Genomic DNA, 288,358 nt, shown 5'->3' on the forward strand with positions numbered 1-288,358 from the left:
CATAAAATATTGTGGGGGTCGTCTCGCTGCATGACAAGCACAAAATCCACATCAGTCATGGGCATGGGAACACATCAAACAGATATCTGTGCTGTTGATACATGCTTCATGGTACATTGTTGCGCAACAAAATATATTTTTAAACAGGCCGAGTGCTATAAGGCCTTTACTTGGACCCCAACTTGCTGAAATTTCTGGGGGAAAGAAAAAAATCAACTGATATTTTTTTGGATGAAAAACACCTTTTACAGATTTTATGAAACTGTAACCAAGCATGAATGTGGAATTCATTATTTGAATTAGCTTGGCTTGTTCAGTGCTCCCAACTAGTGTCTTCCCTGGACCAAAATCCATATCTCTACTATAGACAATGCAAAGGTCAAATGTTTACGAAACCTGTCAAACCATACTAGTACTTTTAAATAGACTGTAACACAGGGCTTGTACTGTAATGATTACTTGCATTGTACAGCTATGGCCAAAAGTTTTGGTTTGAGACATAATTTAAAAAAAAAAAAAAAAAAAAGGCATGGTAAGTAGTGTGGCAAAATGGCTGGTAAGGGGAACAGGTGTAGCGGTGATGCGGTGCAGGAGTGACAGGCAGACAACGGTAATCCAGTGAAAAGTGCTTTATTTCTTTTCCAGGTCCGGTGACCGTAAAATAAATAAATCCCCGGCGATACACAACAATGTGTAATGCACGGGGATAACAAAAACAGGGCACAGTCCCGAACCAAACAAACAGACGGTCACCAGTCCTGGGTGAGTGCAGTCGTGATGGTGGTCGGTGCAAACCTCTCATCCTGTGTATATGTAAGTAGTTCCCAGGTTAATAGCTAATATGTTGTATGTGGAGTGTCTCACATTATAACAGTAATCATTTTGCATAGTTTAAGCGGATTCGCTTCATGGTCCTCTCGCCCAAACTGCACAAGAAGATATCTCTTATAATATTGTAACGGTCTGGGGGCACTGTGGGACCTGCGTGACCTTCCCCCTAATTAACATTGTGGCAGCACACCCCAGACTGTCAGTTAGCAATGTGCTGCCCTGACCTTGTTAAAACTAGGAGGGGTTTGAACAAGGTCCACCCATGCTGTATACCTTCAGTGCTGTGAGTAGTGGTTGCATCCCTGGGAATCCTGTATGTTAATTCCGCTTCCGAAATCCCAGGATTTCGTAATTGTATGAAGGAAACTCTGATTCTGTTTTTACTCATGATTTTCCCTTGTTTCATTATGTGTGCTACTCTGCTATACTTAGTAACTAGGCAACCAACCCCTGCCGCTGAAATTAAAACCACAAGATTTGAAATTCGCTTTAATGATAACAACCACTGTCTTCAACTACTCAGCTCAACATGGCAGAGGGAAATGAAAAAAACTACTTTTGTCGAATATTAAAGGAGCACCGATATGGTCTTTGTATCTTAGGTCAGTGTCAGGGAAAAAAAAGCGGAGTATAAGAGTAATACAATGTGACGGAGGTTGTACGAAAGGATTATTTCCATTTTGAGAAACCTCTTTGCCTGCCATTTTATCCCGAATGATTCCATGTGACAGACTCCTGTTCAGTGTTTACTTCAGCTGACCTCCGTAAAGCACTTTTGTAGCACTGGGGAAATTCAGTATGTACCTTCAGTTCTACAATTAACTAGAAAGTGTTTGTTATTTGTTTTATGAAAACTGCATAGAAGGCCTCATCGTTTTCAGTTGTTATTTTTTTGTTTATTTGCCTGTATTTGAACAAGTGGAGTTTCTTGATTAAACATCATGAAAAACTGTACTCAAGTTTATCTATTTTCACTCTGTCTACTTAACAATCCTCTTGCTGCATGACTAACACAACAAATTACTTCCACTGAGGTGTTAATAAGGTAAGGCAACAGTTTTAAACAAAGCTATTTTAGTAAATTCCAAATGTTTTACCAGCATCTCATGTGTAATCACATTTATTTTTTATTTATTTTTCATAGACACGTTAGCATTCTTTCACGTCCTGCAAAGAAAATGAGATCAGAAACAGCTGACCCTGGCCTCGCCCTGCTTGAGATAGCTCGTAAGGACCATGACATTAAAATGAGAATCTGTGCATTAAAAGGGGAGAAGCTGAGATTACAACTAGCTGAGATTACCTTTTCATAAATATCAAACTTTATTCAAACCAAAATTAAAGACAGAATGAGTTAAAGCTTTGTAAATAGAGCCCATAATCTCAGAGTACGTCAGGCACCACCAGTGTGTAACCGTTAACCTGTACCTGTACATGTATATATATATTTTAAGCTTTTATTTTCGCAATCATTATTGTTGTAAAGTAACAAACCGCTTGAGCCTTTCAATTCAATCCTGCCTCCGTCTAATCTCTGTCCCAAACTGTTCTTTCCCCTCAAAGTAATCTACTAAATACTGGTGAAATAGTAATTGGTTATTTTACCCTGTTTTAATTCATGATAAACTGTCTCGCCAACTTCTGTCTCATCGCCTGTCCACCTTAATGTCTCTCATCTATAGGAGACAGTGGGATAGTTTCATCAGGAGGTACATCTGCTTGGAAATCCCGAAGCCCTGCTCGTCTACTGAAATTTTGCAAAACTGCACATGCCACTGTGATCACAAGAGACCTTTCCAATTTAACACGACGAAATGTTAACCCTGGAAACTTCTTTTTAAGAACTCAGAATGTCCGTTCAGTCACAATTCTGGTCTGTGCATGAGCCTTGTTGAAACCCCTTTCAGGACCAGTTGCAGGGTTTAAAATTGGGGTCATTATATACTGCCTACAGGGGTAGCCATTGTCAACTAACAATATACCTTCAATCTCACTGTTTTCAAACTTGGCACAGACAACACTGTTTTCAAATATTCCAGAATCATGTGTAGATGGATAGTTTGTTCTGTTGGAAAAGTTATGTATTGCTCTCATAAAATTGCAATAGCTTCAATGATGCTGTGAATTAGTTGACGCATCAACAGGAAACAAATCACTGATTACATTTTGAAACAACCTTGTGGCATAAAAACTCACTGTTATTAACACTTGAATGAGAGGCTGAAGAGGGTCTTTTTTGTCTCTGTATCTGACGATTTGTGGTTTTAAAAGCTCCACCAGCCCGATTATACTTTCTTTTCTCGTACGGAATCTCTGCACAAAACTTTCATCATTAAATTCAACAAATGGATTGCTACAATCACGAACAATACGATATCTAACCAATGTTACATCCCGAGTTTGTCTAACAAGTTCAAAACAACCAGCAGCCATAACTTCACAACAATCCATCTCAATCCCCCCTCTCACCAGGATTGGAATGTAATCTATTATCGAACGTGAATCTTGATGTGCGCAACGGAAAAAAAATCTGTCAATCCAGGATTGAATCCGAGATTCAGTACAACCCTGGTTGAATCTCAATGTGCTCAATCCACCTCAATTTCTCCCCTAGTGTACTGTGCCATGCAGTGGCCTGAAACCTGAAACTTAGTCTCCTGAAACTAAGTTCCAAGCTACAAAGAGGCTTCGTGTTCCCTCAGCTTTACAGTGCATTAAGTCCAAAGAGTTACGAAATCCAGCTGGATGCCAGTGATTGTGGCGCTTGCATGATTTTGGTTCTCATTACTTGGCAGTGCCTTCTGCATTCTGGTGTTTCTCTTTACCTCTCAGAGTCGGACACACTCTGTGTGTTTCAGGACAAGAAGTACCGAGCAGGAGAGAGGTGGCACCCATTTCTGGAGCCCTATGGATTTGTGTATTTTATTAACTGTGTCTCCAGCAAGGTATAGTGCCTTCAGTTTATCATGGAATCAGGCACCGTCCCTTCTGAAAATGTGTGTGAAGGAAAATACGAAACACACAAAGCTTTATGAGGGATTATTTTGTTTGTTTTGATTCATTAAATAGAGCTGGATATTTAGGGAACCTTTCTTGACTTTTGTTGGCTCTTTTAAGGTCCTACAAATTCATGATCATCATCATAATAATAATAATAATAAGAAATAAATCACTCAAAATTGGACACTATTTATGTTTCTCCCGGCTTAAACGCTAAAGTGTACGCACCACTGTGACCTCAGAAGAGCTTTAACTTATTTAAAAACAAGTTTGGTATTCCTGAACCTTTTTTAAACAGCAGAGAACATTTTCATAAATATCAAACTGTATTATTTTTATTCAAACCAAAATTAAAGACAGAATGAGTTAAAGCTTTGTAAATAGAGCCCATAATCGCAGAGTACGTTAGGCACCACCAGTGTGTAACCGTTAACCTGTACCTCTGCAATACTCTGCCTCTAGAGGATATAAGAAGTATTGCATTATTTAATGATACTTTCACCAGAGCAGGGCTTCTCAGACTTGTCCTGGGGACCCGTCCGTGTCTGCTGAGCTCTCAGTTACCTACCTGAACCCTTAATTGTACTAATAATTTACTTAATTAGACATCTTCACTTGTTTTTCAGCTCTTAAACAGTTGCAGATTTCAAGTTAGCTGTAACATTTAAAAAAAAACTATTTAAAAAAAGGTATAATTAAAAAAAATAGTTAAATTATATACACTGAGTGTACAAAACATTGGGAACACCTTTCTAATATTGAGTTGCAACCCCTTTTGCCCTGAGAACAGCCTCAATTCGTCGGGACATGGATTCTACAAGGTGTCGAAAGCGTTCCACAGGGATGCTGGCACATGTTGACTTCAATGCTTCCCACAGTTGTGTCAAGTTGTCTGGTGGTGGATCTGTGCTCTGAATTGCTCGTTCAATCTCATCCCACAGATGCTCAATTGGATACCAGTCACTGTGTACTGTTGGCAGTTGTGTTGGTTTGTAACATTCTGTGTAAAGCATGTCTCCTGTGTAGCAGAGTGGCAATGTGGTGTGTAATCAAGTGAAGTTCCCGGTGAGTCAGTGTACCAGTCCTGTCCCTGTCTCCCAGCAGTGCTGCCCTCGATACCCAGGTAAGAACTACATTATTAAAGTCATTGTATAAAAAAAAAAGCATTGAATTCCATAAATCTAACCTATTTTGCACATTAATTAGTACACAGTTTGACACGTCCTGTCACCATACAACATAATACCTTCCGTCTTTATGCAGTGGGTTATTTTCAATATACAATGCAAAACCAACTGTTGAATGAGCAAAATTGTTTAGCAACTTGCCTTAGAAAAATCATTGTTAAGTCTTGGAAAGCCATTCTTCGGGGCTAAATTCAAGACCTAATCAAGACTGAAGAACTCTACTTGCATTGGTTGGGTTTCAGCTGTTGTTCCTGGCAAATCCTGCTGTTCAAAGGTTCCAAATGCAAAAGATTTAAGTTGTGTCAAAACAGCAAACAAAACCTCAATCACACAACTCCCAGGATAGCTTTCCCAGCCAGCTGTGCTTAAAGCAACTGCAGGGAATCACATTAAATGATTCTTCAAGGTGAACTGGTCATGTACTTGTGAGATGCAAACATTGCCTGAATTTCAAATATGTGGGGTCACTTTATATAAAGTAGACCACAATTTTGATCTCGCTCTTAGTATTAATGGATGGCACAAGTTTTTGGCACACGGGTCAGTCTGTCTGGCTCCTAGAGTTTTGACTGCCCAAGGCACATGCAGGCTTCCTGTTACTGATTGGGAACATATTTATAACTCTCCTGGTAGTCATATTTATAACTCTCCTGGTAGTCATATTTATAACTCTCCTAGTAGTCATGTCAAACTAACACGGTTGTGTTTGTGAAATGTTTTGGATTTATTCTCATTGTTTTTACTCAAGCCCTTTTGCAGCTTTTCGAAAAACCAAATGCTGTCACTGAAGAGCGTCTCTTTCTTTTCAGAAGAGTTCTCCTCTCCCTTGGTCTCTAAGGTCAATGGAAAGGCCTGCAGCTATAATGGAGTCGTCTACCAACACGGGAGATGTTTGCGGCTGAAGGGCTGTTTCTCAACCGACTGGCCGATCAGTGTGCCCAGTGCAGCTGCTCTGTATGAGGGGATCATTACATCACGTTACCTTCACAAAGATCTTGGGTGGCAAGGCCTTGTTGAAATACTCAAATTGGAATACATACTCATTAGCCACTAGCTGGAGAGTCATTCCACAAGGTTTACAGGACACGCATTCATTGAATCAGTTTAACCAGCTGCTCATTTAGCCCCAAGTCCTGAATCAGCATGACCAGCTGAAATCCAGCATACACCAGTGCAGGTTATTGCTGGAGTTTCCAGAAGTGACTGTGGCACTACAATGAAACACAATGATACCATATTTTGGGGGCAGTAGTTGCACAAGGGCCACTACAAAGGGACGAGGCTGGCATGGGTACAATGATTCCACAGTAGTTTTGATATGTCTGTGACAGAATGAATACACATTGTATCCATTATGATACCACGTCAGCACCACAGCCAAGTACTGTTCCACTCATGAACGTTTTCATTGTCAGACCATGGAGTTGGTGTACCACGAAACAATCATGGTGAGCAATGTTACCCTGGTTTACCCGCTGTCTGAAGCATTCCGACACACTGTGATTTCCTGTTCTTACAATGGGTCCAGCTGACTGATGTGTTTAATCAGGCGTTCCATCATTTGTTTCAGGAAGGGAATGTGTACTGCGGGCTTGTGGCAAAGTGGCTAGTGGAGGGGAACAGGTGTAGCGGTGATGCGATGCAGGAGTGACAGGCAGACAACAGTTTCCAGTGAAAAGGTGCTTTTATTTATAATCCAGGTCTGGTGACCGTAAAATAATAAATCCCCGGCAATACACAACAATGTGTAAAGCACGGGGATAACAAAAACAGGGCACAGTCCAGAAAAAAATGAACCCACGGTCACCAGTCCTGGGTGAGTGCAGACGTGAGGGTGCGTGGTGAATACACAGATACGGTGGTGTGCAGGGGTGCTCCGGACAGGGCTGACCCTTTGCGACAGCTCCGGAGTAGTGCTCTAACTGTCTACAGTGAAACAAACACAGACAGTTAATAAACAAACACAACACATAATCACAAAAACACTGCGAGTTCCACTCTCGCTCCTTCTTCCTCCAAACGTTCTACCCAAACGAAGGAAAAGATCAGCGTTACCCTGGCCCCTATATGTAATCCCGCATGATATCTAGGTAAACGGTTGCAGCTGCCTTATTACTTGCAGCTGCCTCTCGTTTACCTTTCAAATCAATACGGTCTTACAACAGAGTCGCGCTTCTTTCCAGGGTGACCCACTTCCCTGACCCGGAAACGAACTGTCAGGCCAGCCCTTCCAGATACTTCTCCTCTCATTCTTTAGCGCCCTCACAGGTCGGGAGGAAGATTCATCACCAGAACTCATGTTTCCGTCACAGGGCTCCATCCCAGTGTCTGTCCCTGACTCCTGTTGCCAGGTGTGCAAAGGTAAAAAGGAAGCTGAACAGTTAGCATTACATGCACATGCTCTGCAGGCAGCCAGAGCTCTTACAAATGAAGGATCTTCAGTGCCTGAGCAATAGGAATTTCTGAAGTGAGCTGGTTTTAGAAATGACTACTATGGATGTGCAGCTGCTGTTTCTGCCCCCTCTGCCGCTGTGAGTTAGTCAATTGAATGAAATCAGAGTTCAACCAAAAGCACTGGTTGAAAATCTGCATTTGTTAGCAAGCCTGGTAGATCGTGGTCAAAGAAAAAAAACAATAATAGAGAAATACAAAAGAAAATCACACAGTCTAGAAGCACCTGCTTAGTTGCATAATTTTTCTTTGTTGCTATACTGTAGTGTACCTGTCTCAAATGTGCAGTTTTTAAAGAAGTACTAAAACACTACAGCAAATATGTATCTTCATTCTCAAAAAGCTGATGCTGTCCCAGTTTAATTGCATTTCTGTTTACAAGCCATGCTTTCAGCTATTTCTGTACTTCCTTGGTCATCTCACCAGACTAAATTGTTCCCACCCCTTCAATGCCTCTTTTTTTGTGTCATTAACCAACCAGCTGCTTTCCCTATTGACTGACATGATTTACCACCAGTAAAATTACTCTGAAGGAAGACAGTGCTGAGGTGAAATTGCCTTTGAAGTGAAACACTAACACCCTTCCTAAAAGCATGTCATACCTGTCGAGACGTGTCCTTGTTTAAAACTCTGTTCCTTTTCGTCAGGAGACAGGGATTCTTCGTGGGACCAGGGTGACGGGGAACCCTTCTGACAGCCCTCCAACAGAGAAGCTGTGTGTGCACTATTTAGAGGGCACTGTTCTGTTCTCTCTCGCAGCCGTACTTTATTAGAAAACTGAACATTACTGTCAGACACTGGAGCTTTAGTTTTTGCTAACAGGAAGATGCTGATTTTATTTCAGATGGACTTATCTTACTGCCATCATAGTTATATTATGTTTAATCCATGTCACATAATTCTGGTTATGGCACCACAGCCAAACCATGGTCAACTCATACACTGTTCAAAGCATGGCTGCATATGCTTTACTGAATGTCATGAGTTGAACCTTCTGTCAAACCTGTGGAATCTATCAATAAAACAATACATATAATAATATTAGTAAATTATAAAGACAGTTAAGTATGCATAGTTATTGTACTTGTATTTTGAAGTGTATCCCAATTTTCAATACCTAATGTATGGTGTACATTAAGTTAATGATGAACTCTGGCGTGTAAATTGATGTTAACACAACCTGCTGCTGTCTGCAATTTCAGAGGCACTTCTATCACCGAGACCCTGCCTGCCTCTGGGAGGCCTCTGTTCAGTCTGCCCCACCCCTCGGGCTCCAGAACTCACCAGGGCCTGCTGTCTGACCACCAGCAGGCATCCGGGACCATCGTTCAGATCGTCATCAACAACAAGTACAAGCATGGGCGAGGTGAGAGCGGTCGAACAGGGCCAGCCTAGAGCAGGAGGGCCACAGTGAACAGTACGAGATGGGATTCTGAGCTGTCATATCCTAGAGAATGACTCGAATGACTCGTTTATAAAACTGCCTGTCCTTCATATCACTGATTTACTGTATGGGAATAGGATCCTGGCAGATCCCTGTTGCTTCAGACACCATGGGCAGGACAAACAGCAGATTTGAGATTTGGAATGGTAACAAATCACACTGTGGCTAAATCATAGAAACACAGTAACACTTTACATTAAATGTCTCTAATTAATGTGTACTTATGTAGTAGTTACATAGGTACACATGTGTACTTACACATAATTACAATGTTATTATGCATTGTTACAATTGTGTCAGAAAAGTGTTAGGGTTAGGCTTAAAGTTAGGGATAGTGTTACGGTTATAGGATAGTGCATAATTGTAAGTACACATGTATTTACTAAGTAACTGCTATGTAAATATACAGTAATTAGAGACACTTACTGTAAAGTGTTACCAGAAACACTTAAACAGTGTCTTCAATGCCATACATTGGGGGTTTGCAATGGAAGATGTTGTATAGAGGCCTGGCAAGTATGCTGTTGACATGAAAGTGTGTGTGAGCTGGCCTGGGCATATATTTTTATAGGGTTCTTAAGACTGCTTTGATTACTGCCAAGTCTTTTTCAATTAAATACATATTAAAACACCATCATGCGTTTTATTGAAAGTAAACTGACCCCTGAAAGAAACCACAAATATTACAAGGCAAGCATGGAAGCTTCACAGCTCCAGCCATAGTAAAAGAGTTTGCCAGCTTAACCGTCATTCTTTTTCTTCTATTTTTTTATTACAATCAAAGAAACAACATCTACAGCCTGGTTCTTTGTTCTTGAACCCAACTAGATATTCTTCCAGACAGATACTGTACAATATATTTAGTACTAAAAAATATTTCACTATAGGATGGTAAGGGAATGTTTAATTGTTCGCATCTTTCTCAAACAAAAAAATATTCCATTACATATACCATTAGTCTAGTTTCTAATAATGCATAGTTTCTCTGCAAATTCAGTAGTTTATTTTATTTAGCTTTTACAGTGTTAGTCAGATGTTTTCTTGGAGGAAAATTATAAACCCAGGTTCTTCACATTACAGCACTAAAATGTATAGTATACACAGTGTTAGAACTTACAGGAACTCTTATTAATATTTGTGGCCACTGTGCATTGCTCTTGCACATATGCCACATGGATCAGCTCCACTGAAGAACCCCTTTGTCTCTCTTCTCCAGTGTGTGTGTCGAATGGAAAGATGTACTCGCACGGAGAATCCTGGCACCCAAACTTGCGCCCCTTTGGAGTCATGGAGTGTGTGCTCTGCACCTGCAATCTCACCAAACAGGAGTGCAAGAAAGGTAGGTAGGTACCCCTGCAAATACCCACACAAGATAGATGGAAAGTGCTGCAAGGTTTGTCCAGGTAAATTCAACTATATATAATATATAATTATATAATTATGAAGGCATTCGTGCACAACAAAGCTTTTTATAACAAAGGTTCTGATCAATATAAGGCAATTTGTATATTAAAGAATGTCTCTACAAAGTTTTTATACAATACTATACAATAGTTCTTAGCAATGGTAAACCAGCCCTCCATACCTCGCTTATCTATTGATATTTGTGGAGTTGGCACAGGTCCCGCATTCAAAAAAACTGTTCAGCCTCTGGATAGACTGCTGTGGGATGTTCCGCCCCTCTTCCTGTGCAGCTGCAGCCAGCTGGCGAAGGTTGGCTGGTTTCGGTTGTCTGATGTGGGTGGCACTGGCGATTTGGTCCCACAGATGTTCTGTTGGACTCAGATCAGGAGAAAAAGCTGGGCACAGCAAGACCTCAATATTGTTTTTTTGAAGTTGTGCAACTGTAATCCTAGCACTGTGTGGTCTTGCATTGTCCTGCTGGAAAATCAATACTTCCAGATTGGCTTGCAGGATCGAAAAAGCTCTTGCCTCAAGGACTTCGTCAATGTATCGCTGAGTACGAAGGTTGCATTTAATTTGCACCAAAAGCATACTTGTGTTAAAGGAGATTCCTCCCTACACCATCACACTCCCACCGCCCCACCACCACAACAGTCAGCATAAATCACCATGACTTCTCCACACACGTTGTCTTCTGTCAGGTCTGTCAAGGGCAGAACACCATTCATCGGTGAATATAACACTCCACCACTCTCTCTGCAGCCACCTCAGATGTTCTGTGGCACACAGAAGACGGCGATTTCGTCTCTCAGCTGTCAACATGTTACCCCTGAACAGCCTCCGAGCATGCAAATGATTTTCGGCAAGCTACAGTCATTCTGCTGATGCTTGGTTATTTCTTCCTGGAATTTCTCGTGCTGTAGCCACTGCAGTCTGAAAAAGAGTATGCAGATGGATCAGTTGGATGTGACGGTCCTGGGCCGGTGTGGTGATCCTCTGCCTTTCAGGACATGGCCTGTCCCTCACAGAGGCGGTTTCCTGGTTTCTCTGGACTAGTCTACTGATTGCAGGCCTCTTTCAGTCATGCCGATAGCAACCAGACGATCTTCATTACACAAGTGGGGCATAGTCGTATCTTTCGCTGTTTTTGCATTTATTAAAACCTGGTGTTTTTAAATCACATGACTTGAGCTCAGTATTTTGTTATTCCAAGGAACAATACTACTCAACCAATCAACAAACCCACCTGCTCACTGTTTAAAACGAAAATAACACACAGTGCTATAAAATACATTATATTATATATATATATATATATATATATATATATATATATATATATATATATATATATATATATATATATATATATTATATTATACAAGTTTGTTGCCCCTTTAAAAGCAGACCCAGACACTGAAATGAAGTTTTAAGAATGCTTACGCACTATTTTTAATATTTACACAAAAACAAAACAACTATACACGTCAGGAACCTATTCCAACACGTTGGGCAGCTAAGCTGTTTATCGACTAACAAAACACAAAGTTGGTTTAAGCTACAAAGTAAAAAGGTTTTACACACTACCTTTTTGTACGACTGAATGCACCCTCAGTCGGGCTCTCCACACAGCAGCCCTGAGCACACTGGCTGCTCTTCTTTAAATACCCTGCACCTGGCTCTAATTACAATTACCACCAGGTGCAGGGTGATATAATGGGGATTTCCACAATAACGTCCACCGATATGCACAATGATTTTAACAGGGAAAGAATCTGACCCTTATATATTATATATATATATATATATATATATATATATATATATATATATATATATATATATATATATATATATATATATATATATATCCATATATCCAATTGATAAAGTTAAAAAATGCATATAGAATCTAAATAAGAAAGATTTACTGAGAAAAACAGATTAATCTCAGTTGCGTAAGTATTCAACCCCTTTGCTATTGCATCCCTAAATCAGCTCAGGTGCAAATGATTTGTTTGAAAGGTCACAAAATTAGTGAAATGGTTTCAGCCTGTGTGTACTCAAAGTGGTTTAACTTATAGATGATTTCCCTCCTGTATATAAATACTTTCAAGCTACAATGAAGAACAAAGAGCTTTTGAAACAAGTCAGGGATAAAGTGATAGAGACGCATAGAGCAGGAGAAGGGTACAAGAAAATTTCAAAGGCGCTGATTATCCCTCTCAGCACAGTGAAGTCCATCATTAATAAGTGGAAGATGCATCATACCACCCAGACACTACCCAGATCAGGTCGCCCTCCCAAACTGAGCAGCTGGGCAAGCTGGAAACTGGTTCAGGGTGTCACTCTGAAACCAACAATGACCTTGAAAAGTTCTGTGTCTGAGATGGGAGTCAGTGTTCACACATCAACAATAAGCCGGTCCCTACACAAAGCTGGCCTGTATGGACAGGTGGCAAGAAAGAAGCCATTACTCAAAAAGCCTCATCTTAAAGCATGTAGAAGATACTGCAGACATGTGGAAAAAAGTTTTTTTGGTCAAACGAGACACAAATGTAGCTTTTCAGTCTAAATTCAAAGCGTTATGTCTGGCTCAAGCCCATCATTGCACATCACCAGGGACTGGGAAGCTTGTCAGGATAGAGGGGAGAATGGATGGTGCAAAGTACAGGCGAATCCTTGAGGAAAACTTGTTTGAGTCAGCCAAGACTCTGAAACTGGGGAAGGAATTTATATTTCAGCAGGACAATGACCCGAAGCACAAAACCAAAGCCACACTGGGGTGATTGAACAAGAGTGGCCCAGTCAGTCCTGACTTGAATACAATCAAACATTTATGGCGAGACTTGAAGATTGCAACAAACTTTTCAGAACTTTTCTCATGAAGAATGGACAAGAATTTCACCATCCTGCTGTGCAAAGCTAGTAGAGACCTATCCAAAAAGACTCATAGCAGTAATTGCTGCAAAAGGTGCTTCTACCAAGTACTGACTTAAGGGGCTGAATATTTTTGCAACCTGTAATTTTCATTTTGTACATTTTCTTTGCAAGTTTTGCTAACATTTAACCTCCTTCTCATAAGCAGTGTTGAATTTAACCACTACATCTTTGAATAAAAAAAGTTAGTTTGAAGAACTGGGCATACATTATTTGTAATTCAGCAAAATGTGACATTATTGGTATTGGGTGAATACTTCTGCAAACCACTGTGTGTGTGTGTGTGTGTATGTGTGTGTGTGTGTGTGTGTGTGTGTTGTCTATATATATATATATATATATATATATATATATATATATATATATATTATATTATATAAAAGCAAAAAACATTACCAATGCCATCTGGTTTTAAAGGCAATAGAAGTGTGTGAAAGGGTGGCTTTGCAGGGGTGATGTCAGACCTGAAAAGAAACTAAAACATTAAATGGTGGTGAGAAACTGAAACGCTACGGCGCTCAGTATTTTATTAAACAATAATAGAAAATAAAAGATTTAAACAAAACAAAATTATACAAAACAAAAGGCGCGTTGGCCAAACAAAGAAACAAATAACAAACAAGTATCGTGCTGGTGTATAAACAGCACGCTTAGCAAGTGTTATATTTGTGGATATTTACATCCTGTCTCCACTCTCATTCTCTGAGTGCAGACAGCTGCTTGCTTTTATACAGGTGACCATTAGCAACAATTAATTAATTGATTGATTAACCCTATTAGCAACAATTGATCAATGAATAAACTCAGGAGATTTTAGTGAATAAGATTGACAAATGGTTTTTGATTCAAAAACACTTTATATACAAGAAAGGTATACCTCCAATACAATCATATAAGCACAAGATTTAAACTGACTTTGGACAAGGCCTCAGTACAGCTCAGTGCATACGTTTGTATCAGAAAGCATGGATATCCATGGAGTCAATTCGAAAGAGATGAAAAGACTTTGCCATTTTGGGTATTTATACCTTTGTGAACAACTGTTGACTCCACTCCCATTTGTTTTTCTTCTGTCCAATGATAGGGGTTTCCACTCTATCATTGCACATTCCCTCTGCGGGGAAAAAGGGGGGGCTGCATACCACGTTGAACCTAGCAGGGCTCATCCATCTTGTCTTTCAGTTCCCCTCGCCCATCTCACACTATCTCTGCTAATCTCCTGCCTTTTGGCGTTTAGCTCAGACACCCATCTGTGACTTTGAGTCGTGTTAGGCTATGCAAAACTGCACATAGCTGGTTTTGCCGATGGGAAATGAAAGAACTCAAAACTTACACAATACTGTATAGAACCTTAATATAAAAGCATATTAAAGCAATTGAATTAGTAAGCACATTAAAACGACTATAAAAACACATTCACACAATTTAAACATAATGATTAAAAAGAACTTAACTATAAAAGACACACATACACAATGTAAAACTTACAATTAATAACATCATTAATACCTCATGCAGAAAGCCATCACTACAGACGGTCACCTTCTGTACAATTTTAACCCCATTCATGTGACTACAGTGTGAGAGCGGCTTTTCGACGGTTAACGGTTAATATATGTATATATATATATAAAATAATACAAATAATACTGGCTTTCACCATCACATTAACATATACATCATAATACTAATACAATAATAAACAAAGAGGCGAGAGACTCCGCACACAGTGCAATAGGTAAGAGGTATGGTAGCATTGGTAGCTCCAAGTGAATGGTCATATGTTTTGACAGTATCACAATGCTTTGAACCAATGTATTGCAGTTTAATGGTACCATAGCAGGACCAGCCAGCCAGTGTGCTGCTGTATCAGGACCATGGCCCTGTGCAATAATATATCAGTTCCAGATCCATTGTGTTTCCAATGCTGGTAATGCTGTTGTTTGCTGGTATTCCTGATAGGGACTCTTCAGGTTAATGCACTGGGATTAGAATAGGACGTTTAAAACATTCATTGATTACAGCTTTTGTTGATAAAAAGTTACGTGAAATAAAAGACTAAATACACAAGATAGTGCTGCCATTGAATACTCTTAAAGGAGTGCTTACCCAGGTTTTTAAATGCAAGGTCATACCTTTAATTAGTATCAATAGTGTTATTATTGGCCCCTCTTTACTGGAGTGAGCTTTGGGTGACCAGACTATCCTGATATTACAGGCTCGGTTACCTAAAGGTATCTGGCATTCTTTAATAAAGTCCATATACAGCGCCAATAGAAAGTCTACACCCCCTTAAACTTTTTTTCACATTTTATTTTGTCAGTGCCTCAGAGTTTCATGCATTTAAATAAGGATTTTTTTCCGCTTATCTACACACCATACACCACACTGTTAAGGGGAAAAAAGTTTTTATTGAGAAAAAAATATATATATTAAAAATACAAAACTGAAAGATCATAATTGGATAAGTCTCCACCCCCCTGAGTTAATACTTGGTGGAAGCACCTTTGGCAGCAATTACAGCTGTGAGTCTGTTGGGATAGGTCTCTACCAACTTTGCACACCTAGATTTGGCAATATTTGACCATTCTTCTTTACAAAACTGTTCGAGCTTTGTCAAGTTCCTTGGGGAGCGTTGATGGACAGCAATCTTCCAGTCATGTGACAGTTGGATTGGATTTCGATTGGATTTAGGTCGGGGCTCTGACTGGGCCACTCAAAAACATTTACCTTTTTGTTGCTTAGCCACTCCAGTGTAGCTTTGGCTGTGTGCTTTCGGTCGTTGTCATGCTGAAATGTGAACTTCTGTCCCAGTTTCAGCTTTCTAACAGAGGGCAGCAGGTTTTCCTCAAGGACATCTCTGTACTTTGCTCCATTAATTTTCCCTTCTATCCTGACAAGTGTCCCAGTCCCTGCCAATGAGAAACATCCCCATAACATGATGCTGCCATCGTCATGCTTCACAGTAGGGATGGTGTTCTTTGGGTGATGTGCTGTGTTGGGTTTGCGCCAAACAAAATGCTTTGCATTTAGGCCAAAAAGTTCCATTTTAGTTTCGTCAGACCACAAAACTTTTTGCCACATGGCTACAGAATCTCCTGAGTGTTTTTTTGCATACTTCAAAATGGGATTCAAGGTGGGCTTTCTTGAGTAATGGCTTCCTTCTTGCCACCCTACCATACAGGCCAGATTTGTGGAGTGCTTGGGATATTGTTGTCACATGCACACTTTGACCTGTCTTGGCCGTAAAAACCTGTAGCTCTTGCAAAGTTGCCATTGGCCTCTTGGTAGCCTCTCGGTCATCCAGTTTCAAGGGACGGCCTGATCCAGGCAGGGTCTTGGTGGTGCCATAAACCTTCCACTTCTTAATAATCCTCTTGACCATGCTCCAAGGGATATTCAAGGCCTCTGATGTTTTTTTATACCCATCCCCTGATCTGTGTCTTTCAACAACTTTGTCCCGGAGTTCTTTTGAAAGCGCTTTGGTGCTCATGGTTGAGTCTTTGCTTTGAAATGCACTACCCAGCAGAGGGAACCTACAGGAACTGCTGAATTTATCCTGAAATCATGTGAATCACTACAATTTAACACAGGTGGAGGCCACTTAACTTGGTGTGTGATTTTGAAGGCGTGAAGCTTTAGATTCAGTAACTGGTGGCACCCCTTGAGCAGGAGCAGCAACTCCAACTAAGTGTTTCCTGTAACTGTTGGTCAGTCTCTCACATATCGGTTTTGAGGAATTTTGGCCCATTCCTCCTTACAGAACTGCTTCAACTCAGTGACATTTGAGGGCTTCCTTGCATGGACAGCTTGCTTCCGGTCCTGCCACAATATTTCAATGGGGTTTAGGTCCGGACTTTGATTAGGCCATTCGAAAATGCAGAATTTCTTCTTCTGCAGCCATTCTTTTGTAGATTTACTTGTATGTTTTGGATCATTGTCTTGCTGCATGACTCACTTTCGATTCAGCTTTAGCTCACGGGCGGATGGCCTGACATTCTCCTCTAGAATCTTCTGATACAATGCAGAATTCATGGTTGTGTCAATAATGGCAAGCTGTCAAGGTCCTGAGGCAGCAAAGCAGCCCCAAACCATTACACTCCCACCACCATGCTTGACGGTTGGGAGGAGGTTCTTTTGTTTGAATGCAGTGTTTGGTTTTCTCCAAACATAATGTTTCTCATTGAGGCCAAAAAATTCTAACTTTGACTCGTCTGTCCAGAGAACATTGTTCCAGAGAGCACTGGTTTCCTCCTGGCTATCCTTCCATGAACACCATTCTTGTTCAGTCTTTTTCTGATAGTTGAGTCATGAACACTCACATTAGCCAAGGCGAGAGTGGCCTGCAGATACTTGAATGTTACTCTGGGGTTTTTTGTGACTTCCTTGATGATTTTCTGGTTTGTTGATTGTTTGATGATTTTCTTGGAGAAATTTTGGTAGGACGACCGTTCCTGTGTAGAGTGACTGTGGTCTTGAACTTTCTCCATTTGTAGACTATCCGTCTGACAATGGATTGGTGGAGCCCCAAATCCTTAGAAGTGGTTTTGTAACCCTTTCTAGACTGATGAGCATCAATAACTCTTTATCTGAGGTCCTCAGAGACGTGTTTCCACATATGTGTATGGTGAAGACCAAACTCAAAAAGTTTCTGATCTTTATATAGGGTGGGGCCTCGCAAACTCAGCCCTGAAGATCTACCTAATTATTTAAACACCTGATTCTAATGATCCTCTTAATTGTGTCACTTACTTTTTTCACATACCCTTAATTACTCATTGTTTGTCAAATTCATACATCATTTTGTTTTAAAAGACATGGAATTGGTTAATATAAACCCTATTGGATATTTAAGAAAATTAAGAAAGTTTTGATTCAAGAAGGCCATCATGGTAAAACTATGGAATTTCCTTAATTATCATTGGGGTTCACAAACTTTTTCTCGGCACTGTATATATTTTATTTCCCCTTAAAGCTGTGACCTGGCAAAGGTTAAACTAAAGTGAAAAATCACCCTGGGCTCAACTTAAACATTATCATCATGTGTAGCACCTTGTTCAATTCGTAATGAATAGGGCTTTCCAGGCAAAAAATATCAGGATCACCCTACTGACTTCTGGCAAGTTGCCAGACAGGGGATAAGTGACGAGTTTTATTCGACTTTCAGCCTAACCCTTTACCATGTAGGGGATGCAGGTTCTAAAATGTTAGTATTGCTGTAAGAACCTTAGGGACCACTCTTTCAAATTTTGTGAAACACTTTTGGTTTCAAGTTCCCCCAGTAGTCATTAGCTCCCTCTGAAATTTTAATGTTTGTTATTTCTACAAAGTTTAGGCTGAAATAACTCACGTAGCGGGGCTCCAAAGATATTTTTGGATGGATGTTGATGAGGTCCACAAAAATAAAGTAAAATATTTTGGTTTCTGTGGATTTTGGATTTTGGATTTTTGAAGTTGCATTCGAGCATTGCTTATAGCCACTGCAGTGAGGCTAAAGTACCACATAGTCTTAACCAAACTGGCGTTATTCTACAATTTTGCATTGTCTGAGGTTAGATCTAAAGTAAAAAGTGACAGTGTGTGCTTCCAGTGGCACTAGCTTGGAGCTGAGGGGTTATGAACTTGCATGTGGAACTTAGATTTCTTTGTTACAGTGACACATTTGAAACTACCAAAACCTCAGTTAGGTGCGTTTTAAAAACTACAAACTGATAGAAAACACAAAACCTAGATTACCATGGTAAACTTAAGGGGTTAACAACTTCCGGAGTCACTAGAATTTCACATATACTCCTACTGGAATAAAAATAAAGGTTCTTACAGCAATACTAACATTTTAGGATCCGCATCCCCTACAGGGTAAAGGGTTGGGCTGAAGTTCGAATAAAACTCGTCACTTACCCCTCGTCTGGCAACTTGCCAAAGGTGTGCAGGTGCTTCTGGTATTTTTTTCTCGAAAGCCCTATTCATTACGAGTAGAACGAACGTCTAAGTTGGTAGCATCTAATTTGAGCCCAGGGTGATTTTTCTTGTCAGGGTCACTTTTTCACTTTGGTTAGACCTTTGCCAGTTCACAGCTCGAAGAGGAAATTAAAAAAAATAAATAAATTAAATGATCTCTTAACTCAGCGGGCCCGAAAACCACTAGGTGAATTCTACTAGCAAAAGTCAACACAGTCGGGCCACAAAATGCCCCTTTAGTGGTTGAGTTGGCATGGAATGACCCACAAACAATAGGGCAGTTACATAACAGTCACCAGGGCAGCATGGAACTAATTGCAAATGTAACTATGGGTGTGTAAGATGAGTGAGACATGTGGTTTAGTTGAATAAATACTCTTTATTCCTCTGTGAATTGTCAATCTGTGAACATCTCATTTTAGTTTCCCCAAATTTCCCCGCAGGAATTGAATCCCATTTTTTTGTTGAGCTTTGTCTGAGCTGGTGTCACCACTTAGAGCCAGACTACACCACATGGTGGAGAAACTACAGGAAGCAGGTCCTGTTAAAGTATGGGGGAAAAGATACATCCCACTAAACACCACAAGTACTGTATAGAGTATCTTATAGTTCTTAACATTTACCATTAGCCTCCGTTTTCTCTTTTCAAGTTGTTATCTAGATACACACCTCTGGCATTGAACAGGAGAGACAACACAGGTAAGTGATTTAAGTAGTTTATTCTTTTAAATTTTAAAATAGTGAATGAGATTAAAACTGCAACAAGAAATAAAGAAACCAGTAAAAAAATAAATAACTGATCTAACAAAAAAATTCCACTCACTGCTTGTACGCCACAAGTTCTTCAGAATTCGTGAAAATAAAAGAAGAAAACAAAACAATTCAGAACTTCTGCTGTCCTCAAAAGAAAAAGGAATAACCAAAAATACTGCAACCAGCCCATATTCCACTGTAGCCTGCTTCAGGAATGGTCTCTAAACAGGAGAGCATCATTGGTTCTCTGCAGTCTGTCGATCTATCAGCTCCCCAGCATGTCTGCCTGGTCATGAGTGCTTTACAAAATAATAATAAAAAGAAAAAAATAAAGAGGAGAACAAAAAAAAAAATTAGGGAAGTAATCCAATCCAGCAAGAGAGGAGTCTTTCAGATTCGAGCGTGCACTCTTCCTATTACTTTGCAGGGTGTCTGATTTCAGCTTTAAACAGTTCAGCCGCATTTCAGTTCCCCCTCTCAGTTCTTACCCCGTTCCATTACTTGCTTTGCTTGGTTGTTTCTTACTGCATTTCATTCCAGCTCCTCTCCATTTACTTAAACTACCTCTTTATAACCCAACAAATTCCTCATTTCTCAAAAAAGCTTACAATAATTAAGCGATTTGAAAAAAAAAAATGTTTACAAACAAATAGTAAAAAAAAAATAGCAAAGAGAAAAAGAAAACGACACATAGTGATAAAAAAATGAAAAATAAGACGAAGTGATTTGTCACCTGATGACACTGGCGAGAGTTGTTTTCTTAACAGCTTACATTAAAGAAGTGGAACATTCCCTGCCTCATTTCGACTGTTTGAATTCACTTTGACCAAAATCAGCACCATGCCTTCCATTTCTAAGCTGCAGTTCAAACTGCATGTAGTCTGTTGGGTGGACTGTGCTTTTGAATAATTATTTTTTTAATTAATAACCTTGAATGCATGCCTTTGAATTTTAAATGTTGATTGGGTGCTTGACATGCCTAGACACACTTTGCAACTAGATCTGTTTCATGGTCGCCCATGGTATAGCAATGATTGCTGCTGATGTATAACCATGGTCTGACAATGTCATGGTTGTATTTGTAAGAGTTTGTGCCATGGTGCTATATGCTGTACCAAGCATGGTTAGACAATGCTTTGTGGGAACTCTCTGGACAGGTTTGCTGTCTGATTCTGTTTTTCATTTTGCCATTCCACCCCCACTAAAGCTACAGCGATGAAGCCATGAAAACCGGCCCCAGGAGAGCCAGCAGAGGCAGAGTCCAAACTTTCACACTGAACAAAGAACCATAAAAGAGAGAGACCAACACTGAATTTAGGAGCTTTACAAGAAAAAAAGACACCCTACACACAATGTATTAATGTATGTTTAGCACTAGCAACACTATCACTGCTCCACAGTGTTTGATTGTTTAATTGCAGATATGCAACTCTATATATTCAAAGACAAGCAAAGCTGCTAATCACTTCCTGTGCTAGAAGGCAGTCTTGCTTCAATTGAATGTATTGCTGAGTAGAACTTTCTGATGGACCTGCCTATGTATGTGTTAATGCCTCCACAATCCATGTTGCACCAGTTTTTTGTTTTATTCATGATTCAATCAGTAACTATTATTACGGTCACCCCTGATTTAACCATTGCCAGACCATGTCAATCCACGTCTGAGTCATAAGTGAATTTCTGATGGTACGCTGGCTGGCCAAAAAATGAAAGTGCCCTAATTTGTGAATGAGTAGCTCCTGGTGTATTGTATTAATGGAAACAGGTGTGTTTTTTCCAGCGTTGTAAGGTTTCTGTAATCCTGTTGTTACAATCAGTTACACATGAACAGAATTGCCTGCTGAAGACGCTGCCATTCCCACTATGGAGACAGCCACAGTGCAGTGCAACCACTGCGTTGAGATGGGCCGGTCCACAGGCCCCCACTGTCATGCGTGACGTCAGAGGGACTCTTCTGCTTGCTCGTGCTCGCTGCTTAAGACCTGCACCTCTCACTCCACTTGGGGTCAAGCCGATCACATGATCACACTTTTAGTGCACTGTTGCTGTCTACATCAAAATGAAGTTTGCTACTTATATCATAATTCAATCCCTCTTTGGAATCGGACATGTGGTTATTATCCAAATAGCACTGATTTACAACAAGCACTGTCCTTTATAGTGTGAAGGAGTCAGTTATGTTAACAACAGGGCTTTTTACTAAACGTTCCCAGCTTCGAGTTGCTTTCTTCTGCTGTATGAGGTGTCTCCAATGCATAGGCCTGTCAAAAAAAGACCAGGCCAAGAGGGTCCACAAATCAGCCCCCTGCCTGCCTCCACCTCTCCATAGCAACAAATAAAGTGTCCTTTATTACACTTTTTATTGGCTTGTAAACTCACAGGAGGTAGCCCAAGCAGGCGACTGGTCTGGGGAGTCTGTGTCGGTGTATTACCATCACCACTGCGCCGCTACATGGTAAATTATTCCAGTGGTTGTGTTTTTAGTGTTAGTCAAGGCCAGTAGCACAAGGGTTTGTATTCCTATGTGTAAACTGACTCCATAAATCAAGTACAGTACATTTTGCAGTGTTGGGGTCGTTACTGATAAAAAGAAATGTATTAGTCGTTATTCGTTTCTTGAGATAAAAGTAATGATATTAGTATTACATATTAGTTCATTTAAAAAAATAGCGCGCTATATTACTCGTTATATTACCCACTACATTCCTTCCTTTTGCCCTGCGAAACAATTGTGACTAATCTCCATAGTCTGGTAATGCGTTTTTTAAAGCTATGACAAACAAATAAACTTGTAATGCCGTGGGTTACCTTAGTTCTTGGGTCAGTAGCGTAGACAACTGCAAATGAATCAGGCTGGGCAATATTATCTTGCTTCCACTAAAGTTTTATTATTCAGCGACTTCATTACAAAGGCTCAGCAATAATAGAAAACAAAGTAATCTGCCAGTAGTATGTTGTAAACTGTGTTACAATTAAAACAGTAAATAAAAATAAAATGGAAGCACAGTAGGGCTCGTTGCGCACTCCACAACATCTCCTGCACGAATTCACACTCCTCACATCATTCTCATTAGCTACAGAGGCTATTAATGTACAAAATAAATCAACACTGTAAAATCACACTAAATATTGCAATTTGCTAGCTTCATTATAACAGTTAACAAAACTAACACCACTTAATCATTTACTTTAATTGAGCCTTTCAATGTATATGAACGCAGACATTAAAATAGTGATACTTATCTTTAACTCGCCCATATCAGGAAACAAAAAATCTGGGCAAAGGCTTATGGTCACTGTTGTCAGTATTAAACTACATGCACTTTGAACAAAAAACGTTTTTGAATCCGTCCTTATTTTAACTGGGTATGCAATTTGAGTTCTTCAATCGTAGGTTCAATGTTTAGTTTAAAAATCCAAGTAATCTTTGTTGTATCGCATCAATTGCGGTATACTACAAGGCATGGAGTTATTTTCTCAATACTGGTAGGCTATGTTCTTTTAATTAGCAAACAGTCCAAGTGGTGCCGCTGCATAGACATTACATGCTGTGTGTGCTTGTATAGTGATTTTGATATGGCGCACAAGTAAATAAATCTTGTTGAATTTACTGCTGCTTGCTTCCATTTAAACATCACATCATTTAATAATAACGTAATAATATAGCAAGAAAACACTCTTTTTTAAAAAAAATTTTTACGGAAAGTAACTAATATTATTACTCGTTATTAAGAAATGTAGTATTATTACAGTAGCACGTTACGTTACTAACGCGTTACCCCCAACTCTGACATTTTGTCATATGAACTGTAATCAAAATGTCACTTTTCTACAGTTTTATAAGGTAACTTTATGTGAAACTGTCACAGAGACGGCCGAAGTGGGCGACGTCAGAACCAGGAAGGAATGAAATACACAAAGACAGATGATGTGAAATGATGATGGCGCTTGCTTGCGCCGGTTTATTGTAAATAAAAGGTTTAAACACGAAAACAGAAACACGGCACTCTACGCCAAAATAAAAGAGACAAACAAAAACGGACTATACTTAACAAAATGGTGCACGGACAGACACACTGACAAACACGGTGAGTTTCTAAATAAACAAGTATCGTGCTGGTCCCACCAGCACGCAATAGCAATTGAAAAATAATTTCTCCTCCTCTCTCTCCCGTTCTCCACACATTTTAAACACTTGTGTTACACAGACCCTTTTATATCCCGTGTACCAACGACTGTACACCAACATTAAACACACAACATAACAGAAAATATACACAGGGGCGGGCACTTTGTTACAGAAACATTTACAGAATACAGTATGTGTCTGTTCTGGCTGAAAAAAATAAATACAAATTCCAGTCAAAGGCTTTCTAGCTTATTACATGTCTTGGTATATCTGAATATATAATCACAAGGGCAGTGGTACTCAAGGTCATTATCAATTTACCAGCAAATGCAGAAGGACTGGGTGGGGTTTTTGTTCTTACTTTTTGCCAGACAAGACGCAGATGAAGAACAAAGAGCAAATATTGCTCTGCATTTGTAGACAGAATCCCAGTTTCATTTATCTTTATCTTTATCTCTATAATATAAATCATGCTCCAAACATTCATGAGGAAGAAATGATGGTTTATACCTGCCTTTTGAAAACAAACGCTGATTTCTACGACCTCATAAAATATTGTGGGGGTCGTCTCGCTGCATGACAAGCACAAAATCCACATCAGTCATGGGCATGGGAACACATCAAACAGATATCTGTGCTGTTGATACATGCTTCATGGTACATTGTTGCGCAACAAAATATATTTTTAAACAGGCCGAGTGCTATAAGGCCTTTACTTGGACCCCAACTTGCTGAAATTTCTGGGGGAAAGAAAAAAATCAACTGATATTTTTTTGGATGAAAAACACCTTTTACAGATTTTATGAAACTGTAACCAAGCATGAATGTGGAATTCATTATTTGAATTAGCTTGGCTTGTTCAGTGCTCCCAACTAGTGTCTTCCCTGGACCAAAATCCATATCTCTACTATAGACAATGCAAAGGTCAAATGTTTACGAAACCTGTCAAACCATACTAGTACTTTTAAATAGACTGTAACACAGGGCTTGTACTGTAATGATTACTTGCATTGTACAGCTATGGCCAAAAGTTTTAGGTTTGAGACATAATTTAAAAAAAAAAAAAAAAAAGGCATGGTAAGTAGTGTGGCAAAATGGCTGGTAAGGGGAACAGGTGTAGCGGTGATGCGGTGCAGGAGTGACAGGCAGACAACGGTAATCCAGTGAAAAGTGCTTTATTTCTTTTCCAGGTCCGGTGACCGTAAAATAAATAAATCCCCGGCGATACACAACAATGTGTAATGCACAGGGATAACAAAAACAGGGCACAGTCCCGAACCAAACAAACAGAAAGTCACCAGTCCTGGGTGAGTGCAGTCGTGATGGTGGTCAGTGCAAACACTCTAGTCGGTGTGCAGTGGTGCTCCGGACAGTGCTGACCCTTGGCGACAGCTAGATAGTGCTTTAACTGTCTGGTGGTGAAAAACACAGACAATTACGCAGACAAACACAACAAAACACAACACGTAATTTCTCTTTACAACGAGAGCTCCTCTCTCGATCCTTCTCTCTCCAAACGTTAACCCAAACGAAAAAAAAGATCAGCATTACCCTGGCCCCTATATGTACTCCTGTATGACATCTAGGTAAAGGGTTGCAGTTGCCTTATTACTTGCAGCTGCCCCTCGTTTACCTTTCAGGTCAATACGGTCTTACAAGAGTCTTGCTTCTTTCCAGGCCGACCCACTTCCCTGACCCGGAAAAAACTGTCAGGCCAGTCCTTCCAGATACTTCGCCTCCCGTTCTTTAGCGCCCTCACAGGCGGGAGATTTATCACCGGAACTCATTGTATTTCTGTCACTTATACCACCGCTGAGAGTGGAGCCGAAGGAACACTCGGCTAAATCTACCTTTCCCATTATTCCCCCCTCCCGGGAAAAATAATCTGCATTTTGGTGGTACTTTGCTATACTTAGTAACTAGGCAACCAACCCCTGCCGCTGAAATTATCCGGGCATTGCTGTCCTTCATTGTGCTTAACCACGTGAGTGGGGCGTGGTCTATGACCAGATCAAATGAGTGTCCCAGCAGGTAGTATCGTAAAGAGTGAGTAGCCCATTTAATGGCCAAACACTCTTTTTCGACTACAGAGTAGTTACGTTCCCGAGGTAACATCTTTTTGCTTAGTTACAATATCGGGTGTTCTACTCCAGCTACTTTTTGGAACAAGACTGCACCCAAACCTACATCCGATGCGTAGGTGTGGAGGATGAATCGCTTGGTGAAATCTGGAGTAATAAGAGTGGGGGCCTGGCAAAGTCTACGCTTAATAGTATCAAATGCCCCCTGACACTCAGCTGACCATTTAATTAAATTTGGAGCACTCTTTTTTGTGAGGTCGACTAACGGGTTAACCACTGTGGCGTACTCGGGGATGAAGCGGCGGTAATAACCCGCTAAGCCCAGTAGTGACCTCCCCTGAGTCTTGGCTTTAGGGATCACTGCATCAAGCCTGAATTTTGGTGACCACAGTTCTCACCCTTCCATTCCCCATTAAGAATCCCAAATATTGCGTCTCTGTTTCCTCAAGTTAGCTGTCAGCCAGGCTGCCCTTAGAGACTGCAGAACGGCTGTAACCCTAACCAAATGCTCTCGCCAGGTGAGCTGTAAATAACCACATCATCAATATAAACTGCTGCATATTCATCATATTGGCGTAAAACCTGGTCCATCAGTCTCTGAAAGGCAGCAGGCGCATGCTGTAGCCCAAATTGTATGGTTTAAAGCCCTTCTGGTGTTGAAAATGCAGTTTTCTCTTTGGAGCTGCGGGTTAAAGGGATTTGCCAGTATTCCTTCGTCAGGTCCAGAGTTGAAATAAACCTCGCTTTTCCCAGTCTGTCTAAAAGTTCGTTGACCCGATTTCAGGATATGCATTGAACTTAGCAATAGTGTTTACCTTTCTGAAATCCACGCAGAAAAGTGCATGGTTTGTCTTTCTTAGCCACTATGACGATCAGACTGCACCACTCGCTCCTGGAAGGCTCAATCACCCCAAGCTCGAGCATATCCCATACCTATTTGCGAACGCCACTTTGTCGACTTTCCAGGATCCGATATGGTCTCTCTCACACTGTGACACCTGGTAGAGAGGTAATGTCATATTCAACTAAGTTTGTTCTGCCGGGCACGTCAGAAAAAATATCGCTGAACTCCTCAATAAGCTTACACAGCTCTCTTTGCTAATCTGGAACCAATTGTTCCCCCATTTAAATCATTCTTGTGCTAGGGGTCTCTGGACAGGGGCCTAAATCATCCTTCATATTGCCTGGGGCTATAAATAAGACCTCCCTTGCCTGCCAGGGCTTTAACAAATTGACATTTTAAATCTGGGAGTTCATTACTAGATCGGGCTGTCTAATTTCATAATTCACTTTCCCTTTAGCCCTATTCACTTTATATGGTCCCTGCCATTTAGCAAACAGTTTTGATTCTGATGAGGGAAGTAGCAGCATTACAGCACAACCTGGTCGAAAGGTTAGAATCCATGCATTTCTGTTGCAATGCTGCTGCTGTCGGTGCTGAGCCGATCTGAGGTTGTCCTGGGCCAAACGACCGACCGAATCCAGGCAATCTCTTAGAAGGAGCACATGCTTCACTACATTCTTGGACGAGCCTTTGTGCTCCTCCCATCCCTCTCTCAGCAGGTCGAGTGACTCAAGGCTGCCAGCCGTACAGGAGCTCAAAGGGGGAGAACCCAGTTGACCTCTGTGGCACCTCTCACTGCAAAAAGGAGGTAGGGAAGAAGCGATGCCCAATGTTTTTGCTCTTGTGTTACGAATCGTCTCAGCATCGACTTTAGGGTCTGATTAAAACGTTCCATCAGACCGTCTGATTGTGGATGATAAACGGACGTCCTGATGGGATGTATTTTTAATATTTTGTACACCTGCTGTAATGTATTGGACAAAAAAATGATTCCATGATCAGTCAAGATCTCCTTGGGGATCCCTACTCTAGCCATAATCTGCGTTAACTCGGTGGCTATTGCAGCGGCACTAGTGGACCTCAATGTCCGGGTATCGCATTGCATAATCCACCACTACTAATATATGCGTATACCCAGAGTCAGAAGGTAGCAAAGGGCCCACTACGTCCATTGCAATGCGCTCAAAAGGAATGGAAATAATCGGCAGTGGGACCAAAGGGGCGGGACACACTCAACCCGGCATTACTCGCTGGCAGACTGGGCATGTGGCTACATATCTCAACACATCAGTGTGAAGACCTAGCCAATAGAATCGAGCCAATATTCATTCCCTCGTCTTCTCGGCTCCGAGGTGCCCCGCAAAAGGGATATCATGCGCCACCCTCATGACCTCGGTCTAACAAGACGGGTGAACCAACAATTGTGTTACAGGCTGTCCTGTGCCCGCGGCTAGGTTTATCCTATACAGTAATTGCCCCTTAATACTGAAATGTGGATATACTAGCGCCCCAGCGCCATCAACATCCTTACCTGCAATGGACTGGACCTGCCCCCAAACATGCACCAGTAACAGGTCATTATGTTGGCCCCACACTGTGTCCGTGCTTGAGCACCACAGGTCCGGTACATTGAGAGGGGCTGAAATAACCTCTGCCCTTGTTGGCCCAGTAACCTCGCTCTCTCGGTCACACTGCGTTCCCACTTCCTTTGACTGATGTTTGTTCTCATCCCACCACTTTCCCACCAGACCCCAGCCTTGTCTTAAAGATGCTCCCTCCCATTTCGCGGTCCGTCTCTCCTTATTTGTTTTTCTAGGACAGAAAAGAGGAGAAAACATTTCAGTATGAAAAGGAAATACCTCCCCAATTCATTCCTTTTTTTTCTGCCACATTTACATGTGCGGCTGAGACTGCCATTATTTGCATTAATTGTTTGAATTTTGGCCAGTCTCGGCCCAGAATAACTGGGTGTGGCAACCTTTCCGACCACCCCTACTAAGAGGTGACGTTTTATCGGTCCTACCTATAAATATACTTTTAGTGTGGGGTATGCCGCCGTGTCTCCATGGATACAGGAGATGGCCACCTGACCTTGTGGCCGCCAGTGCACACCGCCCAGAAGAGCTGTCCTAATCAAAGTTTGCTCACACCCTGTTTCCACTAATGCGTAGGTTTTCACATTTCCTAAAACAACATCAATCAGACAAGGCCCTTCCCGACCGTTTTCCCCATGCTTACCCGTTTCAGGTGCCCAATTGCATGTGGCCACATCACACTCCATGGCAGCAGGGCATGACCTGGTCATATGTCCTGGCTGGTTGCACCTAAAAACAGATAGGAAGGACAGAGGGAGCAGTGGTCGCTCGTGGCTTGGTAGGCTGCCTGAGCCTCCCCAGTCAGGCAGGGTCCCAACTGGTTTGCCCAGAACTCCCGATGGCCAAGCCGCCGTTTTAAATCATATTTACAAATATAAAACAATAAACAAAACACAGCGGTAGCCAGCCGTTCGAATGCCACCAATTATGCCTCCGGGTCATGCTCCGCCGAAATCTTCATCGCCCATGCCTTCAGGGGGCGACATCAGCGGTGTTATGGTAGGGGCCATCGCTGTGGCAACGGCCAGTGCTACCCATTCAATGAGCGCCATTAGCGTTCCTCCCTCCTTCTCTCCTCTGCATCTCGCCTGCTTTCCAGCAAGCTGCAGCAGCTCCGCCAGCGCATTGAGGTCCATCCCGATTCTGACACCACCTGTGGCAAAGTGGCTGGTGGAAGGGGAACAGGTGTAGCGGTGATGCGATGCAGGAGTGACAGGCAGACAACGATAATCCAGTGAACAAGTGTTTTTATTTCTAATCCTGTTCTGGTGACCGTAAAATAATAAATCCCCGGCAATACACAACAATGTGTAAAGCGCAGGGATAACGAAAACAGGGCACAGTCCTGAACAAAAACAAACACACGGTCACCAGTCCTGGGTGGGTGCAGTCATGCTGGTGCTCAGTGCAAACACAGGTAGTGTGGTGTGCAGTGGTGCTCCAGATCGTGCTGACCCCTGGCAACAGCTCCGGAGGTGTGCTTTAACTGTCTAAAAGTGAAAACAAACAATTAACAGTACAGACACAATAACCCACAACAAGTATTCTTTTCACACACTGAGAGCTCCTCTCTCAATCCTTCTCTCTCCAACCATTTAACCCAAATGAAGGAAAAGATAAGCGTTACCCTGGCCCCTATATGTAATCCCGCATGACATCTAGGTAAACAGCTGCTCCTCGTTTACCTTTCAGGTCAATACGGTCTTACAACAGAGTCAGGCCAGCCCTTCCAGATACTTCTCCTCCCGTTCTTTAGCACCCTCACAAGTCGGGAGGGAGATTTATCACCAGAACTCATTATCTTTCTGTCACAGACCTATAGGGTGTTTATTATCATTCTAATAAATGCCTCCCACGGGTATCCCGTTTTATTTACAAGTAGCCTCATGAGTATGTATGAGAGCACATTCATGGAAACAAGAAGCCTTTCAAATCCAGGAAAAGCCAGGAATATGCTGCTGGCTGCTGTCAATATTTTTTTAAGAGGAGTGGAGAGAGTTGTGGTTTTCTGGAAAAAAATAACAGCGACTCGGAATTCTCCAAATTATTAGATTAGAAATACAATTTAACATGCCCACCCAAGATATGAATAATAATTTATAATAACACCGTTCTGAAATATTACGATAAGGGGGCCCTCTTGAAAACTTTTTAACCAGAAACCAAGCCTTAGGCGAACTACAACTGCCTTTCACAGTGCTTTACTGAGTTCACTGCCTCCTTGGCAGCTAAGCGAGTCACCGGCTTCATTGTTTACTAGGCCTTGGTGTACCTCACCTCATCATTTTTTGACACTCACAGGACAGGAGCTGAATAAAGTGCCTTATATCCAATCAAAGCACCAGTCAAACAGTCAATTAAACTCCTGTATTGAATTGTATGTGATCCAAAATGTGAAAAAAAAAACACAGACAAATTTCTGTTGAAGTAACTGACAGTTTAAAAACAGGCAGAAAGAATCTCCCAATGGGCAGATTTATTATCCTGAATTGATTGTTTGTGGTGCTACGCTAACTTTTTAACCCAAAGAATAAACTGTTGTGACCCACGAGGGAGGGCCATGTGTTGCACTGACACGATTTCCACTTAAAGCTAATTCGTTGTTTCAGGACCATCACAGGCCAGAATAAACTATACTGTTGAGAGCTAATCTATCTACATGTGCTCAGTGATTATAGAGTCAATCTGACTCTGTTATGGAAAAACACTCGCAGCAGAGCAATGAAACTTGGCAGGTGGCAGCGCCAAATAAAGATCAATATGATTCCAGAACCACAGCTGTGGGCCAACAACTCATTGTTCTATTTGAGACCTATAAGTGAATTAACAGGGATTGAGTCAGTTTACTAATCCCATACCTTTGCCATTTGCTCTGTAGGTCTGACAAGTGCGGTTTTGAAAGAAACACATGTTATAGCTGATTATCTGGCACGATGTCTTGCATGTCTTACTCTAAGGTAGCTTTCCTTGGTCATTTCAACTAGAGAGTGACATTCTCTCCACTTGTCCAGCTCCTTATTTCCTGTCAATAACATGCAGCCAGTGACTTGTGTAACAGGCATTGTTGAGAGATGCCCCCTGTCGGTGAGATGAGATGAGGTTAAGAGCTCTATAACCTTGAATGCAGATGAGCCTGGATCTTTTGCATTGTGGTTAAGACGCTAGCTTGCGGTGTTCAATTACACTTGCTTTGCCGCAAAAGACAGTGCTACAGTGAAACTACCTACTACAGGGAATTCAAGAGAATTTGAAAGTAAGGCCTGCAAGTTAAGAGTAAATATGGACTATATATTCAAAGTCCATGTGAGAGCTGCATACTAGCAATAAACCCAAGAGTGCATTACCAGCTCAAAACCAGCAAGGCAGTATATTGTGATAATCGTGCTCTTTTTATTCTGTTATTAGTATGAACTTTGTTGTTTTGGAGTTCCTGTCCCTGCTTGGTTGAATTTCCATGTCTTTATTTCAAGTATTTAGTACTGTACATGGTTTGTTTATAAAAGCTACAGACAGAAAGGTGCATATAATTTACCTACATATGAACATGAAGAATACAAATATCTATTTCATGCAATACAGTGCCCGATTACCATGGTAACTATATACAGAGATGTGTTTGAGAATGCAAGGTTAAGCTTTGCAGAACCCCCCCACCCCCCCGGTTATTTGTATCATAGTTAAACCATGTTAGCAGTATCTGTATTTATTTCATTATCGTCTTAAGAAATGAAAACTGACTGCTTTAAATCCTTGTTCTCATTATTATGGCAGGAGAAGCAGGTGTGGGCAAGGTGCCTGTGCTCAGTGTACAAACAGTATTAATTAAGATTGCTAGCTGGCAGGGAAATTGTTTGATCCAGATAGAGACAAATCAAAAGAATATCAAGGATTCCTTTTCTGAGCAAAAGTGAGCTCCCTTTCATCTTCAAACAAGCACCAAACGAGAGACCAAAACAAGCAATAACATTTCTGACAGGATAAGTACCTTGTGTTTTGTTGCATGAAGTATGTCCAAGTGTAATCAAAAAGGATTGGACTCTATACAAGTCATTGCATTGCTATGTAAACAAGTGCTTGTCTGGTTTATCTTTGCTGCAGAGCTTCTATGACATCATTGTTGCTGAAACCATTCTGATTTCTTTCCTTTAGCACCGGAAATAATAAATGGAAATAATCACCATGACTTACTATAGTAGTGTGTCAGCGTCGCACTAACCCAGCTGAACAAAAGAAACTTCAAACTACATTCTTCTAGATTATCTTAACTGTCCCTTAACTTTTAATGATGCTTGCAATCATTCTCAGTGGTCATCATTGCAATTTTTGAAATATATTTTGGAATGATGTAGCTTTAGGTGCTTTGATTATGAGTTCAGGAGTTTAGCTAATTGCTTGCTATTGATATATGTCATTGTCACAAAGATGGCTGTAGTGGGTGACATCAGACCAGAACCAGGAACCAACACAGAATAAAGAGAGGTGAAGCTTGGTGAAGCTGAGCGATTGTTTTTGTTAATAATGAAACAGACAGAAAATAAAAGGTTGAAAGACGAACAAAACACAGGACGCAGCACTTTAGCCAAAATAAATAAACAAACAAAACGGACTACACAGACAAACACGGTGAGATGGTATTTCTATAACTATTATTAATTCTCTCCTCTCCACACCCATTCTCCACTCACCGAACACACAACCCCAAATGAGTGAAAACATGCTGCTTTTATGCAGCTGTACCGAGACTAGATTGCTAATCAGTTATTCAATTGGAGTCTCGGTACAACTGCACGTGAATTAATAAAGTGCAATTCCTCGTGCTCACATATTATTACATTTTACCTGCACGTGAAGTGCTGTGCAATCCTTGTGCCTAAATACAAATATACATTTTAAACCACTGTGTTACACAAACCCATTTGTATCCAGTGTAACAATAACTATACACCAACATTAACACACTACACGTAACATACAACACAAATAAATAGCCCAGGGGCGAGGCACTTTGCCACAGTCATGTAGTCTTAATCAGACAAAATGTCTTTAAATTAGTAAGCTCCAGCACCATCTAGTGTACAGCTGTATATTTACAGCAAAACAAGCTTCCTCCAATGTGTCAGATCACTAGCTGTTGCTGGATCTTGCTTCTATAAAGACAAATTATCTGATCTTATATGAGAAAGTAACACATGTTAAATACAAAAGAAGCTAACAACCCTATTGTGTTCAAAGCATACATTTTTCATATATTTAAATGAGACAGATAAATAGATCGATAGAAACACTGCTTAGTATCAGGGATCAAAATAAAACTCCCATTACATAGCTGTTTGATCCATTCCTGGTTTTTCTCTGAGTTTAATAAAACACACCTGAGGTTGTTATTACTTATACACTGTGGCTAATCAAACTCATATTAAAACCTGGAATGGGTGAAACTGCTATACAACATTAGTCTTATTTCCATCCCTGCTTAGTATGTGTAAATATTATATGAATACATTTCTGATTTGATACATTTTTTAAAATACTAATGTAATAAAAATATATATTTTGAAAAGAGAGGAGTTTCACTCACTGAATTTCGAGTTGATTTTTTTAAAATTTTTGCTGCAGTGCTGCCACCTGGCAGGCTTTTCAAGGTAGTGAACAAATGTTTTAAAGTCTTGTGGGCTGACATTTTTAATAATATTAGGGATCTCTTATTATCGGTTTTATTTTTCAAACTTAAAGCTTTTATTTAAATGTCTATAAAAGTGAAAGATTAATATCAGTCAAAATTGATTAATCCATACTGGGAAAATAACTGTTGGATAATAACAAAATAAAAACACAAAAGACTGAAAGAGACTTGAAATGAAACCCCAGTTAAAAAGTATATTTGTGTTCTGCTTCCGGCTGGTAAGTGTGTAGATGACATTCTGAGCAAAACATTTCCACTGCTCTTTAAGGTGTGATTAATTACTGTTGATACAAATGGGATTCTCAATTAAATGTCTCAAAACAGCTGCTGAATCAAGCTTTCTGTGACAATAACTTCCCCAAAAGCAATCCAACATTATTCAATGTGCAATAGAATGGGTTCTTTTACTTTTTAATTTAGAATCCCCTTTGTCTCAAAGAAAAAATTACACTTAAAGGACAATAGAAAACCAGAACATTTTGCCAACATTTTATTGCTGCAATTGTTTGACAGCAATACAATACAATGCAATACAATACAATACAATACAATACAATTTAGTCTTATAGATCTCTTCCTCTTGAGGTGAACCCGGGGTGCTAACCAATGAAAAACTGAAGAACTTTTGAGTCTAAGCACACATCAAACACGCCTTCAGTCTAGACCTTAAAGATTCAAGTGTGCTGGCATGCCTGATAAGAATTGGAATTAAGTTCCTTCACAACTGCAGGCCTTTGTCCCAGTCAATTTCAGGCAGCATTTTGGATCCAACAAGAGTTTTGTAATCTCAGAGAAGGACAGAGAAGGGCTGGGAACCAAGGGAGAAACCTGGAGATAAGAAAGGCTGGGCAGGACTGTTATATTGATTGTAAAAATCCAAGTGCACCTTTTTAAGCACTGGGGTGCTATTCGAAGGGCTGTGGTTGTAGAAGCAGGCATGGGGGCCCATAAGAAGCAAACAAGAAGTTTCAAATCTCTGATTTATTGTTAAATATCCAGGATTCTTTGGTCATACACAGCTCTTGGTTGGTTTCAGACATACAGACCAACCCTTTTCTGGTTCCTTTACTGGTTTCCAAACACAGTTTCCTCCAGCTTCTCTCACTGCAGCCCTGCTCCCTCTCTCACTCAGTTACAGAGGGCTCATTACAAGGGTTCACATCTCTGAACTGAAGTGAGCAGCAGTTGTCAAGGTGTAAAGAAGTTAACTTTTGAACTTTTCTGTAGTTAAAACAATCATGAGGGATGTAAACGAACTAGGATGAGATATCACCTAATGAAATGAAAGCCAAGTATTAGTCTCTAATGAAGGATGTTCTGGTACATTTTATTTATTTATTTTTTTAAGAAATTGAAATACGTTGTAACAAACCCTTCAAAAAAAAAAAAAAAAAAAAAAAGAATAACTGGAAACTAATTGATGTTTTTCTTATGTTGATTTATTTTAAATTTATATCCTCAGACAACATTTTGCAATGGATTTAAATTACTGGTCCAAGATTTCTTGCTTTTAGATTGGCAATACAAATAAACCCTTGCCTGCATTTGTTTCAAAACAGAGCAGAGGGGATGTGATGTAAGGCTGGCAATAGCTGATAATACAGGAACTACATATACAGTTACAGTACCGTGAAAAAGTATTTGCCCCCTGTCTGATTTTCTGCATTTTTGCACATTTTTCACATTGAATTTTGTCAGATCTTTTTATGGGTTGTAGTAGTATTGTAACAGGAAGAGATCTGTGCTGACTCTGCTGGCGTGTTCACGGGCTGCAGGAAGAGGGCGGCAGTCATCCAACAACCGCCTGTGAGTCATGGCAGTGACATGGGGAGGTGGGAAAGTGGGTGTGTGGACTTTCCCCCTCTCTGAATGGCTGAGAGGCACGTCTTGGGAGATTGTTAGCCCTATAAATTAACACTCTGTTGTTTCCTCAGATCTGCCCTTTTAAACACGTAGAGTGCGCAGAAACTCTGGTCCACGACCAAACGGAACGGAACGGAGGTTCAGAGCGAGACAGTGAGGGAGGGGAACCCTTGGGCAAATCTGAATAAGGATAGCTGAGCAGGCTAGGTAGCCGGCAGCGTAGGACGGTGATCCGGGTCGCACGGGCAGCGGCGACCGAGATATTGCTGCAGAGTGCAGCACCTTTTCTTTGTAGTTTTGTTACTGTTTTATTTTTCCTGTTTCTTTGTGCCTTTGATTTTTGTAGTATTGTTTTGAAGCACCTGCGAGTGCGCCTGAACTGTTTACCCTTGCTTGGTATTCCCGTGGTTCTGTTTACCATAGTTGGTAAGCAGACCACGGACCAACAGCGCCCTCTGCGGGCTAAAGAAACCCAACGCGCCCCTGAAATAAAACTGGGCACCTGTGTGGTGTTTTCAATTACACCTGTCTGTCTCCTGGTCAGTGAATTACCCACTCCCTTTCCACACGTGGTATGAGAGTGGGATTCACTGGCATTGCCCCAAGCAGTGCATCCACAGAAGGAGCAGACGAGTCATGGATGCTACACAGTTTGCTGCGATGATGGACCTCCTGCGCCAGACGCTCACTGCAGCAGTGCAGGGGGTGGCTAGACCCGCAGCTCCAGACCCCCAGTTACAACGCCCCACAAAAATGACGGCCGAGGATCGACCCGACACCTATTTAGAGGTGTTTGAGGCCATGGCGACCTCGGCCGGGTGGGATCCAGCCCAGTGGGCTAGTTACCTGCTTCCTCAGCTCACGGGGGAGGCGCAAGCAGCAGCGAGAACGCTGTCCCCAGATCGGATGATGGATTACCCCACGCTGAAAACCGTCATCCTTAATCGCGTGGGGGCCACACCGGAGGGGTATTGGAAGAAATTCCGAGAGGAGCAAAGGATGAAGGATTACGCCCTGGGTTGGTTGAACCTGGAGCTGAACACCAAAGCCAGGGTGGTGGAGATGATTGTGGTGGAGCGCTTCCTGGAGTGTCTAGCCCCGGAACCTCGGCTGTGGGTCCAGCGGCAGACACCAGACACGCTGGACCGGGCGGTCGAACTTGCCGAGCGGTACCAGGCAGCGGAACCAACGCCTGCGAAACTGCCCGGGAGGAGTGCGGCTACTGGATCGTCCCCTCAACTGGCCCCGGAAAGGGCGAAGGGACTGGGGGGAAGAGGTAGTCCAGGATTTGGTCGGGGGGTGTCGGCGGGAGCTCCCGGCCCGGGTACTGGGGCAGGGTGGGGATACCCACCGGCTGCTGCAGTGTCGGACCGGGGTCTCGCGTGGACGAGTTATCGGCGAGCCCCTTTTATGGCTCCATTGTTTCCCCCTCTTTCCAAAACTTCGGGGAGAGAAACCAGCCCACTGAGGTGTTGGACGTGCAGGGAGGTGGGCCACCTCTCCCGGGACTGCCCTGTGATGGAGTGTGACCTCAGCCAACCAGGTAGGCACATTCAATTACCTCAGTCACTTCAGCACCCGGGTTTTGTTATTCCTGTGACAGTGGATGGTACAAAAACCCAGGCTCTCCTGGACTCAGGGTGTAGTCAGTCTCTGCTACAGGAGAGCCTAATCTCACCGGGGCATAAACGCATATTGGGACGGGTGCATATTAAATGTATTCATGGGGATGTCCGCTCTTATCCCAAGATCAATGTGTGTATGACTATTGGCCAGCAGGTGACGCAGGTGCGGGTAGGATTATGTTCTTGATTGCCGGTACCAGTAGTTCTGGGACGGGACTGTGAGCAGTTTAAAGATTGGTTGGCTGCTCTGACTGCCCCGTCTTCTTTATTGGCTAAGAAAGAGGAAGTAATTGGAGAGATTTTTCCCTTTCGCGATCCAGAGTGGTTTTTCCATAGATTTAAACCCCGTAAAACTAAACGGGGGCGCCGGATCGCTAAGAATGAGGGCTGGCAATGGAGGGAGTCGGAGAAGTTTCAGGTGGGGGCGGTTGGTGAAGAGTCTGGGGGGGAGGTCGCGGAGCCAGCGCAGGGGTCTGGCTCGGCTGCCTCTGCTCGGGACCGACCTGACCCCGAGTTGGAAGCCATGGGAGCTGATTTCTTAGCTCGCTCCCGTGACTTCCGACTCGAGCAAGGGCGTGACGACGTGCTGGGCAGGCTCTTTGACCAAGCAGCGGTGGTTAATGGTCGGGTGGTCGAGCCCAGACGCGCCGCCACGTACCCCCACTTTGAAATTGATCGAGACCTACTGTACCGTGTTGATAAATTACCCCAGACCGGTGAAGTGCGTCATCAGTTGCTCATTCCTCAGCCCTTTAAGGAGGATTTGTTGCAGCTGGCTCACGCTATTCCCCTGTCTGGTCATTTGGGAAGGGATAAAACTAAAGCAAGGCTTGTGTCACGGTTCTTCTGGCTGGGGCTGGATGGCGATGTTAAGCGGTTTTGTGAGCGTTGTGGGGAATGTCAGAAGGCCAGCCCTAGAGCCGTTCCACGAGCCCCACTGGTGCCTTTGCCCCTAGTGGAAGCTCCGTTTGAGCGTATTGGGATGGACATAGTTGGGCCACTAGAAAGGAGTGAGGCAGGATACACCCACCTACTTGTCATTCTGGATTACGCTATGTGTTATCCAGAGGCAATTTCCCTCCGATCTATGTCCGCTAAGTCTGTTGCCAACGAGCTTGTGAAGGTTTTCTCCCGGGTGGGGATTCCCAAGGAGATACTAACTGATCAAGGCACCAATTTTATGTCCCGGCTAATCCGCGGAACATGTAAGCTTTTGGGAATTAAGACCATTAGGACCTCTGTGTTTCATCCTCAGACCAACGGTTTGGTGGAACGCTTTAATAAGACCCTTAAGAACATGTTGCTCAGATTTATTCGTAGTGATGTGCGTTACTGGGACCAGCTGATTCCTCCCCTTCTCTTTGCGATCAGAGAGGTTCCCCAGGCTTCTACGGGGTTTTCACCATTCAAGCTGTTGTATGGGTGGAGACCCCAGGGCATGCTCGATCTGGTCAGAGAGATGTGGGAGGAGCAGCAGGACAATTCGACCAATACCGTCCGGTATGTGTTGGACCTGCGCAAACGTCTTGAGTCTGTGGGGAAATGGGCGCATGACAATTTGCAGCAGGCGCAGCACAGACAGGAGACACAATATAACCGAGGAGCCCGGTTGCGCACATTTCAGCTGGGGGATAAGGTACTTCTGTTATTACCCAGTTCTGAGTCAAAACTCTTGGCTAAGTGGCAAGGACCCTTTGAGGTTACACGCCAGGTTGGGAAGGTGGACTATGAAATCTGCCAGCCAGAGAAACACATTTACCATATCAATCTCTTAAAGCCTTAGTTACAGCCAGAGGCGTTGTTAGTGGCGCATGCAGATGACAGCACGGACCTGGGACCTGATCTTTCTGTGTTGGCAAGAAAAGGATCGGTACAGATTGCTGAGAATCTGACACTAACGCAGAAATGTCAGGCTCACGGTCTGGTGGCGAAGTTTCCTGACGTGTTCTCTTCAGTCCCGGGGCAGACTCGAGTAGCCCATCATCACATTAATATTGAGCCGGGGGCGCTAGTTTGCCAGAGGCTGTACCGTATACCGTAAAAGACAGGTAATAAAAGTGGAAATTGATGAAATGCTGAGACTGGGAGTAATAGAAGAGTCCCAAAGTGACTGGAACAGTCCGGTCGTGTTAGTCGATAAGCCAGACGGGTCAACTCGATTTTGCATTGATTTCAGACGAATCAATGAGAAATCGAAATTTGACGCTTATCCAATGCCCCGAGTAGATGAGTTGCTGGAGCGTCTAGGCACGGCTCATTTTATGACGACACTGGATTTAACGAAGGGGTACTGGCAGATACCCCTGACCCCGGAATCTAGAGAGACGACGGCGTTTTCGACTCCCTTCGGGTTGTACCAATTCGGGACCATGCCCTTTGGGTTGCACGGAGCCCCCGCCACTTTCCAGCGGATGATGGATCGCATCTTGCGGCCCCATCAGCAGTACGCCGCTGCTTACATAGATGACGTGGTTATCCACAGTGAGGATTGGCCGAGTCATCTGTGTAAGGTAGCGGCGGTGCTGCAATCCTTGCGGGAGGCGGGGCTCACTGCTAACCCAAAGAAGTGTGCCATTGGGAAGAGTGAGTCGGAGTATTTGGGGTATCGAGTAGGGGGCGGCCAGATCAGACCGCTAGTTGCTAAGGTGAAAGCCTTGGCTGACTGGTCGGTTCCTACAACCAAAACCCAGGTGCGCTCTTTCTTGGGACTAGCGGGCTATTATAGAAAGTTCATCCCGAGCTTCGCTACGCTCGCTGCTCCCTTGACAGACCTCACCCGGAAGGCTGCCCCAAATACGGTTCAGTGGACGGAGTCGTGCCAGAGGGCCTTTCTCGCCTTGAAGCGGAGGCTGTGTAGTAAGCCAGTGCTATGCAGCCCAGATTTTGGTAAGAGGTTCACCCTGCAGACGGATGCGTCAGAGACAGGTCTCGGGGCAGTGTTGTCGCAGGAGGTTCGGGGAAGAGAGCACCCAGTCCTGTATATCAGCAGGAAGCTCCTTCCTCGCGAGAAAAATTATAGCACCATCGAGAAGGAGTGTCTCGCGGTAAACTGGGCAGTCGAGTCACTCCGGTAGTACCTCCTGGGGCGACACTTCACCCTGGTTACAGATCATGCCCCCTTAGCATGGCTTCACCGGATGAAAGATAGCAACGCCAGAATCACACGGTGGTACTTGGCCTTGCAGCCCTATGCCTTCAGGGTAGTCCACCGAGCAGGAAAGCTGCATCAAAACGCAGACTTTTTCTCTCGGGAAGGCATGGGGGTGTAAGATTTTCAAATGAACCTGTGGTGTCATTCTGAGGGGAAGGATATGTAACAGGGAGAGATCTGTACTGACTCTGCTGGCGTGTTCACGGGCTGCAGGAAGAGGGCGGCAGTCGTCCAACAACCGCCTGTGAGTCATGGCAGTGACACGAGGAGGTGGGAAAGTGGGTGTGTGGACTTTCCCCCTCTCTGAATGGCTGAGAGGCGCGTCTTGGGAGATTGTTAGCCCTATAAATTAACGCTCTGTTGTTTCCTCAGATCTGCCCTTTTAAACGCGTACAGTGCGCGGAAACGCTGGTCCACGACCAAACGGAACGGAACGGAGGTTCAGAGCGAGACAGTGAGGGAGGGAAACCCTTGGGCAGATCCCTGAATAAGGATAGCTGAGCAGGCTAGGTAGCCGGCAGCATAGGACGGTGATCCGGGTCGCACGGGCAGCTGCGACCGAGATATTGCTGCAGAGTGCAGCACCTTTTCTTTGTAGTTTTGTTACTGTTTTATTTTTCCTGTTTCCTTGTGCCTTCGATTTTTGTAGTATTGTTTTGAGGCACCTGCGAGTGCGCCTGAACTGTTTACCCTTGCTTGGTATTCCCGTGGTTCTGTTTACCATAGTTGGTAAGCAGACCACGGACCAACAGCGCCCTCTGCGGGCTAAAGAAACCCAACGCGCCCCTGAAATAAAACTGGGCACCTGTGTGGTGTTTTCAATTACACCTGTCTGTCTCCTGGTCAGTGAATTACCCACACCCCTTCCACAAGTATATAGAGGGAGTCTGAGAGAAAAAAATGACACCAAAGTTTGGTGCTTCTTTCATTTGTTTGGTGTGCAAGGTAATCAAACTTGCAATCTTCAGGTGTGAAAAAGTTATTGGCCCCCTAATTAACTCAACCCAATTAAAGGGATAGTTAGCGTATATAAATCTGACTGACTTTGGCCCTTATCGTTAGAGTGAAATTGTCAGCACACAGGTTTTAGAGGCATATTTTGCCACGATCAAAAGAAATTCCTGAAGACCTCTGGAAAAAAAGTTGCTGATGCCTATCAGTCTGGAAAGGATTATAAAGCCATTTCTAAGGCTGTGGGACTGTGTTGCAAATGACAGTCAGAGCCATATTGTCCAAATGGAGAAAGTTTGGGACAGTAGTGAATCTTCCCAGGAGTGGACGTCCTGCCAAAATCTCTCCAAGAGCAAGGGGTAAAATCATCCAGGAACCCTAGAACAACATCCAAGGATGTTGCAGACCTTTCTCACCTTGGCTAAGGTCAGTGTTCATGACTTCACCATCAGAATATAATCCTCATGAGTTCTGGAACAATGTTCTATGGACAGATGAGTCAAAACTGGAACTTTTTGGCCAACATGGGCCTTGTTACGTTTGATTGCTGTTATTGCTGCTAAAGGTGGAGTAACCAGTTATTGAGTCTTGAGGGGTCGATTACTTTTTTACACAGGGGCATTGGGTGTTGCATAATTTTCTTTAATAAATAAATGAAATAAGTATCAAAATGTTGTGTTATTTGTTCACTCAGGATCCCTTTTATCTAATATTAGATTTTGGTTGAAAATCTGATAACATTCAGTGAATGTTTAAAAAATATGCAAAAATGCAGAAAATCAGACAGGGGGCAAATAATTTTTCACGGCACTGTATATGCATCAGAATACTTGAACATGTTTAATTAAATTGCACTGAAATTTAATAGTAGTCACAAATATACTGTACAATTATAAACAACTTTGAAGCAAGGGTTGTTTCCAGAAGTAAATTACCCTTTTAATGCCTTTGCTCAACACAGAAAGAGCCTGCTTTGTTTATCATGTTTATCATGCCCTTCAGTCATTTATTTTATTGCAGGCAGGGCTGTACAAGCAGAGGTCTGCAATGGCAGATTCTGTTCTGTGTCTGGCTGAGAAGGGTAATGGCTCGGGGGAGGGGTTGTTATATCCCAATAAGTCTTTCTAGTTTACTGGCTGAAGAGGAATGGGTGAGATGAGGAAATGAGATATGAGAAAGAAAACACACACTCCTCTTCTGGAATCAATCAATTTCACAAGCTTCTCCAGGAATCTTCCACCTATAACAGTGGCCTGCAAGTGTTTACATTGTTATTTAATGAATTCCATTTCACATTTTATGTGTATACTGAACATAGGTAATGCATGTATCTAATTCTACAAGTATTTCCACAAAGTGTCTTTCTCGTTGAACAATGATGTCTGAGCTGCCTATAGAAAATAGTACTGGAACTGTGTTCCGACTGGACTACAGCACTGCCTCCGAGACTGTAAGAATTCGAACCACCTGTAACATGAACCAGTGGATCCCCATGCCCTACATCCACGGGACACACACAGGGAAACTGACATTTCACATTATTATTTATTTCTTAGCAGATGCCCTTACTCAGGGTAACTTACAGTTGTATACAAAAAATACATATCAAGAATTACAGTACAAGAGCAAGATACAAAATACAATGATTTCAGTCACACAATACAATTTGATATCGGGGCAGTTCAAGAGCAGATAGCAGGGTTGATAGTTACATCAGGGTTAGATACGAGTGCAAGTGAAAAACAAAATACTATAAATTGGGTTAAGATACAGATACAGTGACTCTCAAAAGTGTTCACCCCCCTTGGACTTTTCCACATTTTATTGTGTTACAACATGGAATCAAAATGGATTTAATTAGGAGTTTCTGCCACTGATCAGCACAAAAAGTCCATAATGTCAAAGTGAAAAATAAAATCTACAAATTGTTCTAAATTAATTACAAATATAAATCAAAAAATAATTGCTTGCATAAGTATTCACCCCCTTTGCTATGACACACCTAAATAACATCTGGTGCAACCAATTGTCTTTAGAAGTCACATAATTAGTTGAATGGAGTCCACCTGTGTGCAATTAAGGTGTTTCACATGATTTCAGGTTAAATACACCTGTCTCTGGGAGGTCCCACAGCTGGTTAGTACATTTCCTAACAGACTACATCATGAAGATGAAGGAACATTCACAGCAAATCTGGAATAAGGTTCTTCAAAAGGACCAATCAGAGGTTAGATATAAGAACATTTCCAAGGCATTGAATATCCCCTGGAGCACAGTAAAGTCCATTATTAAGAAATGGAGAGAATATGGCACAACTGTGAATCTGTCTAGAACAGGCTGTCCTCAAAAAGTATCCTGGCGAGAAGGGCACTAGTCAGGGAGGCCACCAAGAGGCTTATGGCTCTAAAGGAGTTACAGTCTTTCACGGCTGAGCTGGGAGAAACTGTGCATATGGCAACAATAGTCCGGGTGCTTCACAAAACTGGCCTTTATGGGAGAGTGGCAAAAAGAAAGCCATTGTTGAAAAAACTCACATCAAATCTCGGCTAGTGTTTGCCAGAAGGCATGTGGGAGACTTTGACTTTAAGAAGATTCTATGGTCTGATGAGAACAAAATATAACTTTTTGGCCTCAAAGCTAAGCGCTATATTTGGTGCAAGCCTAACACCGCACATCAACCTGAGAACACCATCCCTACCATGAAGCATGGTGGTGGCAGCATCATGCTATGGGGATGCTTCTCTGCGTCAGGGCCTGGAAAGCTTGTGAAGATAGAGAGCAAAATGGATGCAGCAAAGTACAGAGAAATCCTGGAGGAAAATCTGTTGAAGTCTGCAAGAGACCCGGGACTTGGGAGAAGAGTCATCTTCCAGCAGGACAATGACCCCAAACATACAGCCAAAGCCACACTGGACTGGCTTAAAAACAAAAAGGTCAATGTCCTGTAGTGGCCCAGTCAAAGCCCGGACCTCAATTCAATTGAGAATATGTGGAAAGAGTTGAAAATTACTTTTCACCAAAGGTCCCCATCCAACTTAACAGAGCTTGAGCAATTTTGCAAAGAAGGATGGGCAAAAATTGTAGTGTCTAGATATGCAAAGCTGGTAGAGACTTATCCAAATAGACTCATGGCTGTAATTGCTGCCAAAGGTGCCTCTACCAAATATTGACTCAAGGGGGTGAATACTTATGCAATCAATTATTTTCTGTTTTGTATTTGTAATTAATTTAGAACAATTAGTAGATTTTATTTTTCACTTTGACATTATGGACTTTTTTTGTGTTGATCAGTGGCAAAAACTCCTAATTAAATCCATTTTGATTCCATGTCGTAGCACAGTAACATGTGGGAAAGTCCAAAGGGGGTGAATACTTTTGAGAGCCACTGTAAGTGCAAGTTAAAGTACATTAAAGGCAGAGTGCTATATTGTCCAGAAGGGAAGAGTTGAGTTTTACAGCAGTTGTCTGAAGAGGTGTGTCTTGAGGAGGCGCTGGAAGGTGGTCAGGGGATGGTCATTCCACAACTGCAGGGTGAGAGTGGAGAAGGAGCAGGCTCTGAAGGCAGGGGAGCATAGAGGAGGTACAGCCAGTCTACTAGTGTAGGTGGAGTGGAGAGATTGGATGGGGGTGTAGGGAGAGATGAGGGTCTGGAGGTAGCTGGGTGCAGTCTGGTCAAGACATCGGTAGGCAGGTACAAGAGTCTTGAACTGGATGCGTGCGGTGATCGGGAGTGTGATGAGTCAAAGGGGTTTCGGTCTGTGATTCAGCCTCCCGACAGTAGGTGGCATCAAACCAACTCGGGACTTCCCTTACCAAGATCTCGTGACCATGGCAAAAGTCATCTTTTGAGGGGCGGCACCTTGGTGAGGGGCGGAAGTACGAGTATGTAACTTCCAGCCACTGGAGTCAAGTGAAGGATAAGGACACGTGTCGGTTGGGGATTGGTGTTCCACTGACTACAGAGGCGGGACATTACATACTAAAGGGAACGTACTACTGTGTTCGGGGTTGGTCCGAAAGTAAAAGTAGGAGGAGTCACGGGTGAAGGGAGATACTGGTTTTGTGCAGCGGGTTTTTTTGAAATACTAACATTTCTTTTGTCTTTTTTTTTGTTTATGATCACCACGAAGACAAATTAAAGACGAGTCATCAGTTTGTTTTGGATTTCACCCCTGCACTCCTTCCCTCACACCACTTTGTTTTTCGTTTGTTATTTAATCCTTTTTTGTTGTGTATAGAAAATAAAAATAAATTATTTTATTTCTGTACACATAAATTACTGTCTGGACATTCCATTTAATACACTCTCGCCTCACAGGGAGCCACTGGAGTGAGCGGAGCAGTGGAGTAGCATGGAAGAAATGAGGCAGACAGAACACCAGGCAAGCAGTGGAGTTCTGGATGAGCTGGAGCGGACAGGTGGTGGGTGAGGGAGACCGTCCAGGAGAGAGTTGCAGTAGTCTAGGCAGGAGAGTACCAGGGCCTGGACGAGGAGTTGCATGGAGCAGTTAGCGATTAAGGGTCAGATTCTTTGTATGTTGCTCAGGAAGAAAAATGCAGGTGCATACTACAATGGAGATGTGCTGGGAGTAGGAGAGGCAGGGGTCCAGGGTTACTCTGAGGTTTTTGGCTGAGGAGGAGAGAAAGAGAGCATTCAGAGGAATGGAGATGGAGAGATGAAAGGAGGGGGAAGATGAGGAGGGGAAGAAAAGAAGGTCAGAATTAGAGAGGTTGAGTTTGAGGTGATGGGAGTGCATCCAGGAGGTGATAGCAAATAGTCAGGTAGAGATACAGGAGGGGATGGTGGAATCAGAGGGGGGAAGGAGAGGAAGATCTGAGCATCATCAGCATAGAAATGGTATGAGAAAACACAGGATGCAAAGGGGGGGCCCAGGGAGCGGGTGTAGAGAGAACAAGAGAGCACTCAAGACTGATCCTTGAGGGACTCCTGTTGAGAGAGAGTGAGGTGTGGAGGTTGAACAGCGCCAGGTTACCTGGTAGGTGTGGTCGGAGAGGTAGGAGGATGACCAGGCAGAGCAGTGCCAGAGATTTCCAGGTCAGTGAGATAGGATAGGAGAATAGAGTGATCGACAGTGTCAAAGGCAGCAGAGAGATTGAGGAGAATTAGGACAGAGGAGAGAGAGGCAGCACAGGCAGAGTTTAGCAAATTAGTGACAGACAAGAGAGCAGTTTCAGTGGAGTGAGCAGAGCAGAAACCAGATTGGAGAGGGTCAAGCAGAGAGTGGTTAGCAGGAAAGCAGAGAACTGGCAGTGTATTGCCCACTCGAGGGTTTTAGCGAGGAAGTGTAAGAGGGAGACAGGACGCTAGTTCTGGAGGGAGGTGGGGTCGAGGGTAGGTTTTTTGAGGAGGAGGGTGATAGAGCCTTAGAGGGAAAGAGGCCAGAGAGGAGAGAGTTGTTGAGAAGGGGATGAAGGGGGGTGAGATGCCTGTGAGATGCATCGTGACCCAAATCTAGCAGTTCTTTTTTATGTTTCAGAGAGCTTTTGGAAGCCTGATCTATTTTGGGGGACATTCTCTGTATTGCAGGGGCAGAAGGCGCAGAGAGTATGACAAATAAAAGCAGGTTCTTTATCAATTACATTTGCTCAAATGTATATTTGTTTTCACGGGTTTATTATTTCCCTGGCTGAATCCACACATCAGGACGCCCCCAGACTGCCTGACGGAAGGTACGCAAAACGAGGATTGTCTGCCAGCTTAACAGGGTAAGGAAGGATGTGGGCGTTTTGCTTTGTTGTGCATGCGTATCGCAGCTATGCTACATTGTTCTTATTTGCGTGTCCATCCGCTTCGAGATTTTGAACGTTGCTGGCAAGGCAGACGCTCTCATTACAATGCATGTACCATAACATAGCTAGTTAAGGATTTGTCTGTATCAATCAAATTTGTATTTCTGTGAGCCTATTTGCTTGTTAATTTAAATTACCTTTAGTTTTGCTGACCTATTTTTTAATAGACCCATACAGGTGTAGTGTTATTTTCAGGTACTCTGTAAAAAGCAGTATGCAGCACACTGCATTTGCTCTTCCGGCTAAGAAAACAGGGAAGTCCCCATTCAGATCTGGTATGCTATGCTGTTTTCGGTGTTTTACATCTTTTTTAATTGAATTTACAATATTTTCCACTTTTACATTGTTGTTAATGTGATGTATCATATTTTTCCACCATTAAGAAAAAAAGTATAATTAATGATTGGTAAATGTACCTCTTGTTTGACAATAGGAAAACACCACAACAGATCGCAATTGATTGCACCTGTACCAAAATCTTTCAATGTGACGACATATTGCTTTCTGACATTACAGTGGTCAAGTTTTGGTATGCATACCATATTTTGATAGTGTACCACATTCTAACACTACACCGGTATCTTACTCTGATTTTTAAAGGTTTACTGGTAATACATTGTCACCACTGAGGAAAATCGACTGCTTTATGCATTGGCACTCTCTTCTATTTGGTTTAGGGTCGGCTTCACACTGAGGAAGTAATGCGAATAAACACGTTTTAGATAATTTTCTAAAAATAACTATTGTATATTGCTACTCAAAATAGTCCCAATCTTGTAGACTGCTAAAAAGAAATTACTTTACAAACTAGGAAAGAAATAAAAGTTTTTTTTTTTATAATAATAATAATTTTTTGTCTCTTCAAGGATTCTGTTTGTTTCAGTGTTATGATAATACACTAAAAGAATGGTTTTAATAGTGGTCCGGAACAAGTATCTGAGTGCATTGTGTGAGGGGAAGCAGGGGTGCCTGGACTCATCTCGAGGTTTCTCTGATGTAGCTCGTCTGTCGCCTGTCACAGTATGTTTCAAAGGTGGGCTTTGTTTCCGGTGATGCCCTTCTGCCAGTGCTGCCATTCTAGGGACACCCAGGAGACTTGGTGGAGACATTGGTCAAGACTGTTGCACGGGCAGCGCCTGCTATCACAGACAGCCCTTTGCTTTCCAAGTACTGGTCCCTAGTGGAGCACAAGGGGGGGTCCAGTTACCAGGGTCCTGTAAGTCATTATTTGATCTTATTATGCTTCATAGAAGTAACCTATCAAGACCACCACCTGTGTAGTGATACATACTGTATTGTAACCTGCATATTAGTGTATCATTACATCTATATTCAAAAGGAGCTCCATTCACTGGCTCTCTCATGAAAGTAGAGGCTATGTATAACTAACTTGCAACAATTGTAACAGTACAAACTATAAAGAAATTGTTTTTGATTCCTCCCACAGTGATTTGATTAACACATGCACAGACACTGCAGAATGTGTTAATTGGGCATGTCTGGGAGTATGAAATGAGCACAAAGTTGACACAATTCAAGTGAATCAGAAGGCAGATAGGCCCATGACTTTGCATTTTCTAGAGGCTTTAAAAGATCCTTCCTGCCCTGTCTGTCTGTTTTGCTATCTGGAGGCACGAGCAGCAAAATGTAAAATTGCTTATGGACAAATTGTATATGATCAACAGTTTATTGTTAGAGTTACAGTTGTTTAGCTATTCCTTTAATCAGTTACTGGTAACTAATATCCCCTAGACGAACACTGCTTTTCCTTTTCATTTATTTTAGTTGATAAGTTTGAAGCCATCTGTACAAGAAAGCAACACCTGGACAAAATTCCAATAAGCACGAAAATGGTGATTACATAGCAGAATCAATGGAATGCAAACAGAGATGCCTGTGAAGAGAATAGGCATACTGCTGCTCTTGCTCCTTCAGCAATAGGGGGTTCTGAATGTTATCTGCAAGCTCTGCTGAAGCACAGAGAATCCAAACCAAAGTGATTGCGTTCCACAGGAAACTATGTAAACATGTAACACTCTTAACATCCCTATTTATTGCATATCACTTTGGAATGCTTTCCTTTGGTCTTGACCATTTTCTCAAGCTCACAATTAAAAAGAAAAAGAACACCAAAGAGAACTCAGCCTTTGGATTTGAATGGTAAACTTTTCTTCTTAGGCATTCTCATGCATTCTCACACACGGCTGTGGAACAAAAAAAATTGACACTAAATTCTTGCAAACAAAAGGCTAATTTATTACAATTACTCTTGTATTGCACAGCAAACACACTTGCAACTGAACTCTAGGAAGCATGTTCTTAAGGGTTGATTTCTTCAACAGGCTCAGGATAACCCACAGCTAGATTTTTGTTTGAGCATTTTACAGCATTGGAGAATCACCCTGGATTACATCTACTACTTGTCTGTGTCTGTCCAGTGATAACCTCTAAAAATAAGAGCTCTGTGCAGTCCAGCTGGATTCCCTGGCACTGCAAAATGCTCTAAAAATACAACAGGTTTTAGGTTAAGCAAATCAACCCCTTGAGACTGCAATAATGAAGGGAAAGTTGTTCTGTTAATGAGATACCATTTAACTTAACTGTTTGGTTTTAGTTTTGCATTTTTCAGCAGTAAATTACTCAGAAAATACAAGAGTATAATATATGCCCATGTTTCCACTTGACCACTCTGTCAGCACTGCTTCTCCAGGATCACCTGAGCTGTTTTCTCTGGAGTCACAGTGATTGCAAACACAGTTGCTGCTGGCAGGGAGCTTGCCATTTGAGCTGGTTATATTTGCTACACGATTTGGTAACAGTGAAATCATAGGAGATCCATAACATACTGGCTTCAATGGCAAACATGAAGACATTTAGCCATATCCATTAGATGACATGGTAAACACAGCATGGTCTCAACACTGCAGAACTGTATACATGTCTAGGGAAGACTGCTCTAGTAGTGTAGGAAAGACAATGTCACTCAAAACAGAAAACCAGTAAACTAATCTCATTACTATGGACTACATTTTACACTATTTTCTTTAGCTATCTTATGTCTTTCTGTAAAGACATAAGATAGCTGTGTCCCTGATAGATGATAGTCACATACAACAGATTTTAATGAGCAATCCGTCCCACAAATGCAATGCAGCAGTACCCAGAATATTTTCCAATTTGATTCCACAACTGCAAAGTGACTGGGTGGGATATTTCAGCTCTTCGTTTTACTAGCTGGTACCACATTCAATTGCGCCCTTTGATGTGTTATCTATTTATTTATTTTTATCTAATTATCCTGCTAAGCGAGGCTGAAATGCACAAATGGTCTGTGTGTGTGTGTGTGTGTGTGTGTGTATATATATATATATATATATATATATATATATATATATATAATTATATATAGAATATATATATCTATATATATATATAGGTATTTATGGGTCGTGTATTCCCTGCCAGCAAGTACTCAGCAGAAACCTAATTACATCAGACTTCGAGGAGAATGGCTGTACCCCACATTGGGAAAATAAATTGCTGAATATGAGAATATGATACACTAAATTAATATATATGATTTGGCACAAGGTTGTGATTCTCCAGAAACTGAAGACAGGATTTCTCATTAAACCTCAGCACTGAGAGCTTTCTGTGCAGCACTCCCCGTGGCAGTCTTCAGGGTGTCTCTTATTGTATGTCATCTCATGCAGTTTGGGCTGCTCAAACAGTGCAGAATGATCCCTCTTATGCTAGCCTCCACATGACGTATGAAGATTGGGCTTGGAGTTGTTTTTTTAACTTCAGAATTGTGCCATGTGTTCTATGCACAGGGTGACATCTGTACACAGGATAAGAATTTTGCACATTTTGGTAATCTGTAACAGGAAACCAACGATCTTGAAACCATCACATTCACAAGATAAATTAACTCAGGATCTCAACATTTGTTTTTTTTTTTCTTGTCCTCGGTGAGCCACAGTACCTAACACAAAACAGCACAGAATATCTGCATATTAATACTTTTGAAGAATGGTTTCCTAATGCAGGATTGGTAATTTAATGTTGTAACAAGATGACCTTAACCAAAACGTTGACTTATTTTCTTATAGTTTTGTCTCCTGTCTTGAACAAATGGTTGTCATGTCTCAGTTGGTAGGTTGTGATTTTTCTGGGCACTGGGAGCTGCTCGTTAGTGTGATGTTCGACAGTCGAACCCGCTAGAGGCCTGGCAGGGTCTAGGAGAGGTTTTCTTCTTGGGGCTTTCCTTCCTGGTTCCTCATTAGTGTCAGCAACACCGCTGCCCTTTCCTTTTCAATGCACTTGACCTGATAGTCTGGAAAGTACAATATATACACTGCTCATAATTTCAAGAGACTTATTTTCAGCTTTAATAAGGGATCCAACTTAAATATTCAACCTGTGCCATCCCAAGTGGGCTCTCCATGACATCAATATGTGTGTTTGTTAATAAAAATTAAATATCTTACAATTTTTTTTTTTTTTAGATAAACAAAACCCTCCCATAAAACCCACCTGCTCTACAGGGAACTTTACTACAGAATAACTGAGTTCATAGCAATAGTATTGTTATGTAAAAAAAAAAGAATATATATATATATATATATATATATATATATATATATATATATATATATATACACACACACACACACACACACACACACACACACACACACACACACACACACAGACACACAGTGACTATAGGAAGTATTTACCCCCCTTGGAAGGTTTCACAGTTTGTTGTGTTACAAACTGAAATCTTGATGCATTTAAATGGGAATATTTCCCCTTGATTTACACAACCTACTCAACACTTTCAATGTGTGAAAAAATGTGTGTGTGTAAAAAAACAAATCAATTAAAAATAAAAACCTCTTCTTTAGATAAGTATTCACCCCCTTTGCTATGACACGCCTAAATAAGCTCAGGTGCAACCAATTACCTTCAGAATTCACACAATAAGTTAAATGGAGTCCATTTGCATGCAATAAAAGTGGTTCACATGATTTGAGATTAAATGCACCTGTCTCTGTAAGTCCCACAGTTGGGTAGTGCATTCAAAGCAAAGATACTACCATGAGGACCAAGGAGCTTTCAGAACAACTACTGGATAAAGTCATAGAAAGGCACAGATTAGCAGAGAGGTAAAAAAAGATTTCAAAGGCATTGAATATCCCTTGGAGCTCAGTGAAGTTGATCATTAAGAAGTGGAAGGTATACGGCACTACCCAGAATCTGCTTAGAACAGGCCATCCTCCCAAACTAAGCAGCCAGGTAAGAAGGGCATTGATCAGAGAAGCCACCAAGAGGCAAATAACAACTGTAAAAGACCTACAGTGTTCCATGGCTGAGATGGGAGAAACTGTCCATGTGTCAACAACAGCTCAGGTACTCCACAAATCTGGCCTGTTTGAAAGAGTGGCAAGAAGGAAGCCATTTCTGAACAAAGCCCATGTAAAATCCTTCTTGGAATTTGCAAAAAGCATTCCCCAAACAAGATATAAAAAAGGCAAATACTTGACACAGATATTCTTTCGTTCTGTTTCATAATCCACCGTTTAAGAAGAGTACAAGTTAAGCTATGTGGTGGTGAAAAGATGTGGCAAGATTCTGTGGTCCGATGAAACAAAAATTGAACTAATTGGCCTAAATGCAAAGCATTATGTCTGTGGCAACGATCCACATCCAACCCGTCAGAGCTTGTACAATATTGCCAAGAATGGGCAAATATTGCATGATCCAGATGTGCAAACCTGGTAGAGACTTACCCCAAAAGACTAACAACTGTAATTGCTGCTAAAGGTGGTTCTACCAAGTATTGACGCAAGAGTGTGAATACTTGTCTAACCAAGACATTTCAGGTTTTTTTTTTTCATTAACTGTTTCACAATAAAAATTCTCTTGCCTCTTCAAAGTGTTGAGTAGGTTATGTAAATCAAAGGAAAAAAATCCAATTTAAATGCATCAAGACTTCAGGTTGTAACACAACAAACTGTGAAAACATCCAAGGGGGTGAATACTTACTATAGGCACTGTATATATATATATATATATATATATATATATATATATATATATATATATATATATATATATATATATATATATATATATATATACAGTACTGTGCAAAAGTTTTAGGCAGGTGTGAAAAAATGCTGGAAAGTAAGAATGCTTTCAAAAATAGACATGTTAATAGTTTACATTTATCAATTAACAAAATGCAAAGTGAGTGAACAGAAGAAAAATCTAAATCAAATCCATATTTGGTGTGACCACCTTTTGCCTTCAAAACAGCATCAATTCTTCTAAGTACACTTGCACACAGTTTTTGAAGGAACTCGGCAGCTAGGTTGGTCCAAACATCTTGGAGAACTAACCACAGTTCTTCTGTGGATTTAGGCAGCCTCAGTTGCTTCTCTCTCTTCATGTAATCCCAGACAGGCTCGATGATGTTGAGATCAGGGCTCTGTGGGGGCCATACCATCACTTCTTTATGCTGAAGATAGTTCTTAATGACTTTCGCTATATGTTTGGGGTCGTTGTCATGCTGCAGAATAAATTTGGGGCTAATCAGTTGCATCCCTGATGGTATTGCATGATGGATAAGTATCTGCCTGTACTTCTCAGCATTGAGGAGACCATTAATTCTGACCAAATCCCCAACTCCATTTGCAGAAATGCAGCCCCAAACTTGCAAGGAACCTCCACCATGCTTCACTTCACATGCAGACACTCATTCATGTACAGCTCTCCAGCCCTTCGACAAACAAACTGCCTTCTGCTACAGCCAAATATTTCAAATTTTGACTCATCAGTTCAGAGCACCTGCTGCCATTTTTCTGCACCCCAGTTCCTGTGTTTTCGTGCATAGTTGAGTCGCTTGGCTTTGTTTCCACGTTGGAGGGATGGCTTTTTGGCCACAAGTCTTCCATGAAGGCCACTTCTGACCAGACTTCTCCGGACAGTAGATGGGTGTACCAGGGTCCCGCTGTTTTCTGCCAATTGTGAGCTGATGGCATTGCTGGACATCTTCCGATTGCAAATGGAAGTAAGCATGATGTGTCTTTCATCTGCTGCAGTAAGTTTCCTTGGCTGACCACTGCGTCTACGGTCCTCAACGTTGCCCATTTCTTTGTGCTTCTTCAAAAGAGCTTGGACAGCACATCTGGAAACCCCTGACTGCCTTGAAATTTTTGCCTGGGAGAGACCTTGCTGATGCAGTATAACTACCTTGTGTCTTGTTGCTGTGCTCAGTCTTGCCATGGTGTATGACTTTTGACAGTAAACTGTCTTCAGCAACCTCACCTTGTTAGCTGAGTTTGGCTGTTCCTCACCCAGTTTTATTCCTCCTACACAGCTGTTTCTGTTTCAGTTAATGATTGTGTTTCAACCTACATATTGAATTGATGATCATTAGCACCTGTTTGGTATAATTGTTTAATCATACACCTGACTATATGCCTACAAAATCCCTGACTTTGTGCAAGTGTACCTAGAAGAATTGATGCTGTTTTGAAGGCAAAGGGTGGTCACACCAAATATGGATTTGATTTAGATTTTTCTTCTGTTCACTCACTTTGCATTTAGTTAATTGATAAATATAATCTATTAACATGTCTATTTTTGAAAGCATTCTTACTTTACAGCATTCTTTCACACCTGCCTAAAACTTTTGCACAGTACTATATATATATATATATATATATATATATATATATATATATATATATATATATATATATATATATACACACACACACACACACACACACACATATACACACATTCACCTCTCAATAATATAATATAATATCAGGAGTCCAAAATAATCAGCACAAACAGGAAATTAATGTTAAGTGCATTCATATTACATGAAGTAATTTACAATAAACGACTGCTAAATTTGGCCAGGACCATTCAGAAAATTCATAGTACAGATAATTCAGAAACAGCAAAAGGCTGTTTATCCAAGGAGAATCAGGATCCAACAGGCTTCTTATCAATCACTAGAAATACTTAATGACGAAGAAAAGTATTTGATAAACTGAAAACTCCCTATTTTAATAAGTAGCTACAATGTTTAGACGTCCGTCTTCTTCAGGTAGCATGGTAGACTATGCTGTTGTTTAAATTTGAAAGATTGAAAGCAACAGGCAGTGCATCTGTTTGATGTGCAGTGTTGTTCAAGATGATCACACAGGCAGTGCATCTGTTTGAGGTGCAGTGGTGAGATCCAGGATTTCTGATGGCTTTTTTAATTCAGCTCTTGTTAACAATTTACAGATATTAGGAGCAAGGGCGTCATTTCAGAAAAATTCGGGGGGGGGGCAAAGAAAACAATCAGGCAGTAATTGGGTCAGTTTACAACGAGGTAGCATGCTGTTCTTTGTCAACAACATTCTTATTCTTAAATTAAATTATACAAAATGTGCAATGCAAGAATATTTAATGCATGCCACTGTTGTTCAGTTATATGTACAGATCTGATTGAAATAAACCAGCAAAGTGTTTCAAGGACCTAACAGCCTCGCCGGTTTCTCTATTAAACACCCACATACCATGCTATAGTATCAACAAGGAAGTTTTTTTTTTTTTTTAATTATTTTTTTAAATGCTCAATTTGAATTTCACTGCAACCCACTTACTTACTCAGATGGCTGATGTCCAGCAAGGGCCCCCAATTTCCGTAGTCAAGTCAACTGCTTACTCTCATCTACCAATCCTAAGCACTGGACTTGAATCACTAAAGCGCAACCTTCCAGAGAATACAATTTTATTTTACATGGATGTAAAATCCTTGTATCCAGGTGTCCCTCGTAAAGAAACTTTAGAAGCTTGTCAAAAAGCACTCGATAATAGACTAGATAAATCAATACCCACAGCAGAGGTGCTGAACATGATTAATGTACTTTTAGAAAACAGTTATTTTACATTTGTCGATAAAAATTACAAACAAAACGATGGTACAGCAATAGGATCTAAATTAGGAATGCATTTTGCCAGTACATACATGGGGAAATGGGAAGAACAATTACTTAGAAAATCAGAAAGAGAACCTTTAGAATACATTCGGTTAGTAGATGATACTTTTGGGGTTTGGACACATGGAGAAGAATCTCTTTTCCAGTTTCATAAAATGGCAAACAAAATACACAGTAATATTAAGGTGGACCTTCGATGGACAAGAAAAGAAATAGAATTTTTAGATACTGTAGTAAAACTTGAAGAAGGTTCAATTGAGACTGACCTCTTCTATAAACCTACTGACATGCATCAGTATTTCACATGTCCTCTGCACATCCAATACACATTAAAAGGGCAATCCCAAAGGGGCTAGGAATAAGAATATGAAGAATATGCTCTAAAGAAAGTGACTATGTAAAACAAAGACATGCATTAAAAACAAATCTTAAAAAAAGAGGATACAAAGAAAGAATTATAGAGACAGAGTTAAGAAAAGTGGATAAACTAAAAAGAGATGATCTACTAGATTATAAAAATAGAGATAAAAGGGTCAAGAGAGTCCCACTAGTAATGACTTACTCTAAGCTTTTGCTCAATATTTCTAAGATAGTTTGGAAACGCTTGCATATTCTACATAATTCAGAAAAATAGAAAAAAATGTTTCTTAAGGCCCCTGTTGTAGCAGTCAAAAAAGCTAATTTAGGTGATATTCTAGTTCACAGTAAACATAAAAGAATAATTGACAGAATAGGTTCTACAAATACTTGCACTAGAACATGTAAAGTTTGTAAATACATGGACAAAAGTAGAAATATAATTAAACATAAGAACACCACATAGCCACTAAAAACTAATACCTACTGTAAAAATAGCAATGTTGTTTATGGAATAGCCTGTGAAAAATGTGATGAAATAAAATATGTTGGAGAGACTTGAACAACTTTATATAAAATAATTCAGAACCACCTTTCATTAATTAGAAATAAAAAAATGAATGAACCAATAGTACAGCACTTCACCAGTCAAGGACATGACATAATTGATGTAAAGTTTGTAATATTAGAACAGCTAATATTAGACAATGCGACATATAGAAGAATAAAAGAAAGTAAATGGATAAATAAACTGAACACAATTATGCCAGCGGGACTCAACAGAAAAGAATGAACTAATTAATTCCAATAAATATATAGAAGTTAAAAATAATTAAATAAACAAAATTAATTCAAAAGTTGTGCATGCTGATACGCTGGGGAGACCATATCAAGGCTGATCCTCAGAGCCAGCATTGCATGATAATATAAATATAAGTTTATATAAAATAATGTTAATTAGAGTTAATATAGATTTAAAGATATAAGTAAAAGTGATGTCACATATAGAACACCATTACATCATGTAAGAATAAATCATGGATTTGAATATAAACAATAACAAGTAGTTGTCATGCCGTCAAACACCTATAAATACCTCCAATGTTTTGATTCAAACACAGGCTCCCTTGAGAAAGATATGTACAACATATCGAAACGTTGGGCAGCTGGCTCTTTGAGCTTATATATATATATATATATATATATATATATATATATATATATATATATATATATATATATATATATATATATACTGATATATATATATATATATATATACGATATATATATCTATAATATATATATATATATATATATATTTTAACAAACTGGCGAACTAGCTCGAGTGCCGCAAAATAATGCGGCAGGGCGGGGCTATGAATGCGCTATAAACAGATATGCTATGGTTTGACTGTAACGCTAAACTGTAAGATTGCACTGTGTCTACGAATTCGGGACAAGTGACTTGATCTTTACATTTCGGGACTGTCCCGTCCAATTAGGGACAGGTGTTCACCCTACTGTATAGTCTGAATTAAAGAGTATTAAAACAAGCCAAAAAACATAAAAAAACATTAAAAAAAAAAAAATACTGCTATTGCTCGAGGGAAGAAGAAGGGTGTTAAAACATAGCACTCCTTTAAAAAAAAGTAGGGTTTGTACAGAAAATTAATTCCTTTATAAAAAGGCCAATCTATTAACAAAATAAGTTATTAAATAAAATCAACACATGGCTATGGAAAGTAAAAAAAATAAAAAATAAAAAAAAATAATCTGACACATTAGCTGGAATACTATAATAAGGTGCTCAATGTTCTTTTTTTATATAAATCCAAGATTAGCATTAATCTGGGTCTGTGAACTAGCCAAACCAATCCTCTGTTTTGTCATAATGTATTTTAATCTCAGCTTCAGACATGAAGACTGATAAAACACAAGACAACAAGTTAGTGTTAGACTTATGATTACATTATAGTTCCATTTTCAATAGGATGATAGTGGGGGTTTTTATTCACTCAAAACATATAACAGTCCTGGGTGAAGACGGTGTAATATTGCTAGTGCAAAGAGGTAAGAAATGCATTTTAAAATAATGGGTTGGCACTCCTTTAAGGGGTACACACCTTATAAAAGCATAGCAAAGTGTAATAAAGCACAGTGAAAGTCTGGTAAAGCACAGGGAAGCATTGTAAGAGAGGTATGGTTAAGAACAACTGGAAAGTTACTGTGTAAATGTACTGTGGTAAACTTATATAAGGAACTGTAGTTCATTAGTGTGAATTTAATAACCTCTCTAAAACCAAGGTTAAGGCACATATTAGTAATGGTCTGCAATACAGTACACTGCAGCAAGAAGGGAAGAGGTAGTGACTATGCAGACTTAAACTTGAAAGGGGTGGATTGTTAATATACTGTTAAACTGTCAATGTTAAGATTCAGAGGAACTGTCAGAATGTTAGTTTGAAAAGAAGTTTTTTTTTTTTTTTTTTTTTTTAATGATTTATTACTCTAAACCAGTGGTTCTCGCACGTTGCCAGGGAGGTCCCCAGAACCTTCTATAAACATTTATTTTGTAAAACAACACATTTAGTGTACTACAAAACGCGGTATTTATGATACAAGCAATATTCATTAAAACATGAACTTGAAATAGTCTTTCTTTTCCATAATCGTCAGTGAGGGCTGACCAGTTTTTGAAAAACACACACACACAAAACCTCAAAGCCATTCTACTTAGAGGTATACGATATATGTGCGATTACTGTGGATTCATGGTTAATTGTCAGGGTTTTTGTAATTTGCATTGAACAAAACTGCAACCCCGCACCCCCTGCACCCCTAGCTCCAGCTCACTTGGTGTTATGATGGCAAACAACAATCTTGTTGGTCTGTCCTTCAGAGCTCTGATTGGAGCTGATTGGCGCTTGGTATTCGAACGTAAATTACACACATTTGTACGCAAACAACGCCGAGGGCTTGCAGACTTGATGACTGAGAAGAATTTACGCACTATGCGTAGGAAATCGTCGCAACATACGCCCTGAATACCCTCCTACCTAGTTCTGTGAAAAGGTGCTAGTTCGGGTGAGGGGAGTTGTTGTTTCAGTACCGCGGTTCAACGATTCATCAGCAAATACTGCGTGCTGGATGTGGTTTGGGGAAATATGAGTAAAAAACTGCGTATCTGGATGTGGTTTGGGGAAATATGAGACCGCTGTTTTATTTTGGATTAGGATGCTGTATAGAATTTGTATAATTGATTAAAACAGCAATGGACATCTATCCATAAGACTGCCGCAAACTTCGAAGTCTATATATATCTATATAATATATATATATATATATATATTCTATATATATATATATATATATATTAATTAATTGTTCATAACAATTGTTATATCAATACGAAGCATTGTGTGAGGCAAAGCAAGTGATTTAATTATATTTAATTATATGCCGCTTGTGAACATTGCAGTGCTTTGCTGCACCGGCGCTACTGCAGCAGACAGACGCAGCAGGTGCGCTAGATTGAACTAGTGAAAAGGACAAGTTTGGATGCAAAAAAATAAGTGTTGGGAGGCAGATCAGTCGGAGCCTTACTTGTTATTCATGGTGAAACGTGTGGGTCCTACGAACTCAAGCCCCAGACCGCCTCACACAGCCACAAAAGGGAGCCGTCCATCCCTGCTGACGGTGCAGTATATTCGTCTACCAGACTGTCTTGTTTTAGTTAAGCAGATAACATTGATTGCTATACGCTTTGAACCTGGTTCAACTAAGCCGAAGCAGAGACGTTTATGTTCTAAAGAAGATTTTTTTTTTTATACATATTTAGAAGGACCAAGTCATTTTTTGCAAGGCAGCAGCACATCCCTCCTAGGAAAACAACGTAAGGATTTATCCTAAGGGACGTCATAAAAAGGATCTGTGACATTGCCATTTAAAAATCTTTCTCGGCGGCCTTCCGCCGTTACTCTGTAATTAAGAATTTAACGCAGGGGCTACGCTGGGTATTAAATTTGGAAAAAGGGAGAAGGTGGAGCATTTCCCGTCGTACGTGTTGACGCAGTGGGGTTTCTACGTCTGGTCGGCGTTTCCCCCCGCCCCTCCCGCGGTGACGGCGATGGGTAGGAAGCGGTGTGTTGGTGCAGATTGCTCCAAGATGGCGGCCGGGTGCTGCGGGGTGAAGAAGCAGAAGCTGTCCGGGTCCCCAGGTTCGGGGGGTCTCTGCGGGGCGGGGAGTGGTGGAGCTGGGACGGGACACTGCGGCTCTGACCTGGGGATAGGCTCCTCGTCGGCAGTGGCGGTGGGGAGCGTAAATCGGGTGAATGGCCTGGGGGGTCCGGGTTGTAGCGTTAGCGGCAACAGCAACGGGCTCTCCCCAACTCCTGGAGGCTTCAGCACCACTGGTCTCTCCCCGAACCTCAGCCCCGGACCCGGCTCTGGCAGCGGGGGCAGGAAGATGGTTGTTTCGGTGGAAATGTGCTGCTTCTGTTTTGACGTTCTCTATTGCCATCTATACGGATACCAGGCTCCTCGGACACCGAGGTTTACCAACGACCCATAGTAAGTACCCCAATACAAATGATAATGATCTCATGCTGTTAACTGTGTCAGTTGATAACCCGTTTAATACAATCCCCTACTGCTTCCTAGCTCATAGTATGCAACAACAAAGATTCTGTACTGGTTGGAGAACATTTCAAAAGTTTTATTTAACTGCAAACTTTCAGTAGCTAAAACAAATACACAACACAGAAACACGTAAAAATACATTATATGAACCACCGGCGCTGCAGATGTTATACAGGAATGAATTTCAGTGCTCTAGTCCAGTTAAACAAAGCAGATCTTTTTCCGAGTGGAACAAGTTCAGAAGATGCGAGACAAAGAACGGAGGCGGTTAGTTAGACAAACTCTTGTGGGATTATCCTGCTTTCTAAAACACGACGGTTACTTTAAATACAACCTGACAGAATAATATCCTCTGCAAGATTAAAAGGCGTTTTATGTTATGGTGATACTTGTATAATCTGACACCAAACACAGGTCTTTGTTATGATTTACTATAGAAGGGCCGTGAAATGTAGTCGTTGCATAAATCGGAACCTATAAAACAGTAACGAACAATTTAAACTGTAAAGTGCTGTTTCTAGACAAACTAGAATGGCGAGAACCGTAGCAGATGTCTTTAACTATGGAGTTTCGGATATTCAGTTTACCGGAACCCTTTTCTTAGCAACACACAGAAGTGTTTACAAGCTGTATTAGTTTAAACACATTGAGTAAGTAAATAGTTTCTTTACAATTCACTAAAAGATTCACAATTAAAGCTTGTACAATAGTTATCGACCAGCACCTCCGGATTACTTTTAATGTAAACAAACCGTCTCCTTTGTTAGGAGCGTTAAGGGATGAAAAAAATAAATGCATAAAGTACAACCTAGGCATTTATTTATAGATCTGATGTGTTTTTTTTTTTTTTTTTTTTTTGCAATCCCCTTGTTAAAACTGCTTTTTATTTTGCAAATTGTAGTTAAAATACAGCATTTGAAAATGTACTAGCCTTTGTTTGTTAGATGTACAGAATCAAATATGGCTGATCCTATATCCGTCCCCTAGTGTGTGTATTTTAGACAGACGCTAATTGTTGGGTTTAATGTAAATCTTAATTAACATTTTTAAAAGTGTATCTGTGTGTAGAAGTACAGAACATTGGTTTGCAGGTTTAGTTCTTTACATTTTCTTGGAAATTAATTTACTAGGAAAAGAAAGTCCTGCTGTTTGATTCCCCTCCTTCTTTGTGCGAGTACTGTGGTCTATACAGTGCCTATAGAAAGTCTACACCCCTTTCAAAATTTTCACCTTTTGTTGCCTTATAGCCTGGAATTAAAATGCAATATTTTTTTTTTTTCCATTTATCTACACATCCTTTCCCACAACTTCCAAGTGAAAAAATATTCTACAAATTTCTAGAAAATTTATTAAAAATAAATACTGAAATAGCGTGAAATAAGGCCCCCCCCCTTGTAATAGCAATCCTAAATTAGCTCAGGTGTAACCTGTGTTAAATGTGTAGTGATTCACAATATTTCAGGATAAATGAATCAGTTCCTGTACGTGTTCTCTTCTTTGGTAGTGTATTTCAAAGCAAAGGCTCAACTATGAGCACCAGGGCGCTTTCAAAAGAACTCCAGGACAAAGTTGTTGAAAGGCACAGATAAGGGGATGGCTATAAAAAAAAAAAAAAAATTAAAAAATCAAAGACCTTGAATCTCCCTTGGAGCAAGCTCAAGACGATTATTAAGAAGTGGAAGGTGTATGGCACCACCAAGACCCTGCCTAGATCAGGCCCTCCCTCCAAACTGGATGACCGAGCAAGAAAGCGACTGATCAGAATGGCTACCAAGAGGCCAATGGTAACTTTGCAAGAGCTACAGGCTTTTATGGCCAAGACTGGTCAAAGTGTGCATGTGACAACAATATTCCAAGCACCACAAATCTGGCCTGTATGGTAGGGTGGCAAGAAGGAAGCCATTACTCAAGAAAGCCCACCTTGAATCCCGTTTTAAAGGATGCAGAAAAACTCAGGAAATTCTATATCCATGTGGCAAAAAGTTTTGTGGTCTGACGAAACTAAAATGTAACCTTTTGGCCTAAATGCAAAGCTTTGTTTGGTGCAAACCCAACACAGCGCATCACCGAAAGAACACCATCCCTGCTGTGAAGCATGGTCAAGTTATGGGGATGTTTCTAATTGACTGGGGCACTTGTTAGGATAGAAGGGAAAATGAATGGAGCAAAGTACAGAGAAGTCCTTGAGGAAAACCTGCTGCCCTCTGCAAGAAAGGTGAAACTGGGACCGAAGTTCACCTTTCAACATGACAAAGACCCAAAGCACACAGCCAAAGCTACAAAGGTTAATGTCCCAGTCAGAGCCCCAACCTAAATCCAATTGAAAATGTGTGGTATTGCTTGAAGATTGCTGTCCATCAGTGCTGCCCAAGGAACTTGACAGAGCTTGAACAGTTTTGTAAAGAATGGTCAAATATTGCCAAATCTATGTGTGCAAAGTTGGTAGAGACCTATCCCAACAGACTCACAGCTGTAATTGCTGCCAAAGGTGTTTCTACCAACTATTAACTCAGGGGGGTGGAGACTTATCCAATTATGATCTCTACATTTTGTATATTAAAATATTTTTTTTTTCAAAAGGGATTTTCCCCCTCAACGTGTGATTATGGTGTGTAGATATGTGGGGGAAAAAATCCTCATTTAAATGCATGAAACTCTGAGGCACTAACACAGCAAAATGTGAAAAATTCAAGGGGGTGTAGACTGACATATGCACGTGTGTCACACACACACACACACACATGTATGTATACATAACATATGTAATATATATATTATATATCTATTTTAGTTTTTTCAGTTTTCAATTATACTTGGTTTTACAATGCATCAAGATAATTTATTTAAAAAAAAGTAACATCAATGCAAGATCCTCCTAAAACACATTTCCAGTAAATGTTTAGAAATCTGCTGTCATTTTTATTTTCGTTTGGTTGCCATAGTGTGGAATGAAATTTATTTTAACAGTAACATTTTTTACTAGGGGTGCTATGCTCTGTTTTAATTTCCTTTGTTTTGCTAACCTGTGTTTTAAACTTTTACATTTAATATTATTGTAACATGTGTTTGTGTAAGAGTATGTAAAGCATTTCATTATAAGGAAAGGACTGCAGAAATATTAAATATGAAATAAATTGCCCTTCAATGTATATTTCATCCCTAGTTTTCACATTTTAAACTCCTGTTCATAGGGTTAGGCTAATTCTTCACTGTTTGTCCAGTCAAATGCTGTTAGTCTTTTAGTCATCCTGATCCATGAACCAAACCGTACGTTTGCTTTCCTGTCATTTCCTAAAAATAATATACAAAAGACACCTTCTGGTAATTATTTTGTAGTATACAGTACTGGAAAAACATGAGCATGATGTTAAATAAACATTTGAATACAGAAAAATAGGGGTGAGATGCTACGTAAACCCGACGGCAAAGCCCAAGGTTTTTATCCAAGCACCCCACCCTGAGGGTGGATATTAAATTCTCCTTTATCATACAGTACCTCATGCAGTGTTTTTTATAATCTCTGAGCTGTTTTTCTCCCCAGCGGAGAAGCGAGTGAAGACAGTAACTATGTGAGGTACGGTTTGAATTCCTGTATTTGATAGCTCGCGCTGGGGTTGCGCTCTGTTGCTGGTGTTAATCGCATGCTTCCTGTATCAACTGGAGGGTTAATATGAGAAATACCAACTAGATGAGTCCATTAGAAAAAGTGATCAGTTATATTATATTATACCTTGCATGTTCTTTGTAGATTTTATGTTTGATGGGAATATATTATATGCATGCAGTCACTTACAATAGGATGTTGATTTAACATCTCATCCGCAGGATGGAGCACAAAGAGATGAAGTGACTTGCTCAGGGTCACATAGTGAGTCAGTCAGTGGCAGAGGTGGGATTTGAACCAGTGACCACCTGGTTACAAGCCGTAGACTTTAACCACTAGACCACAATGCTTCATATACGCCTTGCCTGACACACTGTAGAACGCTATTGGGTAAAATGTATAAAAGGTAAACAGAAATACAAATCTAGAACCGCACAATATTCCATTAAACATTTAACCAGGAATGTTCCAGTTTTATGAAATATGTTCATTTTACATTTTTTTTTACCCAAAAGTGAAGTCATTTATAGTATATTGGTTCATTGTAGCTAATGTAATTGAATACTTTATGGCGGTGATTGGCATGTCTAATAAAGCCATCAGCGTATTAACTGAGGGCAGTCTTTAGTTCAGAGTGAAATAAATTACCAGTGCATACCCCAAGGGGAACCCTAGTGGACATTTTTATACCGGGCACATTATAGGAATTCTACCTTGCTCAGGCTTGCACAGAGACCACTCAAATGTATAGTATCGTGGGATGACTTTATTGAACATGTCGGGTATCCACAAGTGTAGAAGTGGTAAGCTCAAGTACACACAAATGGCCAATAGTGCGATACCTGTCTTGTGACCCTCTTGTTAATCTCCCCCCCCCCCCCCCCCGCACTGTACTGCACCTTTGTCCACTCTTCTTCAATCCCTCCATTTCTGGTTTAATTTTCTTGTGTTAGCTAGTGGCTATATTTTCCTGGACCAGTATTTCACAAAATCCTCACCAAAAGTTCCAAAAATGACTTATAAGCTTGTCTGAGCTGTTATTTATGGAAAAAATGGTTCAGCTTGCATTTTGTTAAAGACCTTGATAAAAATGGGTCAAAGTGTCTGGTGTCACCAAAGTACCTGAAATGACTTTGCTGTCTTTTTCTTTTCATGTATTGTTATGGAAGGTGTAGAACTGCAGTGTTGCCACAAGTTAACTTTTTAAGTCAGTCTGATCTGCAAAATATGTACACTATCCAAAAGTTATTTTTAAAATACATTTAAAAAGTAGTTACCACGTAACACGTTTTACCTTGTACCTTATATTTATTGGGGATAAATATCTAAAAAAAAAAAAATCTCTGCTTCCCAGGAAGGTCATATTTTTGGAAGAAATTAAACCTAACTCTACCAAATTCCAAAAAGAACTGAATGGTAAACAGCTGAAACTAAAGGCACACCATTAAATTAGTTTCTCAGATTTTGTTGGATAAAAATAAATAATAATAATAAAACCTCCTTTTAGATCTGATCTGTGCACTGCACAATTCACTTGCTGCACAGCCACTGCATGCCAGTCTTAATTTACTGATCAAGCCCACTGTGTGTGTTTTTAAATAGATTCAGTATACAGTAAATTACTGTTTTTTTTTTTTTTTTTTTGAACAAATGTTTATTTAAAGAGAAAAGAACAATACATAACACAATATAATATAAAAACCCAAACACAAACCGCCCCCCATCCCCACCGTTGGTGACCCCTTTCCTCTATGGATTTCATCCTACTGGATCTTATAATAATGACCTGACAGCGGTCGCAGCTGCACTCCATGCCTCCACCGGCACCATGGATTCGGGCAGTAGACGGTTCCATATGGATAATGTGAAGGACAGTGAGGAGCCAATGTTGCCAAGGGAGGGAGTGGGGCGGCTCCCAGCGGAGCGCCAGTAACTTTTTAGCTGCTGTGAGGCCAGCCAACCAAATCGTCTTCTGCTGCCGTGAGAGATTGAGAGTACAGTAATCATTCAGGAAAAGGACCCGAGGAGAACATGGAATAAGGATGGATAGTGGATAAGGATGAGGATACTCGTGCCCAAAAAAAAATCTGGACACTCCCAAAACATATGTAAAAACAGTACCCATAGCACCCTGAGGGCAGAGCATGCACAAAGGGCTGGGGGTAAGTCTCATTTGAAAACATCTGCGAGGGGTTAAATATACCATGTGAAAAAAATTGAAATGAATCATTTGATGATTAGGGTTCCTGGAAGCCAGATTTATGTTGTCCCAGAGAGTGTTCCAGCAAATCTCGTCATCTCCAAAATTCAGATTTCTTCCATACAGTAAAAAGTGCTAGAGGTTTATAAGAAGTCTTTAAAAGAGATGTAAATGGCTGAAGCCAACCCTTTTGTTTTACCCTGTTTGTCTAATAAATTGTGAAGTGGGCGTATAGGCAGCTGTGCTTCCCAGGGAACACCATAGGCACGCATTGCAGAACGGAGACGTGAATAGAAAAAAGAAAGAAGATCCTGGCAAGTTATATTGAAATTGCAAATCATGGAAAGTACGCAGACCATTGTCATTAAAAATATCTTCAAAATTATATATACCATTATTACTACAATGTGAAAAAGAGAAAGGAGAATTGCCTGTGAGTAGTTTGTAGTTATGGAAGATAGGTGAATGGGAATGCCATTTAGTTTGGGAATTTGTAAGCTGCTCTACCAGACACCATGTAGCAATTAAATGAGAAATTTTAGGGCCAAAGCGCAATTTACATTATCTGAGGGCACATTGGCATAGATTAAATCTTGGAGTCTATAAGGGGAGATTATGTCTTCCTTAAGAGGACGGTAAGATATAAGAGTATCAGGAGCAAGCCAAATAGAGATTGGTTATAGAATAAATGAGTATAAATAAAATTTAAAATTCGGGAGAGCCCATTGATTTTTCGAGCTGCAAAGTGGAAAATTTGATGCATGGTTGTTTCCCTTTCCATATAAACTTGGAGATTCTTGTATGCAGTCTATCCCAATACCCTGATGGGGGAGATAAAGGAATCATTGAGCTATAAAAATTAATGCGAGGGAGCACATTCATTTTTATGATGGAAGTACGAGCCTGACGAGAATTAGGAAAGTGCATCCACCTGTTTAAATCTGTATTCACCTGCTTAAAGACTTTACTAAAGTTATTTACTGTGGTATTATGTAAAGAAGGGATAAATCTCAACACCAAGATATTTGAAGTGTTTAACCAGCGGCACTATCAAGGGAGTAAATTACTGTTTTTGAAGAATGGCTCTTACAGCATTGCTTTTATTTTTTTTTTGAAGACTAAGTTGTTTTAAAAACCATATAGGTTCTCCTGAAGTAAGTGTATTCAAAGATAGCTGTCAGGTATTAAAGGTTGAGACCATTGAAGAGGAAACTTTTTTCCAATACATTTTAATTCTGTTCTAATTAACAGTTTTTTAACCTCTTTTGTTAACAGATGAATATTCTGTGGTTTTTGGCATGTGTAAATTAGTGGGTTTTTTACATTTTTTTTTTTTTAAATAGTTTGTTTTCCTCTTAATGCTTCATTTTTTTCTGACATAGACTTACCTAGCTAGCCAGTGCAGTTTGTACCCCCTAATGGTCTGTGTTCGGTGGTTGGGGAGACAATCCCAGGCAAGTACAGGAGTACATTTTAGGAGCTTGTTTCTGTGATAAATGACAATCCAGCAGACAATTTATGATGAAAGAGCCTGCAATGAACCTAGAAACCATTTCCAGTGCTGTGGAAACCACAATATTTCATTCCATATATAATTGTTTTTTTAAAGGTCTGTTCTAGGGAGATCATTTATTTATCAAAAATGGAAAATATCCCTGTCCTCTTCTGACTCTCGTAATTTACTGGATACTTCTCCAGAGTTACCTTTACTGTGCCAGTCTGATCTTTTGTATTTCAAAGTAGAATGGCTTGCAATAAGTGGATCTTGGCATGTACATAATTTATTGTGGAAATCCAAAGCTCAAGTAAGATCTTTAGACCTTCAAGCATACAGTAACAGGTACATTTTGTTTTACCAAATCTGCAAGTTTCAATAATGATTTAACAAACTGCTTGCAAATCTGCAGGGCTCCAAGCTAATCTGAATCTGGTGACAAACCAGTGTTACAGCAGCTGAATAGTCTCTGCACACAGTTTCAACATTTTTACATTGAAACTAATGAGCTACAATGTACAGTAAGTAAAGCAGTAAAAACACTCCTGGAAATCATCTGGCTGAATTGATTAACCTTTATTTAGCCACTTTTTGTCAGCTGGTTACATTTTTATTGTACAGCACTGTTATTTTTTTTTTTTTTTCAGAATTGACTATCAGAAGTGTGTGTTTTATTGTAGTTTTGTGATTCCAGTCGATCTTGGCACACTGCTGGAAACTTGCTGCAGTTTGTGGCCTTCTATTCCTTATTCTGTAGAAGAAAAGACATATCATACAATGTATATTAGGGCTAGGTTTGAAAGTTCATTCGCTAGCCAGAGATTCGAAGATTGTTTTAAACCTTCAAAGGTTTGTCAGACTGGTTCACGCACTTTTTTTTTTGTTTATTTTTTTTCTTCCTGTTAACAAACTGTTTGACAATGTGTGAATACTATAAAACACACATTAAATGTCACTTGCATACAAAATTCAATCTTTTGATTTGTGTAATTCATATTTCAACAAGTTGTTAATAAAACCACTACCAAATCGTAATGCGTTATGTTCAACTCTACATGGCACCTCTGCTGTGTGTGAAGCCAGGTATGGTATCCAAAACAGTGGGCTCGTACCTCTAGTGGCTGTATTGCTTCAGTTAAATATGTACTGAATATGTAGTGTACAAGACAGTGTAAGAGAAGTGCTATGGTAGAATATGTTTGAAACATATAAAATATACACTAACACCAATAATTGTAATTTTGAAAAGCCCCTCCAGCTTGTCTTAACCAGAAGCAAATCTCATCATTCGCAGTCTCGACACCAAAGCACTGTATAGCATAAACTGTATTGAAAGAAATGTCTCGAAACCCCTTGCTGTTTGAGATTTGTTAAATACCCAGATAACCAAAAAAAGTTCAATGAAAGTTCATAGTATTATTAGCATTATTAATATTTTTAGTAGCAAGCAGCATCAATTACGTGTAAATAAATGTGTATTTTTATTTAAATTATAAAAACATTCTTACTGTTCTATAATGGATTTTTAAACTAAATCTGAATGTTTTATTCAATTTGTATGGATTAACTAAAATAGGAATTTCAATCAAATATAAACAAGCAGCTATGGTGATATCACCAGTAAATTATGCAAATGAATACCATCGAAGATTCAAACCTTCTTTGGGTAATGTGTTCCTAGCCTTTGAAGGTCAAAATGTACCCTTCGTTGCTGCCCTAATGTATATGTACAACAGCTGATTAATCTCAAGAAGAATGTTGGTTTACTAGTAGCGTTCTTTAATTATTCTGATTTGGAAATGACCTACAGTACAGTTTATGTTCTTAAAAGCTTACTACTGTATGATGTGAAATATATCTCTTTCCAGAGCTATAAAACTAGAGAAACGGAAAGCCTTGTAAGGTTTCAAGATTAATACTCCTTTCTACTTGGCCTGGTGGAATATGTTTTCAGTGCTGAGAATTGTCTGGTTTTCTTTTCGTTGGATTCGAGTCATTTTAGGGTGGATTGCGCACATTGAGATTCAGCCAGGATTGGATTGAATCCTGGATTGACATTTTTTCCATTGCACACATCAAGATGCGCTTTGATCCGGGATTGCATTCCAGTCCTGGTGGATTGAATCTGGATTGTCACAACCAGGTATACCCCATGCTGCTGTACAGTGTTTTAAAAGCACCAATAAAAAATAATTTAGGTAGCCTCTGAAAGTTTAATCATTCTGATTTGCTTTTGTTAAAAGTTGTACCTTTTTTATTTATTTTGAGTCTTTTTGAAGTTATTGGTAAGTGCGTTTCAACTGGAAGTTTAAATGTTTAAAGGATATTAAATAGAATTCCCCCCCTTCACGAGCTGCTCCTCTGGTCCTTGACTGCAATAGTTAAGCTCAGACCATTCTGTGTGCTAGTTTTACTGCACAGTCTGCTGAAGAGCTGCTAGCTTTCCGACTGGCCGAGGAAAATTTCCTATATTCTATTTGGCTGGTACATTCTTATGGAATTTAGTGAAAGTTGATTGAAGATTTGACCGATGACTGCAATGAAGAAACTGGCCATTCAAATTTAGAACAGTGCACTCCAATACGCTGTTCATTGATAAGGCTTATTTTGGAATCGCTGATGGTATGAGACACAGTATAAGGCAGTCTAAATCTGTCCTCCTGAAATGTTGCTTGAATTCCTTCTCTGCTGCGTGGGTATGAAAAACAACTATAAATAGAAGTGATGCCTTTGAGCGGTTTTGAGAAGTAGAAGTTGTGTTTTTAAAAATCATGCACTGCAACTGAACCAACGATGTACATTATCTAGTTTTCCTGTGAATAAGTTTGCATAGGATGGAGCTGTGTGGGTATCCATTGCTGTCCCTTGTATCTGGGTAGTGTTTCTCACAAAGTGAAGTTGTTACAAGTTCTCATTCCTCTTTGCCACTTGTGAAGATTCCATGGTTACTGTAGCTCATAAAATAAACAAGGTATTTTCAGTTGGGCCATGGCGCATTCTGTAGCTCTACAGTGTACTCCTAAATACAGATTAACAATGGAATATTTTTTTCCCTAGAAAAATATACCAGTGCTTCTCTGTAGGGCTGCAACAAAGGGTACATTTTGACCTTCGAAGGTTCGGAACACATTCTGTTTGTTCATTTCATGTTGAGGTTCAATGGTGCAGTGTGTGGTTTGGTTTTTTTTTTTTTTTTTTTTTTTTTTTTTTTGAGCCATCTGAAGTAACTTACAAAAAATGATGGTGATTAAGTAGATTCAAGAAAAAAAAGTCCTTTTCTTCAATCAGTTGCCAGGTTTATTGAAATATGCAGGGAGTCTGGTCCCAGGTACAGGACAAACAATACTCAACATTACAATGTTTGCATGACATTAAATACCCTTCTGTATAGATGGTCCACCTCCCCTTTCTCTGACATTAACCAATGGTCAAGGTAATTTAATTTATTGTGTGAGTGTTAATGTGTGTGTGTCTGTTTGTGTAGTCTAGTGTGACAACCTCTGAACTCCGTACATTCTTCACAATCCTGGAGACAAAAGGTCCATACATCTGCCTTTTGTTATCTCCTTGCGACCCCCTTTGATGCCAGTGGGATTATCTCTTTTGATCTCTCTGAAGTCTAGAGCCTGTTCCCTTCTAGTCCACAGCATTGTTATCTCGTTAGCTTGCATTCAATGTTGGGCAAGAAACTTGTAGACACAAGGTCTCTACCAACTGTACGCAGTACATGCAATTTGAACCAAACAGTCTGCTATCTGCAATATTAGTCTCTTTTCAGAAAAGAACACCAGTATAGCTCTGCCAGTCCACATGTGTAGCAAACTGCTAATCAATTTTCAATCCATGTTTTCCAACACCATCAGTCAAAAGTATTTGCCCACTGTCTGATTTTCTGCATTTTTGCATATTTTTGACTCTGAATGTTATCAGATCTTCAACCAAAATCTAATATTAGATGAAAGGGACCCTGAGTGAACAAATAACACAAATGTGATATTTATTTTATTTATTAAAGTAAGTTATGGAACACCCAATTCCCCCTGTGTGAAAAAGTAATCTCTCCTTTAGACTCAGTAACTGGTTACGCCACCTTTTTTAGCAGCAGTAACTGCAACCAAACGCTTCCTGTAGTTATTGATCAGTCTCTCACAGCACTGTGGAGGAATTTTGTCCCACTCCTTCATGCAGAACTGCTTCAACTCGGTGACATTTGTGGTTTTTTTGAGCATAAACTGCATGTTTCAGGTCCTGCCACTTAATGGGGTTTAGGTCTGGACTTTGACTAGGCCATTCCAAAAATTTAAAATTTCTTAAATTTCTTCTTCAGCCATTCTGATGTAGACTTGCTTCTGTGTTTCGGATCATTGTCTTGCTGCGCTTCAGCTCACGGACGGATGGCCTCATATTCTCCTGTAGAATTATCTGATACAGAGCAGAATTCATGGTTCCTTCAGTGATGGCAAGTTGTCCAGGTCCTGATGCAGCAAAGCATCCCCAAATCATGACACTACCACCACCATGCTTGACCGTTGGTATGAGGTTCTTACTGTGGAATGCAGTGTTTGGTTTTCGACAGACATAAGGCCCATGTTGGCCAAAAAGTTCCACTTTTGACTCCTCACTCTTGAGGATCATCCAGGTGCTTTTTGGCAAACTTGAGGCGAGCATTAATTTTTGCCCAGTTTCTTTCTGATGGTGGAGTCATGAACACTTACCGTAGCCAAGGTGAGAGAGGCCTGCAGATCCCTGGATGTTGTTCTAGGGTTCTTTGCGAGTTCCTGAATGTTTTTACGCCTTGCTCTTGGAGAGATTTTGGCAGGACGGCCACTCCTGGGAAGATTCACTACTGTCCCAAACTTTCTCCATTTGGACAATATGGCTCTGACTGTGGTTTGTTTGGAGCTCCAGAACCTTAGAAAAGGCTTTGTAACTTTCTAGACTGATAGGCATCAACAACTTCTTTTTTCCAGAGGTCTTCAGGAATTTATTTTTATCGTGGCATGATGTGCCTATAGAACCTGTGTGCTGAAAACTTCACTCTGATGGTAAGGGCCAAAGTTAGTCAGATTTATGTTGGGCAGGGTTGGCCCAAATTATGCCTGATTGGGTTAGCCAAAGTATTCTAACAGCTGATCTTAATTATCCCTTTTAATTGGGTTGAGTTAACTAGGGGGTCATAACTTTTTCACACCTGAAGATTGAATGTTTGATTACCTTGCACATCAAACAAATGAAAGAAGCACCAAACTTTGGTGTCATTTTTTCCTTCACTCTATATACTACTACAACCCACAAAAAGATCTGACCAAGTGAAATGTAAAAAATGTGCAAAAATGCAGAAAATCTGACAGGGGGCAAATACTTTTTCACAGCACTGTGTGTGTGTGTGTGTGTATATATATATATATATATATATATATATATATATATATATATATATATATATATATATATATATATATATATATATATATATAATAAAAATTGTACACAGTGTCCTCCATAAGTATTGGGACAGTAAAGTCAAAATTTCTATTTTTGCTGTACACTCAAGCAACATGAGAATAAAGATGAGTGAGCCTGTTTGAGAGGCAGCCATGCATGCCCATTCCCTGACACTACCTCCACCATGCTTCACAGATGTGATGGTATTCTTTGGATCATCTGCAGTTCCTTTTTTTCTGCACACTTTTGCCTTCCCATCACTTTGATAAAGTTTAATCTTCATCTCATCTGTCCATAAGTCTGTTCCAGAACTGTACTGGCTCATCTCTGTACTTTATAGCAAATTATATCTGGTCTTTCTGTTTTTGGTGCTGATTGGAGGTTTGCATCTTGCAGTGTAGCCTTTTTAATTCTGCTGCCAAAGTCTTGTAGATTTGTAGATTGTGACACTTTAACCATAGCATTCTAGAGGTTGTTGGTGATTTCACTGAGACTTGTTTGAAGATTCATTGTTCTGTCATCAACTGCTGTTTTCTTTGGCTGACCTGGTCGTTGCTGATTGCTGAAGACACCAGTGGTTTCTTTCTTTTTCAGGACATTCCAAACTGTTGATTTGGTGCCCAACTTTTGTGCTATGGTTCTAATTGAGTTCCTCTTTTCTTTTAGTATCCAAATCGCTTGCTTTTCTTTCATAGACAGCTCCCTAGTCTTCATGGATTATGCCTACTGACACCAAACGCAGACTCCAAAGGCAAAAGCAAAGGATAAAACTGAGACTACACATTCACAGTTCTTTTGTTTGAACAACCAATACTTATACTCACATAAAATGGGGGGATGGAACTGAAAGTGCTGTTATTCTTAGTTGGTAAAACGTGTGTTGAAACAGCCAGAAATGAAAGGTGACATTCTGTACTTTTGCCTCGTTCATCTTTTAATCATATTTGAATTAAGATATAAACTGACTTCATTGTATACAGGGTTATGGATGCCTTCCGTGATATATATATATATATATATATATATATATATATATATATATATATATATATATATATATATATATATATATATATATATATATATATATATAGTAGTACTGTGCAAAAGTTTTAGGCAGGTGTGAAAAAATGCTGTAAAGTAAGAATGCTTTCAAAAATAGACATGTTAATAGTTTATATTTATCAATTAACAAAATGCAAAGTGAGTGAACAGAAGAAAAATCTACATCAAATCAATATTTGGTGTGACCACCCTTTGCCTTCAAAACAGCATCAATTCTTCTAGGTACACTTGCACAGAGTTTTTGAAGGAACTCGGCAGGTAGGTTGGCCCAAACATCTTGGAGAACTAACCACAGTTCTTCTGTGGATTTAGGCAGCCTCAGTTGCTTCTCTCTCTTCATGTAGTCCCAGACAGACTTGATGATGTTGAGATCATGGCTCTGTGGGGTCCATACCATCTCTTCCAGGTGTCCTTGTTCTTCTTTACGCTGAAGATAGTTCTTAATGACTTTCGCTGTATGTTTGGGGTCGTTGTCATGCTGCAGAATAAATTTGGGGCCAATCAGATGCCTCCCTGATGGTATTGCATGATGGATAAGTATCTGCCTGTACTTCTCAGCATTGAGGAGACCATGAATTCTGACCAAATCACAACTCCATTTGCAGAAATGCAGCCCCAAACTTGCAAGGAACCTCCACCATGCTTCAACTGTCCTCAGCGTTGCCCGTTTCTTTGTGCTTCTTCAAAAGAGCTTGGACAGCACATCTGGAAACCCCTGTCTGCCTTGAAATTTCTGCCTGGGAGAGACCTTGCTGATGCAGTATAACTACCTTGTGTCTTGTTGCTGTGCTCAGTCTTGCCATGGTGTATGACTTTTGACAGTAAACTGTCTTCAGCAACCTCACCTTGTTAGCTGAGTTTAGCTGTTCCTCACCCAGTTTTATTCCTCCTACACAGCTGTTTCTGTTTCAGTTAATGATTGTGTCTCGGCCTACATATTGAATTGATGGTCATTAGCACCTGCTTGGTATAATTGTTTAATCATACTCCTGACTATATGACTACAAAATCCCTGACTTTGTGCAAGTGTACCCTAGAAGAATTGATGCTGTTTTGAAGGCAAAGGGTGGTCACACCAAATATGGATTTGATTTAGATTTTTCTTCTGTTCACTCACTTTGCATTTAGTTAATTGATAAATATAAACTATTAACATGTCTATTTTTGAAAGCATTCTTACTTTACAGCATTTTTTCACACCTGCCTAAAACTTTTGCACAGTACTGTGTGTGTGTGTGTATATATATATATATATATATATATATATATATATATATATATATATATATATATATATATATAAATATATATAGATCTATATATCTATATAGATAGATCTATATCTATCTATATACAGTAACAGTCAAAAGTTTGAGTACACCTTCTTGAAACCAGGTTTTTCATGATTATCTATGCTTTTAACTCTATAAACTTGTCTATAAACAGTTAATATTTCATTATATGATAAGTGTACTTATATAAGCTGATAATCGCAAGTGAACTGCATTCAGAAATTAAATTTTTAAATGAAAATGTAAATCTTATCAATTTCAATTTCAATTTCAATGAAATAGTCACCCAAAGCAAGGGGATTTCAGTCTGAAGCCCAAGTCAGTTAAAAGTCTGAAATGTCTATAACACGGTGTTAGAACACTGGCCTAAGTATAAAAGTGTCTCTGTTAGATGTTCTCTGAGTTAACTAGCATGTTACCTAATTAACCTTTTGTCACCAATTATTAACAGGTGAGGGTCCATGATTACTATAAATATAGGTAGCATAGACAAGTTTGTCATTCCTGAATGTAAAGAAAATGGCAAAATACACTCGGTTAAGTAATTGCTTTAAGAAATGAAGGTCAATCTTTAAGACAAATTGCAAGAACATTGCAAGTGTCTGTAACTGCTGTGGCCAAGACCATCAAACGATTTGAAAAAACTGGCACTCATGAGGACCAAACAAGGTCAGGCAGGCCCAGGGTGACCTCAGAATCGGAGAACAAGTTCATTCGAGTCACAAGTCTGCGAAACCGGCAATTAACTGCCCCGAAATACAAGCTCAGCTAAATGCTACTAGAAGCACAGATGTTTCAACATCAGTTGTTCAGAGATGATTGCGTGAAGCTGGCCCAACTGGAAGAATTGCTGCAAAGAAACCATTGTTAAGAGTGCAAAATAAGAGGAAGAGACTTGCCTGGGCCAAAAAATAGAGAAACTGGACATTTGAGGAGTGGAAGTCGGTCTTATGGACCAATGAGTCAAAATTTGAAATATCTGTGTCCAACTATCGAGTATTTGTAAGATCCAGAGAGGGTGAGCGCATGAGTTCTGCATTTGTGGTTCCCACTGTCAAGCGTGGAGGAAGCAGTGTGCTGGTCTGGGGTTGCTTTGCTGGTGATCTTTACCAAGTCCATGGCAAGCTCAACCAGCATGGCTATCATAGCATACTTCAGAGGCATGCCATTCCATCAGGATTACGACTAGTTGGGCAGTCCTTCATTCTTCAGCAAGATAATGACCCGAAACGCACCTCAAAGTTGTGCAAGAACTACCTGGTGAAGAAGGAAAGTGAAGGACAATTCAATCTAATGACCTGGCGTGCCCAGTCTCCAGACCTCAATCCCATAGAACTTTTATGTGACTAACTGGACAGAAGAGTCAAAGCAAAGCTACCCACAAGTGCCCTAGATCTCTGGGAATAGCTGCAGAAGAGCTATGAAGACATGTTTGGTTTTACTGGTGAAACTTGTTAACCGAATGCCTCGTGTTTGTGAGGCTGTTATTAAGGCAACAGGTGGCTAAGTATAGAGTACAATTATTAATTTATTAAAAAAATGAAAATCTCTGAACAAAGACATTACCGCTATACCGCTGCTATCGTCTTTTCAGTCAACAATCTTAAACCACACAATTCACAATGTAAAACCATGCAGAATTCAAACTGTGCTTATCTGTGCAACAGCAAAGATAAATAATTATTTAAATGGGTTAAATTTACATTTACTAGCTGCCCTTTACTTCTGTTTCTCAAAGAAAAAAAAACTCCGATGAAAAATAAGTGCGCAAATAGTATTTTGAAGGTACGTGAATTCCCACCAAAAGCAGCCATAACACACAAATGCAGGTTTAATCCTTTCCCATTTAACATTACATGTAGTTTATTATGTTGTACATTTTGCTCCGTTCAAGGGGAAAAAAAAAAAAAAAACATTTCTCTTAAATTAAAGCAAACAATTTAATTTGGCCAACTTCAGCTCTGTCATTCCGCTGACTGCACTTTGCATACAGTTACTGCATAAGCATTGATTACGTACTTCCACGTGAAGTTGGCTACGTGCCTTGGAACTGTTGCCTAACAACCATTGACAGAATATGCGGTGTGAGAAAATCACTGCAGCACAACAACACAGAAGCTGGCTGCGCAACTGCCAAGGCGGTGGATCTAATTAATGTTTTTTTTGTTAATGTAATACATTGATAAAGAGACTCGGAGGGGTCGCCACCAAACCTCAAATGGGCCGCCATTGGCCCGCGGGCTGCTGCTTGCTGACCCCTGGTTTAGTTAAGCTGTGTTTTTCTTTGTGGCCAATAATTAGCTTTTATATATGAATCCTAAGCAAAATTACACAATGTTGTGCACTTTGGCTTATGACTATCTCCTGAGATGGTCTCAAGTACAGTATTAAAAGCTGCATAATGTAGACGCTAACCGTATTTAGCGCTTTTAAGCTGGTTTAAAGGCATAGTGCATTGCCTTGGTTCCCTCTACACATTTACTGAACTGAAGGCCATTTTGGCCTGCCCTTTTTGTTTCCAATTTAGAGCCCTGCAGAGTATATTTTTGTGAGACTAGATATGTTTTCTATGCCACCCACACTCCCCACATAATAAAATTGCTGGTTAGTATTACAATGTCCCTCGGGTCATAGAATACAATGTATAGATGTATCTCTGAGCAGAATACATAATAATAATAATAAAATATATATACACACATACGTTCTCTTGCTGTCTCTCTCTCTCTACCGGTCAAAAGTTTTAGAACACCTCCAGTTTTTATTGAAATTTACGCAGTTTAATGTCTCAATGTACTCTGAAATTAAAGCATAGAACAAATAAACAGTTGGAAGTAAAAAAGAAATCATGGAATCGTTTTGTTTAACAAAATTTAATCACATTTTTTGACTCAAAGTAGCCACCTTTTGCAGATATAACAGCCGAACACACTTGTGGCATTCTTTCTGCAATGGAAGTAAAATATTGTTTGGAAAGTTCTTCCCAACACTGTTGCAGAAGTTCCCACAAATGTGTTGCACTTGTAGGTTGCTTTGCTTTCATCCTTCTGTCCAGTTTATCCCAAACCAGCTCAATGGGGTTAAGTCTGGAGACTGTGCTGGCCATTCCATGATTTGAAGCCTACCGTCTTGTTCTTTTCTTCTAAGGTAGTTCTGACATAGCCTGGAGGTATGTTTTGGGTCATTATCTTGCTGTAGGATGAACCCCTCACCATCTAGGCGTATACCAGAGGGTATTGCATGGCGTTGCAAAATGCTGTTGTAGCTGTTTTGGTTCAGGGTGCCACTCACTCTGCAAGTCGCCGACTCTGGATCCAGCAAGAGAGCCCCAGACCATCACGCTTCCTCCTCCATGTTTGACAGTTGGTGTCACACGGCGAGGAACCATCCTTTCGCCTACTTGACGGAGTACAAAAACCCTGCGTGATGAACCGAAGATTTCAAATTTTGATTCATCGGTCCATAAAACCTTCTTCCAGTTTTCAGTAGTCCACTGGCTGTGCTTCATGGCCAAATAAAATAAAACATGGTTTCTGAAGTACCCCAGACTGGTTCTAATAAAAAAAAAAAAAAAGGCTTTTAGTGAATTATTTTAGAACGAGTCAAATACAGCGACAAAAGCAATGGTCCTGGGGGAGCATTCCACTGAAAGTCTCTTGGTCCTTAAAGTATTAAGGGTATGGCTGTAACAAGTACAGTATCTGGGCTAGAATGAGCCTCCCTGTACAGCAGGGTAGGGATGGGTCGGTATACCGTTTTTTTGGTTTACTGCGGTTTAGGTACATTACGGTATTTAATATCTCCTGCTTTTATTCTAAACCGCAATTATTGTAGTTCAGTTATACAACGGTTAACGCATTTTTTCTAAATCAAGCGATGGTACTTGCAGGCTCTGCAAAGTGTCCGAGGAAGATATTTTGTGTATATATTTTATATTTTTTGTGAACTCATACTGTATTTTGATAATGGTTTTGAAGGAAACGGTCAATGACACAGAATGCACGTTTCAATTGCTGTGTTCTGTTACCCAGAGCTTGCTGCACCGGCTGCTCTTGGCTGCGGTCTTCCTGACTCGTAGCACACATTTTCAATGTGCAATATTTACATTTGTCTGGTTTATCAAGTTTTGTTTAATGTAATTGATTAACATTAACTATTGTAAAATTATACATCACTTATCACGGATTTAGTACATCTTTTTTTTTTTTTTTAAATTGATTTATTTATTTAATAGTGTTGACAAGGCTGTTCACGGCTCATTGTATAATGATAAAATGTCGTTCACTTCCGCTAACAAGGTGGCAGCAGTAGTTTCAGTGCTTATTTGCATTACGATTAGAAGGTCACTCGTGATCTTTGCATCGTCCCTTTGGATCACAGCCGCAGCCAGTTCCCGCAGTAACATTTCAAAGCTTTGCAGAATCTGCACATATTTCTGTGGGTGTTGCGTTACGTCTACAGAGCATCTCCGAGATTATGTCCAGCACTGTGCAGAACTGTAGTATAACGCTGAGTGTACAACATTTTTTTTTTTTTTTTTTTTTTTTTTTTTTAATCTGATTGTCTTTTATAAAATAGTTATTTGGCATAGTAAAATCTGCTCTATAAGAAGATGACCAATGTCTCAAACAAAACTAGCATAGACACGCGACTGCAGCAGGATAGCCTACTTGTTATCAACGCAGTTTTGTTTAAACTAGTTGTAACAGTATTCCAATTTTCTTAGGTAAGTGAAGAATTTTTTATTTATTTTATTTTTTTACAAACTCCACATGTGTAATAATCATTGGAAGCTTACTTGTGCAATGTTGTAAATTCAATAACACGGTTTAATATTAAAATACTTTTTTTTTTCTATACATATTTTATTTATCCGGTTGAAAAAATAAATGACTCATCTCTACCCTTAAATAATAACCTATGGAACATGTTTGTGTTTTAAGCAAAAGACCGATCATTTCCGAATTCTATTTTCCATCAGCTAAACAACGTATTTATTTATTTGTTTATTTAATTTTATACTTAAATGCTTTAACAAACTACAGCACCTCGTCATTTTTAGCTAATAGATTTTAATACTGTAGTATAACGCTGAGTGTACAACATTAGGTTTTTTTTTTTTTTTTTTTTTTTTTTTAATCTCTTTTGTCTTTTATAAAATAGTTATTTGGCATAGTAAAATACTAAATACCAAATGTTTAAATCATTCCATGAAAGGAAGTGTGTTTTTGTTGGTTTTATTTTTATGAATTATGGTAATTTAAGTGATTTACATTAGTCTTTCTTTTGAGCCTTTATTTGATAACTTGCATGATGTACTGTATACCGTGATATTAAGGTTACCACAGTATTTTTTTTAAACGGTTATCATACCGTGCAAATTTTATACTGTCCCATCCCTACACCAGGGCCAGATCCCTGCAGAATAACACACAGGAATGAGCCTCCCTGTGCAGCACTGCACCAGGAACAGATCACTGTGGAATAACACACAGGAATGAGCCTCCCTGTGCACCAGGGCAAGATCCCTGCAGAGTAACACACAGGAATGAGCCTCCTTGTGAACCAGGGCCAGATCCCTGCAGAACAACACACAGGAATGAGCTTCCTTGTGCAGCACTGCACCAGGGCCAGATCCCTGCAGAATAACACACGGGAATGAGCCTCCCTGTGCAGCACTGCACCAGGAACAGATCACTGTGGAAAAACACACAGGAATGAGCCTACTTGTGCACCTGGGCCAGATCCCTGCAGTGTAACACACAGGAATGAGCCTCCTTGTGCACCAGGGCCAGATCCCCACAGGAATGAGCCTTCCTGTGTAGCACTGCACCAGAGCCATATTCCTGCAGAATAACACACAGGAACGAGCCCCCATGTGCAGCACTGCACCAGGGACAGATCACTGTGGATTAACACACAGGAATGAGCCTCCCTGTGTACCAGGGCCAGATCGCTGCAAAATAACACACACAGGATCACATTAACAGGGTTTTCTTGTATAGAAAAATGAGCATTACCCTTAATATCACAGTATACGGTACATCGTGCAAGTTATCAAATAAAGGCTCAAAAGAAAGACTAATTTAAATCACTTAAATTACCATAATTCATAAAAATAAAACCAACAAAACACACTTCCTTTCATGGAATGATTTAAACATTTGGTATTTAGTATTTTACTATGCCAAATAACACTTATTACCCTTTCAAGTTAATTACTTAATTTAATAATTAAACATGCTTCTACATCTTCGTGTTCTATGAAGACAGTCTTCAGAAGTGGAGGAATACTGTCTGACTTGTAATTAATCACTGATGTACAATAGTGTCCAGAGTGCATTAAAACAGGATTTGTGGATGAATTGATGTGTGCTGTCTCTGGATTCTATTTGTGTTAATTAAGGAAATGGATTGGCTTTATTTGTAGGAGAGTCTCAAGTTTGAAAAGGATGTATCATTTTTAGTAACAGTTTGATAGAACAGAATGTTAACAGGAGCAGTCTCCAAAATTATGTATTTTTGTTAAATGTGAAAAACAAAAATGTAATTTCTCATGTTTGTTGAGGCATATTCTCCACCTGATGCAATCTTGTTTTAGGCATGACGGGACAATTTGCTTCCAAGTTTACTAAAGATTTTACTGTATCGTTCAAAAATGGTGATGTAATTGATAACTGTTTTGAAAGACCAGTATTTTCTTTTGTGTTGATAAACATTGTCGTTAAATTAATTGTTTCTTAAGACAGATTTTAAGTGGAAAAATTAAACCGCGCTGTTCTCAGTCATTCAGTTAAGTTATTATTATTTGTCTCGTATTGCATGACTAGCTATAAGCTGTTGAAAGGGTTGGATTCTTGATGTGGAATAATTTAGTACTGGTTCCATGTGTGTGAGTTGACACCACCCAAATTTTAAAATACTTCAGTTGCGTTATGCTGCACTGTGCCAATATTGTGTACACCTATAATGTGAGAAGAGAATGAAAATGCGCTTGTATGTACTATACTCTGAAAAGCTTATACCATTTACAAAATATGAGCAAGATAAACATTTTCTTAATTTGCAAAGCACTTTCGATACCAAAGCTCAAAACTACCTTTTAAAGAAAATACTGGAACAAAATGTTGTACAGTCTGTAGGGCCGCAAAATGCCAAAATTTGCATCAGTAAGCATTGTTTGCAGGCTTACTGTGAATTGTATTCCTTTGTTTTGTGATCCTAAAACATTTTGTGAAAGCTGCTGTCCCCCGCCCCATATGATCCTGGGTAGCGCTTCACTATTTCATCAGTTAAGCCATCTGTGCTTCCTTCCGCTTCGTTTCTGGTCCCTAAAGGTGGGTTCAACTCAATGGAACAGGTGTGCTCCTGCTGCTGCCTGTGCTGTCCCTGCAACAGGTACCTGTATGCCTAGCCATAGCTCCAATGTCTAATTGTGGCGTAACTTGGTAACGACATTCTTTATCAGAACCTGCAGATATGTGAAAATGCCTGTCTGTTCATAACTGTGATGTGCATTTTATTTATGTATCTTTTTATTGCAGAAAATTCTTACTCGGCAGATATTTTCAGGGCTTCCAGGGAACAGTCTAAAATATGCAAACTGTTTGCTAAAAACCGTACACTGCATGCCACCTTTAATGATGGCTGCACAGACATCAGTTTGTTGAGAGCTGAAGGTTTAATAGGAATCTCCTGGCAGAGGGACAGGTTTCCTGCTTTCATCATCCTAGCTCTGCGATTAGCAAAATCCTCTTTCTGGATTAACTGGTTATTTTTGTTTAATCGAGTGTCCTCTCAACATGTTTAAGATCCTACATGAAGTGTCCTGATGGAAATATTCATATGTTTTTGAGGCTTACTGTAGTTTTAAAAGTTTTATTTTTGGGGTTAGGGGAGGGGTTCCTACAGTACCTCCCCTACCTCCACAGCTAATGTGCCTATAGTAACTATGGCTAAATGGTATGTAAACTCAGCACAATTGTTTAAAAACTAGGAGACATCACTGAACAAAAATATAAATGCAACATGCAAAAATTTCAAAGATTTTACTGAGTTACAGTTCATATAAGGAAATCAGTCAATTGAAATAAGTTCTTTAGGCCCTAATCTATGGATTTCACATGACTGGGAATACAGATATGCATCTGTTGGTCACAGATACCTTTTTAAAAAAAAAAAGGTAGGGGCGTGGATTAGAAAACCAGTCAGTATCTGGTGTGACCACCATTTACCTCATGCAGTGCGACACATCTTTGTGAGAACTAACTTTTATAAAGATCCATTCAAATTTGTAAAGAAGATATTCACCAGTGAAAAAAATGGCACGCTAAAGTGACACTGAGAGACATTTGGAGGAAACAAATACAGATTCAAAAAGCCAGGAGCCTATGTCAGTTCCTTCAGACATCCCACCTATCAATCCAGCCGAATACCAAATGGAGCACTGTGCACCTAAGTGGAAAGAAGTAGAGCAATCTGTGGCGAAGCGAAAAAAAAGCAAGGGCATCATCATCTCTAGGGCCTAATGGAGTTCTATACAGAGTGTACAAGAGTGCTTCTGGAGTTCTACGAATCCTGTGGAAATTGATGAAAGTGGCATGGGAAAAACAGGTTATACCAAGATCATGGCGCCGAGCAGGTGGAGTCTTTATACCAAAAGAAAGAGTCTACAAGTGTAGGTCAGTTTCGTCCTATTTCTCTATTAATCGTAGAAGGCAAGATTTTCTTCAGCATTATTGCTCAGAGAATGTCAACCTACCTATTAAAGAACTGCTTCATCAACCCTTCAGTACAAAAAGCAGGCATTCCAGGTTTCCCAGGATGCTTAGAACATATCAGCGTAATCTGGCAACAAATTCAATCAGCTAAAAAGGAGAGGAAGGAGCTCCATGTGACATTCCTGGATTTGGCTAATGCATATTGTTCAGTGCAACATGAACTACTTTGGGCAGCATTTGATTTTTTTCAGTGTACCAATGACAATAACAAATTTAGTGAAAGCCTACTTTAGAGATTTGCAATTTTTAGTTTTTCAACTTCAGAATTCAGCGCTGCATGGCAATGCCTAGAAGTTGGAATAATGGCAGGATGTACCATTTCTTCACTGGCGCTTACCATGGCAATGGAAGTAATTATTAGGGCATCAAAATGGGAAGTGGGAGGAGAGCGCTTGGCTTCTGGAATGCGACTACCACCAATTCGAGCATACATGGATGACATGACAACAATGACTACAACAGTAGCCTGCACTAATCGGTTATTGGGCCAATTAACCAGTAACATTGAATGGGCACGAATACAATTCAAGCCGACTAAATCAAGGAGCCTCTCTATAATTTAAGGTAAAGTAGTAGATAAAAGGTTCTACATTAACGGTGAGGCAATACCAACAGTGTCCGAGAAGCCAGTGAAAAGTCTAGGGAGACGGGGATCTAAAGGACACAGTTCGTGTGGGAGAAGTTGGACAACAAATGCATAAGGGAGGCAGCACCTGTGTTGAAAACTGGAAGAAAATGGGCGACAAAGAAAGCTGTGGAAGATGCTAAGGCTGCCCTTCAAATCTGAGCTATTATGGGGCAAGTTCAGCATGGAAAAGGAGGTCTTGGTCTCAGTTCAGCTCCTCCTACATTGCACAAGGCAACCCCGGCTCAACGGAGGAAGCTGGTAGTCAACGAGGTGCTAAAGCAGGAGGAGAGGATCAGGTATGTAAAGGCCGTTTACCAGGCCAAGCAGGGAGAATGGATGAGATGGGAAAGTGTGGAACAACGCAAGATCGGCTGACAAGACCTATGGACAATGGAACAGAGCAGGATAAGTTTCCTCATCAGATCAGCATATGATGTTCTCCCATCACCACAGAACCTAAACCTCTGGGTCAATTTCCCTCATATCCTTTGTGTTTATCACCTGCAACATTAAGGCACATTTTGACAGGATGTAAGGTGGGTCTTAGCCAAGGATGGTTTACTTGGTGCCATGACTAGGTGCTGCCATGTTTGGCCTTATCATTGGAAGAGAAGCGTAACCTGACCAATAAGTTGCCACCAGTTCCATCAAATCATTACACACAAAAGACAATATTCCTACATCCAGGAGAGCAACCACCAAGAAAAGGTTAAAACCAAGCTTCGCCCAGGATAACTGGAAGCTGCTAGAGACTGGAAGATTCTGGCAGATGTTGGTCAATGGCTTATTTTTCCACCTGAGATTGCCTCCATTAACCTTCGACCAGGCATTGTCTTGTAGTTTGGATCAGCATGCCTTGTTCATCTGGTAGAGTTAAGTGTCATGGGAGGATGCTGTAGATGAGGTGTATGAGAGGAAGAAACCTCGGTATACTCAATTAGCTGCTGAAGCGGAACAGCGAGGATGGAGAGTCCGAGTTAACCCAGTGGAGGTGGGTTGTCGAGGATTTGTGGCACAATCTACAACCCGGTTTCTCAGAGATGTCGGGTTCAATGGCCAAGAGTTGGGTCGCACAGTGAAGAACTTATCTGAAGCAGCAGAAAGGAGCAGCAACTGGCTGTGGTTGAGACTGAAAGATTCTGGATGGGGATCTCAAGCACAATAGAAAGAAAACAACACTGATGTACTGGTAAGCAAGCTGGGTTGAGCTGAATTTGGGATGGAGGGGAGTGATTCTTGGATGCCAGAATCAATGTTGAGCCCTTATGAGGTGTTGTGGGCTAGTCGACGAAACACAAAGGATAGAAGGTGCCTATGTGCAGACCCCAGAGATGTACCCTACTCGGCTCAATCCAGATGGTTGTCATGCATATGCGCTGGGGAGACCGCACTATGTTGATCCCCGGAGCCAGCATCACAGCCGCTGTGTGTGCTGATGCGCTGGGGAGGCAAAATGAGCTGATCCCTGGAGCCAGCATTACACTTCAGCAATCAACAGCAGACAGAAGGATACCTACATGGTAACGCAAATGGATGGAGATGCAGATGGATCACATTAGTTTACTGTAAAGCTAAGTCTTAGTTGGTGCTTATCTTGGTGAAAGGTCGAGTTCAAATCAGCATGAAGTTTAACATCTACTCTCATGTAATGGAAATCATATATACAGCTCTGGAAAAAATTGAGACCACTGCAAATTTTTCTTAAATCAGCATCTCTACATGTATGGCAGCCATTCCATTCCAGTGTCTGTTGAATTTCAATACAGGCACACCTCATTCTACTGAATGAGGTACTGATTAGGGGATCACCTGAACCAAATCTTATTTAACGAGGAAAAGTATAAAAACCACTCCTGTGGTCATCACTATCCTGTTGCACTAGAACCAGCTGGATGGCAAAACAGTGCTAGTAGTAACTCGAAAGTAATTGGAATAAAAAAATAACTATTGACCATGCCCAAAGAGTTGAAAAGGAAAGTTTTGAGTGAGGAAAAGAAGGGTTCAATTCTGGCTTTACTGGCAGAGGGATACAATGAGCATCGGGTTCCTTCCATCCTTAAAATTTCAAAGACGGCGGTTCATAAGAACAAGGTCAAGCAGCACACATTGGGGACAACAAAGCTACAGACCGGCAGAGGGCGAAAATGACTCTGCACTGACCGGGATGACTGCCAACTCATTCGAATGTCACTCGGCAACCGTAGGATGACATCAAGTGACCTACAAAAAGAATGGCAAACGGCAGCTGGGGTGAAGTGCACGGCGAGGACGGTTCGAAACAGGCTCCTAGGGGCAGGGCTGAAGTCGTGCAAAGCTAGAAAAAAGCCCTTCATCAATGAGAAGCAAAGAAGAGCCAAGCTGATGTTTGAAAAAGACCATAAGGATTGGACTGTAGAGGACTGGAGTAAGGTCATCTTCTCTGATGAGTCTAGTTTTCAGCTTTGCCCAACACCTGGTCGTCTAATGGTTAGACGGAGACCTGGAGAGGCCTACAAGCCACAGTGTCTCGCACCCACTGTGAAATGTGGTGGAGGATCGTGATGATCTGGGGGTGCTTCAGCAAGGCTGTAATTGGGCAGATTTGTCTTTGTGAAGGACGCATGAATCAAGCCAAGTACAAGGTTGTCCTGGAAGAAAACTTGCTTCCTTCTGCTCTGACAATGTTCCCCAACTCTGAGGATTGGTTTTTCCAGCAGGACAGTGCTCCATGCCACACAGCCAGGTCAATCAAGGTGTGGATGGAGGACCACCAGATCAAGACCCTGTCATGGCCAGCCCAATCTCCAGACCTGAACCCCATTGAAAACCTCTGGAATGTGATCAAGAGGAAGATGGATGGTCACAAGCCATCAATCAAAGCCGAGCTGCTTGAATTTTTGCGCCAGGAGTGGCATAAAGTCACCCAACATCAATGTGAAAGACTCGTGGAGAGCATGCCAAGACGCGTGAAAGCTGTGCTTGAAAATCAGGGTTATTCCACCAAATATTGATTTCTGAACTCTTCCTAAGTTAAAACATTAGTATTGTGTTTAAAAATGAATATGAACCTATTCAATGAAGCAGTCATAGTCTCAGTCAACTTACGGGATAAAAAAACAGAAATTAACTTTTTTCATAAACAACACTTTTCCAAGAGTCTGATTGAACGATTAATTTAAAAAAGGGGACATCACGTGATCAAAAATAAAAAGCGAAAACGAAGACAGGGCTCTACAGTGCCCCTGTTTTGGGAGCATATGCTCCTAAAAATTCTCTGGTGCTTCTAAAAAATTAAATTTAGGAGCATACGCACTCCTATCTCAATATGCTACTTAAAACCGAATGGACGAGATGTTTTATTCATGGATGCTCCACCGTAGCTCTTGAAGTCAATTATGCTCCTCTGCTGAATGTTTGAGCCTCTTGGGGGGGACTCTGGGAATGTAGTTTTAGTTCTGTTGCCCATTGCAACAACGCACTAAAAACTACATATCCCTTCTACAAGTTCTGTCTGTCATCGATACAACAGGTGCTCATTTGAAAACATTCAAAGTAAAACTGGGGAAGGGAGAGGAAGGAAAAAAGGAGATCAGGGAGGAAAAACAGGAAGCATACGTGGTCTTTTAATGATTTAGAAGTGTTAAGTGTGGAGAATTTGTCTTCATTTTATTTGATATATTAGATTTACTGTTTGCTTTATATTTAGCCTACTTTTTGCTTTGTAAGAAAAGAGAATGCTTATGTTAAATGTTTTGATTTAGTTATTCATTATTTTGATGTACCTGTGCATGAAAAATATGTAACTGTTTTCTTGTGCTAAGTTGAAAATAATGTTAATTGTGTATATTAATATACAACTATAAAGTCTTAGTGTGTGTGGGCCCAGATTTTTTCACCTGTGCTCTTAGCAAATAGTTAGCGAAGAGCCCTGCACATACAGTACCGTAGCCAGTTATGTGAAATGGATACTCTGTTCCTATTGAATTGTGTTTAATTACCTGTTGTTCATTTTACCAGGCTTATTAACTAATGACATTTTTCAACCACTGACATTTCAGGAGTGATACGGTTTTAGACAACCAGTAGGGGTGAGCAACTGTCCTTTCAGACCCCTCTGCAGCAGAGTTCATAAATGGGGAAAATCTCTAAACAAAACCAGTTCCAGAAGGGACAGTAATGACAGCTGCGCAAATAAAAGCAACAAGACATGCTTTTCATGCAGTACTTTTAAGCTTAGTTTAGGTTGCATTTAATTAATTGCCATATAACTGCAAAAAAGTACAAAGATCAGATCCCTTCTAAAATAGAAGTCTTTATAATCTTAGACTGAAACCTCATTGATTTCATAATTGGAGGAAATCATCTTGGATTCCTCACAAGATGCAAATGATGAATTTGTCAACAACAGAATAGTGTTGTGGCTGGGATGCCTCCCTTTTCTGTTCATTATTAATTGGCAGAAGAGCAACAAGGCTATTGGCTTGTGTCTCTGCTTACAAACACAGGGATTTCTTGAATTAAGTGTATTTATAGGATACAAGACAGAGCTGTGAAGTAGGGGGGCATAAGAGTAATGCAGCAGAGAGGCTTGCATGATTTATTAAAATACATTTTTAACTGCTTTGCTATGGAAAGCAGCTAACAGCATGACTACTCTGGATTCTGTAGACAAGCTGTTGTGATCCAAATGCTAACAGGATATTTAAAAGGATTCTGTTAACTCTGTTCCTTGACTGTTCTCTATTGAACTGGGGGCCTGTCCAACTACCTTGCCCTGCATTTTCTACCTACACATATAAACTTACTTTTATCAGACTGCTGGGTAGTAAAATAAGTTTTCCATACAGTATGCGTAGAGCAGATATATTAAAAGGGTTTACTTACTACTTTGGGGTCATTCTCGCTCGAGTGGACAAAATCCAGGGCAGGTGTTGTGATATAAACCAAAGTAAATGGTACCAGGGCAGGTGTCATGTGCATGCACAAGAGCTGTGTAACTCATTTATGGTATGAAAGTGTCTGAAGGTGGTAGAAATGCCCATTTTGATGACCATCAAACTATCAACTAGCAAATAAGGCTGATCGTTTTAACCTTTTGCAGTCCATTTATTCGGCGCTTGTCAGGCGCGTCAGGTCCAATTTATTTTCACATGCGCTGTTTATTTTACATGCAGCACTGTTTAAAATATTTTCTTTTCAGAGTAAAACAGGTTTAAAATGCATAGAATCGCAAAAGGACACTCGGTACTGTGTCTACAGCCAAGCCAACCCCTTGTTCACTGTATTTTTCACATACCTCTTTATAGACGTGCATACTGTTAAATCCTCTCCTGACCACTCCTCAGTAATATGATCCAAGTCATTATTTTATTACTATAACATCTCCAAAAATCTCTGCAAATGTCTGTGATATTCTTTGGGTGCTGGATGCAGAAGCAGCTACTCCCTTTGTTATGTCCATGCTATCTCTGAAGTGCGTGGGTCTGAGATACGGCCGCTTTTTTTGTTTTTTTTTCCCCCGGTTTCATTCGGCCATTGAAAGGTTTTCTTGGCTTTTTCCGGAGAAAAAATAACTAGAGACCTGTGCTTTACGTTATTTTGATGTCGGCCAGGGTCCGACATTGGACGGGAAAAGGAAAATTGTAATGTTAGACCTGGTCCAACATAGGACTGCAAATGGTTAAAGCATGCTTAAAGAGCTTTCCAACAAAAAATAATTGACACTGTTCTTGAGGCTGTTTTCATTCACGTTGGTCCATTTGACCTAGATTGACAATTTCTTTACGTCTGATAGAACGTTTGGCAACCTGAAAAGGCCTCCATGGTTTAAATGGAAAACGTGTTTGTCAGGGAGTGACTTCCTGAACGATTATCAGAGAATTCTACAGGAGAATTTCAAGCCATCCGTCCGTAAGCTGAAGCGCAGTTGGGTCATGCAGCAAGTCTACATCAGAATGGTTGAAGAATAAGAAATTTAAAGTTTTGGAATGGCCTAGTCAAAGTCCAGATCTAAACCCTGTTGGTGTTGGTGCAGGACCTGAAACAAATAGTTTATGCTTTCAAACCCACAAATGTCACTGAGTTGAAGCAGTTCTGCATGAAGGAGTGGGCCAAAATTCCTCCACGGCGCTGTGAGAGAATGATCAATAACTACAGGAAGCGTTTGGTTGCATTTATTTCTGCTAAAGGTGGCGTAACCAGTTATTGTGTCTAAGGGGGCGATTACTTTTTCACATGGGGGCATTGGGTGTTGTACAACTTTCTTTAATAAATAAATGAAATAAGTATCAAAATGTTGTGTTACTTGTTCACTCAGGGTCCCTTTTATCTAATATTAGATTTTGGTTGATCTGATAATTGTCAGAAATCTGCAAAAATGCAGAAAATCAGACAGGGGGGAAATACTTTTTCACGGTACTGTATTTCACGTTTGTATTGCTTATCCCTTTGGAGTAAAATTTTGTATTTCCTAAAACCAAGTACCTGGTAGTTTTAATACTTCCAGTGCAGTTATTTAACAAACAATTGAGAGAAGTTAACCAAAACTATATTCACACAGAAATGAAAGAAACAAGTCACTTGAGACCAGTGTAATTCATAACCTGAAAGACGCAATGTACCTTAAGGACATTGTGTATAAGCACAGTCTCCACCCCTTTTCTGGAGGCAATGCTCCTCTCTCACAACACAGCACTGTGGTGGTGTTCAGCAATTCATCCACTTCCACCCCCTGCAGTATACTGGCGAACTGGTCTGGAAGTTACTGACAGTACGGAGCCAATTTTCATGAAGCTTCTCTAAAAACTTCTGTTAGACAGGTTTGGCATCTGCTGAGCTCAGCTAAATTGATTAGTGTCTCGGATTTTGCTGGTCATTGCTAAAGTAGAAGATTCTCATGAGAACCTTTTTAGAATCTGTACAACCTGACCTTGATCATCTTTGCATAAATGCCCCCCATCCCCCTAACAATCCAGTGTAATGAGTATTTGTGAAATATTGACATTTGAGTTTGTTTATTTTACCATAAAATAAATGTAATATTAAGTCAGACCCACATGTTTTTGTGCACTTACTCATTTTATCTCATGGAATGTGCAGGAAAGGTATAATGTTTGGGTATTTTAAACTATATGCAGGATTTACACAAATGTAATTATTTACCTGGCAATGCTTGGGGCAACTATACCTGAAATGCAGATACAGTATGTATACCTTAATGTTAAACTGGGGGAATTTATTGTTTGTGCAGAATCTGCATTCCATTCCTCCACTTTGAAGATGAAAACAATGTAGTCTGTAAAGTTTTCACAATGGGACCATTACAGCTCTGCTGAACAATTCTCCTCTGAATTAGAAGGAAGTGACTCTACTCTAAATGGGTTTGAGTTTGGATTCATGCAGATTAATGTGTAACACGTATATTGAGCAAGAACTACTCACAGTAAGCCCTTTATAAAAGGTAGTCCGAGACTAATGCGAATTAGGGTTTGTTAAGCCAGCCGTAAGTGTTTTAAGGCTAGTGTCCTGGGGCCTGTTTCACAAAGCTCTTTTAAAGTTAAAAGCTAGAAGGCTGCTAAATCAAGGTACAGCATGAGGGCAGTTCTGTCTTGTTTCATGAAAGCTCTTCTACCGTTTTGCTGGAGAAAACAAATTCACATTCAAAAAGGAGAAATATGCCGCAATATTTAAATTAAGTTATTGTAGCCTGCTGCAGTGACAGAGTGTAAAAATCAATAGTTGCTTTAGGGTTCTATTCTTGGTTTATTGTTCTGTGAAGCAAGCGTGGGTACATTTAACTCCATTTTTTAAAATAATTTGCTAATGTAGATTATTCCTGTTTCGTATCTGCTCTGTCTCTTCATACTCCCACACACAACAGCAAAAAGCAGCTTGAACAGTAGCCTACATTATTTAAAACATTGGTTCTGCCAATGTTATTGTTGGCACTATGTGCCATTAGAGTGCAAAAACAAATGCCTTAATTAACCAATGCTCAGTTATCCCTGTCAGGAAAGCTTGTTTTGTAAACCTGCTGCCACATCTATATTTAACTGCTTATGTCTCCTAAACCATGTGAGATCTTCATGTTTTTCAGTCTCTGGAAACTTATTTTTCAAAATCTTACTTTACCCGTTCAATTTGACCCGTGACCTGCTGTGTTAGTCTTTTTAAATAGTAGTAGACTTTGAGTTATTTTATTAATATTAGGTAAACTGCTTCTATGATTCTTTCTCTTCTGAAAGCTCCATTCCAGGTGGTGCCTGTTTCAGTGTCACATTGTTTTAACCTTTGGACACTGTACATGCACAGCTGTTTTCCACATCCACTTCATGCATTCAGCCTGATATGCCATTCCTTACATTCAGCCTCCACCAGGGGGGGGGGGGGGGGGGGGGGGGGGGGCGTGAGGGGTGACTTATCTCCAAATTTTGGGGATCTTCTGAAGATCTTATTTATAATAGAGGTTTAAAACCCTAGAAGACTTCCACCATGAATAACATCTGTAGGATTCGGGGGGGCCTACACACACACCTTAACTATGCTGTAGGACCCCCTAGCAGGGGGGGGGGGTGGTACTTGTGTCTGGTACTTGCTGTAGGATTCGGGGGGGGGGTATGTGTCTGGTACTTGCTGTAGGATTCGGGGGGTGGGTATGTGTCTGGTACTTGCTGTAGGATTCGGGGGGTGGGTATGTGTCTGGTACTTGCTGTAGGATTCGGGGGGTGGGTATGTGTCTGGTACGTGCTGTAGGATTCGGGGGGTGGGTGTGTCTGGTACTTGCTGTAGGATTCGGGGGGTGGGTATGTGTCTGGTACTTGCTGTAGGATTCGGGGGGTCGGTATGTGTCTGGTACGTGCTGTAGGATTCGGGGGGTGGTATGTGTCTGGTACTTGCTGTAGGATTCGGGGGGTCGGTATGTGTCTGGTACTTGCTGTAGGATTCGGGGGGTGGGTATGTGTCTGGTACGTGCTGTAGGATTCGGGGGGTGGGTATGTGTCTGGTACGTGCTGTAGGATTCGGGGGGTGGGTATGTGTCTGGTACTTGCTGTAGGATTCGGGGGGTGGGTATGTGTCTGGTACTTGCTGTAGGATTCGGGGGGTGGGTATGTGTCTGGTACGTGCTGTAGGATTCGGGGGGTGGGTATGTGTCTGGTACGTGCTGTAGGATTCGGGGGGTGGGTATGTGTCTGGTACGTGCTGTAGGATTCGGGGGGTGGGTATGTGTCTGGTACGTGCTGTAGGATTCGGGGGGTGGTTATGTGTCTGGTACGTGCTGTAGGATTCGGGGGGTGGGTATGTGTCTGGTACGTGCTGTAGGATTCGGGGGGTGGTTATGTGTCTGGTACTTGCTGTAGGATTCGGGGGGTCGGTATGTGTCTGGTACGTGCTGTAGGATTCGGGGGGTGGTTATGTGTCTGGTACTTGCTGTAGGATTCGGGGGGTGGGTATGTGTCTGGTACTTGCTGTAGGATTCGGGGGGTGGGTATGTGTCTGGTACGTGCTGTAGGATTCGGGGGGTGGTTATGTGTCTGGTACGTGCTGTAGGATTCGGGGGGTGGGTATGTGTCTGGTACTTGCTGTAGGATTCGGGGGGTCGGTATGTGTTTGGTACTTGCTGTAGGATTCGGGGGGTGGGTATGTGTCTGGTACTTGCTGTAGGATTTGGAGGGGGGTGTGTGTCTGGTACTTGCTGTTGGATTAGGGGTGTGTGTGGCAAAGTGGCTAGTGGAGGGGAACAGGTATAGCGGTGATGCGATGCAGGAGTGACAGGCAGACAACAGTTTCCAGTGAAAAGGTGCTTTTATTTATAATCCAGGTCTGGTGACCGTTAAATAATAAATCCCCGGCTATACACAGCAATGTGTAATGCACGGGGATAGCAATAATATAGCACAAATAATAACAAAACGAACACACGGTCACCAGTCCTGGGTGAGTGCAGACGTGCTTGTGGTGGGTGAAGACACTGTATTTCGTGACGGTTCCGTGCAGTGGTGATCCGGATTGTGCTGACCCTGGTCGACAGCTCCGGATAGGTGAGTTAACTGTCTGGTGGTGCAAAACGCAGACAATTACAAAACAAACACAACACGCAATTCCTCTTTACAATGAGAGCTCCTCTCTCGATCCTTCTCTCTCCAAGCGTTTAACCCAAACGAAGGAGAAAACCAGCGTTACCCTGGCCCCTATATGTAATCCTGCATGATATTGAGATAAACGGTTGCAGCTGCCTTAATACTTGCAGCTGCCTCTCGTTTACCTCTCAAATCAATACGGTCTTACAACAGAGTCGCGCTTCCCTCCAGGCTGACCCACTTCCCTGACCCGGAAACGAACTGTCAGGCCAGCCCTTCCAGATACTTCTCCTCTCGTTCTTTAGCGCCCTCACAGGTTGGGAGGAAGATTCATCACCAGAACTCATCTTTCCGTCACAGTGTGGTACTTGCTGTAGGATTCTATGGCGGTGTGTGTCTGGTACTTGCTTTAAGATTCGGGGGAGGGGGTGGTACTTGCTGTAGGATTTGGGGGGGTATGTGGTACTTGCTGTAGGATTCAGTGTGTGTCTGGTACTTGCTGTAGGATTCAGTTTTTGTCTGGTACTTGCTGTAGGATTCAGTGTGTGTGCGTCTGGTACTTGCTGTAGGATTCAGTGTGTGTGCGTCTGGTACTTGCTGTAGGATTCGGGGTGTGTGCGTCTGGTACTTGCTGTAGGATTGGGGGGTGTCTGGTACTTGCTGTAGGATTGGTGTGTGTGTGTGGTACTTGCTGTAGGATTCGGGGGGTGTGCGTCTGGTACTTGCTGTAGGATTTGGGGTGTGGGGGGGCGTGTCTGGTACTTGCTGTAGGATTCAGTGTGTGTCTGGTACTTGCTGTAGGATTCAGTTTTTGTCTGGTACTTGCTGTAGGATTCAGTGTGTGTGCGTCTGGTACTTGCTGTAGGATTCAGTGTGTGTTGTCTGGTACTTGCTGTAGGATTCGGGGTGTGTGCGTCTGGTACTTGCTGTAGGATTTGGGGTGTGGGGGGGCGTGTCTGGTACTTGCTGTAGGATTCAGTGTGTGTCTGGTACTTGCTGTAGGATTCAGTTTTTGTCTGGTACTTGCTGTAGGATTCAGTGTGTGTGCGTCTGGTACTTGCTGTAGGATTCAGTGTGTGTGCGTCTGGTACTTGCTGTAGGATTCGGGGTGTGTGCGTCTGGTACTTGCTGTAGGATTGGGGGGTGTCTGGTACTTGCTGTAGGATTGGGGTGGGTGTCTGGTACTTGCTGTAGGATTCGGTGTGTGTGTGGTACTTGCTGTAGGATTCGGGGGGGGTGCGTCTGGTACTTGCTGTAGGATTTGGGGTGTGGGGGGGCGTGTCTGGTACTTGCTGTAGGATTCGGGGGTGTCTGGTACTTGCTGTAGGATTTGGTGTGTGTGTGGTACTTGCTGTAGGATTTGGGGGGAGGGGGGGCGTGTCTGGTACTTGCTGTAGGATTCGGTGGGGGATGTGTGTCTGGTACTTGCTGTAGGATTCGGGGGGTGTGTGTGGTATTTGCTATAGGATTCGGGGGGTGTGTGTGGTATTTGCTATAGGATTCGGGGTGTGTGTGTGGTATTTGCTATAGGATTCGGGGGGTGTGTGTGGTATTTGCTATAGGATTCGGTGGGGGTGGGGGGGGAGGTGGTGTGTGTCTGGTACTTGCTGTAGGATTCGGGTTGTGTGTCTGGTAGTTGCCGTACACACTATCACCAGCACTACACTATTTTCAATGTGAAAACTAGAATGGGGTTACCTTGAACTCTACCTCCTCCTGCACAAACTCCAAAATGTCTGTGTTGCTGAGTGTAGTAAATGTGTTGTAAACTGTGGAGTCTCTTCAGTAGAGCTCATTGTTGGTGGATCTAAACTCAGCTGCAGTTTTAAATTTTATAAAATAGCACCAGCCCTGGCCTTTTGCAGATTTTTTTTTTTTTTGTAAACTATAAAGACAAACTGCCCCTCCACTGTTTTTTCACTCGGTGTATATACCATTATATAATGTTATTGCTCATTAAGTACAATGCAGATTGAACATTTTTTGTTGAAACACCTGCTCAGTTTTGTGTAGAGCTGCAACGAAGGGTACATTTTGACCTTCGAAGGTTCGGAAAACATTATCGAAGGAAGGTTCGAACCTTCGATGGTACTCGTTTGCATAATTTACTGGTGACGTCACCATAGCTACTTGTTAATATTTTATTGAAAATCCTATTTTACAGGTAATCCATATAAATGGAAAGAAACATTCATATGTAGTTTAAAAATATTATATAGAACAGTGATGCAGTGATTTTAGAAAATAGGTGTTTTTTTTCAATTACTTCCTTAATTGACATTTCATTAAATGTTCATATTTTAAAGTAGGATCAGTTTACTACAAATTATCAATAATATTTTGAAAATAAATACCATTGCAATTTATAGAAATTTATACTTAAATCAGTAACATGGTTAAAATATTGTCCCAAGCTAAAGTGCCAAAATTTCAAAATCTCACCAAGAAAAATATTTCTTCAAATTGTAGATCAATTCAGCCTCCCTGATAATAAACATTGTATCTTTTTAAATAACAAATAATCAAAACATAAAAATAAATGTCAAATTAGAAATAAATTCATTTTAATTCTGAAAATATAATGTCCACAAAAATGTCAACTTGGTCACAGTTTATGGATTTCGCCAATTTAAGTAAGGAGTTTAAAAAGACAGCTACAATGTTGGGGTCCTCAGAGGTGTCCTACCTCACTGCTGATAGGAAGAAGGTGAGAGGCTTGGTAAGTTTTTCTTATTTCCTTCTTTCATATGTATGCAACATATGTAGAACCATAACATATCAACTTTCCCAGTTTGACAAAAGTTGTTTTAAAATATTCAGACTGTACAGAAAAGGCAAAGGTTATTTGTATATTTTGGTCTAACATTACAGTGAGATGGGGCCTTTTCTGTAACTGTCATTTTTTGGTGAGAAACTTGGTCGCAGTTTATCATACAAATCTGTGTCCAAGTTGGCATGGCTTGTGACTAGGGCTACAAACTACTTTTTTTAGTGGTGGTGGTGTTGTTATTAGTAGTGGAATTAGTGTTATTATTATTTAGAGTGGCACATGGTTAGCGCTGCTGCCTTACAGTTCCAGGGTCCTAGGTTCGAATGCGGCCTAGGGGTCTGTCTGTGTGGAGTTTGCATGTTCTCCCTGTGTTTTTGTGTGTGTTTTCTTCCACAGTCCAAGGTTGATTGGTCACTCTAAATTGCCCTGTGTGTGTGTGTGTGTGTGTGTGTGTGGGCCCGGCGATGGACTGGCGTCCTGCCTAGGGTGTAGTCCCTCGTCATGGGTGGAACTGTTAAAAGAACTGCAGACAGGCTTGTTAATCAGGGAGAAGACATTTTGTCACCAAGAGAATTTTGTGAGAAGGTTGGCACCCATCTGAAGTCTGTAGTCTTGCATTTCATTGAAGAAAAAAATAGTAGGAATCTGATGAACTTCCTGAGCTGGAAGCAATACCTGGAACAATGAAGATGCACCAGGTTGTATGCTCTCAAAGAACCTCTGGGCCTACCATAGCACACAGAATCTTGTTGCACTGTGTTCCCTGGCAAAAGCAAGTGTTTCAATCCCCAGGTGTCTTATGTCAGACAATGTTCAGAATTGAAGGCTCACAAAGTTCAAGGAAAAAGCAGGAGTGATTTCTTCCAGTAGTACACAGTTAGCTATGGCTTTTGGGGACTGGGTTGCAGTCGTGTACGATAGTTCTTGGTGTTTAGGGAAAATAAATGATGTTATGGTACAGTTCTTACACATCAGGGCCCTCGACCAAGTTTCTTGAGCCAACAAATGGAGATGAGTGCTACTGCCTAGTGTCTAATGTGTTAGCCAAGATACAGAACACAAGTGTATCTTCATACACCAGTGCTACATTAAGAAGTTACACAGTAACCCAAGAGGTTATGGACTATATTGAAAAGCTACACATTAAACATCTGAAAAAATCCCAAGCTAATGTCTGGTTTAAAAAAAAAAAAAAAAAAATTGACACTGAACTATTGTTTTTTAATGTTAATTTTAAATACTTAAAGTGTGTTTTTTTTTTTTTTTTTTGCATTGTGTAATTAGCAGTTTTGTTTTTGATAAAATATCAATATACATTAGATTGTTTTATGTTTTTCTTGTTGACATATTGCATTTTATTTATTTTATTCTAGTTTAAATATTGCACTTTCTTACTGTTTGTCACAGAGACGGCCGAAGTGGGCGGCGTCAGAACCAGGAAAGGTAATGAAATACACAAAACACAGGACGGATGAAATGAAATGATGAAGACGCCTGTTGGCGCCGGTTTATTACAAAATAAAAGGTTTAACAAACACGAAAACACAGGACACGGCACTCTACGCCAAAATAAATAGACAAACAAAAACAGACTACTACTAATTTCCTCCGTCTCCAATCCCGTTCTCCGCTCACCGAACACCCAACAACCAGTATGTGCCAACGTGCATCTATATATACTATTGTGCTGGGATTCAATTACCAATTAATTATTCACTTGAATCCCAGCACGTGAATTAATAAAGTGCAATTCCCCGTGCTCACATATTATTACATTTTACTTGCACGTGAAGTGCTGTGCAATCCTTGTGCCTAAATACAAATATACATTTTAAAACACTCGTGTTACACAGACCCGTTTATATCCCGTGTACCAATGACTATACACCAACATTTAAACACACCACACGCAACACATAACAGATAATATACACAGGGGCGGGCACTTTGTTACATATACCCCCTCCTGTGCAAAGCACACATGGCCTCAATGGCCACCTCCCCCCTTAAAAGCCCAAAAGTCCCGCCCAAAGTCCTTGGCCAGGACCAGAGGCTTCCAGGGGCCCACAGGTCGTAATGCTGTCAGCAGGGTAGCATTCTCCTGCCAGGGTAGTCCTAGCAGCGGAAAGGCTGCTTGGGGTGTGGTCTCCTGACCTTCCCCCTCCTTCGGCGCCGGCAGCTCCCCTTGGTGGGGCTTCAACCACCGTTCTTCCTGCAGGGAAGAAACTGCAGAGGGAGCAGGTCTCCGGACCTCCCCCACGATCTCCGGCGGCGAAACTGCTGCTGGGGTTGGCGGTCTCCAGACCTCCTCCCCCTTCTCCGGCAGCGAAACTGCTGCTGGGGTTGGCGGTCTCCAGACCTCCTCCCCCTCCTCCGGCAGCGAAACTGCTGCTGGGGTTGGCGGTCTCCAGACCTCCTCCCCCTTCTCCGGCAGCGAAACTGCTGCTGGGGTTGGCGGTCTCCAGACCTCCTCCCCCTTCTCCGGCAGCGAAACTGCTGCTGGGGTTGGCGGTCTCCAGACCTCCTCCCCCTTCTCCGGCAGCGAAACTGCTGCTGGGGTTGGCGGTCTCCAGACCTCCTCCCCCTTCTTCGTGGCCGGCAGCTCCCCTTCGTGGGGTTCCGGCCACAGTACTTCCGGCTGTGATGCGGAGCGGCGGGCAACCCCAGGCGATGCAGAGCGGCGGGCAACCCCAGGCGATGCAGAGCGGCGGGCAACCCCAGGCGATGCAGAGCGGCGGGCAACCCCAGGCGATGCAGAGCGGCGGGCAACCCCAGGCGATGCAGAGCGGCGGGCAACCCCAGGCGATGCAGAGCGGCGGGCAACCCCAGGCGATGCAGAGCGGCGGGCAACCCCAGGCGATGCAGAGCGGCGGGCAACCCCAGGCGATGCAGAGGCATCCTTGGGCGAAGCGAGGCTGGCATCCTTGGGCGAAGCGAGGCTGGCATCCTTGGGCGAAGCGAGGCTGGCATCCTTGGGCGAAGCGAGGCTGGCATCCTTGGGCGAAGCGAGGCTGGCATCCTTGGGCGAAGCGAGGCTGGCATCCTTGGGCGAAGCGAGGCTGGCATCCTTGGGCGAAGCGAGGCTGGCATCCTTGGGCGAAGCGAGGCTGGCAGTCAGGACAAGCTGGGGTGCGGGTGTTGGCCCTCTTTTCGGCCACTGCAGCCGGGAGGTTCTTCCCCGTGCTTCCCTCAGCAGCCTATGCAAGGGCTGCTGAGGACCGCCAGCACCCCGAGGGGGTATATGTGACAAAGTGCCCGCCCCTGTGTGTATTATCTGTTATGTGTTGCGTGTGGTGTGTTTCAATGTTGGTGTATAGACATTGGTACACGGGATATAAATGGGTCTGTGTAACACGAGTGTTTAAAATGTATATGTGTATTTAGGCACGAGGATTGCACAGCACTTCACGTGCAGGTAAAATGTAATAATATGTGAGCACGAATTCACGTGCTGGGATTCAAGTGAATAATTAATTGGTAATTGAATCCCAGCACAATAGTATATATAGATGCACGTTGGCACATACTGGTGGTTGGGTGTTCGGTGAGCGGAGAACGGGATTGGAGACGGAGGAAATAAGAATAGTAGTCAATATGACAAAACAAAGTAAGTATACATACAACCGCAATCTCAAGGTTATCAGGCCACAAAAAGCACTAACAAAAATTTGGAAAATAAACATTGCAATTTTGCCGACGGTTGTTCCAGCAGTAGTAAAGTAACGTATGCAGGACACAATACATATAATGGACCTATCCCAAGACTGACACCACGTGTCACAGAGACGGCCGAAGTGGGCGGCGTCAGAACCAGGAAAGGTAATGAAATATACAAAACACAGGACGGATGAAATGAAATGATGAAGACGCCTGTTGGCGCCGGTTTATTACAAAATAAAAGGTTTAAACAAACACGAAAAACACAGGACACGGCACTCTACGCCAAAATAAATAGACAAACAAAAAACAGACTACTACTACTAATTTCCTCCGTCTCCAATCCCGTTCTCCGCTCACCGAACACCCAACAACCAGTATGTGCCAACGTGCATCTATATATACTATTGTGCTGGGATTCAATTACCAATTAATTATTCACTTGAATCCCAGCACGTGAATTAATAAAGTGCAATTCCCCGTGCTCACATATTACATTTTACTTGCACGTGAAGTGCTGTGCAATCCTCGTGCCTAAATACACATATACATTTTTAAACATTTAAAAAAGTATTCCATTTGGTAAATACATATTTTTGTTTTTTAATTATATATTGTTTATTTGAAAGTCATTAAAGTTTCAAAGAGTACTAGTCACTAGTCAATTATTCTTCTCAACTTGGTCACAGTATTGTCACAAGATTAAATTGCAAAATAAAAATAAAACTGCTCAACATTTTTTTCTCATTGTTCAGTGTTATGTTTATCCACTATATTAAAGAGCATCAGTAGCATAGTTTAAAAAAATATATATATTTTTGTAAAATCAAACAAAAAATACCAACGTATTGTACTTGTCTCCATTTAATTGTGTACATTTCTAGGCAGAAAATAGAAAAAAATAATATATTTTTTACATTGACAAGATTCGATGGTAAAGTCTTCACAAACAACTATAAAAATGGTTTGAATAATAATTTGTATTTAAATGTTTTTGTGTGACCAAGTTGACATTTCTTGAGGGACCACAAGGTTTATCTTGTTGCCACAGCAACACAAATTTGGTGGGAGCTTTGCAACTTCAGTTCCTTGTACTCTAGCAGTAGTAAAACATTTTGGGACCAAACACTAGACACTGCATTGGAAAAAAAAAAAAAGAAAAATCCCAATTTTCTGAAATCACTAAATCATGTTTTTATAATTAATACAATGACTTTTGTTTACGTAATATGCATTATACAAATCAAAAGGTCGAATTTTACTTGAGTGACATTCAGTGTGTCATTTTATAGTATTATTGTCAAACAGTTTCTGTTACCTGGGGGGAAAAAAAAAAACCCCCAAAACTATAAAACAGTGTGTTTGAACCTGTGAAGGTTTACAATACAGCCCTAGTTTTGTGCTGTTATTTATTCCCCCTCCCCACCCATGATAAAAACAGTTAGTAGGTTTGCATGGTTGGTCAGAGCTTTAACAGTTACCAAGAATTTTTTGCCTTGTTACGATCGGTGCTTATTCTTTTCCCTTGCCCCTCAACTTTCCAAAGCAAGATGCCTGTGTTTACAGTATAATCGGAAATCTCGAAAAACTACTCACTTCTAAATCTTTTGTAGTCATTTTTGTATTACTTTAGTATAAATACATGTTAATTTGGATACGTATGTTGTTTTTTTCTGACTATGTGAACGAAAAGACACACATTTCCCATTTTCCCACTGGAAATAGTGATATTTTGAAATATCACTGTCCTGGTCACAAAAGCAAAGTTTGTGGGGAATAATAGCCATTTTCTATTCTTTTGAGGCATAAGCAATTAGTAAATAACACTTACTACCCAGGAACAAAAAAAAAATAAAAAAATAAAAAATTGTTACACGGTGTTATCACAAAGCATCTGGTTCTGTCAGTAGGTAATTAGGATGTTGATATGGGGAGGCAGGAAGATTAAGATTATCAGAAATTTGCTACTCCCATTGCAGTTAGCGGCCTTGTTATACTAACAATGTTTTTCACACTAGGCTCAGGCATTTTGCAGTAAAGGGAGAGACCACATGGCCAGACTTGCTACGGTTTGTTTTCACAGCAGACCAAAGAATGAAACTGATCCTGAAATAGTGTTTTTGACAAAGTACAGACAGATAAAGCAATATCTGCATCCACACTGGACCTGGTGCAGCACTTGTTTACGCAGCTGCATTCCTAGCGTGGAGTGAACCATGTCGGCAGTAATAGTACTAATTTGATATTGGGGGAGAAAGATGTTTTCTTCTAATTGGATAGTTGGGAGAGAATGAATATACTGGTAAAAGTTAGTCATGGAAAAGTGCACAGCACTTCTGCGTTGGGTAAACTCTTACTAGTGTGTGTAGAAATATCTCTTGGTTTAGTATTTGTTTTTGTGCTCAGTAAATATCGTAGTATTTATGTACTGTTGGCATGTTTCTGCACTACTGCAGTTCGCTGTACTACAGTATGTGGGAGAATGTAAACAGTATTATGGGGTTGTGGCAAATTGGTTTGCAGTGTACAGGTGTAGGAGTGATGCGGTGCATAATTAACAGACAGAGACTTGTAATTCAGTTGGAAAGTGGTGGTTTTATTTTTATAATAATGGGTCTAGTGACCATATAATAATCCCTGGCAATACGCAACAATGTTTACTGCAAGGGGTAAATAACAACAGGTTCGCAGTCCCAAACAATACATGTTTCTTTCCCACAATATACTAACACGGTCACCAGTCCTGGGGGCGTGCAGTAGTGCTTTCTTAATCTGTTTTTTAATTTGCCACGATCCTCGGATGTTATGATTATTGCCACAATCATTGGCGAACTCAGTTTGTTTGTAAGTTTGGTACCGATACTATGTGCAGGTTTTCAATGCTTCATTTCTGGTGGCAATTAAATCTTAATTCACACAGAACTACCAGAAACACAAATGATAAGCTTAATGTTGATTTTAAACCCTTCCGTCTCTGTGGGTCTAGTTATGCCATGGTTTCATTTTGTAATCTGGTTATTTTACAGCGGACGTGTGTTTGGTCGAAATAAAAGTGCATTTTATAGTAGCTGAAATTATAATTGATTTATTCCTGAAAACCTTTGCCACCCCCCAAACCCCCTCACCTCGTTTATCTTGCCCATGCCCCACAAGCTTTTAGAAAGGCTGTGGCGACGTAGACTGCAAGCATAATTACATGCCCATGATTTATTTAGTGTTCCTATGTAGTAATTTCATATGATAATGTACTGTGGGTGGGTGGTTGTCATCACAGCACGATACATTCCCAAAGGTTGGCACAGCAAAACAAGTTTGAGAACCCCTGGTTCGACCATCAACATAAGAGACTGCACATCTACAGCAGAACATCCCAGAGAGCCTGAGCGGTTTGGATCCCCTCCAGTTGAGCGTGACAGCTCATTTCTAGCAGGGTCCTGGCTTCCCCATTGGTACAGCTGGGTGGGACTGAGGGGTTTGTGCAGGTTCACACAGTCAGTGGCTTGGCTGAGATTGCTCTGTCTGGGATCCAGATAATTATTGTAAGGATTGTGCTGTGGCATCTGTCCAAGTGAGGCTGCAGATTATTTCCAGCTGGTTTGCACTGGCTTCATGGCTGATTGTCGGGTTAAAGATTGTTTTACAATGTAGGTCAGGGCTAGTTTGGAGTTTCTTAATGTATTATTATAATAATGTTTTATTATAATTTTTGATGTAAAAATTGCTCTTGCCTTTTTAATGTTTCATTTTTAGACATTAATAAGCAGATCCAACATTCTAAAGGCATTATTTTGGATTTATCTGATTTTACAGAAAATGTGATTGATCAGGAACATAATTCTTCACCAATATATTTGTACCCGTTTGTAGAGAACTGCCTCTCCACCAGTGATGAGGCTTGGTAATGATGTTATCCAGACCAGTGGTTCTCTGTAATGTATTCTTAAGAGTGCAGTAGCTAATTCCATCCATAAATTCACTGTTTGGTGACAGAAGTTTAAAAAGAGAATAAAAGCCAAACAAGTATTGTTTTTAATATTGATGTGTTGTAGAGAATGTGTATGAAACAGAGTATGCTGATTTATACACGGTTGACTGATGCTCTGACAAAGTATTTAATGGAGGAAATGTACCTTCCACCCTCCCTAGCATATGTTTCTAGCATTATGTATATATAGCACTGTGTTCTGCCTTCGTTCTGAGCAATGTAATGGCTTTTATTACTTTTTGAAAAACTAATATTTAAATTGAGCGAATGTCCGAACGACAAAATCCTGTTAGTCCCAAAACTAGTATTTCCGGCATCATTTAGTATGTTTCAGAACATATCAGTCCTACCGCCTCAGTTCACCTCAGTTTGATGCTGACTCTGTGATTTCTGTATGTTTGACCTGCTTTAAAGATTATTTGTAATCTCTGTGGTGAAAAAAGCTGATTAGGCTGGATTTTTTTTTTTAATGTTGTGGTCTGATATAAAAAGCATTTAACTGTGTGCGTAGTTTCGATATTTGATTTTCATTGCAGATTTACTGAGCTTTGCAAGGATGTGGATGAGTATGTAAATGTAACAGGGAGGTGTATGTTTCACGTGTCTTTTTGTTTTGTTTTTGTAAGCAGTCCCATTTAGATTTTGTTTGCTTTTGGAGGTGTATGCTTGGTTGTGGAATTAAGAATTGTTAAGACTAATACATTACTTTGAGAAGTGTATGCTAAGGTTGTGCAGATATTGTAATTTTCATGCCGTGACGATGATATAAAAAATATCGCGATATTCAATACCGTCATTTTTGAGGCCCCAACACCAGGTGTAGATTTGAGAACGTAAGCCTCGACAACATACCCACCGCCAGCCCACCAAAAAACACATGCAAAGTCAAAACCATGCCCCCCCCCAAAAAAAAACACGCAAATTCAAAACCATGCCCCCCCAAAAAACACGCAAAGTCAAAACCATGTGCCCCCCGCTAAAAAAATAAAATAACACATGTAAAGTCAAAACCATGTGCCCCCCTAAAAAACTAAAATAGAATAACACACGCAGTCAAAACCATGTGCCCCCCCCCCCAAAAAAAAATACAATAGTTCTTATAAAAATAAAAAATAAAAAAAAAAACAAAAAATAAAAAAAAAAAATAAAAAAAAACAAAAACAAAAAAAAAAAAAAAAAAAAAATAAGATAAATTAAAAAAAAAAAAAAAATAAAGAAAACAAAAAAAAAAAAAAAAAACAAAAAAAATAAAAAAACAAAAAATAAAAAACAAAAAAAAAAAAAAAAAAAATACAAAAAAAAAACTAAAATAACCCTATAAAAACCATGTGCCCCCTCCCTAAAAAAATAATAAAATAAAATAACGGCCAAGTCAAAATTGAAGCACATCAACAAATGGAAAGGAAAATCAAATGAACATAAGTGTTAAAAACGAGCCCATTTAATGTCCGTTTTAACCAATTTAGCATGATTGCATTGTATCTAGCTGACAGTTGTTAAACATACAGTACACCCTCGCTATAACGGCCTTCATTAAAACGAACATAATAATAATAATAATATTGTAACATATACTATGTGAGGTCTGTGAAGTGTAGGAACACTTGGGAGTAGGAGCGGCTGTGCGTCACGTCGGTTGAACAGCTAATGGGGGACAGGCATAGACCACAGGAGCTGCTGGTGATTGGCCGTGAAGTGGGACAAGGCGGGACTAGCTGGGTCTAAAAACAGGGGAAGTGTTTGTTGTTGTTGTGAAGCGTAGAGAAGCGAATAAACAGATAGAGTAGTTCCACAGCGACATGTTAATTGTTAGTTAACCATTGGCAGATTATCTTTGATCATGTGTTAGTGTAATAAATATCGTGTTTGGCCCTGAATCGAGTGAAGGCTTATTCTTACAGCGTTAAGGATTTTTGTTTCAAAACGCACACACTCTCAACATCTCGGTCTGTACGCACAGGATGCCACCTCACAGTGAGGTCAACTCTTTTGTCTTAAGATTGTGTATGTAACTATGCCTCCAAAACTAACATCATTTTATGTTGCAGCAAATCTGGAAACTATATTGATCTTTTAAAAAAATGAGTAACAGAGGCATAGCTCTGTCATGAATATAGGTTGTCAAAAAGCTCTTATTTTTTGGCATGCATTTGGCTTTATGTACTGCGTTTTAATTCTTTAACAAATTAGATGAAGGCGAAATACTGAATACATGAAACGAACAGGCACATTTAATTCTACTTTTATTCACAGTCTCATCATTATCTTAACAGTTTATCGTTAATTTTGATGCACACATTTATTGTTTCAATCAACATGCTGCAAGCATGTTTAGACTGAACTTTTTATTTATTTTGAATGACATGTCAGATGCTTTTTTTTTTGTATTTTTTTTGTGTAGTTTTGTATTATAAAGTGAAGACAATGCTGAGTTTTTCCATTCTGGTTTGAGTCATGGCTGTTGCTAGGTGTTTGTTTCTCAGTTTGTAGAAAGAGCCTGTTCTCAATACGGCAGCACTGTGAGTATTGTGCTCTTGTTTCTAGGATGTCGTTGGATTGACTTATTGCTCGTTTGCTAATGTCTTTCACAGTTGTTTGTTTTGCCAAGGTTACCGCTACAAGATTAAAAGCTATTAATCGTAATGCAGCATTGCACAGACTTTGGTGCAGATTAAACTGAGATGACTTCATGGATCATGTTGGGCAGCAGCAGAGGGGGTGGCTGGACTGATTGCTCTGTATGCAGGTCCTAGTTTTATTATTCTCCAGTGTTTCTTCTTGGGTCAGTGTTTTTCAGAACAGAAGATTGTTACCTCTCAAGCCCACGTTGAAAATATTAGCTTTTGTACAGTACCTGTTTATGAAATGTTAATGGGAGAAAAGAAGATATTAGTGCATATGTCACAGGGATTGGAATATGACTACATGCTTAACTAGCCACAGTGTATAGGTAGCAAGCTCAGGCCTGTCTTAATAAACACATAGTAAAACCACAAATGGATCAAACTTCTATGCAGTAGGAGTCTTATTTATTTCCATCCTGTTAGTAGCAGATTTTGCGTCCAGAAAGCTTCAAGAAGGGAGTAAACTTGTGAGCCTGCAGCTGTTAACTTAATGTAATGTAAATAAACTGGTAAGCCCACAGTCTGTGTTCTGATGAATTCTGAACTATTGATGGTACTGTTGTAAACACTGACTAGAGCAAAATTGAACATGATTGTGGGACGCTGACAGGGTAGCCGCGGGTTGACTAGGTACCCAGCCCAGGTCTGAAAGCTCACAGATACTCAGAGGTCGGTACTCACTGAGGCGTGGTTTCTATTAGCACAAAAGTACATAAAATATTTTAACAAAAACACTGTTCTCACAACAAAAATAAAAGGGTTAAACCAAATAAGTATCGAACACAAAATTCAAGCAAATACCATGCTGGTCTGCCGAGCACTAAGTAGCAATCGCATTCTTTCTTTTCGTTTTTGCTTTTTCTCCCGTCTCAATCTCACGTTTCTCCTCTTGAACTCCCACACTGAGCTCGGAAAGCGGCAGGCTTATTATATACTGGTGACAATCTACAGAACAGCAACAAATGAATCAATGAATTAATCTGGAGATGGGCTTCTAACACCATCTATGCTGCCATACAGTAACAAAACAATGTCGTATTTTTAAGTAGGGATGTGCTTTTGCTACATTTTTATGAATGTTTAAATACTATGCAGGTGTCAGCGTTTAAACCATATCTACATACTCTTATGTTACATTATGATGTATACTGTCAGCCCTGGTTAGTATTTTCCACGGAAAGAATCCCTAATTAAGCAAATAACGTTTTAATATCGCAAAAACTGATCTACAGCAAAAAAACAAAAAACACACACACACCAAAGTATATATTGAAATTAGTGGTATTACTCGATTCTAATTTTTTATCAGTTAATTTATGGGTATAAGTTGATTATTGGTAGATTAATCTGTGCACATTTGTAATAAAGGTAACAATCTTATCCCTGCTGTCCTGCATGCAATACTAACAAATCTAAATCTTAAAATAAATAAATAAATAAATAAAAAATAGGAATTTGGTCTCTTTTAAAAAGCATTTATTTTATTATTTCTTAGTAAATGTCTCTCTCTGTGTATTTGTACTGCGCTTTTGATGTACCTGGACCTACGGGCACAAAGTGAATAAACTGACCTTTTTTTTTAATTTATATTATATTCAAAGAACAAAACCAATAATAATAATTTAAAAAAACACAACTAACACATGTTACAGAAACTGTCAAATGCACAGATTCCAATAAATACATTGTTATGTTAACTGTACCGCAAACGACAAATCCATTTTTATTTTTTTTTTATATCCCCTTCTGTTGACAAATTACATAGCTATAAAGGACTTGTTTTTTTAAACAAATGATTTGCATAAAAGTGTACTGGTAAATTAAAGCCTATACATAATTAAATTACACTGATATGTTCTGTGAATTAATATTTGGGGGAAACAAACAACTTTTAAAATCTTGTAATACGTATTCGCAGTCGCCATCTAGCACGTTCTGTTTATTCTGGCTGTTTGCTTTTTACTGCATTTAGTAATTCTGAATGTTTTCATTTCAAATAATGAAGCACTGAACTTGTGTTTTAGTGGTACAGCAATTTTGTTTGGTATAGTAATTTTACGTACAACGGTTTTCTCGTCCGGTTCCTCAAAATAATTCCAAACGTGACTTTGTCGTCTTTGTTTGTTTTGATATGCAATTTTATAAAATATATAACAAACGTAAGAAAAAAACACATTTCTTGCACTATGTGGACTCAACCATACTAAGCCCACTACAGCGTGAACACACACTGTACCAATGAAGCGCTAGATCGACCGAGAATAAAACCCGCCCAAATGTCAATCTTTCTGTTGCACCAGTTATGAAGACCTCTTTCTTTTTGTAAAACCTCTTTCTTTTTGTAATATCCGCCGTTTCTGTTGCATCACAGAAGTTGGAAACGTGACGGGCTGCTCTATACGATGATAAATTACTAAAATGATTTTTTTTTTTTTTTTTTTATATAAAGTGTTTTGGTGAAATTTGTGACGTGGCCAGTTATACGTCCTAGTATATTCAATGTTTAACCACTTCTTTGGTTTATACGTTTTAAACTTTTCAAATTCCCATCCCTATTTTTAAGTTAACACAAAATGCATTTAGTCGTACATTTTTAAATCATAATACGCTGTTAAAACTAAACACAAAATACTTTTTAAATAGCACAAAATAAACACCCATTTTAAAATAAACAATACATTTTCCCCATCAGTAATACATTTATTTACATGGAGGGCTTCGCCCTACCCGTTTTAATTGTGTGCAGGGCTTTTCCACAGCCCGGCCACAGGCACACAGTCTACAGCTTTACTATTGATGTTCAATGTTTAGGTATTTGAACACATGCATTACCTACTAACCATTTCTAAGCTGTCCACTTACAACTTTGACCTAGGGATTTGCCTAATCCAACGAGTGACACCGATGTGGGCCTACAGGATAACACTGTCTCATCTGGTCAACGCAGAATGCTGCATTTCGGGACTGGTACTTAAACCAATAAGGACACCGTGATGCAGTGACTTGCATTTTGTATTTTTCTGTCATTGTGTTCCTCGTGGTGTTCTTTGTCATTACCTAGCTGTCATCTTACTCGGTAGATCAGTCAAAAGCTATGAACCACATGTTGGAATAATGCAATCTTACTGACCTTTTCATTTGATTATGATTTATCTAGCTATCTATTTATTAATTTAATTTATTTTTTTTTTTTTACCAGCCCGCTGTTTGTCACGTGGAAGATTGGTCGTGATAAGCGATTGAGGGGTTGTATAGGTACTTTTTCTGCCATGAACCTGCACTCTGGACTCAGGGAGTACACACTTACCAGGTAAGAACTTGCCAACTGCTGTATCATTGTCTTCTGTTTTTATACTGAGGCTGTAAAATAAATAAATAAATAATTTGAATGCCTGAACAGTAAAGAAACATTTACATATTTTAATTGGTGCCATTATGTCCAATATTTTGATGCATTTTATACCACTGTAAATATATAAATGGTTAATAACTGTTTCCACCAGAGGTTAAATGTTTTAACATAGTTTTACTCTATCACTAATGTTTTGAAACAAGTTGCATGCTTGAACACAACCCAGCTGGTGTTAGTTTAGTGCATAGACAGGCTTCCTGCACTCTCATTCTGCTGGAGCTGTGACTGTAATCTGATTATACTGTCAAACGGCACTGTCAAAAAACAATGAGGAACAGTTTTCAGAGTCTGTGAGAGACAATCATTAAACTCTTTGCATTTATGTAGTCCTGTGTTCTCATTTCAAAATTCAGCATGATCAGTTTCATTATGAGAGTAACATCATCAAGCTTGTTACTGCAATTGCTTAGCAGAGCAGTGATTTAATCCAAACGTATACTATACAAGACCCAATAGAAAGTGTACAAAGACTGCTTGAAGGGATTACTCTTTATTTATTATGGAGTTTGCTTTTGCCAGGGCATGTATGGGTTCTGATAATGCAGAACAGCTTTTGTTTTGAATGGTTCAACTTTGGAAATAGCTATTCAAATTAGTGAGCTGGTATACTTTGGAAATTGCAATACAGTTAAGGCTTATTAAAATGGAGAAATAATGTAAATGACTTTGAAAGTGGGATTCGTTCCCGAACATGGCGCAAAAAATGTAATTAAGTACTATTTCTCCAGAATGGTTTAAACTTTAGCTATTTTATATTTCACAAAGACGAAAATCTAAAAAGGCTTAGTAATTTTAACTCTAAAAGAGCATCCTAGAGCTGTACAATAGGTTATTCTACCACAGTATGTATTATTTTAACTATTAACATCTATCAAAACAGTGTATTGCTTCAACATACCAAAAAACAAAGTGCTTTGTTTTGTTGATGGTACACAGAATTAGGAAATGATCGATCTTTTTGCTTAACACAAACATTTATTTGCACAGGTTATTTAAGAGCAGAAGAGAGTGGTTTGATTTTGGTACGGGGGCCCAAATACGTATAGCAGAGCATCATTTTGTTTTATTTTAACAGACGTACAAAATTGGATTTGTCTACAGTTCACATGACATTGCACAAATAAGCTTCTAATGTTAATATATGATCTGGATTTTGTACAGAAATTTCATCACTTACCTAAAACATTGTGAAAACTGTAGATAACTTGTTTAAACAGAACTACTTTGAGAATAAGTAGGCTTTCCAGCTTCAGGAGTCTGTTTCTGCTAGTAAATGTAGACGTTGAAACGTGTGTTGCTGACAGTTTTCGCAGGGCGTTACAGTAATCTGTTCACACTGAATTAGAGTGCATTGACTGTTACAGTTAGTAGAGCTGTGTAAGTTGATAAACGTGTAGCTTTTATAAGGCTGCATTACAATAAAATTGTAACGATGTGTCAGACAGTGAAGATTGCCTCCATACAAGTTATTAGGTGTTTCTGGATACTTGTGTTTTCTGACTGATTTGGTTAAGTATTTGTCAGCAGGTATTAAATCAAAACACACTTGTTTTATTAATGTGTATTTCAAAACTAGAAAATCTGCCCTTCCTTTGCCTTTACAATTTAAGTACTAATCAATAGCAATTAACTTTCACATTGATTTTTAAAAGCCGGTTGGAGGTAAATTTTCCCCTCGTATAGGGTGCTGACATTTTTACTGCCGTAACGAGACAAACTGATAATGAAATTTATTTTACAAAACTAGCAGATGCAACTGATGTCACGTAAATGTGCCCTTTCTTTAAACCCAACACGAGCTAGAACTGAAAACTGGGATATGCGTTTATCTGGCTCAGGACTACAATGCCACAGTTCACTGCAGAGATGATGCATTTCCTTTTTTTTTTCTTTTGGAACGATTCATTTTTAATCATTTTCCAATTTTGGAATGGTGGTGGTGGTTGTTTTTTATTATTCTACCTGGCTCGCCACTGCAACCCCCCAAACTAAGCCGTCCACGGGGAGAACCCTGAGATTGTTATTGTGTAAACAAGGGAAAACAAGGGACCACGTTGTTTTTGTGTTTTATATTCCATTTCATTAATACCGAACAACAACTTCACAGTTCTTAAAGGCAGTTACTCAGAAAATATGTGCATTGGCACACCCTGCAAGTTGTGCTACTAAACTTGTGTATCTTTGCCTAATGTTTCTTCAGCTCTTTGCGGTGGTTTATCTAGTTTTTCTAGTGTTTGGCGAGTAGTATTTTTGTTTTAGCTGCAATAGTACACCTGGAGAGAGCTTTTTGTTTTACCAGTGAAGTTAGGTGAGAAAGCTGATTAGTACTTGAGACTTGTTTTGTACAGAGAATTGAATAGTCAATTTCAAATGAAAATAACCTTTTCCTTCACTTTGTTCATAGAAACACAAGCATACCATTTCATACTGTAATTATGACATTTGCTGTGCAGCATAACAAAAACAGTGTCAATACAATACTGTACCTAATTTATGGTAAACCTGAAACAGGATACCAACTCGCACCTATCTGAATGGTATAGATCTGGGTTTAATATCACTGCAAATGTATGTTTGGTGACTGGTTTGTTAGTTTCTGTCCAATACACTCTTACATTTTCTTTGACCTTGTTGAAAATCCGTGTGTGTGCGTTTTGCTGCAATTGTCGTCTTCTGCTATTTACATTTTTATTGAGCTGCCAGGAATTTTAAATAAATCTCTATAGTGTTGCAAAGGGGGCAGCCACCCCCCCCCAAAATAACCTGTAACATTTACTCTGTTTGTTTGTCATTTCTGTACTGTGAGTAAGCATGAGGGAATACACCATCTTATTGTACTCTTCACCCATTAGGACCCGATCACATTTCGGCAAGATGTATTACTGGAATAGGGAGTAGGCATTGTTCAGTTGTGTGGACAGCAGGATTGGTAGATCTTGTATCGCATGTTTCAGATAGTTACTCCTGTACCAGTAAACAGTGTAGTTCTTCCAAATTATCTGCAATCTTTATTGATCCCACCAGTGAAGTAATTTATGTGAATTCTCGTGCAGGTCTAACGTTGTAATTTTGGTAGTTTGTAGTTCACCGGTGCATATTAGACAGGTTTAACAAAGCTACTGATCAAAGCATTTTGACATTTTAACCAGGTGCAGCCCCTAGGTAGCTCAGTATGAAACAACCGTGTAAAATAACATTTTAGCTGCAGACAGACCAGCCAGCAAAAGCCTATGTGCACTGAGGGTCAGATAGACTTTTCAAATGAAACAATTAACAGAATTACACATTTATAATCTTGTGCCATGTTTTGGGGCTATTAACAAAGAAATTCATTTGCAGCACTTTTCTCTTGGGGGAGGGGGGGGTGACAGAGCTTTGATTGGATCCAAATCCTGAAAGAATAAATGTACAGCACTTATGTATTGCATGGGGGGGGGGCAGCTAATTTTTAAAAAAGGAATGGATGTTTACTAAACATGGGGAACCTGTGGAGATGCTTGTACTAAGGATAGATAGCATGAAGCGAGAAGTGAAAGAACAGGGTCTTGGGGTAGAGCCAGTGATATCAGCTTTTTTGATGATCTCTGTATAATGTCTATCCTTTGTCTAGCAGTATTTTAGATTAAATGTTAGTCAGGGGTGTGGTACCTGATACTTCCTTGTGGGTAATACCTTTTTAATTATTTTTTTCTTTAGACTAATAATCCTCAAATTTTGAAAAAACTGTTTCATCCCTGTCTACAGTGTAATGAGGGAGGTTTGCATGTGGCCAGGTAGCTGGAATGGATAGGGTGCGTGTCTGCTCAATAGGAAGAGAGGTTCTCAAGAGAATCATCAGGGAGTGTTTTTATTGGCTGGAAATTCAGGCTTTCTGTTATCTCTCATTGGCTGCCACTGTTGCCAGGGTAATTTAACACCTAGGCTAGGTCGTACATGAAGGTAATTTAAAAAGGTCATGCTTTCTCGTTGTAATTTTAGTCATTCCGCAGACACAAAACTTGACAAGCGGATTACAGAAGATCATAAGTGTTGAGATTAAAGTTGCCTGTGCTGTGACCCTTTGGTTAATAAACATGACACAAAGCAAGGAACCCATTCAAATTTAAGTCTGTAAGGAAGCTTGAGGATGGCATTTGCTGTATTTACCAGGCAGCATTAGCAGGTGCTTATTTGCTCACTGCAGGGTGACATACAGTACTGGTAAACAGGTTTCAAGGAGAGATTTTACTAAACTACTGTACCTTTGGGTATTATAAACAAACTGGACAGTAACGTTCTCCGTTGGGTATTAAAGTGCACAGAATTCCAATTTGTAAAAATGTTCAACAAGATAGGACAGTAGTTTTGCATTTTCTGTAGTAGTGGATATTTCAATATACTGCAATAGATGATTTGTTGTTTAATTCCTCTGAAAGCATGTCTCTCTATCTTAATGTTTTCCTTTTAGATTTTAAACAGGCTTTGGTAATATACTACTCATTTGTAATATTTGTAGTGTGAATATAATATACTTTGCTTTTTATGCCATTAAAAAAAAAAAAAAAAAAAAGTGATTAGCTTCTGTCTTCCGTTGTGATCGTTAGTGCGGCTCCAGTAGAATTTGCTTTCACTAGTACTATAAAACAAAAAGGACCACGTTATTCATTTCAAGTCTCATCTTTGTATTCAACTCCTCCTCTTCATCGATATTGTAACATGTATAATCTGTTCTCTTATAACTTAAAATGATTGCAATAAAGTTTTGTTTTGTCCCCCCGGTTACCTCTACAGGTATACTACTTGCTCTGCATCCTGGCGTTAGGACCTCAGATTAGGATGTATAATTGCTATTCCAGGAAACAATCCAAGAGTACCACTACAGGTAATAAATCTGTGCTACCATCCACGGTCTCCGTGGGAACGATCCATTCTTGTAGTTTCCTAACGAAGATCGCTTAGAAGTTTACACTCTTGGTTCCTATCGGATGATAACCCTGGGTCTACTCACATGTGGCACCCATGAAAACACTGAAATGTCAACACCTGTGGGCATACATTTTTTTAAGAAAACCATCAATACAAATGGCAGGCAGATTCTCTTTGTATGAAACATTGAATAGGTGCTGTTGCCGTCCCTTTATTTCTACACAGTACTCCCATTACAGATCTTAAGATGACATATACCAGTGCACCAGGGTATTGCTGTTTAGAGCTTTGAACTTAAACCCAGTGAGCCCCAGTATTTTAAAAATATCAAATAGTTCTTTCATGATTTATATTGTACAGTACACAGGAAAGACACTTTAAAATTTGTCTAAAATTGCGCGATGTAGAAACCATTCCTACTCATAGCCTGGCACACAGTAACATGACCTTACATTTTATAACACTGAAAGTGTGTTTTGCATGATGTGTTTATAAAATGCAGGTTTTCATAGTGTAGCGCGACTGGTGCATATGAAACCTATTGTCCATGTATGACGAATCAAGTAAAATACCAAGCAATAAAAAAGACAAATTGCAAACAATATTCTCTACCCTAAGGATCAATGAGGTATTCAATCTTGTAGTCGTTATCCTACTGTGAAAATGAAAACAAACAAGCTGGTTACATGGGGCTGGCTAGTGCTTCATGTAGAGCTGATCTGCAGATGAGAGTTTCGAATGAAGATTTAAAAGTACATTTTATTATTGATGTATAATATTCCTCCACACAATACTGATTTGTTACAAAGTTATTAGATCGCAAAACAGAATGATTTCGATCGTCACGCAAAGTACACAAAAATGTAAGAATGGCATCATGGAAAATATTCCAAATCTGTACTGAAATGACTTGCTAAAATAATTAAATGGTGGGAAGGTGGCCAAAAAATGGGACATGTGTTCAACAGATTTATTAGTCTTTTGTTATCAAACTAGTAAGACAAGTATGCATCCCGAAAAAAGGATTCTGACCTTTTCACTGGAGTGAATCCATTCCTTCATGTTTACAGCTACACGTCACTCAAACACCACATGTCTGTAGAGACTGCCTTGTCCAGCTGTAAAGCAGTGTATGGTAGCGAGAGAGATGATCAGTGCATTGTGCAGCACAGCCGCTCTGTACAGGGGGCATCGGCAAAGCTTTTGTGGGAAAAAAAATTTATAATTTCCTAAAAATAGACTAGTTTTTATTTGCATTCTGTTTTAAATGCAAATTAAATAATTTAGGACCTTTTTTCCCAGCAGAAAATCACACTTAGGTTATGGCACAACCCCACAAGTACAGGCAGTGAATAGATATATGTACTTGTTTATTGCAGCATGGTAGACTCTTGTGGCACTTGAAGTTACACAGGACTCCTGAATCCTTACAAAGCGAAACATTCGGTCATTAGCCCACACTACTTGGTTATTCTTCAGATTTATCTGTAAATGTCTGAAGTAAAGCAGTGTTCTCTTTGTTTCGGATATTTACTGTTTTGTCGACATTTACCAATAAATCTTAAGATTTGCCGATTTATATCCTGACTCTTGCCGTAACACACATACTGGGTGGTGGTCTATATTGCATATGTATATTTAGGGCTTGGAGGTTTTCTGTTTTTTTTTTTTTTTTTTTTTTTTTTTTTTGATCACATGACGTCCCTTTAAACTTATTTAAACTTAATTAGCCAATTCTGTTTCCTAATTCAGCTCAGAAATGCTGTTAATTACAAAACAATGTCACTTGTTTTTACCTTAATCTTGACTGAGTCTGATTCTATTGCGTCATTTCTATTTCAAACAGATGTGGCAAATTCCATTTATTGCTGATGGCGGTTCATTCTTTCAGTTTCAGTAGTTTATCGATGTGCTTTTCTTATTTTCACTTGTTTAACAGTTGTCCTGACCAGATTTTCTTCAGCATAAGATACCCAGTACAGCGTATACACTGATAGCAAGTCCATCATTTAAAATCTCCTTGATTTGTAGCAAAGAAAATAAAAAAAAACACTTAAATCCACACTTTAATTAGTCGTTTTCTCTTATTAGGATGTAGACAGATTAACAATGACTAACATTTAAAGGGAGGTAGAGATTTGGAAAAGTCCTGTGTATATTGCACTTGAGTTTTACAAAATTAAAATTGCTTGTTTTTTGTATTTTGACTCCATGTGCTTGGAAAGTGCAGTAATAAGTTCTATGATGTGAATTGTCACGTTTACTGCAAGATGTAGTTGAGTTTCTCATTGCAGTGTTTTCTGTAATTGATGTCAATGGCCAGCATTGCTTTCAGTGTTGTGTTGTGGAGCCGCATAGTATTTAAGTGATACAACTGTTGGGAATCATGCCAAGCTTTCATCAGCCTGATCGCTGGTAACGGGGAGGACAGGAGGTGCATATCCAGTTAAAGGCTGCATTATCACTTTTCAAAGAATTGGAACACAAACATGCACTTGGTGTTGGGGTGAATAGTTTCATTCTTCAGCTGTCTGTCATCTGCAAGGTTGAGTGGTTGAGACTGTTAATTAAAACTATTTTAAAATATGTAGTTTTTAGATAGGTTATTTTTGTAGATGGTAAAATACTAGTACTTTGCATTCGGAATAATTAAAACAATAACCTGTGGACTGTTTTACATGCATGATAGAAAACCGTCAAGTATCAGACTCTACTTGCTGGATGGATAACAACACCATAAACCCATACAACGTTGATAATGCATTGGCTACTCCAGTCTGTTCAGATCCTGGCACTACCAACTGCAGCTTCTCCAAAATCAAATCAAGAAGGAATCCAAACAGGTTCGTGAAACTCAAGTACCGTAGATGATGAGAGGAAGCACCCACACCTAAACCATGAACATAGCATGCTTTTACAAAAGTTATACGAGCGAACATCGAATGCTGATGCGGGGGGATTAATACAGAATTGCCCCAACCAAACAGACAAGCAAGCAAGCAAGTTAGATTTTTAAAAAAAAATTTGGCATTTGAATGGAAGGGGTTTGGCATAGAGTTTCGCTTTTTTCTTTATCTTGTATAATTTTGCATTCTACTTGGGTGTATAATTCCTTTTATTTTTCAGTTCAAAAATAGCAGAGCTTATTGGGCACTAGATGAGGACAGGGAAAGACAACTCGCCGCACAGCTTTGAGGCAAAAACAGGAGGGAATAAAAACAAAAATGTCAGTCTATCCTGAACTGTATTTGTGTAAATGAAAGTACGATATGTGACAGCTGGCAAAATAATATAATTTAAAGGAATATGCACTGCGTGTGTGGGTCCATGCATTCACTGTTGAGTGACAGGCAGAAGATTGAGATAGAGGTTGAAGATACGCCCCGCAGGCGTGCAGGTTTTATTCACAAACACAGACAAGACATACCAGCAATGGTAGCGCATGTGGGACATAAGGCAAAAACTATAAAAGTACACAAGGCAAAATACAAAAACTATAAAATAAGAGGTGCTGTGAAAACAGCATGTACTACTCCTAATATATGGGAGATCCCACTGCTTCACTGTGCTTTCTATACTTGGTGGGGATCTACAATTCCTTAACTAATATTCTGTGTTCAGTACGACTACACCCTTCATGTGAAGAGCTCCTTCTCTGTCACAGCCTGCTAATCATTTTCCTGGTGCTCTCCTGGAAATCATTATTTAAACAGATATTGTACATACACCATGGAAAGTCTATAGGCTTTTGTTTCTAATGGAAAATGCTTTGCCCTTGTTAACACTGTAGGACTTGCCCTTGCATTTGAGCTCACTCAATGAAATCTGCAGTGTTTGCATCCACAGAAAGCTGGCTCATTAACCAAGGTAATGAATGAAGTTATTGACCTGGTATGTCCTTGCACTTATTCTTTTGAAGACTTGGTTTGGGGGACTGGAAGGCGCTAGTTCAGTGTCCAGCTGACTTGGCTATCTTGTTCAGGAGTGATTTTTGTAAATGTTAAAATATTTTGTGTTTATTTAAAGGGTGTTTGTGGCTATATCAGCCTGCTAGTTTCCTGCTCCCCTTTTGTACACCAAAAGGCTATTTTTACTTTTACCATTGCTATAAACACATGCTGGCTTTCTTTTGGCAGCGTCCATAGCCACTCCCCTTGCTAACACCACCCGCTAAGGACAGATTAACTGGTCTTTTTATACCAGCCTTTTCTACTTCATTGTATCCCGCTGTCTCCACTATATAGGGGGTATATGTTCCTAGCAATACGGGGACCAATATATCTTTTCTCTGCTATTCTACCCCATGCTTCACTACAGTACCAAGTGTATATCTTGGGAACAGCCAGTCCTGATTTTTTTTTTTTTTAAATGAACACAGTTCTCATGCTACAGTACACACCGGTGGCATTGTGTGTATTTGTAATAAGCAGTTCTGAGTTTTTTTTTTTTTTTTTTTAAATGGTCCCAGTGGAAAGTTTCACTCACTATTTCGTATTTTGGCGGAACATTAAAATGGTGGCTGAAAACCAAATGAGCTGAACATGACCAGCTAAATTGTAACTACTTGTATCATTTAAAGGTGAAATTTATGCCTTTCAGTGGGATGGAATTGAGATTTGAAAGAATGTTTTTTGTAAGGTGCACGGAAACCTTTTCCAGCTTTTTGGTGTCGATTCGGTGATAACACAAACCTTTGGATTGCATAATCACCTATCGGTAGCTGTAATAAACACAAGTGGTTGATATAGTCCAGGCTGATTCTATAGTGCTGAAATAATAGTAATACAAAAACTATCCAGTTTTGATTATCCCGTTGATCCAATCAACCGATTTTCCATTATCTTAAACATGTTTTCCGCCCCTGAAATTTTTTTATCGCTCTCGTTCATGACTTATATTAAATTTGTCTTTTCTGAATATATTTTAACAGAAATGAGGTAAACTGAGCACCACTTACACACCAAATGACTTAATAATGACTTCGGTGCCTTGACATGAATTAATTCGAGCGCATTCGGGAACTGTGGATGTAAGCGACGATAAGGATCTTTGGGTACCAAATTCGATGCAATCCTCATATAACGGGTCAACTAGTATATGCCCATTTTTTACCAGACTGCAGTGAACTTCCCTATTAATTTAACTTGAGGTTTAGGTAAATCGCACCGTGTTATTTAATTGTGTCTCGACAACACCTTTACTTGAATAACTTATCTATAGACGTCATTTCGTAAATCATGGAACCCTTTCACTTCACCAACCCTTGGGAATTTTCTTTAAAAGAAAATGTTGCGCAACGTTGAGTTCAGGGTCCTGTATAATTATTACCGTGAACTTTTGCACATATGAACTAAGCGTATACATCATACATCATCCACTGTAGTAATTGACAAATTGTGTGTCATGCATTTTCAGATTTTTTAAAAATGAGAAATCCAGTGAATTTCTTGCTCACCCACATGTAACTGTTTTCTATACATCATAACTGTCCTCTTGTTCTAACCAGTTCATCTGCACAGTGGATGTTTTATGCAACCTTTTGTTCTCCAAAAAAACAAAATGAAGACCCCAATTAAGTGTTTCATACTGCTGTTGTTCCCCCTCGCCCAAGTGCTTAACATAAAAATGAAAAATGAGTACCCATCAGCAGATTGCATTGGTGGTATCGGTTCAGTATGTGAAGTAAAGGTGTATAAACCATTATTTTATGTAACAGTTTGATTCATTGTTTCTTCCCTTGCGACTGATATTTGTTGATGTGGAGCAGTGCCCTCCAGATACATAGTATTGGTAAACGGGCCTGTTTCATCTTCAAATGTAGTGATATCAACGGCCCCAGAAAGCTGGTCCTCTTTACTGCCATAGCTAATTATTGTCTTGTACAGTGTGACAAACCAGCGCATATAAATGCACTCTCTCTAGGAGATGTCATATCTGATCTGAATTTTTATATTGTATGAGGTTTATTGTTTACTGACTGACTTCATTAAAATTATTTGCATTTCAAATACACCCATCACTCGTTATATTAGCTCTCGCTGTACTGCGGATTCAGATATATCGTGGTCCTGGAGTTGGCTTTTTACAGTCAGCATATACATAGGCAGTTTCACTTAGTATTACTGTTTGTTTTTTTAATACTACACATCACAAACAAAAATATACAAAACAAATAAAAACAAAGCATTAATATCATACTGTTATATACGCACACATTGCACAGTAACACACAGCAAATTAAATATCTGCTTGCTGAAGCGTTTTTTATTTTAGCCAACAATGCGTTCACGTGTGGCAGCAAAGCAAAAGTCACAGGGCAGTGACGTTGGCTCCTTAGCAACAAGCTTCCTATGTTGGGAATGGATTCTTTCAATGCAGTGGTTTGTGCATTTGAGAAAGGAGAGGAAGACTTATAAAATTAATTGGAGACTTAAGTTGATGAGAAGCAATTACCCATTTGCAGTACGAATTAAAATGGTGTGCTGATTTTTATACAAAAAATGAGAAAAAGCAGGTTACGTAGAGGATTTATATTGGACCCTGACGCCCCAGATAGAATGAGGTAGTAGTTGTACAGTATTTTGTTAGCTTATTTGTTTTTTCTGTGGGTCTCTTGCTACATCGCTGCCTTCGATATATAGCGGATTTTTATTGGACCCTGACACAGCGCAATATATATAGATATATATATATATATATATATATATATATATATATATATATATATATATATATATATGTGGGTGGTGTATTGTAAGGCTAACGTGATGACATTTATAATATAATGGCTTACTCAGTAGCTGATACAATGTGCTGGTGACTTTATTAAACATGCCAAATGATCAAGAGTGATGAAACTAATATACAACTTGAAGTTTACATGAATAACATACTACCACAGCCCATCAAAGATGATGTACGTTTTGTTGAATATCTCTACCTAAATGTCATTTGTATTGCTTGATGACTGTAGATCATGTGCGTTAGAAATTGATGGAATGAACATTACATTTGGAATGCATTACTAAGGAGGTAAGTCAGTTCACATGTACCCTTGTTTTAATTAGTCTTTGGAGAGAGGGTGATACTTTTGCAGTAACCTGGTAAGTGGTGCAAAGCCATAAAATTACCCCTCCTGTTTGACAAACAGGACATTGTTTTTTTGTTTTGTTTTGTTTCTTTGATAGATATTAAGTGCTGCTTGTGTAGACCTATACAAAACCAACCATTAAATTAACACAATTAAAATATTAATAAAAATAACTTATTTTATTTAACTGTGATGCGATGGGAGGTTGGTAGGTATCATGCCAATAATGTCTTTACTTAATTCTGTTTATATTAGTACTGACTCTTGAAGGGAATACTAAATAGACCCAACTACCCAGAACTCATCAATGCTAACAATCTGTAGCTGCCTTTTTTCAATTCAAAACATGGTGAGGTACACCCTAAAGCCCAATTCCAACATCTGTGTGAAAATGAAGTACCTTAGAGCTAGTGGAAAACAGTACCAGCTTGTATTTCTACTACAGATGATGTCATTATTGCTGTTTATCAAATTCTAAAATATCATGGGTAAACTAATTCAGCAGTAATTTCTTCAAGGACATTTGTAGACTCTACAACCAAAAGTATATGGTCTATTTTGTACTGATGGAAGGATGCATTCAGTAAAAATAAATGTGAAGTTTAAAATCTAGTGTGTTCATTTTACAAAAAAGAAAACAAAGTCACGCCCTGGTTGAGTTGAGAGGAGTTGCATCTCACTTGCATATCACACTCTAAAAACTAACAAAGGTGTCTCTCTTGTTCAGTATGACCTTGTAATTGAAAATGGATGCAGGTGGTTACTGTTCCTATTGGTAATGAATACATTATGTCATCTTCCATGTGATTGAGTGAGAAGTGAAACGCTAATAAATAATGGTTAGTCTGTGTGGGGTTATGTGGTTCAGTTATATCATCATAGTTCTGTATCACAGCCTTTTTTCTTTAAGTGTAGTATAATAATAAATACAACTATGTAATAATATATTCAACTAAAATATATTTTAGTTGGCTATATTACACTTTTGAGTATACTAGTGTGGTTTTATAGGATTTCTCTGCTTTTTAGTCAGAATTGAAGGTTGTTTCTCAAGATGGTTGAAGGCAGTGCCAGTATTTTATACAGACTACCAGTTAAGCATGCAGTCTATATCTGTGAGGCAGTTATGACAGGATCTCAGACAGGCTTCATAAAGGTAAATATATGCTTAATAAAATATATGTTAATTATTGGGAATCAGGGGCAGAGCCAGAATAAATGTCTTATATATGTTTAAATGTAAAGCAAATTAAAACATTTTTGGGATACTTGTTTTGAAATATTGTTTCAAAATTGTATAAAGCAACAAAAATAATAAATGAAACCGTTAATGCGTGGCCAAAGGTTTCAGTCAAAACTACAAGTCTGTCAGTCTCTCGGAGGGAACACTGCACGTGATACTGTATTATTTATTTACGGTACCAGAACAGGACTCGGTTGAATGTATTGTACCCTCTGTGATGCTGCACAAAAATGTCTACAAAGTTCTCTGACAAATTACCAGACATTACTACATCATACATGCAGCCCTTTTCAGCGATTATTCAGTGATCCTGTGACCATAGTCACCAAACTGATTGAATGAACTGCAGCAGTCAGTTGAGCAACATGAGAGAAGACCAGTTCAGGTTCTCCATGTGTTTCTCATTTACTGTTTGCGTACTAGATTGACGAAGTATTTTATTGTTGAGGGGAAAGAATTTGTCGTGGGAGTTTTTTTGTGTGTTTGGAGATTCAGTTCGTAGTGTTTCTTTTTCTAAGTGGACTGTGATGAATGTTTTCCTGTGATGCAGTAATTCTGTCAGACTGGTTTATTGGTGTTGTATTAAGAAAGGGCTGGGGTTATGCAGTACAGTTAAAATCAAACTTAGGCACATTATATATGTGGGCTTCGAGAGTTTAGCTTGTATGATACTTTGTCTGTTTAGTACTGTTGGAGAGGAGGGAAGGACTCGTAATAAACAACACAGTACTATCACTAACCGTTTTACTGCAGTGTTTTTCTTATTGCATGTAAAATTATATTGCACTATATTCAACTGTAAAATAAATGGCATCCTGCTTTTAATGTTCACATTAAAAAAAAAAAAAAGAAAAACACACACAAGCCACAGTGCTTGCATTTCACTTTCAGAATTGGGGGAGGACTTAAAAAAAAAAAAAAAATTAAAATAAACTGACATTGAATTAATTTCCAGCACTTTATTTAGGTTTTCCTCATCATTATCCCTTTGTAAATCGTCTTGGATAAAGGTGTCTGCGAAATGCATGAATGAAGAAAATAAAGCGAGCACTTTTTTTAATGAAATTTTTTATGTCCATATGTTTGAAAGAATGATGGCTAGTGCAAATCTCTCTAAGCTATTTACAGCTACATATTTGCAAGAAATCGTTAAATGGGAGGTGTAAGTAAGGGGGCTTTACACACACTCGAGAGAGAGCTTGAAGGGTTATTCATGGCATCTCACACCAGGGATGTAGTAAGTCATGCAAAGTGATACTAAAACATTCATGTTTGTACTCGCTTGTTTGTTATCTCATTCTGCTGAATGGTTAATCAATGCAACTGATGACTGCAATGAAATTGGCATATTTATATTAGATATTTTGCAAGTGTTGTGTGTGAAAGTGTTGACTTCATCTTTTAATTGTGTACAGTTGTGGGTCAGTGTTTGTTAGTGAAGTCCTGCTCTGAGAGCATGTAACACAGCCAGCCCTTATGTTTACTGTATTTTTTCAGTAAAAAAGTTTGTTTCAGTGAGTTAGTTCAGTTTTGTATAATATTAAATACACCACAGCAAGCACATTGTCATAGTTTTGATTTTTTCCAAGCCATTCTTTTTCATACCACAATCTGAGAGCTAAATATGATGAATGGCAGTTTTTCTAATGCAATCCTGTAAGCTGCAGTACATTTAATGTAATTCCTTAAATGTTTTCTTTCTTCTCAGTAGTGCACTTACTAATTAGTCCCAAGTATGTCAATGCGTTCTGCTGTCAGTCTGTTTGAGAAATAAACTCTGTTCTCTGCAGCAGCTGACTCTACAAAACTCCTGCTACATGTACTGCTTTTCATTATGGTAACGTCTTAAATTACTATGCCTGCTTCTTTGGCTGAAGAGATCTTATCAGCTCATCATCTGACAAGGGAAGCTGCTGTGTAGTTAATCGCCCTCAAACTTTTCATTATGAACAATGTAACCTAATTTATTATATCGGGGATAGATGTGACTGCTAAAGAACAGCACTCGCACATGTTTGGTCACTGTCTCAAGTGTTGAATGAAACTGGGGTAACTATTAGGAAACTGGACCTCCAGGCATTTGTGCTCGGTCAGATTGTTATCGTCCTTCTTGCACTTCAGTTTAAAACACGTGAGGAGACGGCTTTTTTTTTTCTTTATAGACTGACGTCGGCACATAAATGTTGACTCGTGTTTTTAAAGGGAGAGCCAGCATTTTTTGTTACAAGTTACAAAATGTGTTTATTTGGTTGGAGGGGTCTTAACAGACTCTGGGAGTTACGCACACATCTCATAAAAAAAGGGAGATCTGTCTGAAAATAGTACCGAGATGCCCTGAGCCATTTCACACAGTTCAGTAAGGCCCTATCACATACGTTGCATTGCTACTAGAGAGGTGTGTACTGTACTCCTGTATTGGTAGATCTTATAGACTTCTATTTCTGTGTTGAGTCCTAAAATTCTTTCAAAGCATTTTCTACTAAAAATGCCAGTAAAGGTCTCTGCAGCCCTGCCGTGCATACATTTAGGCCTCGTACACACACACACACACTGAGGTTAGCACGACAACCGTATTAACAAATGGCACTCGCTGCGGTTGTTTGTTGTAGACACACGCCATTCATTACTGAAGTGAGTGCACTCCCTGTTTAAACTAACACCTGAACAGTGTTCTCACCAGGAATTTTTCACAGCCTGGTGGTAGGAGGAGCAGGGGACAGAAGTGGGGGTGGCGCCGGGCGGGGTAGGAAACGGAGATCCTCACAACCCTCTGCAGACGAGCCAGGACAAGTCATGCACATGCTTACGCTTCGTGGAAGCAGTTGTCAGGATAATATTCTATATATATATATGGTTGTTAGCAGGTAAATGCAGAGTCTGCGTCATAAGTTGACGCACTCCCTAGCATGTACGCCATTCTACTGAGGGGAAACTAGGTTTTTGCCATAGTGTTATCATTTCTGTCCGACCCTGAGAAACCTGTTTTTACCTTTCAAAACATTAAAATGGCCTACGATTATGTGGATGTAATTAGTGCTGTTTTTATTCCTTTCAAAAATAGCATAAATATTAGGTTTTCTAAATTCACAACTACTTTAATTCACAACTTGTTTTTTTTTTTCAGTCATAGCCTACTGCATAGTAGTAGTTTCTGCATGTGAGTTGTATTGTATTAATTGTAGTTTAAAATAGAAGATTAGTTTTGATTACTAAAAAAAGCTATACTAAACGTGCATCATCTCACATTTTAAATATTCTAATAAACTTGTGATCGTGTGGTTGTAGAGTTTTGCATTTGTTGTCGTTGTTCCAATATATGGTTGTTGCACCATTAAAAGACACACATGGGCTTGCAAGAATAAGTGGATAACCTGTTTGTCACTGTTGTTCCATAGTTAATGAATATACAACATAAACCTATTGCAAGTAAAACTGAACATGTACTGTGTCCCACATTTTATATTTTAAAACCTACATACTACATGAAAGTTCATACTAAACTGAAGTCGTACAAAAGGACTTTTGATTTTTTTTCTAAGACCTTGCAATAAAAGATTGAATATCTCAAAACTGTTTGGCATACACATTACCGTTCTTTGTCTGAACGATTTATTTAACCCAGCTTGTTATGCTACATTCCCGCTAGCCGCCACATTGCCAGAAGCGGAACGTTTTCCCTTGTGGCTTAATTATTTTTCCAGAAATTCGCCACAGTGGCGAAGGCTTTGAAAAATGTACTTATGTAAGACTGTCAGCAAATTCACCGTATGCTGGTAGATGAGTCAATACAGACTGTTTTAGTTTGATTTCAGTTTGCCAAATGAAAGCTCTTTAGCTTGACGTAACCTGCATGCCACAAAACGGGAGGACAGAGGCTCTAATAGAAACAATCAGCAGACGGCGCTGCTTGTATAAAAGAATAAAATAAAACAAACAAAAAACCCACATGGCATCCAAATGGGGGGAAAAAATGTTAACAAAACAAATTGTGCAGACCAATTACCATAATCATGTTCCAAAAGATTCAGTCAAAGGAATACCAGTCACCCATGCACACAACTAAAATACGACAGTGATACTAGTCACAGGGAGGTGAAGCAGTCATTGTTTGCTATCTCTTTAAATTGTGTTGAAATATATTTTGGAAATAATAACAAATTGGAATCCAAGGAGGAATGATTTAATAAAATAATAAACATATTTATTTTAAAAAGGAATGAGTCTCACTATGATTTGAGTTTAATGTCAGAATCAGTGCAATATTTTACTGTCAGTAGTCACAGGTGAAAAAAAAAAATTAAACACAGTAGTGCATGTACAGTCCTACTAATATTAATCATATTTGTACAACTAGAGCTGCGGTTGGTCAGGGAGGCATTAATATTAACATACACTAATAGCACTATCTACTGCTGATATAGTTTTGCTTTACCGTTATTGTAGTGGAAAGAAAACCACGTCACAGTCAAAATGCAAATTAATTATAATATCTGCATGTTGTAAATGGTATGGTCTGGTATTATATGGCAAATATAATGGATGTTTTCAAATAATTGATATTCAAGGCCTTTGATATTTTTTTTATACCCATCCCCTGATCTTTGCCTTTTCAATAACTTTGTCTTGGAGTTCTTTTTGAACCACCTTGGTGCTCATGGTTGAGTCTTTGCTTTGAAATGTACTATCCAGCAGAGGGAACCTGCAGGAACTGCTGAATTTATCCTGAAGTTATGTGAATCACTACAGTTTAACACAGGTGGAGGCCACTTAACTTGGTGTGAGCTTTTGAAGGCGATTGGTTACACTAATTGGTTAGATAATTTAGGATTGCTATTACAAGGGGGTGGACACTTATCCCAACCAAACTATCAGTTTTTATTTTTAATTCATTTTCTACAAATTTCTAGAATATTTTTTTCACTTGGAAGTTGTGGGGTAGGATGTGTATATAAATGAAAAAAAAAAAAGCATTTTAATTCCAGGCTATAAGGCAGGGGTGTCAAACTCAGTTCCTGGAAGGCTGCAGTGTATTCTGGTTTTCATTCCACCCGAGCTCTCAGTTGCTTAATTGGTCTAATGATTTGATTAATTGGAGAAATGTAACACTTCTCTCCTGGTCTCCAAAATGTTTCATAGATCGTGTACCTTGAATCACGTGCATTTTTTAAATCATCAACTGTAAAAGACCTTGAAAAATATGAAATTGAACAAATAATTAGATCAATTATTTTAATTGAGAGCTTTAGTTGGAATGAAAACCAGAAGACCCTGCGGCCTTAGAGTTCAGGATTTTGACACCCCTGCTATAAGGCAACAAAAGGTGAAAATTTTGAAAGGGGGTGTAGACTTTCTGTAGGCACTGTGTATGTGTGTGTGTGTGTGTGTGTGTGTGTGTGTGTGTGTGTGTGTCTATATATATATATATATATATATATATATATATATATATATATATATATATATATATAGCCATGTTTATCACACAAATGTCTGAAACAATGACCTCATTGCTTGTACAGAAATCCAACAATCCACCAAACTGAATTGATAACAGAACTCCCTACTTGTTTCGAACAGGATTAACTAGTGCGGTTTTCGCTTCTTTTTGCAACCAAACTGTTTATTTAAACGGTCTTAAGATAAAAAGGTGAACTCGCAACTGCATTTAGGCTGTGTGTGTATTTGAGAGCTTAGAAATGCTTTTAAGCCCTGCTGACAAGCTCAAAGTGTATTGTTGCAGGGGTAGCTGTGGTTTTCAGTGGTTCCTGACCCTGCTCCACAACAGATTCCCCCAGCGTGTTTTGATCCATGCTCCAGATCACTTTGAATTATGGTAGATCTGTAGGGGGGCTTGGGCTTTGACGTGAAAATACATTGCATGCTGCAGTAGTGCTGTTGCTTGCAGGTGTTGGTACAGTATGAGAGTGCACCTAGAAACACACAGATTATAGCATCTCTTTGATACAAAGGGGAGGTTTCATTAGCATTAAGGGCAGTGTATTTACTGTTGCTTTGGTAGCAGAAGTCTGATGGGTGGACTTCAATATTAAACCGTGGATGCAAAATAAAGGATTAGTTTTGACCTCACAAAAACCAATATGTAATTTTGGAGAAAAGACTTTAATCTCTCTCTCAACCCATAATTGTTTTTAAATTGTAGAATGTTAGGGCAACTTTGCAGTCATAATCGATACTCTGCTCTCTTGATCCTCGATCAATTCTTTATTGGCCTGTGACCTTTTGTCCCCTGTGATGAATCTGGAGACTGATGTTGATACATACTTACCATGCAAACTCTGCAATGAGCGTGAAGCCTACTGTAGCATCATAAGAGATCCATATCCAAGTGCATTGATCTGGATGAGAAGGGGATACCAATGAAATATGTCATGGCCTCTTTTATAAGCAGAGTTAGTGTTAGTAGGTTAGTATTCTGCAAACACATGCACATACAGGAATTTAAAGAACCTGCAACTTATACGGAATGAGCTCCAATACAGAAACTAAGGATTGTATAATGTAATCCAGGCAAGTAATAATTGAAGTTGAAAGTACAAATATGACATAATCTGAATTGAGTGCTTACAAGTAAGTAATGGCCTTATTTCATCCTGGTACCATTGTGTTAAATGAACTGTATATCTAATGTATCATGATGTTAAAAGCAATTCTTAACCTTGACCTGCCTTGTAAATGTTTTATTGCAATATGGTAACCTGTGAATACTGCGCTGCACTCAATGCCTTGCTTCTCTCCTGTAGTCTGTTAAGAAATCATCCAGGCAAGGGACATTTTAAAAGGGTTAATACAGGGTGATTCCAACATGTGTTGCATTGTGGGTTATTATAAGATAAGCAGGTTTTCATGTTTTCTGAGTAATTACAAGAGCGTTCTCATAGATATAGAAAGGTTAGATAGGACATGAGTTGACATGAGTTTTGAGATGTCGTCTTATCTAGGGTATCCAAGTAGTTTCAAAGCCACTTTACAGGTATGTACAGTGGTCCTCGTTTTTTTATTTATTTTTTGCATATTTGTGTTAACGATTAGCAGTGTGTTATGCCTCACGAAATACATACAAGTCGTTTTACTGTGTGCATTGATCGAGCTGTGAAATAGTGCCTTTTGGGGCGACAATTAATTTTACGCACCAAGTCTATGAAAACTAACTAGTTTCTTTGAGGGTTTTTTTTTTTTTTTTTTTTTTTTTAGAAATTAATCTTGTATTAATTGTACACGTCTGTTCTCTTTCCATTTATAGCGTGTATATTATCCGACATGCCTGTCTATTGTGCTGCTATAAATTGTTCAGAACTCCGCAATGAAGACACGTTGAGGAGGGGATCACCTTTCACGGGTAACAAATAAAATAGACATTTACTCTATTGAGTTATTTATAAATAGTGCTGGGACAAATATCCGAATATTGAAATGAATATTTTTTTGACATGTATTCGGATACAGAAATCAGATGTTCGTATTCACTAGAAATGGCAAAAATACCTTGCACTTATTTAGTTGCGACTTTCTGTTGTGGAATGTAAAACGAGAACCAAAACCAGTGTGTTTTCTCCCATTCACTACAGTGCCATTTCCACAATTTGGTTTTATTTTCAAGTGTTTTAAAGTTAAATTTCAGTTTGTTTGCTTATTTACTACAAAAAGGCACAAATGTATGAAAGCGTGTCTGTGGCCACTGTTTACTGTGAAGAAACGGCAATGGCAAGGAATAAAAATAAAGTAAAATGCGTTGCCAACTTTATGTACTATTTATTTCGGGAATAAACAAAACAACGTTTAACTCGAACTACGATTTGGCATCCTTTGTTTTGTAGTTAATAAACTACGGTAAAGTAAGTCCTACACAACTTATTCTTTACTCCTGGGATATTCTTCTACTTTAAAGTGCTACATCTTGTAAGGTCTTACTGTAAAATAAAGGCACACACACAGGGGCCATGGCCGCGCCCCTGCCCTTGCTGTTATGCTGTCTCTGCCTGCGTTCAGAGCAATATAATGGCTTTTATTGCTTTTTGAAAAACGAATGAATGTCTGAATGAATATTTCAAGTATGAGCAAATATCCTAACATGAAAATCCTGTGTTCGTCCCAGCACTATTTATAAATAATAGTGCTTGCTTACTGGTATCTGTATTTGCTTTTAGGGAATGGAGTTGAAGCAGTAATTCAGTATGTATAGGGTCCGACATCAGACTGGAAAGGGAAAATTGTAATTTCGGACCTGGTTCGACATAGGACCGCAAAGGGTTAATGATGAGTATGATGAACTCCTCCAATTATTATTACTACTATTATTATTATTATTATTGTTGCTTTCTTGGCGAAGTTATATTTTGGATTCATCTTGCTTTATATTTTGCAGTTTTCTAATAAAATCAATTTTGAAATACTGTACATTTAATTCCCTTTACTGAGCTTAATATTTGTCTAAAGTAATTCATTGTAACTTCATAATGTGAGTGAATTTGTTACACTGTGTAATGTTGTGTGTATAGTATATTATATTTTAATGTTAGGAAAACACAAGTTGCCTTGGATAAAGGCGCCTGCCAAATAACTAACTAATTATATTATGTTCCATTTCCTATGTATCATACTATTGCATTTTTACTAAAATCTACTACAATTTAAAATGATACATAATTACATTTTCTTCTCTATTTCCTGACATAAAATCTCTATTTGTAACAGATGGGAAAATTTGAAAGTTCTGTTTTTATTATGAAGCTCAGACAAAGTCCCCGAAGGTTAAGTGGTATGTCTAACCAGTCAAAAATGAAGGTGATGAGGAGGATTTTAAAGATGACCAATAGGGCAACTAGTTATTTCCTCCCTATAGCTTTAAGACACTAAATTGTTCCTGTCTTTTCAGATCTATAATTATAATGATAATGTAAATCTTCTATTAATTTGCTGTTTATTTTAGTTGCTTTTTGCTTTTTGTTTTAGTTCTGTGCAATTCCTCCTTTAATCTGTAAAGGTTTGTCATATAGTTTATGTAAAGTTAATCTCTATTAACTTGTGCAATTCTACATCAGGACAAATACATTCGACTTATAGATTTTAATGTCATGTTTCATCAGAAAAAAAGTAAGGACATCAAAGGTGTCGAAGAAAAGTTACAGAAAAAAAATCCTTAATGCTGTAGTTGTTAGTTTATGCAAGATAAAGCTATTTTCATATCCTACTTTCTGTACCTTAAATGTTCTTATTAAAGTTCTTGGCACTTATTTATTTTTTAAGATACAGCTCTTAGAGTATTTAGCTCCATCATTTCCAATGTAAAGTTACACAAATGTTGAGGCTTGTATGTCCCAGATGGGACACTGCTGCTGTACCCTAGAGCAAGGTACTTTACCCAGATTGCTCAAGTAAAAACCCAACTGGATAAATAGGTATCAGAATTTAAAAATAATTGTACCTTTGTCGCATTGGGTAATTGGATGAAATCAATCATAGCGCTGAAATAATCGGGTGTATTTATGTATTTACAGTAGGTATTTATTTTATTTATTAATATGACAATATCAAAAAGCCTGCAGAAAAAGGTCTGCTGTTGATGAGCTGCCTGACCTTCTCTATTACAACCCTTCATGCAGAGTTTTTATTTAACCATGATAAACACACCCGTTTTGTAAATCAATATTTTCACATAATTTGTGATTTTAATGTATTACCGGAACAAGTCAAAGTTTAATCAGTGAAACACCAGTTCTCTATCTCCGCTCCTGTCTGTTGCCTTATAGGGTATGACATTCCTTGCCTAGGCAGTATGACCTCCCAGTTTGCGTACTGCTGCTTGGAGTTTCTGTGGGCATGTCCGATCTAATCCTTCTACCGGTTTGCATTCTGCTGCTAGGAGAGTTTCCCTGGCCTTGTCCGGTCTAATCCTTCTATAACTATAAACTTTCTCTTTGCCAGCCCCCAGGCTCATCCCCTCTTGCTACTCCATATAGAAATTTTGTATTGGTAACATAAATTAGAGGACAGGCATGGAAATGTGCTTTAAACATGGTGTGATTAGCAAGAAGCTGAAGTGCATGTCTCCTTAACACACTTTTGTAAAGTGCAACAGAATTGATCTAAGACTTTGGGCAAAAAGCAGTAAGCTGCCAGAACGTTTCTTGATTAAAAACGACTCGGCCTCTGTATGTGAAACATAAATTATGCTGTTTGGCAGAACCTCCTCTTAGTTAACACACCTTCTATTTAAAATGGAAACGTGGATTCTGTTCCCTGCAGTTGACCAATACAATCTGCAGGCAGTTGTGATTTTTTTTTTTTTTTCTTTGTGAGTGGGGGTGGTAAAATCTAATCCTGTGTCTTTTTCCATTCCACTCTCTCTCTCTTTCTGTCTCAAAGTGTTTTGTTTCCCTGTTTTGCAGTGCCCTTAAAGACAGCCGCTTTCCCCCCATGACGAGGGAAGAGTTGCCACGGCTTTTCTGCTCAGTGTCTCTGCTCACCAACTTTGAAGATGTTGGTGATTACCTAGACTGGGAGGTAAGAGACGAGAGCTTCTCAGAATTGCACATTCAGTACAGTGGCTGGAGTGGGGAGTGCATGTATATGCTTGGGGAATAACACATGCTAATTGGTTTTGAATGATGGTGAAAATGATCATTTGATATAAGAAAGCTGTGGAATCTCAGTTGAGTACATTATCATTACCTCGCTTGATATTCTGTGCTCTCGAACTTATACTTCAGTCTTGTCAAAAAAAAAAAAAAAAAAAAATGCATAAAGAATATTATTTGCATGTTCTGAGACCAAATGGGTTTGTTTCAGATGAGTGAATTCATCTGAAGTGACTGACTCCAGCAAATCCTTTTAAAGATGCCAGTTTCATGTTTTCAATGTTGAGCTTAGTTACATGTGACTTTGGTTTCTGTATGATGAAGACCAAACTCTATTTTACTTTGAGCATTGAGATTGTACTTTTTTTAATTTATTTTTAGTTTTTTGTTTTACTAAGAGAATATTGCAAACCTAGAACGCTGTTCAAACCAACTGCCAATATAACCAAATTCCTTTCCAGAATGACCCGCTATGTAATGAAGTGCAGTACTTGAAGACGGTAGACCTTTCCCTCTTTGTAATTTCATTGCCAGCATGAACTTGGCCCACCTTACATGTAATAGTACATGCATCTGCAAAGTAGCAGTATGAATTGAGTTTTGAGCTTTTGACATTTGAATGTTAACAAAGTAATTTTGTGGTTCCTCATTTTACTATAACCTCAATGGAGTTCCCTATCAAGTACGAAATGTAACCATTACCTCATGGGTCTTTATCCTTAAAGACCCTGTATCCTGAATAGATATAACAAAGACTTCTTGTCGGAGCCTGTGACGCAGTCATGCCCGAGGGCATAAATAGACTGCACGCAGATCTCGGTATCATTTTTCCTTTCATCCAACATGAGATGAGAGAGACTATGAACAGTTAAGTGTTGAATTTACTTTTATCTGCTTATGTGCTCGTGTAATTACACTGTTAATGCGATTTATATTTATGTGATTTATAGTAATTGCTATTTACACGTTTGCACTCAGGCATGGTTTTCATTAAGTCCCTCAGCGGCCTTGTGCTCCGTGCCTGGGATCGAATAATCATAATTCAGCTACTTGTGTTCTCTCTCAGGCTGCTAGCTTCGTTGAAGTTTAAAATAAAATTACAAAAACTATACATAATTAACAGTAATCAAGTGTTTACTGTTTTGTGTGAGAATTGTTTCTTGGTGTTCTTTTTCTGTCTGTTTTCACAGAAATACTAGCGCACCTGTTGGACAGAGAAGCGTGCTTCGGATTAAAACTGCTTGCAGTTTTCTCCCTCAGTGTCTCATTGCCACATTAATTCTGCTTGCAGAATTATTGTGAAGACTGTTCGGGCACTAACAGTAGGCTTTCCTAAGTTTCTGGACTGTTTGGGTTTGCTAGAAGCGCTGTAGGTGGGCATCAGTATAGATCGCTTCGATGGTAACTGGGTCCAGACCTGCTCCCATTCCTGCCGGTACACTGTACATCGAACAAGGTTACCATGCCAATTCACTAGCAGTTGCTGGGCTCCGCTCTGCTTCAGGTCTGGCTGTCTGCAGCCCCTCCACGTAGTGTTTCGTTGCCTCCCTGGTCTCTGTGTGCAGTACCAATGCGAAGGCTGGCACGGCTCTGACAGTGGGATTTCCATAGTCTTAGGGCTGTGTTGGTTTGCCTACAACTATATAGGTAGGCACCCCTATATATTGCTTCTAACTGTGGGTCACATACCTGCTCCATTCCTGACCCCATATACATACCGAACAGCAAACAAGGTTACTGCACCGGGTTACCCGTATTGTACCTTAACAAGTGTACCACCGGACCGTACCAAAGGTATCAGACCGAGTGTACCACCACTGACTGGTGAACTACCACTAAATAGTACCGTACCGCGTGTACCACCACCGAGTAACACTCACTGAACCGTGCCTTTCAATGTACTGTACTGTACAGCACAGCACAGCACTAGTGCTTGGGCACTGTGCAGCTGTGAACCAATCAGTTCATCTCTGTTCATTTTGCTGTCTGCTTGGTTCAACCTTCGTTCATCACTGTTCAGACTCGGTTCAGAGGTGGTATTGTAGTACAAAACAGTGATACCATCCCTAGTCCAGGACCAGCAGTGCCTTGACAGTCCATTTACTGTCTTCAGTAAGATGAGGCAGCAGCTGTACATTGCTTGCTATTTGCTTAATGCCTGAGTTTTATCCCTGTGACACATGCAAGGCCAGCCTGTCTTTCTGGTACCAAGCAGGCCTTGTTGACAGCCCAGTGGCTTATGCTTATGCAGTCCAAGGGTGCCCTGGTCTGCAGAGGATCCGCCCTGTTGCATTACAGTACAGCGGCATTACTGCTTGCGCAGATGCCCCTTTGAGGGCAGCAACAGTACTGTACACTACTGTACCAACCCGGTGATACAGGCACCAAACTGGTATAAAACCCAGTTCCGACCTGCTACCGACCAGAGGCCCGTTTAATAAAAGCAATTTGCGAGGAATCGCTGTCCCAGACCCCTCGCATGTTACAATTTGTTTTTCATAAAACTTGCGCAGGACTGATTTTCACTAAAAACCTGTGACTGCTGTCTAGTATCAATTTCCATCGCAGATTCGTTTTTTTAACATGCCATGTTATAACAGTAATCAAGTAATCATAATATATGAACGTGATACAAATAAAGTAGACCAAACTGAAGTGACAAAATAGTGACAAGCGCTTCCTCCTCACTAGATAAAATCTAAAAGAAACCTGCCAGATCCCCATTAGTGCTCTTACCCATGAATTGGGTACTGAATTAGTGCTCTTACCCATCACAGATTGCAAGAGATGGCATTTGCGAAGTGCTTTATGAAACGCATGCAGCGCCGACCTCTTCGCATCGCAGATTTTTATGAAATGGGCCCCAGGGTTTTACAGTCCCCAATCTGGTTCCAAGCAGGCCTCATTGACAGTCCAGTTGCTGTTTTTAGCTGAGGCAGCAACTGCACATTTGTATGAAACATTGCTTGCTTTTTGCGTGACGATTGGGTTTTATCCCTGTGACATATGCAAGGCCAGCCTACCTGTGGACAAGCAGATGCTCTTCCTGCCTGAGGTAGAAGCACGCAGAGCAGGCAGTAGTAAATCGCATTCTGCGAGTTTAATGTTCATTCTCCAAGTGTACGTTTGAGAAATGTTTCTCCTGCAGCTCTACAGAGCGCTGAGCATCTCTTTCCTGTACTGTGCTCATCCCCATCACTCTGTCATAGAGAAGTGGCTACATCCTTACCCCATGGCTCTGTGCCAAGGGAGAGCCACGCAACCAGGAATAGAGATGCTCTGGGCAGCAGTTTCCCACAGGCATGCGTTGCTGATGGGGACAAAGTTTGGTTCCGGCCCGCTACCGACCAGTGTTCCTATCCCAAGCTGGTACCAAGCAGGCCTTGTTGACAGTCCTGTGTATTGCCTTTAGCAACTGAGGCAGCAACTGTACATTCTTAGCCTGTGTTTTTACCCCTGTGCCAGCATCTTCGGGGACCAGCAAAGCCAGCTGCACCCGCAGCCAAACCACCTCCCGATGCAGAGGCAAGAGCTTCATGCTAAGCTGCAAGGTGAGCATCGGCCCTAATGGTTAGCTGCCATAGGTCCAGGGCACCTTCTCAGGGAGACATCTGGAGTATTGGTGTCAGTGCACCACAGACATCTGGGGGTTTACTACTGTTCAGACTGGCTACTCCCTGCAGTTAAAGTACGGTCCCCCTCCTTTTTGGGGCGTGACTGCAACATCAGTCACAGACCTACAGGGCATCACTGTGGTGTCTCGGGAGGTAGCAGCTCTTCATATGGTACACCCCCTCCAATTGGAGGACGGGTTCTAATCTATGACCAAGTGGGATGGTGGCCTCAGACCAATCCTCGACCTCAGGCAGGTCAACCTGTTCAGAGCCGAAGGAGGTTAAAAATGTGATGATGCAACAGTTAAGCTGCAGTCATTCAGGCCAGGTAATTGGTTCGCCAAGATGGACCTGAAAGAGGCCTGTTTCCCCATAAAACCCGGTACACTTAACTGTTTGCGGTTCGCCTTCAGGGAACAGCATACAAGTTCAGGGTCTTGCTGTTTTGGCCTCTCCCTAGCTCGCAATGCCTTTTCAAAGTGCATAGAGGTTATTCTGGCCACACTGAGAAGCAGAGTCATCAGAGTACTCAATTACCTAGACAACTGGTTTATTGTGTTCAGTCTCTAGTACAGGTAGAGGCCCACACAACTCGCCACAGACCACCTTCATTGGTTGGGCCTGTAGGTGAATCATGCAAAGTGCAGCTCAGCCCTTGCAGACAACTTCATCCAGAGGTGGTGAGCCTCATTTGGCAACAGTTCAGGAGAGCAGAGATAGACCTCTTATCTCCCAGGAATCGATCCCTTGTCCCCGCTGGTTCTCTGTAACAGGAGCCAGAGACCCACTGGCGAGAGATGCCTTGCCATACCAGTGGCCGAGGCAGCTGTTGTATGCCTTCCCACAGCTGGGCCAGGGTGCTATTAGTAGCTCCTTGCAGGCCCAGGAATTTCCAGTTATGATGCAGCTCCTGAGCAGCCAGCTGTGGAGCCTGCCTGAATGTCACAACCTGCTCATTCAGATGCAGGGAACATTGTGGCATCCCAACCTATCCAGCCTGTGGCTCTGGGTCTGGCCCCTGGACGGCAACATGTGAGCAATCCGGGGCTTTCCGACAGGGTTATTGACACCCTGCAGAATGCCACACGTTCCCTGTATGGGTACAAATGGGGTGTTTTCAGCTGTGGTGCTTGCCTAAGGGCTTTGACCCCATGATCTATCCCATGGCAGTTCTACTGTAATTTTTGCAGGACCTATTGATAAGGGGAAACCCCCTTTACATTAAAGGTCTAATTGGCAGCTATTTCAGCTTGCCATATCAAAATTGATTGTCTCCCCAGGAGCTTTCTGGTGGGGCCGTTTTTAAAAGGAGCTTGGCGGCTTCAGCCACCTATGAAGGATGTTGTCACTCGCTGGATCTTAATGTGGTGCTTGAAGCACTTATGAAGCCCCCCTTTGAGCCCTTGCATTCAGCTGAGCGGAAATGTTTATCTTTTGAAAATCATGGTAACGCGCAAGGTGGCCTTGGCCGAACCTTGTAGCATTCCAGTTGTCTGCAATAATTGCCTTACGACAGCTTTGGTATTTGTTATGAGGCAATGGTTACATTTCGTAGTTGATAGGGAACATTAGGTTCTCTGAAATAGAAATGTAACCATTAACCTTCAAGGTCGCTTCGTCCATGATTGCAGCAGTCTCAAATGAAAAATTATATTGAGATCTGTGCATACACTCTGTTTATGCAGTCTTTGTTATGTCTATGTAGGTTACAGGGTCTTTAAATGTGTGTGTGTGTCTATATTAACATATTTTTCATCTTTTGTTACCTTATAGCCTGGAATTAAATGAAAAAAAAATAAAAATAATGTATTTTATCTACACATCCTACCCCAAAACTTTCAAGTGAAAAATATTCTAGAAATTTGTAGAAAATTAAAAATAAAAATGAAATAGCTTGGTTGGATAAGTGTCCACCCCCATGTAATAGCAATCCTAAATTAGCTCAGGTGTAACCAATCGCCTTCAAAATCACACACCAAATTAAGTGGCCTCCACCTGTGTTAAATTGTAGTGATTCACATGATATCAGGATAAGTTGAGCAGTTCCTGTATGTTCCCTCTGCTTTGTAGTGCATTTCAAAGCAAAGACTCAACCATGAGCACCAAGGTGCTTTCAAAAGAACTCTGGGACAAAGTTGTTGAAAGGCACAGATCAGCGGATGGGTATAAAAAAAATATCAAAGGCCTTGAATATCCATTGGAGCACGGTCAAGATAATTTATTAAGAAGTAGAAGGTGTATGGCACTACCAAGACCCTGCCTAGATCAGGCTGCCCCTCCAAACTGGATGACCGAGCAAGGAAGAGACTGATCAGAGAGGCTACCAAGAGGCAAATGGCAACTTTGCAAGATGTACAGGCTTTTATGGCCAAGACTGGTCAATGTGACAACAATATCCCAAGCACTACACAAATTTGGCCTGTATGGTAGGGTGGCAAGAAGGAAGCCATTACTCAAGAAAGCCCACCTTGAATCCCATTTTGAAGTATGCAAGAAACACTAAGGAGATTGTGTAGCCATGTGGCAAAAAGTTTTGTGGTCTGACGAAACTAAAATGGAACTTTTTGGCCTAAATGCAAAGCATTGTGTTTGGCTCAAACCCAACACAGCGCATCACCCAAAGAACACCATCCCTACTGGGATGTTTCTCATTGGCAGAGATTGGGGCACTTGTCAGGATAGAAGGGAAAATGAATGGAGCAAAGTACAGAGAAGTCCTTGAGGGAAAACCTGCTGCCTTCTGCATGAAAGCTGAAACTGGGACATAAGTTCCTTTCAGGATCAAAGTCAGCCTGCAAATTATTGATTGCCAGGGAAGGGGAGGGATTACATGAGTATATAATAGTATCATCTGCATAAAGATGGCACTTACAGTGTTTAATGTTATCACCAATGTTATTAATATATAGGATAAAAAATAACAGACTGAGAATAGATCCTTGATGAACACCCTTATTTAACAAAACAGGATTTGACATCGTCTCTGTGTGTTTGACAATCTGTGATCTATTAGTAAGGTCATTTTGAAACCATCCAGCTGCTTGCAATCCAATACCAGCACATGATATTTTGTTGAGTAATGCATGATCAGCTGTATCAAAGGCCTTGGAAAGAGATAAACAGAGATAAATGTGTTTTATCTAGAGTCATCCCTTAACTTTCAATACTGCAGTCACAGTACTATGACCTGACCACCAGATTGTATATTGTTTGCATCCAAGTAGCATTTCAGTTGATTACTGACCATAGATTCCAAAATGTTTGCCAAAACTGATAAATTGGAAATTGGATTATAATTGTTAATGTCAGATGGATTTCCGGCTTTTGAGAGGAGTAGCATAGGCCGACTTCCAGACATTAGGCAGGCAGTTTATTTGAGCAGTAATCTTTAGAATTTTTTGATTTTATACAATTGAAAGATTATAAACTGTATGACTGATATATAAGCACTTATTGATCTGTAATGTACTCTAAACATTGGATTTCAGGGAACCAGGGTTATGATAATAACCTAATGATCTGAATAGAACTTACATCAAGCCCAGGAAGTTAAAATGGCCAGTACTTTGCATAAGTCCTCTGCTATTGCTGCATCTTTTCCATTTTTAATTTTATTAAATAAAGTAGGTATTAGTCTGCTTCTTTCGCTAATTGTATTACCACTAAATATGCTGATGAGTTGGAGAACTGATAAGGTGTCTGCCCTAGTTTGTAAGCCTCTCTCTTATGGTGCTCGTAAGGGTTAGTAAGAAATGCTTCAAACTAAATCCTTTACAGGGCACAAGATTGGAAAATAATTCCCAGGCCGGGCAGACAGACTGGTATCAGTAACTGTCTCTAAAGACTATGTGCACTGTTCAACTATTGCAGTCTCAAATTTCAAATCATGTACAACTTTTCATATTAAGGTTGCATAGTAAGGGCATAAACAGAAATACAATTCTGCGTGTCAACTGAGCAGGAAGTTTCACTCCTAATGAAAAGCAAAACATTCTGCCCTAAAAAAAAAAAAAAAATACAAAAAAAAACTACAGTAATACTGCAATGTTTTTTAACAGTAACTTTGCAGTATTTGATTGTTCATTTCACGGTTTACCAAGTTGCTATATCCAAAAAATGGTAGTACTGCATTATATTGTGTGCATGCTAATAGTCGTACTGCATTATATTTTGTGTGCATGCCAATAGTCGTACTGCATTATATTTTGTATGTGCATGCAAATTCCGGTAGTATTCTGGCATTACTTGTCTCTCTCAGGCTGTTGCAAGGAGATGGATGATTTTGCACAAGAAACTTCTGTTTTCAATATGCAGTTTTTCTATGTATTTTTGTTTTTTCAGGGGTTGTTTTGTATATGTAACCTGTGCATTTTAGTTTGGTTTCCACTTTTTATTTCCAGGTGGGTGTACATGGCATTAGGATAGAATTTTTCAATGAGAAAGGATCAAAGCGCACTGCCACCTACCTGCCAGAGGTTGCAAAGGAGCAAGGTCAGTGGTGTCTGTGTGTGTGTTAGACAGATTTTTTTTGGTGCTTATAGAATCAAAACAAAGGATGGCGGGGTTGGTAAATTCCAATAGACCCCAGTCTAGCATTATCAAAGTCTACGTCTGTGTGATTGGGGTGGTTCATTGGTTTTCTGGTTGTGCTTTTACAATAGTAAAGGTTATGTGTGTGTGTGTTTGCTTATTTCCTAGGCTGGGACCACATTCAGACCATAGATTCCTTATTGCGAAAAGGCGGTTACAAAGCTCCCATCACAAATGACTTCAGGAAGACCATTAAATTGACCAGGTAGGAGAACTATTAGCCAAGATGCTCATTGACTAACCTAGCTTAAATAATATTTTTGGGAACAAAAAAAAAAAAAAAAAAGAGTAGCTATCATGCTCTCACATACAGTAAGCAAGCAAAATATAGTAACAGGAGAGTGTCTTGAGACTCCTCCAGCCAAGCTGTTTTTAAAAGGTGTTCCTGAATTATGCCAAGTAATCTGTGGATTGGAATCGTTTTTGCTATGCTTCAGCTTGCAGTGCTTATCTGTGTGCTGCATGTTAATGGTGTTCAGAACTGTATCATGCCCAGGGTTCCACAGTCCAGACACTTGCACAAATAAGCTTTTATGAAAAGGGTTTAAAAATATGCCAGTCTCCCTTAATGCAAAGTGATAGAGCTGAGCTTAATAAAAATATGAAGATTTTGGGGCCTCTCTACTCCCCACTGGTCATGTGCAGTGGAATTGTGTATGTGTAGCCTGCTTTAGGCAAAACAAACACTAGACACTGGGACAATGTGTTCCTATTTATAGATACAGAAAAACACCACCCAATGACAGAGAACATTTATTTCATAAAGGTTTTGCTGGTATTTAGAAACACTTAAGATTTTAGGGCAGAGAGGCAGTTATCTATTCACATTTTTTTTTAGAATTTGTTATTTTTATATAAACCGAATTACACTCGTCTGCGATACCCATTGTTGTTTCCCCCATATCAACTGAATCGAAGTTGTTCAAGCAGGCCATCTCTAAATCTAAACCCATAAGGAATAAGATGTTAAGTGCTTTTGGCTCTGTTTCAGATTCCTGTTGATGTTGGACTTCAGATCAAGTCCATTTAATTAATACTGTGTTAATCACTGATCGTGATTTATAGCCACGCCCTGTCACACAGCTGATTTCAGGGAACTGTTGATTAGAGTGATTTAATAATGTATTTTTTTTTATTATTATTTTTTAGATGGTTCACTTCTTAAATGGGGAATTTTCAGGAATTTAATTTCAAAAGCATCTTAAATTACCCTGACCGCTGGAGAGGCGTACACATCTATTACGTGGAATACACTTGATGATGCACAGTCCTTATCAGTCAAACCCACAGGTTCTTGATTTGGTCTGGTAATTGTGCCATCAATTTACAGTCGAGTATCAGAGGCAGTATGGTATAGTGCTATGGTTCACTCATGGAAAAACGTGCGACAGTTGACAATAAGCTGGGTTGTTTGTTGCACCCATTCATTATCAGTTTAAATGTAATTGTGCTGTCCGACCCCTCGGTATGGCTTTTAATTCAGAAAGCTTTCAGTCTTTCACCCATCATGTGAGACCATGCCTATCGTGGCAGTCACAGTATACATAACAACAGCATTTAGACATGTTGCAAATCGAGAGAATATAAATCTGTTTTAAATGCACAGAAACAAAAGTCAAGTGATTTCTGTGCAGAAAGACATTGGACTTATTATGAACTAGAGATTGGCACGGGTACCCGAAATCGCAGGCAGCCATCGGGTGTTATATTACCCGACGCTACCCAGGTCTCTCTACTATTCATGTTTCGATTTATTAATTTGAGAATTTAAAGAAAATGTGGAAAACGTGCAATACTGTTGTAAGTGGAGGTCTCTGGCTGGTGTAATAAAGACAATGTTAAAACAAGCTTTTGCATTAAGCCTTTTCTTAACTGACTGGATATCAATGTTTTACAGAAAACATTAACACACAGCAAGCTGAAAGTATACATCAATAATAACTGTGGTGACTATTCATTTCAGGAACTAAATCGGAAACAAAACAACATAACATCCTGTTGGTTTGTGTCGGTGATAACTCTGTGGCATTAATAATAACCGTTCCAACACTGAATGCTTTATCTACAGTTACTGCGCCGATATAGTTTCTTTCCAAAAAGATCAAATAAATAAGCAAATAAATAAAATAATGTGGAGCACATTAAGTAAGTGTGCTTCCTCCTTTGAATGAAATATTTCCTTGTCAGAGTTTGCAAATTCCATTTTCTCCTGCTTGGTGAAGAATGTCCACCCAATGCTTTGCTTGGATGCCATTATTATGTATTCACAAGACACAATTTAGTGATCAAGAACGGCACTTTATTGTTACAACCAAACAGATGCATATGTCTATTGCGACTGTTGTCAAAGCCTGACTGGCTAAATTTATAGTAGCTGTTGTGACCATCCATAACGTAATAGCGGTGCTGTACTACTGTTCGTTTTAAAACTGAACATAAGCCAGGTTAACGACAACAGCGGAATATGGCCAATATAATAACTATTTAAATGTTTTTATTTTTTTCGATGTTTCCAGTACTGAAAAAGGTTACACAAGTCCACAGATCTGAAGGGACTAAATGTATGTGTACTATGTAGTATTTAAATATGTATCATGCACTTAAAACGTTAATATGTGTTTTTTTTTTTTCGTTGCCCGAAAAAGATTGGGCTACCCAGGTATTTTTCATGGTGGGTACCTAGTTCTTATGAACTGTAACATGCAGTGCTCCATGCAGTGTGTGTGTGTGTGTGTGTGTGTGTGTGTGTGTGTAACCTTCCTTGACACTAAATCTTAGGTACTTAATGCTCACTTTACAATGTACTGTATGAAGAACCCAGGGCTGTGGTAGAAATGGCTTTCACTGTGTTAAGTTGAGCTCTGCAGTAAACAATATGGATAAACCTCAATTTTGAATGTCATCCGCTGCTGTAACTCATAGCAGCACAGGGATGGCTGAAGAGCAATGTGTGTCCTCAGGTCCCACTATCGAGCCAATTGCCTTTTTTTCACCCAGCAAACCGAAGCAGCAAAGTTTGCCCAGCAACTGAAGCCTGGAGGTCAGTTGTCTGGCAAGTCTGTGGCGTGGTGAAAGAAATAAGCCCCAGCATATGGGAGTGCAAAGACCAATGCTCCCTGTAGGACCCCAGGTCAAGATCAGCAGAGCTGTGTAAGCTGGATCAAACCAGCATACTCCTCACCAAATGCCTTTACTAAGTAACCCACTGGGGACTCCTTAGATTTTTTTTAATGCTGTGTCAGGCTTATTATAGGCGCATTTTAAGGCAGAACTGTATTTTTGTTTTTTCTGAAGTTGTGTTTTCCTTTCCCCTCCTCCCAGGTATCGTAGTGAAAAGGTGACTATGAACTACACGGATTACATCAGCCTTCGTCAGCAGCACCATCACTACCAGAACGGCATTGGGCACCCTCTCCCCCCATACAACCATTATTCCTGACAGCGAGCCACATGACCAGTCACTGGACCTCTTCCCAGGAGAGCCCACCCCTTCCTGGTCTAGCTATCTCTACTATTGTACCATTTTATGATGATAGTTTCCGTTGCCATGGCGTTGGTCGCACGACCTCGGCATGGCAACGGGTGGCAACTCCATCATATCAAATTATGATAAACACCCATTTTTCCTTTTTATTTTGTGTTATAAGTTGCTGAGTTTTTGCAGCATATATATCCCTCTCTTTTTCTTTAAACATTTGCAAATTTCTTTAATATCATAATCCTAATCAGGTTATTATTGTGTCTGTGGATGGAAGGAAGACTTGAGTTGATAATGGGTTACTTTTAGTTTGTGTGTTTAGGCTTTGTAGTACGTGTTAATTAGGGGTTATTTTATTTTTGACTTGACAGAATCTTGCCCCGATCTGACCTCATTATGTACAATGTAATTAGCAGGGCCATGTCCATTTACTTTTGCATGCGTTTGCAGTATAGAGTAGTTAATTTTTTCATCCAGCAATGTAATGACGAGTGTGCTGTTTGTGAGATGTTGGTTTTTTGTTGTCTGCGTATTTTAGCTTGTGTGCTGCAGGTGGGAACAGTCTGGGAAAACCAGCTTGGGGTAAGCTAGTTCTAGGGTCTACAATCATGATTGCTGATATAATATTGTGAAACAGTTGCAAATCTGAACAAATCGGAACAGACAATTACCAGGTAAATTAGATTGCTGATTTTTTTTTTTTTTTCATTTTATCCAAAATTATTTCCCCCCAGGCATTAATTACACTCTGTGCTTGTTGAAAACTTTTAACTTAAACAAATTAGCCAGTACAATATAAGTGTAATTAGATTTTTATATCAAAATGTGTATTGCCCAGTTTGTCACATGAATCGAAATTGTACCAATTTGTTGTCCACGGGTTATTTGTTACAAAATCTGTTTTGGAATGAATATCTGCTCTCGGTACATTTATTAAGATAACCTTTTTTTTTTTTTGGTGGACTGAAAGTAGGAGATAGCTCATACTACATTTAGGAGACTGATAGTAAGGCTAATCTCTAAAGACAGGTGAGATGAATTGCATCTGAATTGAGAGGCAGGAGTAGCCATTAGAATCTGGTGCCCCGTTGACTTTGATTTATTTCTTAATTCTTTTAACAGATCATGTAATAGCTGCATAACCTGGTAGATATTTTATGGTGGTGAAAACCAGTTAATTGAAGGCTGAAAAAAAACTAAAATCTAAAAATTATATATGCCAAGAGCAAATGTACTAAAAGCCGTACTTATAATGCATGCATCTGTATCTGTCTGTTTTATATTTAAGGAAGATGGTAGTTGTAATGTTTTGGAGCCGGGATGCTGCAGCTGTGTTGCACTCTAGTGCCATACGTACTATAATGCTGCAGATGTCTCAGGAATTTCAAGGCTTTTAACTTGGGATTTCAGGATTCCAGCAACAGTTCCGGACCACTGTTAAGAAATATGGACCCTGTAATCATCAAATTTCGTAAGGGTTTCTTATAAAAACTAAAATACACTGTTAATTTGGCACTTATTCGCATTGGTGTTACCAGTCTCAACTGTATTCCATTTCCACACTACAGAAATCTGATATTCCTCAGAGAAATACATTGGTTTTTAAAAGTGTGTTGTCGTCTAGTAACAGTGCCAGTGAGAAAATATGGTTGTGAACCAGTGTGTATTGGGTGGTGTTAGCATGCTGCAGGTTTTTAGATGTGGTTTGTCATGTTTCTAAAGGGGAGTCATTTTTGCTGCTTGGGCATGTAAGCAAAATATAATCACTCCAGAAAAATGAAGTGCTTGTAACAGTCAGCAACGTTCGGAAATAGGCTAGTCTGTGAAATCAAAGAGACACGATGTAGTTTGTGAAGAAGTTAGATGAGTAAGCCATGTTAAAGCCACTCTGCCACACTTTGAATTGTAAGCCCTTGCTGTCCGTGCTGGATGTCACGCTGCATAGGGTGGAGTCCGTGCACATTTTAGATCTCACTGCAGGCTCGAATTTCAAAGCCCAAGTTTAGTAAAACCACTATTGGCTATATCTATTTATTGGTAATTTTTCTTCAGTTGATCAAATCTATATGAGATCAATGTCACTGGTAAAATGAGTGGACATAAGAATTGTCCATGTGATTGGTGAGAGAAGAGAGCAATGACCAGGGATCTGGTACAGATTTGACCTTGCTTATTTGAGTGTGTTTTATAGTTAATCAAGTTAAGATGACTTGCTCACCTCTAGCTACTGTAAGGAAGCAACTTTAACTGTTAAGGGCTTTTGGTATTCCATCCACAGCAATCTAATAGTCCAAAAAAAGCTTCAGTTGTGTTGCCTTAATATTAATAAATAATAGTGGGACCAGAAAAAAAACAGTGGTTGGATGCTCTCGCTAGTTTTGAATTTGTAGAAATGACAGTAACTCCAAGCAATGCAATCCAAGAATCTGAGTAATTGTAAACGCAGTGAGGATGGAGCATCCACACCTCCATGTTGCTTCTGGTCCCTATTGAAAATAAGTACAAACTAAACATTGTCTGCTGCAAAACCAAGTCTACTAGATTCCTTAAAAAAAAAAAAAAAAAAAAAAAATCTATAAACATTCAACCCATTGTTTTTGCTTCGGCATGCTCATCCTACTGCTAGAGATTATTAAATAAATAAATACAATTTCTATGGTGCTAATGGACCTAGTGTTGGGGAGGGGGTCTCATGACTGGTCATGTGGACTCAATCATATCATACTATAACCCTTGATATATGCAGATCTGTTTTACAGATTTTTTTTTTTTTTTTTTTTTTTTTTTTTACCAGTGTAACAATGATAAACTAATCCTGCAGGTTTGAAAGGACCAGGATGAACAGTTAATGCCCTCCATTGCCTGGGGGGGGGGAGGCAGGTTTTAATAGTCTATATTGTAGATTGCGGCGATGAGGAGCAAATTTAATTATTGTACTTTTAACTGTGACAAGCGGTGACTATGAAACGGAGATCTTGCAGGTTTTGTCTAGGTGGGGTACCCTTGTCTATCTGCTCTCAAAACAAGACCTGGAGCATTCACTTCTAAGATGCGCTATTTTATATATATATAAAGCAAATTGCTGTACAGCACATACTGTTTACATACATCTTGTTATAGGATACTCTGTTAGTGCGATATATAAGTGTTTGCTAGGGATTTCTTTTATGTATAATTCAAGTACAAGTGTCAGTCTGGCCTGTTTCAGACATTCTGCTGTGCACATAAAGTGAATCCAGAACACCCAAACATTTGATTTGATTAATCGAGGCAGTGATTTCTATATTTGTTATTAAATTCACCATGCACACTATACTTCATCAGTATACCTGTAGTGTCGTTCTGTGCTGTGTAAAATAATTTCTTTTGCGTTTCAGACTTGGAAGCTCCCTGTTCAGCTTCTTCAGAACTGGCGAGGCTACTTTTACTATTTAAAAAAAAAAAAAATTGTTTTAATAACATTAAATTAAGTTACTTAAATTGGCTTTGAAATGTGCAATGCATAACATTTAGAGAATGTAACCAGGTTCATGTCTTGAGATAAGAGACAAAGTAAGATATTTAAACTTCATAATGTCTGCGGGTGGCCGTCGTCTTAAACCTACAGGCTTGTGTACAACTGTGCTGTACGTCGGTCTCCAATGACATTGTTCTCTTTTATTCCCTGCCACTTTCCTTCGCTAATGCAATGTCTATAGAAATGCATAGGACTAGTAATGATTGACCATATTCATTTTTTGTGGGCTGTAATCAAAGCCACAAAGGTTTTGTTTTTGTTTCCTCCTTTTAAGTTTGTCTGGAGCATGTAGGCTACATTACCTTTGTGTGTTCAATCAAACCAAAGAGGCCTCCAGCCATGTCCAAATGCTGCTCGGAAAGCCTGCCTTCCTGTCCTTGTAAAACACATGCAGGAGAAGCACTTCACTTTTTTTTTTGTTTTTTTTTTTTTTTTTTTTTTAATATAGTACAATTTCTAACAGTTTTTTTGCTAGGAAACTTAATTCAATCAAGTTTCATTTCAAAGTCTGAATGTCCTATGAAATGACATCAGACATTTTAAAAACTGGTAATGGTTTTTTTTTTTGTTGTTTTTTTTTTTTTTTAATATAAGAAAACCCCATAGTGTGCCTATTAGATTTATGGGTTTCTTTATGTGTTTGTTCTTACTTTTTTTCCTTCCTAAAGACCAGCAGTGATACTTTATATATGAAGATATGTTGATACTTATTTTGATTGTCATTTAAGAAAAAGCCTCTTATTTTACCCTGGACCCAGTAGCTGCACTGGTATACAATCGCACTGATAGAATTATACAAAATAATAATACAATGCTACAATAAACTTGTTTGGAACTTTTTGTAAAAAACGAAAAAAAAAATATATAACTGTTTTTGTATCTCAAAGTAGTTTTTTTTTCAAAATATTTTGGATGTTTTGTTTTTTTCAAAGTGTTTTTACATGTTCCAAGAGAATGAGTTTGACTCTGTTGCCAACAGAGATGTGGTGATATTCTGGGCTAAGGGCTGCCTGGTGTAGTTTCTGGCCCTCACTTGTTTTACTTCATAGAAACTTGAAAGTAGACCTGGAAGAAAGTGCCCTTCGATTTGAACGAGATCCTCCTTCCTTTTCCTTCCACATTGAGTTGCTGTTAGTGTGAAAAACTCTCTAAGTGAGCATTTAATATTATAGTAAGGCTCCAAAAAAAATTAAAAGGCAAAAAATAAATAACTATATCTAGGCAGGTTATCGTGGGTCTTTGAGAAGGTTGTGGCAATTTTATATTGTAGTGTTAAAACACTAGTGTTACCATTTAATCATTTATCCAATAAAAACATTCAAAAACTGAGTTGTGTCTGGATTACTTGTATTGTTCTGTGTTGTTGCAAGTCTCTTGACACGAGTTGTACCGACAGACTGGAAAATTGCAAACGTAATACCGATCCACAAAAAGGGAAACAAAACTGAACCAGGTAACTACAGACCAATAAGCCTGACTTCTATTATATGCAAACTTATGGAAACTATAATAAGATCCAAAATGGAAAATTACCTATATGGTAACAGGGTCCTGGGAGACAGTCAACATGGTTTTAGGAAAGGGAGATCGTGCCTAACTAACTTGCTTGATTTTTTTGAGGATGCAACATCGATAATGGATAATTGCAAAGCATATGACATGGTTTATTTAGATTTCCAGAAAGCTTTTGACAAAGTCCCGCACAAAAGATTAATTCTCAAACTGAACGCAGTTGGGATTCAAGGAAACGCATGTACATGGATTAGGGAGTAGAAAGTACTTATTAGAGGAAAAACCTCAGAATGGAGTGTGGTAACCAGTGGTGTACCACAGGGATCAGTATTAGGTCCTCTGCTATTCCTAATCTACATTAATGATTTAGATTCTGGTATAGTAAGCAAACTTGTTAAATTTGCAGACAACACAAAAGTAGGAGGAGTGGCAAACACTGTTGCAGCAGCAAAGGTCATTCAAAATGATCTAGACAAGATTCAGAACTGGGCAGACACATGGCAAATGACATTTAATAGAGAAAAGTGTAAGGTACTGCATGCAGGAAATAAAAATGTACATTATAAATATCATATGGGAGATACTGAAATTGGAGAAGGAATCTATGAAAAAGACCTAGGAATTTTTGTTGACTCAGAAATGTCTTCATCTAGACAATGTGAGGAAGCTATAAAAAAGGCTAACAAGATGCTCGGATACATTGTGAAAAGTGTTGAATTTAAATCAAGGGAAGTAATGTTAAAACTGTACAATGCACTTGTAAGACCTCATCTTGAATATTGTGTGCAGTTCTGGTCACCTCGCAATAAAAAAGATATTGCTGCTCTAGAAAGAGTGCAAAGAAGAGCGACCAGAAGTATTCCGGGCTTAAAAGGCATGTCATATGCAGACAGGCTAAAAGAATTGAATCTGTTCAGTCTTGAACAAAGAAGACTATACGGCGACCTAATTCAAGCATTCAAAATTCTAAAAGGTTGACAATGTCAACCCAAGGGACTTTTTTGACCTGAAAAAAGAAACAAGGACCAGGGCTCACAAATGGAGATTAGACAAAGGGGCATTCAGAACAGAAAATAGGCACTTTTTTACACAATTATGAGGGTCTGGAATCAACTCCCCAGTAATGTTGTTGAAGCTGACACCCTGGGATCCTTCAAAAAGCTGCTTGATGAGATTCTGGGATCAATAAGCTACTAACAACCAAACGAGCAAGATGGGCCTAATGGCCTCCTCTTGCTTGTAAACTTTCTTATGTTCTTATTTTGCATGGATTAAAAATACAGCATATTTAGACAAGGACCCACTAGAGCAGTTTCAGATTGACAGGAGTCTTTTTATCAAAGAGAAAAACAATGAAGTCTTCAGACATAAAAAAATAAAAAAAAGTAATTGAGCATTTACACATCAAGTACTAAACTGAAACAACACGTTGGTCTTGGTTCTGCCTCAGTAACAAATCGTAAGAAGATAGTGACATTTCTAATTTTTTTAACTCTTCAAAACTTGTAACATTTTAAAGCTACAGAGTGAATGTTTAAACCTGATTTTCTAAATCGTATATGATATTACTCCCTTTTGGAGTAAAGTAGGTAAAAGTTTATTGCATGTGACGGGACATACTTTCAGTTTAGCAATAAACAGAAAGCAAGGTGCTATTGTGTGTAAAGTGAATTTGATTGGGGGCACCACAGCTAATATTTCTCTGCAATTTACTGTACAATTTGCTTCATCTATCCATAGAATGTAGTTACAGAAATTAACTTCTTTATTGCCGCACTTTTTTTATGTGTGTAGAAGCCGATGTCTACCCATTCTTGTAGTTCTGCTAATTTTAAGGACATTTTTCCATTTTGCATCCATTTTTTTAAATGTGGGTGCCACCTTTATATCTTCTTTTAATTGAAGACTGAAGTTGAAGATTGTTCACCAAAAAATGGATGCAAAGTAAAATAAAACAACCTTAAAGAGCAAAATTGTTTAAGAGGGCATACATATGATTAGGTACACATGAAAAAATATTGAGTAGTAATGGACAAGTTCACGTCTGAAAATGTGGTAGTTCCATTGCAGGTGAAACTTCCATAGAAAATATTCTTCCACTAGTAAAGGGCAGTTATCTTGGATATTCATTTTTATTAAAGTAATAAGTAAAGCAGTCTGATCTGTGGCAGTCAGTTCGGTTGTGTTATGGGCAAGAGACAGGAAACAGAATTTGTGAAGTATCAGGTTTGGATTATACCGTTTTGACAATCAATGTAAAAATTGCTGGCCTGGAACATAACACTTCAATATTCTACAGAAACTATCATTGTCAACATCCAACATTCTAATGATAAAAAAAAAACAAAAAAAACATGGCTTTCAAACACACATATAAATATTCATTTGAAACTCCAGTCAAAAGGTACACAGTAAACAGACATACTATTTCACAACCAAGACAGGTCAATATAACATTTAAATACCTAAAATATTACTTTACATTTTAACAGTCACAGTGGGAAACATCAGCTCTTCCATTTTACAAATGACATCGTCCCTTAACCCTCAGCACTCGGTCCTGGGGACTCTTGTAGTTCTGTTACATTTCCTCAAACTTTCCATGGGCTTTACAAATAGAAAGGCTGTCAAGTGCAGGTCCACCACGAGGGTACGGATTCCCTGTGAAGATTATTCAATTACTGCCTCTTAATTCTGAAGATAGGAAAAAAAAGCCCAAACTTTAGAATCACCACTTTACACCTCAGTAGCAGCTACCAGTCATGCCTGTAGTTTGTGCTCTCCTGTTGGACTGACACTGATTTGCAACATTGAGGATCAGACTTGATGTATTACACAACAGAGGGGCAATTAGGCACACAAAGGTGTACTACATATGGCATGTTTTACACGCATAGCAGACATGTAGTTGAATGATGTAAGGACCTACATTTAAATATATTCTAAATCTCTGCAAGTATGAGATGCATCCAGTTGACAGGTTTCTTTAATACCTTGAGAAGGATAATCTGTTTTCTGCAATCACCTGTGAAGCATCATACAGCCCTTGGGTTAGGGTTCAGAGCCTCTGATACTGTCTTCTTGTGGGTCATCTCTCCATCGTATTTCATTGTGTAAAACTGCAGATTTTTCAATTCCACAAATGGCTCGATCCGTTTGAACGAGAGCTCACATCTGTATTGAGGTGGACTAAAGCATTAAAAGATACAGTCGATAGATTTAACTGAAATATTAACCATAAAAACTCAATGGATTCAGTTCATTTGAGAGTTAAAATAGATCTTGTTACTACAAAATGGTTTCTTGAAATGTGAATTAAAGGCATACAGTACTGTACAGAGAGATTCCCTTTGTGGTAATTAGCTTCCTAAATACAAAAAAAAAAAAAAAATGTTTGAACACATTCCAGCCCCTGTTAAGGGTTCCCTTTGACAGATCTCACAGGACCTCTGTCAGAGGAGAAATACAGTACCGTGAAAAAGTATTTGCCCCATCTGATTTTCTGCATTTGTGCATATTTTTGACACTGAATGTTATCAGATCTTCAACCAAAATCTAATATTGGATAAAAGGGACCCCAAGTGAACAATTAACACAAAATTTTGATACTTCATTTATTTATTAAAGAAAGTTATGCAACACCCAATGCCCCTGTGTGAAAAAGTAATCGCCCCCTTAGAATCAACAACTGGTAACACCACCTTTAGCAGCAATAACTGCAACCAAACGCTTCCTGTAGTCATTGATCAGTCTCTCACATTGCCATGGAGGAATTTTGGCCCACTCCTTCATGCAGAACTGCTTCAATTCAGTGACATTGAGAGTTTTCAAGCATAAACTGCTTTTTTCAGGTCCTGCCACAACATCTCAATAGGGTTTAGGTCTGGACTTTGACTAGGCCATTCGAAAAAATTTAAAATTTCTTGTTCTTCAACCATTCTGATGTAGACTTGCTTCAGCTCATGGACGGATGGCCTGACATTCTCCTGTAGAATTCTCTGATACAGAGCAGAATTCATGGTTCCTTCAATGATGCCAAGTTGTCGAGGTCCCGATGCAGCAAAGCATCCCCAAATCACTACCACCACCATGCTTGACCGTTGGTATGAGGTTCTTAATGTGGAATGCAGCATTTGGTTTTCGCCTGACATAACAGGACCCATGTTGGCCAAAAAGTTCCACTTTTGACTCATCTGTCCATAGAACATTGTTCCAGAACTCTTGAGGATCATCCAGGTGCTTTTTGGCAAACTTGAGACGAGCATTCATGTTCTTCTTAGTGAGCAGCGGTTTCCGCCTTGCTACTCTGCCATGAATCCCATTTTTTGCCTAGTATCTTTCTGATGGTCGAGTCATGAACACTGACCTTAGCCGAGGCAAGAGGCCTGCAGATCCCTGGATGTTGTTCTAGGGTTCTTTGTGACTACCTGGACGATTTTACGCCTTGCTCTTGGACAGATTTTGGCAGGACGTCCACTCCTGGGAAGATTCACTACTGTCCCAAACTTTCTCCATTTGGACAATATGGCTCTGACCATGGTTTGGTGGAGCCCCAGAGCCTTAGAAACTGCTTTGTAACTCTTTCCAGACTGATAGGCATCAACAACTTTTTTCCAGAGGTCTTCAGGAATTTCTTTTGATGGTGGCATGATGTGCCTCTAGAACCTATATGCTGACAACTTCACTCTGATGGTAAGAGCCAAAGTCAGTCAGATTTATATTGGGCAGGGCTGGCCCAAATTAGGCCTGATTGTTAACCAAAGCATTCAAATAGCTGACCCTAATTATCCCTTTAATTGGGTTGAGTTAACTAGGGAAGGTAATAACTTTTTCACACCTGGAGATTGCATGTTTGATTACCTTGCACACCAAACAAATGAAAGAAGCACCAAACTTTGGAGTCATTTTTTCTCTCAGATTCCCTCTATATACTACTACAACCCATAAAAAGATCTAACCAAATTCTTTTTCACGGCACTGTAGATTAAATACAGTGGTTTTCAGTATTGGTCAAGTACAATCAACGCTCCAGGTTTATGTTTCATCCTTCTGTCACGCTACATTTTACACCAATCGTCACCATACCCTCCTACCCTCCTGTACAGGTTTCGACTGTTCTGCTACAGTCTCAGTTTTATACAAATATTAACCTTTCTGGTTCTGTTTGATTGATTATTATGCGATTATGAGGATTCTGTTTTTTTTTAAATGTATTTATTTATATATTTTTATTGCAAATGGTAATGAACAGGCTGTAGAGGAATCCCTGCAGCTACACACAGTTTAGGGCCTGAGGCTGTCTGTCAGTGCTGTCTTCTGGGCACTGGAAAGCAATGCATGTTTAAAACAAATATTTGGTACAAAAAGCTGTAGTTAGTGGGTACTCAAGGACCAGGGTTCAAAGCACAGATTGAATAGACCTACAACTGAACTCATCCCCTTGCATTTTGTTTTTAATATATTTATCTTTAGAAGAAAAGCACCCTAGTTTATCAACTGCCTTACGGAATAACCAATTTAAAAGGTAGCGCTTGTTGATTCTGGATTTGCTGTACTGTGCCTTCTTCACTGTCCCTTAAATCTGACATTTTTGCTTCCCAACAAAACTGCAGTAGATACAGGGAGGTGCTTGAAGTTCTGGCTTTGGATCAGACTGCAAATCCCTGATGCAGGACCCAACAAAAATTGGTGAAAATCTGCTCAAACTGGCGAAGGATTGTCATCCATGTCATGTTTAATGCACTGTCTCTACAGAGCTGAAAAATAACTATGCCCCTTGTCTTTTTCACGAAAACTAAGTAGCAAAAAAACCCCGAAAAACATTTAAAACAACAATTGAGGCTACTGGACCCCGTGATGGAGCGTTGGCCCATTTCACAGCTTAACAAAACAAAACCGCACAGAGCATTCTGAACAGCAAGAATGACTTCCCTTAAAAAAGTGAACTGCTGCAAGTCATTCTAAAGCACATTAAAAAAACCAATACACCTTTCACTACCAAGAGCAAACTGCATACCCCCAAAAATTTAGGCAGTGATGCTTTAAGTTTCCAGACCGTGAAATAAATTAATTTAAATAAAAAATACCCTAAATCTGTAAAGCAATATTTGGTAGTGAAATGGTTTGTTGTTTCTTTTCTAAATGAAAGTGTGGAAGCCAGCCAAGGCTCAGTGGATTTTCTTAGTCCTCAGTCTGACCGAGTCTAGAAGGTACTGGTAGGAGGGCACGGAGCAGTGGAACAGCCCTGTCAGGATCTTCCCGTGGAGCAGCGTCAGGGCGGTCTGATGTCCTGTGGCCCACACCCGGTACCAGGGCCCGTAGAAGGGGTCTGAGACGGCCGGGCACAGCATGTTGTTCAGATTCACTTGGGTCACCTCAAAAGGAAGAGGAGGAATAGGGATTACCAATAGGACTGGACAAGAGGCGTCCCACTAGGGCTGTTTAATCATTCACTTTAAAACGTTAACCAAGTGTCTTATTCACAAATCCATGTCTCAGACATTGACATTTTAAAATCGAGAAAATGCATTTCTGTCTATATATTTAATATTACACATACAGGTAGTGGACAAAAAAATGGAAACATTAATGTAAAGTCACTTAATAGGGCATTTGGCCACCACGTGCGGCCAGTACGGCCTGTATGCGCCGTGGCATAGAGTCTACTAGCCTCTGGAATTCTGCAGGAGGGATGCGGCACCATTCTTCCACGAGAACGTTAACCATCTCATGCCTGGTTGATGGAGGTGGAAAACGCTGTCTTTGGCGTCGTTCCAGAATATCCCATAAATGCTCAACTTAGGTTCAGACTGAGAAGGACATGACATATGGATAACATCAATGTCATGCTCATCAAACCATTGGGCGACCACACATGCTCTGTGGATGGGGGCACCATCATCCTGAAAGACACACACCCCCCCCCCCCCCCCCCCCCCCGACCCAGGCAGGAAAAAATGCTGCAACATGGGGTGAAGATGATCTCTCTTTAAGTTAAGTAGCGATTAGCATAGACCTTGCCTTCTAAGGGAATGAGTGCACCCAAACCATGCCAGGAAAATGCGCCCCACAACATTACAGAAACACCTGAACCCTTCACTGTTGGAACCAAGCACTCAGGGCTGTAGAGTTGTTTATTTTGGCACCACATGTGCACTCATCCATTTGTCGAGAGCACGGTGAAGAATGATTCAACTGACCATATCACATTTCTCCACTGTTCGGTAGTCCACTGCCTGTGCTCTTTGCACCACTGGACTCGCAAACTTGCATTGCAAGGTGTAATGAGCGGTTTGTGCACTGCAACCCGACTATGGTATCCCGCTCTGTGGAGTTCTCGGTGGACCGTTTTTGATGAAACTGGCTGCTCTCGCCCCAGGTTGAAATTTGCAGTCAATTGATCTGCAGTTGCTTGCCTGTTTTGCTGCTTTCATGTGAAAAATATATGGACATCATAATAAAATATATAAACCACTACTTCAGTATATACAGTGCCTATAGAAAGTCTACACCCCCTTGAACTTTTTTCACATTTTGTTGTGTCAGTGCCTCAGAGTTTCAAGTATTTAAATGAGGAATTTTTTTTCCACTTATCTACACACCATACTCCACACTGCTAAGGGAAAAAAGTTTTTATTGAGAAAAAAAGGATATTAAAAATACAAAACTAAAAGATCATAACTGGATAAGTCTCCACCCCCCTGAGTTAATACTTGGTGGAAGCACTTACAGCTGAGTCTGTTGGGATAGGTCTTTATCAACTTTGCACATCTAGATTTGGCAATATTTGACCATTCTTCTTTACAAAACTGTTCAAGCTCTGTCAAGTTCCTTGGGGAGTGTTGATGGACAGCAATCTTCAAGCAATCTTTAATCATCTTGACGATACTCCAAGGGATATTCAAGGCCTTTGATATTTTTTTATACCCATCCTCTGATCTGTGCCTTTCAAAAAGTTCAATTTCAGTTTCGTTAGACCACAAAACTTTTTGCCACATGGCTACAGAATCTCCCGAGTGGTTTTTTTGCATACTTCAAAATGGGATTCAAGGTGGGCTTTCTTGAGTAATGGCTTCCTTCTTGCCACCCTACCATACAGGCCAGATTTGGGGAGTGCTTGGGATGTTGTTGTCACATGAACACTGACCAGTCTTGGCCATAAAAGCATGTAGCTCTTGCAAAGTTGCCATTGGCCTCTTGATATTCAAGGCCTTCGATATTTTTTTATACCCATCCTCTGATCTGTGCCTTTCAACAAGTTTGTCCCGGAGGTCTTTTGAAAGCACCTTGGTGCACATGGTTGAGTCTTTGATTTGAAATGCACTACCCAGCAGAGGGAACCTACAGGAACTGCTGAATTTATCATGAAATCATGTGACTCACTACAATTTAACACAGGTTTTGGCCACTTAACTTGGTGTGTGATTTTGAAGGCAATTGGTTAAACTTGAGCTAATTTAGGATTGCTATTACAAAGGGGTGGACATCCAACCAAGCTATTTCAGTTTTTATTTTTTAATTAATTTTCTACAAATTTCTAGAGTATTTTTTTCACTTGGAAGTTGTGGGACAGGATGTGTAGATAAATTAAAAAAAAATAAAAACTATTTTATGCCTTTCAATTCCAGGCTATAAGGCAACAAAAGGTGAACATTTTGAAAGGGGGTGTAGACTTTCTATAGGCACTCTATTTCAATATATACAGGTCTTCCATACGTATTCCACTTAGCAAGCAATGTAGACAAAATATTGAATACTAAAAATATTCCTTAAACTATATGAATATTGTACTAATTGAATTTACATGCAGATATCTCCAAGCGTTTAAATTGAACATTCCTACTGTAACCAATTAACTTACAATTCAAGGGAATCTACGTTACCGTTATATTATATAAAGTTTTACCCCAATTGCAATACTACGGAAACAGAGTTAAGAATTAATAGAATAGCTGCTAAAACACATAAATCAAAAACATGCATGCGTGTATTTTGTCCCAGGGTGGACAGTGTCAGTCCTTCTGTTCCTCTTACCAGTCCCAGGGTCTGCAGGAAAGTGAAGTGATAGAAGAACAGGAGTCCAGAGGAAAGCAGAGCCCACCAGAAATCCCCTAGAGGCTCTACTGTGTACACACCTGCAGAGGAAACAGACTTCAATACCACTGCTAACACCAAACACTTTCGAAAAACAACCACAACAACATCTTGCCCCAGTGATTTGAGTTAAAACTGAAAACTGCTTTGTCAATCAATAATTAAAGTAAACATAGTGGACATGCTTTCCTTTTTTTTAAATTAAGCTTCCCAATACAGTCCAGAGCTGTCCGAAAGAGCTGGTCGTCCCTCCCAGAAAGCATGGCCTGTGGTGTTGGCTCATCCTGTTACTGGCTATTGCAGTTCTGGGAGAAGGTAGAGAAACAAACACAACCATTTCCATGTCTGCTTCTGGAAGTATGAAGCCTGCAGGAGAGGAAAGGCATTCTGCCTGCATGTAGCGAATCAGCCTCCTGCGCTGCCAAGCCCGACTCCAGCACTCTGCTTCCACAACATTCAGGAATTACTATCTCCCACAGAAAGGCCAATAATAAAATGTGTCATGAACTGCATTGTCTCTCCTTTCATTTAAATATCGGTTTCAAACACTGCTATGGGGCGAAATAAAAAACAAATAGCTGAAGCCTCCCCGGCTCCCGCTGTCTCTTTATAGCGACGGCTTTGTTGTTAAGCAGAGAGGGCGAGTGGTCTCATGCCCTCTGGTCAAAGCACAGGTTGTATGTAAATAACACATGTGAAACTGCATGAAGCCTGGGAAGGATTAAATATTTATACAGCAAACTCTGAAAACCCACACAGTATTTTTCTAAACGTTTACAGAAAATGTTTTATGAGGATCTTCCAATTATTTTTACATTTCTCGTATGTTGAATACTGTGAGTGGGAATAGAAGCAGAATACAAAAGTCACATTCAAAGATGAAAATCAAGTAGACCTTTTCACTGCACTAGTACAAGTATGTCATCCCCCTGAGAAGACTTTCAGATTTAGAGCCCAAAACTGGGATGGCAAATCAACAAGATAGTGTTGAACAAGACATGGAAATTAACATTTTACTGACAAGTGGTACTTAAGACCTGGGAGTCATTAATAAAGCAAATGAGGTGTTCCAGCAGTATTGAGGTACAGTATATTAAAAGGGACTCATTTACAGAATGTCTAGTGTTTTCAAGATGCATGTACAAATGGAACTGTGATGTACAGACAGGCACCCCACAATCTGATACTCCCAATAAGTCTCGCAAATAATGTTAAAACCAAGTCACATCATGATTTAATATGTGGGGTTTTCATATGTGTGTCCATAGAGATGGACAAATATAAAAACAGACAGGCACCCCCATATACCCCAGAATCTAATACTCCCAATAAATCAATGCTAAATAATGTTAACAACAAGTTTCATCCCAAACAGAGAAGAGGTTTTCCAGATGTATGGAAGCATGTGAAGTGTGCGCACATGCTGCATCACTGTGTCCCTGTCTTCCTGCTGCAGGGAATCACTAGTTAGGGCTGGATTTTTTTCCTCACAGTATTATGCAACAAATGTTCCTAAATATTTCTACTTACCGGAAAAACAGTAAATGCTAAATTGTAGAATATTTCCTTTTTTATATCCACCTTTCATTTTTATGTACAGTGAATTATCAAACAAAATAAAAACAAATACATGTAAAAACAAGACATTTTTATAAATGAAAAGTTATTTATAGTGCAACAGTGGCAAACATCCAATTCAATTATAATGTCCATTTCATAGACCATTCATTTCTAAGAAATATGTACAAGAAGTTATCCAATGGCAGTATATGTTTCTAAATTATATTAAATGCTGTTATGATTGATAGCTAATCACTAAACTGGAGAAATAATGTCTTATGTAAACAAGCCTTGTGGCTCAGGTTCGTTTTACCCTTTTAAAATACTGATCCAGGAAGGATGAGGTTGAGCGTTAGCGCTGTCGTGCTATTTTTAAAAACAAACTTAATTAAACTAAACAAAAAATTAAAAATTAACTGACACACACTGGAACCTAACTACAGCTGGACAGCTAAGCTGTTTACCGGACAAACAAAACACACACAGCTTACGAACATGAAATATCCACTTTTGACATCTACCTTTCATACCGCTGTACATGCGCACAAACGGGCTTCTTCACACACAGCAGCCCCGTACAGACAGCTGTCTTTCTTTTAAACCCTGCACCTGGTTCTAATTTACAATGAGAACCAGGAGCAGGTTATACTTAACAATAACAGAATACAATTATTAAACAAACATGCATTTGCACATGTTTTTCTTGAGCAGGGAGGAATTCACCGCCTCCCTGCTCACACATCCTTCCCCTTGTGTGCAACATACCGGCCATTACAAGGCCACTTCCCTCCTTTAAAAAGTCCTAAAGTTTTAGATTTTCCACAGACAGGCTGTGATGGAGGTGTGTTGCTCCTCCTTCTTGACTGCAGCCAGTTCACCGTAGACAGCAATTGCTCCTTCCCCTCTGGCTCAGGAGACAGCGATGCTTCTCTCGCTTGCTCTCACTTTTGGAGCAGTAGCTCCAGTTAAGTTGGCTCCTGCTCCTGTATCTTCAACGGGGCCGACCCCAGCTCACGTCTGCCTCTTCATCTTCGTTTGCTCCTCTTGAGCAGCGGTGTCCTTATTTAACGTGTCGATTAATTCTTGCCAGGTTTCCATTCTTTTATTTTTATATTTTTATTTACTACTTTAATCTGTGCTGGGTCTGTATCACTGCCACCAAATGTAAACCTGTGTGGCTCAGGTTGGTTTTGCCTTTTTAAAATACTGATTCAGGCAGACGTTGAGGGTTAAAAGCGCTGTCACGCTATTTTTAAATAATAAACAAAAAACTAGCTCTCGGGAGCAATAACTGACACACACTGAAACCTAACTACAGCTGGACAGCTAAGCCGTTTACCAGACAGACACCTTACAGAACACGAAATATACACTTTTATGACGACCTTTCATAGAGCTGTACACACTCACACAGACGGGCTTCTTCACACACAGCAGCCTTGAACAGACTGGCTGTCTTTCTTTTAAACCCTGCACCTGGTTCTAATTTACAATGAGAACCAGGAGCAGGTTATACTTAACAATAACAGAACACAATTATTAAACAAACGTGCATTTACACGTGTTTTTCTTGAGCAGGGAGTGTCCCTACTCACATTTATCATTTTATACAGACATGCTAATGATTATATAGCTTCGTTCAGTACACTTAACTATGCAGCACCCTATATTCAGATACATATAATGCGGGCGAGAGAAGCCTAATGGCTCTACAGAAGCAAGAACAGCGCCATCTAGTGATCTGACACTTCGGATCAAGTTTTTGTCATTGCTCCTGTTCATCAGATTAGTCGGCCTGTCTGGTATTGGCATGCAGCTCCGACAACAACAACATGGGACGAAACCCCGATCCACAAGCAGAACTGGAGGCATACATAGGAGCTGCTGTACACCAAGGTCAGTACATAAAACAAAAATGCTATCCCTCTTCCTTAATTATCCGCTATCCTTGCATGGAAGGATGCAGTACACTTTCCCAACCTGACTGGGGCACTGCAGCCTGAAGTGCAGCTCACCCTGTCTTCCATGACGTAGCAGTGTTGAGTTTTGATTAAAGAGAAACTTTCCAGCTAGTGCCTTCCTTAGTTTCTTAGTATCCCTGCTGGGAATGAAGTGGAGGAAGTCATGTATGTTACACTTCCCATTTTTCCATATATCTGAAAAACTGCTGACCCAATTGTCATTTTATTATTTATCTTAAATTACTGAGAATATCAGACTCTGTGAATATACTGGAGGTGTCTGTCTGTCTGTCCGTCCGTCTGTCACACTTACAATGGGTTAGTTTCCACAGTCATCAACAATTCATTTTACCACACGATGGCAGCACCTCACCACCAATATTTCACTCTAAACCAGGGTCGTAATCCCTGACAGACACCAAACCCTTTCTCAAATTAATAAACAAACACATTTCCAAAGAACAATTCAGGATTAATATCTTAAAATAGAAATGCAAATATTTGACATGTAAAATATATTTAATCTTCAAAATGCCACCCACCCCCAGGCAGTGGTTTCATTCTTTAAATTCTATTGTATCTTAATACATTTTTACATGTCACTCTGAATACTGTGCAAACTCATGTTCTTTAAATATACTGAATTAAATATCAGTTAAGTGCACCATTTACTGTAATGCTAAATTACTGCTACTTTAATGAAAAACAAAGAAATGTAAAAGTAAAATTGCTTAAAATAGAAGGCAGCGGCTGGTCCCTCAAAAGCCTTCAACTGACCTCCTTTGCTGAGCAGGTAGACTGTCACAACATACAGCATGATGTGCTGGATATAGTAGACCTCCATCTCAAAGGGAAGCTGTAGGGAGACAATCAATGCAATCTCTTAGACACTGCGTGTGTGACATGACCAAAACATACATGGGGAGAGAGGCACATCAAAGCAATCTCTTAGGCACTGTGTGTATGTGTGTGTGTGTGTGTGTGTGTGTGTGTGTGTGTGTGGACATGACCAAACTCAAACTCAATGACTTTGTGTGCAGCAGGTCACATGGTTAGATTACTTCATGACAATTCAAGTTAAACTATGTACCAACAAGAGGCTACAGCAGCTTATAGAGTTTTATTTGAAGTGACAGGCAAAATAGTGAAGGAAACTATTTCAATAGAAAACAGGTTATCAGTAACGTATTTTAAACAGAATATACTATTGTGCAAATAGGGTTTGTTTTTTTATATAATGGACACCATCTAGTATTGTGTTACAACCACTTTTCTTTATTTATTTTTATTCCATAACAATTTGAAAATGTCAGTGCTGCCTCAATGAACAAGCCTGTCAGTAACAAGACACCTCAACACAACTGTGCATTTCAAACCAGAGCTCTCAGTATGAAGAAAAAACTAATGACCGGGAGATACAGCAACAGAATAATATAGAAGAATTACTGCAAAAATTGAAAAGTTACCGCTGCTTATTCTTTTACATTAAAGAGTTAGATAAAAACAAACAGGTCACAAAACATGTTATTTAGGCTACTGGAAATACCCACGACATGAAGTCATCCACCGCTATTAATTTAAAGCTTGATCCAGCACACACAAACCCGAGATTAACAACGTGTGTTATAAAAGCCGTGCGTGTGTCATATATATACAGTTGTACTCAAAGGTTTACATACCGCAATGGAAATTTATAATTTCATGGCATTTTTTGAACACAAAAGAATTTCAGGAAAAATCTGTTGTAGCAAAAGTTTTGCTTTTGTGGATGAGGAAAAAAGTTACAAGAAATAGATGTATACAATTATTTATTTCAGCATTTTTTTTTTTGCAAAACTCAAGAAATGCCAATTCAAAAGTATTCATACCATTTACTGCTATGACAGTATTATCCACAAGGAAATTTCAAGATAATGCAGAACCTAATGCTGGATTATAGGTGACCATTCTTACAGTATAAAAGGGTTAGCCATAGGATGATTGCTGTTAACAGTAAGTCAATGTGGTAAAAAGTAAAAGAGCTATCAGAAGACCTTAGGCAGAAAATTATTTATTGTCATAAAGCTGTAGAAGGACACAAGAAGATTTCCAAGTATTTGAGTATCCAAATTTCACTATTGTTTCTATTATCAAGAAGTACAAGACTCATCACAACACTCCCTTGGTCTGGATGAAAGAAGGTTCTTTCACCAAGAACAAACAGGAGAATTGTGAGGAAGGTTAATAACAATATGAGATTGACTGCCAGAGATATTCAAAGTGAACTGGTTGCAAACTAGGGTTTCCACTTCAGCCATAGTATTGCATGGTGAAGGTCTCAAAGGAAAAAATCACTCTTAGGAAAATGTCACAAGGACAACCAGAATTATTCCGGGCTTAAAAGGCACGTCATATGCAGACAGGCTAAAAGAATTGAATCTGTTCAGTCTTGAACAAAGAAGACTACGTGGCGACCTAATTCAAGCATTCAAAATTCTAAAAGGTATTGACAGTGTCGACCCAAGGGACTTTTTCAGCCTGAAAAAAGAAACAAGGACCAGGGGTCACAAATGGAGTTTAGAAAAAGGGGCATTCAGAACAGAAAATAGGAGACACTTTTTTACACAGAGAATTGTGAGGGTCTGAAATCAGCTCCCCAGTAATGTTGTTGAAGCTGACACCCTGGGATCCTTCAAGAAGCTGCTTGATGAGATTTTGGGATCAATAAGCTACTAACAACCAAACGAGCAAGATGGGCCGAATGGCCTCCTCTCGTTTGTAAACTTTCTTATGTTCTTATGTTCTTATGTAACTACTTAAAGTCTGCAAAACGGCATTTGAATGATGGATATGAATTCTGGTCAAAGGTTTTGTGGAGTGATGAAACAAAAAAAAAAAAATATCAAGCTATTTGGTCACTCTGATAATCATTACGTTTGGAGAAAGTCTGGTGAGGCATTCAAAAAAATACACCATACCTACTGTCAATCAGAGGTGGTAATATCCTTCTATGGGGCTGTTCTTCCTCTAATGGCACAGGAAATTTAGTTCCAGTACATGATAAAATGGATTCCAATGCATACCAAAAGATATTGGCCAATCATCTGAAACCCTCGGCTACAAAAACTGTGCAACGTTCCAACACGACAACAATCCAAAGCACACATCAAAATCTACTTCAGAATGGTTAAAAAAGAATAAATTTATATTTTCATTATGGTTTCACAGTTTCACATTTTTTCACCATTTTCCAAAGAAATTGTAGCAAAAAACAATGTCAGATTACCATATTTTCACATAGTACCACGGTTACTAAACAGTTATTTACCTCTGATTGGTTCATCCTGAAATCGCACCCGTTTCCTGAAGCCCCCCAATAGAAAACATACTCGCACGTGTGTTATATTTTTATTCAGACATAATAAAGTCTATTCGGTATTTTTTATTCATATTATTTAAAAATAATAACAACAAAAACTATTAGCAAAACAGTTTTTCATTCTCAAAAAGTCTTTGAAATAGAAAATTTTATTTTAAATAAAAATAGAAAATATTATTTGTATTTTAAAATAGGTTTCTGTGCATGGTAAAATATTTTTGTGCCCATTCCTGATCTGAAATATGTTAAGTTAAAGGCAGCTGGAAAACAGCAAGTGGAGTACTCTGCTTCTCTGGCATGGGGTTGACAGGACACACAGGCACAACTGGAGCAATCTCTCCCAAGCTTTGGAAATGCAGAACACTTGCAGGCTGATTGTGCTTGGATTGCAACAGGTCACTATGGCAACACTGGTAAGAGGTTAAGTAGCACCAGGCTAGGGCTGCATGACTTGCACAACATGTGGTTCAGGTAACTGTAACCTGCAACAGAAGACACTGAGAAAGACATCTAGTCCAAATGTTCAGCATTGAATTTATTAAGTTACTTTTAGTACTTCTAAATTTAGGACAATTGAGTGCTTAATAGTTATGGATGTTAACTAACTTACCAGAAGCAGTGCTTAGCATTTACTACAAAGCCATACCAATGTGTCCTCCTCAATATTGAAAATATATATTTTTCTTTTTAGACAGAGAAGGTTCTATTTTGCACTGTCACATTATTTCTGTTTTCAATCCAGTATTTGTTTTGAATGTTGCTAGTGCTGAATTTACTAACAACTCTCAGACACCATGCCTACTTGGTTGCCGGGTGCTTCGTTAAGGAAGTGATGAAATCATTACTATTGCAGTAATATTATCTTGACATATTTAACTTGTGCTCAATTTACAGTACTGGCATTGCTGTGCTGCTGTATAATCTACATGGATGTGGAAGCAGAACATTAAACATGGGAAAACAGGGGCATGTGGCAACCCTATTCACATTAGAGATGCAACCATGAATTATCAATGACTGATCACCATGGCTTTTATTTTGCCAGCCTCATTTAAGTCATCCTTTAATGGTCCTGGTGCCCTGTTTGGTGCCTCGTCTATCTATTACATTACAGCACAGGCATGTTTCAAGTTGTAGTTGAAGGCTTTTGTTCAGTCTCCTTTTCTTCCTTCTTCACAAAACGGTTACTATCCTTATACAATACCCATTACCTGGTGTACCTGAATATAACACCATTCTCAAAGATAGGCCTTTCATATCTTAAATCATGTCTAAACATAGCTTTTGAACAAAGACTTTCCATACCACTAAAATACGGTGTAGGCATCTCAAACGGTTTACCATAAAGTTTATGTTGTTTAGGAATACTGAGTTTATAAAGCTTTACAAAAAACAGGAAAATGTAAATGTTATTATTTTGAATTTGACAGCACTCAATAAGCCAGTTTCTAAATGACACTCCCGGATGGCTGAAGCCACAAGGCAGCCTGAGTGTGCAGTCGGAATCACCTCACTGCGCACCCTGTCCTGGCTAATTGCTGATAAAAGGGCTTAAAACCAGACTCTGCTCTCATCTAAGCAGAACAGTTCTTATTTGCTTGTTGTAACTTCTGTGCTTTCAAATCCTCTTCAGGTTTTATAGCCCTCAAAAAACCCACTTTCAGACTCTGAGGAAATGATTCAGCGGGAATCTGTTGAGACACTTCCTTTCCTCATTGTCCTGTTTCCTGTTGATGCAGGACTGCTGGCCTTGATGGAATGCCCACCCACCACCAGCGAAACAGATCAAACACTCAGGAGCTTTACTGAAACACAGGCCTCAAGGGGCGCTCTGGACTTCATTACATTAGACACATTATACCATCGGTAACGGCGATCACCGGAGCCGGACACTTTTAAACACTTAAATTCATAACGGTTTTGTGGATAGCACATTTAAAAAAATAAAAAAATAAATAATAATAATAATAATAATTAGGGCCGGGGGATTTTGTTTGTTCAGAAACTGTACCTGTTACTGCAGTAGCAGCCTGGCTCAAGGTCAGAAGTCAGTGTTCTGACATTACCAACTCATAACTGTGATGTTATCACAGTGATTGATCTCTTACACTGTTATCGCCTGCCATCTCATCACTGGTTATTGCACATTTTACCTGCTACTGATTTTATTGTACTTTATAACTGCTCTTATCAGTAATGTGATAGTCTGCAATGTGATATTTTATAATGCAATATTTTGTAATGTGATACTCTGTACTGCGATTTTGTAAAAATTGTAAGGTCGCCCTGAATAAGGGCGTCTGCAAAGAAACAAATACTCTGGATCCCAAAATCCTTAACAACTTTAGGTATATTTATAATCTCTCCTTTCTATTTCAAGTTTTAGCAAGAGTGGTAGCTAACCAACTTAATACCTTCCTAGCAGTGCATGATATATATGAAGTTTCCACCCTGGCCGTTGTACTGAAAGCGAGTGGTAAATAAAGTGCTCTTGTCATCAGATACAGGCTTCCCCTCAGTCCTTATTCTTCTAGATCTATGAATGCAGAATGTGACACTACTGATCATCCTATTGTAACTGAACGTCTCAAGAGTCTACAATGTGTTCAAATTAAGGGAGATTCTTCCTTTCTATCTGAAGTTACATGTGGCGTCCCCCATCTGTTCTCGGGCCAATTTAGTTTTTCCTACACATGCTGCCTTTGGGTGACATTCAGTTACAATCGAAGGGAGAAATCATTGAGACGCTGTCTGTAGCTTTGCACCCAGAAAAAGGTGCCTGCATATTTAAGAATCAAGATAACAAACTGGCTCTTTCATGGTTCAAAAGAGCCCTTTTGATCCTGGGCAGATGACCCTTGTATTTTGCAGGAGTTGTTTTCTACTTAAAATGATGATCTTAAAATCACAGGTACGAACCACAATCAACCCAAAAAAATTGGATATAATCCACTAAACTTTGGCTATAAGTGGCGTCACTGGACATGGCATGCTTCCAAGTAAGGGGGGGGGGGGGGGGGGGGGGGGGGGGGGTCTAACTCTTTTTATTGGTGGGAATAGAAGATTGCATTACCTGGGGGTGTAACCTGCCCTGTATATCCATGTCTGTAAACTGTATTTGTTTGGAATCCTATATCTTTCCGAGACCTGTAGACTCACAACTGCCATATTGGTCGCTCATTATTTTGCCATCTATAGAGACCTGTAGATTTTTACCTGCAGCTTTGTTTGCTCAGAATGTCATCTGCTGAAAACTGTAACTGCACTTACAGTATTGCAGATATTGCACTCTGTAATGTCTCTGGATTGGCTTGCTTCTGGAATTAAAGTCTTTTGATTGATGATTACCTGAAGAAGACTGACTTAATATTTTCACGAAGTAAACAAACTTTACAGCTGAAATGAGGAACTTGGGTGTAATTTTGGACCCAGAGCTTTCATTCGAACCGCATTTAAGGAATGTAACCAAAGTGTCATTTTTTTCAGCTTAGAAACATTGCTAAAGTAAGCCTCTTTCTTTTGCTGCAGGATGCGGAGCTCCTCCTGGGCTCCACACACTCCTGCTGGAGAGAAGCACTGGGAAGTGTCACATTCATACAGCACTCTGTGTGCTCATGTTCTGTAAAAGCTCATGGTGAAGACAGAAAGTAATGGGACTACTAATCCTGCTCCAACCTGCCTTTCTGGGGGTTACTGGTGATTTTTTAAAGTTGATTAGTCTTTCTTTGATTTGGTAAACGAACAATTCTCCTGCAGTCACAACATGCTTTTCAAGCACTGGTGTGTGTTTATTTTAGGCTTCACTGTAAGTACAGAACTAAAGAGCCAGACAGTTGCCAGTTTGATCAGGATAGATGGATATATGGGGTACATGTATGTCATGTTATGTTATTGTTTCATCTTATACTTAAATATTTGATATAAGACACTGACTGTACAAACATACATACATATATAAGTATATAGATTTAACGTGTCCAAGTCTGCTGCACAGTCGTTTAGTTTAAAGATTAAACATTTAATGTGCCAGTGACCCACTGACTTAATTTCCAATTCAAATGATTTTACTACTACTGTATGTTCTCTTTTTCCCCCCCAAGGCAGACACAGCAGAAGCTAAATGATATCAGTCTACTGGAAGCCATAATAGCAGTACAGTATTTCATGTCAGATTACAAAATGTCACAGAATGTCAGTTTTTCATTAAGTATATGGAAATATACAAAGCAGTACCTAATTCAATATGTTAATGTAACATTATTCAGCAGGCTTCATTCGACTTTATGAAGCACAATTAGTTAATTTTATAGTGATGCTAAACTTTTGGCCATAACTATACTGGAAAAATGCATATTTTGTAGAAAAGAAAAAATGCTGATGTGCTGTTTGTGCTAACCCATTCCTTTCCCTATCTCTCCACACATCTGTGACTGTCAGAATATTGCACTGATCAGCTACATCTTGTTCTGAACTGCAGCCACCTCCTCACCCCATAGCAGCACATTGTTTCTTTTATGGGAGCCCTCCCTTTTCGTTCTTATTCAGTTCGGTGTCCGATACATCTTGGTAACGGTTGCAATTTATAACGTACATTCATCATGGTTATGCCAGGCTTTGGTTCAGTCGCTATATTCAACCTGCGGGAACACACTGTCCTGTTGTCAAAGATTTATATATTCATCCATGACTTCAAACATCATCATTATTTTTATTATTATTATTATTATTATTTTGAAACGCCCAATTAGTACCTAACTACTGCAACCCGCAAATCAGGGTGACTCTAAATCAACAGACATCCTCTGCTTCCAATGCCTAGCTAACTGTCTCTCTTCACTGTGGATGTTAACAAGCGACTGAACCCTGTTGGTGAACCTTCTGTCTGGCCTGGTCTGACCCAGTCTGACCCATGATCAGTAGGGGTCACTGTGGCGAACCACCCCCAGTTGTTTTTCCGACAGCACTGCAAAAGCCAATGCAGCTCTTTACATTGGTCCCCCGCCAATACTGGCAATTGAGCGCATGACTCACCTCACACTCCACACTGCAGTGTCTTCTCTAGGTAAGCCACAGGGGACTCCAATTAGAAATGAAACTTAGTACAAGTCAAGTAGACAAACACTTTAGCTACTGTAATTGACTGTGGGATTTTGGGAAGCCTATATGCATGTTGCAAACAGCAAATTTCAGCACCTTCAAAACGTTATTCTACAGCCAAGCAGACAAGACAGCCTCCTACTCTGAAAACCAGATTCACAGGCATGTCTGTCTGCAGATGCACTCTGGATAAAAGACTTGAGTGCTGCCGACAGGAGCCAGGAGCTCCATCTCACACACACAGCACCCCTGGGCTGCCAGGAGCTCCACCTCACACACAGCATCCCTGGGCTGCCAGGAGCTCCACCTCGCACACACACACACAGCACCCTAGGGCTGTAAGGAGCTCCATCTCACACACACTGCACCCCAGGGCTGCCAGGAGCTCCACCTCACACACATCACAGCAGAGCTGCCAGGAGCTCCACCTCACACACACACAGCACCTCACGGCTGCCAGGAGCTCCACCTCACACACACACACACACAGCAGGGCTGCCAGGAGCTCCACCTCACACACACACAGCACCTCAGGGCAGCAAGGAGCTCCACCTCACACACAGCACCCCAGGGCTGCCAGGAGCTCCACCTCACACACAGCACGCCAGGGTTGCCAGGAGCTCCACCTCACACACAGCACCCCAGGGCTGCCAGGAGCTGCACCTCACACACACACACACACACAGCAGGGCTGGTTCAATAATCCACCAATAGCAATTGCATCTGTGAAACAAATGTAAAGCAGTACTTGTCAAATGTAGTTCATTTCTGTTTCTCTGTATTGACGAAAGCTGCCCATTAGTATCCATGGATACCGTCCATGCTCAGTGCGCGCGAGGGAAGGATGATGTAACCGTTGATTTTCAGCTTTTCATCCGTTTTACATAAGCTGTAATAATATTTTTCATGCACCTGGGCCGGTCCTATTGCTTCTGTGTCGGTGGAACACGCCGACATTGATGGAGCAAACAGACTTTATATTTTGAACACTTTCAACACCAAACTTAAAGAATACCCAAGAATAACTAATTAAATAATTTCAATCCCTTACACTGAAAAACAAAACCCCTGATAATAGCACTACCATAATCCCATTCTGTTCCTGCAGCCCTGACAATAACAACAGGGGTCTGGTGAAATGGTCACCCTGACCACATTGCTGCCTCTTTACCTACCAGCTTCCACTTGCTTTAGCAGCTATGGACCTGTTGTCTGTGTGTTTAAAGCACAATACCAAAGGGTTTGATACTTGAGAAACCAAGCAGCAATACTATTTCTTCCTTCTGCACAGCGTACATTATCAACTTCATTAGAGATGCTTTAGTTAATGTGGTTCTAGGCTGTGCTGTGCTGTACTGACTATGAACAAGAGTGTCTCCCCCATACACTGGAATTGTATTTCCTAACTGATTCAAAACATCTCAGTCCAGGATCAACTCTTAAGATGGTGCGCCCCATGTTCTAGGGTGTGCCAGGAGACTACAGGCAAGTAACAATTCATAATACAGTAGAACCTCAGAGTTGCAAACAGCTTGGGAATGGAGGCTGTTTCTAAGTCAACAGAAAACAAATGTGAACAAATTGGATAATAAATAAAAGGAATTATAGCCATATACACAAAAAAGGGACCAAAAGCAACCAAAAAAACTGAACAATTTTAAAATGTGCAAAAGAAGAAAAAAAAAAAAAGAAAACACACACACACACGTTCAAATGATTCGTCCCAGGGACCCTGATCATGAAAACACTCACATTCATGGCTCTCTCCTGACATGGTCCAATGCCAGAAATACATGCTTTTGAAACTCTCACTCTGCTCTTTCAAAACGGATCAGGGCTGTCTCTTACAGTGCCTGGGTAAAATTAGTTAAAAGAGCCAGGTAGCCGGCAGGATTTTTAAGATTAGGCAGACCCGAAAATGTTCATTGCAGTATCCATGTTTGCGTTATGATTACTTTCAATGCATGCTTTTTTACAGTAACAATCATCATTTATTAGAAAACACCACACAATGTACTTAAAAGTTATATATACGAGGATACTATAGCGATATAAAACAATTTTGTAAGGGTTAATCTGGCTGCTAAAAGAATTATACAGTAGTTTTTATTGTTTACAGCGACACTGCTAATATTCCACAAATTCTCTGCCTTAGCTTTTACTGTGGAGTCAAAAACTAAACTCCAGCCCTAACAAAAAATGACCATGCGTAAAATAAACTCATTATCAATGATTTGTATTGAAAATGCCAGAATTGAATATAAATCGTAAAGGCAGGAAATCTTATCTTGCAGCAACACATTTTAACTAGTCGCAAATAAGACTGCCTACCCCAGGCCCTAAATATGTTACGGCTCTGGCCATAGGAAACTAGTGTGTTCCTAACTATTAGTCTAATAGGTTGATTGAAGAAGCTAGATGGAATGAGTAATTATTAGATGACACACAGGCCGTTCAGCTAAGATGACTTTGACATGCTGGCAAATGATTTGGCACCGCAATGCATGCATTTAGACTATATGTGTCATATTCTGCGTTCACTCTTTATGCAAAAGGCGACACTAAAGGCTTGAGCTGTCAGTGTACAATTCTGTTCATACCACGGTGAGGCAAGAGGGCATCCAACAAGAATTTAATAACAGAGCATTTTCACAACTCCTGCTTGCAGCTACATGTTTATTATAGACTGTAACTGACTGAAGCTGGAGCTTTGCGGGACTTTTGCATCAGACCATAAACCCATAGGCTGGATCCTGTGATTCCCCTGGGAGGCTGAATAACACCCCATGTGTATTGCAGTCATCCACCATGAAGATACCGCACGACACCGGCTCTTGGTCAGTATAATCATAGATTGAAGGTTAGCTCTTCAGTGCTAATCAGTTCAGGACTTCCCCTTCTGAATTGTGCATATCATTCCTTGCTATTCCGGAATGTTTTGTACCAAGATGGTGAAGGTAATGTTCCCAGCTTGTTGCAATGCACTCTGGGCTTATCATTTTTGCCCTTGAAGTAATAGACATAGCACAGGATTCTTTCAAACATGTGGTACAGTTAGACAGACAGGTTTTTTTGCAAAATACCCATATAATATAACATCTCTCAATTTAACTTGAACGTCTAGTTGGTGGCAATGCACAATCCTCCTGGACGTACTCGATCCCGTCAGACACCTCTAGCAATCTTACAGGAGTCTGCACTATGCCAACTCCAGATATATGGTAGGATGTCTTTAAAAGTAGATAGCGATTCTGATAAAACAGCCTTCAAACAGCTCAGCCAAACAAGAGAGCCCAGAACCCACCAAACTGGCAGAAATGTTTTCACTGCAAACCAAATAAAAAGAATGTGCGTTTGTGCTCACATCTAGGGTAGAAACTTTCAAGAACAACAACTAAGTGTTTCATTCATATTACATAAACACAACCACTCACTTCAGTGCACAATACATTTTGACGTTGTATTAAAGTAGCGCTTTAATTGGAATCCTAAAACACTAAAGCAAACCTTACCATTAAGGTAATATACAGGCTTCCTTACATAATTACAGGAAAACTCACCTGAACTAAGTGGTCGACAGACCTTCAATACTCCTCGAGCTACAAAGAGTTACTTCATTTTTAGGGCTACAATGAAATTTCCTGCTGAATGGCCCTCTCGTTTTAAGAGCTGGAACCAGGCCTGCATAGGGATTGGTTCATTCTTGATTAAGTGCTCTTCTATGAAAGGATTCCAATCTCTCTTCCTGGCTACATTAAATACAGCTGTGTCTAGTTCTTCTAATAGAAAAGGCCCCCTGTGTATGGCGAACTGTGAATTAAAGCCCCCCCTAGACCCCTTACTGTCCGTGTTTACAGTCTATACTTTATTATTATGAACTGTGATCGTAAAACTGAATATTATCATACTGCAACTGGAGCTGTGAAAAACAAAATCAATTCCAGGAATGAAGACTGGGAAAACTGGCGACTGGGATATGCTGTTTTTCAGTTATAATAAGAATATCTCAAGTCTTTTGCTCTCTACCAGATACTTTGTACCATGCTTGCATTGCATTGCACCTGGGCAAATAGATTAATGACAAGGCTGTTATTGAGTCCTTTAGGTGAACAGGATAACATGATTACACTGACTTCTAACACTGCCACAAGGTGACACAGGATGTGGTAACATTCATGAAATGTGCTACCAAACTTATCTGGACTATACCACCTTATTTCAATATCATCAGAAAATATCCTGTGCTGTTACTGTTAACAGCACATTCTTAACATGTGTATACTTCCATGTTCCTGTCAAGGGTCTGTGGAACAAAGTGTTCCTGAAACCTTCTCTTCTATCACAAACTGGTAAAATGCAGAAACCCACATCTCTATATCCTAAATTAGTATTCAGGATTGACCTACTGCATGGGGTGCACATAACACCGACTGTCTCGGAATCAGACTGAGCCTAGGTTAGCTCTGCAGTGCTTATCAGTTTAGCACAGTTGTGTGTACACAGGTCTCCTTATCCAGAATGTATTGTTCTATGGAATTTAAAAAGGAGCACTTGTAAAGCTCCTGCTTGCAGCTACGTGCTTATTATACTGTAGACTGCTGTAACTGACAACGCTGGAGCTTTGCAGGACCTTTGTATCAGACCATACACCCATAGGCTGGGTCCTCCTATTCCCCTGGGAGGTTGAATAACGTCCTGTGTGTATTGTGACTCCATCCACCATGAAGGTACCGCCTGCCATTAGACTCTTGTGCACGAGACAGAAGTAACAGCACAGGATTTTTTCTCATGATATTAAAATTAGGTGGTTTAGTCAAACCAGGTTAGAATTTTTGGGAACATGTTTCACAAACACCTTCTCAGTACTTTTGAGAAACACTAATCCAAATGATTTTCATTGTCTGGATTCAATACACTCTTGTCATTTAATTGTTTGCCCAGTTGTAATACAATTCAAGCATGGTACATCTTAGCAAGAGCATGCAGCAGACAAAGGGTTGTAACCAGAAGGTCACCGGTTCAAATCCCACCTCTGCCACTGATTGAATCATTGTATGACCCTGAGCAAGTCACTTAACCTCTTTGTGCTCCATCCTGCAGATGAGATGTTAAATCAATATCCTAATTTAAGTGACTCTGCATGTAATGCACAATATGAAAGGCGCTTTATAGAAATCTATTATTATTATTATTAACAAGGTGCCAAGAGGGCAAAACCGACAGTGTGTAGTATTCGTTTTATGTATCAAAATATATTTGTTTGTTCTTTCTGATTAGTATTGTAGTTTATGTTTTCATTATAAAATAGCAGCAGTAACATATCATACTTTCTTGGCATTTGTATAAAACTAATTTAGAGAATACAGACTGTAAGGCATGACTTGTTTTCACTGTATTAATGAGACATTTCCATACATCACGTTATGGTCTCACATCTGGGTTTGATAAATGATGTGAGAAATCCCTGTTAATTAATACCAGCCCTTTAGAACACATTACATTGTTGCTGAGTTTCCACTTGCCATTTCTACAGAGACCAGGATAGAGTCAATTAAACCACTACAGGTGCCAAGGCTGGAGACTGGCTTGTTACTGGGAGAAAGGAAGTCATTGGCACTCTTATTTAATGTGGAATAAATACCTATTAAGGTTTCAATAGATAAGCATGCAAAATGTAATGTAGGACTTAGAAATTAGATTTAATACATTTGTTATTGATTTTTTGCATTTTTAAATAAAAAAAAAATGAAAATAAACAGAATACTCGACACCAATTGTCCTATTCCCAGCACCGCGCTATATTTATTTGTTGCTACTCACTACACTAGTATTAATATTACAGTTCCTGTCTTTTTATATAAAAGACCATGTGTAATTGGCTGTATATTGCCTCAAGTGATCTTTGCTCATGTTTTAAAAATGGGAAACAGCACAGCCCTTTGGGGTGCTTCATTTAAAGGTGTTAGAGATACAACTAGCATTGTCCTTTATTAAATATGGTGTCGCCTCTAGCTGGCTGATTAATTCTCTCATGTGGTAGCGAGTCTGGTTCTTATTAACATGAGTACACTTCCTTGTGCTGCAGCACCATGGATATTGCCAGCCTATATATGCCAATGCAGTGCTTACAGTAATGGTGCACAGTAGTTACTGAAAAGGTAGGCTACGTTATTATTGCATTGGGTGTACGTATTATACCATCAAGAGAATTCAGAATCCCATTCAGCAGCACTTAGCTGAAAGTAGAGGAAGTCAGATTACAAGAAGTCATTTTACTAGACCCTGCTGGCTAATGGATTGATCTGCTGTGCTTAGAGACTGCAGACTTCAATCTGGATGACAAACAAATCAACCAAATACCATCCAGTTTTAAAAAAAAAAGCACAACACACACCATACATTAGCCCTGCCCTGTACACTACGTTGGAATTACATCTCTTGAATGTACGTTGTTAAATGGTGCACGTGGCTATGAGGTGCTGCAGCTTTAAGCTCCCTGTATGAGTGGGCTGGAAGACACACAGGTGCCGTGGATCACAATGGCATGAAGTGTATTCATAAGCAGCTGGAAAGTGACAAACAGTATTACTCACCAGCCTGGTGTTGACAACAGGGAACAGAAGGGCCAATAGCGCTCCATTGAGCATGTGTACCTGCATCCTGGAGAAAACAGGAAAGGGCAAACATGAACAGACAGGAAATAAGCAGCAAGCACCAGAACAATGAATCAAGTGAAATACCCCAGGACCAGGGACATGCATCACCAAAAGAAAAGCAACTTCAACTATACAAAATAAGGAAAATATGATCATAGAATCCCATTTTGATCTGATTGAATGTTTTGAGTCATGCCTCATTGTTAAAGCACAGTGGGAGATAGGGCCCATTGTCCCATACGAACAGATTTAAAAGCTGTTAATCACATGACGAAAATAGACAGCAGATGTGGAATAAAATTGGGAATAAAATAAATAGTGCACTCATTTTTAAACAACTAGTAAACTATTAAAGAATTTAGAAATTAACCATTCTTAGTATTTCTCTATTCAGCTGAACCATACCATTCAATATATACTTTGGGGAGACAGCCAGTCAAGACAAGCTTTGATTCTATTTGTAATGCAAGTGTGCCTTTTGGAAATGCACTGACTGCTCAATCACAATTTCAAATACACTGAGCTAGTCAAGGCCGTCAACTGCCCACATATATTTATATTTTATACAGTTGTATTTTTGGGGGTTTATTTATGCAGCAAAGTATTATCTTATATCAACTCAGAAATGTGTATCATGTTTAAACTAGGGGTTTTATTGCATTTTTGAATAATCAATTAACCACACCTGTGGGCTTTAATAGATTAAAAAATAATTGATTGAGTCTACCTGAGTGCAGTCACAAAAACGTTTAGGTTACTTCCAAAGATATTCTATATACTAGAAGATCTTTGGTACGTCTAAAGACTTTGGCAAAAGGACAACTGGAGAGCTTCCCAGATATTTCACAATACCGATTAAAAAAAAAAAAAAAGACTACAACTTAAATTAGACTGCAAACTAATTTAATATGGTTTACATTCCATGAGTGACCATGAAACTAAACCTTGCGATCCATGATCATGGTAGGGATCAGCGGTTCAGAGGGTGCAGCAAATCGGTGGATGAGCAGGAAATGGGACAGAGATGAAAACTAATTCCACATACTGATGAAGGGGCTTCTGCTAAACTGAACGAATCACTCTAGTCATTCCAAAGGGAAATCATTATTAAAGACAACATCTGATCAGCACAAAGGTGGCAGTAAATAAGACCACAGGGGGGAGGGTTGGGAACGAGAGTAGGCCGCTCCGCTCACCACACTCGCCTGGTTCATTTGGAAATGTCAGGCGCACATGAAGAGATGTTGCTGTCCAGCACTGTTCTAACTCAACCTGTGTTGGAGTTTTTAAAACAACCTAGATTCAGTAAGACGAAGGGTTTTTTTTTTAGCATGGAATTTTAGCAACCACAACTCTTCAAGCTACATATAAAACTCCTCCCACCAAATCCAGACATTTAATACCCCATCACTAGGCTTCTAATGCTCTCCAAGATTTTCCATGAGTTTATATGAGCTGAACATACAAACTATCATGACAATTTGTATGAGCTGAACATGACTTGGGTGTGGTGCCATAGACCAAGCATGGGCAAGCATGTGAAAACTAAGCGGACCATGTTCTTTTTGTGCAGCTTAGGCAAAGTATGCAAAGATCTGGGAGGAACATGGCAGTATTCTTGTGGTTCAGTAACAAACGTTATTCTGTTGTGAACTATTTCATCTCTGGTAGAATATCCAGTACAGTAGGCCTACCAGATGCAAAGTGTATTGATTAGAAGTCCTGGTCACGTTTTAAAGGAACAGCACTTTGACTGCAGTTGGTTTCATGTATCCCAGGTTTGAACATCCCGAGGGCAGGATGAACACTACAAAGGGAAACGTTTAAGAGGATCAGCTGCACATTTCGGATTATTGCAGATTAATTTTCTCCTCCAACAAGCAGCCCGCTATCTGAGCTACAGTTAGTGTTTAAAGCACTCAGATAAAGATCGTAAGAACAATTATAGACCACAATCTCAGTCAGATTCGACTGCAATGTTTGCAAGAAGCAGAGACTGTTTTTGCCTTTAAATACAGTATTAAACATTACAGTTGAAACACAGTAGTAAACATTACAACTTACACATTTTCTACCTGAAAATGCATGAGGGGATTGAACAGCTTCCCCTCTCCACTGTGTGAAACAGCTGCTTTGTATTATAAAGCTGACAGAAACAACACAATAGTTCAGTTTTCAGCTTTTTTTGGCAACCCTGATACAATGCAATCTGAAAATAAATAATCTAATGGCATGCTGCAAGCCTTCAACAACATATTCTACCAAACCTATGCTCATGCCCATGTTGAAGGCTCACACTTACAATGAACAGTGTTAGCTGGTCCTTAACATAAAGACACACCGAGGGGACATCTTTGGAGGACTGAAGTAGATTTTTAAGCACGGCGAGACTTAACAAAACTGCAAGACTGCAGGGTTCCCTCAGGGATGTTTTCGGGGACTCTTGCAGAGGGAACAACTGGATTGCTGTTAAATTAGCTACACAGCTTTTGTTTGGCGTATCAGTTTTCTCAATAAAGATTATTTTATTCCTCTCTGGTAAGGTCCCGTTTGAAAATATTCCAGTCTTTCCCCCCAGGCCTGGGATCAGGCCTTCTCCCAGATTATTTTGAGATGTTTGGCACATGGAGTCAGAACAGACAAAGGAAATCAAATATACAGTGCTGCAGCCAGGCAGCTAGCAAGAAATTTTTTTATTGGGGGTTATTTGTTTATGGTATTGGACCGTACAGCTAGGTGCCAGCAGGACAAATGAGTCGCCCCTCACCGCCAACATGAGCTACAATGAGAAAGGCCTCCTGATGTCAAAGCATGATTACCTACTGATTTAAACTACTGTTTCTTTCACCCACGTGATTCCTGAAATGGCTCATTCTCACAGGGAATGCGTGCTTGCTCTCTGCCTCTAAATGGACTCAGTGTGGGAGGCTCACCATGCCACTGCCTCTGCTGAACCTCCTGGGAAAAGACCTGGGGAATACGGGACCTTGTGGGCTTTGATCGATTACAAAATAATTGATTGTGTCTACCCGAGTGCTGTATCAGAAAACGGTGTGCGAAAAATAACTTTTCACTCCTGCTGTATCGGCTGCGGCGCTGGCTGCGATAATCTGGTCGAGCGCTGGGCTGGGCTGTGTGCGGCCAGTCCCAGTGGAGAAGGCAGACGTGGCTAATCAGACTAGAGAGAGATTTCTGCAGTGAGAACTTCCTGAGCGACAGGGTGCTTGAGTACAAAGCCTTTGAGCTGTCAATTACAGATGAAAAGCTTCAAAAAAAAAAAGACAGCCATGTAAACACCCCTGTCAAACACTCACAGTATTCAAGAAAATAGTAAATAATTACTATTGGTACTGTTGTAACAAAGTCTCCAAGTTACAACAAAATAAAACCGCAAAGTGAAAATGTCAAAAGTATAGTGGCCGTTGTATTGCTTTTCTGTTGAGACACCTCAAAGCACTGTACATGCGAAACAGAAAACTACTCCATTTAAAACAGCAATACCCCTCCCCCAGTTTTCTGCCTATAACACTGAAACATTCAGACCTGTATGCTGTATAATTAACACGTAAGGAAATGAGGGCTCTTGCTAATTGCAGGGTTTGAGTTTACTTCTCCACTAAACTCTGCAGCACTGCCAACAGGACAAAGTCGCACACTCAGGCAAGCGCTCTGCTGAGTCTCAAAGAGGAAGACAGTCATCCTGCAAATGGTGTGTTGTAAAGTTAGTATAGATAAGACACAGGATAGCAGGAAGTTGTGTAAAGCGATTATAGCAGGAAGTCGCATAAAGCTAAGATACTGCAGTTGATGCAACATTACTTTTGAAACCCCCACCCCCCCTTTAATGTCCTTTAATCTAAACTCCAGTCAGTGTGAGGTATTCAAGTAATCTTACAGGCCGTCAACCACAGGTCATGAAGGCCTCTACTCAGAACCTGGTCAGCATGGTTTAGATTAACATTACTTGGCATTATTGGTGTCACTACAGTACTTACCTAAAGACGATTGTTGCTAGTCTGCCTGGAGGACAAGCAAGGAGGAAAATCTGTAAAACAAAGATGAGAACACAGCATGAAAGACTGTCCAGTGATCCCAATGGCAGAGGCCCAGGTGCCAGCACTAGAGCATCCTTCGCGCTGAGCTGGCAGCGATAATGATTAAAGTTACCGTACAGTATGAGAAAAACTTTCTTTTGAAATGTTTGGGGAATTAAGGCATAGCCATGTTCTCAGACAGTCCTGTAGTTACTGTACCAATGTGACCGTGTATACACTTTCAGTGAGGACGATCGCTGCTACCTGTTTAATGCATCAGGTCACAGATGAATACAGTAGGTCTTTGCTAACCTGAACCATGCATCTGTAGAAACCAAAACCTTCACATCATATCAGAATTCTGTGCTGAGTGTGGAATACATGTACAGCAGTGTTGGTATTGTTTATCCAAATGGTTATTTATTAAAAAAAATAATAATAATTAAATTGCTGACTTTGGGCAAAGCCCAAAATAAAAATTAAAATAACTTATTTCGGGCTTTGCCCGGGCAAACCCACTGCTTCTCAGGAAGAGTCTGAATCACTCCCTCTGTTCTTTCATTCCTGTTAGTGACAGGCAGACCTTTGGAACAAGGCATTAACATGAGAAACCCCACTGACACTTGCGTAGTACCATCGGCAACAGCCAGTTAGGAATACATATAAAACCTACGTCACCCTTCGAAACAATAATATTACTCGCAACATCGGAACAAAAATTAACACGAGAAACCCCACTGACACCTGAGTATAAAAAGGGCAGTATTATTAATAATGTAATAACATTCAATAATAATAATGAGTTGTATGAACAGTCCAATCAGAGAGGATGCAGTTACTGGGTGGAACATGAATGACTAGATGATTCATGTTTAACAGTGTTTATGACAAGCGATCTAAGAGTTGGAGAGCGTACTCAGAGGAGTGACAGTGTATGTACATATCTAGATTTCCGTATTTGTTTAAAATAAATTAGTCTATTAAATATTTGACAGTCAAGTCGTCAATAAAAATACATTTTTAAATATATGCGACGAGTGAATGACGCTACTCATTTAGACGGGTCAAACAAGCTCTTCAATTGTAGCTCTGTCTGTCCCTTAAACATAAAATGAAAAGATTATTATTATTTTTTTTATTACATTTTTAAATTACATCCACCATTCAATCTTACAGTAAATACACATTCTGCTCAGCCACTGACTCACTGTGTGTGATCCTGGGCAAGTTATTAATTATTTTTTTCAGAATTATTTTTTTAAATAACAACAACACCATTACACTGTTCATGTTTTTTCTCTACCTTTTCTTACCTATACACTTCCACATTTGACTACATTTCCTGCCTACCTGACCTACTGTAATTAGACCACAATCAGAACACAAGCTGTATTTATGTAATTTGATACATTGCATGTAGACTTCACTTTTGAGGTTAGAAATTTAAGTAAGTTATCTTAAGAACATAGTTAAAGAGAACATTTAAATAACAGGTACGTGCCAGTTAAAAATGCTTCAAAAAATTACAAAAGTCTGGGGAAAATGGCACTTAATGGGTTAAGACATCCTTCACACCTTACTACTTGTGGGTGAAGTAATATAAGAATGTGGACCAAAGCTCAACTCAGCAGTCTCACACCACTACCTGCTACACCAGGACACATGAATCTATATTAGAGGTATGCAAAGAACAAGCAAATGTCTTCATGTTTATAAAATAAAACATTTGTTTATGTGCCACTCCAGTTGTTGAAAGAGGGCCCTCATTGGTACAAGCTTGCTGTTGTCAGACCCTGTAGCTCTGATCTCACTTCCTGCCTGCCAAGGTCTTGATGAGCCCAGGTGAGCTTGTTATCCAAGTAATCCAATAGCAGAGTATACAGCAGTGAGAACTGAGACAACACAGGATACAAAACGGGAGGCTTTATGCCAAAGAAACTTGAAATGGGAGATTCTGTGAACAAAATCAAAGCATCCTTAGTGGCCAGATGGAAATGTTTATAACACAAAGTCAAATGGATATGTGAAAAGAATCTGTATCGTGAATACTGTATGTCCAAAAATGAGGTTTTGAAATGGTGAATTTCAAGAAGACATGACTATAATACAGTTTAATTGAGAGAATCATAGAATAGAGAGTTGTACCAACTGTTAAGACACTGAAAGCGTATGGACTGTATTATTAACATGGCCATTGAAACAATGTGGCACTGAAATGCTTAATAAACAGCCTCTGGTTCATGGGACGGCAGTGATGGCTCCTCCCATTCTGGCATTCCAAACAGCAGCATCAACTCCTCCCAACTGGCCACATGGAGCTCCTCCCCCCTTGTTCCAGCTCAGCCAAGGCTGTTCTTCTGCTCCCCGCCTCGGCTGCGTGGCGCCTCACCAAGCCTTGTTCGTGCAACTTGTTCCACCACCCCGCAAGGAAAGGAGCAGCTGGGGGTTGTGTGCCTGAAGTTGGCACATGCAAGGCACCACAACACTACTTACTGCTGGTGTTGCTTTGCCAAGGCGGGTCTTGCACTCCATCCAGCAGTGCCCATACCCCACACAGTGAGCACACCAGTCTGGGGGAACCTCCGGACATCCCCACCAGCGGTGCTCTTCCTGGCCACAGCACGTGCACGCGGGCCAGACATCCCAGGGCTCCTCCCCCTCTTGCTGCGGGTGCCGGCTCGCTCTCTTTCCCCCTTCCGACACCAAATGTGACAGACCCGGAGACAAAATGGTAAGTTTTTAGCTGTATTTTATTTATAACAAAAACAAACAATAACACGGCTCACAACACTCTCCAACACTCCTCAAACAGTACACCTTCCTCCCTTATATATTAGTGACATCAGAATTAATCAATAAACACACGTGATTAATTAACAAACACCCACACACATACACTGTCACAGTACACCACCTGTGACACAGCGATCTGTACAATATTTCCCAGTTGATAGTATCTGGTTGATAGTATCATATACAGTGTACCACAGATTCTGACCTAGGAAATGCCGATAGCAACTCGATGTTGTAATTATGCGCATTTTGCAAACTGAATATCCAGCTGCCTGCGAGAATACTTGAATTGCATCAAACGTAACACTGCAGTGTGTTAATGAGTAATGAAACAGCACATTATAACTTGTACTGAGCTAGACAGAAATGTACATTAAAAGTCAGACATTACCTGTGCAAATAAAATACACATTTAAAAAAATTCATAAGCTACAATGTGTAGAGAAGTGGTTCTCACACTGGGGGTCAATTGAATCAATTGAATTGAAAAGTGATTTCTTCAGAACCGCTGTCTTAAGAGTTAAACAATTATTTGCATTTTACAAGTGATTTCTTTTAGTATTTCTGTTTACAATACAACTGAGTTCTATTTTTAGGATATCATTATTTAAATAAACAGCCAACCTTTTTCTATCATCAGAGTTGTCAAAGATTAAGTTTTAATTCCACCCAACAAAAAAAATTAAATAAATAACGGTGGATGTAATCTTCCAGTGGAGTGTTGTAAAATCTCAGTGTGTTGGCTCTGTCTGTTTGGCCAGGGTGTAGGCCTAAACCATGGTAGTGTGTAACACAGAGGTGCTTGTCTGAAATCCAAACACGTCTTGCTGGAGCATATCTGCCCCCTCTCATCTTTAATAAACAGCCTAATATATTGCTACACTGCCAAGAGTAGTAGTAAATAATGCAATTTGGCTGCAAACCTGTAGAGGTCTTCCTAAGCCAGCCCTCTATTGTATACAATTTATAAGTGCCTCCTGTTCTGTCTTGGCACAATGTGATACTTTGTTTTTCATCAATATAAACTCAGTGTCCTACGAGGTCACTAGAGCCAGGATTTGGCGTTATCAAAGAACGAAATGAAAGGTTATTTCGGTCTTCAAGCAAAGAACGAAACAGAAAAGAATACACAGCTTCTTCAGTCTTTGAGGAAAGCGATTTAATCAAATTGTGAAATGTGCTTTGAACAAATGCATTTCCCAAACACACTTTGAAGATGCAAGGCTTCAATTCATGCAAGTGTGTTACAAAGACGGCTGCAGTGAGTGACATCAGACCAGAAACCAGGAACCAACAAATAATAAACAGTGAGGTGGAGTTTTGGTGAAGCTGAGCGCTTGCTCGGTTGCTCAGTGCCGCGACAAGTACATTTACTGACAGTTAACGACGGTGGCAGGTGGTACTTTTTGAGTAACGGCTTCTTTCTTGCCACCCTCCCATACAGGCCAGTGTTATGCAGAGCTCTTGATATGGTTGACTGGTGCACCATTACTCCACTCCCAGCCACTGAACTCTGTAGCTCCTTCAAAGTGATTGTTGGCCTCTCTGTGGCTTCTCTCACAAGTCTCCTTCTTGTTTGAGCGCTGAGTTTTGAGGGACGGCCTTTTCTTGGCAGTGCCTGGGTGGTGTGATGCAGCTTCCACTTCCTGATTATTGATCCAACTGTGCTCACTGGGATATCCAAACACTTGGATATTATTTTGTACCCTTTCCCTAATCTATGCATTTGTATTACTTTATCTCTAACCCTCTTTTTAGAGGGAATCTTGAGCTCGGTCTCTCAATTTCAGTAGCACACCACTGGACAGTGTTCTCACCAGGAATTTTTCCCAGTGTAGTGGTGGGAGGGGCGGGGGCAATTAAATAAATAAGAGATCCTTGTAACCCGCTGCAGGCGAGGCAGGACAAGTCATGCACATGCTTACGCTTTGTGGAAGTAGTTGTCAGCATATGTAATATTTTATATTTATGGTTGTCAGTTGGTAGGCTGTGTCATAGGATGAAGTACTCCCTATCAACGCATGGATGCCGTTGGAGGGGAAACTAGATTTTTGCCAGTGTTATCGTTTCTGTCCGACTGAGAAACCTGTTTTTACCTTTCAAAACATTACGAATGACCTACAATTACGTGGATAGAATGATTCTTTTCAAAAATAGCATAAATCGGTTTTATAAACATTTTTTTTTAAATTCATGACTTTTTTTTTCCCCCAATCATAGTTTACTGCATTATTATTTGTAGTTAAAATAACATAGGCTACTTATTAATTCCTAAAAAAGCTACATTAACGTGCAACATCTCAAATTTTAAATACTCGTGAACTTTACTGTGATCATGTGATTGTGGAGTTTTGCTTTTGTTGTCATTGTTCCGAAATATATGGTTGCTGCACCATTAAAACCTTAACTTACACTTGATCACATGTGTGCTTGCAAGAATAAGTGGAAAACCTGTTCCTCACTGTTGTTCCATAGTTAAAGAATATACTACTTAAACCTTTTTTCCACAAGTATTGCCAAGTAAAACTGGACATGTACTGTGTACCACATTTCATATTTTAAAACCTACATACTACATGCAAATCTACCGGAAACTACGTCAAACAAAAGGATTATTGTAAAATTGTGGAACTTTTGATTTTTTTCTAAAGACCTTGAAACAAAAAAGATTGATTATCTCAAAACTGTTTGGAATACACATTACTGTTCCTCTTCTGAATGACTTATTTATTTAACCCAGCTTGTTATGCTCTGTTCCCACTGGCCACGGTGAGCTTGACACAATGGCGAAGACTTTGAAAAACGTACTTGTGTAAGACTGCCAGCACATTCAGTGTGTGCTGGTAGATGAATCAATACAGACTGTTTAGTTTGATTTCATTTTGCCCAAAGAGAGCTCTTTAGCTTGATCACATAACATATGCATGCCAGAAACGTTGTGTTAGGCGTGAGGACAGAGGCTCTAATTAAAAACTGTCAGCGGAACAAACAAAAAACAAAAAAACACAAAACAAAACAAAACCCACATGGCATCCAAATGGAAAAAATGTTCTAAAACAAACTGTACAGACAAATTACCAGAATCATGTTCCGAAAGATACAAAGAATATCAGTCACTCATGCACACAATTAAAATTTGACAGTGACAGTAGTTACATTGAGGTGAAGCAGTCATCGTTTCAAACATACCCTCTGGTCACAAAAGAACATTTTCACAGACGGCAAGTCAGAAACACACAGCTTCAAGATCACAGCTAAGAATCCCCCCCCCCCCCCATCAAAAATGATGTTTTTTTTTTTTTTTCACGTGGGACTAAGTTTAGCATTTATTAAATGGGAATCAGGTTATAGTGCAATTTAAATATAATATTTGTGTATTGTAAATGGTACGGTTTCGCATTTAAATATCTATGTGTTTTTAAACAAAGTACATGTCTTTTTGCCTTGCTGAAACAGTATGTTTAACTTGTTTATAGTATTATTAAGTGGCAAAAATTTTTCCAGTGTGGCTAAAAAATGTTAAGTTACTTTAGCCATAGCAGTTAACTAAATGAAAGTCTTAGCGGGAACGTAGTTATGGTATAATAATAAAGATCTGCAGTGGTGTTGCTTGTTACAGAGCTGTGTATCAGGGGCGCACCCAGAATCTAGTCTCATCTGTCAATAGGGGGAATGTGCTAATAAAGCCCAGTGGAATTCAATCTCGTCTGCGTGTTGCATACATTACATGAAAGAAACTAAAGAACATACTGTCACAACCAACGCACTGAAAAATACTGAGCACTTAAACAAGTATTTTAAGCAAACCAATTTCTCTCATACAGGAATACCAACAATGTTTCACAGGCTTTTTTTTTTTTTTTTACCGTTACACAATCTGAAAGCACAGCGTAACAGCCTGAATACAGCGTCTTTTTCGCATGTAGCAATGTATCGGCCCGTTACACTCAATAGCGCTGAAGAGAACCCTGCTGGATTGGAATGGAAGCAGGCACATTTGAAACTAAAGTGAAATAACAAAAATGTGTTCCAGGCTAGACATACATTGGTTTACACAGTATACTAAGGCATGCGCCTATACTTGACATCATATTTCTGACACCAGTTAAACGTTAAGGCTGAACTGCCTTAAACATTAAGGTTTAAATTGCCACTAAGGATAGCTTTATACATACCGGCATGCTACCTGTTAAAGGAATGATATCCTGTGACTGAGAAATTAATCCCAGTTCTTTTTGTAAAGAAATGAAATGAGAAAATATAAATAGATATTTAAATTGATGTTCTCACCTTTCTGTAATAAAATCCTCAGAGTTCTGAATATTTCAGACAAAGACAAAGCAGACAGGAGGAATAGCAATGGCTCACAGGTCTGGTATACTGTACATTTACTGCATCAACAATACTGCACTTCATACAATCACCTCCCCAGGGTCACTCTGGGGTGGTTTACATGCTTGTATTGACATGACACAAATCTGAAAGTCCAGATATTAAAAAAAGAGACAAAAATTCACTTGAGACTCACATGCACTGTTCGATGTTTGATTTTTATAAAATCACACAAATTCTATTTTTTCTAGGTATTTGGCTCTGCCATAGTTTAGATCAGGTGTCTAGAAGATCCCACATTTATTAACTTACAATGGCATGAAATTTCAGCTTAAAATAAAATTACTTGATATTCATTTATTGCATTCTTCTGCAGTTTCACCTTGTGTGCTCTCCCCTTCCTTACAATGCAAGTTTCCCTCGGGTCCTGCTTGACATATTACTCTGTGAGATAAATCTAAAGGATTTACACAACCCTCAAAATATGAAGTCTGTACCTAAAGTGGTCTCCTAATACAAGGTTTTGAAAGTGTGGTGGAGGCAGCTTTCAAAATCACTGACAAACTGTTAACTTTTCATTTATGAGACCCACGATCAAACACGACCCAAAGAATCATAGAGTACAGTTGTGTACCAAATATGAAGCCAGTATCTCAAAATGATACGTCGTCAAAGAAACAAGAACATTTCCATAGCACTGAAAATATGAAGTGTGCATTTCAAATGGTCTATGAGATATTAGCAGTTAATTTATCAGTACAGACTGATTAGTACAGTAAGCTTCTTCACTGGGATACTTCCTTATCAGGGCATTGTTAAGAAAGTACTGTACTGTGTATTACCAGGGTTTTCAGTAAATACTTCCAATCAAATTGTCTTATACAGTGCACACATCTGTGTTTACAACTTCTACTGTAATTATCCTCTTAATCACTGAACACAGGTGAGGTAATGGACTTGTAATATGGACTGTATGGTAAACCCCCCACTCCCAAACCCAAGTAGATACCCTGCTACTACGCTAATAGAATCCAGAAACACTAAACACTAAAAGAAACTTAATACATTACAAACACTGAAGACACTGAAAAAGACTTGTTTGTCGAAATGTTTGTCATTTATTATGTTTCTTTTAGCATTTAAACTCAGCTCTATTGAGTGTTAGTAGTTATGGACGATCTAATAAAAATCAGTGAGGTACAAATCAATCACAAAGCAAGTGAACCAAACCGAAATGCCAAACAAACCAGGACTACTGTACCTCTTTCAGGTGGACTCTGTGTGGTTGGTTTGACAAGTAAACTGTGCTAATCTGGCTCGAAACACACTCAGTGGGACCATGTCTGAACTTGACGGTTGATTAATAGGAGTTGTCATACAGTTAAAAGGGATGAAGAATGGGATTGAATGCTCAAGCTCCAGATCATTCTAATAATATACTGTAGGCCTACAGTACTTGCTTGAGTGTGTTTTGAAAGCCATTCTCACTTGTCCCCCGATCATGCTATTGTCCCTCGGCTCTCCCTTCCAGTGTGCAAGTGAACCCTAATCCCAGAAACCACAACAGAGCGTAACTTGATATACATCTTTCACAATAAAAAGAAAACAATGCAATTCCATTGTTCTCTCTGAGCCGCAGCTAATGTTGCTTTAATCCATTCATCAAACATAACAAACGTTAATTAGTACCAGCGATTTCCACCAAGAAAGAAGTTTCAAGTTACTTCTTGGCTAAGATGCATGTTAAGTCTGGAACTCAGATCCCTCTCGACAGCTCTCGCGCCATGCTGGAGATCCTGATTGGGCCGACAGTGCCATAACCCCCTTGATGAAGCGGTTCTGATAAAGGTTACGCTCTGAAAGAGCTTCTCTGGATTATGAGTCACATCTTTCCTGAACTTCAACAACAAACACATACTGTAACTGCTGCTGAAAAAGTCCTCCACTGGCTCTCCTAAAGAAACGTTTCTGAATGGGTGCATTGAAACAACAAAATGAAATAACTGGACACGGGGCCCTATTTAGCAGACACTGTACTACACTAACAATATGTGACTCATTCACAGACAAATCAAAAATAGGATTTATAAACTTACTTTAAATCTTATTTTGTATTGTTCCTTTTTTACTGTACAGAGTAAATTCTGTTGAACTTCACTTTGCAAGTTTAATAGTTAGAAAAATATATTAGCTTCTGTGATGTTCATACAAACTAGACACTGGGTAACCCATGGCCCCATTGCTGACCTTGACTGGTATAGCAATGTTTTGTTCTAAATAGCGTGCGTGAGATGAACATGGTTTGGCTGTTGTGCCACAGACCAAGCATGATTTGGTTAATCATGGGAAATCAGGGCTGAGCATGTTAATAGGTAATGGTTATTAAATAACCGTAAAAAAAAAAAAAAAAAAAAAAAAAAAACACACAACATGGTGCAACACGATCTGAACATGACTAGAACTGACAAAAATGCTAAAGATGGCATTAGCGTACTGTGTTCTTTTATTAACATTTACAACAAATGCACTCATACTAGAAGATACAATGTCAACTAACTATTAACTTCTGTAATTTGCAATAATCGTAAACTCATTTCCACCTTTATCACCACATTAACGCGGTGTTCAGAGCAGGAATCGATTTATATTTTTTTTAAAGGTCTACCACTGTGCAGTACAATGAATGTTACAGTACTAATACTGTGCAGTACGGTGCATGTGACAGTATTTATACTGTGCAGCACAGTGCATGTTACAGTATTTATACTGTGCAGCACAGTGCATGTTACAGTATTTATACTGTGCAGCACAGTGCATGTTACAGTACTAACAGTGCAGCACAGTGCATGCTACAGTACTAATTCATGCAGTACAGTGCATGTTACAGTACTAATACTGTTCAATACAATGCATGTTACTCTACTAAGACTGTGCAGCAGTGCATGTCTACAGTACATGTTACCGTACTGATACTGTGCAGTACAGGGCATGTTAGAGTACTAATTCGGGATGCACCGAATCCAGGATTCGGCCCGAATACCTACTTTTTGAGCAGGGTTCGGATTCGACCGAATATTTAGGATTCGGTGCACCGAATCCGAATCCTATATCTGCCCAGACGCACATCCATTTTAATACATCCCTCCAATGTGTGCAGTTCTTATATAAACAAAAGACACGAATCTGGTATTGAATGGAACTGTTGTATTTAATAACAAGAACACGTCTGATTAACTCTGCTGCGGCTCTCAACTCCCTAATTACTGGTGGACATGCACTAAACACACACACAGCTGCTGAATGCAACAGCCCCCGTATGCAACAGCACATTCACATCACACTTTTCAAGGAGTAAAGTTATGCAGTAAACCTGTAATATACAATAACGGCAAACTATTGTAGACTTTTGTGTTTTGTTGCTTTGTCTGTCAAACGTGTTCTATAGATACCGAGATTTAAAAAAAAAAAAAAAAAAAAAAAAACAAAAAAAAATATATATATATATAATATATATATATATATATAGATATATATATATATATATATATATATATATATATATATATGTAACTTTACAACTGTCAGATGTGCAAGACGGTGTTGAACAATATGCTTTAGTAAATAAAATTATGTTATTGTAATATGCCAATATAAGTTGATTTATTTGGGAACTGCTGTGTTTCATTAAAATATGTTTAAAACCATTTGATATGCGTTACACACATGGTGCATTTAAATCAACGTGGGTTTTATCTTGCAGGGAGATTCAGGTCACTCATGACGATAATTTTGTCCTCATAGCTCTCAGGGTTGTCAACAGACTCCAGAATCTCGGGACACTAAGCCAGGTCAGGTTTTTTAACTCACCTCTCTAAACTGCATGTATTCAACATTAAAGTGAGTGTGAATTCCTTCAGCAGTTTAGTAAATGTACTTAATTGTTTATGTGGTGGACTCGGATAGCCTCATAACAACGATTAATCGTACTGCTTGAATTTTTTTAATACAGTAAACGATATCTATTAAAACAGTGCAACACCCTTATTATACATAACTTTGCACTCACCTGCACTCTTTCATTTAACCTTGTGACAGCAGGTAAAGTTTCTATTTGTTTAATACTTCTTGCTACACAGACCCGCCCAGTCAGAGACTCACAAAGCCAATCTGCTGCTGTATAGGTCTGATTGATGGAAATGTTCCTCACAGGCATGTGTGTGCTTTTGGTAGCAACCAAACAAAACAATTCAATTAATTTAGTGATAGTTCGCACAATTCACACTCACTTTACTGAATACATTGCAGATTAGAGAGGTGAGTTACAAAACCTGACTTTCCTTAAAGTGTCTCGAGATTCTGGAGCCTGTTGGTAACCCTACTCTCGGATCAGGTGACACAGGTTGGAACGTCATTAAAGAAAATAGTGGGTTATTATGGCAAAGATGCAGCTCTCCTTTCTTGTAAAGGTAAACGGTTCCCTATTTTGACATTTCTAAGGTGGGTGGTGGGGTAAATTGTGTATGTTTCAAACTGAAATCTTATTAAGGCATATACAGTGCCGTGAAAAAAGTATTTGCCCTGTCTGATTTTCTAAATTTTTTGCATATTTTTTTTGACACCAAACGTTATCAGATCTTCAACCAAAATCTAATATTAGATAAAAGGGACCCTGCGTGAACAAATAACACACCATTTTGATACTTATTTATTAAAGAAAGTTATGCAACAACCAATGCCCCGTGTGAAAAAGTAATCGCCTCCTTTGACTCAATAACTGGTTACACCACCTTTAGCAGCAATAACTGCAAACAAACGCTTCCTGTAGTTATTGATCAGTCTCTCACAGCACTGTGGAGGAATTTTGTCCCACTTCTTCATGCAGAACTGCTTCAACTCAGTGACATTGAGGGTTTTCGGGCATAAACTGCTTGTTTCAGGTCCTGCCGCAACATCTCAATGGGGTTTAAGTCTGGACTTTGACTAGGTCATTCCAAAACTTTAAATTTCTTGTTCTTCAACCATTCTTGCTTGTTTGTTTTGGATCATTGTCTTGCTGCATGACCCTGCTGCGCTTCAACTTCAGCTCACGGACGGATGGCCTGATATTCTCCTGTAGAATTCTCTGATACAGAGCAGAATTCATGGTTCCTTCAATGATGGCAAGTTGTCCAGGTCCTGATGCAGCAAAGCATCCCCAAATCATGACACTACCACCACCATGCTTGACCGTTGGTATGAGGTTCTTACTGTGGAATGCAGTGTTTGGTTTTCGCCAGACAGAATGGGGCCCATATTGACCAAAAAGTTCCAGAACTCTTCATCCAGGTGCTTTTTGGCAAACTTGAAACGAGCATTCATGTTCTTCTTAGTGAGCAGTGGTTTCCGCCTTGCTACTCTACTATGAATCCCATTTTTGCCCAGTGTCTTTCTGATGGTGGAGTCATGAACACTCACCTTAGCCAAGGCGAGAGAGGCCTGCAGATCCCTGGATGTTGTTCTAGGGTTCTTTGTGACTTCCTGGACGATTTTACGCCCAGCTCTTGGAGAGACTTTGACAGGACGGCGACTCCTGGGAAGATTCACTACTGTCCCAAACTTTCTCCATTTGGACAATATGGCTCTGACTGTGGTTTGGTGGCGCCCCAGAGCATTAGAAATGGCTTTGTAACCCTTTCCAGACTGATGGGCATCAACAACTTCTTCAGGAATTTCTTTTGATCGTGGCATGATGTGCCTCTAGAACCTGTGTGCTGAAAACTTCACTCTGCTGGTAAGGGCCAAAGTTAGTCAGATTTATAATAGGAAGTGCTGCCCCATATCAGACCTGACTGTTAACCAAAGTATTCAAACAGCTGCATGTTTGATTACCCTGCACAGCAAACAAATGAAAGAAGGACCAAACTCAATGTGAAAAATGTCCAAAAATGCAGAAAATCAGACAGGGGGCAAATACTTTTTCACGGCACTGTATTTCCATTCGGTAATAAAAAATACTATTAAATAAAAGGCTCAAAACTATAGATTGTGTGCGTCCCTTGTAAGTAGCTGCCAGTTAGTTTTTCATTCAATAGTTTAATTCAGTTTTCTTGACAGTTTTTGTAGGTTCGGTATTCGAGTCGGTATTCGGCCAAATCCCAAAAACTTGGATTCGGTGCATCCCTAGTACTAATACTGTGCAGTACAGTGCGTGTTACAGTACTAATACTGTGCAACACAGTGCATGTTACAGTATTAATACTGTGCAGCACAGTGCATGTTACAGTTAATACTGTGCAGCACAGTGCATGTTACAGTACTAATACATGCAGTACAGTGCGAGCTACAGTACTAACACTGTGCAGTACAGGTGCCTGCAACCAACTAAAACTGGAAAAAACCCGCCAAGAAAATCTCTGCTAGATGCTGTGAATCAGTGGAATATTTGGTGCACCTTGGGGTAGCTGTGTGTAAGAAAATGCAGCTTTGACCAAAAATCTAAAGTTTAGTTGAACCTGTGTATTTAGATTACCATACTTACAGTATATGTTGCTCAATTGATTTGCATACTGTAGGCTACATGGATAAGAAAAACAGGATTCATTACATAGCATTTCCATCTCAACTCAAGGGACATAAATGGAGGTATCTGAAAGAATTAATGAAGCACAGTTACAGTATTGTTTACATTAACATCTGCTTTCATTTACCCCCATTTCCCCCAATCTGAATGTTGCCTCACCAATGCTCACAAGCACTGAAGAGCCCGCTGTCCTCCAATAAGCAGCAGATCTATGCTTAGCCTGGAAGTCTGCACTGAATACACCTGGAACCAGCGAGCTCCTACACCCTACACTCCACACAGAAGCACCTGCACTGAATACACCTGGAACCAGTGAGCTCCTACACCCTGCACTCCACTGAATACACCTGGAACCAGCGAGCTCCTACACCCTACACTCCACACAGGAGCACCTGCACTGAATACACCTGGAACCAGCGAGCTCCTACACCCTGCACTCCACTGAATACAACAGGAACCAGCACGCTCCTACACCCTGCACTCCACACTGGAGCACCTGCACTGAATACACCTGGAAAAGCGAGCTCCTACACCCTACACTCCACACAGGAGCACCTGCACTGAATACACCGAGAACCAGCGAGCTCCTAGACCCTGCACTCCACTGAATACACCTGGAATCAGCTAGCTCCTACACCCTACACTCCACACTGGAGCACCTGCACTGAATACACCTGGAAAAGCGAGCTCCTACACCCTGCACTCCACACAGGAGCACTTGCACTGAATACACCTGGAACCAGCAAGCTCCTACACCCTACACTCCACACTGGAGCACCTGCACTGAATACACCTGGAAAAGCGAGCTCCTACACCCTGCACTCCACACAGGAGCACTTGCACTGAATACACCTGGAACCAGCAAGCTCCTACACCCTGCACTCCACTGAATACACCTGGAACCAGCGTGCTCCTACACCCTACACCACACAGGAGCACCTACACTGAATACACCTGGAACCAGCGAGCTTCTACACTCTACACTCCACACAGGAGCACCTGCACTGGATATACCACTGGGGATCCCCCTCTGCTTTCATTTATACTGATCAAGACGGCTCCGTCTCTCACTGCCTTTCGCCTCCTCAAGACTTACCTGTTTAGTCTGCTCCTCCTACTATGTACTGTACTCGCCTGTCCAAAGCACCACGTCACTGGACCCTCAGCTGATGCACTATCCTTGCACTACTGCACTACTATTAAGTCATTGTGTAATTATATATGTTGTTTTAATCCTAAATTGTTTCATCTTCTCTTACTGTATCTTAATAGTATAATTTACACTTACTGTAAACTATACTGTATTTAAATATTGTTTTGCATTAACACTTGTAACTCATATTCGCCTTGGATAAGAGTCTACCAATTAAATAAATAAATATTAAAACTAGATATTGAGTCTTAAGTGCTGTATGAGCTCCACATTATGGCTCTCTTAGCTTGTTTTAAAAGAAACAAGCGCAGCCCAAATTTAAAACACGACACATTATTGAGCACAAACATACTGAACCTGTGCCACATTTCTTTGCATGGCTCTAAGAACGCCCTGGTCCTGGGTCACTGCTCTCTTAACTTTAAATGCTGGGCAGCTCTGACTAACAACAATTGTCTTCCTTCAGTCAGTGTGACTGACCCCTCCCCTTTGAAATTGTACTCTGTTTACAGTCAACGACAGGTAATGCTCATGTAAACAGAGTGGAGGCGCTGGCAGGCAAATACATGCAGTGGGGCAACATGTACTGTCGACACATGCGTGGATAGAGCAGCAGTGTGCATCTCTGGTTGATAAGCTAACAAATGCTAACCAGGGTCAAGAAAGCACTGCTTGACCCACAGCACACAGACATTCTCATGAGTCCCTCCATTCCCAGCCACTGCTCTTTTTGTTTCCTAGACAGTAATCTGGACAATTGACAGGGACGTGCACTCATTTATTTCGAACGATTGGCTGATCAAACATTCAGGAAACAATCAAGTCTGTGAATGATGGCACAGTTTGCACTTAAGCAGAACTCTCTGTCTGTGATTGGACTACTAATCCTGTGAATCAAGAGCTACCTGTTAATGTGGATTCAATTAGAATACAGTTGATCTTACACTGACATTATTGGAATGGAACTTGCATTTGACTCTTTCTTCCACACAGAATGTGTTATTCAGATGGTTATTCTGGACTCTTAAAGATCAGTCAAAGTAAAGCCACAGGCAAGGCCAGGATTGTGGGGCGCTACCCAGAGATTTGCCCTCCCATCCTGTCTGTTTTGCCAAACCTGGGGAAAGGTGGGATGGTGTGTATATAGATACGTTATACTTTTTTTTTCCTGTTATTAAATTATAAAAACTGTACAAGGTGTATAACCAATGAGACATTTCCTGCAGGCAACCTTTATAGAGCATGTCGTTCTAACAACAACACTAGTGCAGAGGACAGAGAGCAACACAAGGCAAAAGAATGGCTCCTTGTCAAAAAACGTTTTTTTTTTTTTTTTTTTTTTTTTTTTTTTTAAAGACAACAGAGAATTGACTCAAATCACACATACCTGCACCATAGTGACCACGTGGCATGGGTTCAGCAGGTAGATCAAAGTCTTGGTGGCAAATTTAAACCCGAGCTCCACGCCGAAGGTGAGACACAGCGCTACCAGAAGCAGGTTCTTTCCGAAGCTTTCCTCTTTCTTGTGTTCACACGCCGCCTTGGTCATTTCTTTCAGTTCTTTACTCTGCTGGACTTTCCTCAGCGCTATTAGGATTTCTATGGCGGATGCCAAGATGATAACAACGCTCTCGCCAAGCCGCTGGTTGAATGAGAGAAACGCCGCGCATTCGGGCCCCCCATTTCCCTCAAACTTGGGGTCTACGCCCCCGTAGACCCAATCCAACAGGGTGTAGATGGTATATCTGCTCATGTTCTGCTTCTCGTCTTGAAGATGTGCACAAGACAGCAGGGATGCTATTTCATTAACTTCCTGGCGAATCATCAACTGTTTTTTGTTTTTTTAATTATTCTGGTATCGTGGTAAAAACAGCCACACACTAACGGTTTGAATTAAAATTGACCATTTAAATTGGACTGTCCAAACTTAGATTTTGATGGTGGGAAAAAGACACACGTGTTGTACAAAACGTTACGGTACGGTAGTGTTATTTACTGTAAATATAAAAACACAACAACAAATTATCTATCTATCTATCTATCTATCTATATATATATCTATCTATCTATTTGTAATTCAAGCAGATATAACATATAAGCCAAGCAACCTTAAGCAATATAATTATTGCACGAGAAGAATTACGGTCTCCACGTTATCAGAAATGTACAAATATTACTCTGGATCAATACATAAATAATAAATATAGGTACTGCACGGTCTAGCAGAACGTGGCTGATGTAAATCAAGTTCAAACCACAAAGTGAAGAAATGGTAACAGAAAAGGCCCTAGGTTTGAAGTCCGACCTTAATTAACACAATGTTGTGGTACACAGTGCAAATGATCGAGAGACCACTTCAGCGCGTTTAATGATGCCTGACAAATCCATGGTCACCTATTAATGTGTCAGTACACCGCCACTATCATCTCGGTACTTTCCCACCAGTCTGTCCTACCGGAACAACGAAGTAAATACGAATTGTCTTGTTCAGTTTCTTCCCGCATGCATATTCATAAACCCCTTGCCGAAATGGACAAAGGATAACCTGATTGGATAACTCGGGTTACTGAGCCCGCCTCTTACACATGTTAACTGTTTGATTACTGGTTATTTTGTTACGGTATTACGTTTGACTATTACGTTATGCATTTAGAATTATGTTAAATGTCCCTTAGAATTCGATGCTGAACGCCTCGTCGTTTTGTTGAACTGCAGGGTCAGAATGGAGGATTTACTGGTTAAATTAAACCAGTAAAACTAATATATATCCTATCTGACTGTGAGTGAACTCTGTTTTATTTGTTCAGTTTTATCAGTATTATTATTAAATGCCCGATGTACCGCACTATCAAACAGGACGGCACTATAGTATCGTGCTTATGGGAAATGGAAAGTTTGGGTGTATAGACTGTATATACAAATTAATTTTTAGTAGACAGGGGCTAGGGATTGGGGACCGTGTATACAAAATGAGTGAGTCTCAGACCTTACTTATATATATATATATATATATATATATATATATATATATATATATATATATATATATATATTGGTATCCCTGAATAGATATCGTCTCCTCCTTAAAAAAAAAATGCTAAGGATTGTAATGAGCAATCCGTCTCGCAAGTTCACTGGTACTAAATATGAATAATTTACTAACAATGGCGAATGACTGTGTGGAGCATTTGTTCTCTATTTGACCCAAAAACTGATTTTCCTGAGTGGTGAGAGTCAAGACTGGTACAATATTCAATGCAGTGTTGTCCTTGGCAGTCCGGAGCCAGAACCCTGTTGAAGTGGAAATGCCATACCCAGTCAACCAGCAGTGGTAGTGAGTGGATCATGTGTTGGATGCCACAGCTCCTGTGGGACAGACTGCTCATTAAAATCTTTTCATATTTTTAAAGAAACGACTTTCTACTCTGGGATACCAGTATATATTTAGTTAGAAATGAAAAATACAATCCCCACCCCAGTCTTGCTGTAAACCATTTGTTGTTGCCGTAATTTACCCTTTCGAAAACCTTGCTGTAGGTGTGTTTATGGCAATACAGTAATCAATACGGTAATCAATATTTAACGTTTCTGAAACTGAGCTAAACTTGTGGAAATCGTAGCATCTACCCAGCTCTAACAGTTATACTGTGTAAAAAAAATAATAACCGTACCAAAGCAGCAGGCCCTGGAGGTTACGCTAAACAACGCCTCCCTGAGCACACACACGGTGTGTCTCTGTAGTGGTAATTGTACTCAAGCAAAGCATTTCTGCCAGACCCCACTTTTCTTTGTTTGAAAGCAGTCTGTCCCGCCCTCGGGTGCCCATTGGTTTAGTTGAAAGCAGTCTGCTCCGATATCGCGTACTCATCGGTTTAGTTGAAAGCAGTCTGCCCCGCCCTTGTATGTAGATTACTGAGCATGCTGATTACGTTAACCAGCAGTTTAGTATAATGTGTTGTTTCTTGTGTGTTAACAATGGCAAGTATTGTCCTGCTTTTCATTTCACTGGGCTATGTGATGTCAAAGCACACTGCATGTAATGAATAACAGGACCGTCCTTTAAACGTATTATTTTTGTTTTAAATTTGAAATGACCTCATATAGTCATTGTTAAATCACCCGTTCTGCTAGATTGCTCAGATATCAACATAAAGGTATACTAAAACAAAACCTCATCTCATTTAGCTACAGTAACATCTTTAAAAGTGCTTTTAAACCCATTTCAATGATCGACATGGAGTTGATAATAAGTGGAGCTGTGATGTTCGATGGACATTTCTTGTTGACTTTTTTATTAGTTAAGAAATAGGTTACAATATATTAAATCGCATTTAAAAAAATATACATAATTAGTTTTTCCTGGTTAAAGAACTTAAAAAACACAATTTATTGGAGAGTTGGGCTTTGGCTCCTCCTATTGGTAATGATGTGTTATTTAAAAGTAATTTTGTAGTTTAGAGGCGACAACGCGAGATTCTGAGCAAGGTTTTTCACTCTTGTAATTGGTACTTCCGATTAAAAATAGATTTTTAATTAAATATTTTTTCACGGAACGAGACCTCCATCTTTATCCTTTTTTTTTGTTCAATCCAATCTGTTGAAAGACAGTCTAAAAGAGGACACAAACAAGACACTACACTATTTAAAAACACCTAAAATGGTGCTCAAGCTAGTCCCCATTGTATCTTGTTAACAAGGCCATTTTGGAAGCATATGATAAAAGACTGTCACTTATTTTACGCACATAAAACAGCCAGGTGGAAACACAATACTGGAGCTTACATCAGTATAAAATGTCATTGCAACAGATGACCACCATGGAGTGGTCTCTTCACCCATTCCTCTGTCTGTCAGGAACTTCTATAAAGCAACGTCAGTGTAGAGCAGAGATCAGCAGCTTTGTTCCAACCTTGTTCCAAATTGTTTAATTTAACCAGTAAATCCTCCATTCTGACCCTGCAGTTCATTGTCTCATTCCACCTGATAAATCAGGAATGGAATGGCGCTCCAGGACTATGATTGGACACCCTTGGTGTAGAGGTAGTGAATGAGGATCGAACCCTGGGCAGTGTTTTTTCCATGTGCTTGTAAACTAATTAATTACGAAATGAAAAACAATTGTCAGTGAGGAATCAGAATTTATATACAAACAAACCAGCTTAATATCACTCCACCTCAGCTTATTATCAGCACATTGCAATGTCCTGCTTAATACCATTCCACCTCAGCTTATTATCAGCACATTGCAATGTCCTGCTTAATACCATTCCACCTCAGCTTATTATCAGCACATTGCAATGTCCTGCTTAATACCATTCCACCTCAGCTTATTATCAGCACATTGCAATGTCCTGCTTAATACCATTCCACCTCAGCTTATTATCAGCACATTGCAATGTCCCCAACACAATATACATGCTAATGGGAGTACATAGGGACCTAACTTTACTGCAGGTAATATCATTCACATGTATCAGTCACACAGTCGTTTTATGTCTATCTTTACAGTTTTGTAAATGCACAGTACAGAGGACTATATATTGAAAGGAAATGGTATTAATGAACACAGTTGTATTTAATGCTATACCTAGTGCAATCTCCACAGCAGAACAGGCCTATTTGTTGCATCTGTTTTATTGCATTTCACCAGGTTATTGCTGAACTGCTGATAAAGTCAATACAGTCACCTTTTTTGCTCATTCCTGTGAAATGAGTATTACAAGATATTTGACTGAAGATGTTATATCAGGATCATGTGCTTACTAGAAATCAAATTGGACAAAAAGAAGCCCATGTACAAGTAATCTTTTCAGAGTCTAACCTGGTAGTGGTTTGACAGTGCTCTTAATAAAAAAAAAACGACATGTTTATCATACATTGTTTTGCTTGATATTTAATATCTTCAGATCAGCCACTTGACCCTGCCTGAATCACAAGCATGATGTTAGCATGTGCAATGTCAAGGATGTCATTCTGTAGTATAAGATGCTGCAGAAAACCTTGACAGCAACGTGTCCTCATTATTAACCCGTACATGTGCAATCTTCTGTCATAGCAACTGAAGCATGGGCTCATTGCAATGGGGCGTCTAACATAAACCTGAAGGTAAAAAAACGGGACAGGATTAGAGCCTTGTGACACTCTCCTTGAGAAATACTGTACAAGTAAACTCTTGATGACATGGGTTCATTGATACTTTACTCGTGTTCTAAAACTTCCATATATAGCGTATATATATATATATATATATATATATATATATATATATATATATATATATATATATATATATATATATATACACACACACACACACACACACACACACACACACACACACACACACACACACACACACACACACACACACACACACACACATACACAGTGGTTTGCAGAAGTATTCACCCCCTACCAATAATGTCACATTTTGTTGAATTACAAATAATGTATGCCCAGTTTTTCAAACAAGCTTCTTTTATTCAAAGCTGTAGTGGTTAATGACCACTGTTATATGAGGAGGAGGTTAAATGTCAGCAAAACTTGCAAAGAAAATGTACAAAATGAAATTTACTGGTTGCATAAGCATTCAGCCCCTTAAGTCAATATTTGATAGAAGCACCTTGTGTAGCAATTACTGCTATGAGTCTTTTTGGATAGGTCTCTACTAGCTTTGCACAGTAGGATGGTGAAATTTTTGCCCATTCTTCACAGGAAAATTGTTCCAGTTCTGGTAAGTTTATTAGGGATCGTCGATGGACTGCAATCTTCAAGTCTCGCCATAAATTTCTGATTGGATTCAAGTCAGGACTTTGACTAGGCCACTCAAGAACACGAATTCTCTTCCTCTTCAACCACTCCAGTGTAGCTTTGGCTTTGTGCTTCGGGTCATTGTCCTGCTGAAATGTGAATTTCCTCCCCAGTTTCAGTCTTGTCTTACTCAAACAGATTTTCCTCAAGGATTTGTCTGTACTTTGCACCATCCATTCTCCCCTCTATCCTGACAAGCTTCCCAGTCCCTGCTGAAGAGAAGCATCCCCATAACATGATTCTGCCAACACCATGCTTGACAGTTGTGATGGTGTTGAGTGCATGATGTGCAGTGTTGGGCTTGTACCAGACATAAGGACTTGGAATTTAAACTGAAAAGTTATATTTTTGTCTTGTCTGACCACAAAACTTTTTTCCACATGTCTGTAGTATCACCTACATGCTTTAAGATGAGGCTATTTGAGTAATGGCTTCTTTCTTGCCACTCGTCCATACAGGCCAGCTTTGTGTAGGGACCGGCTTATTGTTGATGTGTGAACACTGACTCCCATCTCAGACACAGAACTTTGCAGCTCTCTCAAGATCATTGTTGGTTTCAAAGTGACATCCCGAAAATTTCCTGCTTGTCCGGCTGCTCAGTTTGAGATGGCGACCTGATCTGGGTAGTGTCTGGGTGGTATGATGCATCTTCCACTTCTTAATGATGGACTTCACTGTGCTGAGAAGGACAATCAGAGCCTTTGAAATGTTCTTGTACCCTTCTCCTGTTCTGTGCCTCTCTACCACTTTATCCCTGACTTGGTTCGAAAACGCTTGGTCTTCATGGTTGCTTTGTTGGATCTCTATGTGAGTTGCAGTTTGAAAGTCTTTATATACCTGAGTGAAATTATTTACAAGTTAAACCACTTTGTACACACAGACTGAAACCATTGTGACCTTTCAAACAAATCATTTGCACCTGAGCTGATTTAGAGCTGCAGTAGCAAAGGGGTTGAATACTTCTGCAATTGAGATTAATCTGTTTTTATCTGTAAATCTTACTTATTTCTATTCTATATGCATTTTTTTTTTATCAATGTGGAATAGTTTATGTAGATTCTACATATACCTTCAGGTATACGTTCGTCTGCAAACCACTGTGTGTGTGTGTGTGTGTGTGTGTGTGTGTGTGTGTGTATATATGTGTGTGTGTGTGTGTGTGTGTATATATGTGAATATATGTGTGTGTGTGTGTGTGTGTGTGTGTGTGTGTGTGTGTGTGTGTGTATATATATATATATATATATATATATATATATATATATATATATATATATATATATATATATATATATATATAAATGCACTTAGTTCAATTCATATTGGCCGGCACTTTACTTAAACACAACGCATGACAATATAGAGTTAATATTAATATCCTATAAAAATGAAGATAGTATGATGGGTTATTCATACACGTCAATGTTAATAAGATAAGTTGATGCCTTATCCCACAATGTTTTTAAAATTCTCCAGCTTGTTATTTAAAGAATAGTAGTTTTTGTCCATGTTTATATTATTATCTAACTGTTCGTGCTTCCATAGTTGTAGATCAAGTGGCTTGGAGTCTTTCCATTGTTAAATTTGCAGACACAAAAATAGAAGGAGTGGCAAACATCATTGCAGCAACAAAGGTCATTCAAAATGATCTAGACAGTATTCAGATAATATAGAAAAGTATAAGGTAATACATGCAGGCAATACAAACGTCCTTCATAAATACCATATGGGAGATACTGAAATTGAAAAAGGAATCTATGAAAAAGATCTAGGAGTTTATGCTGACTCAGAAATGTGGGGAAGCTATAAAAAATGCCAACAAAATGGTCGGATATATAATGAAAAGAGTTGAATTTAAATCAAGGGAAGTAATGTTAAAATTTTACAATGCATTAGTAAGACCTCATCTAGAATACTGTGCTCAGTTCTGGTCACCTCGCTACAAAAAGGATATTGCTTTTAGAAAGACTGCAAAGAAGAGCGGCCAGAATTATTCCTGGTTTAAAAGGCAGACAGGCTAAAAGAATTGAATCTATTCAGTCTTGAACAAAGAAAGCTATGCTGCGACCTGATTCAAGCATTCAAAATTCTAAAAGGTATTGACAATGTCGACCCAGGGGACCTGAAAAAACAAACAAGGACCATGGGTCACAAATGGAGATTAGACAAAGGAGCATTCAGAACAGAAAATAGGAGGCACTTTTTTTCTCAGAGAATTGTGAGGGTATGGAACCAACTCCCCAGTAATGTTGTTGAAGCTGACACCCTGGGATCCTTCAAGAAGCTGCTTGATGAGATTCTGGGATCAATAAGCTACTAACAATCAAACAAGCAAGATGGGCCGAATGGCCTCCTCTTTTCTTATGTTCTTAAAAAACAGACCTAGCTTCAATACTGGATCAACAGCAAACCAAAGCAACTTCAAATCGTTTTTAATGTTTGTTTTTTTTCCCTATTTTACCAGTCAAAATAGTTAACACTCTGACTAGTCCTACCCAGGCAGTTTTTAAACTCAGCCTAATAGTAGAAAATCTGGCGACTCCACAAATAAAGATATTTACAGCAGCAGTAGTTACTTAGTAAATACATGTGTACTTACACATATTTATGATGCTAGTATGCATAGTTACAATGTTCTTAATGTGTAAATCTTTTTGCATGATATAACACTAATCCTAAACCTTACCCTATCTGATACAATTGTGTACTTACATATATCACGCTAAAAAAATTTACCCATTAAGCACATCGTACTATGCATAATAACATTGTAATTATGCATAAGTATACAAGTGTTTACTATGTAACTACTATATAAATACAAAATAATTAGAGAAATTTATGTAAAGTGTTACCCTACTTACAAATGAGTGAGATGGGGGGGGGGGGGGGGGGGGGGGTTGGTATCCTAACTGAAATGCTGAAATGAAACTTTTGATAAGATGTCTCTATTCAGCAGGGCGGTGTGCCATCAGTTTTAGCTACACGTTTCCTTTTCCAGTACTGCACTTGCACTGCCTTTTTATCGCAGTAGGGCACAGTGCACATACCAGACATCCTCCCTCCCCAACAGGGATTAGTAGCAGGTCTGGAGAAAGAGTTATGCTCATATTTACAGGCATTACATTTATAGAAGGGCAAAAGGATAATCGCAGAAACAAAACTAGTTTATAAATCACGTGCAACTCAAATGAATTGGAGTTGAAACTCAGGTGTCTAATATTTGAAGACATGTGCGATGTGCGCTCTGATTGGTGTACCTAATGATGACAGCACATCACTTATGTACTGTACAATGCTGCCTGGTACCTAATCATGTCCTGTGCTGTATGTCTAAGTACTCATGTGAAATTGACCAGGAACAAGGAAGCAGCAGCAGCATTGGTTAATCTATAGTGTTGTATTAGAAATCCCAGTAAGAAAATGAGAGACCGTTAATAATGCTGTAACCAGTGCTGATGAGAGGAACAAACATGGACTTAAAGCCTTTGTTAGCTCTTATTTAAAGCAAAACAGATTTGTAAAATCCCAGGTTAGAGAAGCCAGAAGCTAGTAACAGAACAGAACGTTGTGAGCCCAGGGTTATATAAACACAGCAATACAATAAACACATTCTGATAAATGACAAAAGCTAGCAGGCTGTCAAAACATGTAGAAAAGTTTTGACAGCTCCTAGATTAAAACAGAACACAGCGACTGCCAAATTCAACAAGCTGAGTTACTGAAAACGTCTGTTAAACTGCTATTATCTTTTGGGAAACCAAAGGAGGGAAGAGCAGCTAACAGCTTTCTGGATAACACAGAATAGTGTATAAACATCTAGGCTCCAGGGTTCCAGTATCTCTGACAAACATGCAGGCTATTGGAGTTTTATGAGAAATATATGCAGTGAAAGTCAGACCTACTGTAGGACTTGGGAGACTCTTCATTTTACAGTTGAGATGTTACTGTTAATCAAAGTGATAACAGATTTGAATAATTTATACTGTTTATTCACTTAACTATGATATACAGCACTGGCCACAGGTTTTGCATCGACCTGTAGAATTAACTAATTTTGCTTCATAAAGTCGGAAATGAAACCTGCTAAATAATGTTACTGCAAGCTGTTCGAAAGTGGCTCGAAAGCCTCAGGGTCATCCTTCGCTATTATTTTCATAGCCCGTGCCCTTGGGATCATCATCATGGGTGCCGTTGGCACCACGGTTTGGATCGCCAGACCAAACTTTTCCAGTAATGGCATGTACAGCTCCTCTCTCCATCTCTCCGCAGCCTCCTGTATGCTGTCCAGCGCCTGCAGCAGCGGTGAAACTGCTGCGTGATACATAATCCATGTTCTGACACCACTTGTGGCAAAGTGGTTTATTGTAGACAGGTGTAGGGGTGATGCAGTGTGTGAAAGAAGCAGACAGAGATAATTATAATCCAGTTTAGAAATGTTTTATTATCTTTCCAGGTCTGGTGACCAAACAATAATTCCAGGCAATACACAGCTATATGTATTTGTGACAGGTTGTCACGGACCAGGAAAAGAAACAGAGTGGTGAGTGAGTTGAACTGAATGAAATGCGGGGCTGCACGGTTTATTAAACATGGCAAAATAAAAGGGTTGAACAAACACAAAAACACTTTGTAAAATAAAACGGCACAGTAGCCAAAATGAACAGACACAAACAAACAGACAGACAAACGAACGGATGAATATGTAAATAAGAATTGTGCTGGTGCTTCCAGTGTGCAAGAGAAATTGTTATTTTAAATTAGCTCTCCTTTCTCTCTCACCCGTTCTCTTACCGAATGGAATGGAATTGGTGGTTTACCCCCCCCCCCCCCCCCCCCCCCCCCCCCCAGTAGGCAGTTCCCTTGTGGGGCTCTGGCCACAGTACTTCCTACAGTAAAAATGCTGCCATGAGAGCAGGTCTCCTGATCTCCCCCAAGATCTCCTTCATCGAAACTGCTGCTGGGGTTGGTGGTCTCTGGGCCTGCTCCCCCCTCTTCACAACCAGTGGCTGCCTAACTTACAGTGGAAAGGCTGTCAGCTTACTGACTAGCAGCAGAGCCATTAATGGATTTCTGGCTGGCTCTTCCAGCCCCAGGACGGCATCCTTGGATGGTGTCGTGCAGGCATCCCCGAGCAAGGACGTGGAGGCATCCTTGGATGGTGTCGTGCAGGCATCCCCGAGCAAGGACGTGGAGGCATCCTTGGACGGTGTCGTGCAGGCATCCCCGTGCAATGACGTGAAGGCATCCTTGGGTTGTGTCATGCAGACATCCCCGAGCGATGACTTGCGGGGAGTCAGGAAAAGCTGGGGTGCGGGTTTTGGCTTTCTTCGCGGCCACTGCGGCCAGGTGGTTCTCCCAGTGCTTCCAGTTCTCCCAGTGCCTATGCAGGGGCTGCTGAGGACCGCCAGCATCACGTCCTGGTCCTTCCTCTAATGGTAGGGGGAACCAACAGGTATTCACCCTCTGCTGGTGGAGGTGGGAGCGGCAAGCAGTCCTCCCACGTTGGCTGAGGTGGAACCAGCAGGTATTCACCCTCTGCTGGTGGAGGTGGCAGAGGCAGAGGCAGCTGGTGCAGCTCTCCCTCACTTGCAGGGGACTGGTGCGGCTCTCCCTCACTTGCAGGGGACAGGTGCAGCTCTCCTGCTCACTCTGGGGACAGCAGTGGGACCTCTCCCTCTGACTCGGGAGGCAAAACCAGCAGGTATTCTTCTGCTGTTGGTGGAGATGGGGACAGCAGGTATTCTTCCTCTGCTGGTGGAGATGGGGACAGCAGGCATTCTTCCTCTGTTGGCCAAGATGGGAACAGCTGCCTCTTGGGCTTTGGATTTCCACGGTCCCCTGTCTGGGCGCTGGACACTCAAGGGCCCCCCATCTGGGTGCTGGAGGCTCACAGTCCCCCCGTCTCAGGGCCTTCAGGCAAAACCACTCCTCCGCATTCTCCAGCTCTCCATGATTGAAGACCTTTAAAAAGAGAGGGTCTTCATATGGGCACACATCCTGGAGGTGCCCATACTCCATGCAGAAGACACACCATGGAGCTCCTCCTTCTTTCAGCTCCTCTTGGTGATTATGCCATGGCTGGCTTTCTTTCTCCTATACAATTTAAATAAAAAAACACACTTCCCTCCTTCCTGGTCCGGCTCCTGGAGGCGTTGTTTATCCCATGCAGGACATCATATGTGACAGGATGGTTGCAGTCCGCAGGTGCGTGGTGATGTCAAGGACCAGGAAAAGAAACAGAGTGGTGAGTGAGTTGAACTGAATGAAATGCGCTGCTGCACGGTTTATTAAACACAGCAAAATAAAAGGGTCGAACAAACACAAAAACAAAAACACTTGCAAAATAAAATGGCATAGTAGCCTAAATGAACAGACAATAAACAGACAGACAAATGAGCGGATGAACACATAAATAAGTACTGCTCTAGTGCTTCCAGCATGCAATAGCAATTGTTATTTTAAATTAACTCTCCTTTCTCTCTCACCCGTCCTCCACTTCCCGAACACACAACCAGTGAGTGAAAACACGTTGCTTTTATACAGCTGTACCGAGGCTTGATTGCTAATAAATCATTCTATTGGAGTCTCGGTACAACTGCAAGTGAATTAATTTAGTGCAATTTCCCGTGCTCACATATTATTACAGTTTAGAAGTGCTGTGCAAGCCTCGTGCCTAAATACAAATATAAATTTTAAATCACTCGTGCTACAGACCCATTTATATCCTGTGCACCAATACCTATACACTAACATTAACACACCACATACAACATATAAACACACAAATACGCACGGGAGTGGGGCACATTGCCACAGAATTGCACTGTTTAATAATAACGGGTTGCAGTCCCAAATAATATACAAACACGGTCACCAGTGATAAAGTTTATATTTATGACAAAAGTGCAGTGTTGTGCGGTTTCATGCTGGCCCCTGGCAACAGCTCCGGAACTGTGCTAACTGCATGATAACGTAGAAGACTAGAGAATTATAAACAAACAAAAACACAACACTCACGATTTCTGGCAACAATACACCTTTTCTGTCCTTCTGGCTTTTACTCACTACAAACCAAATACGAAGGAACAGATTAGATTCTCCGTCCCCCTTATATGCTGTCATGCATGACTCCTTGGTAAACAAATGCAGCTGCCTTTACAATCTGCGGCTGCTACATTGTTTCCCTTCCAGGTCAATACATTCTTGCAACGGAGTCTCGCCTTTTTTTCCAGACTGACCGACTTCCCGACCCAGGGAAAGAACGGTCAAGCCAGCCCGTCAAAAGAACTCTGTCCTCGCTTAGTACCCTCACAGGTCGGATGGGAGATTTACAACCAAGGTTCATTGTATTTCTGTCACAGGGTATTAGAACACAGAACAAAGACTTGACCGGTTAAGGTTACAGGTTACAATCTTTCCTCCAAACGGATCACTAATCTGAACAGAGTGGACGAGAGTGGACTTGTAACGGGCAGTGTCGTGTGATGTATTACAGGATAAAAGCTTAGCCCAGCCTCCACCCAGTTACATACTGTACTAGAAACTACACTAACATTGGTGGGCCAAAATGGCCTGTGCCTTTTTGATGTTCTTATGAAAACACTACAAAATAGCACCTCTGCAATAGTTATTTTATAAGCTTACCCAGTTGAAATGTAGCGATAGCACTAATATGGTTCACTGTAAATATTTAACTAGGTGTGATGATCTTACACCTAGTTAATTTTTTATTTTCTTGATGTTTAATTTACAATAAACATCAAGTACAGGTGTTACAGACTCCTAGACATTTATCAAAACGGTACAGGACATTCCAGGGATAATCAAGGCTTTAAACTTTTTTTTTTTTTCTCTCATTAGCACAGAAATAGTATCCCTGTCTGTGGCAAGGCGTAAGCCCTGCACATGGTGAAATATATAGTTTATTGTATGTTTTTGGGTTAATTGTTAATATATTGATTTAATTAATTGTTTAGCTGCTGTGGTGCTCTGCTGGGGAGGATTACCCGTCTGCTTGAAGCAGCAGCTGAAAGCAATCAGCTGTTCCAGCAGGTGGGTGGACGTGTCTCAGCGGAGCGTCAGCATAAAAGCATGGCGATCACTGTGATCGGGGCTGCTGCAAGGCCTACCGTTTTCACGGCCCCTTTGATTTATAGTTTGTGGTATTGTGTTTTATTTTGCACTTATTGTACACCTTGCTGTATTAGTCCTCTGTGCGTTACCATCGCTGGTAATGTCACATGACCACCTTTATTTTACTTTCGTTTTCTGTTTGTGTTAATAAACCCTGTGCGCCTGTGGCGTTTTAACATCAACACCATGTGTGTCTCTCTGTGTGCATGAACAGTGCCTACCCACGTACGTAACACGAGTAAGACCCTGTCAGTGTCCCTGATTTGTTTTCTCTTTGTTTTGGGCGAAGCGTATTTGTCTACACTGTACTGGACAATTACTTCCTTTGCAGTAAGCGATGCAGGGTTCTAATGAATGTACAGTGGGTGACAGGATAACCAGCTTCACCAGAGTCGATGAGGACATACAATCTGGGAACAGGTGAATAATCCAGCCTCACCAGTGTCTAAGAGGACATACAATCTGGGAACAGGCAGATACCCTCCCCTGAAGCTGGGTTAACTGGTGACAGCTTTTCTATTTGTACTTGAATACATGCTTGTTTGCTTGTTTGCTTTTATTTTTTTGCAAGCTGAGGTTGCTGGGATCTAATTTGTAACCTAATCAAGATTCAAACCCAGGCCTCCAGCACAGATTTGTGTATCATGTTTAAACACTATTGCACCATGTTTTTTCCATAATTAAAACATGAATTATTATTATGGTCAGCCCTGATTTCCAATGGCGAACCAATACCAGGCCATGCTTGGTGTGGCACCATGGAAACCAGTCATTGCTACTGCATACCATGAGTGACCAGGAAACAATCATGGAATGGAGTGGTAACATTGTTTTCTCCATGCCGGGGAGACGTGAAACATGGCTGTGTTGCTCATATACCAAGCATGTGCTGGCAAACATAATCTGAGCATTTTACAAATTAATTGTTTAATTTGGAGGAAAAAATTCAAAAACAAAAAACATAATACAGGTATCTGAGTATTACTACAATAAACCACAGTGTGATGCAATGGTCAAGGTACAGTGACATTGATACCATATGAGAACACTCTGGATACCCGTGCATTACCAGTGAGACAGGGCTTGCTATAGACTCTTCAATAGGAGGGCAGTGACTCACGTGACACAGCAGAGACATGCAATGAAAACCACACAGATAGGAACTGCGATGATGGCCGAGCGAGGAATCCCAGCTTTGTAATGTTCGTATGTGTCGAAAAGGCTTTGCCTTACTCCTCTTTTATCCCTAGAAAAAGCTACAACACAACAGTGATTCAAATAAATGTCCAGCACAGACAGGCAAAGCAAGGGCTTTATACACAACCAACCCTGTTCTAATCTGAAGCAAGTTCAAAGGCAAATTTCCTGAGAATGGAAACATTGTAACAGTGTCAAACCAGCATGACACTATACCTTAGGATGACATTTTAATGATAGTGCCACTGTACTTATATAGTGACTTTTAAAAAGTATAAAATAGCAGAAACAACAATACCAATATGATCTACTGAACACTGCATAGAAACAAACAAACACCAGTGATCAGTCTCATTGTTAGTTTTGTTATTTGGTACTTTTTAAACAAAGTAGAAGTCCAGTTCAGGCAGTTTATTGCTAGATTACTGAAATAATTGTATTCCTCTCTGAATGGAGTTTTCTAAAGTAAAAATGTTCCCTCGGTTCAGAATAGGACCAATTGAATGTTATACTTTCAGGTAAAAAGTATATATGCATTGGACATTGTCACATTGAGCACTGTTGGATATGCCAAGGCAGTGTCCTCCAGGGCCCAGTTTACTCTATACAGTGCCTTCATCCTCTTTATGGGTGACTGTTGATCCTGCCAGATTCCTGCTTTTCGTCCATATTTAATATCATACAACACGTGTCTATGTTTTTACACCGCTGACCCGATTTCATCTCAGAATCTGTTTCTTGCATTATTCAAATCCAACGACAGAACGACTGGATGAATTACACTGTTCCAAATCGTGCTGCTTTGCCAAGCAGTCATTCTCAGAATTCAGCTGTTTAATTTAGGTTTTCTATAATTGTAATGGTATTAAAACAGAATACGCCTTGAGTACTCATAGGGTGTTGTGGTTATTTCACTGAGAAAAAAACCCCACGGACATCCTCATTTGTGTGATAACTACTGCACTTCAAGAATGCTTAATCTGCATTCTCTGGGATATCTGTGAACTGGTCAAGTCATTTTTAATCAACCTCAGTGATACAAAACAAACAGTAAATATCCCTTACCTAGATTGATATGATAGCTACCAGTAAGAATGTTATTTTCCTTCGCTGGCTGGGGTGGCATTACATTTCTTTCTGGGTTTGCTTCCCCTTGCAGTCTGTTTATTTGCATGTCCAGAAGCCTCTGAATCAGGTAGGACTGTGAACCACACTTTTTGCACAAACCCATCCCTCTGCATTTGGCTTTGGGCAAAGTCAAAATAACAACAAGCAAACCCAACTTTAAGGCAGATCTCATGACTAAATCCATATGCAGTATGGGCTCTTCCTCTTAAGCTTTGTGACCTCATCAATACACTTTGTGACATCATCTTGAAGCTTTGTGACCAGATATAAACAATGGGGTGCGGCAGTGATGATGTCAGTTACCCATTTCCCTTAGTGATTGTTATTACATAGGTCAAACGGTAACACTTTAGTTTAGGTATCAGAGATACGTGCTTATAAATAATCTATAAACATGTTATTCATTATGCTATTAAAAATGATAGAACATGAATAGAAATAAGATTATTAAACACCTTTGTCATTGTTTTTTGTGCTATTGTTTATAATCGCTTATAACGGATATAGTCTTTTCAGGTCTGTTTGTCTTTCTATGCCCGTCTGTCTGTCTGCCAGTCTTTATATGTCTGTCTTGCCAATTGTATGGGGTTGCTTTGTTTTTGCAATACAGTTATTATACACTTTTGCCATTGTTTTGTTTTTGCTATTGTTTATAACCACTTATAACGGATCCTTAAACTAAATTGTTACTGGTCAAATTTACATTGGATAAAACCATCTTCAATCTAAAATTAGTTCAAATAAAATGTATGTATGCATATGAAAACAATATATAGCGCTGGCTCTTACTTCTATAAAGCTGAGGGAACATGAAGCCACTTTGTGGCTTGGAACTTGGTTTCAGGAGACTAGGCCACTGCATGGCACACAAGGGGAGATTTAGGATTTGATATAGCAAAGTTGTCACAAAGTTAAGAACATAAGAACATAAGAAAGTTTACAAACGAGAGGAGGCCATTCGGCCCATCTTGCTCGTTTGGTTGTTAGTAGCTTATTGATCCCAAAATCTCATCAAGCAGCTTCTTGAAGGATCCCAGGGTGTCAGCTTCAACAACATTACTGGGGAGTTGATTCCAGACCCTCACAATTCTCTGTGTAAAAAAGTGTCTCCTATTTTCTGTTCTGAATGCCCCTTTTTCTAAACTCCATTTGTGACCCCTGGTCCTTGTTTCTTTTTTCAGGCTGAAAAAGTCCCTTGGGTCGACACTGTCAATACCTTTTAGAATTTTGAATGCTTGAATTAGGTCGCCACGTAGTCTTCTTTGTTCAAGACTGAACAGATTCAATTCTTTTAGCCTGTCTGCATATGACATGCCTTTTAAGCCCGGAATAATTCTGGTCGCTCTTCTTTGCACTCTTTCTAGAGCAGCAATATCTTTTTTATAGCGAGGTGACCAGAACTGAACACAATATTCAAGATGAGGTCATACTAGTGCATTGTACAGTTTTAACATTACTTCCCTTGATTTAAATTCAACACTTTTCACAATGTATCCGAGCATCTTGTTGGCCTTTTTTATAGCTTCCCCACATTGTCTAGATGAAGACATTTCTGAGTCAACAAAAACTCCTAGGTCTTTTTCATAGATTCCTTCTCCAATTTCAATATCTCCCATATGATATTTATAATGTACATTTTTATTTCCTGCGTGCAGTACCTTACACTTTTCTCTATTAAATGTCATTTGCCATGTGTCTGCCCAGTTCTGAATCTTATCTAGATCATTTTGAATGACCTTTGCTGCTGCAACAGTGTTTGCCACTCCTCCTACTTTTGTGTCGTCTGCAAATTTAACAAGTTTGCTTACTATACCAGAATCTAAATCATTAATGTAGATTAGGAATAGCAGAGGACCTAATACTGATCCCTGTGGTACACCGCTGGTTACCACACTCCATTCTGAGGTTTTTCCTCTAATCAGTACTTTCTGTTTTCTACATGTTAACCACTCCCTAATCCATGTACATGTGTTTCCTTGAATCCCAACTGCGTTCAGTTTGAGAATTAATCTTTTGTGCGGGACTTTGTCAAAAGCTTTCTGGAAATCTAAATAAACCATGTCATATGCTTTGCAATTATCCATTATCGATGTTGCATCCTCAAAAAAATCAAGCAAGTTAGTTAGGCACGATCTCCCTTTCCTAAAACCATGTTGACTGTCTCCCAGTACCCTGTTACCATATAGGTAATTTTCCATTTTGGATCTTATTATAGTTTCCATAAGTTTGCATATAATAGAAGTCAGGCTTACTGGTCTGTAGTTACCTGGTTCAGTTTTGTTTCCCTTTTTGTGGATCGGTATTACGTTTGCAATTTTCCAGTCTGTTGGTACCACCCCTGTGTCAAGAGACTGCTGCATGATCTTGGTTAGTGGTTTGTAAATTACTTCTTTCATTTCTTTGAGTACTACTGGGAGGATCTCATCCGGCCCAGGGGATTTGTTTATTTTAAGAGCTCCTAGTCCCTTTAACACTTCTGCCTCAGTTATGCTAAAGTTATTTAAAACTGGATAGGAACTGGATGACATGTGGGGCATGTTGTCAGTATCTTCCTTTGTAAAAACTTGTGAAAAGTAATCATTTAACATATTTGCTATTTTTTTTTCTTCCTCTACGATTTTGCCATTTGTATCTCTTAAACATTTAATCTCCTCTTTGAATGTTCTCTTGCTGTTGTAATATTGGAAAAACATTTTGGAATTGGTTTTAGCTCCCTTAGCAATGTTTATTTCTATTTCTCTCTTGGCCTTTCTAACTTCCTTTTTGACTTGCGTTTGCAGTTCTGTGTACTCTTTCTGCGTACTTTCTTTTTGGTCCTTTTTTAATGCTCTGTAAAGTGCCTTTTTTCGCTGAATATTTTTTTTAATTGATCTATTAAACCATTTTGGCAATTTAGTTTTACATTTAGATTTGTCTACTTTAGGGATGTAATTGTTTTGCGCCTCTAGTACTACATTTTTGAAGAACAACCATCCTTCTTCTGTGGGTGTTTTCTCTATTTTACTCCAATCTACTTCTGTTAGTCTCTGTTTCATACCTTCATAGTTTGCTTTTCTAAAATTGTAAACCTTAGCTTTAGTCTTTACTTTTGGGGATTTAAAAAACACTTCAAATGAGACCATGTTGTGGTCTGAGTTTGCCAGTGGTTCTCTGACCTCTGTTTTAGTTATTCTATCTTCGTTATTTGAAAAGACTAAATCAAGGCATGCCTCCCCTCTAGTGGGTGCCTTCACAAATTGTGTTAGGAAGCAGTCATTTGTCATTTCCACCATTTCTATTTCATCCTTCGCGCTACCCACCGGGTTTTCCCATTTTATTTGGGGGAAGTTGAAATCCCCCATTAGTATGGCTTCTCCTTTGCTACACACATTTCTAATGTCATTGTATAACAGATTATTGTGCTCACCGTCTGAATCTGGCGGTCTATAGCATGCTCCTATTATTATGCCTTTTGAATTTTTGTCTGTTATTCTGACCCATATTGATTCGGTTTTATTTTCTTTGTCCAGGTTTAACACCTGGGCTTCAAGACTGTTTCTTATGTATAGCGCTACCCCTCCTCCTCTTCTGTCCTGCCTGTCTTTCCTATACAGTGTATACCCACAAATATTATATTCGTCCCCATCACTCTCAGATAACCACGTTTCTGTAACACCTATCACATCATAGTTACCTGTTAGTGCAGTAGCTTCAAGTTCTAGAATTTTGTTTCTGATACTTCTAGCATTTAGATAAATACATTTAATGGTTGTCTTACCTGAGTTGTTGTTCTTGTTTTGATGCGGTCTCCCTTCTGTTTTTTTGTTGATTTCTCCCCCCTTCCTTTCTAGTTTAAATGCTTCCGAACCTGCTCGAGGATCTTTTCTCCGAGTAGACTAGTTCCCTTGTTATTTAAATGCAGTCCATCCCGTCTATACAGATAGTCCTCGTTGTAGAATGTGGTCCAATGATCAAGATAGGTGAAGCCTTCCCGTGTGCACCACGTCTTCAGCCATTCGTTTTGATTAATTATTTCCAGCTGTCCATATGGTCCTTTGCAAGGTGCGGGTAGTATACCAGAAAATACCACAGTTTTGGTTTTCTCTTTTAATTTCCTTCCTAGCTCTCTGAATTTGTTTTGCAGGGATTTTGGTCTGTCTCTTCCAATGTTGTTTGTACCGATGTGGACGACTACTACCGGGTCGTCTCCTGTTCGTTCTAGGAGCCTGTCCACGTTTTCAGTGATGTGCTTGACCGAGGCTCCCGGAAGGCAGCACACTGTTGTAGTAAGGGGGTCCAAACTGCGAACTGAACTTGCTGTGTTTCTCAATATGGAGTCCCCAACAATCATGACCTCCCTTCTTTTTGCTGTCTGGTCACCACTGTCAATAGGGTCCTGGATGTTGTTCCTTTCATTCTCTTGTTGTTGGTTCTGCTCATCAAAATTCTGAAGTGACTCAAATCTGTTGGTTGTTTTGATTTCTGGTGGTTGTGTTTGACGAAGTTTCTTTTTTTCCCTGTTTCTGCCTACCTGAACCCAGCTGTTCTGACCTTCTATCTCCCTGGTGGCTTTCAGTCTGTTAGGGGTGATGCAGACTTCCATGAATTGTGGGTGTGCCAGTTCCTCAAGATCCTGTTGCTGTCTCACTTCTTCCAGCTCCATTTCTAGCATACTTACTAGTTTATGCAAATCCTGGATCGCGCGGCACTTTACGCACACTTGGTTTAGCTCCGCTGGGTTTTCTCGGATTTCCCACATCAAGCAGGTGTCACAGATTACTGGCTTGAAGACCATGTTGAGGTTTTTTTTTTTTTTTTGAAGTTTAGTTTCTTCTGCAGCCGTCAGCCTGCTTTCAACCTGCTTCGAAACTGCTCTGTACTTTTCCACGCCTGTACTTCTCCCACTCGCTGTCGCTTCCACTCGCTGTCGCTGGGAAGACTGCCTCGTTTGACTGCGTTGTTCCTGGAACCAGGTTTGAAGCCACTGTTCCAGCATAAGTGGCTTTGTGTTCCCTTGGCTTAAAGACACTGGCTGTTCAAGCCTTAGTTACATATATCTAAGACAAATAACTAGAACAGAAAAGCAACTTAACACAGCCTTTAAAAAACACACACACACACATACGAGTAATTGAAAAATAACCATTGAGAAAGATTTAATTTGAAAAGGAAATGAGGCTACTTTCTCTTTACTAGTACAATAAGAATGGTTGTCTTTAATAGAGTAATGTCATATATCAAAGCCATGATAACACAGTGATAAACCCAGACTGCGTCTCTCTGTTCTAACACCAGATCTGTACACTGTAAATGTTTCCTATAGTAAAAACACAACAAGGTGCAATAAAGCATTGTGACAATATGATGAAGCTGTTAATATTGTATAGAGAGATATGATAAATGACCACATGGCATTAAACAAAACCCAAGCAGCTACTATGAGCTGCAAGAGCTTATATGGACCAAATGGTCTCCTCTCATTTGTACATTTTGTATTATATTAAAAATCATGACAAACCATGATAAACGATAGTAAATGCATAGTATTACCATGGGAAAACTGCAGCATTACAGTGGTAAACTTTTATAAGGGTGCCGGTATAATATTGATCTCATTTCACTTTTGAAGTAAGTGAATGTGTTACATTCTGGTAATCTGAACACAAAGAATGCTGGTGTATAGAACTAGAAACCACAGCGTTTCATTCATTACTATCTGAGCGTGGGATTGTTTGTATTGGATCGTTACACATTGATGGAAAACACCAAACATGAATAAAACAATATTAAGTTCCACTTGTGATTACGGTGGATCTTATGGCACACAGAGCTATTATTTGATTTTGATTCAAGAGTATAGGGTTAGACCCCTATGATTGGACACAACAAATACAATAATTAATTGTAAAGTTCCCAGACATGTATCAAAAATTAAGATGGAGCATACAACTTAAATATATGAATGTTCATAATTTAAAGATTATTGTATTTGTAGAAATCAACTAAATGTGTGTGATTGTTAGAGTAGGTGCACAGTAATAGCCATTAACATGATGTGCTTATTATTTCAGGAGTGATAACAAGAGGAGATTCAGAACTTTAAAATCCACTGACCTGCTTCTTTTTGGGTGAGCTGTGTGCCTGCTTGCAGTTAGACCATCAGATATAAATTGCATTTGGAATCTTTGTATATCAAACAAGAAGCTTCAATTTCATTGTATTTCTGTGTTGCATATCCCTTACTATTGCATTGTGTTCTGTTAGTCCAATATCCAGTGTCTAGCAACAGCCTTGCAATGTAGCTTGTCAACTCTGTCAGCCCCACCTACTCGACATTATATACAGTGTGCGACTGCTCAGTTGAAAGGTTACATTGTCACATGATTTGATTGGAATGAAGACTTATAGTCTCAGCATTTAGGATTCTCCAGACAAGCACAAAGTGAAGTTTTTAGAGAAAAGTGATAATAAGCCATAACCCAGAACTAACACCATACTATAGTAAGGGTGTTCATTGTGAAGCTCTTAAAGAAGAAAAAAAAACAAGTAAAGAGCAACCCAAGAAAGAGGTGGCTTGCGCAATTGCTGCTAAAGCTGATAAGAGGTAAGACAATAGATTTTAAATCTGGGTTATAACCCCTTGAATTATTGTTGACATCTGTACTGGTGGTTCCCGCTGTTGATTAATAACCTAGTCTCTCTAGTATTAGTCTCTCAATGCTGTCACTGCTGAGTGTCACAGCCCAGGAACTCAACGCGCAGGGCAATTTCATTCTGCCAGCTTTTCGGGTGAATCCTGATGTATCTACTGAATATCGGAGGCTGAAAAGTGTTCAGAGTTTCTTTATTATAATCTGTGTTCCCTTGGAAGACCTACAAAAACAATATATATGTATTATTCATCACATGTATTGTTTTACCTGCCGGTAACATCAATAAATGCCACTCCTTGGTTGTTTGTCACTGACATACTTGGGGTTTCCAAAATACTCTTTTTTCAAGTACTGTACTACAAAATTCAAGTACCCTAACTACCCCCCAATTTGAATCCAGCCCTTGAGTTATGACAACTAGTTTTAAAATCCGTTCATTACATCACGCTGAGATGTCTGTGTGAAAATTAAGCAAAAACAGTTTGCCTCCCCCTCCTCCCCACCGCTTTTTTGGCTTTCTCCAATGGAGGAGAGCCGGTGTTGAGCCTCTCTCTTGGCTTCTGTACGGTATGCCCCTCCACTCCCCTCCACTCATCTGAAAGCTAATTTATGGGCAGACGAGGCCAAAGAATGTACTGTAAATATGTATAATGCAGTAGTGTTGTCTATTTTATGTTTCAATAAATATTCTATTGCATGAGTTTCCTGACTGAGCTAACCTGTATTTACCTGAACCCTGGGCACCTGCTTCTCCAGAACAGCTGTCCATGTGAACCCATCATTGCTGAATGAGACAGTGAACTCAGTCACAAACATATGGGTCATCAGGCTCTTGGCACCTTGCGTTATTATTCCAGTAATTCTTTTCACTTCTCCAAAATCCACCTTCAGCCATTCGTGAGGGTTGTTTGCCTATTCCATTAAAAAATAAAGAAATAAAATGCCTTTACTTTTTAAATGATTCCCTTAATGATTTGTGACAGCATTTCTGATCTAATCTGCCAGAATTAGTTGATCATCCAATCAAAGTGTTTCACAATTTAGGGAGAATGAGTCCTTGGGTTTATTTTCCTTACTGAACATTTAGTCACTTATCTATTCAGTAGATATGATGGAAAACAGATTCAATTACTTTATTAACTCAGAAACCTGGGAGGGACACACAGAATAGTATAATGGTTATAACGGTTAATGGTATATTATACTGATAACTGATAGTAAAATGCTGCTCTGCTGCTGCTGCTAAATTGGTGGTCGACTGTCACTTTTCTATTGGATAACAAACAGCAGTCGACTAGCTGGTATCACCGAATTGTGGAATGGTTAGGGTTACCAGGTGTCCCGGGAAAACCGAGATTGTCAAAGTTTTCAGCCTTCATTTTTTGTCCTTGTCGGAAACAGTAAAATTGTTAAATTGTCCCAGTTTTTCTATTGTATTTAGATTTTTTGTTTAAAGAACACAAGTGTAGCAGTGTGCTCAGCAAGTTAACAGCAGTCATTTATAGGTTATGTTAGCGCCATTCAAAAATACAATAAACAGCTTGTTTTTAAAATGTTCTCTTGATAGAATCACCAGCCATGTTAGCCTTTTAAAAGAGTCCAATTGTGTCTTGATAAACAGCCCTTTTTATTTATACACGTATAGAGCAAAGTGAAGTGTGACGTTGAATGCGTGACTATTTGAAATCGACCTACAGCTTCACTTTTAAAAACATTTGAACATTTAGCAACTTTATTATTTCAGTATACTATACCTGTGACTGAAAGAAAGAAACAAAGTGGCAAAGTATTCCAAATCTGGATGTAGCAAGAACACATTTTACAATGTGTCTGAAAACAATATGTTAACATTAAAACAAGCCGGTATGGAAGTACAATTTTAATAACACAGTGACTAACTGTAAGCAGTAACCACTAAAATTTAAAAAATCCCTCTGCACAGAACTGCTTGGATTATGAGTAGGGGTCTACTTAAATCGCGAAATATGGGATTGTCCGTGAAATTAACCTTCAAAATAAAATGTATATTATTCATACAATATGCAGCTTTGAAACTTCAGTGGTTACCGCAATGCAATAACAGTTCACTTCAGGGGCGCTGGAACTAGGGGTGCGGCAGCACCCCCTTGGCTTTGCATGGCTTCCACCATACACAGGGGTTACAGTTTTGTTCAATGGCTTTCAGCATCCCCACTTTAAAGCTTGTTCCAGTGCCACTGCTTCACTTCTTTAAAATCAGGTGATAGCACTCCAGTCATCACAGTGGATCACTGATTGAGAGTGTCTGTAGACTAAGTGAGTGCGGCTGTCACCAGGCTGAGTGGAAGGATCAGCGTTGCATACACATACAGTTCATTAAACAGGTAAATAGGCTGAAGATGACCGACAACAAACAAAACAAGCAAAATATGTTTCAGCTCTGGATCGTGTGAAACGTTTCCAGTAGGAACCTGACATGCAGATGGTAGTAAGTTGTTTTTAATCTGGCAACGTGACTGGATCAGTACTATAGGTACGATCAGTCACTACCACCTCGGTTTTACAACCGGCTGCCTACTTTTTTTTACTGCTATTCGCATTTTTGACCCAAATCAGGTGCCTTTTCTGTGTTTTGACCCTAAGCTAATTAAAGCAATCCCTGGATGGCAGAAAGATCAAGATAACAAACATGCTGCTTGACCTCTGTCAAAGAATGCCACATGCCATTAAAAGTAACTGAGTTTTGAGACTTTTCTGATCGGTTTCCAAATCTCTACAAGTTGGCAAAACGCTGCCTTACAATTCCAACCAGATCCATGGATGCTGAAAGTGCATCTCAATGTATGGACAGGTATTCACACCACAGAGACAGAAGATGGCAGAAGGTGCTGCATCCTGGCGTTTAATAAATAAATAAAGTGGACTGTTTTATTAAGGTAATCAGAAATGTGTATTTTGAAGCTTTTTGTAGTATTCTGCATATATTCTACTTTGTTGTATACAGTGTATGAATACATGCAGGAAATATTAGTGGAATTTGCTATTTATGCCATGACCAAGGCAAGAAAAATGTTTAATATCTCCACGATTTAAGTAGACCCTAATTTTGAATTCCCCCTAAACACATAACACGACACTTGCATTTATTAATGTTTTATACAAATCCGTTGGTATTTTTGTGGTTTGTTTTTGATCTCTACTTCTACCACAGTTATTGCGGTCTATAACTAGCATACTTCTTGTTTTCACTCATGTCAGTAAACAGACATTTCTTTATAATTCATTTTTCCCCCTTTTCTATCAGCACACGAGACCCATTTCGAATCTGGGATTGATGTGTTCTGTTATTGCTATAATATATTTTGATTTACTGCTGTTTTTTGCTGGCAAACTAAAAGATCAGTAGGCTGAATTATTCTTAGGTACCTGTTAAAGGTAACGATAACATTTTATATTAACGACTGTCGTACAATTAAACTGTGTCATAAACTACACTATGCCACTTTAAGGTGTGGTACTATTATGATTTTTTTTGTGTTAAATTTGTTTTTCACTACTTTGTAGATATTATCTAAATGTCTAGTGTTGTCCACCATGGCCTGGTTGCTAGTCCCTGAAACCATCTCTGAATTATGGTGTTAGGGAGAACGAGTGTAGAAATACAGTAAGAGCTTACCTTTGGTCTCCAAGCATTAACAAATATATTCAGGTTGAGACGAGCAAGTGAAGGTTTCCACGAATACCAACGTTCATAAAATGAAGACGCACTGATGTGATTATCCTGGATCAGACCTCTCTCCATGCCCAATGGCATAGAACAGCCTGGACAAGGAACACAGAACATACCATGACATTCAAGAACAAGGAATACAGGGCATAGCGTGACACTGAAGAACATGGAACACAGGGCATAGCGTGACATTGAAGAACATGGAACACAGGGCATAGCGTGACATTAAAGAACATGGAACACAGCATAGCGTGACATGGAAGGACAAGAAACACAGGGCATAGCGTGACATTGAAGAACATGGAACACAGGGCATAGTGTGACATTGAAGAACACGGAACACAGGGCATAGCATGACATGGAAGGACAAGGAACATAAGGCATAATGTGACATGGAAGGCTTGCAAACCAATGCTTACCTCTTATTAGCTTTATTACAACCCCCCCCCCCCCCCCCCCCCCAATTCACAGTATTTTGCTATTCCTATCATCATAAATAAAATTGGTCATACCTCAAGGAAAGACTTACTGTTCAAATCACAGCCAATGAGCTCCATGCGAAGGGTGGGCAGGTTGTTGAATGACAAGGGAAGCACTCTGATATATTGGGCAATTATAGGAGGAGAAAAGGTGTTCTCTTTTGTACCAGAGCCATCAACATTCCCCAAGAAGATCTTCAAAATACAACCACAGAAAAACAATGAGTTCTACTGTGGAAACTTGTAAAAATACATTCTAAACACTGAAGAATCTGGACACATGGCACAGCAGATCACAATAACCCCCCACAGCACAGACATTTCAATAATCGTGCTTTAATGATGATGTGATGTACATAAATTAATAACTGCCTCAAACGCATTTGGTTTAGGATTCACACTGCCTGGCCAGCTGGGCGAGGCAGTAGACACCTCATGACAAGTAGTAACAAGGGGCAGCTACAAGGGAGGCTGAGGGGTGCGAATGAATTAAGAGCAATACAGGGGTGAGTTACCAATTTATTTATTTGAATGTTTTTTTATTGGATCTCTTGACATTATCTCTGCCTAAAAAATCCTAGTCCAGGGCTTCCCAAACCCCACAGCTCTTAATTACTTAGCTGAATCCTCAGCTGATCTAATAAGTTGCTCAATTAGACCTTTTAAATTGTTTTCAGCTCTTAAACAGTTGGAAATTTCAAGTTAACTATAACATTTTATAACTTGAAATCTAAACAATTTAAAAGGCCTAATTAGGCAAATGATGAGTTAAATTATGGGTTTGTTAATAACTGAGAGCTCAGTTGGAATGAAAACCAGAAGACACTGTGTTCCCCAGAACCGGGTTTGGGAAGCCCTACCTTTCTCACTGACTGCCTTTTTAGGACTTCCTGATGCCCAAGAAATCACATCATATGGTGGCCTTTCCACGCTCCAACTGGTCTGCACACCTAGCATGAAGAAGGTAATGGAGTTTTTGAAAGTGGAGTTATACTGGTGCTATGGTGACCCAGAACTGCGTAAGGAGGGCTGTTTCAGTTGATGTGACTTCAAAGGTATGAATTCACAGCAAACAAGAAGCTCAATCAAAAGGGGTAGACCGTGCTTTTGTCTCTCATTGAATATGGATATTTAAACTCTAACCTTCTCAAAGCGTGTGGTGTTGCCTTTGTACCTCTTCCAGGATTCCTGCTCTGTTCTGTAAACTATTTGGAAATGGGTGACGAAATAGTTGGATAACCTCTGCTTGGCTCCCTGGGTGCTAATGCCATGTATCAGCATTGGCCTCAGCAGGTCAACCTGAGGGAGAATGAAACTCTGCGTTGGTCTTCGAGATTCTATTTTACTAATGAGCCTTCGAGACCCACGTAAGCTTTTGTTCCATTGTTTCAGGGTGTGCAGGGTCAGGGGTGCAGAAATTGGCACAGGTTTGATTTTGCATGCATTTTTTTTTTCTGTGTAATGTGTAAAATGACCACTAAGCTTAATGACAGCTATCTTGGCAGTTACCACATCACAGACAAACCCATTTATTTTCTATTGTATATCTACAGAATGTAAAGCCATGGATTTTCTTTTGAGTAAATTAGTATTTTCACATATGTGACTGGGCCAGCTTTTGGGTCAGTAACTACTGTCCTATAAAACACAGAATCTTTGGTGAAAATGTATAAAACCGAGAATAAAAGCCTTGATTACAGATGAAAACTACATGAAACTACAGTTCAAACATGAGATATCCACCACTGTGTTTTATTATTCATGAAGTAGATTTCACAGACTGAGAACAGGAACATTGTAACACGTTTTGAGTTGCAAGCATTTCAAGTTTTTTTATTTATTTATTTTTTTAATCAAAACATTAGCTCAATCTTTGGAAACTAGACTTAAAAAAACAAACATTCTCAATAAAAATTCTTTAAATCTTTCTTTGCCTGGCTTATAGCTTGTTTGGAGAATCCAGTGCCTTCCATTCAAATCACAAAACAATGTAACATTTGCTAGCCCCACGCACTCTATCTGCTATATATATGACCCCGCCCACCTTCTATGTCTATCTCTGTGGCCCATCCCACTCTCTGTCCATATCTGTGTAGCGTGGAATTAGAACAGAATAGAATTAGGATTCTCAAAACCAGGTAAAGAACGATTTTGAGAAATGTGATTAAAAATACAACCCAGGACCACTCAGGATGATTACAGATACCATCAAATAGCAAGGACAGTATAAAATATCTATATAAAAATTTTAAAAATATTTAAAATGACATTTGAAGCTTTTTACTCTTTACAAAAAAAACAAACAATAACAAAACAAACAAACAAACAAAAACCTAACAAGAAACAAACTATCCAAGCTGTTTTTTTTAGCTTGTTACACAAAATAGGTGAAAATATGCTATGAAAATAACATAGAAAATCTCAATGCCTACCTGAATCCATGATTTACTGATCTGGCCAATCCAGGCGTTGACAGAGCCAGACATATCTAACCTCGCCAGCTGAGGAAGCCAGTTACCTTCAGAGAAAATACATACCGTGGTAAACTTTTATAGAAGGAGGCATTGCACTGCAACAGTACCAACACACACAGAGACATTACACCAGCTCCTCTGAGTTCAGCTCTGTTAGAATATCTTCATTGCAGTGGAATAGACTTACAATCAAGATTGCAGTGAAATGAACCACAGTATTGCTGTTATTGTCACCATAGGGAGGAGAGTTTATAATCTGTGAGTGTGCTATTCTCACCATAGGGAGGAAAGTTTGTAATCTGTAAATCTGCTATTCTCACCATAGGGAGGAGAGTTTGTAATGTGCGAGTGCTATTCTCATTATAGGGAGGAGAGTTTGTAATGTGCGAGTGCTATTCTCACCATAGGAAGGAGAGCTTGTAATCTGCGAGTGCTATTCTCACCACAGGAAGGAGAGCTTGTAATCTACAAGTGCTATTTTCACCATAGGGAGGAGAGTTTGTAATCTGCGAGTGCTATTCTCACCATAGAGAGGAGAGTTTGTAATCTGCGAGTGCTAGTCTCACTATAGGGAGGAGAGTTTGTAATCTGCGAGTTCTATTCTCACCATAGGGAGGAGAGCTTGTAATCTGCGAGTCTGCTATTCTCCCAGATGCCATCCCAAGTGGTTGTGCACATTCTGAAACACAAAGATTTACATTAAATAAAAATGGAAGGATTTATGAGCAGATTCACCTGCCAGCAAAGCATTGATCTTCCATGTATAAATATATTAAAAACAGGAAAGGCACACAATACAGATAGTACCTACTTGGAGAGTAGACCAGGAACTGTGCCCTCATCCCAGACAGCTGGTACTCCCCGATCATGCATTCCACCAACCAGGACCCCACTTTCTCAGGTCTCATTTCCACTGTCCCAAATCTGCCTGGAGAAATCAAGCAAACCAAGAAGCAGGTAAACCATGGGACCCCTGCTCACCAGGACTTGTTTAATCATGAAATATCTTCAATACCTATTTTTAGACTGTGAAAAGTATTGTTTTACTGTGTAACAATGACAGGTAACTTAATTGGAATTCTTTCTGTACAGTCACAAGACTGGTTGAGTGGTGACAGACCCGGAACAATAACACACAGGACAGAGACGTGGAGTTTTGGTGAATAAATGAACAACCAGAAAATAAAAAGGTTGTAACAAAAACAGCTCACGGCACTTGAGGCCAAATTAAACAGACAAACAAAACGAATAGACATTAACAAACAGGGTGGACGAATGCTGAATACAAAACAGCTACAGTGCTGGTGCTTCCTGCACTCGTTATATTTTCTTTTTCTTTGTTTTTAATTCTCTCCTCTCCACACCCATTCTCCACTCATGAACACACAACCCCGAGTGAGTGAAAACATGCAGTTTTTATGCAGCTGTACCAAGACTCGATTGCTAATCAATTATTCAATTGGAGTCTCGGTATAACTGCATGTGAATTAATAAAAGTGCAATTCCCCGTGCTCACATATTATTACATTTTACCTGCACGTGAAGTGCTGTGCAATCCTCAAGCCTAAATACAAATATATATTTTAAACACTCGTGCTCGTAACCCATATTATATCCTGCGTACCAATGACTATACAACAATATTAACACACAACACGCAACATATAACACAAATAAATAGCCCAGGGGCAGGGCACTTTGCCACATTACGTACAATCAGCAAAAGCTTTCCTAATCAAACATTGGCCTGGCAATAATTGACAATCATCACTGATGCATTGAAAATCTTTTTTATTCAAATACAACGGAAAACATGTTATGCATATTATTAAACATTGTAGCATAATATATGCAGGGACAACATTTTATTATTAAAAAGCAAGCAGCAAACATAAAGTGTAGACTCTTCAGAAAACCTGAGTATAGTATACCGCATATGTGAGGCTCCAGGGATCAGGACTATCAATCGATCAATGAAGGGTTAACTGAGGCTCGCAAAATAAAAGCAATCAATAATCTACTGATTGTTGCATCTCTAATTATTGTGTAAGCTACAACCATGTAAAATAAGAATGGGATTGTTACCAGGGTACAGGCTATAGACGCCCATTCTGTGCTCCTGGTCTGTCCGCACAGTAAACGACTGCCCATGGAAATGAACTGTGTGGATCTCCCTTCCGCTGCCCAAATTCAGGAGGTGCCAGCGAACCAGGTGGTGCTGAGCCATCACCAGCCCGGGCAGCGTCTCCGCTACGTATCCATTGATAGCTGACAAGAAACAGAGATCCACAGAGGCTCTGGGTTAAATAGCTTACATGCTCCCTTAACTATATGCAATCATTCTGAGGAATTCTTATTTATTCATTGATTTTTTGTTAATTCTGTGTCAAGGTGCAGCTCTGAGTTCAGGAGCTGCTCTTCAATTCCTGTTGCATGCCATAGATACAAGTAGATCAGCCACTTCCAGAAGTAAAAGCCAGCGTCATCTAGTGATCGTCTAGTGATGGTGCTTCCTAATATGAAGACACTGGCTTATCTAGCCTACATTATGTCGATACCTTTTAGTCCAAACACAGTAGTAGTGTGATTAGAACCCTTCAGAATGATTGCAAACATTATAAAAAGGTAAAGGGCACGTGACAACAGCAGACAGACATAGTGTCCGAGCAGGGGCTGCAGTTATACAATCCATTATCCACAATGTCTACCTGTGCCATGGGCATGCGATAACAAACACAGACATAGTCGGAGCAGGGGGTGCAGTTATACAGTCCATTATCCACAATGTCTACCTGTGCCATGTTCTACAATATACCAGAGCAAGTGCCAATATGAGAAGGTGCGCTGTTATGTAAGACATTTATCATACCGTTAAATTTGTTGCTCCTTTTAAATGGCAGGTCATTTCTGTCAATCTGACAAGGCGGTTTACAGAATATCTCGATATTCTCCTCCAAGTACCAGCTCTTGGTTTCATCAAACACCATGAAGAGCAATGAGAATTCCTGAATGTTCAGCTGGCGTCTGAAGACCTTGTCGAGAGTGTTAGGCTTGCAGATCAGCAGGGGGCCCACCAGCCCCGAGTTCATATCCTTCTCCTAGGAGGAAACAGAAACACCCGGGTATGAGCATGCCAAAGCATTTCCAATGGGAATGTCCCTGTACTTTGCACAAGATGCAACAATTAGTTGATTAATTGATTATTTATCACCTTGGCTCAATTCAACATTCATTGACGAATTATCATCCTGGATCCCTATTTAGAGCCTCGCCTATATATTATAGTACTCTCAAGGGTTGTTCAGCTATTTTGTAACCCTGACCTATATCCCCACCCCCACCACTACCAAATACAATTAGAGATGACCCTTCACTCATTTTTAAACCATTTTAATTTTGGTGGTCACAAGAATGCCTGGCAAATGCATCTAAAATTAACATAATGCCCACTTAACCATGCTGCAGTTGAGTTGCAATTGAAATTCTAACTTCTCCAAGCTTTCTATCACAGGTCCTGTACGAAAGGACACAATCGTAAAGCTGTAAGAACCCTCTTATCTACATGCCCCTGTATGCAATGTTGCTGATTTGTAATTGTATTGGGTGCGTTTCATCCATTCTCAAATGCTGGTGGCTATTTGATGCCCTGTAATTATAAAGCTCAATTTAGTAAAAACATCATGTGAAATGACCCTCCCTGTTATTCCACCAGTTTCATATTTCCTTCTACTCCTGTTTCATTTATTTTCCCTTTGCTTCCCTTAAACCAGGATATTTAATTTCAATAAAGAGGCTTTTCAACACAATTTAGAAGGGAACGTGTAAAATACAAGCCAAATGGTAATATTGAATGTGCTCAGCAGGATTAAACAAATCTAAACCTAAGCACTGTTGAAAAATATTTAATAAAACTTCTTATAAAATTGGGAGCCACACAACATTTTTTCTTCTAAATTAATAATTTCAAAAAAATATTTCTTTACTTTGCTTAAACATTTTTAGAAATACTCAAGAAACTCAATGGAAAATGTTTCAACATTAAAAACAATGAAGACATTGAAACAGACTTTTAGTCTAAGCGTTTGTCATTGAAAATATTAATATATGGTTAGCACTGGTTAGTATGGTGGCTCATTGGGGCTCACACTGGGTTATAGTTATAGATCAATATGTAACACTGTATGATGAGGGGCTTGCACTGGGTTACAGTTATAGATCAATATGTAACACTGTGATGACAAAGGCTCGTACTGGGTTATAGATCGATATGTAACACTGAAGACAAGGGGCTCATACTGGGTTATAGTTATAGATCAATATGTAACACTGTGATAACGAGGGGCTCACGCTGGGTTATAGATCAATATGTAACACAGTATGATGAGGGGACTGCACTGGGTTATAGATCAGTATATAACACTGTGATAACGAGGGGCTCGTACTGGATTATAGATCAATATGTAACACTGTGATGACAAGAGGCTCGCACTGGGTTATAGATCAATGTGTAACACTGATGACAAGAGGCTCGCACTGGGTTATAGATCAATATGTAACACTGATGACGAGGGGATTGCACTGGGTTATAGATCAATATGTAACACTGATGACGAGGGAATTGCACTGGGTTATAGATCAATATGTAACACTGTGATAACGAGGGACTCGTACTGGGTTGGTGCTGGAGTAGTAGGCCCATGTCTTGCAGTCGAATTCCGTGTCAGTCGGGCCCTCCTGCTTGGTCACTTTCCAGGAGTACTTGCGTATCTCATTAGGTTTGACACCCTCTGTCGCTCTGTCCTGTGAATTGTACAGAGTTGGATTCATCGCCCGGTCATACACACCATGCAGGTTGAAAGAGTACGGTCTGGAGGCCAGATTCTTGAATACGACCTGGAATAAAAATGAAACAGTGTGTGAGGCAGGACTGGGGGGTTAGACTTCCCTCCCTACCTAACTGAAATTGAATGTGCAGCAGGTGGCCTGGTGTTAATTAAATAATTGATTATCAATTAACCCTTGCCACATGCCTTTAAAAAGTGGCTGGAAAGCCAGTCCTTTGTTCTTTTGTTAGTGCTTTCTTCAAGCCTGGAGGGGAATAGGAAGAATCATCATGGCTGTGTGTGGTACCAGGGTGAGCTAAGCGTTATCACATGGTGTAGACCAGGACTCTTACAACTTTATCACTATAATCACTGCAACTGCCTATGTGATCATAAATAAAAGCTGGACGACTGGGAGGCGTTTTCAACATCAAAACCCCATACATCCCTCATTTCTCTATGGATACCCACACAGTAACAGAACCCCCCTGTTACAAACTGCTTTAGTTTTTTTTTTTTTTTTTACTTTCCCTTATATTTTAATGATAACTGTGTAAGGAAAGAGTTCATGAAAAGATTATACGTACAAAACTATGACTGAGAAAGACTGTTTTACTGCCAAGGAAAGTGACTCTAAAACAAAAAGAGCTGACCTCATCTGACCTGGTGCAAGTAGGAGTTGTCTGGTCAAAATTTGACTGACACACAGAGATATGCTAGCAACAAAGCTTTGCGCGCAAAGGAGTGTAGAGACTGTATAAAACAGCAGGCGCATTCAAGAAGCATAGCTGAGTCCCCTCCTAACAACTGCCCATCCTGTGCCCATGCTTCTTCCAGAGGATTAGATAACTGATCGCTACTTCACTTCTGTTTATAACTAGGTGCTACATTGTTGTGTCTAAACGACAATGTTTAAGCAATATGCATGGAATCAATAAAGGAAACTTGTTCAATTCTGCTTGAATCCTTGTTGTGTGCTTCTTCACACACAAACACATCAATCATTAGTTTCCTTTCAGCACCAATTGTTAGTAGTTTTGTTGAATTTTACTGATGTTTGTCCTTATGAACTGGGACAGTGCTTTGAACTGTTTTGGAAAGTTCTTTAATTACATGGTCCGAACTTCTAATTTCTCTCACACTAATTTCCCGGTTTATTTGAGTAACATTTACATGCGTCAAGTTAATTAGTGGTGTCACAACATAATGTTTAAATAACGTCATTTACTGTCCGGTTCCCACTCTACCTGTTAGATCAGATACTTGAAGAACTGATTGTTTGGTATTTTTAAGCAATGTCGCTGAGGGCCGGAAAGGGGACATGCAGAAAAGTTAAAGTTCTGGCAACTCCAGAAAGTTGCAGGGCTTTCCAAAACAGTTTAAAGCTCCAACCCAGGTCATGCAAAGAAAAGAAAATCACTGAAACTCAGTATTTCAGCCAGTACACTCGAACCGACTGTAAATATAAAAGTTAAGGGAAAGCTCTTTATTTTTGCAAAACCCCCCCCCCAAAAAAACAACACTTACAAAAATCAGTTCTATTTTGTCAGTTTTATCAGTTCCAGCAAATAAAGCAGCAGTGCAAGTGCTTGGTAAATCCCATGGACAGCTTGCTATTTGACTGGTTGTTTATTATGGTTTGTTATCTGTGGTTCTAGAAATTCACTCAGCATGGTTTATTAAAGCATTAATGGTGCGTTGTTAGGCACGAGGAGTAGCCGAGTACCTGCAACCAACCAAGCAGTGACAATGTACATGGTAACCCACACCCTCAAGTACCTTAATGCTTTCATAAAACGGATTTACTAACAAAAATTTAAATAAATACAAGAGAAATAGATAGTTTATGAAGATTTATTAAGAATGTGAAGCATAACCTTCTGCAACAGAAAATAATTCCTATGAACTATTGGTACTCAGATACGATTTTTCTTTATTTGAGTTGCAATTTTGTGTTCATAGACATTAATTTGAATGTTGCCGTTAACTGTACAATTCTTAAAGTGTCTGTCAATTGTTGCAGAAGGGAGCACTGAAGTGCAGGAAAGGGGTTTGCTTTCACTGGTCTTATTTTTTTAGTTTGGCGATGCTGTGGAGTTTTAGGTGCAGTGATACAATAGTGTCACGAGTCTAGTTATTTACCCAACAGTTACTGTACCAGGGATTATATCACGGCTTAGAACCACTGATTGGCCAATCAGCATGCGGCATTATAACAATCTGTTTTATAATGTGCAACGGCTTGTAAAAAAAACAAAACAAAACAAAACAAGCATGATTGTGCTGGAAATATACATGTACTACTCTAACCTGTGTACTGTTCAACCAGCTCACACTGCGAATCACTGCACACTGAGCATTCTTGTACTGAACCGCTCAAGGTCTGTTGTGTGTTATTCTTTTCACCCAGTAATATAACTGGTGTGTGTTACTGGCGGTACCTCTACTTACAGTTATGACATCATTGATTTCAGCCCTGATCACTGGCCCCAGGATCCCCAGGTGCTCCTCCATTTCACCGCGGGATGTCTGCTGAGAGAAGTCACCATCCTGGAACTCCCTGAACACAACCTTCTTGTACTTGGGGAAAAACTTCTCCCACCCCCTTCTCATCTCTCTATGAAAGAGAACAAGTTCTCATATTAGTTTCAGGGGATAGAGAGGGCTATGACCACCTGTCCAATGCAGGTAAGGGGTCCTGTACTCGTATGGCATTACCGGAAGTGCTATAGTATTATTTCTGGCACTGACTTACATTCAGAAAAGTAGTGCTTAAATGATTATCATTACATAATGGAGGCAGGTGTACCTTTGTATATCATAATTAGGTTATTGAATATATTCAGAGAACTTCTTTGAGAGCAGTCTTGCGATGACACTTGCCAAGAAGGCTTCTTTTAGCACGTTACTGATGGCATCATAATCTGGGGAAGCGTGGAAGCTTAATTTATTCGTTTATTTAGAGAATCCCTTGTTGTATTCTGATGAAACTCACTGGAATAACAGTTTATTACAATAACATTTTTCTCGCACATTACCCGTTACTAAATATTTCTGGAAATATTTCTGTAATATTTAAAATAAGGGTAAGTTTGTCTTAGTTGGAGATTATAGTATCATTGTATTACTAAAGCAGCTCCTACTAAAACTAAATGTATTTTTAAACTTATCTGTTCAGTTTAGTCTCTGCTAAGCAATGACACAAACTGATTGAAGTTTAAGTTGCAGTGTGTTTTCGAGATTCTAAAGTGGATGATGGTGAGTTTATGAGGTGGATTACCAAGCCATCTTGCTGATGTTGAATCACTGGGGTCCTTTAAGCCCCAATTTCACAGTTTTGGGATTGATCAGCAAATACTAGGAGCTGGATAAGCACTGATGGATCAATAGGCCTCCTCTCGATCGTAAAGTGTTCTTAATGGCAGCTCTGCATGGAACCTGATTCGCTGAGATGATCCTTGAGGTTTATAATATTGTTTGGAACATCATTTTTAAAAGAGCCAAACCAGCTGGATTAAAAGGACTCACCTGATACTTATTAACTGTGGAGGTTTCTTGATGCCATAATCCCACATCACCTCCACGGCTGCGATAAAGTAGTAGTGCTCTTTCCCTTCCTTGGTACGCAAATCAAGGTGCATGTCATCATTGCTATCAAAGTCCTCTTCTGTGTCATTCCCGCCAAGGCTGTAATAATCATAATAGGAATCCGTTTCCTCAGGCAGCAGTTCTTTCGTTTTTACACAGTGAGAATTTGGAACGTGGTCTGTGAGGTTTGCTTGTGTTTTTACAGACGACCTTTTATGAGTTTGGTTGGAATTATCCAGAACAGGTGATGTCACTTTAATGACTTGATTTCCATGCTGCATAACAGTGTTTTTTTTGTCCTCTTTGTAAATCCGATTCAGAATTTTTTTAAATAACTGCTTTCCATTTTTCCGGTCGCCTAGTTTAGCCCGATCATGGTGATTTGGTGATTTGGTCGATTCTGGAGATCTTTTCTTGCGATGCTTATTACAGTCACTGCTACATTCTTGGATGTGTGACGGCTCTTCAGAACCCTCCTCCGATTCTGTACTCTGGAGAGGATCCAACTCTTTTTCAATATTGGAAGGAGCAGACTCTTCTGCTGTGTCCCCTTGATCAAAACCAGCCTTCTTACTGCTTGCACTCCCGGTTATACCCATGCTTTGTCTGTCACCCTCAGCTTTTATTGGTAGAATATATTTTTCTGTCATTTCTTTCTGCATGGTTGTATTTCCCTGTATAATCCAGGGTTGAGACTTACCTTGGTTTCCCTCAACAGAAGGACTATCCTTGATTTCCAAATTACTTATGACACCCAATGGAATCTCCAAGCCCTCCATGGTTTTATTAGTCTTCTCAGTTTTGTCTTCGAGAGTCTGAACATATTTAACTTTGCAGCGGGGTGCGTTACGGCTTTCTGTTACGTTACCAGAGGCAGTTGTTGAGTTTTTCTTGCACAGTTTGAAGATTACGGTCCTGTTGTTTTTGTTAAAGCCTCTTGGAGAAAAATTGTGTTGCACGTAATCCAAAACTTGATAATAATCATCCACCCCCAGGTCGCTGACTCTGTAGTCATATTCGCAGTCATGTACTGTGTATTTGGCGCTCATACCCCTGTCTCTGAAGTTTGAGTCGAAAGCTCCTATTAGCCATTCACCTATGAATCAAAATAGAACACGTTAATGTATGAGTTTAATACAGATACACAGGTATAAGATGTTTACTAAAGCTCAAATGGAACAGGGCAACAAATACCTTCCCCTATCTCCTCAAAATGGTACAGTTCTCTTCCTAAGGTCACCTATTTCTACCTGTATTGTCACTCCCACCTCCACAACTCTAACAGCTTTCAGCTCTCCCCTCTCATCAAATGACTTTACATTATTTTTAAAACCAAATGGAAAATACTAGCTAGAAACTGGTGTGATATGCTGATAGAACTTACAGTAGATTGGGTTAAAACCCTTGCAGCAGCATTTTTAACTGTGTTGAAGCTTATTTACAAGCACAAAGTCAACCCCTTATTCTTCACTCCCTTAGCTTTTTCACTGCCATACCAATAAAACGTTTGTTGTGTTCCTGTTGTGCCATGGAAAAAGTAACACTGCGCTGAAGTTGGACGGGAAATCTGTAGCAACTGTTGAGCTTAGCACAGTATGTGCTGTCAGCTTCAGAAACTGCGGTCTCAAACCCTGATCACCTACATATACAATGGCAAGTATAAAACACATAACATTGTTAAAAAGATGATTTATAATGTGTCTTTTACATATTTACAACAGTTTAACTTACTATTGTGTTTGTTTTCTTAAGTGTATTGCTGGTAAATATTGCATTTACCTTGGGTTTCTGTATTTCAAACCAACCTCTAATAAACCGTACGACATCTCACAAGATAAAAAGGGACAGCAGCTGTGTTTTTAAAAATACTTTTTGTAGATCGTACAATGTTACAACCTTTATGACAAAACCTTCATCATTGGCACATTAGGAGAGACATTAAAATGGTGAGACCTCTTGCTTTAGGCATTGCAAGTTTTAAAATGGCAGGAGACAAAGGAACAAAAGACTATGAGGATTCCAGCCATTCCTTACCCATTTTTTGCGGCTCCATCTGGACAGTTTCACCAGACATGGGGAACAGGGTCAGCACAACCTCATACACGTTTTTATGCCACTCAAAAGTGTTTCCAGCAAAGTACACGGACAGAAAGTCGCTCTGGGGCCCAAAATTTATGACATGCCAGAAAGCCACGTCTCCTACACAAATCTTTAAATTGAGGTAGTCATACATGTAGCCATTGACACCTAAAAGAAAAAAAACATATGAGTCACTTACAAGTAACTGATTTCTCTAAATTCCAGCAGATTTCATCCTGTGTGCACTGATGCCACCCAGTGAATAAAACACTACAGCAGAATTATGAAGTTGAAAAATGACTACATTTTCTTATACAAGCTATTTTAAGAGTACATTTTGTATGCAAGGCCTGCCAAAAATAGCCCTGTAATTTTATTTTATTTTTTTAAGGAAAAGTGTTTGCCTTTCAGTTTCTTCTATTGAAGCTGTTATTAACTGATGTCCCGTGATGTGTCTAGAGAATCATTTAGTTTGCTGTTTCTGTTTTCCTGTTGGGACTAAAAATTCTAGTTAAGGGTTGCAGTTCTCTTGTCAAAACTCTTATACAATAATAGAAATCCTACATACAACTTAGAATAAAGGCATGATTTATGTTTTTTTTGTTTTTTTTACCTAGGAAAGGAATTGACAAGCAGTGGGTTCAGTAAAACTACACTGCATTGATGATAATATTTTTTTCGGTGGAAACACAAGACACAATGGGCCTTTGATCTGTCAGAAGTAAAGATGTGTAAATGTTAGAAAACTAGTGTTAGAAAACGTGACGTTACTTTGCTTCCTCCTTAGTTGTTACCTGATAGATTTATTTAAAAAAAAAAAGTATTTTCTAGAAAAAGGCAAACTCAGCCCTGCCAAAAGTACAAACACCATATCACACAATTATTTTTCCTTGGCAAAGCCCTTTAGTAACAGTCTTGTGTAACGCTCTGAGCAGAGAAACTTTTGTAAGATACCTACTGTACATCACGTTGGAGTTATAGAAACCAGGATCAGCCAGGTCCACACTGGATGGAGTGCCACAGTATTTCTCTATGTTTTCATTGATGTACCAACTCTTATTTTCATCAAAAATTGAGAACAGCAGGTACCTTTCTTTGTCTGATTGGACCTGTGCAGAACAGCATGGTTAATTTGCAATAACCCAGTGATAGAGTCATTGCCAGTGTTAACAACACTGAAGAAAGCAGATACAATGGCAGCTAAAGGCTCCCAAAAAAAAACAGACCCCCCCCCCCCCCCCCCCCCAGTATATCCAGAGCTATATCTTCGACATCCGACACAAAATGTAAATGGTTGTTAGGGGATTTAGTAACAAGAGATACAGTATATTAATAAGATGTGCAATCAGCAACCAGCTTCCCAATTGATTGTGGGACAGACAGTAATAATCAACAATAATCGATGCATTGAGAACACAGGTTTATTCCAAAAAGAGATGCGAAGACTCTTCACAGCATACAACGCAAAAAATGGAAGTGCATGTCACTATACATAGTCACTTAATATGCATTGAGAAAATGCTAGCATTAAAAAACGAGGGGACATCCGGTTTGGTTGTTAGATTCTGCGTTTTCTCATCACAAAACAAATGCAAATGGATGAGCATTAGAAAAAAGAAAGGCAATGGAAAAACAAGAAGTACCAAACAAATGTTTCCTCACCACTTTTCCCAGGGAATTGAGAGTATTCACTGTGCATATGACCAGAGGGCCCACAAGCCCTGAAGCCGCGTCTCGGACCGGGTCCAGGCTGCTGTGGTAGAAGCGTGTCAGGCAGCGAGGGTCAGACTTGGTCGGCCCATCCTCGGAGGTTATTTTCCAGGAGTACGTGAACGTTTCATTGGTTTGAATGGCCAATTTCTTCAGGTCCTTCCCTTCAATAATAAAAGCAGGATACGGGTTTTGTTTTCATGTTTTCCTGTGCAGTGTTGACATTTTGTAATGATTCCGTGGTGACAGGGCTCATACTGCACATTATAAGTCATGTCCCCATTGGAACATATTAGCAGCAGCAACACTTTTGCTGAGAGTGATCTGCACTCAGCATGTCAATGACAAAGCATTCTGCATGTTTAAAACACAACAGATTCTACAGAAACAGACAGAGTTCATTAATATCAGGTTTTTCTCTGTTTTTGATTTGACTTGTAATCTGTTTCTTAGTGTTCGGTGACTGCCACTAATCAAGGTGAGAGTGTACTTTTCTCTTGCACTCTTTGCTTGGCAGACCCAACTCACAGCAAAGAGTGTGTGAGAAATACTCTCTCAACTTCATCAGAGGCAGCTGCCCAACACTTTGAAACAAGCAGCTGTTACGTAACAGTGTAGTTGTAGGATTGATATTCTGTAATGATTAGGTAATTATTTCAGTATTACTTGGTACTTTACTATCTTTACTATTTTAATAATTACATAGTGATTTTAATGATCCTCTTAAAAGGATGCAATAATCTGCATCCTATTACAGTGAAACTCTGATACAATGTACTGCCTTGAGACTGTAAACACAGTATGTTATAACCGAGGTATGTAATAACCAGATACATACCTGCTAGATCAGCAAAAAAATCAAACCCTAGTACAGTACTAATTGATTAATGTACATATACAATGTATGTAGTATAAAGGTTTATTACAGAAGAAACAATATAAATTACTATACAGTATGTAACAGTCTGTATTTTTATTATTTAATACAGTAATTCTATGTTGCGTTGGATAAAGATGACAAGATGACATATGCTTTGCGGTAGTACGTTGCCATAATCCCCCTGGTTACATGAGACGAGAATGAAGAAAAAACAAGCCCTAATTAAAATACAGGAGGATTTGATTTAATCTTGTCATATTCCATTGGGAAAGTCAGATATGCTAATGTACTGTAGTACATAAAACTTAAAATGTGTCCAAAACACTTTTTTAAAAAATTATCTTAGATCACATCACATATCAGGAAGTTAAAAGGTCTTTATTTCAACTTAATTAAATTAAAGAATGTTTTATTTGCCCCAGATTTTCCCTTTGTGCAAATGCCCATCTAATTTATTTACTATGGCATGGGCATTTTTTCCCCCATACGAATTACTCGCCTTTCTGGGATACAGTCATCCAGCAAAGTGTTTTTTCAACAACAGCTGGGTTAAACTAACTCAGTTTCATTACGGCAATCTGGACACTCCAACACTATTGGGCTAGGGTCAGGTAAACAGGTTTTGAACTCAGTTGCTCTATAGTGTCATACTGGAAACTGTTTAGCAGGACACTCATCGCCTGGGGGAGGAAATAGGGGCTGTGGGAAGGGGTCATACGCAAAAAACACTCTAGCATATAATAATAGATGTATCCCCTCAACTCAAAACCACAGTAAACACAGACACAATGAAGCGCTCTTACCTTTGTGTACCGGTAAGTTAGTGTCAGCCGTACAAAGCACACAGCGTGTGGTTTTCACTAACTCTACTGTGCAGAATAAATAATTTTTTTTCTATGTGTAAATATCAGGACTTTGTTCCTATGCATTTGAGACACTGGACATTTGCTAGAAAATCGGGACTGTCCTGACCATATAGGGACTGTTGGCATGTATGCAGTGTGACAAGGACTTAGATGACTGCCTCAGCGACTGCTGCTTTTTAAACATGAGCTCTTTGACAAAATAATTCTGACTGCTTTCATTCCATTAAGATTTCTCCAATAATGTACAGTTTGTTCTTAAGTGAAATTGGCGATTGTTTAGCACTGGCCATAATAATACTGCAAAAATTACAGTAATATAGAGTAAGGTCAAGTTCAAACTGCAAGTAGGACGCCTACGAGTACTCAATATGCACGGCACAGACCACTGTGTGCCATCAGGAAGTATGCACTATCAGAGTACGTACTAAAAGGAGAATTTAAACTGGCTTTAATACGATTTCATTCAGTTCTGTGATACTGGTTCTTTATATCAGAGTGTACGTTATATCCCAGGTACGTTTTAAATGTGTTTGACTGTATTTGTGCTCTTTATAATTCTTTATCGTTGCTACTGCCTACATCATTATGAACCAATCACCTAACATGGAACTTTGTGAGTACAATGCTCATTTTAAAAGGGATACTGTTTTTTTTGTTTTAGTTTTTCTTTTTTGAGTGCCAAATCATTTTAACCCAAATGTTCTCCCTGTGGCAGGGTGGAGGGCTGCCCCTGTAAATAGTGTGTATTGGTGGTGGTTTGTAAATAACATTTTGTAAAAACAAAGTGTGTGCTGGATGGCAGGGCTGGCAGGTTATACCTCCCTACCTGCCTAATTGAAACTCAGAGTGCAGCAGGGGCCAGGCATGAATTAAATAATTGATTATAAATTATTCCTGGTCATCTGTCTTCAAAAAGGGTCTGGAAAGCTAGTACTTGGTTAAGAGCTGTTTTTATAAGCTGAAAGCCTTATGACTGTGTGTTTAAACAGGGCGAGTGAACCAAGACCGAGGACCACCACGTGCTTAACTGGGATCCTTTGTATACTTTAGAAAGGAATTCATTGAAGGAATTTTAATCCCACAGAAGTGTATTTAGTTGATGTTAGGAAGAAGGTTCCTGGTGCGGGACCTCCCAGTGTAGTGGGAGTAGCGCAGGGCCCGAGCTTGGCCACCTTTTATTTCCTAGCTGTTTTTGTACAGTGTTTTGTTTTGCACTTTTATTATGTACATGTGTGTATCTATCATTCAGCACTGCAACTGCCTGTGATTCCTAATAAAATCTGGTCAGCTATACTGTGTTTCAATCACAAAGCCTCTGTGTCTCTCAGTAGATAACCACAGTAACACTACACCCCTGTTACACTCCCCAGTTTAAAACGTCCAATTATGATCCATCACCACGGCAATTGAACACACAGCTCAGGAGATCTGAAAGCTCACAGGATGTCCTCTGATCCCACGACCAACCCAATCTCCTCTTTAACAGCAAGGAACTCGAGAGGAGGACAAAGGCCAGCCCTGCAGTGAGCTTACCAGGCAATGATGAAAAACACTGCCTGACAGTTTTGCCACCCTGACTTCCCACAGCCAGCCCTGACTGTATGACTTACCCTGCACACCACAATACTGTGCTTTCACCGGATTTTAACATCTGCATTTTCTTCTAATTGAATTTCCTTCTGTAATTGAATTTCCTTATGCTAATCCTACATATTATATACCCTGAATTCCTTATACTCACTACCTGGTGAATTGTAGTAATAACACGGCTACTACTGATATTTGCAACTATAGAAAACAAGACGAGAAAGGGGATTACATTGAAGTTTATAAATCCTAAATGGTATCGATAAAGTTAAAAAAAAACGTAATTATACATGCATGGAACACCCAGTGAATCTAAAGCATTAGGAACATTCGAAAAGCAATTACATTCTGTCTTATTTAATTGGAACTGCTCAATACGGGGAAATAGTGTGCTAGGAAGGGTCGAAGAGCCTCTTCTCATTCCCAACCCTTCTTATAAGTATGAATGTTACTATTACTTTCCTAAATAACATCAATTAGGTGTGGCCAAGTAATAGTAAAACAATAATACATTAACTGCACTAAGTTTACCAAATGATTGCTGTGTAAAGGTGCTCTGTAACTGAAAGCCAGGAATTGCTCTAGTCTAAACTAGCAGTCTTACCTTCCAGGGACGGCTTAGCAACAAACGACTGCACGGTCGTGAGCCCATGTGGATAGATGTTGAAAGGATGTCTGGCGAGATTCTTGAAGGTTATCTGAAAGTATATATTCCAGAAAACAGCATTGTGATTCCGGCTGAGGTCATGAGCCCATTCACGGTTATGGATCTTTCAGAACAGTCAGTCAGGCTCACAGAGTTTACCATGGTCAACCATTGCCAAACCGTGCCTGATACCCAGCACCATAACCAGGCCATCTTCAACTAATGGGAAGAACATGGTTTACCAGATATCTGTGAGCAAGATTACCTAAGCTCTCTACTCCAAATCGTTCACAACCGAGACACACAATAGATTCATTTAGGGACTTTTAAGCAAGTTGTTTCATAGTTGTTTTGGGTTTTTTTGTAATTGATGTTATTATTGCTGTGTTCAAGCATTGATCCAAAGGAAACATTTATCACATGCTGCTCAGGAATAACATTGGGATCAATGGAGGGTGTATTTGAACAAAGCATGTGAAGCACTGAGGAGTGGCACATGGGCTAGTCTGCTGTTTGCCGATCCCTGCTACCCAGGTACTGTAGGTCTATGTTTAACATGGTTGTTCTAACTTATTATATTATTGTGATCTCAATATTGTGGTCTCAATGTTGACCAAAACAATGTGACAGTCAGCATATGAGAAATGCCTATTACTTTTATTTGAACCCCTGGCTAAACAATATATTGCAGTCATTGATGGACAGCAGTGGGCGCCACATTCTGCCGGATCACTTGTAGTTGCTTTTGCTGCATTTACATTGGAATATGAAGCATTTTAATAAAAATAATCTTGAAAATACTTCACTAAATACATTTTTAACTATGGCTAAATGAAAGGTATAACAATGATTAGCTACTGTGGAGAAAAATAAATGTTTAGAAACAGAGGTCAGTTTCTATAGTTATATATAAAGTGTTACAGTTTAATTGGATTACTAATGAATGATGTACCTGTGGCTTAAACAGGCGTTGATCCTTGTTTGAAAGGTGGATATAGTTTATATACCATGGAGTTTCAAAACATGGTTTACCAGATATCTGTGAGCTAGATTATCTAGGCTCTCTACTCCAAATCGTTCACAACCGAGACACACAATAGATTCATTTAGGGACTTCTAAGCAAGTTATTTCATAATTATTTTGGTTTTTTTTGTAATTGATGTTATTTCTGGTCCTGATTCCCTTAGTAATTTAATTAATTAATCAATCAATTAATTAATTAATTAATTAAATATCCTTACAGTAAAATGCAGTGTTTTAAGAGTTCCACACAAAAAACATAGAGCAGTTACCTGAAATTCATCTCCGATTTCTCCCCTTAAAACCGGACCCAAGATTCCTCTGTCTCGTCCATTCTTTGGCATGCGCTTTCTGAATGTGCCATCTGTATATTCAACATACACAGCTTTTTTGTATTGCTTGCCAATGCGCTGCGGACCCTTTTCTAAATACACAGTAGATAAACTTCTAAACAGAAGAACAGGAAAAAAGGAGTTATGCACTTTTAAACAGCTCAGCTTCCTTTTTGATAAATCAGTTTATTTATTATTACAAGTTTTCTTTTTAGGATCCTTAAAGTAATTACAACCTGAGCCCCTGGTCACTAGTTCAGCGCAACAAAACAGCTTCAAACAGCAACAGAAATGTTAATTCGCCTAAGCAAACCACTTCAAATATAAGGTGAAAAGACATCTAAAAATGTCCTCATGCACAAAAACATTCGTCTGGACGTGTAGATAACTGATTGCATATTTCATTAAGTATCTAACTGTGGCCACAGTCAATTATCTAGCATTGATGGCTTAATTAATTTACTACAGTCCTTAATTAACTCAAATATAATTTTAAAATAAGAAAATTCAACAGAATGAGTAACAAAAGAGCAGCTTGGGGCTGTATGCTCTTTAACACCCTTCCCCTAGTGGATATACAAAACACTACACAATGCTCTTAATACAACTACAGTAATACAAAAAAAATACATCCATTAGTGTGCTGCAGAGGGACAGGTTAATGGTTACACTCTGGTGTACTTGATGTACCCAGGGGTTAGGTATGCTCTCCACTGCTCTCCCCACGCCTACCTGTATCTTTCATTATGAATGGTTGGTGCGTAGTCCCACACCTCCTCTTCTGCTGCGATGTAATGAACCCACTTCTTTGGCTGCTTCTTTAACGATGATCGCACGTTCAACTTGGGAGGCATCTCAAAAAGTCCAGACAATATGTCTTCCGTGTTGAATCCCTTTTCATATTCATCATCATAATCATGATTCACTTTTCTTTCCTGCAGTTCCTCCGGGCAGGACTCCACACTGAAGTATGCATTCATTCCATCTTACAAGACAGAGACACGAAATGATGGGCTGTGCATCGAGAACCTTGCTGTGTTCAAGCATTGTTCCAAATGAAACATTTATCACATGCTGCTCAGGAATAACATTGAAATCAATGGAGGGTGTATTTAAACAAAGCATGTGAAGCATTGAGCAGTGGCACATGGGCTAGTCTGCTTTTTGCCGATCCCAGGTACTGTAGGTGTATGTTTAACATGGTTGTTCTAACTTATTATATTATTGTGATCTCAATATTGTAGTCTCAGTGTTGACCAAAACAATGTGACAGTCAGCATATGAGAAATGCCCTATTACTTTTATTTGAACCCCTGGCTAAACAATATATTGCAGTCATTGATGGACAGCAGTGGGCGCCACATTCTGCTGTATCACTTTTAGTTGCTATTGCTGCATTTACATTGGAATAGGAGGCATTTTAATAAAAATAATCTTGATTTACTTCACTAAATACATTTTTTAAATATGGCTAAATGAAAGGTATAACAATGATTAGCTACAGTGGAGAAAAATAAATGTTTAGAGATCCAGAGGTCAGTTTCTATAGTTATATATAAAAAGTGTTATAGTTCAATTGAATTACTAATGAATGAACTACCTGTGGTTTAAACAGGTGTTGATCCTTGTTTGAAAGCTGGATATAGTTTTAGTTACAGGACCATTTATTATATTGTTAATATTTCATATACATAATGACATACTATTGTCCTTTTTACTACTTGAATTGAGCTGTGTTTGATTAAAATGCTAGTTTAGTTTGTTTAGAACTAGACAGAAACAATTCCTAAGGTAAGTGAATGGCAGTATTGTCCCTGCAGTACATTCACATCATAAACACTTCTTCAAAGGTACCGTGCTGGTGAGTGTGTATCTCGCAGGAAATGAGAAACCTCCCGGTGTTGACAGCGGTCAGCTGCGCGGTGGCGAAAGTCATGGGCGTCATGTCAAAGGAGACCTTCCTGTGATTCTGCACCAGCAGAGTGTGTCCATGGAAATGAACAGAGTGGATCTCTGGAGCCGTGCCCATTCCAATCAGGTGCCAGTGGGCCGCCTTCTTTTGGCACATTTTCAAGCCTAAAAGAGAAAGAGCTCCAAGTGATATTTATAAAGCTCTTTACTGTCCACAACACAGGAGCAGATTCCATTAAACCAGTACAGCGCCCCCACTGTGCCGTGGTCCTGCCATTAACCAGACTCCAGAGGTGTAGCATATGTGACTTTCACATTACTGAATGTTGGTTTGGGTTTGTGCCTTTTTTTCAGCCACCTGGTAGAAAGCATAAGGCTTAATTCTCAAGGTTCTTTACTGCAAATCATCATTAGCACATTTTTTTTCACAGAAGTAAAATTTGCCCAATAAAGTAATCAAACCATAAAATTAATATAGGGTCTTGTGTGTAGTCTTAAACTGTTTTTCATGTTTTGAAATTGTAAATTTTGCTAATAGAGTTTTGGAGTAAATATCTAGGGTTCAGGGCCTCGTTTCATCAACGCTGTGCGACTGTCAGGTGTCTGCGACCTGCTTGCTAGACCACACAGGACTGTGATGCGAGTGTTTCTAGAAGTACCTCGCAATGTGATCGCAAGCGACTGCTTTCCCTGTGATCTGTAAACTGTCGTAAAGCAGTTTTAGAGAAGCGTGATTGGCTAGAAAGTTAATGTTAACTCTACCAAACATGGTCGCGTAACAAGTAAGAGCAACTTTTCGAAGGGTGAGATTGAAGTTTTAATTGAAATGGTGAGACAAAACAAGCAAACCTTATTTGGTAAACTTACTACCAATTTAATCGATGAAGAAAAGAAAAGATTTAGGCAAACGATCACTGACAAAGTTAATGCTGTTGGAGAAAAAAGAGAAGCGTTAGTGATGTGAGGAAAGAATGGACAGACCTTCCTAACCAGACAAAGCTGAAGGAGGCTAAAAGAAGGGAGTCGAGAAAGGCAGGAGGAGGGGAGCCAAAAGATCTGACAGAAGAAGAAAAGATGGTTTTGGAAGTTATCGGCGAAGTGGTAGTTGAAGGAGTTCAAGGGGGACTGGATGTAAGCAGTCAAAGCACAAGACAAAGTTTCACGGAGGACAGAATGTCATCGATGTCTGAGTAAGTAAATATTCTGCTATATTATACTATACGCACAAAAATGAAAAAATAATAAGCTCTGTAAAATAGCATATATACACGATATGGAAAAAGTGATTACATTTATACTTCGCCATCAATTCGGCATCAGTGTATAGATCAAGGGGGTTCGATCGATCCCTAAAAACCCTCTCCCTTCTAATCTCCCTACCGTAACGACGTCGAACAAGTAAAATCAACGCCATTGCAAATGTGTTCTCTTTTTCTCTATGCTAACTCTGGTTTTGCAATGAAAAAAGGCACTTGCGGTTGCTTCCAACCACTCGTAGATTTCAGTAGAAAACTTGCGAGATCGCATCCCATGAAAGATCTGCGATGCCTTCGTGAAACACCAAATTTCACTTGTAACCTCACTGTGAGAGCGATTCCTCACAGATTGCTTTCATGAAATGATCCCCAGAAAAACAACTGGTTACATTTTTTCAACATCACACTTTATTTGTACTTTTTTTTAGATTTTGAATTGACTGAAACATATCAACATTGTGAAAAATCAGAACCCAACTTTGGAATTATCCACTTCAATTGATGATATCATTGGATTAGGATAACAATCATATCATTTTGGATTAGTGTATTAATGATTAGTAAATAAGAGCAGAAACAGGGTCTTATGTGTATAAAGGTTCCATACCAGTTAAAGTGGAATTCACAAATCCATTGATTGAGTGATACTGTTTTTTAACGGTTCTCTTTGTGTTCCGCAGTCTTTCTCTGAGCATGTCTGCTTCTCCATACCAGCTCTGAGCTTCATCAAACACCGAGAACAGCAAGACAAACTCCTGCACGCCGCTTTGACTTCCATCTGCCTTCAGAGTGTCTGCAGAGGAACATATAAAAAACAGATTCATTGTGTTCATTCAGGTACAGATTCATTGTGTTCAGACAGACAGGCGCAGATTCATTGTGTTCAGACAGGATCAGATTCATTGTGTTTGTTCAGACAGGCACAGATTCATTGTGTTCATTCAGACAGGTACAAATTCATTGTGTTCATTCAGACAGACACAGATTCATTGTGTCCATTCAGACAGGTACACTTGGGACCGGATCCAGATTAGATTAGTGATTCATTCAGAGTGCTAATCAAAGTCTGTACTATACCAGAAATATTGGGTCTAGTCTTTGTTTTATAATTTTGATAAAATGCTTACACACACACATTCCTCACAGAATTACAAGATTGGAATCTGCATTTCATCATGACAGCTTGGCTCGGGTTACAGATCAGTTCCGAGTGCTGGACTCGGATCAGCGAGTCTGCTGGATTCTGGATTTGTTTTGAGTTGGGTTTTTTTCGGTTGCAGATCTTGCATCTCAAGAGAGAAAGAAGGTAAACCAAACCCTTGAAGAGTTGCTCTGAATTCCACTTGCTAATATCTGCATGCTTTAAATTACTGAAACATGAATACAGTGTATTATGTAAATAGGTGAACTGGAAAGAAAATCCTTTAGACAAGTATCTATTTGTAGTGTTCTTTTTCCCTAATTATAATGGTTACTCTTGCATTCCATGTCAGTATTGTATGGGGTCTTCAATGGCTAGTTTCACAGACCCTGATTAACTCTAATCTTGGACTGCCCAATGTTACTGTCGGTAAGGTAGACATAGCTTAGTGCTAATGAGGGTGTGTAAAACAGCCGATAGTGTTAATGCACACATTGTGCCAGCAGGTATACAGACTGGAGAGGCTTGCAACCAGGACTATGCTCACAAGAAACAAACCGACCTGAGCTACAGCAATCAACTGTTTAAATCTAAGTGCGATACCACAAAAACAATATAGATGAGGATTTAAGCAATGTGTTCATTCCAAACGCTACTTGATTCATTTCTAATACAGGGTATAAACGCTGTCTTCCTCTCCATCTCCTTTAATGAGCTGTTTCTAAAGCATGCTGTTTAACCTAGCGTGCCCCTGTGCTCGGGCTGTGGTGTCTGCCATTACATGAACAAGTGATGACAGACTGAAGACTGAAAAACAAACAGCTTAGTGTCTTTCATATCAAAGACACTGAGCTCATGATGCTGTTCAATTAGGCTTGTAGAAAGCTCTAGATGAACAATTAGGAGTTTAATTAGGCTTTCAGATAAACAAAAAAAAATACATAACACGATCATCACGTTTTGAAGACAGTACTATGAATAAAGTTTTCTTTCTACCTAAACCATGCGTTTTCAACAAATGGTGATTATTTACAGCAGGTTCTGAGAGTATAGTATGACTGTAGACGGGGCTTTCAGTTTAAAATCAAACGAAGAACAGACAAAAAATACACAAAGGGGGCTTTTAATACCCACTTGCTTTGCAGACAAGTAGTGCTCCAATCAGCCCTGAGTTGAAGTCTCTGACAGTGTGGACGTGGGAGGAATAGGAGTACGTGAGGCACTGTGGGTCCGCTGAGGTGGGGCCAGTGCTAGGCAGGATGTCCCAGACATACTGATATCCCTCCCCAGGGGCTACTGCATCATCCCCTTTCTCTGCCTGGGAGGTTTCATCGCTGTACTCTGCACCTGATGAGAGAAAGGAAGCAGAGAAGTGCACACCTACAGAACCATTATAAAAATAGAAAACAGAACTTCTATAAATGGACTTCAAATAAAATAATGAAGTAGCAGTCTATAACAACTAAAATAGACCGTAGAATATATAGCCTTATAAGAATATCGAAAATTGAAAATGTCATAACTGCCCAACCCTTGATAACTTCTTCAAAATCACTCCTTATATAGGATTGTAACAGGGGAGACCTGTGCTGACTCTCTAGGTGCATTCATAGTGCTGCGGGAAGAGGGTAGCAGCCCTGCAATATCTGCCTGTCAGTCACGGCATTGACACGGAGAGGTAGGAAAAGGGGTGTGTGGGTTTTCCCCCCTCTCCGAGTGGCTGAGCTGTGGGCTTTGGGGGGTTGCTGCATTGATAAAATGACGTTCTGTGGTTCCCTTGGGTCTGCCCCCTCGGAAACGAAATGAGCCAGCCATCTGACGGAAGCTCTGCCACCTGACCGAGCACGGTCGGATGAAAAAAATTAAATAAATCATTAATTAAAAGAAGGAAGGAAAAGAACAAACAACCGAAAGGAAAGAGAATGATTTTAGAGATCGGGGAATCCCTGGGCAGACCCTGAGTGTGTATAGGTGGAGGGAACATAGCAGTGTAGGATGGAGACCCGGGCCATGCGGATAGCGACGGTCGGGGTGCAGCTTCGCCTTTTGTCCTTTGTGATTTATTATTTATTTCCAGAGCGCCTGCGAGATCATCTACACTGGACTGTGTACTTGGACTGGTATAACCGTGGTACTCAAACCACGGTCAACAGTGCCCTCTGCGGGCTGAAATAAATCAATGCGCCTGAGCGGCATTACAACTAAAAGTTCTGTCAGGGAATTGCCCACCACCCTTCCACATGTGGTGTGAGCTGTGGGATTCACTGGCACTGCCCACACAAAGCAGTGCAATAATAATAATAAAAAAGAGGCAGAATGGACCCGCAGCAGTTCGCCGCGTTGATGGACCTCCTGCGCCAAACCCTAACCGAAGTGGTTCAGGGGGGTGCCAAAGTGGCTGCACCCGACCCCATGCTACAGCAGCCCAGAAAAATGACGGCAGAGGATTTGCCAGACGCCTACCTGAAGGTGATCGAGGCCATGGCGATCTCTGCTGGGTGGGCCCAAGTGCAGTAGGCTAGCTGCCTCCTACCACAGCTGACGGGGGAGGCGCAGGCGGCGGCAAGGACCCTGGATGCGGAGGCGATGATGGATTACCCCACGCTAAAAGCTGTGTACCTGGACTGGTATAACCGTGGTCTTGTTTACCGTTGCCTGTACTCAAGCCACGGACAACCGCGCCCTCTGCGGGCTGAAATAAATCAGTGCCCTGAGCGGCATTACAACTAAAAGTTCTGTCTCCTTGTCAGTGAATTGCCCACCACCCTTCCACAAGGATCATTAAGAACAACTGAAAATAACCAGCTGTGAGCTGTTCAACAATATTCATGTCTTATTGTATATAAACTGTAAAATTAAAATCCAAGAATTCTTATAGCCATGCTTCAAGGGGGTTGTGGCCCTCAGGGATGCTTGAGGGCTGCACATGTGGCCATAAGGTTGTGTGTGTCTGTGTGCGATTGTATGTGTGTCTGTGAGAGTGCATGTTTGTGAGTGTATCTGTTTATGAGAGTGTATATGTGTGAGCAGGACTTACCCTCTGATTGTTTCCAGTAGGAGATTCCAAAGGGATTCACACTGTAGGAACGTGAGGCCAGATTCTTGAAGTGAACCACGACTTTGTCATTGACCTCTGCTCTTATTGTGGGACCAAGAATGCCTATAAAAACAGCCATGTCAACATACTGGAATTAGCAAGATTTTGGCAAAACGGCAGCAGGTGACCGAAACTTCTAACCTGGTTAAAGTTTGTATATCTTTTGATTGGATCAATTTACTCATATTATTGTTTTCTTTAGTAAAGAAAAACTGAAACTTTTCAGAATTCACAGTGAGCATGTTTATACAGGGTTGATTAACCCATACCCTATACCCAATGGGATTATACCACAGCTGAATTTTGGGGAACAGGATTGGAACATGAATCAATTATCATGATAATATTGATATTTTGTTGAATGTGATTATTTCTTGTACTCTGAGTTGTACTCTTGTGTTTCTGACAGTCATCTAAACATATAAGAGTACTTACCCATCCATGTTGGTTTGGATTTAGGAGTTGTGAATGTGGAATCTGTATATTCCCAGTACACTGCCTTGGTGTACTGCTGCACTTCCTCCTTGGGGTGGTGGGAAGCTGCTGGGAAGCTGAAATCAACAAAGTTGGATTATCTATATTTGGGTAAAAGGTAATTATTTACCTGTTACTGAATTCTATAAAGAGCAACCAAGACAGCAAACACAGACTACCATAACGGTGGCGGCACAAGCAGGCCAATGTGTACTCAATAGTGATCTCAAATGCGATTGGCTCTGGGATTCCAGGTTAATTGTGAGCCAGAACACGAACTATGAAGAAGGTCATTTAGAACGAATGTTCTCTAAAGTGCAAATCTGAATAATATGGGCCTATTTTAATAATCTAACAAAGGCAGATCCTTATATTGCTGCCACTAAAACATGCAAATGAGATATATTGTGGAAATCTTTCCACCTTATCCTTTATTGTTCTAAGGGGTACAGTGTATTTTTCATTTTTGTGGGAAAAAAAGAATCAATGTTAATGTTGAAAAAAATAAGAAATGAAAGCTACAGAGTGCTTAAGAAACTTGGCATTATATTGTGTAGTTGCTTGGCTCTTTCTAATTTTGTATACTTAACATGGGTTTTTATTCTTATTAAGAACTGCAACATACTCCCAACATTTCTAAAATATGACAAATAAAATAAATAGTGGCATTTGTGGTTCAAAAATATCCAATAGAATATTTAAAACAAGATTTTATGCATGAGCATTTGGCCCATATTTAGACGCATCACAGGTAAATACATTGAATTGCATTGATACAACTGGTTACATCTTTCTTGCAAGTGTTTATTGGATTCATACCATATCAGCAAAGGAACAATTTTAATAGCCTGTCCCCCATTAAAGCTGCTTTATATAGTGTGGGCATACAGATGGATGGGTGCATGGAAAGGCAGACACCCCCTATTCTCCAGAATCTGATTACAGGGTAAGACACAGGGTTCTGAAAAATATAGCCTTACATGTACCCACGTGCTGCTACAACTTCTTTTTTTTCTTTTCACATCCTAACAACTTTTTTCACTTATAACTTTAAAGTCTGTTTCAAAGCTCTTTTTAAAATGTCCGCTCTGGTGCACTGAGGATTATTGCCCACATTGTCAAACAGGTGACACAGCAATAAAGATCCAGGATGTGGTATATAACAGAGAAGCCAGAGCACTTACATTTTGTTTTATTTAACACTTTTCCTGCAGTGATTTAGAGCAGTGGTGCACAAAGGTGTTTTTTTCTGAATTTAACCAAAAAAGTCTAGAATTAGCTAAATACATACTGTAAATGTTAACAAACACATTCTTAAAAGCCTGAGTGCATGCACAGCCCTGCAGATACGATGCAAATCAAATATGCCAATGGCCGTGGGCATGTTAAACAACTATGCACACCGGACACCAAAGGCGTGAGTGAGTGAATAAAAAAAAATTATTAAAACGATTTATTTAAATGGAGTAATGCACACCGCAAGCAAAGCGAGCAGCATGAATGAAGCAAGCAAATACAGAAATGCATTTGTTTTATTTGTATTCACGCAACGTGCCGTTTGTGTCGCAATGGACCAATCAGAAATCAGGCCAGGTAGGATCACGTGACGTGGTTGGATGGGAAGAATGCGGGTGTGATGAGATAGTGAGATGGTGAAACTGAGATAAGACAAGTCAGTCCTGGTTTTTGGTAGTTATCCACTTACAGTAATGTGGGCAGATCTAACTTCTGATTGTAACTATCAGAAATCAAATCAACTTTTTAAAACAGTTTTTATCTAACTTACTGAAATAAAACAATGTACCAAACCTCGCTGTAACTTTCATTCAGTGGTCATCTTGGATTTTATTTTTAAGTCTGCCGACTGAGCTTTCGTAATTAAAAAGATAAACATATTTATAGATAAATTATTGATCTGACCAACAGGACCACTGCCTACTCCTGGGAGGCCAAATAATCCACAACTGCCTGGCATTGGGTTATTATAATAAGTACTAGTTGCAGAATATGTTTGTTTGAATGACTTAAGGGTACATAAGGACTTTTTAAAAATGTTATTGTGTTACATGTTCCCATGTGTTGCTACAACTGTTTACGTCAGGTGTGTGTATTGTTTAATTATTATTTTATTTTTTTTACATTTTGACCACGTTCTAAAACTTTTAAATCCTGCATTCCCTGCCTCAAGATGGCTTCCTATGTACCCGTATGCACCTCTAAGAAATATATTTCCCATCATCCTCCTGCTCATTGGTAAATGCATCTCAGTTACTTATGTGAGCAGGAGGGTAATGGGAAGTGTAGTTCTGATACTGTGCAGCATTGCTGAGGAGTCGCTGAGGGGAAGCTGTCTTGAGGTAGGGAATGCAATTTAAAAGTTTAAAAAGTGGTCAAAATATATATATAACAAAATAATTAAAACAATACACACACCTTACGTAACCACTTGTAGCAACACATGGGAACATATAACACAATAAAATAAAAAAGTCCTTATGTACCCTTTTTAGTCTTTATTAAAATGTATTATTTCCACATGACTTTGAGTGATAAATAATACAAAGCATTTACACGCCGTGTGTATACATTTGTATCATCATCAGGTGGTGCTTGAATGTAAGATTTGTAGCCATAGTGTGTATTCGTGTTGTTTGCTTCACTCCCAGTGTGCACATTGGCTTTGAATTCGCTCGCTCGCGTTGTTCCTGTTCGGTGTGCATAGCCCTTTAGCTTCATTCTTAACTGGCAAAACTTTTTTTGTGAAAACAGATTTATTTTTTAGATTTAATTGCTGAACAATAATGTTTTTCAGATTCATATGTTAGGTAAATGTTGAATCGGCAAGTTTGAAAAAAAAAAAAAAAAAAAAAAAAAGATTTAAGTTACATGTATTTTTTCACGGATTTATTTATTAGAAATGTTAGCTCAATGTTAACTTGACAAGTGTAAAAAAATATTTAAATTCACAGATTTATTTTTTAGAAACCCAGATTTCACATAAAATCAGCTAAATGTTCACTCGCCAAGTGTAAAAAAAAAAAAAAAAAAAAGATTTCTAGACTGATTTTAAATGTTGAATTTGTGATACGAGTATGTATTTAGAGAAATCTGCCCTTTTTGTATTTAAGGAAAAAATATGCGATTTACATACAATGTAAGAAGAAAAGAAAAAACATCTAGTAAAAAAGTTAAGGTCTACATTTTAATTTGTGTGTTGGGTGGGGCGGCATTTAAAAAGTTTGCACACCACTGATTTAGTGGACAGATCTCAAAACCCAGTGAACTAGAGCAACCATTTTAAAAGAGCTTGAAATAGACTTTAAAGTGAAAATTGTAAAAAGGTTATCAAAATGTTAACAATGAAAAGAAAAATTTTATTTAAAGAATTGTAGCAACACGTGAGGATATATAATGCCATACTTTTTGGAAACCTGCTACTTACTCTTTAAGTGAGCATGAAACAATCCTAGCCAGCAATGGTACCATGGTGCGATAGGGTTAACAAGACTTAACAACCACTGGGCAGCTGATCTTTTTATAATGCCAGTTTCTTCTCACAGTATTCACACATAACCAGAAAATAACAGTGTTACTTGCGCTTGGTGGGAATCGACTCCAGATAGTCAGTGTGCAGGTAATCCCATCTCAGCTCCACCGCTGCGATGCTATATTCCCTGGTAACAGCCAGCGACTCCTCAGCAATGCTGCACAGTATCAAAACAGACAGCACCTGTGCCTTCATGGTAACTGTATGGACATTCCCTTCAGCCTCAGATTTATACTTACTCCACAGCTCCCCAATATGCAATGCGCTTCAAAGGCTCAGCTAAGCTGTCTTACGCAAGAATAAAACAGTTTGCAGCAATTGCACAAGAGTGGTTCAAGGTGAAAACAAAACAAGGCTAGATTAGGAAACATGGACAGGAAAAAACATAGGAAAAGAACACTGGGTGAACTCGAGCCCCTCCAGCAGACACAGATCCAAAAGGAAATTCAAGCAAGTTTGTATTCACTGTTTAATAGATACTGCAGTGCAGGGGGGTTACCGCTCTTATCTGGCGTGACAGGAGAGTATAGCAGTAGATCTGATTTTCTTGGCATGGCAGAAGGCAAAAAACACTTTTAAGAAATACAAACACACCCTTAACTTGGTTTTACTGGAACCAGTCCAGTGATACTATTGTATCCTATTCCCTGGATATTTGTGGAGCTTTGCATACATGCTTCTAGAAATGTGGCAGTTTAGCAATGTTTCCCCAGCTTTCTCAGCTCTGTCTCTTCTTAGATTCATTTAATTTTTTATAGTCAAATTATTTCTTCTCTTTCCTACCTTATTTGGTGGAACAATATAAAGGTCAGACAATACAAACAACTGTGTTATTCACACAGCCCTGGTAACATGTCTTTGTGTGCGCTGTGCTCTTCAGCCCTGTTGTCACAGAACATCTCTGGTAGTAACAGAACATTTCAGTACTGCGTATTATACTGTAGTGGTAGAAAGTATGGAAACAACAACTGATTTACAGCAACACTAGGGACGGGGATTATATTGCCCATGTTTCTTCACTCAGACCCCTTACTTACTCAATACCCTGGTCTCTCTGAATACAGAATAGATTCTCATCTCCTCTTTAAAAATATGCTTAATATTTTCATGAGTAAGACATTTTTATCACCTTTCGTCACCATTCGGCCCATCTTACTTGTTTGGTTGTTAGTAGCTTATTGATCCCAGAATCTCATCAAGCAGCTTCTTGAAGGATCCCAGGGTGTCAGCTTCAACAACATTACTGGGGAGTTGATTCCATACCCTCACGATTCTCTATGTAAAAAAGTGCCTCCTATTTTCTGTTCTGAATGCCCCTTTGTCTAATCTCCATTTGTGAGCCCTGGTCCTTGTTTCTTTTTTCAGGTCAAAAAAGTCCCTTGGGTTGACATTGTCAATACCTTTTAGAATTTTGAATGCTTGAATTAGGTCGCTGTGTAGTCTTCTTTGTTCAAGACTGAATAGATTCAGTTCTTTTAGCCTGTCTGCATATGACATACCTTTTAAACTTGGAATAATTCTGGTCGCTCTTCTTTGCACTCTTTCTAGAGCAGCAATATCCTTTTTGTAATGAGGTGACCAGAACTGAACACAATATTCAAGACAAGGTCTTACTAATGCATTGTACAGTTTCAATATTACTTCCCTTGATTTAAATTCAACACTTTTCACAATGTACCTGAGCATCTTGTTGGCCGTTTTTATAGCTTCCCCACATTGTCTAAATGAAGACATTTCTGAGTCAACAAAAACTCCTAGGTCTTTTACATAGAGTCCTTCTTTAATTTCAGTATCTTCCATATGATATTTATAATGCACATTTTTATTTCCTGCATGCAGTACCTTACACTTTTCTCTATTAAATGTAATTTGCCATGTGTCTGCCCTGTTCTGAATTTTGTCTAGATTTATCTATTGCTGTTAGATCACACCCAGGAGTCACTGCGATTCATGTAGCGGGTCACTGTGTTGTCTGTTGTTGTTAGATCACACCCAGGAGTCACTGAGATTCATAAAGCTGGGTCACTGTGTTGTCTGTTGCTGTTAGATCACACCCAGGAGTCACTGAGATTCATGTAGCTGGGTCACTGTGTTATCTGTTGCTGTTAGATCACACCCAGGAGTCACAGAAATTCAGGTAGCGGGGTCCCCGTGTTATCTCCATGCAAGCCGACTAAGTACTGCTGTATCTTTCACACCTGAATCATCATTGACCAATTTGCTGGACCTTCTGAGTAGATTTAATTTAATTTTAGTTTAATTTAATTTTGGTTTAATTTTAGTTGCAGTTCAGCTTTTACCAGATCCACAGAACACCGGTTTCTTCCATATCATGTTCATCAAGCAGAATGCCCTCGCAGCGAAGGCATTAGACTAAGGATTGCTGAGTACAAATGAAACAGTTCTCAAAAGATGTTTCAAATTCTGCTCAAACTTGTCAAACATATTCTTCCATTTTTGGTCAGTGGACATACTGGTCTCTGTAACACGGCTAAGTATCGGAGCAAAATTCAGGGTTTCTGCAACTTTGCATAAGCCTTCCCAGCTCAATGGGCAGTCTTTTCTCAGTGACAGTACTTCATACATTTTTAAGAGATTAGCATCTGAGAATTCAAACCACTTTTCAAGATAGTTTAGCGCTCTGTCATAAATACAGAGCAGATCCTGTTCTGTCTTTTTTGCATCATTGTCTGTCAGGTTTTTCAGACCTGTATTAACCAAATAGCTGAAGAATTTGTTGCTACTGCTGTGTCAATCGGAACTGCTGTGTCATCGTGGTCACTGTAAAAATCTAACAGACCTGCCTGAATACCTCAGTGCAACGGGGAAGAGCTTAGTGTTTCCTTTATTTGATGCATCAGAAGGCACACTGTAAAACATGTAGGGCTTCTTTAATTTGTTTAGCATAAGCTCTACGATGTATGGGGCAAGTACATTTTCAGTTATGGCCACAACTTTTGTGCGTCTGCACGATATTTGCGTTGCCATGTCTGAATGGCTAAACACACTAACTAGCTTGTTTGTGCAGTCTAAAGATCGGTAAGAATGGTGATGTTGGTTTGTGTGGTAAACCATGGTTATCTTCACTGCTGTACATTTCTTTTTCTGATCTACAGTACCAGTCAAAAGTTTGAGTACACCTGCTTGAAACCAGGTTTTTCATGATTATCTATGTTTTTAACTGTATAAACTTGTCTATAAACACTTAATATTTAATAATCATGATAATCATAAGTGAACTGCATTCAAAAATTTAATTTTTAAATGAAAATGTAAATCCTGTCAATTTCAATGAAATGGTTACCCAAAGCAAGGGGATTTCAGTCTGAAGCCCAAGTCAGTTAAAATTCTGAAATGTGTATAACAAGTTGTAAGAACACTGGCCTAAGTATAAAGGTGTCTTTGTTAGATGTTCTCTGAGTTAACTAGCATGTTACCTAATAAACCTTTTGTCACCAATTATTGTTAACAGGTGAGGGTCTGTAATTCCTTTAAGAAATTAAGGTCAATCCTAAAGACAAATTGCAAGAACTTTGCAAGTGTCTGTAACTGCTGTGGCCAAGACCATCAAACGATTTGAAGAAACAGGCACTCATGAGGATGGAACAAGGTCAGGCAGGCCAAGGGTGACCTCAGAATTTGAGTCACAAGTCTGCGAAACCGGATATTAATTGCCCCTGAAATACAAGCTCAGCTAAATGCTACTAGAAGTACAGATGTTTCAACATCAACTGTTCAAGGAGATTGCGTGAAGCTGGCCTAACTGGAAGAATTGCTGCAAAGAAACCATTGTTAAGAGTGCAAAATAAGAGGAAGAGACTTGCCTGGGCCAAAAAACACAGAAAGTGGATGTTTGAGGAGTGGAAGTTGGTCTTATGGACCAATGAGTCAAAATTTGAAATATTTGGGTCCAACCGCCGAGTAATAGTAAGACGCAGAGAGGGTGAGCGCATAAGTTCTGCATGTGTGGTTCCCACTGTTAAGCATGGAGGAGGCAGTGTCATGGTCTGGGGTTGCTTTGCTGGTGACAGAGTTGGTGATCTTTACCAAGTCCATGGCAAGCTCAACCAACATGGCTATCATAGCATACTTCAGAGGCCATTCCATCAGGATTACGGCTAGTTGGGCAGTCCTTCATTCTTCAGCAAGATAATGACCCGAAACGCACCTCAAAGTTGTGCAAGAACTATCTGGCGAAGAAGGAAAGTGAAGGACAACTCAATCTAATGACCTGACCTGCCCAGTCTCCAGACCTCAATCCCACAGAACTTGTATGAGACGAACTGGACAGAAGAGTCAAAGCAAAGCTACCCACAAGTGCCCTAGATCTCTGGGAATTGCTGCAGAAGAGCTGGAAAGACATGCCGGTGATATCCTGCTGAAACTTTTTAACCGAGTGCCTCGTATTTGTGAAGTTCTTATTAAGGCAAAGGGTGGCTATTTTGAGGAATCCAAGATTTAGAGACAATTTTCAATTTTCTGAACATTGCTTTGATACTCCTTATGTTTTGTTTTGTATATTGTAACATTTTCATTTTCAAGTATTTACAGAAACGTATATGACATAAAACCTTGTCCATTATGAAAAAAACTAGTTTCCAGCAAGTGTACTCAAACTTTTGACCTGTACTATACATCATTTGATTTCATAGCAAATGCAGTTATCAGTGTCTGTCTGGTATCAGAAACATTTGTTTTGTGTCCGTCTGACTTTGAATACTTCTTGATATCGTTTCACCTCCGTGTCCAATTCCAAACTCTCTTCTACATAATGTACAAAAAACTTTAGTTGAATCTTTGGGATTTTACCGAATCCACTTGTATGATCTAACCCACTCCTCTCTGAATTTACACAGGCGCTTACTTCTTTTGTTTGGTGGAGTTGTGGAAGAGGCCGAGGCTGAGGCTCCTGATGTTTCGCTATCGGTATCAGTGTCTCTTCCACTTATGGAGTCAGCCATTTCGCATTTTAAAAAACATTGTCTGCTTTGAAATTAAAATAACAATATACTGCTGTATATGAATTATATTTAGTTTTCTGTCTGCACTGCCAAAGCAGTGTCAGCCGTTAGGGAACATGGAGGATAACAAGTCACATGGGGACAATACGTTTTTAGAGTGGCTACACATTGTGTCAATCATTCTGAGGCTGTGTAAAGCACTGAGTCAACAAAAACATCAGTACTGTCACAACACTTCCCAGTATTTAGGAACACTTCGTTGCATTCCTAAACTAAACGGTAAAATTTTAAATGAACGATTCTGCATATCATCCTGCAGCTTCAGAATCTAAAAAGAATATTACAAAATCTTAAATAGATTTTTTATAAATATCTTCAACATATTTATATATCGTAGTATAGCATATATAATATATAATAATAGATTTATATATATATATATATATATATATATATATATATATATATATATATATATATATATATATATATATATATATATATATATGAGTTTGTTGAGTCAACGTTGTGTGTCACTAGCTCTCAACTGTGAGTTTAGGAACAATTTTGAGAGTTGTTGCTTCTCAGAGTTGGATTTAAGAACGCAGCCATTGTGAAAGCTGCTGTAGAGGCGGGACTTTGCATTCCAGTGTGGTTGCTAGGGGAGACTGGGGTTGGTTCTCACAGTGCTCATAACTATGAAACTAGATGGCGCAGACAGGCGATACTAACACAGAAATGTGTGTTTTATTGTCTGGAACTCGACCATCTTGTAATTTTAGGTCAATTCCTAAGGTTACCACATATTTATTTTCGGTACGGGCAGGTTGTCACAGGTGACTGGTGCATTTTCAGCCATCTAAATATCATATTTGGAAGTTATGCTGAAATAAAAAACATCAGTTTGTACGTGAAGAGTTAATATTATATAACGAACTTTGCAAAAATGTCACCAGATTGAGGAAAATAATAAAGAGTAAAAAGTGGGACAACCAACTCCGGTCTCCCCTATGGCTTTACTACGCCCCTGGGCATGCGGCTACTCCAGCACAACCAACACCCTGCTGTGTCTTATTGCTTACTTAATCTTTCTTACGGGGCTGAGGGACTGGGATTGTCTGACATTAAACCGTACTACTGGTCAGCACAATTTAGGCCAGTTTTGTTAGATCTGTTTTTTGTTTAACACAATGTATGTTAAATTGTTTGTTATATGAAAAATAAAAACAATATGTAAAGCTAAATATATCCTCAGTTGTACTGCTTTCCTAGAAAAAAGGGAACATTTCAGGGACCATTCTACTTTTGAGATGTCTTGCTCAATAAAATGTTTAACATATTTTTAAAGAGGGGACAATTATCTATTCAGAGATACCAGGGTATTTAGTAAGTAAGGGGTCTGAGTGAGGAGACATGGGCATTACAATCCCCAGCCCTAGTGCTGCTGAAAATCACTTGCTGTTTCCATACATTGTACCAGTACTGTATATTTAGATAAAAGGCATGAATATCTTAAGAGGTTTCTTGATTGGGAGAGTCATATAAACAATTTCATAGTTGTAATTCAATCACCCAAACAATTTGATCCTAATTTGTTCAGATAAAAGAGGTATTTCAAGCAGAAGGAAGGCGTATGCAGCAGCCCCTTGCACTGCTTGGTGTGCACACACTGCATGCGGTTGAGTCACTAACAGGAGCGTGGGATGGACGTTGTATAAGCTTGTGTTATACATCATGTTCATGAAAAGGCTATTTGAACCAATTAGTGCTATCAATCAATGTTGCAGTGTAAAAAATAGTAATGTATCTCCTGTTTCCTGCATTTTTTGAAAGGGAAATGTTATATCAAATGCAATAACTGTAGTATGTGGTGTGGCCTAACTTTTTTTTTTTTCTTTTTTTATTAATATTTATATTGATTTTCAATAAATAACATTACATCCAATATGAAACTAACAACAACAATTAATTCAAAAAATACTTCATATATCTGTTAATACATATAAGAACCTCATCCCCACCTAATACAGCCATGTAATAAAGCATTGGTGTTAGCTGGGAAAGTGTTTGGAGAAGAAGAACATTTTGCCATTATATGCAGAGCAGCGTGTGTTGCACCCTTAAAGAAACAGGTTTTAATAAAGCAAGGCGTGTCACTTCTTTACACCCAAACAGCAGACTGTTTCCTACTCAGAGAGATGTCTATGGAGTAGCAACCCTTTCAGTGATGGTTAAGCTTCTTCAATTTTAGATAGATTTTTTCTTTTTCTTTTTCAGCCTCTTCTAACACTTGCGTACTTTTACCAATTTCCGACCTTTCATCTCCAAGTTCCTTTAGGCACACTGTTCCATTAGAATCATCTTTATCTGTCTAACTTTGGTCCTCAAAGTAATTTTGTCACGGGCATAAATTGATCTCACTTGGCTGTTTGCGGGCACGCTAACTATTGCATAGGTTCTTATCTTACAGTGCATTCACGTTTATATATTTTCTTTAACAGTTTTATTGGAGTTATTCTTGGCTCACTCTAATAAAGTCAAGTCTCAGGTAGTAATTGTGCGTGCTGCTCTTATTCTTTAAATAATTTACATAAAATACGCAATGCAAATATTTTTAAATAGCATGTTTACACAGATAACCGTGAATAAACTAAAATAACAAAGTGTATATAGCGTCTCGCTTTGTTTCAATTTGACAAATTTGTCAACACTGCTCTGTTTTAAAGATCACTCATCTCCAGTACAATTATTCAGAGAAAGTGGATTTGTAACTAAATATAGTATGGTGTTTCCCTTGTCTGGTGAAATAAATAAAAAAAAAATAGAGATAGAAAATTTAATTCTAAATACTGAAATGTAATATTTTTTTCTTAATAACAGTCGGTGAAATTTAGTGCTTACCCAGCACATTAACACCCTGCCTCTGCTCATGAATGACCGGGCAGCTGTCAGATCTTTCACTTTCCCTTTGGCTATTCACTCGCCTTGAATTTTCATGCAGAATATCGTGAACGGCCTCTGCTTGCTTATGATTGGACAGCTGCGTAAACTTGGCAAATATTTGACTCTCCTACTGGTTAAACTTACAGTCGGTACCTGCACTTGAAACAGACACAGTTTATGTCCCACCCAGCTAACTTATGATAGGGCTACCGCAGAGACAATGCAGGTGTTCAATTGGTTGGTCGTATCGCAAAAGCCATTCAGAAAAAAAAAGTAGTTTACGTACAAGCACAGCATAAGCGAGCAGCACTATCAACAGACTGCTGTGGCACTTTTGTTGGAAAACGCGTTTAAAGCTTTCTTTATTTTCCCGCGCTACGACCCTCCAGAAATATGTTCACGACCCATAATTTAAGAACAGCTGCTGCGGGCACGAATTTGCCCGTGGGCACAACTTTGAGGACCACTGGTTTAACTCATGCAGGGAAGTTTTAGCTAATTTAAGGATATTAACTTTTAGTTTTTAACATTACACATTTTTATACTTACTATTTTCTAGGGTGCAAATGAGATTTTTACTAGGGATGCACCGAATCCAAGTTTTTGGGATTCGACCGATTTCCGAACAGCAATTTTGAACTCTTTCCACATATTCTCAACTGATACTCAGTTTTTGAAGACGGCCTGTTCTAGACAGATTCACAGTTGTGCCAAATTCTCTCCATTTCTTAATAATGGACTTTACTGTGCTCCAGGGGATATTCAATGCTTTGGAAATGTTCTTATATCCCACCCATGATTGGTGCTTTTGAAGAACCTTATTCCGGATTTGCTTTGAATGTTCCTTCGTCTTCATGATGTAGTTTTTGTTAGGAAATGTACTAACCAACTGCGGGACCTCCCAGAGACAGGTGTATTTAATGTGAAATCACTTGAAACACCTTAATTGCACACAGGTGAACTCCATTCAACTAATTATGTGTACAAATCTTGTATTTGTATTGTACCTCAATGCTGCATGATATAGCGAGTCCAGTTTATCTAAAGTTGATGGTGATGTGAACCTGTATACTGCATCACCATAGTCAATTTGCGGCAAAAACATACAAACAACAAGCCTCTTTTTTTTTGTTTCCATAACATATAAAACATATTCATATCAAAGCGTATTCCCATGCCCAACAGACGAGTGTGGAAACATGCACTCATCTCTGTCCAGCACATTGCCTTCCTTCTGTTCCTTTAATGCGGTCCTATTAACATATGGTAATGCATCGGTAATTAGAAACATGAGATGCAAATGTATTCTAGGTGGACATTCAATACGCACATAGCGCAATCAAATTTAAATTGGGCGAAAGCCCTAATTCGCCTGAATATACCAGTATCTGCGCTATAATTGCAATGCGCTAGTTCTAATAACTGCGCACCGCTGGCTCAAATAGTGTCGAAGTAACAGTACACTCCAGAGTTGGGTACAATAGTACAAAACCTCAACCACACCCCCATCTGCACACACAGGATGGGTGGATCTGTTATGTGTTTTATCACTGTATTGATATGATGGACAGCGGTAGTGTGTTTACCTATACAGTTATATGTGTTCTTCACTGCTCCACAGGCATATCGGCATCCAACGTGTAGCATCAAAGTATGGAAATGAAGATTGAGAGAAGGATGAAGAGGGGAGGGGGGTCCTGCCTGTTCTCTTTGCTGTGTGTTTCACATCTGTAAATTAATGGTATAAATATGTCATACACCCATCTTGTTATTAAGTTATAATAACAAGTTATTATTGTCTTAAAACACATCTATTCTTTTTCTTAAAATTACTTTTTTTATATTTCAACATCATAGTAAGCACATCAGGTATTTCATTCCATTCATCTTCTCCATTCCCCAACTTCTCAATATAGGAATAGAAGAGATGAACTAAGAGAAACCCCATAGTTGTTTAAATGTGAAACAGTTTTTATACATTTTATCATAACAGGCAGTGTTTAAGCATGTGTGCGCATTTTAGGCTATTGTTCATACTACTTCTTAAGGCAAGCATACTATACAAAATTCTACTTCATCCTACTTCACACAGTAAAAAAGTGCTACAGAAACTTGTCTTTTAATTCCGGGAATCAAGCCCATCTTGATAAGAAACTGCTCAAAGACTGGCCACTGCCCAAAAGCTGTCTATGTATCAAATTATACCAGTTTCTTACTGCATTATTTTATACCAGTTTCTTACGGCATCATTTTATACCTAAAGAATGCATGATTTTCACACTTATTGATTAGACTAGCATTAAACATTACATTTGATTACACATTCACATAATTTTCCAAACTAAAAGATTATACAAACACTACAAAAGATTATAATTTTCCAAACTAAAAGATTATACAAATACTACAAAAGATTATAGCACATATTATTACATTAATACATTTCATTTTAAATTCTCCAGTCCATGTCCAGGATTTCAGCTCGCTCCCAGCAAGACTCCACCTCGGTTTCTGGTTCGACTCGGGCAGGCTCAGCGAACACGACAATGGGCCCTTGAATCCATCGTCTCGCATCACAGGTGTGGGTCGCTATGGCCTTGATGTCGTATCTACAAGACACTTGTACATGCTTAGTAGAGACACCTTCTTTACATTCCAATTTGCCCAGATGTGCCCATTTTAATAAGTGACCTGTTCCTTCACAATCCATACATACAATTCTTTTTACATCTCGTGGATTCACATTCAAATGAGAGAAAGAGAACCCGTCTGAATCACTACATTCAAACAGAAACCTAGTGTCTTGCTACATGACTGCAGGCTGGACATGGCTTAGGCCCGGCTAGGAATGAATCACCCCTGCATCTATCACATCCACACATACGGAGGCGAGGTTTAATTCTCATGTCATTACTCAGAACTAACTCTGTGCCTTCCACAAGCATTCTAGATCTATACATATTTCTTGTATTCATTTCCTGTTGTTCACACAGAGACACTTTACTAGGGATGCCATTCATCCAGAATACAGTAGGGGGCCAAAACTCACTATATTTCATATCAGCAGGCACCCAGCTTATAGCTTGTTCTGCATCATCTGTGGGCAAACTTAACACAACCGAATCTGAATCAATCGAGGAGAAGTGCACCCTAGCCACTGAAATTCTCCATGCAAAAGGATCCAATGTCTTAGTACATACAATACCTGGTTCGAGGTCACCTGTGACAAACCCAAATTCAAATTTTAGAGAAAGGACAGAAGCAGGCTTTTTCTGATGATACAGCAAAACAGTTAAATATTCTCAAAACTGAATTTAAAGCCCTGACGTTGTCGCGAGCAGAATTCCTCATTCATCGCACCAAGCAAAATTATTATTACCATGGGGAAAGACCTAGTAGATTACTGGTTTGGAGACTAAAGCATAACGAATGTTTGGCAGCAATTAGCGTGGTTAAAACTGCAAATAATGTATTAGTTACAAAACCTAAAGAAATTAATAAAACATTTCAAGAATACTATTCTAAATTATACACATCAGAGACCACTACAGATTACGCTGCTTGTAAAAGATTTCAAAGTGAACTAAATCTACCTAAACTGGATTCTGATCAAAGTAAACTTCTTGATGCACCTATTACCTTAGAAGAATTAAAACAGGGAATTAAATGTATGCAAAAGCATAAGTCTCCGGGCTTAGATGGCCTCCCCCGAGTTCTTGCTAGCAATATGGGATATAGCTGGTCCTCTTATATTGAACTACGCTATTGAAACATGCTCTTTTTATAGGGACCAAAATGCAGCTTTAATCTCACTATTATAGAAAAAAAATAAAAATCCAAATTAATATTCTAGTTATCGTCCAATTTTCCTTATATGCATGGATGCAAAGCTCTATGCTAAGGTCATGGCTTCTAGATTAGAACAATATATTGGTAGTTTGATTCACTTTGATCAAACAGGCTTCATGAGGGCATCTAGCTTCTGACAATATTTGTATACTACATGTCATTTGTGATGCCGACTCCAAGAATCTTGTGCAGTTTTTTCCCTGTATGCGGGAAAGGCATTCAATCGAATTGAGTGGCACCACCTCTGGTTGGTCTTGGAATGCTTTGGATTTGGTCCAGGTTTTATTCATACACTGTAAGTACTATATAATAATTATTTGGTGTCTGTGATGACTAGTAGCTGTCTTTTAAACTTCAATGGGGAACTGTGACGGAAACATGATTTCTGGTGATGAATCTTCCTCCTGACCTGTGAGGGCGCTAAAGAACGGGAGGAGAAGTATCTGGAAGGGCTGGCCTGACAGTTTGTTTCTGGGTCAGGGAAGTGGGTCAGCCTGGAAAGATGCGAGACTTTGTTATAAGACCGTATTGATTTGAAAGGTAAACGAGAGGCACCTGCAAGTAATAAGGCAGCTGCAATCATTTACCTAGATATCATGCAGGATAGGGGCCAGGGTAACGCTGATCTTTTCCTTCGTTTGGGTAAACGAGTGGAGGGCAAAGGAGCGAGAGAGGAGCTCTCAGTAAATACAATAAATGCGTGTTCTGTGTGTTTTGTTAAACTGTTTGTGTTTTGTTCACTATAGACAGTTAAAGCACGTCTCCGGAGCTGTCAAAAAAGGGTCAGCACGTCTGCACGCACCCAGGACTGGTGACCGCATCTTGCGTTTTTGTTCGGGACTGTGCCCAGTTTTTGTTATCCCCGCGCTATACACATTGTTGTGTATAGCCGGGGAGTTATTATTTATCGGTCACCAGACCTGGAGCACAAATTAAAGCACTTTGTTCACTGAATCGCTGTTGTCTGTTCATCACTCCTGCACCGCATCACCTCTACATCTGTTCCCCTTACCAACCACTTTGCCACACGAACGCATCAAGGGTGTCCTCTCTCCCCACTGCTATTTGGTCTATCGTTGGAACAGCTAGCTCAAGCTGTTAGACAAAGTACAGACTCTCCAATAACAACCGCAGGCTGAAAACATTACATTTCTCTTTACGCAGATGACACTCTTTTCTATCTTTCAAATATTTCAGAATCAATTCCTCGTTGTCTAGCACTATTTACTAAATTTGGCAGCATGTCTGGTTATAAAATTAATTGGGCTAAATCAATTTTAATGTCTCTAAATCTAGCTGCAAAGAATGCAGGACTCCCTATTACAATCCCAACTGATAATAAATTTACATATTTGAGAATACAGATTCATCTCTCTCTGCAACTTATAAACAAAGCTAATTACACTACTTTATTCGACAAAATTAAACATGACCTGCAGAGATGGTCTCCCTTGCGTTTATCTTTACAAGGCAGGATAGCCACGATTAAAATTAACATATTACCGAGAGTTAATTTTTTATTTTCTATGTTACCTCTATCCCCATATCCTACTTTTTTTTAAAGAAGCCAGTTCTATTATATCTAAATTTATTTGGAATGAAAAACATCCCTGCATTTGTCTAACAGTACTGCAACGCACAAAGGTCAACGGTGGATTGTCTCTTTCTGATCTTAAACTATACTATTGGGCTTTTCAAGTTAGGGCCTTAAAGACATGGAACAACATAGGCTCAAAGGTCGTCTGGCGCAATTTTGAAGCAGTTATAGTTCACCCACACAGACTACAGAACTTATTATTTACTGGCATCCACAAGAAAAACTTAAATTTCAAATTTAGCCCTATTGTTGCAAATTCATTAAAAACTTGGTATGATGTGGAAAAATATATGGGAGGTTGTGGCAAAGTGGCTAGTGGAGGGGAACAGGTATAACGGTGATGCGATGCAGGAGTGACAGGCAGACAACAGTTTCCAGTGAAAAGGTGCTTTTATTTATAATCCAGGTCTGGTGACCGTTAAATAATAAATCCCCGGCTATACACAACAATGTGTAAAGCACGGGGATAGCAATAACACAGACACAGTCCCGAACAAAACGAACACACGGTCACCAGTCCTGGGTGAGTGCAGACGTGCTTGTGGTGGGTGAAGACACTGTATTTCGTGACGGTTCCGTGCAGTGGTGATCCGGATTGTGCTGACCCTGGTCGACAGCTCCGGATAGGTGAGTTAACTGTCTGGTGGTGCAAAACGCAGACAATTACAAACAAACACAACAAAACACAACACGTAATTCTCTGTAACAACGAGAGCTCCTCTCTCGCTCCTTCTCTCTCCGAACATTTACCCAAACGAAGGAGAAGACCAGCGTTACCCTGGCCCCTATATGTAATCCCGCATGATATCGAGATAAACGGTTGCAGCTGCCTTATTACTTGCAGCTGCCTCTCGTTTATCTCTCAAATCAATACGGTCTTACAACAGAGTCGCGCTTCCCTCCAGGCTGACCCACTTCCCTGACCCGGAAACGAACTGTCAGGCCAGCCCTTCCAGATGCTTCTCCTCCCGTTCTTTAGCGCCCTCACAGGTTGGGAGGAAGATTCATCACCAGAACTCATCTTTCCGTCACATAGGTCCATTTAAGTTTTCTCATTTGTCTCCTATTTGGAATAATAATCATTTACTGACAGGAGGTAAGCCTTTTATATACCGTCTGGTCAAATAGCGGTGTGCTTAGTTTTAAAGATATTTTTAACAGTAAAGGCCTTCAAACGTTCCATGATCTCAAGGAAGACTTATCTCTCCCAGGTTTCTCTTATTTTCTATATTTAAGACTAAGGTCTGCTTTACGTGCCTATGGGGTTCCTTGGGACTCAGATGTATGTCTTCATCCTTTGACAGACTGGCTGGTGACAGGCAGCTGTTCACGAGGGACAGTCTCAACTATCTATGGACACTTGCTAACAAGCATGTAATACTCTACCAGTTACAGAAATTTGGGGGTGTGAAATGGAAAAGCTGGGCTTTTCTCCTGATTGGGACAATGTATGGAACAATACATTTTTAGCTTCCAAGAACCCAGCTCAATAAACATTTTATTATTATTTTAATGTGCAAGCATTGGCAATGTTGTAAATAGTTTATTTTAGTTTTTGGTTTTTTTTTTTGGGGGGGGGGGGGGGGGGGGGGGGGGGGGGTTATGCTTTGCTTCTGTTATTAAAATAAAAAAAAAAAAACAATTGATCACAGAAAAAAATCTGAAAATATTTCTGCTAAAGATTGCTCTGTCTAGTACAAGAAGGGGCCATTTCACATGTCTGTTGTTGTTTTTACATGTATTTATGTTTTGATTTTGTTTGATAATTCACTGATGGGGAAAGCATGCTAGCATTTACAGTTTTTTCAGGTCAGCATTTAAATATTTAGAAATATCTGTTGTATAAAGAACATGATCAATTTTGAATGTGACAACGCAATTTTGTCTGCTTTAATACTGTGACCAAGTGGGTTGCAGTGCGCAGGTGTAGAAGTGATGTGGTGCACAAGTAATGAGAAACAAGTGATTTCAATATTCAAACAATGCTCTATTTGGGTAGGGTTTGTAATCCAGGTTGTTTGTGACCGCAAATAATATTCCCAGGCAATACACAGCAATGTGTACTGCTCTGTTTAAACCATGGGTTACAATTCCCAAAAGAATATACACAGTATTAAACACACACGATCACAAGTCCACTGTGAGTACTAACATGCATGGTGAATATACAATTTATCCGTGAACAATGGTGAAGTGTTGTGTGGGTTTGTGCTGGCATTAAGCGACAGCTCCAGATCATGTTAGCCATCTAATAAATAACAAACAGTACAATTAGACATGACAAAACAAACAAACACTAAACACTCACGGTTATTTTACTTTCGTTTTTCTTAACCATTAACAAAGGAACGGATCACCTCGCTACGTAACCCTTTTGTACCGTCAGTCGTGCCCCCTTGGTTAGCGAGTGCAACCGTTTCTCCACCAATCTGAGATTGCCACATCGCTTCCCTTCTGGGTCGATGACTTGGTATACCGTAACTCCGCCCGCTTTCCAGATGGCCGACTTCCACCCATCCCTGGGAATGAATTGTCAGACCATTCGGACGGAGATTTATAACCATGATTTATTCTTTCTCTGTCACAAATATATATTGGGAGGAATTTTCAAAAAACAGTGTTATTGTATGGAACTTGTGGTACAGTAACGACAGCTTTAGTAGCAAGTGATTTACCAACTAAATTTGTTAATAAAGTCAATCCGTTAACGCTGTGATGAGGTCATTAATGAATGCATTTCTCATTGACAAGATGTCTTTGGCAGGATGGCTTGTGTGGTAACATCAGGGCAGGAAGAAACACAGACTGGTGAGTGAATTGAATGCGCTGGTTGGACGTTTAATAATAAACAAACTGGCTGTACAAAACAAAACACTAATACAAAACAAGATGGCACGTTGGCCAAAATAAATAGACAGACAAAACAGACAGTGGACAAATACTAAATAAAACAAGTATCGTGCAATTGTAGTTATTTGTTGTTGTTGTTTTAAAGCTTACTCCCGACCTTCTTTCTACACTGAACACCCAACCCTGAGTGAGTGATCTGTGCATCTATAGATACAGCTGTGCTGGGATTCAGTTGCTAATTAATCATTCATCCTAATACACATTTTATGTGCACGTGAAGTGTTTATGCAATGTGCCTAAATACAAATACAGTTTAAATCACTCATGCTAAATAGCCCAGTTTACACCCCGTGCACCACTATATCCACTCCAAGAATAACACGCCACATAAAACATAAAACGCAAAAATACGCACAGGGACTGGGCACCCTGCCACACTGTCTCAACGACTTAACGAGATCAAGAAAAATGAATGGAAGTATAATTCTCTCTTATGAAAACTACTAATATACTTTCCCACCAGCGAGCAGCAGCCAAATGGGAATACAAAATAATGGAAATATCTATTTTCTGTATAATTTGTCAACTTAAATTAAAATTGTGCATTTTGCAACTGTCGGGTTTGCATTACGTAATGCTGAGAGCAGACTATCAGATGGATCAGAACACTCTAAGTAAACAAATAACTATAGATTTTTTAATTGTAAAGTGAGTTATTGATAGCTTGATGCTGTAACATGAGCGAGCTGTCTTGAATTAACAATCTGCCAAGTTGCAGCAGGGCGTGGCTGACTCGAGTAATTCGGCACCACCCTCTCCTGTAGCCATTTCTACTTCCTTCCCTCTACTCTAACCTGATCTCCCTGCCTCTCTGCTCCTCTCTTCCTTCTCTTCTACACTCACCGGGGGTAAACCATCTAATAGGCTTGGTTGGAATTTATTTATTTATGTTGACATAGAGGGGTCATCATATCATTCTGTGCATGAAAGTAACAGAATTGGAATATACAGGGGGGAGTCTTAAACTATTCTCCGTGTCTTCTTGGTTTCTGGTCTCCAACTCCTCCACTGACAAAGAATGCTTTTAGAAAGAGTCATAAACTAACTGCTGGACAAGTGTTTTATCTCTATCTATCACTGAATGAGTCATTTCGGCACCAGCAGTATTTTGCTGAAGGCAACTTCCAGACAATTCGGAGTGTCTTAACACTAAGAAGTGAACCAGTCCTTGTCGTAAGTCTAGCCGACGGGGCGAAATAGTGGACCAATGGAGAACAAGGGGCCACATCGGTACGAGAACAACCAATGAAAGACACATTACGTGGACGCAGGCACTGCCCAAAATAACCAGACTAACCAATCACAGGATTGAAGAGAGAATCACAAACCCTGCTGACTTTCAAAGTGAGCGAGCTTCTGCTGCGAGCTGAAGTTTCCAGTGTGCTGCTGTGAACAAAGTTGCAGTCATGGGAGCACAAGTGCTAGAATTCACAGAAGGCAAGGAAGAACCAATGTTCTGAATAATGGCTAAAATTATATTCTGAGGAAGGGCCCTGCCGTCTGTCCTACGAGAGACTGGATCAGTAACGGGATACTGCATTAATCGGAAAGCGGGTATGTTTCCATGTATCTGCACAAAACAAACTGAAGCAAAGCCGTACAGAAATATTGCCACAAGAATACTTTACAAACTATATAACTTTTCAATTGCAATGCATTAGCTGAACTGAGTTACATTTGATCAACTGAACTATTCCCAGCGGGAAAACTGCCAACAACAAAGATAACGTTGCAAGCCTTGGAGATCAACAAGCTGATCTTCATTTGAAAAGAACTATTTGTATTGCAAGCCTATGCAATACAATGCGTAAAGCAAAGTGCAGTCTACATTGGAACAGCAGATCCGGAGAGCTGCAGTATTCATCGACATAGACTGACTCTGTATATGGAAATCGATAAGTATTCAACATGTCTAATATTAAATACTTTATGACTCGAGAAAGTAACTGAAGCAAATGCTATCAAGTTAAGCGAAAACTGTTCTAGAAATAGAATATAACTTCCTATTTAGAGTGTGTAAGAAATGTATTATGTTTGTTTGAAATGTGCAACTCAGAAGGAGTTGCCTCATAACTGCAAAGAATTTCATCATTGCCCCATTTGAGTCAATTTGAATATATAATCAACTGAGGTTGATAACATATTAGTTTGGTACATCATGTCTAAACTAAATTAACATGGTTAAATTAATTTGCTAAATTAGGTACTGGAATGTTGGATTCCTTGCTGAATGAGAAGTTGAATTAATTCTCATGCATACTGACATGATCGATTACAACGAGAAACGGGTATTGAAAGTACGAATGTAAAGTAGACACTTTGTGTGATAAGACATATTCAATATTAGTATATTAACCATGTATGCTAATGATGTTATGGTCGTTGTAATCGTTTGACTATGGAATCAATGAACTGCATATTAATATTCAAGCATAGCTCTAAGCAATAGCCTTTCCTTTCTGTAATATTAGTTTAGTTGTGCACCCCTTTTTCCTTAAATAAACGATTGTTTTATAATTCTGACAAGTTGTGTGGATGTCAATTGTTGTCAAGGGAATCCGAGTTCTACATGATATCACCAAACTATTATGGTATATCTCAGTTATTAAAATTTTGATGTTCTTAAACAGTGCGCCTAGAGACTAATTTATAAAAAATAAATTGTATACCAAAGTCACTGCAGTATGTACTATTATAGGCTAAAATAAATACATTTGAAGTGTCATTTGTGTTTGTAATTGTTAGTTATTATACATCTATACCATGTATGTAACACTTCATTATATATGTAGTAAGTATTTTAAAATTACAATAGAACTCCCTAACCCAACACACAATTTGTTTATAATTGTTTGGTGAATTCCTCTAATCATGCATTTTCTTTGTTACAATAAATAAACTCAACATGATTAGATGCAGCCACCAAACACTTGTGTGAGTGGATTGCTCACATCGAGATCGAGATTCGACCCAATATAGGATTGACTAATCCAAGATTGGATCCTGGATTAATTTCTGTTGCACAGATCAAGACTGGTGGCAGATCGGTGGATCCGAGATTGAATCTAAAATTCACCTGTTAATCCTGGATTCACGTCTGTGTTGCTGGTTGATTGCGACACATTGTCTTGTGAAGTTGTACATTAGAGCATAATCATGGCTACAACAAGTAAAACTTGCGTTTTCTTTATTTGAGAAAAGCCTGTTATCAAATTTAATTCTTGATAACAAATTACAAAGAAATTATAGAAAATAAAAAGACGGATAACGTACCTGCTGAAAAAATACCATGGTTTACCATGGTAAACAACAATTTATCATGATAAACCATGGTTTCTAATTAAAAGAAAGCATGATTTATCATGATAAACTATGATTTATCTTAATAAATCATGATTTACCATGCTAAGATCATGAAATCAGCATTACCATGATTCTTACCATAATTGTTTATGTATTGAAAAAAGTTTCTCTAATGCTTCAGTTTTAGTTGTATAACCGTTGCAGCCAAAGAAAGAAAAATACTGTATGCTGAACTGGGATATGGCTTTCACATCTTATTTTTCTTTGTAGTGTATGTCTTGCAATAATTACATACACTGAAACTAATTCAAACTAAACTGATATCAGTATAGACTCTGGTATTTTACTGTAAGCAAACACACAATTACAAAACAAAACAACAAAAACTTTACATTTTTATGCCAAAATAGTTTAGGGCTACCATATATTGGCTACTATTTATATTGTGTGCAACACCCCTACCTCTAACTGGTATATATGGAGAATAATTCAGTTGTTACTACTTGGCTAAATGTAATTAATCAGGGTTCATACAGACAGAAAAAAAAGTCTGGTTTGTTAATGTGCACTCTCTATGTGTATTAGAGCCGCATTAAAACAACTGCAGTAGGTGCTCATTGGATTGACACGCAAGTAATGATCGCTTGTCGGCCACTTCCATCTTGTTTGGTCTGAAGAAGGGAGCTAAACTGTATTACTCTATATCTGAGCACCTAGCAAAATGGCTTTGTGAAATGAGGTTCAACTGCAATGTCAAACAATGCAGAATAAAATTAAGCATGATGGATCCCTGCAGAAGGGATAATTCTGTGATTTCCCTTATAATAAACATTAACTTTTAAAAACTATATGTATCGAAGTCAAATTACAAAATTGACCTAAGTAAGTAGCTAAATGGTTAATAAATTATTTGAAGCATTAGGTCTATCTCAAAGTTTATCTTGAGCTTTTGTGTTTGGTTTTGACTCCTATGTACTCTGGTTAAAATACAAATTAGTAAGTTTTTTTAACCATTACAGCATGTTGACTCTGCTTGTATACAATCCATTAAGTATTTAAATGTAAAGCTTTCCCATGTTTTGTTCTTTTTTTTTTTTTAAAGAAAAAATATTAATACAGAACTAAAAAGAAAACAAGGTCTTAATCTGATTTATTTTCTTTTTTATTGCTTATAATTGGTAAGCAGCTTATTCATTCTAATATAAACTGCTTCCCGCAAAATAATTTCAGCGAATGGCATTTTTCAATATTCAACACATCATACTGTTTTACAAAGCAATGCCATTATTCTATAGCCTGTTTGAATCGTATTGCCCCCTGGGTTTGTGCCTACCAAATTTGGAGTTATTTGGCTGAACAGTTTTCGAACACAAGCAGCTTGATGTTTCGGCCGCATTCCGACAAATTTCTAGCCCAGTTCAAACAGGCATGGGCATGAACAACAAGCGACCTCTACTTTTTAACATAAAACCCTTTTCAACAGAAGCAGGAAGGCCCACAGCAACATGTTCTCCATTAAATTTAATTGACTTCACAAAAGAACACAGATCATATTTTAAGTTACTATCATAGTGTGAGAAGCTGCTTCTACAAGCTATCAGTTGTTTTACTATAAGGAATGGCGTTTTAGCACATTTGCACAAATCCTCAACAGAGCAGCTACAGTCAGTCTTGACAAGGGCAAATTTTGCTACTTCTCTGTATATTTCTTTCTCGATCAACAGAAATGAGTCATTTCTCTTAAAGTCAGATGCACAGCTTGCATTGGTAAAAAGCTTGTCATCCATTATAAATTTATTATAGGCCCTGCATCAGGATAGGTATCATCAGGATGGTCTCCAAAGTATGAAGTGCAGCCCTTACAGTAAAAATGGAGAACATATTTCTGAGTGAAAAGAAAAGCTTGTCTATATAATATCTAGTTGTGGGAACACAACCAGGCACTACAGTATTTAACAGGGTTAGTAATTCTGACAGACAAACACCACTGATATGATGGTGCAGTGCAAATGCCATAACCTGAGCCAAGGCTTGAGCTTTGTCCACCCTGGATCCTGGGTAGATCCCGTCACTTTCGCCACTTTTGGGCTGAAATGAACAACATGGGTTAATATCAAGTATAACATGTTCTTTATATATTAAATTAATTAAGTAGAAATTAGATTTCTCTTCTGCCTTTTTTTCAATCACATTCCTGAACTGTCTTATTTAGTCTGCTTGTATGTTTTTCTTTCTTACTTATTAGCTGTACTTTAGTGTTCACTGTTGTGTGTGTCTGAGTTTGTTACAGTGATGTTGAGGTTGTTATGCTGTAAGTGTTTTTATAGTACATTGTATTTTATTGTTTGACAAACCCTGTAAGTCACCTTGGATATAAAGGTCTGTTAAATGTCTAAATAATAATAATAATAATAATAATAATAATAATAATAATAATAATAATAATAATTGCACAGTGTCAAGTAATTGTTAAAGAATTTGGACAACCAGATAAATTCTGACTCAGGGACAATGCTGTTTTCTGTATCCATGCGTGTGTTTTCATCCTATAAGAAAAATGTTATCAACATTTTAAAAGAAAATATTTAATCAAACAATATACATGTTATTAACAATTTTTTTCTGATGCCTTTGTTTAAGGTGACACAGTTAAAGCAAAATGTAATCATAACTAGGGGTGACATGCAAGTGCTTTATATCAAATGAAAAGGCACCACACGGGCTTTCATTTTAAAAATATAACCATCTCAGACTGAAAGTTTTTTTTTTAAATGTTTGTTTTTAAAATATCCGAGGCATTTTAGCTGTTACCGCGAGATGTCTGTGAAAGTCAGTGTATGAAACTACGACGGGTAAGCCAGCTAAAGAAGGACCATATTACAAAAGGCAGTAGACTCGAATTCAACCGTTTTTTATTAAATCCGAGGGGACACTAGTCTATATGTTGCTAGAAAATGTAGAATTAAATCTGTTGCTTCTACACTGTTGCTTCAGATTTCAGGACACTATTATATATATATATATATCTCCTACCAAAAGTATTAGTATTTTTTAGTGTCCACATAATTTTCACCAACATTTCAATATAATAAAAGAAACTGTATTCTTAAATTTGCATGACGACTAGTTTCCCCTCGGCTCACATCTTACTTGGCTGTGAACGCAAAAACAGGGTTTAACCGAGCGCAGTATGTCGGAAAAAAATTGGGCAGAGCCCACAAGAAAAGCAAAACACTACAGGATGAATATATTCACCAGCATATTGTACAACACTCCCCAAGTCTGTTCTTTCCTCCTCCATTCTTTCTTCCTCGTTGCTGGCCATATTGTCCTCTTTTAAAGCCCACGACAAGATAGTCGTCCGCGGGATATCTACATTTTCATCTTGTAGATATCGTTTGTAGATGCCTCTTGAGTTTCTTCTCCCATCTCCACCACTTTTGTGAGCCATGTTATTAAACTCAGTTTTCCAACTACTACAGTTTCATCATGTTCGTGAAGTCGCTTAGAATCTTCTACATAGGCAAAAAAAGGTGCGCATAGTTTTATTTGTAATTCCCAAATTGGTTTGGGGTAAAGATAAACCACACATAACTGCATAGCTATTTAAATAAAGAAGTAAACATTTTCAATTCATTAAATTGAAAAACAAGTTCTTTGGAAGTGATTGCTGATTCATTACATAATAAATAATACCCCCTACAGAAAATGGAATAGTCCCTTTTTGAATTTAATTAGCTCCCATGCTGACCGTTGAGTGTGAGGCATTAGCGGTTATTTCGAATACAGAAAGTTCAAGATTCTAGTAGATAACTTCATTATTTTTTTTAATATAATAATAATAATAATAATAATAATAATAATAATAATAATAAAACCGTTTTTTCGATTTTCAAAATGCCTGCAAGGTTCGCAATATTTGATTTTATTTATGAGGATGGAGCTATGGATGTAGGGAAGACTGCCTAGATAGAAGATATGGCGGAAGGTGGCCATGAAAACCCTGAATGTGAGGTGAGCCAATATACATGTACATCACATTTGTGTGGTAAATTATAAGCATGTGATTAAATAACAAAAGTTTATTTCTGTATTTATTTCCTTTAAAAAATGAATTGTTCCTCCACCTGCGGTCTACTGTGTACTGGAAAAACAGTCTGAAATCTATTCAGAGAAATACATTTTTGGAGATTGCCTGGGGTTAAGGGAAGAAATTGGCAAGGTTTAAATTCAGCTTTAGCCTTCAATCAGCTGTACTAACCAATCAGAAGGTAAACTTAAATTAATTCCATTGTAATATAGTAATATGATTAAATGTATTGAATATGGATATAATTCACAGGTGCTTGAAGGAAGGGAGGTTGAAGAAAGGCTACAAAAAAGTAGTAGCTACAATATTGCAAGTGGGAGGTAATCATGCTTATTCTTCACTTCATAATACTAAAATATAAATCCATGTTTGGTATATCAGATATGAAATGTTGTAGTAAATTACAAAAATGTATGCAAATAATGTATTGACTCAAAAAATAATTATGGCTAAATAATTGTAGATAAATAATTGCATTCATGTGTAAAGATACATTTACAAGTAATTACAAGCAGTACATCTGTGTAATGTAGACATAAGTGATGTTTTGCTGTTGCGTATAGAAAATGAAATTGTCGTTTTTATGTATATGATGAGAAAGCCCTAAGAGAAGCAATGAATCGAATCCAGGAGGGAATATCCATAAGTGAGGTAATGAAGACCCCAGACCGGGGCAGGGGATGCAGAAAAATTAAGCCCCCAAGGAGGCTAATGAATATAATGGAAGATGAAGACCTTGGTGAGCATATGGAGCCAGCAGAGGCAAGTATTTACCTTCCATTTTGTAGTACACGAGATGTTGTTAAACCAGAAGATATTAAGATTTTGAGAATCATTGCTTTGCTATATGTTTTATTTATTTATTTTTTCATTTTTTAATTGAATCTTATTGTTTTTGTAAAAAACACACAGCCTGTCTTGGTGTGCCTTTTAATTTTGTCAACAATTTTACAATTATACTTGTTTTATAGATTTTAGTTGAATTTTTGGCAACAAAAAAAAACACACACACAATCGGTCGTGTTATTCCTTTACTTTGGCAGCAATTTTACAATTATAGTAATTTTATTGATTTTAGTTTAATTATCTTTAACACTTTATGTTCTCATTATATAAATTGTTACTATAATGTGAGATATTCATTTTGGTACATATAGGCAGATGCTTCACATAAACGAAAAATTGCTGGACTCAGTATAAAAAAAAACAAGAAAACCTGCTGCGTCAGCTTGTCAATAAAGTGGGTACTGTCACGTCTGCTGCGTTTCGCAGATTTTCACGTACTCTTTTTATTCGGTCTTATTTATTTTCTGTTTACTCTGCACACACTCTTAACTCAGGGGAGACGTTAGGAGGACAGAGATATTATAAACTCCTAGTGGTTTATGTTCGAGCCCTGGACAAGCTGTAAGTAAGTCCATATAACCTTTATTTAATCAGAAAGAAAGACACTGAAGTCTCATTCATTTTAAGTTTTACGAATCAGAGCAATGCTCTTTTGCTTTATTAAAATGCTTTTAATATTTGGAAAAAGGTAGGTTGATCAGACCTCCAAATTCCAATACATGCGGTCTACAAGCACCCACTTCTATATTTCAGTTTCATTCAATATAACACTCTCTTAAAACCAAAACATAGTTTCAAAACCTTATAGCAATACAACCAATACATGTAAGATATAACAATGTTAGTAATATGCTTGCCTTCTATTATAAGGAAAAGTAGCGTGAACAAAGGAATCAGTCTGGAGGAGATCTGCAAGTGATGGACCACTTCACCCTGTCAAGCAAAGGTCTTGAATGTGGTACCCCTTTGCGAAAAGTGTGAGGTTTTATAGGATTCGTCTCCATAGGAATACATGGAGAATCTTTATCAAGTCCAATTCTTATCTCTTTGGCACACAACAGCCTAAAAATTTAGAGCCTTGTGTCAGCAATTTTTCAAGATATGACACCTGGTCTACACATCCAATCATGATCTCACCCGCTCATTTCTCGACCCCTCCTCTATCTAAAAAGCTAGGAAACAAAGAAAATAATATTATTTTGAATATATGAGTGTTGTTTGAAATATATACAACACTATAATGTTATGTTGAGTATAAGTGTTGTTTAAAGTATATACAACACTAATGTTACTGTTGAATATATAAGTGTTGTTTGAGATATATACAACACTATTAGTTATGATTATATTGATTATATGTATTAATGTCTAATAATATATTCCCTCATGCCATTCTATTCTTCAAATTAGTTTTCCTTCTCTCTTTACAGGCGTGTGCTTAACAGATATTATAGGGAACTTCCATCTTATGTTTTTTCCAATATAGAGTTTCTCTTCATGGATAATCTATTTGTTTTTTATTTAAGTGTAAGATTGTAATGTCTCTGTCCTATGAGTTTCCTAACAGCACGAATTCAGCTGAACTGCGGACGACCTCCTATTTTTTTCAGCTGCACAAAAACCAGCTAAAACGGGTTCGCTAGCTGTGCACTTAGCTTTCCAATTTCCAGCGATAATCAAGGTTTTTTCCAATTTTTCTATGCCGTTAGATAAGAAAACTCCGCTCTTCATGCCAACTATCCCTCCACTTTCTGACACGACTTCAAGACAGGCTCACAGCAAGTTATAAAGTTTTTACTTTCTTAAAACCCATCTTCTATTCTTTTTCTTAAAATTACTTTTTAAGCTTCTTATTTTATATTTCAAACAACATCTCTTTATGTTGCATCATCTTTTAACTCAAGAGTCAAACTAGACAGTTTACTCCCTATAGAACACGATTACTAACTATTTTAAATGCAAACCTATCTTGATGAGAAACAATTTCATGTATATTATTATAACAGGCAGTGTTAAGCATATGGTCTTACACGCACAAATAGTTTATAGTAAAAAGCAAGCATATTAAACCTTATTTCAACATTTAGCAACATTTTCTTAGGCTAAAAAGGGTGCTGCAGAAACTTGCATTCAATTCTGGGAATCAAGCCCATCTTGATAAGAAACTGCCTAAAAACTGGCCACCTGTATCAAACTATACCAGCTTCTACTGCATGATTTTATATAAAACAAATACATAAGTTTCACAATTAAGAATTAAAACAGTATTACGCGTTACTTTTGATTACACACTTACACAATTTTCCAAACTAAAGATTATATAAACAAGACAAAGGATTATAACACATATTATTGCATTAATACATTTCATTTTAAATTCTCCAATCCATGTCCGGGGTTTCAGCTCACTCCCAGCAAGACTCTACTTCGGTCTCAGGTTCCACTCGGGTAGGCTCAGTGAACACGATAATAGGCTCTCGAATCCATCGTCTCGCATCACAGGTGTGAGTCGCCATGGCCTTTACTTCGTACCTACAAGACACTTGTACACGCTTAGTAGGGACACCTTCCTCACATTCTAATTTTCCCAGATGCGCCCATTTTACTAAGTGACCCTGTGGCAGAGCAGGGCTCTGCCCTTGGAAATACTTGCAGGGATGGAGTTAAATTCTCCTCCCTTCCCAGGTTGATTGCCCCAGGTGGGAGCAATCAACTAATGTAATTAATCAATTATCATTTAGCCACCTGGCATAAAAGGAGGCCTCAGCCTCCCAGTAGAGAGGAGGGAGCTGAGGAAGTCGTCCGGTCGGTCGGTCGTCCGGTCGGTCGGCCGGTCGGTCGGTCGGTCGGCCGGTCGGTCGGTCGGTCGGAGCCAGTCCAGCCAGCCGGTGGTCGGTCGGTCGGGTCGTCGGTCGGTCGTCCGGTCGGTCGGTCGTCCGGTCGGTCGTCCGGTCAGTCGGTCGGTCGGTCGGTCGTGGTTTTGAAATTTTGGATCCAGTGAAGGCATTGCCCAGCCTGGAAACCTTATTTTTGTAAGTTTTGTTTTCTTTGTTTAGGTATTTGTGTTTAAACATCTTTGTTTTGCTCTTTTGCACGTTTATTTTGTGTTAATTTATAATAAAAGTATATTTTTGAACTGCAGTCTGTCTCTGGGTCTCTGGTCCTCTGTCCACTTGCCAGCCTGCCACAGACCTTTCACAACTCATGCATTCAATCCTCTTAATATCTTTGTGGGTTTACATTTAAATGAGAGAAAGCCAAATGACTGCATGCCAGACAAAGTCTGAGCCCAGTCACTGATGACTTGCTTTGGCACATATTACATGCACAATTAACAAGAGGATTATGTTTTAATTTATGTGTCAGGGTTACTACTGCACCATGTACAATAGTTCTGGATCTGTACACATTGTTACTATATACATCTTTCTGCTCACATGGGGACACTTTAGAAGGGATGCCATTCATCCAGAATACAGTAGGGGGCCAAAACTTACTGTTTTTCATATTAGCAGGCACCTAACTTGTAGCTTGTTTATCATCATTAGTGGGCAAACTCAATACAACTGAATCTGAATCAGTTGATGAACCATGAGCCTTAGCTACTGATATTCTCCATACAAAAGGATTCAATGTTTTACTAACCAGCCTAGCTGATTCAGCATTATTTGCGACAGTACAGTATGTCTGTTAAGAAGCTCATAATAGCAGATCAAAGCAATGTGTTTGTACGCTACTGAACATTTGGTCCTTCACCAAAAATATACTAATATATAGTTAAAATTTGTATTATTGAAATATGTATACAAAAAAAATGCCACATCATCACGTTGAAAGGCAGTTTTTTTTAAAAATCATAATATTAAAATAGGGCATTATATGTATTGTAAATTGCCATGCATATTTTATCTGTATTTATAAATTAAATTGATTATAAAAGTATAAAATCATGTTAACATATTTTATTAACTTTTAGAATAAGTATAAGAACATAAGAAAGTTTACAAACGAGAGGAGGCCATTCGGCCCATCTTGCTCGTTTGGTTGTTAGTAGCTTATTGATACCAAAATCTCATCAAGCAGCTTCTTGAAGGATCCCAGGGTGTCAGCTTCAACAACATTACTGGGGAGTTGATTCCAGACCCTCACAATTCTCTGTGTAAAAAAGTGTCTCCTATTTTCTGTTCTGAATGCCCCTTTTTCTAAACTCCATTTGTGACCCCTGGTCCTTGTTTCTTTTTTCAGGCTGAAAAAGTCCCTTGAGTCGACACTGTCAATACCTTTTAGAATTTTGAATGCTTGAATTAGGTCGCCACGTAGTCTTCTTTGTTCAAGACTGAACAGATTCAATTCTTTTAGCCTGTCTGCATATGACATGCCTTTTAAGCCCGGAATAATTCTGGTCGCTCTTCTTTGCACTCTTTCTAGAGCAGCAATATCTTTTTTATAGCGAGGTGACCAGAACTGAACA

At 39.5% G+C, this 288,358-nt stretch overlaps 3 protein-coding genes and 1 pseudogene across 4 annotated transcripts; 2 read left to right on the plus strand and 2 right to left on the minus strand.

Moving 5' to 3' along the window:
• Positions 1-549: 549 nt before the first annotated feature.
• Positions 550-28,668, plus strand: LOC121295904 (annotated as a pseudogene).
• A 31,831-nt stretch (positions 28,669-60,499) lies between these two features.
• Positions 60,500-153,086, plus strand: LOC121295441 (AMME syndrome candidate gene 1 protein-like). The gene is made up of 6 exons (XM_041220050.1): positions 60,500-61,644; positions 112,513-112,623; positions 136,370-136,484; positions 144,573-144,663; positions 144,871-144,967; positions 148,084-153,086. The coding sequence occupies exons 1-6, from the start codon at positions 61,202-61,204 to the stop codon at positions 148,199-148,201; spliced, it is 975 nt and encodes a 324-aa protein (XP_041075984.1). The 5' UTR covers positions 60,500-61,201; the 3' UTR covers positions 148,202-153,086.
• Positions 153,087-158,141: 5,055 nt separating this feature from the next.
• Positions 158,142-202,752, minus strand: LOC121295926 (transmembrane protein 164-like). Its single transcript, XM_041221053.1, has 6 exons — positions 201,253-202,752; positions 184,990-185,039; positions 180,932-180,998; positions 166,661-166,739; positions 162,303-162,403; positions 158,142-159,643 (listed from the first exon to the last, which is right to left on the minus strand). Exons 1-6 carry the CDS (start codon positions 201,688-201,690, stop codon positions 159,437-159,439), a joined length of 942 nt encoding a protein of 313 aa, XP_041076987.1. The 5' UTR covers positions 201,691-202,752; the 3' UTR covers positions 158,142-159,436.
• A 19,491-nt stretch (positions 202,753-222,243) lies between these two features.
• On the minus strand, positions 222,244-259,666 carry f8 (coagulation factor VIII, procoagulant component). Of its 2 annotated transcripts, XM_041220764.1 has the most exons (25): positions 259,435-259,665; positions 255,803-255,918; positions 255,308-255,430; positions 253,405-253,617; positions 251,737-251,922; positions 249,817-250,038; positions 248,695-248,947; positions 247,903-248,077; positions 246,568-246,661; positions 242,583-242,794; positions 241,879-242,029; positions 240,876-241,088; positions 238,782-239,937; positions 237,705-237,870; positions 235,102-235,323; positions 233,300-233,528; positions 232,516-232,698; positions 231,242-231,358; positions 231,038-231,109; positions 230,389-230,474; positions 229,100-229,255; positions 228,007-228,151; positions 227,424-227,569; positions 224,498-224,680; positions 222,244-223,988 (listed from the first exon to the last, which is right to left on the minus strand). In XM_041220764.1, exons 1-25 carry the CDS (start codon positions 259,581-259,583, stop codon positions 223,839-223,841), a joined length of 5,118 nt encoding a protein of 1,705 aa, XP_041076698.1. In that variant the 5' UTR covers positions 259,584-259,665; the 3' UTR covers positions 222,244-223,838. The 2 variants fall into 2 exon arrangements, with proteins under 2 accessions (XP_041076698.1, XP_041076699.1); XM_041220765.1 differs by lacking the exons at positions 222,244-223,988; positions 224,498-224,680; positions 227,424-227,569 and adding an exon at positions 228,817-228,906 and having other exon boundaries at positions 228,065-228,151; positions 259,435-259,666.
• Between the last annotated feature and the right edge of the window lie 28,692 nt (positions 259,667-288,358).

This window comes from Polyodon spathula, chromosome 20 (assembly GCF_017654505.1).
Source record: "Polyodon spathula isolate WHYD16114869_AA chromosome 20, ASM1765450v1, whole genome shotgun sequence".
In the NCBI taxonomy this organism is placed as follows: Eukaryota; Metazoa; Chordata; class Actinopteri; order Acipenseriformes; family Polyodontidae; genus Polyodon; species Polyodon spathula.

Excerpts from the sequence above, each read along its gene's own strand:
- LOC121295926 (XM_041221053.1), bottom strand. The coding sequence starts at position 201,690 with ATGATTCGCCAGGAAGTTAATGAAATAGCATCCCTGCTGTCTTGTGCA. Across the intron at positions 180,999-184,989 it reads CTAGCAACAATCGTCTTTAG|GATGCAGGTACACATGCTCA; the intron begins GTAAGTACTGTA and ends TGTTTTCTCCAG. Across the intron at positions 166,740-180,931 it reads CTGTTGTCAACACCAGGCTG|CTTCCCTTTGAGATGGAGGT; the intron begins GTGAGTAATACT and ends GTCTCCCTACAG.
- LOC121295441 (XM_041220050.1), top strand. The coding sequence starts at position 61,202 with ATGGGTAGGAAGCGGTGTGTTGGTGCAGATTGCTCCAAGATGGCGGCC. Across the intron at positions 112,624-136,369 it reads AGGGAGTACACACTTACCAG|TGCCCTTAAAGACAGCCGCT; the intron begins GTAAGAACTTGC and ends CCTGTTTTGCAG. Across the intron at positions 136,485-144,572 it reads GTGATTACCTAGACTGGGAG|GTGGGTGTACATGGCATTAG; the intron begins GTAAGAGACGAG and ends TTTTATTTCCAG.
- f8 (XM_041220764.1), bottom strand. The coding sequence starts at position 259,583 with ATGAAGGCACAGGTGCTGTCTGTTTTGATACTGTGCAGCATTGCTGAG. Across the intron at positions 248,078-248,694 it reads ATTCATAATGAAAGATACAG|AAGTTTATCTACTGTGTATT; the intron begins GTAGGCGTGGGG and ends TCTTCTGTTTAG. Across the intron at positions 229,256-230,388 it reads TCAGTAAATCATGGATTCAG|GTTGACCTGCTGAGGCCAAT; the intron begins GTAGGCATTGAG and ends ATTCTCCCTCAG.